At 50.4% G+C, this 288,358-nt stretch overlaps 1 protein-coding gene across 2 annotated transcripts; it reads right to left on the bottom strand.

Annotated features, from left to right (window-relative positions):
- Nucleotides 1-143,201: 143,201 nt before the first annotated feature.
- On the bottom strand, nt 143,202-280,497 carry LOC140428243 (dysbindin-like). Of its 2 annotated transcripts, none has more exons than XM_072514498.1 (4): nt 280,302-280,497; nt 149,889-150,038; nt 146,526-146,666; nt 143,202-146,098 (listed from the first exon to the last, which is right to left on the bottom strand). In XM_072514498.1, exons 1-4 carry the CDS (start codon nt 280,336-280,338, stop codon nt 145,869-145,871), a joined length of 558 nt encoding a protein of 185 aa, XP_072370599.1. In that variant the 5' UTR covers nt 280,339-280,497; the 3' UTR covers nt 143,202-145,868. The 2 variants fall into 2 exon arrangements, with proteins under 2 accessions (XP_072370599.1, XP_072370600.1); XM_072514499.1 differs by lacking the exon at nt 280,302-280,497 and adding an exon at nt 219,125-219,152.
- Nucleotides 280,498-288,358: the final 7,861 nt, after the last annotated feature.

The raw sequence follows: 288,358 nt of genomic DNA, 5'->3' as shown, positions 1-288,358 counted from the left end.
ATGTGGATAGTGCCGGGATGTAGACAACACCAGGATGTGGATAGTGCCGGGATGTGGATAGTGTCCGGATGTGAATAGTGCCGGGATGTGGATAGTGCCGGAATGTGGACAACACCGGGATGTGGATAGTGCCGGCATGTAGACAACACTGGGATGTGGATAGTGCCGGGTTGTAGACAACACCGGGATGTGGATAGTGCCGGAATGTGAATCGTGCCGGGATGTGGACAACACTGGGATGTGGATAGTGCCGGGATGTAGACAAAACTGGGATGTGGATAGTGCCGGGATGTGGATAGTGCTGGGATGTAGACAACACTGGGACGTGAATAGTGCCGGGATGTAGACAACACCGGGATGTGGATAGTGCCGGGATGTGAATAGTGCCGGGATGTGAATAGTGCCGGGATGTGAACAACACTGGGATGTGGGTAGTGCCGGGTTGTAGACAACACGGGGATGTGAATAGTGCCAGGATGTGGGTAGTGCCGGGATGTAGACAACACCGGGACGTGTATAGTGCCGGGATGTAGACAACACCGGGATGTGGATAGTGCCGGGATGTGGACAATACCGGGATGTGGATAGTGCCGGGATGTGGATAGTGCCGGGATGTAGTCAACACCGGGATGTGAATAGTGCCGGGATGTAGACAACACTGGGATGTGGATAGTGCCGGGATGTGGACAATACCGGGATATGGATAGTGTCGGGGTGTGGATAGTGACTGGATGTGGATAGTGCCAGGATGTGGACAATACCGGGATGTGGATAGTGCCGGGATGTAGACAACACCGGGATGTGAATAGTGCCGGGATGTAGACAACACCGGGATGTGGATAGTGCCGGGATGTGAATAGTGCCGGGATGTGTATAGTGCCGGGATGTGGACAACACTGGGATGTGGATAGTGCCGGGATGGAGACAGCACCGGGATGTGAATAGTGCCGGGATGTAGACAACACCGGGATGTGGATAGTGCTGGGATGTGGCTAGTGCCGGGATGTGAATAGTGCCGGGATGTGAATAGTGCCGGGATGTGAATAGTGCCGGGATGTGGACAACACTGGGATGTGGATAGTGCCGGGATGTGGATAGTGCCGGCATGTAGACAACACTGGGATGTGGATAGTGCCGGGTTGTAGACAACACCGGGATGTGGATAGTGCCGGAATGTGAATAGTGCCGGGATGTGGACAACATTGGGATGTGGATAGTGCCGGGATGTAGACAACACCGGGATGTGAATAGTGCCGGGATGGAGACAACACCGGGATGTGAATAGTGCCGGGATGTAGACAAAACTGGGATGTGGATAGTGCCGGGATGTGGATAGTGCTGGGATGTAGACAACACTGGGACGTGAATAGTGCCGGGATGTAGACAACACCGGGATGTGGATGGTGCCGGGATGTGAATAGTGCCGGGATGTGAACAACACTGGGATGTGGATAGTGCCGGGTTGTAGACAACACCGGGATGTGAATAGTGCCGGGATGTGGGTAGTGCCGGGATGTAGACAACACCGGGACGTATATAGTGCCGGGATGTAGACAACACCGGGATGTGGATAGTGCCGGGATGTGGACAATACCGGGATGTGGATAGTGCCGGGATGTGGATAGTGCCGGGATGTAGATAGTGCCGGGATGTAGTCAACACCGGGATGTGAATAGTGCCGGGATGTAGACAACACTGGGATGTGGATAGTGCCGAGATGTGGACAATACCGGGATATGGATAGTGCCGGGATGTGGATAGTGACTGGATGTGGATAGTGCCAGGATGTGGACAATACCGGGATGTGGATAGTGCCGGGATGTAGACAACACCGGGATGTGGATAGTGCCGGGATGTGAATAGTGCCGGAATGTGTATAGTGCCGGGATGTGGACATCACCGGGATGTGAATAGTGCTGGGATGTGGACAACACTGGGATGTGGATAGTGCCGGGATGTAGACAGCACCGGGATGTGAATAGTGCCGGGATGTGGATAGTGCCGGGATGTGGATAGTGCTGGGATGTAGACAACACTGGGATGTGAATAGTGCCGGGATGTAGACAACACCGGGATGTGGATAGTGCCGGGATGTCAATAGTGCCGGGATGTGAATAGTGCCGGGAAGTGGACAACACTGGGATGTGGATAGTGCCGGGATGTGAATAGTGCCGGGATGTGAATAGTGCCGGGATGTGGACATCACCGGGATGTGAATAGTGCCGGGATGTGGACAACACTGGGATGTGGATAGTGCCGGGATGTAGACAGCACCGGGATGTGAATAGTGCCGGGATGTGGATAGTGCCGGAATGTGGACAACACCGGGATGTGGATAGTGCCGGAATGTGGACAATACCGGGATGTGAATAGTGCCGGGATGTGGACAATACCGGGATGTGGATAGTGCCGGGATGTAGACAACACCGGGATGTGGATAGTGCCGGGATGTAGACAACACCGGGATGTGAATAGTGCCGGAATGTGAATAGTGCCGGGATGTGGACAACACTGGGATGTGGATAGTGCCGGGATGTAGACAACACCGGGATGTGAATAGTGCCGGGCTGTGGATAGTGCTGGGATGTAGACAACACCGGGACGTGGATAGTGCCGGGATGTAGACAACACTGGTATGTGGCGAGTGCCGGGATGTAGACAACACCGGGATGTGAATAGTGCCGGGATGAAGACAACACCGGGATGTGGATAGTGCCGGGATGTTGACAACACTGGGTTGTGGATAGTGCCGGGATGTGGATAGTGCCGGGATGAAGACAACACCGGGATGTGAATAGTGCCGGGATGTAGACAAAACTGGGTTGTGGATAGTGCCGGGATGTGGATAGTGCCGGGATGAAGACAACACTGGGACGTGAATAGTGCCGGAATGTAGACAACACCGGGATGTGGATAGTGCCGGGATTTGAATAGTGCCGGGATTTGAATAGTGCCGGGATGTGAATAGTGCCGGGATGTGAACAACACTGGGATGTGGATAGTGCCGGGATGTAGACAACACCGGGACGTATATAGTGCCGTGATGTAGACAACACCGGGATGTGGATAGTGCCGGGATGTGGACAATACCGGGATGTGGATAGTGCCGGGATGTAGTCAACACCGGGATGTGAATAGTGCCGGGATGTAGACAACACTGGGATGTGGATAGTGCCGGGATGTGGACAATACCGGGATATGGATAGTGCCGGGATGTGGATAGTGCCTGGATGTGGATAGTGCCAGGATGTGGACAATACCGGGATGTGGATAGTGCCGGGATGTAGACAACACTGGGATGTGAATAGTGCCGGGATGTAGACAACACCGGGATGTGGATAGTGCCGGGATGTGAATAGTGCCGGGATGTGTATAGTGCCGGGATGTGGACAACACTGGGATGTGGATAGTGCCAGGATGTAGACAGCACCGGGATGTGAATAGTGCCGGGATGTAGCCAACACCGGGATGTGAATAGTGCTGGGATGTGGCTAGTGCATGTATGTGGATAGTGCCGGGATGTGGATAGTGCTGGGATGTAGACAACACTGGGATGTGAATAGTGCCGGGATGTAGACAACACCGGGATGTGGATAGTGCCGGGATGTGAATAGTGCCGGGATGTGAATAGTGCCGGTATGTGGACAACACTGGGATGTGGATAGTGCCGGGATGTAGACAGCACCGGGATGTGAATAGTGCCGGGATGTGGATATTGCCGGAATGTGGATCGTGCCGGGATGTAGACAACAACGGAATGTTGATAGTGCCGGGATGTAGACAACACTGGGATGTGGATAGTCCCGGGATGTAGACAACACTGGGATGTGGATAGTGCAGGGATATAGACAACATCGGGATGTGAATAGTGCCGGGATGTAGACAACACCGGGATGTGGATAGTGCCAGGATATACACAACACCGGGATGTGGATAGTGCCGGGATGTAGACAATACCGGAATGTGGATAGTGCCGGAATGTAGATAGTGCCGGGATGTGGATAGTGCCGGGATGTGGATAGTGCCGGGTTGTGGATAGGGCCAGGATGTAGACAACACTGGGATGCGAATAGCCGGGATGTGGATCGTGCCGGAATGTGGAGAGTGCCGGGATGTAGACAACACCAGAATGTGGATAGTGCCGGGATGTGGACAACACTGGGATGTGAGTAGTGCCGGGATTTGGATACTGCCGGGATGTGGATAGTGCCGGGATGTGGATAGTGCCGGGATGTGGGCAATACCGGGATTTGGACAACACCGGAACGTGGATAGTGCCGTGATGTGGATAGTGCCGGGTTGTGAATAGTGCCGGGATGTGGACAATACCGAGATGTGGACAGTGCCGGGATGTGGTCAATACCGGGATGTGGATAGTGCCGGGATGCAGACAACACTGGGATGTGAATAGTGCTGGGATGTGAATAGTCCCAGGATGTGGACAACACCGGGGTGTGGATAGTGCCGGGATGCAGACAACACTGGGATGTGAATAGTGCCGGGATGTGGATAGTGCCGGGATGTGGATAGTGCCGGGATGTGAATAGTGCCGGGATGTGGACATCACCGGGATGTGAATAGTGCCGGGATGTGGACAACACTGGCATGTGGATAGTGCCGGGATGTAGACAGCACCGGGATGTGGATAGTGCCGGGATGTGGATAGTGCTGGGATGTAGACAACACCGGGACGTGGATAGTGCCGGGATGTAGACAACACTGGTATGTGGCGAGTGCCGGGATGTCGACAACACCGGGATGTGAATAGTGCCGGGATGAAGACAACACCGGGATGTGGATAGTGCCGGGATGTGAATAGTGCCGGGATGTGGACAACACTGGGATGTGGATAGTGCCGGGATGTAGACAACACCGGGATGTGAATAGTGCCGGGATGTGGATAGTGCTGGGATGTAGACAACACCGGGACGTGGATAGTGCCGGGATGTAGACAACACTGGTATGTGGCGAGTGCCGGGATGTCGACAACACCGGGATGTGAATAGTGCCGGGATGAAGACAACACCGGGATGTGGATAGTGCCGGGATGTGGATAGTGCCGGGATGAAGACAACACCGGGATGTGAATAGTGCCGGGATGTAGACAAAACTGGGGTGTGGATAGTGCCGGGATGTGGATAGTGCTGGGATGTAGACAACACTGGGACGTGAATAGTGCCGGAATGTAGACAACACCGGGATGTGGATAGTGCCGGGATGTGAATAGTGCCAGGATGTGGACAATACCGGGATGTGGATAGTGCCGGGATGTAGACAACACCGGGATGTGAATAGTGCCAGGATGTGGACAATACCGGGATGTGGATAGTGCCGGGATGTGGATGGTGCTGGGATGTAGTCAACACCGGGATGTGAATAGTGCCGGGATGTCGACAACACTGGGATGTGGATAGTGCCGGGATGTGGACAATACCGGGATATGGATAGTGCCGGGATGTGGAGAGTGCCTGGATGTGGATAGTGCCAGGATGTGGACAATACCGGGATGTGGATAGTGCCGGGATGTAGACAACACCGGGATGTGAATAGTGCCGGGATGTAGACAACACCGGGATGTGGATAGTGCCGGGATGTGAATAGTGCCGGGATGTGTGTAGTGCCGGGATGTGGACAACACTGGGATGTGGATAGTGCCAGGATGTAGACAGCACCGGGATGTGAATAGTGCCGTGTTGTAGCCAACACCGGGATGTGAATAGTGCCGGGATGTGAATAGTGCCGGTATGTGGACAACACTGGGATGTGAATAGTGCCGGGATGTAGACAGCACCGGGATGTGAATAGTGCCGGGATGTGGATAGTGCCGGAATGTGGACAATACTGGGATGTGAATAGTGCCGGGATGTAGACAGCACCGGGATGTGAATAGTGCCGGGATGTGGATAGTGCCGGAATGTGGACAACACCGAGATGTGGATAGTGCCGGCATGTAGACAACACTGGGATGTGGATAGTGCCGGGTTGTAGACAACACCGGGATGTGGATAGTGCCGGAATGTGATTCGTGCCGGGATGTAGACAACACCGGGATGTGGACAACACTGGGATGTGGATAGTGCCGGGATGTAGACAACACCGGGATGTGAATAGTGCCGGGATGTGGATAGTGCTGGGATGTAGACAGTGCTGGGATGTAGACAACACCGGGACGTGGATAGTGCCGGGATGAAGACAACACCGGGATGTGGATAGAGCCGGGATATAGACAACACCGGGATGTGGATAGTGCAGGGATGTAGACAACACCGGGATGTGGATAGTGCCGGGATGTGGATTGTGCCGGGATGTAGACAACACTGGGATGTGGCGAGTGCCGGGATGTAGACAACACCGGGATGTGAATAGTGCCGGGATGTCGACAACACCGGGATGTAGATAGTGCCGGGTTGTGGATAGTGCCGGGATATAGACAACACCGGGTGTGGATAGTGCAGGGATGTAGACAACACTGGGATGTGAATAGTGCCGGGATGTGAATAGTGCCGGGATGTGAATAGTGCCGGGATGTGGATAGTGCCAGGATGTAGACAACACTGGGATGCGAATAGCCGGGATGTGGACAACACCGGAATGTGGATAGTGCCGGAATGTGAATAGTGCCGGGATGTGAATAGTGCCAGTTTGTAGACAACACTGGGATGCAAATAGACGGGATGTGGATAGTGCCAGGATGTGCACAGTGCCGGGATGTGTATAGCGCCGGGATGTGAATAGCGCCGGGATGTGGATCGTGCCGGTATGTAGACAACAACGGAATGTTGATAGCGCCGGGATGTAGACAATACTGGGATGTGGATAGTGCCGGGATGTAGACAACACTGGGATGTGGATAGTCCCGAGATGTAGACAACACTGGGATGTGGATAGTGCAGGGATATAGACAACATCGGGATGTGAATAGTGTCGGGATGTAGACAACACCGGGATGTGGATAGTGCCAGGATATACACAACACCGGGATGTGGATAGTGCCGGGATGTAGACAATACCAGAATGTGGATTGTGCCGGGATGTGGATAGTGCCGGGATGTGGATAGTGCCGGGATGTGGATAGTGCCAGGATGTAGACAACACTGGGATGCGAATAGCCGGGATGTGGATCGTGCCGGAATGTGGAGAGTGCCGGGATGTAGACAACACCAGAATGTGGATAGTGCCGGGATGTGGACAACACTGGGATGTGAATAGTGCCGGGATTTGGATACTGCCGGGATGTGGATAGTGCCGGGATGTGGGCAATACCGGGATTTGGACAACACCGGAACGTGGATAGTGCCGTGATGTGGATAGTGCCGGGTTGTGAATAGTGCCGGGATGTGGACAATACCGAGATGTGGACAGTGCCGGGATGTGGTCAATACCGGGATGTGGATAGTGCCGGGATGCAGACAACACTGGGATGTGAATAGTGCCGGGATGTGAATAGTCCCAGGATGTGGACAACACCGGGGTGTGGATAGTGCCGGTATGCAGACAACACCGGGATGTGAATAGTGCCGGAATGTGAATAGTGCCGGGATGTAGACAACACTGGGATGTGGACAATCCAGGGTGTGGATAGTGCCGGGATGTAGACATCACCGGATGTGGCAAGTGCCGGGATGTGGACAACACCGGAATGTGGATAGTGCCGTGCTGTGGATAGTGCCGGGTAGTGAATAGTGCCGGGATGTGGAAAGTGCCGGGATGTAGACAACACTGGGATGTGAATAGTGGAGGGATGTAGACAACACCGGGATGTGGACAATACCGGGATGTAGATAGTGCCGGAATGTGGACAACACCGGGATGTGGATATTGCCGGGATGTGGATAGTGCCGGGATGTAGACAACACCGGAATGTGGATAGTGCTAGGAAGTGAATAGTGCCGGGATGTGGAGAACACCGGAATGTGGATAGTGCCGGGATGTGGATAGTGCCGGGATGTGGACAATACCGGGATGTGGATAGTGCCGGGATGTGGATAGTGCCGGGATGTAGACAACACCGGGATCTGGACAATACCGGGATGTGGATAGTACCGGGATGTAGACAACACCGGGGTTTGGACAATACCGGGATGTGGATAGTGCCGGGATGTAGACAACACCGGCTGTGGGCAATACCTGGATGTGGACAATACCGGGATGTGGATAGTGCCGGAATGTGGATAGTGCCGGGATGTGGACAACACCGGAATGTGGATAGTGCCGTGCTGTGGATAGTGCCGGGTTGTGAATAGTGCCGGGATGTGGACAATACCGGGATGTGGATAACGCCGGGATGTAGACAACACCGGAATGTGGATAGTGCCGGAATGTGGATAGTGCCGGGATGTGGACAACACCGGAATGTGGATAGTGCCGTGCTGTGGATAGTGCCGGGATGTGAATAGTGCCGGGATGTGGACAATACCGGGATGTGGATAACGCCGGGATGTAGACAACACCGGGATGTGAATAGTGCCGGGATGTGGACAACACCGGGATGTGGATCGTGCCGGCATGCAGACAACACCGGGATTTGAATAGTGCCGGGATGTGGATAGTGCCGGGGTGTGAATAGTGCCGGGATGTAGACAACACTGGGATGTGTACAATTCGGGATGTGGATAGTGCCGAGATGTGGATAGTGCCGGGATGTAGACAACACTGGGATGTGGACAATCCGGGATGTGGACAATCCGGCATGTGGATAGTGCCGGGATGTAGACAACACCGGATGTGGACAGTGCCGGGATGTAGACAACACCGGATGTGGATAGTGCCGGGATGTGGATAGTGCCGGGATGTAGACAACACTGGGATGTGGCGAGTGCCGGGATGTAGACAACACCGGGATGTGAATAGTGCCGGGATGTCGACAACACCGGGATGTAGATAGTGCCGGGTTGTGGATAGTGCCGGGATATAGACAACACCGGGTGCGGATAGTGCAGGGATGTAGACAACACTGGGATGTGAATAGTGCCAGGATGTGAATAGTGCCGGGATGTGAATAGTGCCGGGATGTGGATAGTGCCAGGATGTAGACAACACTGGGATGCGAATAGCCGGGATGTAGACAACACCGGAATGTGGATAGTGCCGGAATGTGGATAGTGCCGGGATGTGAATAGTGCCAGTTTGTAGACAACACTGGGATGCAAATAAACGGGATGTGGATAGTGCCGGGATGTGCACAGTGCCGGGATGTGTATAGGGCCGGGATGTGGATCGTGCCGGGATGTAGACAACAACGGAATGTTGATAGTGCCGGGATGTAGACAATACTGGGATGTGGACAGTGCAGGGATGTAGACAACACTGGGATGTGGATAGTGCAGGGATATAGACAACATCGGGATGTGAATAGTGCCGGGATGTAGACAACACCGGGATGTGGATAGTGCCAGGATATACACAACACCGGGATGTGGATAGTGCCGGGATGTAGACAATACCGGAATGTGGATAGTGCCGGAATGTAGATAGTGCCCGGATGTGGATAGTGCCGGGATGTGGATAGTGCCGGGATGTGGATAGTGCCGGGATGTAGACAACACTGGGATGCGAATAGCCGGGATGTGGATCGTGCCGGAATGTGGAGAGTGCCGGGATGTAGACAACACCAGAATGTGGATAGTGCCGGGATGTGGACAACACTGGGATGTGAATAGTGCCGGGATTTGGATACTGCCGGGATGTGGATAGTGCCGGGATGTGGATAGTGCCGGGATGTGGTCAATACCGGGATGTGGATAGTGCCGGGATGCAGACAACACTGGGATGTGAATAGTGCCGGGATGTGAATAGTCCCAGGATGTGGACAACACCGGGGTGTGGATAGTGCCGGGATGCAGACAACACCGGGATGTGAATAGTGCCGGGATGTGGATAGTGCCGGGATGTGGACAGTGCCGGGATGTGAATAGTGCCGGGATGTAGACAACACTGGGATGTGTACAATCCGGGATGTGGATAGTGCCGGGATGTAGACAACACTGGGATGTGGACAATCCAGGGTGTGGATAGTGCCGGGATGTAGACATCACCGGATGTGGCTAGTGCCGGGATGTGGACAACACCGGAATGTGGATAGTGCCGTGCTGTGGATAGTGCCGGGTTGTGAATAGTGCCGGGATGTGGAAAGTGCCGGGATGTAGACAACACTGGGATGTGAATAGTGGAGGGATGTAGACAACACCGGGATGTGGACAATACCGGGATGTAGATAGTGCCGGAATGTAGACAACACCGGGATGTGGATATTGCCAGGATGTGGATAGTGCCGGGATGTAGACAAAACCGGAATGTGGATAGTGCCGGGATGTGGATAGTGCCGCGATGTAGACAACACCGGGATCTGGACAATACCGGGATGTGGATAGTACCGGGATGTAGACAACACCGGGATTTGGACAATACCGGGATGTGGATAGTGCCGGGATGTAGACAACACCGGTTGTGGGCAATACCTGGATGTGGACAATACCGGGATGTGGATAGTGCCGGAATGTGGATAGTGCCGGGATGTGAATAGTGCCGGGATGTGGACAACACCGGAATGTGGATAGTGCCGTGCTGTGGATAGTGCCGGGTTGTGAATAGTGCCGGGATGTGGACAATACCGGGATGTGGATAACGCCGGGATGTAGACAACACCGGGATGTGAATAGTGTCGGGATGTGAATAGTGCCGGGATGTGGACAACACCGGGATGTGGATAGTGCCGGGATGCAGACAACACCGGGATTTGAATAGTGCCGGGATGTGGATAGTGCCGGGGTGTGAATAGTGCCGGGATGTAGACAACACTGGGATGTGTACAATCCGGGATGTGGATAGTGCCGAGATGTGGATAGTGCCGGGATGTAGACAACACTGGGATGTGGACAATCCGGGATGTGGACAATCCGGGATGTGGATAGTGCCGGGATGTAGACAACACCGGATGTGGATAGTGCCGGGATGTAGACAACACCGGATGTGGATAGTGCCGGGATGTGGATAGTGCTGGGGTGTGGACAACACCTAGATTTGGACAATACCGGGATGTGGATAGTGCCGGAATTTAGACAACACCGGGATTTGGACAATCCGGGATGTGGATAGTGCCTGGATGTAGACAACACCGGGATTTGGACAATACCGGGATGTGCATAGTGCCGGGATGTAGACAACACCGGATGTGGGCAATACCGGGATGTGGATAGTGCCGGAATGTGGATAGTGCTCGGATGTGAATAGTGCCGGGATGTGGACAACACCGGAATGTGGATAGTCCCGTGCTGTGGATAGTGCCGGGTTGTGAATAGTGCCGGAATGTGGACAATACCGGGATGTGGATAGTGCCGGGATGTAGACAACACTGGGATGTGGGTAGTGCCGGGATGTAGACAACACCGGGATGTGGAAAGTGCCGGGATGTAGACAAAACTGGGATGTAGATAGTGCCGGGATGTGACTAGTGCCGGGATGTGGATAGTGCCGGGATGTGGATAGTGCTGGGATGTAGACAACACTGGGATGTGAATAATGCCGGGATGTAGACAACACCGGGATGTGGATAGTGCCGATGTGAATAGTGCCGGGATGTGAATAGTGCCGGGATGTGAATAGTGCCAGGATGTGGACAACACCGGGATGTGGATAGTGCCGGGATGTAGACAACACCGGGATGTGGATAGTGCCGATGTGAATAGCCGGGATGTGGATCGTGCCGCGATGTGAATAGTGCCGGGATGTGGATAGTGCCGGGATGTGAATAGTGCCGGGATGTAGACAACACCGGATGTGGATAGTGCCGGGATGTAGACAACACCGGGATGTGGATAGTGCGATGTGAATAGTGCCGGGATGTGAATAGTGCCGGGATGTGAATAGTGCCAGGATGTGGACAACACCGGGATGTGGATAGTGCCGGGATGTAGACAACACCGGGATGTGGATAGTGCCGATGTGAATAGCCGGGATGTGGATCGTGCCGCGATGTGAATAGTGCCGGGATGTGAATAGTGCCGGGATGTGGATCGTGCCGGGATGTGGACAACACTGGGATGTGGATAGTGCCGGGATGTGGATTGTGCCGGGGTGTGAATAGTGCCGGGATGTAGACAACACTGGGATGTGTACAATCCGGGATGTGGATAGTGCCGAGATGTGGATAGTGCCGGGATGTGGATAGTGCCGGGGTGTGGACAACACCTAGATTTGGACAATACCGGGATGTGGATAGTGCCGGAATTTAGACAACACCGGGATTTGGACAATCCGGGATGTGGATAGTGCCTGGATGTAGACAACACCGGGATTTGGACAATACCGGGATGTGCATAGTGCCGGGATGTAGACAACACCGGATGTGGGCAATACCGGGATGTTGATAGTGCCGGAATGTGGATAGTGCCCGGATGTGAATAGTGCCGGGATGTGGACAACACCGGAATGTGGATAGTGCCGTGCTGTGGATAGTGCCGGGTTGTGAATAGTGCCGGAATGTGGACAATACCGGGATGTGGATAGTGCCAGGATGTAGACAACACTGGGATGTGGGTAGTGCCGGGATGTAGACAACACCGGGATGTGGAAAGTGCCGGGATGTAGACAAAACTGGGATGTAGATAGTGCCGGGATGTGACTAGTGCCGGGATGTGGATAGTGCCGGGATGTGGATAGTGCTGGGATGTAGACAACACTGGGATGTGAATAGTGCCGGGATGTAGACAACACCGGGATGTGGATAGTGCCGATGTGAATAGTGCTGGGATGTGAATAGTGCCGGGATGTGAATAGTGCCGGGATGTGGACAACACTGGGATGTGGATAGTGCCGGGATGTAGACAGCACCGGGATGTGAATAGTGCCGGGAGGTGAATAGTGCCGGGATGTAGACAACACCGGGATGTGAATAGTGCCAGGATGAAGACAACACCGGGATGTGGATGGTGCCAGGATGTGGACAACACTGGGATGTGGATAGTGCCGGGATGTGGATAGTGCCGGGATATTGACAACACCGGGATGTTGATAGTGCAGGGATGTAGACAACACCGGGATGTGGATAGTGCCGGGATGTGGATAGTGCCGGGATGTAGACAACACCGGGATGTGAATAGTGCCGGGATGTGGACAATACCGAGATGTGGGTAGTGCCGGGATGTGAATAGTGCCGGGATGTGGACAATACCGGGATGTGAATAGTTCCGGGATGTGGACAAGACCGAGATGTGGATAGTGCCGGGATGTGGACAATACCGGGATGTGGATAGTGCCGGGATGCAGACAACACAGGAATGTGAATAGTGCCGGGATGTGAATAGTGCCGGGATGTGGACAACACCGGGGTGTGGATAGTGCCGGGATGCAGACAACACCAGGATGTGAATAGTGCCGGAATGTGGATAGTGCCGGGATGTGGATAGTGCCGGGATGTGAATAGTGCCGGGATGTAGACAACACTGGGATGTGTACAATCCGGGATGTGGATAGTGCCGGGACGTGGATAGTGCCGGGATGTAGGCAACACCGGATGTGGATAGTGACGGGATGTGGACAATACCGGGATGTGGATAGTGCCTGGATGTAGACAACACCGGATGTGGATAGTGCCGGGATGTGGATAGTGCCGGGATGTGGATAGTGCCGGAATGTGGATAGTGCCGGGATGTAGACAACACCGGGATGTGGATAGTGCCGGGATGTGAATAGTGCCGGGATGTTAATAGTGCCGGGCTGTGGACAACACTGGGATGTGGATAGTGCCGGGATGTAGACAGCACCGGGATGTGAATAGTGCCGGGATGTGGATAGTGCCGGAATTTGGACAACACCGGGATGTGGATAGTGCCGGGATGTGGACAACACTGGGATGTGAATAGCCGGGATGTGGATCGTGCCGCGATGTGAATAGTGCCGGGATGTGAATAGTGCCGGGATGTGGACAACACTGGGATGTGGATAGTGCTGGGATGTAGACAACACCGGGATGTGGATAGGGCCGGGATGTGAATAGTGCCGGGATGTAAACAACACCGGAATGTGGATAGTGCCGGGATGTGGACAACACTGGGATGTTGATAGTGCCGGGATGTAGACAACACTGGGATGTGAATAGTGCCGGGATGAGGACAATCCAGGATGTGTATCGTGCCGGGATGTAGACAACACAAGGATGTGAAAAGTGCCGGGATGTAGACAACACTGGGATGTGGATAGTGCCGGGATGTAGACAACACCAGGAGTAGATAGTGCCGGGGTGTAGACAACACCGGGATGTGAATAGTGCCGGGATGTGGATAGTGCCGGAATGTGGATAGTGCCGGGATGTAGACAACACCGGGATGTGAATAGTGCCGGGATGTGGATAGTGCCGGAATGTGGATAGTGCCGGGATGTAGACAACACCGGGATGTGGATAGTGCCGGGATGTAGACAACACCGGGATGTGGATAGTGCCGGAATGTGGATAGTGCCGGGATGTAGACAACACCGGGATGTGGATAGTGCCGGGATGTGAATAGTGCCGGGATGTGAATAGTGCCAGGATGTAGACAACACCGGGATGTGGATAGTGCCGGGATGTAGACAACACCAGGATGTGGATAGTGCCGGGATGTGGACAGTGCCGGGATGTGGATATTGCCGGGATGTGGATAGTGCCGGGATATAGACAACACCGGGATGTGGATAGTGCCGGGATGTAGACAACACCGGGATGTGGATAGTGCCGGGTTGTGGACAGTGCCGGGATGTAGACAACACCGGGATTTGGATAGTGCCGGGATATAGACAACACCGGGATGTGGATAGTGCCGGAATGTGGACAGTGCCGGAATGTGGACAGTGCCGGGTTGCGAATAGTGTCGGGATGTAGACAACACCGGGATGTGGATAGTGCCGGGATATAGACAACATCGGGATGTGAATAGTGCCGGGATGTAGACAACACCGGGATGTGGATAGTGCCGGGATGTGGATAGTACCGGGATGTGAATAGTGTCGGGATGTAGACAACACCGAGATGTGGATAGTGCCGGGATATAGACAACACCGGGATGTGGACAGTGCCGGGTTGCGAATAATGTCGGGATGTAGACAACACCGAGATGTGGATAGTGCCGGGATATAGACAACATCGGGATGTGAATAGTGCCGGGATGTAGACAACACCGGGATGTGGATAGTGCCGGGATGTGGATAGTACCGGGATGTGAATAGTGTCGGGATGTAGACAACACCGAGATGTGGATAGTGCCGGGATATAGACAACACCGGGATGTGGACAGTGCCGGGTTGCGAATAGTGTCGGGATGTAGACAACACCGAGATGTGGATAGTGCCGGGATATAGACAACATCGGGATGTGAATAGTGCCGGGATGTAGACAACACCGGGATGTGGATAGTGCCGGGATGTGGATAGTACCGGGATGTAGACAACACTGGGATGTGGATAGTGCTGGGATGTAGATAGTGCCAGGATATGGATAACACCGGGATGTGGATTATGCCGGGATGTAGATAGTGCCGGAATGTGTTTCACATCGGTATGTGGTTTCTCAAGATGTGGATAATACCAGAATATAGATAATGTCGTGATTTCGATAGTACAGGGATATGGATTATCCCAGAATGTGGATAGTAATGGTATGTGGGTAATACCGGGATGTGGGTTGTTCCGGGATTTGGATATATCTTGGATGCGGATAATAACCAGATGGTATGTGGATAGTGCCGGGATTGGGTAATACCGGGATGTGGAATGTGCCTGGATCTGGATATTACTGGGATGCGGATAATAACCAGATGTGGAGACTACCGAATTGTAGTTCGTGCTGGGATGTGTATAACATTACCGGAATACCTACTTGTGAAGCAGGTAAGTGTTTAAACTTACCCCCAGGTTCCAGCGGCCTTAATTTCCGGAAGCGGGAGAGAGAGAGGGCGCCGGAGTGCAGCTTGTGAAGCAGGTAAGTGTTTAAACTTACCCCCAGGTTCCAGCGGTCTTCATTTCCGGGAGCGGGAGAGAGAGAGGGAGCCGATGTGCAGCTTGGGAATCAGGTAGGTTCTGTATATAAGTTGGGCGGTTGCTATTGGGATGCGGATAATAACCAGATGTGGAGACTACCGAAATGTAGTTTGTGCTGGGATGTGTATAACATAGGATGTGGAAGCAGGTAAGTGTTTAAACTTACCCCCAGGTTCCAGCGGCCTTCATTTCCGGGAGCGGGAGAGAGCGAGGGAGCTGGAGTGCAGCTTGGGGATCAGATACGTTCTGTATATAAGTTGGGCGGTTGCTAAACCTGAGACACTACACTTGTAGTGTCCCCGATCCTTCCACCTCCTCTAACCTTAGGGGTTTAGTGAATATAAGGTAAGCTCTTCTTTTCTGTTTTTTTTTCTTCTTCTTCTTGTTTTATCTAGAGAGGATGGAAGGGAGGGCAGTGCAATGTTCCTCCTGCAGAATGTTTGAGGTGAGGGACACCGTCAGTGTCCCTGCTGATTTCATAAGTGGGAAGTGCACCCATCTCCAGCTCCTCATAAACCGTGTTAGGGAACTGGAGCTGGAGTTGGATGAACTTTGGATCTTTCGGGAGGCAGAGGTGGTCATAGATAGAAGCTTCAGGGATGTAGTTACTCCGAAGAATAAAGATAGATGGGTGACGGTGAGAGGGGCTGGGAGGAAGCAGCCAGTACAGGAATCCCGTCTGGTCGTTCCCCTTAGTAACAAGTATACCGCTTTGGATACTGTTGGGGGGGATGACTTGCCAGAGGTAAGCCATGGGGTACAGGTCTCTGGCATATAGTCTGTCCCTGTTGCTCAGAAGGGAAGGGGGGAGAGGAGTAGAGCATTAGTCATTGGTGACTCTATAGTTAGGGGGATAGATAGGAGATTCTGTGGGAACGAGAGAGACTCGCGGTTGGTGTGTTGCCTCCCAGGTGCCAGGGTCCGCGATGTCTCGGATCGTGTTTTCGGGATCCTTAAGGGGGAGTGGGAGAAGCCCCAAGTCGTGGTCCATATAGGTACCAACGACATAGGTAGGAAAAGGGATAGGGATGTAAGGCAGGAATTCAGGGAGCTAGGGTGGAAACTTAGATCGAGAACAAACAGAGTTATTATCTCTGGGTTGTTACCCGTGCCACGTGCTAGCGAGACGAGGAATAGGGAGAGAGAGCAGTTGAACACGTGGCTACAGGGATGGTGCAGGAGGGAGGGATTCAGATACCTGGATAATTGGGGCTCATTCTGGGGTAGGTGGGACCTCTACAAACGGGATGGTCTACACCTGGACCAGAAGGGTACTAATATCCTGGGGGGGAAATTTGCTAATGCTCTTCGGGAGGGTTTAAACTTGTTCAGCAGGGGTCTGGGAACCTGAATTGTAGCACCAGTATACAGGAGGTTGAGAGTAGTGAGGTCAGGAGTAAGGTTTCAAAGTTGCAGGAGTGTACTGGCAGGCAGGAAGGTGGTTTAAAGTGTGTCTACTTTAATGCCAGGAGCATCCGAAATAAGGTGGGTGAACTTGCGGCATGGGTTGGTACCTGGGACTTCGATGTTGTGGCCATTTCGGAGACATGGATAGAGCGGGGACAGGAATGGTTGTTACATGTGCCGGGGTTTAGATGTTTCAGTAAGCTCAGAGAAGGTGGTATAAGAGGGGGAGGGGTGGCATTGTTAGTCAAGGACAGTATTACGGTGGCAGAAAGGACGTTCGAGGAGGACTCGCCGACTGAGGTAGTATGGGCTGAGGTCAGAAACAGGAAAGGAGAGGTCACCCTGCTGGGACTTTTCTATAGGCTCCGATAAGTTCCAGAGATGTGGAGGAAAGGATTGCAAAGATGATTCTGGATAGGAGCGAAAGTAACAGGGTAGTTGTTATGGGGGACTTTAACTTTCCAAATATTGACTGGAAACGCTATAGTTCGAGCACGTTAGATGGGTACTTTTTTGTCTAATGTGTGCAGGAGGGTTTCCTGACACAGTATGTAGCTAGGCCAACGAGAGGCGAGGCCATATTGGATTTGGTACTGGGAAATGAACCTGGACAGGTGTTAGAGTTGGAGGTAGGTGAGCACTTTGGTGATAGTGACCACAATTCTATTACGTTTACTTTAGCGATGGAAAAGGATAGGTATATACCGCAGGGCAAGAGTTATAGCTGGGGGAAAGGCAATTATGATGCGATAAGGCAAGACTTAGGATGCATAGGATGGGGAGGAAAACTGCAGGGGATGAGCACAATTGAAATGTGGAGCTGGTTCAAGGAACAGCTACTGTGTGTCCTTGATAAGTATGTCCCTGTCAGGCAGGGTGGAAGCGGTCGAGCGAGGGAACCATGGTTTACTAAAGTAGTTGAATCACTTGGTAAGAGGAAGAAGGAGGCTTATGTAAAAATGAGACATGAAGGTTCAGTTAAGGCACTCGAGAGTTACAAGTTAGCTAGGAAGGACCTAAAGAGAGAGCTAAGAAGAGCCAGGAGGGGACATGAGAAGTCTTTGGCAGGTAGGCTCAATGATAACCCTAAAGCTTTCTATAGATATGTCAGGAATAAAAGAATGACTAGGGTAAGAGTGGGGCCAGTCAAGGACAGTAGTGGGAAGTTGTGCGTAGAGTCCGAGGAGATAGGAGAGGTGCTAAATGAATATTTTTCGTCAGTATTCACACAGGAAAAAGACAATGTCGTCGAGGAGAATACTGAGATACAGGCTACTAGACTAGAAGGGCTTGAGGTTCTTAAGGAGGAGGTGTTAGCAATTCTGGAAAGTGTGAAAATAGATAAGTCCCCTGGGCCGGATGGGATTTATCCTAGGATTCTATGGGAAGCTAGGGAGGAGATTGCTGAGCCTTTGGCTTTGATCTTTATGTCATCATTGTCTACAGGAATAGTGCCAGGAGACTGGAGGATAGCAAATGTTGTCCCCTTGTTCAAGAAGGGGAGTAGAGACAACCCCGGTAACTATAGACCAGTGAGCCTTACTTCTGTTGTGGGCAAAGTCTTGGAAAGATAGGGTGTACAATCATCTGGATTTGGAGTATTGCGTGCAGTCGCCGCATTATAGGAAGGATGTGGAAGCATTGGAAAGGGTGCAGAAGAGATTTACCAGGATCTTGGCTGGTCTGGAGGTAAGATCTTATGAGGGAAGGCTGAGGGACTTGAGGTTATTTTCTTTAGAAAGAAGAAGGTTAAGAGGTGACTTAATTGAGGCATACAAGATGATCAGAGGATTAGATAGGGTGGACAGTGAGAGCCTTTTTCCTCGGATGGTGATGTCTAGCACGAGGGGACATAGCTTTAAATTGAGGGGAGATAGATATAGGACAGATGTCAGAGGTAGGTTCTTTACTCAGTGAGTAGTAAGGGCGTGGAATGCCCTGCCTGCAACAGTCGTGGACTCGCCAACACTAAGGGCATTTAAATGGTCATTGGATAAACATATGGATGATAAGGGAATAGTGTAGATGGGCTTTAGAGTGGTTTCACAGGTCGGCGCAACATCTAGGGCCGAAGGGCCTGTACTACGCTGTAATGTTCTATGTTCTATGGATAGTGTTGGGATGTCGATAATACTGGGATGTGGATTATCCCAGAATGTGGATAGGCTGGAATGTGGAGAATACCAGTATGCGGAGAATACCGGGTTGTGGGTAGTGTTGGGATGTGGATAGTGCTGGGATGTTAATAATACCAGGATGTGGATTATCCCAGAATGTGGACAGGGTCCGGTTGTGGATAATGCCGGAATGTGGTTAATACAGGGATGTGGTTACTACCGGGATGTGGATAAAAACAGTGTGGATAATACCAGGATGTGGATAGTGCTGGGATGTCGATAATACCAGGATGTGGATTATCCCAGAATGTGGACAGGGTCCGGTTGTGTATAATGGCGGGATGTGGTTAATACAGGGATGTGGGCTATCCCAGAATGTGGATTATCCCAGAATATGGATAGAGCCGAGATCTGCATTTAATTAGTTAATTGGATTAAGCCAGTTTTCAGAGGCTAGATTCAGGCAGTATAAAGGTGAGCCACCTTAAAGTGCTGACGTTGTTTGCACTTGAGTGCTGACTTTGTGTGCATTCGAGTGTTAAAGTGAGAGTTTGGTGACTGAGGGAGTGCTGACTTTGTGTGCATTAGAGTGTTAAAGTGAGAGTTTGCTGACTGAGGGAGTTAGGTGAGGAGGGAGCAAGGTGCTCCTTTCATTTCATTTCCTACACTTCCTCAAAGAGCGTGAAGGGAGCCGGGGGTTTACAGAGAGTGCAGCTGACTGGGAGCAGAGTCGGAGGTCCAGTTGGTTAACAGGGCAGCTACATTCTGTAAGATAAGAGTTATTTGTTTTTTAAAAAGTTTTACATTTTTAAATTTTTGTCTTGGTTTTGTTTTTTGGGGGCAACAAGCTATCTTTGTACCATTTCGCAGAATCACCAATTTTAGAGGGTTCACTTGGGAGAATAGTAGCAGTATATATTTTTTTAAAGTGCCGAACGGGTGTTTAATCTTCTTTTTTTCCCCCTTTGAACCTCTTTGGGAGTTCAGATCAGAGGGGATGGAGGCTCGGGCAGTTGCATGCTCCTCCTGTAGGATGTGGGTGGTGAGGGACACCACCAGTTTCTCCACTTTCGACACCTGAGGGAAGTGTACCCAACTCCAGCTCCTCAGAGACCGCATTAGGGAACTGGAGCTGGAGCTGGATGAATTTTGGATCACCCGGGAGGCAGAGGGGGTGATAGAGAGGAGTTACAGGGAGGTAGCCACACCCAAGGTGCAGGACAAGAGTAGCTGGGTTACAGTCAGGGAAGGGAAAGGCAAGGGAATGGGCAGACAGATTCCCCTATGGCCGTTCGCCTTCAAAACAAGTATACCGTTTTGGATGCTGTTGGGGGAGGGTGACCTACTGAGGGAAGGCCCTAGCGGCCAGGTCTCTGGCACTGAGCCTGGCTCTGTGGCTCAGAAGGGAAGGGGGAGAATAGAAAAGCAATAGTGATAGGAGACTCAATGGTTAGGGGAACGGACAGGAGATTCTGTGGTTGCGAACGAGACTCCAGGAAGGTATGTTGCCTCCTGGGATCCAGGGCCAGGGATGTCTCAGATCGAGTCTACAGGATTCTTAAGGGGGAGGGGGAGCAACCTGAAGTTGTGGTGCACATAGGCACCAATGACATAGCTAAGAAAAGGGATGAGGATCTAAAAAATGATTTTAGGGAGTTAGGTTGGAAGCTAAAGAGCAGGACAAGCAGAGTAGTGATCTCAGGATTGCTACCGGTGCCACGTGCAAGTGAGGCAAGGAACAGAGAGCGAGTGCAGCTGAACATGTGGCTACTGGGCTGGTGCAGGCGGGAAGGCTCAGATATGTGGATCTTTGGGATATCTTCTGGGTAAGGTGGGACTTGTACATGAAGGACGGGTTGCACCTAAACTGTAGGGGCACCAATATCCTGGGTGGGAGGTTTGCTAGAGCTCTTCGGGAGGGTTTAAACTAGTTTGGCAGGGGGATGGGAACCAGAGGTAATGACCAGAGGATAGGCTAGCTGTTGAACAGGCAGGAATAGTATGCAGCAAGTCTGTGAGGAAGGATAGACAGTTGCACTCAGTGGAATGGGTTAAAGTGTGTCTGTTTCAATGCAGGGAGTGTCAGGAATAAGGGAGATGAACATAGAGCATGGATCAGTATTTGGAACTACGATGTGGCTATTATGGAGACATGGATTTCACAGGGGCAGGAATGGTTGTTAGATGTTCCGGGGTTTAGATGTTTTCAGAAGAATATGGAGGGAGGGAAAAGAGGAGGGGGTGTGGCACTGTTAATTAGGGAGTGCATCACAGCTATAGAAAGGAGGTAGTTGAGGAGGATTTGTCTACTGAAGTCAGAAGCAAGAAAGGAGCAGTCACTTTATTGGGAGTTTTCTATAAACCCCCAAATAGCAGCAGAGAGATAGAGGAACCGATTGGGCGGCAGATCTTGGAAAGGTGTAGAAGTAACAGAGTTGTTGTCATGGGTGACTTCAATTTCCCTAATATTGACTGGAACCTCCTTACTGCAAATGGTTTGGATGGAGCAGATTTTGTCAGGTGTGTACAGGGAGGTTTCCTGACTCAATGTGTAGATAGGCCGACTGGGGGGAGGCCATATTGGACTTGGTGCTCAGCAACAAACCAGGCCAGGTGTTAGATGTCTCGGTCGGAGAGCATTTCGCTGATAGTGACCACAACTCCTTGACCTTTACCATAGTCATGAAGAGGGATAGGAACAGGCAGTATGGGAAGGTATTTAATTGGGGGAGGGGAAATTATACTGCTATTAGACAGGAGCTGGGGAGCATAAAGTGGGAACAGTTGTTCTTGGGGAAATGCACAACAATAATGTGGGGGTTGTTTAAGGAGCACTTACTGCGAGTGCTGGATGGTTTTGTCCCACTGAGACGAGGAAGGACTGGCAAGGTGAAGGAGCCTTGGATGACAAGAGAAGTGGAGCTTCTAGTCAAGAGGAAGAAGGAAGCTTACGCAAGGTTGAAGAAGCAAGGATCTGACTCGGCTCTAGAGGGTTACAAGGTAGCCAGGAGGGAACTCAAAAATGGACTTAGGAGAGCCAGAAGAGGGCATGAAAAAGCCCTGGCGGGAAGGATTAGGGAAAACCCCAAGATATTCTACACTTATGTGAGAAATAAGAGGATGATCAGAATGAGAGTAGGGCCGATCAGGGATAGTGGAGGGAACTTGTGCCTAGAGTCTGAGGAGATGGGGAGGCCCTAAATGAATATTTGCTTCAGTATTCACTAGAGAGAGGGACCTTGTTGCTCATGAGAACAGTGTGAACCAGGTTAATAGACTCAAACAAGTTGATATTAAGAAGGAGGATGTGCTGGAAATTTTGAAAAGCATCAGGATAGTCCTCTGGGCCTGAAGGGATAGACCCAAGGTTACTACAGGAAGCGAGGGAGGAGATTGCTGCGACGTTGGCGATAACCTTTGCGTCCTCACTCTCCACTAGAGTAGTACCGGATGATTGGAGGGAGGCAAATATTGTTCCCCTGTTCAAGAAAGGGAATAGGGAAATCCCTGGGAATTACAGACCCATCAGTCTTACGTCTGTGGCGAGCAAAATATTGGAAAGGATTCTGAGAGATCGGATTTCTGATTATTTAGAAAAACATAGTTTGATTAAAGATAGTCAGCATGGCTTTGTGAGGGGCAGGTCATGCCTCACAAGCCTCATTAAATTCTTTGAGGGTGTGATGAGACACATTGATGAAGGTCGGGCAGTGGATGTGCTGTATATGGATTTCAGTAAGGCATTTGATAAGGTTCCCCATGGTAGGCTCATTCAGAAAGTTAGGGGGCATGGGATACAGGGAAATTTGGCTGTCTGGATACAGAAGTGGCTGGCCGAAAGAAGACAGCGAGTGGTAGTGGATGGAAAGTATTCCGCCTGGATGTCGGTGACCAGTGATGTCGCGCAGGGATCTGTTCTGGGACCTCTGCTCTTTGTAGTTTTTAGAAATGACTTGGATGAGGAAGTGGAAGGGTGGGTTAGTAAGTTTGCCGATGACACGAAGGTTGGTGGAGTTGTAAATAGTGTTGAGGGTTGTTGCAGGTTACAACAGGACATTGACAGGATGCAGAGCTGGGCTGAGAAGTGGCAGATGGAGTTCAACCTAGATAAATGTGAAGTGATTCATTTTGGAAGGTCGAATTTGAATGCTGAATACAGGGTTAAAGGCAGGATTCTTGAAAGTGTGGGGGAACAGAGGGATCTTGGGGTCCACGTACATAGATCCCTCAAAGTTGCCACCCAGGTTGATAGGGTTGTTAAGAAGACGTTTGGTGTGTTGGTTTTCATTAACAGGGGGACTGAGTTTAAGAGCCGCGGGGTTTTGCTGCAGCTTTATAAAACTCTAGTTAGACCACACTTGGAATATTGTGCCCAGTTCTTGTCGCCTCATTATAGGAAGGGTGTGGATGCTTTGGAGAGGTTACAGAGGAGATTTTCCAGGATGCTGCCTGGAATGGAGGGCATGTCTTATGAAGAAAGATTGAGAGAGCTAGGGCTTTTCTCACTCGAGTGAAGAAGGAAGAGAGGTGACTTGATAGAGGTGTACAAGTTGATGAGAGGCATGGATAGAGTGGATAGCCAGAGATTTTTCCTCAGGGTGGAAATGGCTGTCATGAGGGGAGATAATTTTAAGGTGATTGGAGGAAGGTATAGGGGAGATGTCAGAGGTAGGCTCTTTACACAGAGAGTGGTGGGTGCATGGAATGCACGGTCAGCAGAAATGGTGGCGTCATTAGGGACATTTAAGCGACTCTTGGACAGGCACATGGACAGCAGTAAATTGAAGGTTAGGTTGATCTTAGATTAGGATAAATGGTCGCCACATCATCGTGGGCCGAAGGGCCTGTACTGTGCTGTACTGTTCTATGTTCTATGCATAATACCGGGATGTGGACAGTGTTGGGATGTGGTAGTGCAGGAATGTAGAGAACAGTGGGATGTGAGAAATACTGGGATGTAGATAGCGTCGGGATGCTGATATTACCAGGATGTGGATAATACCGGGATGTGGATAATACCGGGATGGGGATAATATCAGAATGTGGTTAATACCAGGATGTGGATAATGCTGGAATGTGGATAACCCCGGAATGTGGGTAATCCCGGATAGTGGGGAATCCCAGATAGTGGGGAATCCCGGAATGTGGATAGTACCGGGATGCCAATAATACCGGGATGTGGATAGTACCTGGATGTGGGTAATCCTGAATTGTGGATAATAGTGGGGTATGGATAGTACCTGGATAGGGCCGGGATGTGGATGGGGCCGGGATGTGGATGGGGCCGGGATGTGCTTGGGGCCGGGATGTGGATGGGGCCGGGATGTGGATGGGGCCGGGATGTGCTTGGGGCCGGGATGTGGATGGGGCCGGGATGTGGATGGGGCCGGGATGTGGATGGGGCCGGGATGTGGATGGGGCCTGGTTTTGGATAGGACAGGGATGTGGATAGGGCCGGGATGTGGATGGGGCCGGGATGTGGATGAGCCCGGGATGTGGATAGGGCCGGGATGTGGATGGGCCGGGATGTGGATGGGGCCGGGATGTGGATGAGCCCGGGATATGGATGGGGCCGGAATGTCGATGAGCTCGGGATGTGGATGGGCCGGGATGTGGATGGGGCCTGGTTATGGATAGGGCAGGGATGAGGATGGGGCCGAGATGTGGATGAGCCCAGGATGTGGATGGGGCCGGGATGTGGATGAGCCCGGGATGTGGATGGGGCCGGGATGTGGATGAGCCCGGGATATGGATGGGGCCGGGATGTGGATGAGCCCGGGATATGGATGGGGCCGGGATGTGGATGAGCCCGGGATGTGGATGGGGCCGGGATGTGGATGGGGCCGGGATGTGGATGAGCTCGGGATATGGATGGGGCCGGGATATGGATGGGGCCGGGATGTGGATGAGCCCGGGATGTGGATGGGGCCGGGATGTGGATGGGGCCGGGATGTGGATGGGGCAGGGATGTGGATAGGGCCGGGATGTGGATGGGGCCGGGATGTGGATGGGGCCTGAATGTGGATGGGCCAGGATGTGGATGAGCCCGGGATGTGGATGGGGCCGGGATGTGGATGAGCCCGGGATATGGATGGGGCCGGGATGTGGATGAGCCCGGGATGTGGATGGGGCCGGGATGTGGATGGGGCCGGGATGTGGATGGGGCCGGGATGTGGATGGGGCCGGGATGTGGATGGGGCCTGGTTTTGGATAGGGCAGGGATGTAGATAGGGCCGGGATGTGGATGGGGCCGGGATGTGGATGGGCCAGGATGTGGATAGGGCCGGGATGTGGATAGGGCCGGGATGTGGATAGGGCCGGGATGTGGATGAGCCCGTGATGTGGATAGGGCCGGGATGTGGATGGGCCGGGATGTGGATGGGGCCGGGATGTGGATGAGCCCGGGATATGGATGGGGCCGGAATGTCGATGAGCTCGGGATGTGGATGGGGCCGGGATGTGGATGAGCCCGGGATGTGGATGAGCCCGGGATGTGGATGAGCCCGGGATGTGGATGGGCCGGGATGTGGATGGGGCCTGGTTTTGGAACGGGCAGGGATGTGGATCGGGCGGGGTATGGTTGGGGTCCAGAATGATGCTGTGGGTAGGATTTAGTTTGTGTAGACTGGATGGCGATCGGTTGGACCATCTACTAAAAGGTAAAGCTCATGGGAAAGGTGATTCTACCTTGATGAGCCTGATACAATTTGCTTTTCCTGTGCATGACCTTTGGTTGTTTGATATGGTAGATGTGACTTTCTCTACTCACTGGTCACAGCAGGCTTTCCCTGCAGGATCGAGTGCAGCAGCGTCTAGTTAACCGACACGGTGAGTTTCTGCACATGATTCTCCGGCAACGAAGTCGAATTCGGTCAGGGAGCCACTGGAAGAATCTGGGAAAAGGGTACAAGAGTCAAGAGCAGGAATAATCATAGAATCATAGAATTTACAGTGCCGATGGAGGCCATTCGGCCCATCGCGTCTGCACCAGCCCTTGGAAAGAGCACCCCACTTAAGCCCACACCTCCACCCTATTCCAGTAACCCAGTAACCCCAATTAACCTTTTCGGACACAAAGGGACAATTTGTCATGGCCAATCCACCTAACCTGCACACCTTTGGACTGGGGAAGAAACCGGAGCACCCGGAGGAAACCCACGCAGACACGGGGAGAACGTGCAGACTCCGCACAGACAGTGACCCAAGCCGGGAATCGAACCTGGGACCCTGGAGCTGTGAAGCAACTGTGCTAACCACTATGCTGCCGTGCCCCTCCTAATGTAACAAAAACAAAGATACGGAAAAGTCTAAGATACCAGATAGAAACTAATTCTGGTCTCACAACGCAAGGTCTTTCAGCACATCGTGTCAGTGCTGCTTCATGAAAGAACTAGTTAGACCCACCCCACTGCCCATGGTTCGGGCACATTTCACCTTTTCAACTGTACATTGGATTCCCTTAAAAAAATTACTATTGAATCTCCTTCCACCTTCCTTTGAGGTAAAGAAATTAGATATTTAAAGCAGATGGATGGGATTGATCACGATTGATCGGAGAATTGCGTGCTATCTGAAAATCGAGGTCGGCACCGGGTGTCCAACGATATGCCATGCTCATGTGCCTCGATAGCGGCATGAATGCATTCCACACTGTGCACCGGTGTGGGCGTGAGCATGCAAATTGTACAGTAACAGCCATTAGAATATCATTAACGGGCCCGATCCGGTAGTGTCCAGCCTCCCTCGGTGCTCCAGCTCCGCCAGGCGGAAGTGATGACGGCACTGTTCACTCATGGTATTTACAATCAGGAAACAGGTGCCGTGGCCGATGAGGGTGACAGAGGAAGTTAACCAAGCAATGGTGGGCTGCCAGTCATGCTGGAGGGGCGACTGCCAGGGTCGGGGGATGGAGTGGTGGGGGCGACCAGATGATGGGCCGTGGGGTGGGGTGTCACCCCCGGGACAGGAGTGTCCGGGCATGGACCGCCCTTGCCGCGGCCTGCAAGGCAACCTTCTGGCTGTGCACCCCACTGACTGCCCACTGTGGCCCCATAGATGCGCAGAGCGCCACCGACCACGGGATGGACATGGCACAGTGCAGCCCGTGACCCACCAGGTGTGGCACACACCAATGCACCCATCCGAGGCACTGCCCCACTGCAGGGGCAGCAGGGGAACCACAGAGCGCGCCCTGACCGGCGGGCACATGCACTATCGCCGTCAGCACCCACCTTGGCACACAGTCCCTCACAGTGGGCATCCCACCAGTGACACCTTCAGCTAGCCCACCCCACATGAACACTGGCTGCCACCAAGCTCTGCCTGCCCGCTGTGTCCATGCCCTCATCCATCCTCCCCCAGTGTGCCTCACAAAGGAGCCATAGCACACCATAGCTACAGTCCCAACAGGTACAAATCCCCCCTGGCTGATCCCATCATGGGGCCTTCCCGCATGCATGCCACAAAGCATGGCGCCTGTCGGTGGTCACTGCTCCCATCCCCACCCCCACAACCTCACCTGCCGCCACCCTGCTGGTGAGGTAACAGGCCGAGGAAGAGGTGGGATGGAGGCGTTGCATCAGGGCCTCGTGTATCTGCAGCGCCTGTCATGCGAGGATCTGCCTGATCAAGCGTGCTGCCTCAACTGTGGCTGAGCAGGGAGACTGTGAGACATCTATGTCAGATCATGCTATATCTGGAGTTGTGGAAGTATGGGGTGGCCATCAAGCTGACGGTCGCTGTGAATTTCTTTGCAACGGGGTCCTTCCAGGCATCAAGTGGGGGCCTGTCTGGGATCTCCCAGACCTCCGTGCACAGGTGCATCCGCGCCGTTAAGGAGGCCCTGTATGCCGTGTGGCACAGTATCTACACCTGGATTTGGACCAGGCCCAGCAGATTGCCTGGGCAGTGGGATTCACTGCCATCACCGGGATGCCCCAGGTCCTGGGGGCGGTCAATGGGACACATGTTCACCTTTGAGTACCACTGCATGAGGGGGTGCCCTTCACGAACTGAAAGGGGATCCTCCCGCTGAACCTGCAGTTGGTGTGTGACCATCTGCACCCAATACCCGGGCAGCATGCACAACCCCTTCATCCTAGCACACACAGCGGTGCCCGACACGTTTGAGGCACTCTCCCAGGTGAGGGTTGGCTCCTGAGCGACAGAGGTTATCTGCTGCAGTCATGGCCGATGACATATATCCGGAGGCCACAGACCAACTCAAAGAACCACGACAACAAAGCCCATGCAGCGGCCAGGTGTGTGCTCGAGCAGTGCATCGGCATCCTGAAGATGCGGTTTAGGTACCTGGACCGCTCTGGAGGGGCCCTCCAGTACAGCCCCAGGATGGGCTGCGTCCTCCATAACATCGCAGAGCAGAGGGGTAACATGTGGATGAGGAAGATGTGGAGAAGGGCCAGAATGAGCAGGACATGAGGCCCGGACAGCCATCAGAGGCCGCACGATGTGCATGCTAGGGCTACCGCGCATAAGGCAATCTGATCGCCTCCAGGTTCACCGACTAGGGGCCTGGCCACTGGCAGCTCTGACGTTCCGCTCTACCTCCACACCCCGCCCCGCACCTGCATCCCACTTTGTGCTTCCCACCTGCTTCACTACAGGGTGCTGGCCCTGGGTTGGCAGTATCAGCAGGTCTGGTCTATGGAATGGAGAATGATGACTACCTGCTCTGCAATAAGTTCTGGTGCTTCACATTGTTTGGCGAGGTCTGACTCCTGCCCTCGGTAGCACTTTCCACCGTCCACACGGGTTAACCCGGCATGTGTGCTGGCCATCCATCTCATGGTTGCATCGAACTCCTGGTGGGAGTGGGATGGGTCCGGGATGGGGAGAGGGTTGCGGAGAGGTGTTGAGCATCAGGGCGGTGTGCGGTGATGGATCACTCAGCAGTAGGCCCTACCACATGGTGTCCCTACATATCCGGCCCTGTCCCTTGCCGCCTCCGAGGGAGACCCTGGTATTGGTCTCAGACAGTCCTGGGAGCCCTGGCCAACATGTGGCGCGACCGGGACCGGATGGCCCCAGCAATCTTCTGGCTGTCCTGGGTGGTGTGGTGCTGCCCTGTTCTGCGCACTGCCCGTTGGATGTTCCAGGAACAAATGGGTAGATTCAGAGGTGGTGCGGCGTTCCGGCACCTTCCCTGCGGGAGTCAATGGCACGGTGCCGATCACCTCCTGCTCCCTCGGGGTGCCCAATGGGCCCGGGCTACTCTTTTGGACGGGGCGCGGCTGGAGCAAGCTTCAGGTACTCCCGCACCACCTGCCGCTGCCTGTCCTGGAGGCCGGCTCTCGTCTTGACCAGGGTCTCCATGCTTGTGGCCATGGAGCACAGGGACTGTGCCACCTCCCTCTGTTACTATGCCACATCACTCAGGGACCGGCTCAGACCAACCAGTGCCAGGCCATTGCCCTCGTCGCCTACAGCCATGACCCATAGATCAGGACTGTGGGACTGAAGTGCAAACAAAACTGCACCAAAAGATTTTTCAAAGCCGATAACAACTTATATACACATGGTCCACAGACTCCAAAAGGCCGCAAAAAAGGCTGGCATCTTGGGAGTCTGTGAACCTATGCAGTCTATGCTTGTATGGGACTGCTGCATGCAACATCCTCCACCGCAGGTCCCCGAGTTTAAGCGGGAGGACTCCGCGGTAGAGGGACTGATGGATCTCTGTGTATTATGATTTGAAGAATTACCACGATCTGTAACCGAATGAAAACTCAACTACTGTATTCACTAAAGACAATCAATTTGACTAGCTTGCTGCAGGGCTAGTCGGAACGTCCTAAATGTTGTATTGAAAAGAAGTTTTCCAGTGGCACAGCTGACAAATAAAGTATAAGTGGACTTGGCCAAAAAGTACAGACTTGACCTCTGTTATTTGGGAACTGAGAAGGGATAACGGATATCCAGGGTTCTGAATAGACATAGAGATCCATCAGTGACCTTCTGTGGGGATCTCTGCCACCAGATGGCAATAAGGCACTCCAAGGCGTGTCCGGTAGACAAGCGAGGGCAAAGAAGTGAAGGGTGTGCAGCAGCAGCCCATACAGGAAACCCCTCTGTGCTGTGCGAAAGGGCACGGAGGGCATTTCCGTGTGGCAGCTTGAGCAATGGGGCTCTGGCTCTCAAGAGGTGGTTGTGGGGGGCGGTTGGGGCTTGGGGTCATCCCTTCTTTCGTCCATCAAAAGTTTCTATCAATTTCAACTCATTAATTTACATTCATAACTTCACCACACCCTCATTCACTTATCACTGCTACATACCTCACCCCGACATCTCAGAGCTTGCACACACTGCCAGCTTGTCAATGGTGGCAGGCACATCACTCAAACCCATTGTACCACAATCGCTGACACTCCCCTCTCGCTCGCAGGACAAGATGGGGCACAACTGGCGGCAGAAATACCTAAAGTAGGTCAGGCAAAATTGCACATCTTTACCCCCATAGCGGAGATGGCACTCGCCACTGCCATTCAGCCAATGACCTTTATTCTGCCTGTTAGCTGGCTAGCGCAGACTTGGTGTAGTCCAAGGCTGGCTCCTCAAGGTCTAGATTTGCACAAGATCATCCCGTAAGTCCATCTGCAATCATCCCCAATGAAAGCCAGCAGCCTTGCACCAGCCACTCTGCAGCCATCGAGGCCAAGCTGTATAAGAGCACCAGGACAAAGTTACAGAGACGTCTATAGGAATGTACAATGGTGAATGGTTGACTTGTGTGTGAAGTATTGGATGATTTGTTGATGGTCTCGACTTGAGGGTGACGTTTACACAGGGTCATGGGTTTCTGCTATGAGTCTTCATGTGACTGAACAGGCCAATTCTCAATCCACAGGTTTGTAAAGAGCAAGTTACGTCTGACAAATTTAAGAGCCCTCTGAGGAAGTATTGATATAGAAAATGCATTGGATGCTGTCCGCGTGCATTTCCAAAATGTATTTGTTAAGGTGCCCACAGGAGGTTTATTAATAAAATTAAGGCATTTGGTGGGAATGTAGGGGCCTGAATAGAAATGGTTAATGGACATTTTACTGACTGGGAGATGTAAACAGTGGGATCATTAGTCATCTCAAACTAAGTAAGTAATCTGAATGCTGGTCAGCGGCACTCTATTTAAGCATTCAGACGACACAAATACAGAGAGTACAGGTAATAAATCACTACAGGCAGAATAGATTTAATTAGGTTAGCCAGTTGCATAGATAGATATTAGATGTAGAGAAACGAAAGGCAGTGTGCGGAATTCTCCGTAGCCCGACGCCGGGAAACGGCAATCGGGCGGAGAATGTCTTCTGATGCCGGAATCAGGGCAGGTGGCGGTTTGACGCCAGTTCGCGATGCTCCGTCCCCTCCAAATCGGCGTCATCGCACACAGCCGCAACGCCATCGGCGTGTCATCAGCTGGCTCACCCGCGATGATCCGCCTCAGATGGGCTGAGTTCCCGATGGCGCGGGCCACGTGTGGTCTCAGCGGTCGTGAGACTGGCGTAGTGCTGGCTGCGGACAGTGCTCAGCGCCACCACACTCGGCTGAGATCCGTGCCTCTGCCTGGGGGGCATCTGCTAGGGCTGGGGGGGCGGGGGGGAGGAGGAGAGTGGTGAGGGGTGGCCAGGGGGGGGGGGGGGGGGGAGGAGAGTGGTGGGGGGGGGGGGGGGGGAGGAGAGTGGTGAGGGGTGGCCAGGGGGGGGGGGGGCTGTGGGCAGGTAGGTCCAGCATGGCCGGCGCGGCCGGTGGGGGTGTAGACGTGCTTGTAGGCTGCAGCTTGTCAGCCCTGCGCATGCGCGGCCTGGGATCCGCCGATTCTCTGGTCGTTCTCCGCGTGATGCGGGGGTGTTCCGTGTGGCGCCGGTGCTATCCCCTCACCAGTATCGGAATCGGTGAGAGACTCACGCCGATTTTCCCATCATGGAATAACTTGGATTTTCCGTTGGCGCCTACACTTAGCCTTACAAATGGAGAATCCCGCCCAATGTATTTTCAGAGGAAAATTGAGAAGACAATTTAATTGAACATTAAATTGTTGAATGTCAAAAGGAGCAGGGCGAATTAGCATTTCAGGTATACAGCATTTTAGAAACGGAGAGATAAATTACAAAGTTGTGAAAACAAATTATGGAATCTTGGATTTTTTTTAATATAAGCGTTTTTATTCAGGGTTTTTCAATAATTTTTACTAAACACTCCTAAAGGAAAAGAATACAAAGGGACATATGCCAACAAAACAAAACAACTTAACCCTCTAAACGATTAACAATTTAACACCCATCTCAAAGCAAAATCGGGCATGCGCCCCTTAGAAAAAAGAAATCAGCCCGCCCACCCCGCCTCCCCGCCCCCCCCCCTCCCTCACCCCACCCCCGCCTTTGCGAAGCCCTTCCAAAATTCCGTAAGTGCCGGGCATGCCCAAAACATATCGCCGTGGTTTGCTGGGCTCCCCGAACACCTCACACACCTGTCCTAGTCGACCTCGGACACTCAAAATGGCTACAACGACGGTCCTCATCAACGGCCAGGAGACGTCGTGCCTGATTGACTCTGGGAGCTCGGAAAGCTTTGTTCACCCCGACACGGTAAGGCGCTGTTCACTTGTAACCCACCCTGTAGATCAAAGGATCTCCCTGGCCTCCGGGTCACACTCGGTGGAGATAAAGGGGTTCTGCCTAGCGAACCTCACTGTCCAAGGCAGGAAATTCAACAATTTCCGCCTGTATGTCCTGCCCCACCTCTGCGCGCCTACCCTCCTGGGGCTGGACTTCCAATGCCATTTGCAAAGCCTGACTTTTAAATTCGGCGGCCCTATACCTCCCTGTACTGTCTGCGGCCTCGTGACCCTTAAGGTCGACCCGCCTTCCCTGTTTGCGAACCTCACCCCGGATTGCAAACCCGTCGCCACCAGGAGCAGATTGTACAGTGCCCAGGACCGGACCTTCATCAGGTCTGAGGTCCAAAGGCTGCTGGGGGAAGGGGTCATCGAAGCGAGCAACAGTCCCTGGAGAGCTCAAGTAGTGGTGGTAAAGACCGGGGAGAAGCATAGGATGGTCATAGACTACAGCCAGACCATCAACAGGTTTACGCAGCTGGACGCATACCCTCTCCCCCGTATAGCCGACCTGGTAAACAGGATTGCACAATAAAGGTCTTCTCCATGGTGGACCTCAAGTCCGCCTACCACCAGCTACCCCTCCACACTAGTGACCGCAAGTACACTGCCTTCGAAGCAGATGGGCGGCTCTATCAATTTTTAAGAGTTCCCTTTGGTGTCACTAATGGGGTCTCGGTCTTCCAGCGAGAGATGGACCGAATGGTTGACCGGTAAGGCTTACGCGCAACGTTCCCGTATCTGGATAACGCCACCATCTGCGGCCATGACCAGGAGGACCACGACACCAACCTCCGCAAATTCCTCCAGACCGCGAAAATCCTTAATCTGACATACAATAAGGATAAATGCGTGTTCAGCACCGACCGTCTAGCCATCCTAGGCTACGTAGTGCGAAGTGGAGTCATAGGCCCCGACCCTGAACGCATGCGCCCCCTCATGGAGTTCCCCCTCCCTCACTGCCCCAAGGTCCTGAAGCGCTGCCTCGGGTTTTTCAGCTATTACGCACAGTGGGTCCCCAACTACGCAGACAAAGCCCGACCCCTGATCCAGTCCACAACCTTCCCCCTGTTGACGGATGCCCGCCAGGCATTCAGCCGCATCAAAGCAGACATTGCAAAGGCCACGATGCGCGCTATCGACGAGTCCCTCCCCTTCCAGGTTGAGAGCGATGCGTCCGACGTAACTCTGGCCGCCACCCTCAACCAAGCGGGGAGGCCCGTGGCTTTCTTCTCCCGTACCCTCCATGCTTCCGAAATTCGCCACTCCTCGGTCGAAAAAGAAGCACAGGCCATAGTTGAAGCTGTGAGACATTGGAGGCATTACCTGGCCGGCAGGAGATTCACTCTCCTCACGGACCAACAGTCGGTTGCCTTCATGTTCGATAATGCACAGCGGGGCAAGATTAAAAACAAGATCTTGCGGTGGAGGATAGAACTCTCCACCTTCAACTATGAGATCTTGTACCATCCCGGGAAGCTGAACGAGCCTCTTGATGCAATGTCTCGCGGCACTTGTGCCACTGCACAAGTGGACCGCCTCCGAGCCCTCCACGAGGACCTCTGCCACCCGGGGGTCACTCGTTTTTTCCATTTCGTCAAGACCCGGAACCTGCCTTACTCCATCGAGGAGGTCAGGACAGTCACCAGGGACTGCCAAATCTGCGCGGAGTGCAAACCGCACTCCTACCGGCCAGAGAGGGCGCACCTGATAAGGGCTTCCCGTCCCTTTGAACCCCTCAGCATGGACTTCAAAGGCCCCCTCCCCTCCACCGACCGCAACACGTATTTCCTGAACGTGATCGATGAGCACTCCCGATTCCCATTCGCCATCCCCTGCCCAGACATGACCACAACCACCGTCATCAAGGCCCTCCAGGGTATCTTTACACTGTTCGGTTCCCCGCATACATTCACAGTGATAGGGGGTCATCCTTTATGAGCGACGAACTGCATCAATTCCTGCTCAGCAAGGGCATTGCCTCGCGCAGGACGACCAGTTGCAACCCCCGGGGAAACGGGCAGGTAGAGAGGGAGAACGGAACGGTCTGGAAGACCGTTCTACTGGCCCTCCGGTCCAGGAATCTCCCGGTCTCCCGCTGGCAAGAGGTCCTCCCGATGGTCCTCCACGCCATCCGGTCACTGCTCTGTACAACCACAAATCAGACGCCTCATGAACGTCTCCTTGTTTTCCCCAAGAAGTCCACCTCCGGGACCTCGCTCCCAACCTGGCTAGCGACACCCGGACCCATCCTGCTTCGGAAGCACGTGCGGGCGCACAAGTCGGACCCGTTGGTCGAGAGGGTCCACCTGCTGCACGCTAACCCCCAGTATGCCTACGTGGCGTTCCCTGACGGCCGGCAAGATAGTCTCCCTTCGGGACCTGGTGTCCGCCGGAACCCCACGCGCACCCGAGCCATTGCCCCCACCCCCGCCTCCCCCACAGCACCTCACTGGAGGGTCAGTACTCCCACCGCTCCTGCTCAGGCCCGACCACCCACCGATGCCCCCTACAGGCGCCCTACCTCCCTGTCAATCATTTGCCCCTACAGCGCCACCTAGGGGTGACGAAGCTGCCAGGGAGGACGACACCACGCTCCCGGAGTCGCAACCGCCGGGACCCTCGTCAGAATCACCGCCGAAGCCCAGACGCTCCAGAAGGACGACCAGGCCGCCCGATCGACTGATTGCTGCACTATGAACACTTTGTACATAACTTCGACATCACGGTACCTCCATACCTGGTCATACCATGCTAAAGGTGATTATTAACAGTGGCCACCACCCCGCCGGGCTCTTTTTAACAGGGGGTGAATGTGGTAGTACCAGGTATTGCGGTACCTGAGAGGCTGATGATCATTGGTTAGACCCTAGTCTACCATTGGCTATATTGCGTAGTTCCGCCCTGAAGGCGGGGTATAAGAGATGGTGCCGTCCCAGCAGCCTTCACTTTCTGTATCGAAGCTGTTGGGGAAAAGGTTCTAGCAGATTAAAGCCTTCAGTTATGGAATCACTTCGTCTTAAGTGTAATTGATTGCGCATCAGAGCCTATATCCCGAGAAGTCTCCAAACTCCCTAAGGGTCTGCACGACCTACCCGACCCCCTCCACCGGATCCGCAATGTACAGCAGCAGGTCATCCGCATACAGTGAAACACGGTGCTCCCCCCCCCCGAACTAACATCCTCCAGTTCCTGGACTCCCTCAATGCTATGGCCAGCGGCTCAATCGCCAGGGCAAAGAGCAGGGGGGACAAAGGGCACCCCTGCCTCGTTCCACGGTACAACCTGAAATACCCTGACCGCAGCCGGTTCGTCGATACACTCGCCACCGGGGCCTGGTACAGCAATTTAACTCTATAAACTCCTCCCCGAACCCAAATCTGCCTAACACCTCCCACAGGTACTCCCACTCCACCCGGTCAAAGGCCTTCTCCGCGTCCATTGCCGCTACCACTTCTGCCATCCCCCCCTCCGAGGGCATCATAATCACATTCAGGAGCTTCCGCAAGTTCGTGTTCAGCTGCCTGCCCTTCACAAACCCCGTCTGGTCCTCATGTATCACTCCCGGGACACAATCCTCAATCCTGGTGGCCAAACCTTTTGCCAACAGCTTGGCATCCACATTGAGGAACGAAATCGGCCTATCAGACCAAACTGCAGCGGGTCCTTATCCCGCTTGAGGATAAGTGATATCAAAGCCTGCGACATCGTCGGGGGAAGGATTCCCTTTCCTTCACCTCATTAAAGGTTCTCAGCAACAACGGGCCCAACAGTTCCGAGAACTTCTTGTAGAATTCAACCGGGAACCCATCCGGCCCTGGGGCCTTGCCCGCCTGCATACTCCCTGTGGTGGTATGCAATAGGGGTATTACGGTACCCTGTGATGCCGAGAGGCTATTGGTGGATAGACGCTGGGTCCCGATTAGATCAGCCGCCTACTGGCTTCACCCAGTAAGGTGGAGTATAAGAGCCCGGGTTCTCCCAGCAGCCGCATTCTGTAACTGTGCTGCTGGGGAACAAGTCTGCGTAATAAAGCCATCGATCGACTCCTTCTCATCTTGTCTTGTGAGTGATTGATTGTGCCACAATTTATTACACAGACTTTAAAGAACATGGAGCCCCGAATCACTCCGGAGTGTCTGCGAATCAGCCTCCACGCGGCAAACTCAGCGGCCACTTTTAAACTCTGGTTAGCGTGTTTTGAAGAATACCTCCGAACGGCCCCCGGCATACCTACAGAAGACCAGAAAATGCAGGTCCTGCATTCCAGGGTGAGCCCGGAAATCTACACTCACATAGAGGACGCGGATGATTACCAGGCGGCGCTCGCCATGCTGAGAGGATTCTATGTTCGGCCCGTCAACCAGGTTTACGCACGCCACCAGCTCGCGACGAGACGGCAAATTCCTGGGGAAATCGCTGGACGAATTCGACAGTGCACTGCTAATACTGGGGAGAAATTGCAATTGCCCATCGGTTTCGGCTAATGAACATACGGAGCTACTGATTCGGGATGCTTTCGTGGCAGGTATGTTTTCGTCCCAAATTCGTCAGCAACTGCTGGAGACTCACTAGGCCTCAAGGAGGCACGGGCCCTCGCGGCCTCGTTCGATGTGGCATCGCAGAACGCCCGTGCCTACGCCCCCGACCGCGCGGCAGCCCCTTGGGCACCGTGGACCCCCGCCGCGACCGAACCCCCGGCACCCCCCGCAGGCCTGTGCTGCTAGAGCGCCGGATCACCCGGGTGGGCCCCGCTGCTACTTTTGTGGGCAAGCGAAACACCCCCGACTGCGCTGCCTGGCCCGATCAGCCCTCTGTAAAGGGTACAGCAAAAAGGGGCACATTGTAGCAGTGTGCCAGGCCCGGGGGGTCGCCGCAATCTCCGGGGGAGAACCAGGACCCCAACATCAACCCCCCAACGATCCATGTGCGGCCACCGGGCGCCGCCATCTTGGACTCCATGCGGGAGGGATGGGTGCCGCCATTTTGTGCTCCCCCGGCCACGTGCGATCAATGGGCGGCGCCATCTTGTCCACCCCTGACAGTGTGCGACCCGTGGACGCCGCCATTTTGGCTGATGGCTAAGGACCCCGGGATGGACGGCCCCACGGGGCCTGAGGAAAACGCCCTGATGCAGCAACAGCGACTGGCTTCGGTGACCTTGGACCAGTCGCGGTCCCGAACACTCCAAACGGCAACAACGACGGTATTCATAAACGGTACGAGACGCCCTGCCTGATCGACTCTGGGAGCACGGAGAGTTTTATATATCCCAATACGGTAAGACGCTGTTCCCTTCCGATCCATCCGAGTAATCAAAAGATTTTCCTGACAGCAGGATCCCATTCTGTAGAGATCAAAGGGTTCTGCATCGCGAACCTCACGGTGCAGGGGAGGGAGTTCAAGAACTATCGGCTTTACGTCCTTCCCCACCTCTGCACTGCCACACTCCTGGGGTTGGATTTCCAGTGCAACCTCCAGAGTTTAACGTTTCAATTTGGCGGCCCTATACCCCACTCACTATCTGCAGCCTCGCGACCCTCAAGGTCGACCCGCCTTCCATTTGCGAACCTCACCCCGGATTGCAAACCCGTCGCCACTAGGAGCAGACGGTACAGCGCCCAGGACCTAACCTTTATCCGGTCAGAAGTCCAGCGGCTGCTGAGGGAAGGCATAATCCAGGCCAGCAATAGTTCCTGGAGAGCTCAGGTGGTAGTTGTAAAGACCGGGGAGAAACAGAGGATGGTCATAGACTATAGTCAAACCATCAATAGGTACACGCAGCTGGATGCGTACCCTCTCCCCCGCATATCCAACATGGTCAATCGGATTGCACAGTACAAGGTCTTTTCCACAGTGGACCTTAAGACCGCCTATCATCAGCTCCCCATCCGCCCGAGCGACCGCAAATACACTACTTTTGAAGCAGATGGGCGGCTCTATCACTTTTTAAGGGTTCCATTCGGCATCACTAATGGGGTCTCGGTCTTCCAACGGGAGATAGAATCATAGAAGTTTACAGCATGGAAACAGGCCCTTCGGCCCAACCAGTCCATGCCGCCCAGTTTTTACCATTAAGCTAGTCCCAGTTGCCCGCACTTGGCCCATAACCCTCTGTACCCATCTTACCCATGTAACTATCTAAATGTTTTTTAAAAGACACAATTGTACCTGCCTTTACTACTACCTCTGGCAGCCCATTCCAGACACTCACTACCCTCTGAGTGAAGAAATTGCCCCTCTGGGCCCTTCTGAATCTCTCCCCTCTCACCTTAAACCTATGCCCTCTAGTTTTAGACTCCTCTACCTTTGGGAAAAGATGTTGACTATCTACCTTATCTATGCCCCTCATTATTTTATAGACCTCTATAAGATCACCCCTAAGCCTCCTACGCTCCAGGGAAAAAAGTCCCAGTCTTTCCAGCCTCTCCTTATAACTCAAACCATCAAGTCCCGGCAACATCCTAGTAAATCTTTTCTGCACTCTTTCCAGTTTAATAATATCCTTTCTATAATAGGGTGACCAGAACTGCACACAGTATTCCAAGTGTGGCCGTACCAATGTCTTGTACAACTTCAACAAGACGTCCCAACTCCTGTATTCAATGTTCTGACCAATGAAACCAAGCATGCCGAATGCCTTCTTCACCACCCTGTCCACCTGCGACTCCACCTTTAAGGAGCTATGAACCTGTACTCCTAGATCTCTTTGTTCTATAACTCTCCCCAACACCATACCATTAACTGAGTAGGTCCTGGCCTGATTCGATCTGCCAAAATGCATCACCTCACATTTATCTAAATTAAACTCCATCTGCCATTCGTCGGCCCACTGGTCTAATTGATCAAGATCCCGTTGCAATCCTAGATAACCTTCTTCACTATCCACTGTGCCACCAATCTTGGTGTCATCTGCAAACTTACTAACCATGCCTCCTAAATTCTCATCCAAATCATTAATATAAATCACAAATAACAGTGGACCCAGCACCGATCCCTGAAGGACACCACTGGTCACAGGCCTCCAGTTTGAAAAACAACCCTCTACAACCACCCTCTGCCTTCTGTCGTCCAGCCAATTTTGAATCCAATTGGCAACCTCACCCTGGATCCCGTGAGCTTTAACCTTCTGCAACAACCTACCATGCGGTACCTTGTCAAAGGCTTTGCTAAAGTCCATGTAGACAACGTCTACTGCACTGCCCTCATCTACCTTCTTGGTCACCCCCTCAAAAAACTCAATCAAATTTGAGAGACATGATTTTCCACGCACAAAGCCATGCTGACTGCCCCGAATCAGTCCTTGCCTCTCTAAATGCTTGTAGATCCTGTCTCTCAGAATACCTTCTAGAAACTTACCTACTACAGACGTTAGGCTCACCGGTCTGTAGTTCCCAGGCTTTTCCCTGCTGCCCTTTTTAAACAAGGGCACAACATTCGCCACTCTCCAACCTTCAGGCACCTCACCTGTGGCTGCCGATGATTCAAATATCTCTGTTAGGGGACCCGCAATTTCCTCCCTAGCCTCCCACAACATCCTGGGATACATTTCATCAGGTCCCGGGGATTTATCTACCTTGATGCGCTTTAAGACTTCCAGCACCTCCTCCTCTGTAATATGCACACTTCTCAAGACATCACTATTTATTTCCCTTAGTTTCCTAACATCCATGCCTTTCTCCACCGTGAATACCGATGAGAAATATTCATTCAGGATCTCACCCAACTCTTGTGGCTCTGCACATAGATGTCCTTGTTGATCCTTAAGAGGCCCTACTCTGTCCCTAGTTACTCTTTTCCCCTTTATGTATCTGTAGAATCTCTTTGGATTCTCCCTTGCATTATTTGCCAAAGCAATTTCATGTCCCCTTTTTGCCCTCCTGATTTCCCTCTTAACTCTATTTCGACAATCTCTATACTCTTCAAGGGATCCACTTGATCCCAGTTGCTTATGTATGTCATATGCCTCCTTCTTCTTTTTGACCAGAGTCTCAATATCTTGAGTCATCCAGGGTTCCCTACTTCTACCAGCCTTGCCCTTCACTCTAAAGGGAATGAGCTTACCCTGCACCCTGGTTAACACATTTTTAAAAGCCTCCCATTTACCAGCCGTCCCTTTGCCTGCCAACAGTCTCCCCCAATCTACCTCTGAAAGTTCCTGTCTGATACCATCAAAATTGGCCTTGCCCCAATTAAGAATTTTAACTCTTGGGCCAGACCTATCATTCTCCATAGCTATCTTAAAACTAATGGAGTTATGGTCACTTGTCCCAAAGTGATCCCTCACTAGCACTTCTGTCACTTGCCCTTCCTTATTTCCCAAGACGAGGTCAAGTTTTGCCCCCTCTCTAGTCGGTCCATCCACATACTGAATGAGAAATTCCTCCTGAATACACTCAACAAATTTCCCTCCATCCAAGCCCCTAATGCTATGACTGTCCCAGTCAATGTTGGGAAAGTTAAAGTCCCCTACTACCACCACCCTATTATTCTTGCAGCTATCTGTAATCTCCTTACATATTTGCTCCTCAATTTCCCGCTGACTATTTGGGGGCCTGTAGTACAGTCCTACCAAGGTGATCTCTCCCTTCTTATTTTTCAGTTCCACCCATATAGACTCAGTGGGCGAACCCTCGGATATATCCCCTCTAAGTACTGCCGTGATGTTCTCCCTAATCAAAAACGCCACTCCCCCTCCTCTCTTACCTCCTGTTCTATCCTTTCTATAGCATCTGTACCCCGGAACATTGAGCTGCCAGTCCTGTCCCTCCCTTAGCCATGTTTCAGTCATAGCTATAATATCCCAGTCCCATGTGCCCGTCCATGCCCTGAGTTCATCCGCTTTGCCCGTCAGGCCCCTTGCATTGAAATAAATGCAGTTTAATGTAGACCTTCCTTGCTCTCTGCCCTGCTTTCTCTGGTCATGCTTTACACACTCTCCCTTCCTGCCTTTTGTTTCTGTCCCCACTGACTTCCTACATCGGTTCCCATCCCCCTGCCACATTTATTTAAACCCTCCCGAGATGGACCGAATGGTTGACCGGTACGGTTTGCAGGCCACGTTTCCGTCTCTCGATAACGTCACCATCTGCGGCCACGACCAGCAGGACCACGACTCCAGCCTCTGAAAATTCTTCCAGAACGCAAACGCCCTGAATCTCACATACAACAGGGAGAAATGCGTGTTTAGCACCGAACGTCTAGCCATCCTCGGCTACGTAGTGCGAAACGGAGTTATAGGCCCAGACCCGGAACACATGCGCCCCCTTATGGAGTTCTCCCTCCCTCACTGCTCCAAGGCCCTGAAACGTGCCTGGGCTTTTTCTCTTATTACGCCCAGTGGGTCCCCAACTACGCGGACAATTCAGTCCACTGTCTTTCCCCTGTCGACAGAGGCCCGCCAGGCCTTCAGCTGCATCAAAGAGGATATCACAAAGGCCACGATGCACGCCATCGACGAGTCCCTCCCCTTCCAAGTCGAGAGCGACGCGTCCGACGTAGCTCTGGCGGCCACCCTCAACCAAGCGGGCGGACCCGTGGCCTTTTTCTCACGCACCCTCCACGCCTCAGAAATCCACCACACCTCAGTGGAAAAAGAGGCCCAGGCCATAATGGAAGCTGTGCGACATTGGAGGAATTACCTGGCCAGCAGGAGATTCACTCTCCTCACGGACCAACGGTCGGTTGTCTTCATGTTCGATAATGCACAGCGGGGCAAGATCAAGAACGACAAGATCTTGCGGTGGAGGATCGAACTCTCCACCTATAACTATGAGATCTTGTATCGTCCCGGGAAGCTAAACGAGCCTCCTGATGCCCTATCCCACGGCACATGTGCCAACGCATAAGTGGACCGTCACCGAACCCTCCACGAGGACCTCTGCCACCCGGGGGTCACTCGGTTCTATCACTTCGTGAAGACCTGCAACCTGCCCTACCTCATCGAGGAGGTCAGGACCGCCACCAGGAACTGCCAAATCTGCGCAAAGTGCAAGCCGCACTTCTACCGGGCAGAGAGAGCGCACCTGATAAAGGTCTCCCGTCCCTTTGAACGCCTCAGTCTGGACCTCAAAGGCCCCCTCCCCTCCACCATCCGCAACACCTACTTCCTGAACGTGGTTGACGAGTACTCCCGTTTCCCATTCGCCATCCCCTGCCCCGACATGACCGCGGCCACGGTCATTAAAGCCCTCTGCACCATCGTTACACTGTTCGGTTTCCCCGCCTACATACATAGCGATAGGGGGTCCTCCTTCATGAGCGACGAACTGCGTCAATTCCTGCTCAGCAAGGGTATTTCCTTGAGCAGGACGACCAGTTACAACCCCCGGGGTAACGGGCAGGTAGAGAGGGAGAACGGAACGATCTGGAAGACCGTCCTACTGGCCCTACGGTCCAGAAATCTCCCAGTCCCCCGCTGGCAGGAAGTCCTCCCGGACGCCCTTCACTCCATCCGATCGCTGCTGTATACCACAACAAATCAAACACCTCACGAACGCCTCCTTGTCTTCCCTATGAAGTCCTCCTCCGGAACGCCACTCCCGACCTGGCTGGCAACCCCGGGACCCATCCTGCTCCGAAAACATATGCGGGTACACAAATCGGACCCGTTGGTCAAGAGGGTTCACCTCCTCCACGCGAACCCTCAGTACGCCTATGTGGCGTACCCCGACGGCCGACAGGACACGGTCTCTCTGCGGGACCTGGCGCCCGCCGGATCTACACCCCCCCCCAACACAATCACCCCTTCCCCCCCACCAGCGTGCCCCACAGCCGCCTCCTTCCCGATTGGATCGTTCCTTCCCCCGGCCCCGCCTAGGGGTAGTGAAGCAGGAAGAGACATCGCTACGCTCCCAGAGACGACGGTGCCCGAGCCAGCGCCTGCATCACCGCCAGGACTGAGACGATCAGGGAGGACGACCAGGGCACCCATTCGATTCATCGAATCATTATAACAAAGCAAGAAATGCCTCTGGAAATAATTCAGTTGCCCAGTAAAAGTGGCATTGTAAATAGTGCTAGTAGTTTGATATCGGAGCATAGCCACTGTGTTAGTGGCATCCCAGGTACCGATTCTGTAAACCCCTACCACCATACAGCCCACTACCCCCGCCGGGTTCTTTTTTAACAAGGGGTGAATGTGGTGGTATGCATTAGGGGTATTACGGTGTCCTGTGATGCCGAGAGGCTATTGGTGGATAGACGCCTGGTCCCGATTGGATCAGCCGCCTACTGGCTCCACCCAGTAAGGCGGAGTATAAGAGCCTGGGTTCTCCCAGCAGCCGCATTCTGTAACTGTGCTGCTGGGGAACACGTCTGCGTAATAAAGCCATCGATTGACTCCTTCTCATCTCGTCTCGTGAGTGATTGATTGTGCTACATTCCCCACCCCCTTAACTAGCTCCTCCATCTCGATCGGGGCCCACAAACCCTCTACGCGCCCTTCCTCCACCCTTGGGAACCTCAGTTGGTCCAGGAACTGCCGTATCCCCTCCCCCCCCCTCCCCTCTGACTTGTACAACTAACCATAAAAGTCCCTAAAGACCTTGTTTATTTTAGCTGTTCCCCCCTCTATCTCTGACTCCCCCAATCTCCCTAGCCGCCTCCCTCCTCCGCAGCTGCTGCGCCAACATCCGACTCGCCTTCTCCCCAAATTCATACACTGCTCCCTGTACCCTCCTCCACTGGGCCTCAGCTTTCCCCGTGGTCAGCAAGTCAAACTCACTTTGGAGGCTCCGGCGCTCCTTCAGCAGCCCCTCTTCAGGGGATTTCGCATATCTCCTATCCACCCTCAGTATCTCCCCCACCAATCTCTCCCTCTCCATCCTCTCCCTCTTCTTCCTGTGAGCCCTGATTGAAATTAGCTCCCCCCTGACCACTGCCTTCAGCGCCTCCCAGACCACACTCACCGACACCTCCCCTTTATCATTGGCCTCCACACATGTTTGGATGCACCCCCGAACCCACCCATAAACCTCCTCGTCCACCAGCAGTCCCACATCCATTCGCCACAACAGGCGCTGGCCCCTTTCCTCCCCCAACTCCAGCTCCACCCAGGGCGGGGCGTGATCCGAAATCGCAATGGCCGAATACTCTGCCCCCTCCACTCTCAGGATCAGCGCCCTGCTTACCACAAAAAAGTCGATTCACGAGTAGGCCTTGTGCCTTTGGGAGAAGGAAAACTCCCTCGCCCTTGGCCTGGCAAACCTCCACGGATCCACTCCCCCCATCTGATCCATGAACCCCATCAGGACCTTGGCCGCTGCCAGCCTCTTACCCGACCTCGACCTAGACCAATCTAGTGCTGGGTCCAGTACTGTGTTGAAGTCCCCCCCCCCATTACCAGATTACCTGCCTCCAGATCCGGGAACTGACTCAACATCCGCTTCATGAACCCTGCATCATCCCAGTTTGGGGCATACACATTCACCAGCACCACCTGGGCCCCCTGCAGCCTGCCACTCACCATCACATATCGACCCCCTTTACCCGCCGCAATACCACTGCCTCAAATGCCACCCGCTTACTCACCAGGATTGCGACTCCCCTGTTTTTCTCGTCCAGCCCAGAGTAAAAAACCTGCCCCACCCAACCCTTCCTCAACCTGGTCTGATCCGCGATCTTCAGGTGCATCTCCTGTAACATGGCTACGTCTGCCTTTAGCCCCTTTAAGTGCGCAAACACCCGGGCCCTCTTGACCGGCCAATTCAAGCCTCTCACATTCCACGTGATCAGCCGGGTTGGGACTACCCGCCCCCTCCCCCCTGCCGACTAGCCATCTCCTTTTTTAGGCCAGCCACGTGCCCGCGCCTCCCGCGCTTTCCAGCCCCCAGGCGGAGGCTCCCTGCCCCGACTCTCCCTCTTATCTTCAACTCCCCCTCATTCAGCACAGCAGCACCCCAGTTCCCCCCCCCCCCCCCCCAACCCTCCCCTCCCCCGGCCAAGCAACTGCTTAACCCCCCTGCTCCACCCATTGCACTCCCGTAAGTCAGCTGACTCCTGCTGATCCCAGCCGCTCCCGCCTCTGTCTCCGATCCCCCTATTGGATGCTCAGCATCTGCCAAAAGTGAAAGCAATGGGACATTCATGCCATTGTCCCATCCGTGGGCCAGCACCACCCCAATGCCGTGGGGGGAGGCATTGCATGACCGGATTAGCGGCCAAGCTGGATCATAGTGCATGAGGAGCCTTGTGGGCCACAGACGCTTTTTTGCTCCGGCAAATGCTTTGTCTTGTGAGGCACACCAGAACCACTCCTGGTCCTTCTTCAGCAATATGTGGAGCCAATGAAATGGGCAGGTTTGTAATAGATCTTCCATAATAATTTATAAAGTCTCAGAACGACCGGAGTTAAGTGGCGTTATTCGGGCTCAGAGCTCTTTTATGGCCCAAACCGTATCTTCCACCAGGTGTCGATCATCCCTGTCCCCCTGTAACCTAAGTAGGTAATTGCTCAAGCGCGGAACACACACTTGCACCCCTTTAGCTGTGCACCTATCTGGGAAAGCCGCCGGAGTACTTCTTGCATGTTGTCCATATACTCCTACTCCGTGTTGCCCATGATGAGCACGTCGGCCAGATAGACGGCCACCTTTCCTTTTGTCCTCGTTGCCAGTTTTGTAACTTGAAGAAGCCAGCGTTAGAACAGAGATTTATTTAACTATATACAATATTCTGCTCAAGGCAGTAACTGACTCCCGATCCAGTCCTTGCTGGGAGAACTAATCACACCAGGCCATGCTTCGGGCTGGTTTCTATCTAAGTCTGTAACATGTTGCAGTTGGGTGGCCTCCTCCCCCTATCTGGGAAGCTGGTACTCCACGAATCCTACAGGGAGATCAACAGTGATTTCCCCGTGGTCCTCATAGGGATTATAACATGAGGGATTATGATGAGGTGAGAAAACCCATCTTTAGTGCATCTGAATTAGTGCTGGCAACCTACAGACAGAGATTTAGAAATCTAAGGAAAGAACCAGGTCAACCATATGTGGAATTTGAAATAATTAAAAACAATTTTGAAGGTAAATAAGAGCATTAAAAATAGACCAAACGTATGCCGCTCTATGGGAAATGGTTATTTTGGTAGAATTTAAAGATTCACTTCCCGCAGTGGTGAGAACTCATATGGAAGATCAAATGGTTAAAACTGTTGGACTAGCTGCAGAAGTGGCAAATGATTATTTTGAATTGGTTCATAAATCAAGGTTTGGTTTTCAACATCAATTTCAGTCTGTGAAGGATAGAAATTGGAGAAATTAGATATCCACAGGTGGTCATGGCAAAGCAGATGTAGCTGGTGATATTAAGGAGGGTTTTCCACAGTTTGAAAAGGAAACTTATGATAGTGGAAGAGAGATAAGAAAACTCAAATGTTTTCATTGCAATAAAGTTGGACACATGAAGTCGCATTGTTGGTGGCTTAAGAAAAGTACTGGGAATGCAGACTTTTTAAAACAAGATAAGCCATTGGGGTTTATTAAATGGGAAAATAAATCATGGTTGCAATTGAAGAGGTACAACAGAGTATAAAAACCTGTCCAGAAGTTGGTTGATAAGCAGGTCCCAGATCTTTTTAAAGATTTTATTTTGTGAGGGTAAGATTTACTCGTGTGAACAAGGTAGAGTAGGTAAGGAGGTTAAAATATTAAGGAATACAGGAGCAAGTTAATCTTTAATGGTGAGAGATTAGTAGATATGTAGTTTGGAAGAAGTATTGCCAGAAAAGATGACAATATATGAAATTAGTGGTGAAATGAGTAGTGTGCCACTATGTAAGGTAAGGTTAGAGAGACCGGTGAAAATTGGTGAAGTGGTGGTAGGAATAAGAGAGAAATTACCTTTTTCCGGGATGAGGTTTATCCTGGAGAATGATAAAGCTGGATCAGATACGGAAGTGATGTCTACTATGGTTCAAAAGCCAGTGGAAAGTCAAACTACTAAGTGTTACAGGAAGCATATCCTGGAGCGTTTCCAGATTGTGTAGTAATAAGATCATAAAGCCACAGTTTATTTAGGGAAGTTATGGATAGTTTAGGAGTAAAGCAATTAAAATCCATTGCGTATCATCCAGAATCCAGTAAGAATGAACAACAACACCCCCCGGAGCGGCTGCAGGACATTCTGGGGGGGGGGGGGGGGGGGGGGGGGGGTGAACAGCCAGCTGTCGTGGTGCACATAGGCACCGACGATATAGGTAAAAAACGGGACGAGGTCCTACAAGCTGAATTTAGGGAGCTAGGAGTTAAACTAAACAGTAGGACCTCAAAGGTAGTAATCTCAGGATTGCTACCAGTGCCACGAGCTAGTCAGAGTAGGAATGTCAGGATAGAGAGGATGAATGCGTGGCTCGAGAGATGGTGCAAGAGGGAGGGATTCAAATTCCTGGGACATTGGAACCGGTTCTGGGGGAGGTGGGACCAGTACAAACAGGACAGTCTGCACCTGGGCAGGACTGGAACCGATGTCCTAGGGGGGGTGTTTGCTAGAGCTGTTGGGGAGAGTTTAAACTAATGTGGCAGGGGGATGGGAACCGATGAAGGAAGTTGGAAGGTAGTAAAACAGGGACAGAAATAAAAGGCAGTAAGGGGGAAAGTGTAAGGCAGAGAAGCCATAGTCAAAAACCAAAAAGGGCGACAGTACAAGGTACAGTGACTGAGGGGAGCTCAGTGAATAGGACCAGGAATACTAAAAGAAATAAAACGGGAAGAAAACATTAATGGTAAGCGACGCAGCAGGTGGTTACATGAAGATATGGGTTCAACGACAAGGAAAATTAGGAGAAAGGTTAAGAGGAAATATAACTTAGGAGAGGTTACTGATCGAGGTGTTAAGATTCAGAACAGAGGTAAAAAAGCCAACATAAGTGTACTTTACCTGAATGCTCGTAGTATTCGGAATAAGGTAAATGAGTTGATGGCGCAAATCATCGTGAATGACTATGATTTAGTGGACATTATTGAAACATGGTTAAAGGATGGTCACGACTGGGAGTTAAATATCCAAGGGTATCAAACTTTTCGGAAGGACAGAGTGGATGGTAAGGGAGGTGGTGTAGCTCTGTTATTTAAGGATGACATCCGGGCAACAGTAAGGGATGACATCGGTGCTATGGAGGATAAGGTTGAATCCATTTGGGTGGAAATCAGGAATAGTAAGGCGAAAAAGTCACTGATAGGAGTAATCTATAGGCCACCAAATAGTAACATTATGGTGGGGCAGGCAATAAACAAAGAAATAACAGATGCATGTAGAAATGCTACAGCAGTTATCATGGGTGATTTTAATCTACATGTTGATTGGTTTAACCAGGTCGGTCAAGGCAGCCTTGAGGAGGAGTTTATAGAATGTATCCGCGATAGTTTCCTAGAACAGTATGTAATGGAACCTACAAGGGAACAAGCGGTCCTAGATCTGGTCCTGTGTAATGAGACAGGATTGATTCAGGATCTCATAGTTAGGGATCCTCTCGGAAGGAGCGATCACAATATGGTGGAATTTAAAGTACAGATGGAGGGTGAGAAGGTAAAATCAAGCACTAGTGTTTTGTGCTTAAACAAAGGAGATTACAATGGGATGAGAGAAGAACTAGCTAAGGTAGACTGGGAGCAAAGACTTTATAGTGAAACAGTTGAGGAACAGTGGAGAACCTTCCAAGTGATTTTTCACAGTGCTCAGCAAAGGTATTTACCAACAAAAAGGAAGGACGGTAAAAAGAGGGAAAATCGACCGTGGATATCTAAGGAAATAAGGGAGAGTATCAAATTGAAGGAAAAAACATACAAAGTAACAAAGATCAGTGGGAGACGAGAGGACTGGGAAATCTTTAGAGGGCAACAGAAAGCTACTAAAAAAGCTATAAAGAAGAGTAAGATAGATTATGAGAGTAAACTTGCTCAGAATATAAAAAGATAGTAAAAGTTTCTACAAATACATAAAACAAAAAAGAGTGGCTAAGGTAAATATTGGTCCTTTAGAGGATGAGAAGGGAGATTTAATAATGGGAGATGAGGAAATGGCTGAGGAACTGAACAGGTTTTTTGGGTAGGTCTTCACAGTGGAAGACACAAATAACATGCCAGTGAATGATGGAAATGAGGCGATGACAGGTGAGGACCTTGAGAGGATTGTTATCACCAAGGAGGTAGTGATGGGCAAGCTAATGGGGCTGAAGGTAGACAAGTCTCCTGGACCTGATAGAATGCATCCCAGAGTGCTAAAAGAGATGGCTAGGGAAATTGCAAATGCACTAGTGATAATTTACCAAAATTCACTAGACTCTGGGGTGGTCCTGGCGGATTGGAAATTAGCAAACGTGACACCACTGTTTAAAAAAGGAGGTAGGCAGAAAGCGGGTAATTATAGGCCAGTGAGCTTAACTTCGGTAATGGGGAAGATGCTGGAATCTATCAAGGAAGAAATAGCGAGGCATCTGAATTGAAATTGTCCCATTGGGCAGACGCAGCATGGGTAAAAGTAGTAGCATGGATAGAGGATTGGTTAATTAATAGAAAGCAAAGAGTGGGGATTAATGGGTATTTCTCTGGTTGGCACTCAGTAGCTAGTGGTGTCCCTCAGGGATCAGTGTTGGGCCCACAACTGTTCACAATTTACATAGATGATTTGCAGTTGGGGACCAAGGGCAATGTGTCCAAGTTTGCAGGCGACACTAAGATAAGTGGTAAAGCAAAAAATGCAGAGGATACTGGAAGTCTGCAGAGGGATTTGGATAGGCAAAGTGAATGGGCTAGGGTCTGGCAGATGGAATACAATGTTGACAAATGTGAGGTTATCCATTTTGGTAGGAATAACAGCAAAAGGGATTATTATTTAAATGATAAAATATTAAAACACGCTGCTGTGCAGAGAGACCTGGGTGTGCTAGTGCATGAGTCGCAAAAAGTTGGTTTACAGGTGCAACAGGTGATTAAGAAGGCAAATGGAATTTGGTCCTTCATTGCTAGAGGGATGGAGTACAAGACTAGGGAGGTTATGCTGCAATTGTATAAGGTGTTAGTGAGGCCACACCTGGAGTATTGTGTTCAGTTTTGGTCTCCTTATTTGAGAAAGGACGTACTGGCACTGGAGGGTGTGCAGAGGAGATTCACTAGGTTAATCCCAGAGCTGAAGGGGTTGGATTAAGAGGAGAGGTTGAGTAGACTGGGACTGTACTCGTTGGAATTTAGAAGGATGAGGGGGGGATCTTATAGAAACATATAAGATTATGAAGGGAATAGATAGGATAGATGCGGGCAGGTTGTTTCCACTGGCGGGTGAAAGCAGAACTAGGGGGCATAGCCTCAAAATAAGGGGAAGTAGATTTAGGACTGAGTTTAGGAGGAACTTCTTCACCCAAAGGGTTGTGAATCTATGGAATTCCTTGCCCAGTGAAGCAGTAGAGGCTCCTTCATTAAATGTTTTTAAGATAAAGGTAGATAGTTTTTTGACGAATAAAGGGATTAAGGGTTATGGTGTTCGGGCCGGAAAGTGGAGCTGAGTCCACAAAAGATCAGCCATGATCTCATTGACTGGTGGAGCAGGCTCGAGGGGCCAGATGGCCTACTCCTGCTCCTAGTTCTTATGTTCTTATGTTCTCCTCCACAATAGTCCTCAACCACGGGGCCCCGCAAGGCTGCGTACTTAGCCCCCTACTCTACTCCCTGTACACACACGACTGCGTGGCAAATCTTAGTTCCAACTCCATCTACAAGTTTGCTGACAATACGACCATAGTGGGTCGGATCTCGAATAACGACGAGTCCGAATACAGGCGGGAGATAGAGAACCTAGTGGAGTGGTGTAGCGACAACAATCTCTCCCTCAATGCCAGCAAAACAAAAGAGCTGGTCATTGACTTCAGGAAGCAAAGTACTGTACACACCCCTGTCAGCATCAATGGGGCCGAGGTGGAGATGGTTAGCAGTTTCAAATTCCTAGGGGTGCACATCTCCAAAAATCTGTCCTGGACCACCCACGTCGATGCTACCACCAAGAAAGCACAACAGCACCTATACTTCCTCAGGAAACTAAGGAAATTCAGCAAGTCCACATTAGCCCTTACCAACTTTTACAGATGCACCATAGAAAGCATCCTATCGGGCTGCATCACAGCCTGGTATGGCAACTGCTCGGCCCAGGTCCGCAAGAAACTTCAAAGAGTCATGAACACCGCCCAGTCCATCACACAAACCTGCCTCCCATCCATTGATTCCATCTACACCTCCTGCTGCCTGGGGAAAGCGAGCAGCATAATCAAAGATCCCTCCCACCCGGCTTACTCACTCTTCCAACTTCTTCCATCGGGCAGGAGATACAGAAGTCTGAGAACACGCATGAATAGACTCAAAAACAGCTTCTTCCCCACTGTCACCAGACTCCTAAATGACCCTCTTATGGACTGACCTCATTAACACTATACCCTGTATGCTTCACCTGATGCCGGTGCTTATGTAGTTACATTGTATATGTTGTGTTGCCCTATTATGTATTTTCTTTTATTTCCTTTTCTTCCCATGTACTTAATGATCTGTTGAGCTGCTCGCAGAAAAATACTTTTCACTGTACCTCGGTACACATCACAATAAACAAATCCAATCCAATCACAGGGAGTATTGGAAAAGGTGGCATGAAACTTTAAAAACCATGTTGGGAGATATAGTCAGAATTATCTGGAGGATTGGGACAAAGGAATTCCATTTTACTATTTGCAATTAGGGATGCACCTAATGAACCAATTACATTCAGTCCATTCAAATAGATTTTTGGTCATGTGGTAAGTGGACCATTAAATTGATCAAAGAGAAACTGGTGAGCTAGCGGGAGGAGATTACATTGTTGGACTATGTGTCAAATTTTAGAGCGAGATTAACTAGGGCTGGTGAGTTGGCTAGAAAGCATTTAAAATTGTCACAGCATGTGACAACAAAGAGGTGGATACAAAATTAAAAATATGTAGTTTTGTTAGTGGGGAGAAAGGATTAGTATCAAGTTTCTTATCCGGTTTCCTGATATAAATTGGGGGTTTGGTCTGGGTACCGTAACATTGGGAATGGCTGTAAACAAATTGTGCCGAGTATGGAAAGTCAGGTTTGCATTCATACAGCACCTTTCATGATCCCAAGACATCCTAAAGCACTTCACAGCTAATGAAGTACTTTGAAAGCTTTGTCACTTTGTAATGTGGGATATGTGGCAGACAAATTGCACTCGGCAAGCTCCTACTAACAGCAGTTAAATAAATGACTGAATGATGTTCCAGGTGTTGGTTGGGGGATAAATTAGGCAGGACACCATGAGGACTCACCTGCTCTTCTTTAATATTGTTTTGGTATCTTTAACATCAACCTGAGGACAGTTAGGGCCTCGGTTTAACATCTCATCCAAAAGACACATTCAAAAGTGCAGGTTACCCTCAGTGCCAACCACAATTATCTGCTCATGTCTTTGAAGAGGGGCTTGAATCTTTGACCTTCTAATTCAGAGGCAATATTGCTACCACTGAACCACAGCTAAAACCCTGGTAGGTAAAATGCGCAGCACCTGAAACAAGGCCAAATTTCTTATCTACTTGACAGAATTGGCCCAGGGCTTTCAGCTAAACTATTTAACCTTCACAAAGTTTAAACATTGGCTCTTAAACCAACAAGTCTTTAACTTGCCGCTTCCTCACCTAGCTGCTGTAAGGAATTGGTAAAAAGACATGTCCATGTGCAGCAGTTTCCAACTCTCGGTGGCTACTTGTTGAAGAAGGTAGAGTTTCTCATTCAAACAATTAAATATTTGCAATATTTTTAGGTCTCTGCGTATCTGCACAAATCAGAACAAAAGCAATTAGTATTATTAAAGTGCAGAAGGAGGAGCGGAGACAAATCACTGATTAATTAGCACCCCATTAGTGTCAGGCTGCATTCACGTGAGCACGGGCAGGATGTGTGAAGATCTCAAGCCCACCCGCTGCAAAATTTCTTCCATCACTTGTGGAGGATTGTTTTTGTAGTGGTTATGAAACTAGATTACTCAAGTAGAATTCACAAATTCAAATCACACATGCTAGCTTAGAAGTTGAGAACATAAGAGTTTTTTAAAAATTTGTTCAAGAGATGTGGACTTTGCTGGCTAGACCAGCATTTATTGCCCATCCCTAAATGCCCTTGAGAAGGTGGTAGTGAGCTGCAGTCCTTGAGGTGTAGGTACACCCACCATGCTATTAGGGGGGGGATGGGGGGAGTTCCAGGATTTTGACCCAGTGACAGTGAATGAACGGCCGATATATTTCCAAGTCAGGGTGGTGTGTGGTTGGAGGGGAACTTTCAGATGGCGGGGTTCCCAGATATCTGCTGCCTTGTCCTTCGAGTTGGTAGTGGTCATGGGTTTGCAAGGTGCTATCAAAGGAGCCTTGGCGCGTTCCTGCAGTGCTACTTGTAATAGTACACATGACTGCTACTGTGCATCAGAGTGATGTTTGCGGGGGGTAGAATAATGAGGGTGAGTGCTCCCTCCTACCTGTCTCAGGTGGTTGATGTCCTCCCAGTATTGCTCGGAGAGGATTGGAGTCTCTGGATCTGCAGCCCCATCGGCTTTAGCCTGGAAAAACACAAGTGTAGAGCGAGATGTACTGAGGCAGCGCATCCCGCCACCCCTCCACTCCCTGGCTCTCACTCACCCAACCCAGAGCCGCAGGGCTCTCTCCTCCCTTCCTCCAGGGCTCTTTTCCCCAAGCCCCACTCAATGGCTCCCCCGTCCGAGCTCTCATGCTCCCACCGAAGAACCCCTCCTGGCTCATTCCCCCACCACTACCACGGCTCTCACCCTCCTGCCGGGCTCTCGCCCAGCACCTCCCGCCACCCCCCAGGCACTCTTCCCCTCCCCACCACCCCCACCCCTCACCCCCCAGGCTCTCTCCCCCTCCCCCTGCCCCCAGTACGCCCTGGGCTCTCTCTCCCTCCCCCGCCACCCTTGGGCTCTCCCTCCACTCCACCCCGGGCTCTCCTCCTCCTGCCACCCCCGCTTTCTTTCCTTCCACCCCGAGGCTCATTTCCACCCCCCCCCCCCCACCCCCCGACTCTCTTCCACTGCCCCTCTCCCCCACCACCCTCGTGCTCTCTCCCCACCCCCACCCCTCCCCACCAGCCCAGGCTCATTCCACCCCCCGTGCTCCCCTCCCCCCCTCCGCCACCCCGGGCTCTCTCTCCATCCTCCCCCACCACCCCCGTCTCACTCCCCCACCCCCCTCTGCTACCCCCGAGCTCTCTCTGTCCTCCCCCACCATCCCGTCTCACTCCCCCTCCTCCTCTGCCACCCCTGAGCTCTGTCTCCATCCTCCCCCACCACCCTGTCTCATTTCACCCTCCTCCTCCCCCCCCCCCCCCCCTCGCAGGGAGGTAATACTCAAACTGTAAGAAATGGTGGTTGTGGGCGGCATGGTAGCACAGTGGCTAGCACTGTTGCATCACAGCGCCAGGGTCCCAGGTTCGTATCCCGGCTTGGGTCACTGTCTGCACGTTATCCCGTGTCTGCGAGGGTTTCCTCCCACATGTCCCGAAAGACGTGCTGTTTAGATGTTCTGTATTCTCCCTCAGTGTACCCGAACAGGTGCCGGAATGTGGCGACCAGGGGATTTTCACAGTAACTTTATTGCAGTGTTAACGTAAGCCTACTTGTGACAATAAAGATAATTATTAATTAACTGGAGAATTGTGTGCAGTTCTGGAATCTACATTATAGGAGGGATGTGATAGCACTTGAAAGGGTGCAGAGTAGGTTTACCAGAATGCTGCCTGGGCTGGAGGGTGTTATCTATGAAGAGAGATTGGATAAACTGAGGTTGTTTTCCTTGAAGTAGAGGAAACTGAGGAGGGTCATGACTGAGATGTATAAAATGATGAGGGCATAGATATGGTAGACAGAAAGAAACGTTTCCCCTTGGTGGAGAGATCAATGACCAGGGGATATAGATTTAAGGTAAGGAGCAGGAGATTTTGAGGGGATGTGGAAAAATCTTTTTCACCCAGAGAGTGGTGGGAGTCTAGCACTTGTTGCCTGAAAGGCAGTGACCCTCAGAACATTTAAGAAGTATTTAGATGTGCTCTGGTGATCCCAGGGCACACATGGCTTTGGGCCAAGTGCTGGAAAATGGGATTAAAATAGGTCGTTGATTTTAACTGGCACAGACACAATGGGCCGAAGGGCCTTTTCTGTGTTGTAGACCTCTATGGCTCTACCCTGCGCCTGGGGCTCTCTTGCACTCTCTCTGCCTCCCCCCTCCCTAGTGCAGCACCCCCCCTAGGGCTCCCCCCGCGAATCTCCCTCTCCAAGACTATCCTCCCCTCCCTCTACTACACCCCCAATCTCTCTGACCACCCTGCCACCCCCTTCGAGGTCTCTCTCCCCGCCCCTCAGGTCTCCCTACACCCACCAGGTCACACTCCACCTCCCCAGTTCCCTTTCTTCCCACCACCTATCAGGTTTCTCCCTCGCCCCACCCTCCCCCCGGCCCCACCTCAAGTCTCCTCCTGTCCCTGGTCTCTCTCCCTCCCACTGATGTCTCCTCCGAACAAGTTTCACACCCCCCCACCCTGGTTTCACTCTCCTCCCAGGTTTCACGCCCCACCCCCAGATTCCCCCCCACCCCACCCCCAGATTCTCTGTCCCATTTCTGTCCCCGTCCCCCGTTTCATTCACCCTCCCAGATCTATTCCCCCCCCCCACCCCCACCCCCAGCAAACGTCTCTACTCCCACCACCCCATCCCCAGGTTTGACCCTACCCCAAGGTTTGCACCCCCCATGTCTCTCACCACCACCACCACCCCAGTTTCACCTTCCCCAATGTTTCATCCCCAAAGTTTCACCTCCCAGGTCTTTCCTCTCCCCCAGCTCCCCAGTTTTCATCGCCCTCCCCAGGTCGTTCCTCCACCCCCCATGTTTCACATACCTTCAGGGTTTCAGCCACCTCCCACAGGTTTCACCCCCAAAGTTTCACACCCTCCCCAGTTTCATGCCCTCCCAAAGTTTCACACACATCCAAAGTTTCACTCACCCCACCAAACACATCCCAAGTTTCACCCCCAAAGTTTCACACTCCCCGCCAAAGTTTCACCCCTCCAAAGTTTCACACACACCAAAAGTTTGCATCCAAAGTTTCACACACACATCAAAGGTTTCCCGCCAAACTTTTCAACCCACCCCCAAAGTTTTACACCCCCAGTTTCACACACACATCAAAAGATTCCCCCGCGCAGTTTCACCCCACGCCCTAAATTTCACCGCCCAAACGTTTCAGCCCGAAAGTTTCATGCACCCCCCAAAGGTTTCACAGCCCCCCCAAGTTTTGCAACCCCCCCTCAAGTTTCACTCCCCACCAAAGTATCACCCCCCCAAGTTTCACCCCCCCAAGTTTCAGACCCCCAAGTTTCACCCCCCCAAGTTTCACCCCTCCCAAGTTTCACCCCCCCCAAGTTCCACCCCCCCGAAGTTCCACCCATCCCCCCAAATTTCACCCACCCCTAGGTTTCACCCCCACAAAGTTTCACCCCCCAAGCTTTGCACCCCCCACAAGTTTTCCCCCCCCATGTTTCAGCCCCCCCAAATTTCACCCCCCCATGTTTCACCACCCCCCAAAGTTTCTCCCCCCAAGTTCCCCCCCAAATTTCACCCACCCTAAGGTTTCACCCCCCCCAAGTTTTGCAACCCCCAAGTTTAACCCCCCCCAAGTCCCCCCCAAAGTTTCACCCCCCCGCCAAAGTTTCACCCTCCCAAAGTTTCATCCCCCCAAAGATTCATTGCCCCAAAGTTTCACACAAACCAAAAGTTTGCATCCAAAGTTTCACACACACATCAAACGTTTCCCGCCAAACTTTTCACCCCACCCCCAAAGTTTTATGCCCCCAGTTTCACACACACATCAAAAGATTCCCCTGCGCAGTTTCACCCCACGGCCAAAGTTTCACCGCCAAAACGTTTCAGCCCGAACGTTTCAAGACCCCCCAAAGGTTTCACGGCCCCCCAAGGTTTGCAACCCCCCCCAAGTTTGACCCCCCCACCAAAGTATCACCCCCCAGGTTTTGCACCCCCCCAAGTTTCACCCCCCCCAAAGTTTCACCCCCCGACCAAAGTTTCAAACCCCCAGTTTCATCCCCCCCCCCAAAGTTTCACGCCACCCCAAAGTTTCAACCCCCCCCAAAGTTTCACATCTCCCAAAAGTTTCATCCCCCAAAGTTTCATCCCCCCCAAAGTTTCACCCCCCCAAGGTTTCACCCTCCGACCAAAATTTCAACCCCCCCCAAAGTTACAACCCCCCCAATGTTTCACCCCAATGTTTCACCACCCCAGTTTTCACCCCCACAAAGTTTCACATCCCCCCAAAAGTTTCACCCCCCCAAAGTTTCACCCCCCAAAGTTTCAACCCCCCCAGTTTCAACCCCCCCCAAAGTTTAACGCCACCCCAAAGTTTCAACCCCCCCCAATGTTTCACCCCACCCCCAATTTTCACCCCCTCCCCAAGGTTTCACACCCCCCAGTTTCACCCCCCCCAATGTTTCACCCCCCCAATTTTCACCCCCCCAAAGTTTCACGCCACCCCAAAGTTTCAACCCCCCCCAAAGTTTCACGCCCCCCAAAGTTTCTTCACACCCCAAGTTTCACCCCCCCAATGTTTCACCCCCCCAATGTTTCACCCCCCCAATGTTTCACCCCCCAAAGTTTCACGCCACCCCAAAGTTTCAACCCCCCCCCAAAGTTTCACATCCCCCAAAAGTTTCACCCCCCCAAAGTTTCACCCCCCCGGCCAAAGTTTCAACCCCCCCAAAGTTTCAAACCCCCCAGTTTCACCCCCCCAATGTTTCACCCCCCCAATGTTTCACCCCCCCAATGTTTCACCCCCCAAAGTTTCACGCCACCCCAAAGTTTCAACCCCCCCCCAAAGTTTCAACCCCCCCAATGTTTCACCCCCCCAATGTTTCACCCCCCAAAGTTTCACGCCACCCCAAAGTTTCAACCCCCCCCCAAAGTTTCAACCCCCCCAAAGTTTCACCCCCAAAGTTTCACGCCACCCCAAAGTTTCACCCCCCCAATGTTCACCCCCAAAGTTTCACTCCCCACCAAAGTTTCAACCCCCCAGTTTCAACCTACCCCAATGTTTCACCCCCCCCAAAGTTTCACCCCCCCCAATTTTCACACACCCCCGCAAAGTTTCACCCCCCACAAAGTTTCACCCGCCCCCACAAGTTTCACCCCCCCAAAGTTTCACTCCCCCCCAAAGTTTCAACCCCCACCCAAAGTTTCAACCCCCCAGTTTCACCCCTCCCAATGTTTCACCCCCCACCAAAGTTTGAACCCCCCCAGTTTCAACCCCACCGAAGTTTCACCCCCCCAATTTTCACCCCCCCCCAAAGTTTCACATCCCCCCAAAAGTTTCACCCCCCCAAAGTTTCATCCCCCCCCCATAGTTTCACCCACCCAAAGTTTTATCCCCACGGCCAAAGTTTCAACCCCTCCCAAAGTTTCAACCCCCCCAGTTTCACCCCCCCAATGTTTCACCCCCCCCAATGTTTCACCCCCCCAATTTTCACTCCATCCCAATGTTTCACCCCCCCACATTTTCACCCCCCCCAAAGTTTCACCCCCCCCAAAGTTTCACCCCCCCAGTTTCACGCCTCCAATTTTCACCCCCCAAAGTTTCACATCCCCCAAAAAGTTTCACCCCCCCAAAGTTTCACCCCCCCAAAGTTGCACATCTCCCCAAAATTTTCACCCCCCCCCCCAAAGTTTCACCCCCCCAAAGTTTTCACCCCCCCGACCAAAGTTTCAACCCCCCCAAAGTTTCAACCCCCAGTTTCAACCCCCCCAATGTTTCACCCCAATGTTTCACCTCCCCAATTTTCACCCCCCCAAAGTTTCACCCGCCCAAAGTTTAACGCCACCCCAAAGTTTCAACCCCCCCCCAATGTTTCACCCCAACCCCAATTTTCACCCCCCCACAAAGTTTCACCCCCCCAAAGTTTCACGCCCCCCAAAGTTTCTTCACCACCCCGAGTTTCACCCCCGCCAATTTTCACCCCCCCAGAGTTTCACACCCCCCAAAAGTTTCACACCCCCCAAAAGTTTCACCCCCCCAAAGTTTCATCCCCCCCAAAGATTCACCCCCCCCCCAAGTTTCACCCCCCCGACCAAAGGTTCAACCCCCCCCAATTTTCACCCCCCTCAAAGTTTCACGCCCCCAGTTTCACGCCCCCCAGTTTCATGCCCCCAAAGTTTCACACCACCCCAAAGATTCACACACCCCCAATTTTCACCCCCACCAAAGTTTCACATCCCCCCAAAAGTTTCACCCCCACCATAGTTTCATCCCACCCCCACCAAAGTTTCACCGACCCCCAAAGTTTCACCCCCCCGGTTAAAGTTTCAACCCCCCCCAAAAGTTTCAAACCCCCCAGTTTCACCCCCCCAATGTTTCACCCCCCCCATGTTTCACTCCCCAAAATTTCCCCCCCCCCCAAAGTTTCACGCCACCCCAAAGTTTCAATCCCCCCCAAAGTTTCAACCCCCCCAAAGTTTCACCCCCCAAAGTTTCACGCCACACCAAAGTTTCACCCCCAATGTTCACCCCCCAAAGTTTCACTCCCCACCAAAGTTTCAACCCCCCCAGTTTCAACCTTCCCCAATGTTTCACACCCCCAAAGTTTCACCCCCCCAATTTTCACACACCCCCGCAAAGTTTCACCCCCCCACAAAGTTTCACTCCCCCCCAAAGTTTCACCCCCCACCCAATGTTTCAACCCCCCCGTTTCACCCCTCCCAATGTTTCACCCCCCCAATGTTTCACCCCCCCAAAGTTTCACGCCAACCCAAAGATTCAACCCCCCCCCAAAGTTTCACCCCCCCAAAGTTTCATCCCCACCAAAGTTTCAACCCACCCCCAGTTTCAACCCCCCCAAAGTTTCACCCCCCCAATTTTCACCCCCCCAAAGTTTCACATCCCCCCAAAAGTTTCACCCCCCCCCCAAAGTTTCACCCCCCCCAAAAGTTTCACCCCCCCCAAAGTTTCATCCCCTCCCAAAGTTTCAACCCCCCCAGTTTCACCCCCCCAATGTTTCACCCCCCCAATGTTTCACCCCCCCCAATGTTTCACCCCCCCAATTTTCACCCCATCCCAATGTTTCACCCCCCCACATTTTCACCCCCCCCAAAGTTTCACCCCCCCAGTTTCACGCCTCCAAAGTTTCACGCCACCCCAAAGATTCACACCACCCCAATGTTTCACCCCCCCCAGTTTCACGCCTCCAAAGTTTCACGCCACCCCAAAGATTCACACCACCCCAATGTTTCACCCCCACAAAGTTTCACCCCCCCAATTTTCACACACCACCGCAAAGTTTCACCCCTCGACAAAGTTTCACCCGCCCCCACAAGTTTCACCCCCCCCAAAGTTTCACCCCCCCCCAAAGTTTCACCCCCCCCCAAAGTTTCACCCCCCCCAAAGTTTCACTCCCCCCCCAAAGTTTCACTCCCCCCCAAAGTTTCACCCCCCACCCAAAGTTTCAACCCCCCAGTTTCACCCCTCCCAATGTTTCACCCCCCCAATGTTTCACCCCCCCAAAGTTTCACCCCCCCAAAGTTTCACGCCAACCCAAAGTTACAACCCCCCCAAAGTTTCTCCCCCCCAAGCTCCCCCCCAATTTCACCCACCTCAAGGTTTCACCCCCCCCAAGTTTTGCAACCCCCAAGTTTCATCCCCCAAGTCCCCCCCCCAAGTTTTACCCCCCCGCCAAAGTTTCACCTCCCCAAAGATTCATTGCCCCAAAGTTTCACACACACCAAAAGTTTCCCACCAAACTTTTCACCCCACCCCCAAAATTTTACGCCCCCAGTTTCACACACACATCAAGATTCCCCCGCGCAGTTTCACCCCACGCCCAAAGTTTCACCGCCCAAACGTTTCAGCCCGAACGTTTCACGCCCCCCCCAAAGGTTTCACGGCCCCCCCAAGGTTTGCAACCCCCCCCAAGTTTCACCCCCCCACCAAAGTATCACCCCCCCAAGTTTTGCACCCCCCCCAAGTTTCACCCCCCCCCAAGTTTCAGACCCCCAAGTTTCACCCCCCCAAGTTCCACCCCCCCAAAGTTCCACCCCTCCGAAGTTCCACCCATCCCCCCGAATTTCACAGACCCCAAAGTTTCACCCCCCCAGGTTTTGCACCCCCCAAGGTTTGCACCCCCCAAGTTTTACCCCCCCAATTTTCGCATCCCCAAAGTATCACTCCCCAAAATTTTGCACGCCCTCCAAGTTTTGCACCCCCCCACGTTTTGCACCCCCCCCAAGTTTCCCCCCCAAGTTTCACCCCCCCAAGTTCCCCCCCAAATTTCACCCACCCCAAGGTTTCACCCCCCAAGTTTTGCAACCCCCCAAGTTTCACCCGCCCCAAGTTCCCCCCCAAGTTTCACCCCCCATGTTTCACCCCCACCCCAAGTTCCACCCCCCCAGGTTCCAGCCCCCCCAAAATTTCACCCACCCCAAGGTTTCACCCCCCCAATGTTTCATCCCCCATCAATGTTTCAACTCCCCCCCAATGTTTCACCCCCCCCAAAGTTTCACGCCACTCCAAAGTTTCACCACCCCAGTTTTCACCCCCACAAAGTTTCACATCCCCCAAACGTTTCACCCCCCCCAAAGTTTCACCCCCCAAAGTTTCAACCCCCCCAGTTTCAACCCCCCCCAAAGTTTAACGCCACCCCAAAGTTTCAACCCCCCCCAATGTTTCACCCCACCCCCAATTTTCACCCCCTCCCCAAAGTTTCACACCCCCCAGTTTCACCCCCCCCAATGTTTCACCCCCCAATTTTCACCCCCCCAAAGTTTGACGCCATCCCAAAGTTTCACCCCCCCAAAGTTTCACGCCACCCCAAAGTTTAAACCCCCCCCAAAGTTTCAACTCCCCCCAAAGTTTCACGCCCCCAAAGTTTCACCCCCCCCAATGTTTCACCCCCCCAATGTTTCACCCCCCCCAAAGTTTCACCCCCCAAAGTTTCACCCACCCCCAAAGTTTCAACCCCCCAGTTTCACCCCTCCCAATGTTTCACCCCCCCAATTTTCACCCCCCCCAAAGTTTCAACCCCCAAAAGTTTCACCCCCCAAAAAAAGTTTCCCCCCCAAGTTTCACCCCCCACAAAGTTTCACGCCACCCCAATAGTTCAACCCCCCAGTTTCACCCCTCCCAATGTTTCACCCCCCCAAAGTTTCACCCCCCCAAAGTTTCAGCCCCCCAAAGTTTCACCCCCCAAAGTTTCACGCCACCCCAAAGTTTCAACCCCCCCCCAAAAGTTTCCCCCCCCAAAGTTTCAACCCCCCCAGTTTCACCCCCCACAAAGTTTCACGCCACCCCAAAGTTTCACCCCCCCTAAAGTTTCACGCCCCCCAAGGTTTCACCCCCCCCAAAGTTTCACCCCCCCAAAGTTTCACGCCACCCCAAAGTTTCAACCCCCCCCAAAGTTTCACCCCCCCAAAGTTTCACCTCCCCAAAAGTTTCACCCCCAAAAAAAGTTTCCCCCCCCAAAGTTTCACGCCACCCCAGAGTTTCACACCCCCCAGTTTCACCCCCCCAATGTTTCACCCCCCAATTTTCACCCCCCCCAAAGTTTGACGCCATCCCAAAGTTTCACCCCCCCAAAGTTTCACGCCACCCCAAAGTTTAAACCCCCCCCCAAAGTTTCAACTCCCCCCAAAGTTTCACGCCCCCAAAGTTTCACCCCCCCCAATGTTTCACCCCCCCAATGTTTCACCCCCCCCCAAAGTTTCACCCCCCAAAGTTTCACCCACCCCCAAAGTTTCAACCCCCCAGTTTCACCCCTCCCAATGTTTCACCCCCCCAATTTTCACCCCCCCCAAAGTTTCACCCCCCAAAAGTTTCACCTCCCCAAAAGTTTCACCCCAAAAAAAAGTTCCCCCCCCCAAAGTTTCACGCCACCCCAGAGTTTCACACCCCCCAGTTTCACCCCCCACAAAGTTTCACGCCACCCCAAAGTTTCACCCCCCCTAAAGTTTCACGCCCCCCAAGGTTTCACCCCCCCCAAAGTTTCACCCCCCCAAAGTTTCACGCCACCCCAAAGTTTCAACCCCCCCCAAAGTTTCACCCCCCCAAAGTTTCACCTCCCCAAAAGTTTCACCCCAAAAAAAAGTTTCCCCCCCCAAAGTTTCACGCCACCCCAGAGTTTCACACCCCCCAGTTTCACCCCCCCCAATGTTTCACCCCCCAATTTTCACCCCCCCCAAAGTTTGACGCCATCCCAAAGTTTCACCCCCCCAAAGTTTCACGCCACCCCAAAGTTTCACCCCCCCCAATGTTTCACCCCCCCAATGTTTCACCCCCCCCAAAGTTTCACCCCCCAAAGTTTCACCCACCCCCAAAGTTTCAACCCCCCAGTTTCACCCCTCCCAATGTTTCACCCCAATTTTCACCCCCCCCAAAGTTTCACCCCCCAAAAGTTTCACCCCCCAAAAAAAGTTTCCCCCCCAAGTTTCACCCCCCACAAAGTTTCACGCCACCCCAATATTTCAACCCCCCAGTTTCACCCCTCCCAATGTTTCACCCCCCCAAAGTTTCACCCCCCCAAAGTTTCACCCCCCAAAGTTTCACGCCACCCCAAAGTTTCAACCCCCCCCAAAAGTTCCCCCCCCCAAAGTTTCAACCCCCCCAGTTTCACCCCCCACAAAGTTTCACGCCACCCCAAAGTTTCACCCCCCCTAAAGTTTCACGCCCCCCAAGGTTTCACCCCCCCCAAAGTTTCACCCCCCCAAAGTTTCACGCCACCCCAAAGTTTCAACCCCCCCCAAAGTTTCACCCCCCCAAAGTTTCACCTCCCCAAAAGTTTCACCCCAAAAAAAAGTTTCCCCCCCCAAAGTTTCACCCCCCCAAAGTTTCACGCCACCCCAGAGTTTCAACCCCCCCAGTTTCACCCCTCCCAATGTTTCACCCCCCCAAGGTTTCACCCCCCCAAAGTTTCACGCCACCCCAAGGTTTCAACCCCCCCAAAGTTTCACCCCCCCAAAGTTTCACCCCCCCCCAAAGTTTCACACCACCCCAAAGTTTCAACCCCCCCAGTTTCACCACCCCCAACGTTTCACCCCCCCAAAGTATCACCACCCCCCAAAGTTTCACCCCCCCCCAAAGTTTCACGCCACCCCAAGGTTTCAACCCCCCCAAAGTTTCACCCCCCCAAAGTTTCACCCCCCCCAAAGTTTCACACCACCCCAAAGTTTCAACCCCCCCAGTTTCACCACCCCCAACGTTTCACCCCCCCAAAGTATCACCACCCCCCAAAGTTTCACCCCCCCCAAAGTTTCACGCCACCCCAAGGTTTCAACCCCCCCAAAGTTTCACCCCCCCAAAGTTTCACGCCACCCCAAAGTTTCAACCCCCCAAATTTCCCCCCCCAAAGTTTCACCCCCCCCCAAAGTTTCACATACCACGCTTTCGTCCCCACCCCCAGATTTCACCCTTCTCGCAAGGTTTTTCGCTCCCCTCGGGACTCTCTCTACCGGTGCTGCCGCTGGGCAGTAGGGAGGTTCCGGCGAGCTCTCTGCCCAGGCTGCCTCCATGTTTGAGGCTGAAGTAGCTGAGGGGAGAGGTATCAAAGACCCGGCGCAGCGTCACAAACTGCCCCTGTCCCGGCAGGTGAGGTGGCGGAGCGGCGGTGACGGAAACCCCGGGACACCACACCCCCCCCCCCCCGGGATACCCCCCCCCCCCCCCCACGACACCTCCCCTGGGACATCCCCCCCCCCGGGATACCACCCCCCCTTCGGGATACCTCCCCCCCCCCCCTACGACACCTCCCCCGGGACACCCTCCACCACCCCCGGGACACCCCCCACCCCCCCGGGATACCACCCCCCACCCCCCCGGGATACCACCCCCCACCCCCCCGGGATACCACCCCCCCTTCGGGATACCCCCCCCCCCCACGACACCTCCCCGGGACACCCCCCCACCACCTCCGGGACACCCCCCCCCCCACCTCCGGGACACCCCCCCCCCCACCTCCGGGACACCCCCCCACCACCTCCGGGACACCCCCCCCCGGGACCCCCCGACACCCCCCCCCGACACCCCCCCCCCCCCGACACCCCCCCCCTCCCCGGGACACCCCCCCCCCCCCGGGACCACCACCCCCCCCCCCCCCCCGGACACCCCCACCCCCCGGGACCACCCCCCGGGACCACCCCCCCCACCCCCCGGGACACCCCCCTGGACACCCCCCACCCCCCGGGACCACCCCCCTCCCCGGGACCACCCCCCCCCCCCGGAACCCCCCCCCTTGGACACCCCCCCCCTTGGACACCCCCCCCCGGACACCCCCCCCCCTTGGACACCCCCCCCCCCCCTTGGACACCCCCCCCCCCCTTGGACACCCCCCCCTTGGACACCACCTCCCCTTGGACACCCCCCCTTGGACACCCCCCCTTTGTACCCCCCCCCTTTGTACCCCCCCCCTTGTAACCCCCCCTTTGTACCCCACCCCCCTTGTACCCCCCCCCCCTTGTACCCCCCCCCTTGTACCCCCCCCCCCTGGACACCACCCCCCACCCCCACCCGGGACACCAAACCCTCCCCACCCCCGGGACACCACCCCCCCCCCACCCCCTCCACCCCGCATACCATCCATCCCCCCACCCACCCACCCTGGACACCCCCCCCCACCCACCCTGGACACCCCCCCTGGGACACGCCCCCCCCCAGGACCCTCCCCCTCATTCCACGCCAGTACCCACCACCGCCCCCCCCTTATACTCCACCGCCCCCCTCTACTCCACCCCCTCTATGCTCCACCGCCACCCCCTTACACTCCACCGCTCCCCCCTACATTCCACCACTCCCCCCTTACACTCCACTCCCCCCCCATACACACCACCCCCCACGTACCTCCATTCCCTCTCCTCCCCTCCCCGCCGATACCCTCCATTACCCCCCCTTACACTCCATCTCCCCTCCCTTATCCTCTATCTCCCCCCCAGTACCCTCCACCCCGCGTACCATCCATCCCCCCCACCCGCCAGTACCCTCCATTGCACCCCTCATCCCCCAGTACCCTCCATCTCCCCCCACCCACCAGTACCCTACATCTCCCCCTCAACCCTCTCCGGGTTACTCCATCTCTCCCTCAAACCCCCCTCCCGTACCCTCCATCTCCCCCTTAACTCCCCATCCTTTCCCATCCCCTCCCTCCCCATCTCCTCCATACCCTCCCTTCTCTTTCCCCTCCATCCCCTCTCCACTCCCCTCACTTTCCATCCCCTCACTCCTTTTACAACAGCCCTTTCATCCTCATCCCCCACTCCTCCTCATTTCCCCCCACACTATCTCCCATTCTTCATCACATCCCCATCCACATGATTCCACTCACACTCATTCCCCTACTTACCCTCATTTCCCTACTCACCCTCATTTCCCTACTCACCCACATTTCCCTACTCACCCACATTCCCCTACTCACCCACATTCCCCTACTCACACTCATTCCCCTACTTACCCTCATTTCCCTACTCACCCTCATTCTCCCACTCACCCTCATTTCCCTACTCACCCTCATTCTCCCACTCACCCTCATTCCCCTACTCACCCACATTCCCCTACTCACACTCATTCCCCTACTTACCCTCATTCCCCCGTTCAGCCTCGTCCTCCCCACTACCCCTCATTACCCCCACTCACCCTCATCCCCAGCCAGCCTCATTCTCCCCACCCTCAATCCCCCACTATGCCTCAATCCCCCATCTATCCCTCAATCCCCCATCCATCCTCCTTTGGCCCACTCACCTTCACCTCCCACCCTCATTCCCCATTGCCCCACCCCCTCTCCCCATCCCCTCACCCGTTCTCTATCCCCTCACTCTCTCTCCCCATCCACATCATCCCACTCTCCCTCATCCCCCCACTCCCCTCATTTCCCCACTGTCCCTCATTCCCCCATTCATCCTGATTTCCCCCACTCCCCCTCGTTTCCCCCACTCCCCTCGTTCCCCCATTCTCCCTCATTTTCTCCACCCCTTTGTTCCCCATTCCCCCTCGTTTCCCCACTCTCCCTCAATTCACCCACTCCCCCTCATTTCCCCCACTCCCCCTCATTTCCCCCACTCCCCCTCATTTCCCCCACTGCCCCTCATTTCCCCCACTGCCCCTCATTTCCCCCACTGCCCCTCATTTCCCCCACTGCCCCTCATTTCTCCCACTGCCCCTCATTTCTCCCACTCCCCCTCATTTCCCCCAGTATCCCTCTTTTCCCCCAATCTCCGTCGTTTCTCCCACTCCCCCCGTTTCCCCCGTTCTCTCTCGTTTCCCCCACTCACCCTCATCCCCACCTAGCCTCATTCTCCCCACTCACACTCAATCCCCCACTATGCCTCAATCTTATTTTTTTCTAAAATAATTCGATAAAAATTGCACACTGGTGCCTATTCAAGGATAGTCACTTTTTCTGAAGTCATACCCACTAGCAAATTTGAAAATTAATTTCACTGAAAGTAGAAAATCAGATTTAAATCGAATTTATCTTGAGCTAACACAGATGCTTAATGTATAGAACTTAATTAGCCACAAAATCCTAAATTTTGCATTCAAGATTATTGCTGATGAATAAAATATTAACTGCTAATAAAAACACTGTAATTCCCCCCACTCATCCTCACTCCCCCCACTGCCCCTCATTGCCCTTCTGCTCACCCTCATTTCCCCCCAAATACCCTCATTCCCCCTCATATCCTCATTCACAACAATCTTCAGCCAGAAGTGCAAAGTGGATGATCCATCTCAGTGTCATCCAGAGGTGCATAGCGTCACAGATTCCAATCTTCAGCCAATTCAATTCACTCCACTCCACGTGACACAAGAAGGGGCTGAAGGCACTGGATACTGCAAAGACTATGGGCCCTGACAATATTCCGACAATATTACAAAGGCAGGTGCTCCTGAACTTGGCGCACCCCAAGACAAGCTATTCCAATACAGCTACAGCACTGGCATCAATCCGACAATGTGGAAAATTGCCCAGGTGTGTCCTGTACACAAGAAACAGGACAAATCTAACCTGGCCAATTACTGCCCCATCAGTCTACTCTCGATCATCAGTAAAGTGTTGGAAAGGGTCATCAACAGTGCTATCAAGTGGCACTTACTCAGCAATAACCTGCTCACTGACTCTTAGTTTGGGTTCCACCAGAGTCGCTCAGCTCATGACCTCACTACAGCCTTGGTTCAAACATGGACAAAAGAGCTGAATTCCACAGGTGAGTGGGGAGTAATTGCCCTTGAAATCAAGGCAGCGTTTGATCAGGTATGGCATCAAGTAGCCCTAGTAGAACTGGAGTCAATAAGAAATAGGGTTGGAATCATACCCGGCACAAAGGAAGATGGTTGTGGTTGTTTGCGGCTGCTCAGATAACAAAGCAGTCCATGTCCAAATGCAGCAAGACCAGGACAATATCCAGGCTTGGGCTAACAAGTGGCAAAGTTATCCGTGCCACACACGTGGCAGGCAGTTACCATTCCCAGCAAGAGAGGATCTAACCATCACCCCTTGTCATTCAATGACATTACCATCTCTGAATCCCCTCACCACCAACATCCTGGGGGGTCACTATTGACCAGAAACATAAATACAATGGCTACAAGAACTGACCAAAGGCTAGGAATCCTGCGGTGAGTTACACCCTTCTTGACTCCCCAAAGACTGTCTGCAATCACAAGGCACAAGTCAGGAGCGTGATGGAATACTCTCCGCTTGCCTGGATGAGTGCAGCTCCAACAACACTTAAATTCGACATCTTCCAGGACAAAGCAGCCCGCTTAATCACTACCCCTTCCACAAACATTCAATCCCTCCATCACAGACAAATAGTGGTAACCGTGTGTACCATCTACAAGATGCACTGCAGGAACTCACCAAAGTTGCTTCAGCAGCACCTTCTGAACCCATGACCACTACCATTTAGGAGGACAAGAGTAGCAGATACCTGGGAACCCCACCACCTGGAGGTTCCTCTCCAAGTCACTCACTTTCCTGACTTGGAAATGTATCGCTGTTCCTTCACTGTCGCTGGGTCAGTATCCTGAAATTCCTAATAGCACAGTTGGTGTACCTGTACTCATAGACTGCAGTAGTTCAAGAAAGCAGCTCACCGCCGCTTTCTCAAGGGCAACTAATGATGGACAATAAATGCTGGCCCAGCCAGTGACACCCACATCTTGTATATGAATTTTAAAAATCCTACTCACACTCATTCCCCCATTCACCCTAATTCCCTCTCTCCATTCCCACCTATTTCCATACAACATGCAGAGTTGCACAGGTATTCACAAGCCTAATTGTTCACTTTGCTAACCTAACAGATGTGCAGAATGCCACATAACAAATGCGTTCAGCAGGAACAAAGTTACAATGTTTAATGCATTGGCAAAAATGGGTCGGTGGCTATTTCTACAATATTGCTAACATTTTGGTTAGGAGGCAGAGCAAGTGAGTGGTTGCTCTCAGTGGTCTGATGATCTGCAATAGGAAGTTCCTTTATTGATGTCTTTCCCACCTTTGTTCTTCTGTCAAGAAACACTGAAAATATTGATTGGAGGTGAGCACACTAAATTTAGATTCCTAATGGATGAAAATATTTGGTTCTGAAAGTCGAGAGATCTCTTTAAATTGAGTTTTCCAGATGTCAGGCAGGCACACGACGGGAGCCAACCAACTTAAAAAGTCTCTTTCACCTAATAGAACTGTAAAAAACGTATTAAGGGATTTGCTTCATGTTGAAAGAAGGTCACAAAGGTTTAATAGTTGGCAGTTCTGCTATCCAATCCTTGGATACCATTGCCCACGGAATTTGAAAATGGGTATTCTCCATATCAGTGAGTGGTGTTCCACTATCGGTCAGCAGACGCTTTATTTGCCTGCCCTTTAAACAAAGACCTGTTATCTTAAAACAGTATATCGCCTCGTAAAATAGCAGGCCAAGGACTATGGTGCACATGCTTTAAACATTGATTTAAAAAGATGTAAGAAATAGAAGCAGGAACTGGCCATGCTTCCCTCAAGCTTGTTCCACTATCCAAATATGATGGACGAGCTTATATATCAGATCCTCTTTTCTATCCTTTGATTTCTCTTCATGGCCAATAAATCTATCGGTCTCAGGCATGTTTCAGAGTCTGCTTCTCAGGCGGGCTGATGACTGATAGATCTGCTGGGTCCTAGGGTAATAAAGATGCAGTCCCTGAAAATAGTTTTAATCACATCATTATTGGGTTAACACATCTGCAGCCCACCCAGTCTATTTTGCATGGAGGAAACCATTGTTTAGCACAGGGCTAAATCGCTGGCTTTGAAAGCAGACCCAGGCAGGCCAGCAGCACGGTTCAATTCCCGTACCAGCCTCCCCGAACAGGCGCAGGAATGTGGCGACTAGGGGCTTTTCACAGTAACTTCATTTGAAGCCTACTTGTGACAATAAGCGATTTTCATTTCATTTCATTTCATTGTGGTACAGTGGGAAGTTGATAGTGGCCATTGTTTTTGATCTTCTCTTTCAACCATGGACCCATGTAGTCTGGAAACTCAAGAGTCTTTAGGTTTTGGTCCATCCTTGAACAATGGGCCGTAAGCTCTGGGATCCTCAAAGTCAGATTGAGGGGATGCCTCTAAGATGCACTGCGAAATGAATCCCTCTCGGAACTTCAAAAGTAAGTATTTGCACAACAATTGCCCAGAAGTGCAAACTTCCTCTGGGCAATTGTGCTGTAGTGGGAACCATCTGAAAATGTGAATTCAATTGCAAAACTTGGATGGCTCCAATACGATATAGAAGCAGAATTAGGCCATTCGACCCATCGATTCTGGTCCGCCATTCGATCATGGCTGCTATGTTTCTCATCCCCATTCTCCTGCTATCTCCCTGTAACGCCGCTCCCGTTATTAATCAAGAACCTAACTATCTCTGTCTTAAAGACACTCAGTGACTTCACAGCCTTCTACGGCAAAGAGTTCCAAAGATTCACCACCCTCTGGCTAAAGAAAATTCTTCTCATCTCAGTTTTAAAGGATCTTCCCTTCAGCCTGAGGCTGTGCCCTTGGGTTCTAGTCTCTCCTACTAGTGGAAAAATCTTCTCCACGTCCATTCTATCTCGGCATCTCAGCATTCTGTAAGCTTCAATGAGATCCCCCCTCATCCTTCTAAACCCCATCAAGTACAGACCCAGAGTCCTCAACCGCTCCTCATATGACAAGCCCTTCATTCCAGGGATCATTCTTGTAAACCTCCTCTGGACCCCCTCCAAGGCCAGTATATACTCCCTTAGATAGGGGGCCCAAAAGTGCTCACAATACTCTAAATGGGGTCTGATCAGAGCCTTCTACAGCCTCAGCAGTATATCCCTGCTCTTGTATTCTAACTCTCTCGAAATGAACACCAACATTGCATTTGGCATCCTGACTGCTGACTGGACCTGCACGTTAACCTTAAGAGAATCCTGAACTAGGACTCCTAAATCCCTTTGTGCTTCAGAATTCTGGTGCCTTTCCCCATGTAGAAAATATTCTATGCCTCTATTCATCCTACCAAAGTGCATAATCTCACACTTTTTTCACATTGTATTCCATATAAATGATGAAGCCAAGAACGTGGGGGGAATGATAAGGAGGTTTGCAGACGACACCAAGATTGGGAGGGTGGTTAAAAGTGAAGAAGAGGGTGGTAGGTTACAAGAAGATATAGATGTGTTGGTCAGATGGCAGAGCAGTGGCAGATGGTATTTAACCTTGATAAGTGCGAGGTGATGCACTTTGGAAGAAGAAACAGAACAAGGGAGTATGTAGTGAATGGCAGAACACTAGGAAGCTCAGAGGAACAGATGGATCTTGGGGTACTTGTTCACAGATCCCTGAAGGCGGCAGAGCAGGTGAATAGGGTAGTTAAGAAGTCATCCAGAACACTTGCCTTTAACAGTCGTGGCATAGAATATAAGAGCAGGAAGGTTATGTTGGAGCTGTGTAGAATGTTAGTTTCGCCACAACTGGAGTACTGTTCTGGTCACCTCACTTTTGGAAGTAGATGACTGCACTGGAGGGTTTAGAGAGGAGATTCACCAGGATTTTGCCTGGGATAGAGCTTTAAGGAGTGACTGTATAGGCTTGTTTCCTTTACAGCAGAGAAGGCTGAGGGTGATATGATTGTGGTGTATAAGATTCTGAGAGGTTTGGACAGGGTCAATGGGAAGCAGCTGTTCCCCTTGGTTGAGGACTCAATAACAAGGGGACATAGTTTTAGGATGAGAGGCAGGCGATTCCGAGGGGGTTTGAGAAAAACAATTTTCACTCAGAGGGTGGTGAGAATCTGGAATGCAGTGCCTGGGAAGGTAGCGTAGGCTGGAACATCACAATCTTCAAAAAGCACTTGGATGAGCACTCAAGGACAAGTGCTGGTAAGTGAGATTAGCACGAGATAAGAGGTAGTTATTGTCGCTGCAGACTCAATGGGCCGAGGGGCCTTTCCTACACTGTACGACTTTATGATTCTAAGATGGGCTGAATGGCCTTTCTCATTGGTAAGTATCTTGTGATCTACGCATTTGCATCATTCCCAATCAAAGGTAACTTGTACTTTATGGGGTGTCACTCACTCCAGGCTCTTTGTTATCTCATCAGCCTAGACCCCTTTGAGTTATGAATTGGGGAGATGGTGGCATTGTGGTAATGTCACTGGATTAGTAATCCAGATGCCGAGGATATTGGTCTGGGGACACGGGTTCAAATCCTACCACGGCAGCTGGTGTTAAATTCAATTAGTCAAATCTGGAATGGAAAACTAGTCTCAGTAATAGTGACCGTTGATTGTTGCAAAATAAATCTGACCAGGCCTACCTGTGACGCCAGACTCCACAAGGAGGTTATTGCAATAGAAAGACCACTTTCCCTGGTGGGAAACCGCCTACGTACAGTCGAGTTCTTTTTGCATGGCCTGTCGTCTATGCTGACGGAGTCAGCAGAGAGAGAGGGGGGGAAAGGAGGGGCATGCTGCTGAGTCTGGTCCCCGAGCTGAGGCGGAGGAGACGTTTCCAGCTGAGTTTGAGAATTGGACACCATGTTTCGGCAACCTCTATCTGGAGGCTGGGCAACTTAAATTTATATGGAGCCCATCTAATTCTGTCTTTGAGGGCTGGGGTTGTTGTGCCCTTCCAACCACTAGTCCTGTGTTGTCCTGTTCTGGATGTTGGTCATGAGGGGTTGCACTGCAGTGAGACGGCATGGTGGAAGCAATTGTGTCTTGTGCTTTGACCATTGGAATCCTTGGGTGATCTTGAAGAGTGCTCATTGATCCTGATCCTGCCTCATCTGTGCTTTCGGCTTTCTTTGTGCACCAGCGAAGAAGCCTTTACCCTGAGGATTGCCTTGCATATCTGCATTTCAGTTATTATCCTGGATTTTGCTCCCTGCGTGATGTTGCCAAGTTTTTCTGTTTAGAGGGAAGTGAAGAATGTGGCTGTGATGGGCTGTACCGTTGGTTATCCTGATTCAGCAAGTTCATAGCGTGTTCAGCTGAATGTTGAATGTGGGATTTGTGCACAGTATTTATCCTAATGTATTTGGGCCGTACATTATCTGTCAATCTTTGTGTTGAAGGGAGGTGGGGGGTGGGGGGGTGCTCTTTGTTCACTCCTTGGAGTCTTGCTCAGAAGGAAAATGAGCAGAGCCGGAGCAGGGTGAGGGGTGGAGGCCACAGCAGGGTGAGGGGTGGAGGCCGGAGCAGAGTGGGGGGTAGAGGCTGGAGCAGGGTGAGGGGTGGAGGCCGCAGCAGGGTGAGGGGTGGAGGCTGCAGCAGGGTGAGGGGTGGAGGCCGGAGCAGGGTGAGGGGTGGAGCCCGGAGCAGTGTGAGGGGTGCAGGGTTGGAGCAGGGTGAGGGGTAGAGGCCGGAGCAGGGTGAGGGGTGGAGGGTTGGAGCAGGGTGAGGGGTGGAGGCCGCAGCAGGGTGAGGGGTGGAGGGTTGGAGCAGGGTGAGGGGTGGAGGCCGCAGCAGGGTGAGGGGTGGAGGCCGCAGCAGGGTGAGGGGTGGAGGCCGGAGCAGGGTGAGGGGTGGAGGCCGCAGCAGGGTGAGGGGTGGAGGCCGCAGCAGGGTGAGGGGTGGAGGCCGGAGCAGGGTGAGGGGTGGAGGCCGCAGCAGGGTGAGGGGTGGAGGCCGCAGCAGGGTGAGGGGTGGAGGGTTGGAGCAGGGTGAGGGGTGGAGCCCGGAGCAGTGTGAGGGGTGGAGGCCGGAGCAGGGTGAGGGGTGGAGGCCGGAGCAGGGTGAGGGGTGGAGGCCGCAGCAAGGTGAGGGGTGGAGGCCGGAACAGGGTGAGGGGTGGAGGCCGGAGCAGGGTGAGGGGTGGAGGCCGGAGCAGGGTGAGGGGTGGAGGCCGGAGCAGGGTGAGGGGTGGAGGCCGCAGCAGGGTGAGGGGTGGAGGCCGGAGCAGGGTGGGGGGTAGAGGCCGGAGCAGTGTGAGGGGTGGAGCCCGGAGCAGGGTGAGGGGTGGAGGCCGGAGCAGGGTGAGGGGTGGAGGCCGGAGCAGTGTGAGGGGTGGAGGCCGGAGCAGGGTGAGGGGTGGAGGCCGGAACAGGGTGAGGGGTGGAGGCCGGAACAGGGTGAGGGGTGGAGGCCGGAGCAGGGTGAGGGGTGGAGGCCGGAGCAGGGTGGGGGGTGGAGGCCGGAGCAGGGTGAGGGGTGGAGCCCGGAGCAGGGTGAGGGGTGGAGGGATGGAGCAGGGTGGGGGGTAGAGGCCGGAGCAGGGTGGGGGGTGGAGCCCGGAGCAGGGTGAGGGGTGGAGGGTTGGAGCAGGGTGAGGGGTGGAGGCCGGAGCAGGGTGAGGGGTGGAGCCCGGAGCAGTGTGAGGGGTGGAGGGTTGGAGCAGGGTGAGGGGTGGAGGCCGGAGCAGGGTGAGGGGTGGAGCCCGGAGCAGGGTGAGGGGTGGAGGGTTGGAGCAGGGTGGGGGGTAGAGGCCGCAGCAGGGTGAAGGGTGGAGGGATGGAGCAGGGTGAGAGGTGGAGGCTGGAGCAGGGTGAGAGGTGGAGGCCGCAGCAGGGTGAGGGGTGGAGGGATGGAGCATGGTGGGGGGTAGAAGCTGCAGCAGGGTGAGGGGTGGAGGCCGGAGCAGTGTGAGGGGTGGAGGCCGGAGCAGGGTGAGGGGTGGAGGCCGGAGCAGGGTGAGGGGTGGTGGGTTGGAGCAGGGTGAGGGGTGGTGGGTTGGAGCAGGGTGAGGGGTGGGGGCCGGAGCAGGGTGAGGGGTGGAGGCCGGAGCAGGGTGAGGGGTGGAGGCCGGAGCAGGGTGAGGGGTAGAGGCCGGAGCAGGGTGAGGGGTGGAGGGTTGGAGCTGGGCGAGGGGTGGAGGCCGGAGCAGGGTGAGGGGTGGAGGCCGGAGCAGGGTGAGGGGTGGAGCCCGGAGCAGGGTGAGGGGTGGAGGCCGGAGCAGGGTGAGGGGTGGAGGGTTGGAGCTGGGCGAGGGGTGGAGGCCGGAGTAGGGTGAGGGGTGGAGCCCGGAGCAGGGTGAGGGGTGGAGGCCGGAGCAGGGTGAGGGGTAGAGGCCGGAGCAGGGTGAGGGGTGGAGGGTTGGAGCTGGGCGAGGGGTGGAGGCCGGAGCAGGGTGAGGGGTGGAGGGTTGGAGTTGGGCGAGCGGTGGAGGCCGGAGCAGGGTGAGGGGTGGGGCCCGGAGCAGGGTGAGGGGTGGAGACCGGAGCAGGGTGAGGGGTGGAGCCCGGAGCAGGGTGAGGGGTGGAGGCCGGAGCAGGGTGAGGGGTGGAGCCCGGAGCAGTGTGAGGGGTGGAGGCCGGAGCAGGGTGAGGGGTGGAGGGTTGGAGCAGGGTGAGGGGTGGAGCCCGGAGCAGTGTGAGGGGTGGAGGCCGCAGCAGGGTGAGGGGTGGGGGCCGGAGCAGGGTGAGGGGTGGTGGCCGCAGCAGGGTGAGGGGTGGAGACCGGAGCAGGGTGAGAGGTGGAGGCCGCAGCAGGGTGAGGGGTGGAGGCCGGAGCAGGGTGAGGGGTGGTGGCCGCAGCAGGGTGAGGGGTGGAGCCTGGAGCAGGGTGAGGGGTGGGGGGTTGGAGCTGGGTGAGGGGTGGAGGCCGGAGCAGGGTGAGGGGTGGAGGCCGCAGCAGGGTGAGGGGTGGAGCCCGGAGCAGGGTGAGGGGTGGGGGGTTGGAGCTGGGTGAGGGGTGGAGGCCGGAGCAGGGTGAGAGGTGGAGGCCGCAGCAGGGTGAGGGGTGGAGGCCGGAGCAGTGTGAGGGGTGGAGGGTTGGAGCAGGGTGAGGGCTGGAGGCCGGAGCAGGGTGAGGGGTGGAGGCCGGAGCAGTGTGAGGGGTGGAGGGTTGGAGCAGGGTGAGGGGTGGAGGCCGGAGCAGGGTGAGGGGTGGAGGCCGGAGCAGGGTGAGAGGTGGAGGCCGCAGCAGGGTGAGGGGTGGAGGCCGCAGCAGGGTGAGGGGTGGAGGCCGGAGCAGGGTGAGGGGTGGAGGGATGGAGCAGGGTGAGGGGTGGAGGGTTGGAGCAGGGTGAGGGGTGGAGGCCGGAGCAGTGTGAGGGGTGGAGGCCGGAGCAGTGTGAGGGGTGGAGGGTTGGAGCAGGGTGAGGGGTGGAGGCCGGAGCAGGGTGAGGGGTGGAGGCCGGAGCAGTGTGAGGGGTGGAGGCCGGAGCAGTTTGAGGGGTGGAGGGTTGGAGCAGGGTGAGGGGTGGAGGCCGGAGCAGTGTGAGGGGTGGAGGGTTGGAGCAGGGTGAGGGGTGGAGGCCGGAGCAGTGTGAGGGGTGGAGGGTTGGAGCAGGGTGAGGGGTGGAGGCCGGAGCAGTGTGAGGGGTGGGGGGTTAGAGCTGGGTGAGGGGTGGAGGCCGGAGCAGGGTGAGAGGTGGAGACCGGAGCAGGGTGAGGGGTGGAGACCGGAGCAGGGTGAGAGGTGGAGGCCGCAGCAGGGTGAGGGGTGGAGGGATGGAGCAGTGTGAGGGGTGGAGGCCGCAGCAGGGTGAGGGGTGGAGGCTGGAGCAGGGTGAGGGGTGGAGGCTGGAGCAGGGTGAGGGGTGGAGGTTTGGAGTTGTGAGGCTTAGTTTGTTCTTGCTGTGATCGAGAAAGGTCCCCCCAATTAGAACTGCTAGTTTTTAAGGGTTTTTTTCTTCCTTTTTCTTTTAATTTTGAATCCGAGCATCCTTGTTTTTTTATTTTTCTGCCCGGTGTAGCGCACAAAGACTCCGAGAGATGAATAGAGTGAAGTCGATGAGGCTTTATTAAGCGTGACTGTTCCCCCACAGTTCAGTAGTAGACTGCCTGCGGGGGAGGACTCCTGGTTCTTATACTCCGCCTTCAGGGCGGAGCTAGAGGTCAACAGCCAACCAGGACCCGGGATCTGTCAGCCAATGACATCACGGCTTCACAGTCCCACATGACCCCTAATGCATACTACCACATTCACCCCTTGTTAAAAATGAACCCGGCGGGGTGATGCTTCGCATGGTGGTAAGGGTTTACAAGGCTGGTCCTGGGAGGAAAACTTTCGCATGTTATTACAGTATGTACAAGGTTTTTTTTTGTTTCGAACTATTTACAGTAATCGTCAGGAGAAAAAGACAAAATGTTCTCGTTAAAAGTCCACATATTGTAGTGTTAGATCGACGCCACGAGTCGGTCGGGCGGTCTGGTCGTCCGTGTCGATCGCCTCGGCCCCGGTGGTGGTGGTGGTGCTTGTTCCGGTGTTGTCATCTCCGGGAGCCTTACGGTTTCAGCTTGGGCTTCACTCCTGGTCGGGCCTGGGAGGAGGACCGATCCTCCTGGGAAGGGGGCGGTCACGGGGTGCGGCGGTGGCAGGAAGGGGGTGATTGGTGTCGGGGGGGTGTGTGTGTTGCCGGCGGGCGCCAGATCTCGCAGGGAGACCGTGTCCTGTCGGCCGTCGGGGTACTCCACGTAAGCGTACTGCGGGTTCGCGTGAAGGAGGTGAACCCTTTCGACCAACGGGTCCGACTTGTGCGCCCGCACATGTTTTTGGAGCAAGATGGGTCCTGGGGCCGCCAGCCAGGTCGGCAGCGATGTTCCAGAGGAGGACTTCCTGGGGAAGACAAGGAGGCACTCATGAGGCGTTTGGTTAGTGCTAGTACACAGTAGTGACCGGATGGAGTGGAGGGCATCCGGGAGGACCTCCTGCCACCGTGAAACCAGGAGGTCCCTGGACCGTAGAGCCAGTAGGACGGTCTTCCAGACTGTGCCGTTCTCCCTCTCTACTTGCCCGTTCCCCCGGGGGTTGTAGCTGGTCGTCCTGCTCGAGGCTATACCGTTGCTGAGCAGGAACTGGCGCAGCTCGTCACTCATGAAGGAGGACCCCCTGTCGCTGTGGACATATGCGGGGCAACCGAACAGTGTGAATATGGTGCTAAGGGCTTTCATGACTGTGGCCGCGGTCATGTCAGGGCAGGGGATGGCGAATGGGAAGCGGGAGTACTCGTCCACCACATTAAGGAAATATGTGTTGCGGTCGGTGGAGGGGAGGGGTCCTTTGAAATCCAGACTAAGGCGTTCAAAGGGGCGGGAAGCCTTAATCAGGTGCGCACCATCCGGCCTGAAAAAATGCGGTTTGCACTCTGCGCAGATGTGGCAGTTCCTTGTGACTGTACGGACCTCCTCCAAAGAGTATGGGAGGTTGCGGGACTTAATAAAGTGGTAGAACCGAGTGACCCCCAGGTGGCAGAGGTCCTCGTGGAGGGTTTGGAGGCGGTTAATTTGTGCGTTGGCACATGTGCCGCGGGATAGGGCATCGGACGGCTCGTTCAGCTTTCCGGGACGATACAAGATCTCGTAGTTGAAGGTGGAGAGCTCGATCCTCCACCTTAAGATCTTGTCGTTTTTGATCTTGCCCCGCAGTGCATTATCGAACATGAAGGCTACCGACCGTTGGTCCGTGAGGAGAGTGAATCTCCTGCCGGCCAGGTAATGCCTCCAATGTCGCATCGCTTCCACTATGGCTTGGGCTTCCTTTTCCACTGAGGAGTGGCAGATTTCTGAAGCGTGGAGGGTTCGGGAGAAAAAGGCCACGGGTCTGCCCGCTTGGTTAAGGGTGGCCGCTAGAGCTACGTCGGAGGCGTCGCTCTCGACCTGGAAGGGGACGGACTCGTCGATGGCGCGCATCGTGGCCTTTGCGATATCCGCTTTGATGCGGCTGAAGGCCTGGCAAGCCTCTGTCGACAGAGGGAAGGTCGTGGTCTGTATTAGGGGGCGGGCCTTGTCTGCATACTGGGGGACCCACTGGGCGTAGTATGAAAAGAACCCCAGGCAGCGTTTTAGGGCTTTTGAGCAGTGCGGGAGGGGAAATTCCATGAGGGAGCGCATACGTTCGGGGTCGGGGCCTATTATCCCATTGCGCACTACGTAGCCCAGGATGGCTAGCCGGTTGGTGCTAAAAACGCACTTGTCCTCGTTGTACGTGAGGTTCAAGGCTTTAGCGGTCTGGAGGAATTTTTGGAGGTTGGCGTCGTGGTCCTGCTGATCGTGGCCGCAGATGGTTACATTGTCGAGATACGGGAACGTGGCCCGCAACCCGTGTTGATCAACCATTCGGTCCATCTCTCGTTGGAAGACCGAGACCCCGTTTGTGACGCCAAATGGGACCCTTAGGAAATGGTATAATCGCCCGTCTGCCTCGAAGGCTGTGTACTTGCGGTCACTTGGGCGGATGGGGACCTGATGATAGGCGGACTTGAGGTCCACGGTGGAGAAGACCTTATATTGGGCAATCCGATTGACCATGTCGGATATGCGGGGGAGAGGGTACGCGTCTCGTTGTGTGTACCTGTTGATGGTCTGGCTATAGTCTATGACCATCCTTTGCTTCTCCCCTGTCTTTACTACTACCACCTGTGCTCTCCAGGGACTATTGCTGGCCTGGATTATGCCTTCCTTTAGTAGCTGCTGGACTTCGGACCGAATGAAGGTCCGGTCCTGGGCGCTGTACTGTCTGCTCCTAGTGGCGACGGGTTTGCAATCCGCGGTGAGGTTTGCAAACAAGGATGGGGGCTGAACCTTGAGGGTTGCGAGGCCGCAGATAGTGAGTGGGGGTATTGGGCCGCCGAATTTGAAGGTTAGGCTCTGTAGATTGCACTGGAAGTCTAATCCCAGTAATGTGGGGGCGCAGAGTTGGGGAAGGACGTAGAGCCTGTAGTTTTTGAACTCCCTCCCTTGCACCGTTAGGGTAACTGTGCAGAAGCCTTTGATCTGTACGGAGTGGGATCCTGCAGCTAGGGAAATCTTTTGTGCGCTGGGACGGATGGTCAAAGAACAGCGTCTTACCGTGTCGGGGTGGATAAAGCTCTCCGTGCTCCCGGAGTCGACCAGGCATGGTGTCTCGTGCCCGTTTATCAGCACCGTTGTCGTCGTCGTCTGGAGCGTCCGGGGCTGTGCTTGGTCCAGCGTCATTGAAGCCAGCCGTGGTTGTAATGGTTGAGCGTCTTCTTCGAACCCCGTGGAGCCGTCGACGCTGGGGTCCGTTGTTGCCGTCCAAGATGGCATCGGGGGTGAACAAGATGGCTGCCCCCATGCATCGCACATGGCTGGGGGGTCACAAGATGGCGGCGGGGGTGGACAAAATGGCCGCCCCCATGCGTCGTACAGGTCTGGGGTGGTCCAAGATGGCGGCACCCCTCCTCCCCTCGTGGTGGCTGGGACCCAAAATGGCTGCGCCTGCGGGTCGCACATGGGGCGCTGGGGGGGTTGGGGAGCGTTAGGAACACGCAGGACTCCCTCTTCTCTGGGGACAGCGGTGGCCGGGACCCAAAGTGGTAGCGCCGGCGGGTCATACATGGGGCGCGGGGGGGGGGGGGTTGGGGAGCGTAAAAGGCGTGCAGGGCTCCCTGTTCTCCGGGGAGAGCGGTGGTCGGGACCCAAGGTGGTTGCGCCTGCGGGTCGTACATGGGGCGCTGGGGGGGGTTGGGGAGCGTAAAAGGCATGCAGGGCTCCCTGTTCTCCTGGGACTGCGGCGACCTCCCGGGACCGGCACACAGCCGCGAAATGGCCCTTTTTCCCGCAGCTCTTACAGATCGCTGCGCGGGCCGGGCAGCGCTGCCGGGGGTGTTTCGCCTGGCCGCAGAAATAGCAGCGGGCTCCCCCGGTGTGACTTGGCGTTTGAACCGCGCAAGCCTGTGGGGTGTCCGGGGGGGGTGGTGGGTTTGTCGTGACGGGTGCGTACGGAGCCCAATGGGCTGCCGCGCGGTCGGGGCTGTAGGCGCGGGTGTTTCGCGCGGCCACGTCTAGGGAGGCTGCTAGGGCCCGTGCCTCTGAGAGTCCTAGCGACTCTTTTTCTAAAAGTCTTTGGCGGATTTGGGAGGAGTTCATACCTGCCACAAAAGCATCGCGCATTAACATGTCCGTGTGTTCATTTGCGTTCACCGGCGGGCAGCTGCAGGCCCGTCCCAAAATTAGTAGCATGGCGTAGAATTCATCTATCGATTCTCCGGGACTTTGCCGTCTCGTTGCAAGTTGATAGCGAGCGTAGATCTGGTTTACTGGGCGAACATAGAGACTTTTTAGTGCTGCGAACGCCGTCTGGAAATCCTCTGCATCTTCGATGAGAGAGAAAATCTCCGTGCTTAACCTCGAGTGCAGGACCTGTAGTTTTTGGTCTTCTGTGACCCGGCCGGGGGCCGTTCTGAGGTAGGCCTCGAAACAAGTCTGCCAGTGCTTGAAAGCTGCTGCTGCGTTCACTGCGTGGGGGCTGATCCTCAGGCATTCCGGGATGATCCTGAGCTCCATAGTCCTTTAGTCACGCTTAATAAATTGTAGCGCACAAAGACTCCGAGAGACTTCTTTGAGAAGGTGACTGAACAGGTAGACGAGGGTAGAGCAGTTGATGTGGTGTATATGGATTTCAGCAAAGCGTTTGATAAGGTTCCCCACGGTAGGCTATTGCAAAAAATACGGAGGCTGGGGATTAAAGGTGATTTAGAGATGTGGATCAGAAATTGGCTAGCTGAAAGAAGACAGAGGGTGGTGGTTGATGGGAAATGTTCAGAATGGAGTACAGTCACAAGTGGAGTACCACAAGGATCTGTTCTGGGGCCGTTGCTGTTTGTCATTTTTATCAATGACCTAGAGGAAGGCACAGAAGGGTGGGTGAGTAAATTTGCAGATGATACTAAAGTCGGTGGTGTTGTCGATAGTGTGGAAGGATGTAGCAGGTTACAGAGGGATATAGATAAGCTGCAGAGCTGGGCTGAGAGGTGGCAAATGGAATTTAATGTAGAGAAGTGTGAGGTGATTCACTTTGGAAGGAATAACAGGAATGCGGAATATTTGGCTAATGGTAAAGTTCTTGAAAGTGTGGCTGAGCAGAGGGATCTAGGTGTCCATGTACATAGATCCCTGAAAGTTGCCACCCAGGTTGATAGGGTTGTGAAGAAGGCCTATGGAGTGTTGGCCTTTATTGGTAGAGGGATTGAGTTCCGGAGTCGGGAGGTCATGTTGCAGCTGTACAGAACTCTGGTCCGGCCGCATTTGGAGTATTGCGTACAGTTCTGGTCACCGCATTATAGGAAGGACGTGGAGGCTTTGGAGCGGGTGCAGAGGAGATTTACCAGGATGTTGCCTGGTATGGAGGGAAAATCTTATGAGGAAAGGCTGACGGACTTGAGGTTGTTTTCGTTGGAGAGAAGAAGGTTAAGAGGAGACTTAATAGAGGCATACAAAATGATCAGGGGGTTGGATAGGGTGGACAGTGAGAGCCTTCTCCCGCGGATGGATATGGCTGGCACGAGGGGACATAACTTTAAACTGAGGGGTAATAGATATAGGACAGAGGTCAGAGGTAGGTTCTTTACGCAAAGAGTAGTGAGGCCGTGGAATGCCCTACCTGCTACAGTAGTGAACTCGCCAACATTGAGGGCATTTAAAAGTTTATTGGATAAACATATGGATGATAATGGCATAGTGTAGGTTAGATGGCTTTTGTTTCGGTGCAACATCGTGGGCCGAAGGGCCTATACTGCGCTGTATTGTTCTATGTTCTATGAGACGAATAGAGTGAAGTCGATGAGGCTTTATTAAGCGTGACTGTTCCCCCGCAGTTCAGTAGTAGACTGCCTGCGGGGGAGGACTCCTGGTTCTTATACTCCGCCTTCAGGGCGGAGCTAGAGGTCAACGGCCAACCAGGACCCGGGATCTGTCAGCCAATGACATCACGGCTTCACAGTCCCACATGACCCCTAATGCAGACTACCACACCCAGGCTTGCTGCATTTTGTCCGGACGAGGACTGGGTTATAGCTGACTTCTTGGGGATTAAGTCGGTCTTTTCTCCTGCTATGCATTTTCCTCTCTGATTTTATTTGTTGTTGTTGGAGCTTCACTGAGGATGAGGGCGGCCCCAAGTATCCTTTACATGATGGTAGTTCCCGTGATCCTGCAGTGTCCCCTCCCCGGGGGGGGGGGAACTCCTTCTCTTCTATATGAGTGAATGTGGTGTTGGTTCTGGTCCTGGCTAGGCCTGGTGGGGTGGTTGGGGATGCCTGGGTGGCGTGGGTGGCGAGAGGATTGGCTTCACCTCACAGAACATCCGCGATGCGGGTGTCTTGATGGTTCTTCTTCCTCAGGGCTGGGGTCCCCCATTGGCTAGGGCCAATTTATGTATCTCTTCTTGTTGGGTGGGGGTGGGAAGAGCGCCTTGTCCTAATTAAGACTGGGTGGGTGCAACCTCGGTGGGGTGTAAGGGTTGGTGCTATTTGGAAGTTCCTGGAGTTGGTTCTCCTGAGTTTCCTGCTATGGTGGAGCTGGGCTAGACCAGGCCTGGTGCTGTGGTTGGTTTCCTGTTGTCCAATAGAAATTGGGGTGCTGTCTCTCAGGGTGCCGGCCTAGGGAGCCCGGTGAGGCTAGGTCTGGCACCAGGATGGGCAATGATTTTGAGATGGATCGAGCGTTGTGCCTAAAAGTTGTCTTTTTTTCCCTTTTCCCCCAGTGAGGTTCCCCTGTGGTTCAGTTTGGCTGGCCCTTCTCCATTTTTGAAGACTCGGGTAGCCCTGTACTCCAAGCGATTAATTCTGATAATTCTTGCTCTTTGCCCTTTTTCTTCCTGCTGAGAAACCCTGGAGGTGTGGCTTCAGTTGTATTTGTTTTTCCCCGAGCTCCTTGTGATGATGCTAGGATGGGGGTTCTCAGTGTGATGGTTAATTGAGTGAGCCTAATTGACCCACTAAGGGTCTTATGGTAACCCTACTCCTTTTTCTTGAGCGGTCCTAGTTGTCAGGGTGGGTTCTGTGATGTTGGGGGGAGGTGGGCTGGCTCTCCCTCCCAGGGCGCACCCCCTTATCTTTGGGTCGGGGTTCCTCCTTTCCAGCTGGAATCTGATGTTATCCTTCTTAACGTTGGGCCTCATGGATATCCTATTATCCCCCTAGGGGGTGTGTCATTCCTTGATGGTCCGACGACCTGTTCCTCCTTTGGGCCTGGTGGATGGGGTTTTGTAGCTCGGGTTTTTGCTCCTTACTCTTTGCTCTTTTCTTAATTGTCTATGGGAACCCTTGGTTTGAAGCCTGAGATTTCCTTGCACTTGTGGTATCCGGTCCTTTCCTTGTGATTGTATGATGGTTGTCTGCTCTGTCCTGGACCTGGAATGGTTGCGGTGTGGGTATCAGTGTAATTCCCCTTTTGCTCTGGGTTCTTTGGTTTTTCATTCCTCTGTTATTTTTCTTTGAAGCAATGGGGATGATGTGACTCTGTGCCGCTGCTCTGCTCTGGTGCAAACGGACCTCGTATCCGTTGAGGGGACACGTTGGGACATTGGCCTTGATCATCCGGTCTTATTAGTTCCTATGTTTGTAGTGACTTTTGTTATGTGCTGTACCTGTTTTGCATTGATACCTTTTCTCTTTTTCTTTTGTTTTGATACTTCAATTTAAAAATGTGAAAATTTCAATAAAAATACATTAAAACAAAATCTGTCTTACTCAGCCTTGAATTATTTTTTATTTGTTTATGGGATGCGGGCGTCGCTGACTGTGCCAATATTTGTTGCCCATCCCTAACTGACTTTTGAGAGTCAACCACATTGCTGTGGATCTGTAGTCACATATAGGCAGAGCAGGTAAGGATGGGTTTTTATGACAATCGACAATGATTTTATGGTCGTCAATAGACTTTTAATTCCAGATTTGTATTGAATTCAAATTTCAACATCTGCAATGGTGGGATTTGAACCCGGGTCCCCAGATCTTGTCCTGGGTCTCTGGATTATTAGTCCAGTGACAATGCCACCACCTTCCCTATATATGTTCAATATATTTTCAATGACCCATCCCCCACTGCTCTCTGTGAAAGTTAATTAACATGGGGAGGCTTTGCCGTAGGCCTGATGGTATTATCACTGGACCAGTTAATTAACATGGGGAGGCGTTGGCATAGGCCTGGTGGTATTATCACTGGACCAGTTAATTAACATGGGGAGGCGTTGGCATAGGCCTGGTGGTATTATCTGACTACAGAGCCACAACAATGTGGTTGACTCTTAACTGCCCCCTCGAGGGCAATTAGGGATGGGCAATAAATGCTGAGCCAGCCAGCGACACCCACATCCCTTGTATGAAGAAAAACATTCCACAGACTAACATTCTCAGAGAACGTGGGGGCGATTCTCCGAGCCCCACGCTGGGCTGGAGAATCGCCGCAACTGCGCCACGACACCCCGACGCCGGCGCGCGATTCTCCGAGGTGCGGAGAATCAGCGCCATTTGCGCCGGCGCGGTTGGCGCGGCGCGGGCCGCTGGAATCGGCGGGGCCGCCGATTCTCTGGCTCGGATGGGCCGAGTGGCCCCGTGGATACGACAGAGTCCCGCCGGCGTTGTCCACCCCTGGTCGCTGCAGGCGGGAACTCTGCGCGAACGATCGGAGGGTGGCTTGTGGGGGGGAGGGAGGCTCCGTCTCCGGGGGGGCCTCCGATGGGGTCTGGCCAACGATCGGGGCCCACCAATTGGCGGGCCGGCCTCTTCCCCCCCGCCCCCCCCCCCCCCCGGGCCTACTTTCCTGTGCGGCCGGCCCCTGAACACCGACGCCATGTTGAGTCGGGGCCGGCGCGCTGACGAAGTCCCCCGCGCATGCGCAGGTTGGCACGGCGCCCATTTGGCGCCGGGAAGGGAGGCTGGAGCGGCATGAACCGCTCCAGCGCCGTGCTGGCCCCCTGTGGGGGCCAGAATCGGTCGTCCCCGTGCCTGTTTCGTGCCGTCGTGAAATCGGACGGCGTTCACGACAGCGCGAACACTTGGGCTCCATTTGGGAGAATCACCTCCCAAATGTCTCCTCATCTCAGTCTTAAATAGGGGATCCATCGCGTACATTCTATGGGATCATAGAGTTTACAGTGCAGAAGGAGACCCTTGGGAAGAGCACCCCACTTAGGTCCATGCCTCAACCTGATCCCTGTAGCCCCATAACCCCGTAACCCCACCCAACCGTTTTGGTCACTCAGGGCAATTTATCATGGCCAATCCACCTAACCTATCTTTCGACTGTGGGAGGAAACCCACATAAATACGGGGAGATCCTTCGGTCTGCTGGCAAAGCACCCACGTCCACGTGTTTCCCAACGTCTTGGGGGGTGGCCACAATGGGGAACACCATTGGCTGGCTGCAGGAACGGAAATTCCTGCTGCCGACAGGGGCGTACCACACAGGAAAACAAGACTGGACCGGAGAATCCCATCCCTTATCTTTAAAGTGTTTTTCTATTCGTTCATGGGATGTGGGCATCGGAGGCTAAGCCAGCATTTATTGCCCGTCCTAATTGCCCTTGAGAGGCGCTGATGTGAGCCGCATTCTTGAACCGTTGAGGTGGAGGTACACCCACTGTGCTGTTAGGAAGGGAGTTCCAGGAATTTGACCCAGCGACAGTGAAGGAATGGCGATATAGTTCCAAGTCAGGATGGTGCGTGACTTAGAGGGAAATTTCCAGGTGGTGGTGTTCCCAGGTATCTGCTGACCTTTCCCTGCTAGGTGGTACTGGTTGTGGGTTTGGAAGGTGCTGTCCAAGGATCCTGGGTGAGTTCCTACAATGCATCTTGTAGATGGTACTCATGACTGCCACTGTTCGTCAGTGGTGGAGGATTGTATGTTTGTGGAAGGGGAAGCAATCAAGTGGCTGCATTGTCCTGGAAAAAATTTTTCCAATAAATTTAGAGTACCAAATTCATTTTGTTTCCAATTAAGGGGCAATTTAGCGTGGCCAATCCACCTAACCTGCACATCTTTGGGTTGTGGGGGTGAAATCCACGCAAACACGGGGAGAATGTGCAAACTCCACACGGACAGTGACCCAGGGCTGGGATCGAACCTGGGACCTCAGCGCCGTGAGGCAGCAGTGCTAAGCACAGCACCACCGTGCTGCCCCGCGGTATTAAGCTTCTTGAGTGTTGTTGGAGCTGCACGCACCCAGGCAAATGGAGAGTATTCCATCACAATCCTGACTTGTGCCGTTATAGATTGTGGACAGCATTTGGGGAGTCAGGATGTAAGTTACCCGATGTAGGATTCCTAGCCTCTGACCAGTTCATGTCGCCACAGTAATTGTATGGCTGGTCCAGTGCAGTTTGTGGTCAATGGGGACACCCAGGACGTTGATAGTTGGGGATTCAGTGAAAGCAATGCCATTGAATGTCAAGGGCGTTGATTAGATTCTTTCTTGTTGGAAATGGTAATTTCCTGGCACTTGTGTGGCACAAATGCTATTTTCCACTTTCAGCCCAAGCCTGAATATAGTCCAGGTCTTGCTGCACCGACTGCTTCAGTATCCGAGGAGCTGCGAATGGTGCTGAACACTGTGCAAATCATCAGTGAACATCCCCACTTCTGACCTTATGCTGGAAGGAAGATCATTGATGAAGCAGCTGAGATGGTTGGACCTACTTACCTTTGTACTCCACCTCATTATGTGGCTCGCCAGAACACCAAGTCCCAACACATACATTGCAGGTGAATATCATCCCAACGGTCCCAACACTACTCTTCACCCTCTCTCATGGTTGATCAGCAACAATTTTAATCTGCAAGCATGGTGAAGCAGGAACTGACTCCATAATACTGTGTGAATAATGGGCTGTTGGCAGCAAACAGTTAATTTATACCTTACCTGCTAAGATACATTTCTTCTCTCTGAAATTGCATCTTTCATCACTAGAGGGAGTATGTTGCACACTGATTCAGATTCATCTCATGCTGGGTCTGCGTGTCGGGTCACAGTTCGATTTGAAACAATTGGTGAAATGGTTGTGTTGCTTACTCCATTGAGCTTTATTTTAATTAACCTTAAAAAGAGTCAATAACGGGCAGCAAGGTGGCGCAGTGGGTAGCACTGCTGTCTCACGGTGCTGAGGTCCCAGGTTCGAACCCGGCTCTGGGTCACTGTCCGTGTGGAGTTTGCATGTTCTTCCCGTGTTTGCGTGGGTTTCGCCCCCACAACCCAAAGATGTGCGGGGTAGGTCGATTGGTAACGCTAAATTGACCCTTAATTGGAAAAATGAATTGGGTACTGTAAAATTTATTTAAAAAGAGTCAATGATATGGCAATTGGGCCAGTGTACAGTGCTGGACTACCTTCTTTTAGGTATTGTTCCACCTTAAGCACATTAAACACCCTTCTCCCTAAGCACATTTCAGGATTTAAGACCATTTTCCCACAAAATCAATGACAGCAAGATGATCTTTAGGAAACTTGGTGTAATATATAGATTAGTAATAGTGAATGAAAATGCAAATGTCACTAATATCCAATGCTTCCTAGCCAAGGTCCATGAGCTGAAGTAATGATTGATGAGTACATGAAATAATAATATTTTTAGGGGGAACCATGGGATGCAGACACAGGAATAGCAGCTTTTCCACAGGCTCTGGTGTCAGTCACCTGTTTGCCTGGCACATGCTTGCCTAATCCAAAAGTTAATAATTGGTAGTATTTCCCTGGAAGACCTTTGAATAAGTATTGGAGAAAGAATGCTGAAAAATGTGAAGAAATTCGATGATAGAAGGCGCGGTCAGATTTGGCGGGGCTGGAGTCATTTCTCAGTATGGCGGCTTGATCCTTGATCAAGAGACCCGGCGCTCGTTGAGGCGCTGAAAATGGTGACTGACAGACATCCAGCTTGCTGAAGGAAAATTTGAGTATTCACGAGGCCGAGCTGCAGAATACTAATAAGAGGGTTGATGAAACGTAGAAAAGAATCTTCAAAGTCAAACATTTTGCTTCCTCATCTGAAGCTCATATTTTGTCCTTGGAAAAGCAGCTAATGTGGGATATCAGAAATCCTGGAAGATTTGGTGGACCGAGGCCGGAGGAAGAATGTCTGGGTGTCAGTCTGCCAGGAGTGAAGGGTAAGGCTCCTGTTAAGCTCTTTGAGAACTGGTTGCCACATTTTCTCAAGCTGGATGTGGAGGCTGGGCATTTAAAATTGGAAAGGGCGCACCGTATCCTGTCATTGAGGCTGAAAGACTGTCAACGTCTCAGGTCGAAGATAATTCGCTTCCACAATTTAAAAGGTCTCCACAAGCTCCTGGAGACAGTGAGGCAGGGTGGGACCTGGCTCCATGAAGGGGGTGTGAGGATTTCCTTTCTCCAGGACCTTTCGGCGGCTGAAGTGTCGTGGCTTTGATGAAGTTCAAACGCAACTCAAGGCAGCTGGAGTGAATTACGCCATGCATTATCCTGTGACCCTGAAAGTATATCTGACAACTCTGCTAACTTTTCCGATGATCTGACTACTGCTTTGGCCTTCATTATGTCCATTGAGGACAAAGGGTTGAACTGGAATTTTTGCTTGAGGGCTCCCCCCCGGTCTAGGTCATGGTGGTTTGACACTTTTTTGCCTGGGGATAAGTCCTTTATTTTAAGAAGGAATTTGATTTTTGTTTTTACTCGGTCAATTCCCTTTCTGATGTCTCTCCTTCCACTCCGTGGGAGGCCTGCAAGGCCATTGCTGGGGGGTTGGTAATTTCTTACACAACTAATAAAAGGCAGACAATGCTGAAGAGCCATTTGTGCATTTTTGTAATGTTAGGGTTTCTATGTTATTGACTAAATCCTGCATAGGTACAGACAAGTCTTTTATCTGAGAGAAGAGCATGTTATGGATATTCTGGTGTTGCTTGAGATGGGGGGAGAGGTGTTATAATGCACCCGAATGTGGCACAAAAGTCCTATCCTATTTTTTTTTCTGGTATACACCGAATGGCGGGAAGCAATTTTAAACTTTGCTCATTGAATGTATCGGGAATTCATCATCCTATCTAAAGGAAAAAGATCCTCGGCGGGATTCTCCGTTTCTGAGACTAAGTGTTGACGCCAACGCAGAACTCATGGACTTTCACAACAGCAAAACTGGCAAAACACCTGGACCGATTCTGCTACTGCTAAAGGGCTAGCACTGCCAGCATGTGAAAACAATCGATTCTAATGAGAAACGTAGCCGGATTCCCTGGTTTTGCATTTGACATTTAGGAGGCTGACAAGCTGCAGCCGCAAGTACACACTCCACTCCCCACACACATCATTCCAGCCAACAAGATGGCAGCAAGGAGAGCGGCACCCTGTTTCACCGACACTGAGCTGGAGACTCTCCTGGATGTCAGGAGGAGAGACAATTGACCCTGTACTCCGGCCCGGGAAGGAACTGCCAGCTGCCGTCGTTCGTCGTGCCTGGGCACAGGTGGCAGAGGTGGTCAGTGCCATGAGCAACGTAGTCCGGACCGGCCACCAGTGCAGGAAGAAACTGCATGACCTCCTCAGGGCGGCCAGGGTGAGTGGGCAGCACTGTGCCCCTGGCACTAACCCCCATCCCACAACCCTACCCTTCTCCAACCCGGAGGGCGGCCAAACTCTGCACCACATGCCGGTACCCATATCGACTGCCATGGCCGATGCTCTGGCCACTGAGACCACCAGCTACCCATCCCCTGGGCTGCATGAGTCGGACTGTCTAACGCTGTCGACTTCTGTTTTCTCCCCTCCCCCCCCCACCCCCAGCCCCCCGAGAAGGCCGCGCATAACCGCGGAGCGGGAGAAGACAGGAGGGGAACTGCCGGACCTGCAGCCCTTCACCATGGCCGAGCGGAGGGCCCTGCTTGTGGTCGGTGGCCTGGAGGAAAGGGAGGTCGCCGAGGTGGAGCTCAGTGGCGGGCAAGGAAGTGAGATCCCGCTTAGTTACGGTTCCCCATGACACGTGTGTCATCCCCCTCACCCCAATACCACCCTCACCCCTCACATTACCCTCACCCTATACCAACTCACCCCTCCCCCTACACCATCCACACGCTCAACTCAGCCCCCCCCCCCCCCCCACCACAGCCAGTCTTATCATGCTTCTTGCCTTGTGTCTTACAGGACCTTCTGGGGATGGGGCGAGTCCATCAGGCATCCCCGCCCCCAGCCAGTGCCACAGCCGGAGCCCCCTCCATGAGCCGGGCACCGGCCCTCTGCCCGAGACTCAGGAGACCGCGGAGCTTGGGTCGGAGGATGAACAGAGGTTTTACGTCCCAGCTGTGTCCAGCACCCTCTACCACCCTAAAGACACTCACCTCAGTTGGGCATGTTAGTGAAGAGGCTCCTGGGGTAGTATCTGGTGCTCAACACACAGCTGATCCGGTACAGCAGGTAAAGGTAGGAACCCCTGAGGAGACGGACGGTCGGAGGGCAGGCTGACCCAAGGATACTGCTGCCATCCAGACTGGTCTCAGGCCTCTGGAACAAACAGTCTCATCCAAAGTGGAGATGCAATTGCAGAGCCAGGGACGACATGAGGGGTTGTCGGCGAGCATCCAATGCCTGCAGGCGCAGTTGAAGGAGTCCAACCACGTTCAGGAGCAGGAGATGGTACCGACAATGTGTGCAACCCAGGCCAACACTGCAGGGGTGGCGACCTTGATGGAGGCATTGGGGGCGAGGGTTTTGGCTATGGATCAGCATGTCCAAGGCCTGGGGCATTCTGTGCAGGCGCTGGCCGAGTCCCAGGATAGGGCTGTCCTCTCACAGGCAACCATGTCCCAGAGCCACCTGGAAATAACAGCGGTGCTCTCGAGCGTGGCCCACTCACAGCAGGGCATGCCTGGGATCATCGCCGGCATTGCCCAGACGCTGGCTGACACAGGGGGAGGTGGCCCAGTACCAGAGGGAGATGGCGCAGTCACTGGCTGTTGTGACCCAGAAGGTGGTGGCACAGTCAATGGGTAATGTGGCCCAGTCCCACAGAGCGATGGTCCACTCCCTGTGCTCCATGGCCGTGAGCATGCAAACCCTGGTCGAGACCAGAGCAGGCCTCCAGGACTGGCAGCACCAGGTGGCGGGGGAGCCTCAAAGGTTAGCTCTGTTCACATCCCCATCTCACGGAGTCGCCCAGGGGCCATTTGGGCACCCTGAGGGAGGAGGGCAGCATGGTAGCACAGTGGTTAGCACTGTTGCTTCACAGCTCCAGAGTCCCATGTTCGATTCCCGACTTGGGTCACTGTCTGTGAGGAGTCTGCACGTTCTCCCTGTGTCCGTATGGGTTTTCCTCCGGGTGCTCCGGTTTCCTCCCACAAGTCCCGAAAGACGTGCTGTCCGGTGAATTGGACATTCTGAATTCTCCTTCTGTGTATCCGAACAGGCCCCGGAAGGTGGTTCGGGGCTTTTCACAGTAACTTCATTGCAGTGTTAATGTAAGCCTACTTTGACAATAAAGATTATTAAAATAAAATAAAAAGGTGATGGGGCCCGTGCCGGTTGTGATGTTCCTTGTATAGTTCTCCAAGATAGCTGAAAGTCATAGGGGGCGATTCTCCGAGGCCCTCGCCGGAGAATCGCCGCAGCCGTGCCCTGACGCCCCGACGCTGGCACGCGATTCTCCGAGGTGTGGAGAATCGGCGCCGTTTGCGCCGCCGCGGTTGGCATGGCGCCGGCTGCGGGCCGCTGGAACCGGCGGGGTCACCGATTCTCGAGCGGCCGCGCGGATACGACAGAGTCCCGCCGGCGCCGTACACCCCTGGTCGCTGCCGGCGGGAACTCTTCGCGAACGGTTGGGGGAGCGGCCTGTGGGGGGGGCGAGGGGGGCTTCGTCCCCGGGCGGCTCTCCGATGGCGTCTGTCCCGCGATCGGGGCCCACTGATCAGCGGGCCGGCCGCTCCCCCCCCCGGGCCTACTTTCCTGCATGGCCGGCCCCTGAACACCGACGCCATGTTGAGTCGGGGCCGGCGCGCTAAAGAAGTCCCTCGCGCATGCGCGCGTTGGCGCGGCGCCCATTTGGCACCAGGAAGGGAGGCTGGAGCGGCGTGAACTGCTCCAGCGTCGTGCCGGCCCCCTATGGGGGCCAGAATCGGTCGTCCCCGTGCCCGTTTCGCGCCGTTGTGAAATGCGACGGCGTTCACGCCGGCTCCATTTGGGAGAATCGCCCCCATAGTGTTTACAAAGAACATAAAGCTATGTATTTAAAACAAAAAATAATTTATTTTACACTATTTTAAATGGTTTCCACACTCTACTGAGTAATAGCTAACAAAATAACAGTAATCTATTATGTCTCTCTAATACAACCAACACTCTATCTCAACCTCGCACTATCCTTCTCCATAAGCTTCTCCCACAATGTTTAGAGATGCAGCCTTTTGTAAGACTACTCAGTGATGCCATCTAATGTTGAGATACATGAATATCATCTTGTTAACAATTTACTCTCCTTAGATTACACATGCCATTACATCTCCCACTTTTCTTTAGATATTTGTACAGTACAAACAGGAAAATAAAGTAAACAATATTACATGATACATTGATATGCATGCCAAAAGCTACCAAGTGAGTCAAAATTTGTTTAAGAATGTGTTTGTTTTCTTTACATATTAAGTCTTTCAGGTTTCTTTCTGATTCTGGATGACCTCCTCAATCCAGTCAATTGAGTTGCAGATGTTTCTGGAAGTCATCTTGTTTATTATCAGATCCTGTAGTATTATGTAATATATTACCATCAAACTGAAGACATGGAAATAAAGTTTGAGAAGACTTAACTTTCAAAAGAGCACGTTGGTTTATTCTAAGAACAGAACCATCAGTCGCTTTAACAATATACGAGAGAGGTGCTGCTTGGCGTATGACCTTAGCTAAGTCAGACCATCCTCCAGTGGAAATCTGAATTCTCACTCGATCACCAGAATCAAGTAGTTCCATCGATTTTGCATGCTCATTGCAGTATTTCTCCTGAAGATGCTTTTGATGCTGCATTCTTTCTATGACTTGCTGAAGATCAGGATCAGCTAGTTGTAAACATGGAAGAGTTGTACACAACAATCAGTTCATTAATAACTGAGCAGGAGATAAACCCGTTGAGAGAGGAGTAGCTCGATAATTCAATAAAGCTAAGAACATATCTGAGCCAGAGTCAAGTGCTCTCTTAAAAAGTTGTTTCACAATGTGAACACTTTTTTCAACTTGCCATTTGATTGCGGATAAAGAGGACTAGATGTGATATGAGTAAAGTTACAGTTATGAGCAAATTCTGTCCAATCCTTACTATCAAAGCAAGTCTGTCATGACTCTGCAACCCACGCCGAGCAAATATTTCTTTAGTCGCTTTGACCACGGATTTCGAAGTAGAATCAGACAATTTCATTACTTCTGGGTAATTTGAAAAATAGTCACTGACCAATACATAATCACGACCATGAAAAAGATCAATACCAACTTTCGACCACGGAGTCTTCTCGAGATCGTGAGTTGTGAGTTTCTTTTTCTCTGTATCCACTGATTTCGCTGGCTATGTCAGTATTTATTCCAGGCCAATATACTGCTCGTCTTGCTTGACAATTATACTTTTCATATCTAAATGACTTTCATGAACCTTCTGGAGGATCATGTGTCTTAGTGTTGCAGGAATGAGAAGACGCTCGAGACGAAATAGAAATCCATCTACAGCAGTGAGATCAGATTGAATATTTCTGAAATTTGAACAGTTTCCTTTCGGCTAACCATTTTTCATATGGCTGATTACTCGTTGTAACATTGCATCTTTTTAAGTCACGCTCTGATGGGCTTCAGTAATTCATCAGAGACAGGAAGAGTTTCAGCTAAAAGTTCCGTTTGAGCATCTACAAGTTGAACTATCTCAGGTTGTTGTTCATCTGTTTCTGTAGCATGAGATAATGCGTCGGCAATGATAAGATCTTTCCCTGGAGTATAGACCAGTTGAAAGTTGTACATTCGTAGTTTCATGATAATTCATTGCAGTCTTGGAGTCATATCATTCAAATCTTTCTGGATTATATGAACTAGTGGTCGGTGATCTGTTTCAACCGTGAACATCGGAAGTCTATACACATAGTCATGGAATTTATGTATTCCCGTAAGATAGCCTAAACACCCTTTCTCGATCTGAGTGTAACGTTGCTCTGTCATAGATTTGGATGCATATAGAACATAGAACAGTACAGCACAGTACAGGCCCTTCGGCCCACGATGATGTGCCGACCACTTATCCTAATCTAAGATCAACCTAACCTACACCCCTTCAATTTATTGCTGTCCAAGAGTTGCTTAAATGTGCCTAATGACTTGACGAATGTGATATAAAATAGTTACTTTAGAGTTACTAGTTAATGTAATGTAGAAATAAGCCACTTTGATTCTTGCAGTTAGGGACAAAGGAATTTGAGACCGCATGGAAAAAGCAGGAAGAGGTGTGTCTATGAGAGTGATGCTGCATTGATAGGGGCCAGAGAAAGGGATTGGAAGTGAGCCAATCAGAATAGATCGAACAGGTCAGGAGGGACATAGGCTGACCTATGTCCGTCGAGTATGTGAAACTTGATACCATTTGAATTGATTTTGCAGAGATCCCTTTGTCTTTTAGTTCAGTCGTTTTTTGGGATGTAAGAGGCTGGATGTCTCTTACATTTCTGTAAGATGATTCAAGCTTGCAAGCTAAATAAATAACTTCTGTTTACGTGCGAATCCGTCTCAACTTTTATTGAGGCCAGACTGACAGAGAAAGAAATTTGGAGATCTACATTTGGTGCCGAAAACCGGGATTTCTCTGGGCGATCCTGATCCAACTGCGAAATCAGAATTAGACTGATTATGAACAGGAAGATGGGGAACAAAGGGCCCTCAATGTAGAACTGGAAAACGACCGCGCATTGATTGTTCCCCTCTTCTTATCGTCTGATTAGTCTGGTCACTCGCGGTTGGCACAGAAAGACCGCCTCGACGAAATCACAGGTCAGTCTGGGGATTAGCACTTTAATTGATGGGATTTCATATTGTTGTTTCGGCTTGGGTTAGGGTTTTGGGCTGATGGGACTTAATTAATGAAGGTTCAGTCTATTATCAGGGTTCAGAGGCTGATGGGACTTAATTAATGAATGTTCAGTCTATTATCAGGGTTCAGAGGCTGATGGGACTTAATTAATGAAGGTTCAGTCTATTATCAGGGTTCAGAGGCTGATGTGACTTAATTAATGAAGGTTCAGTCTATTATATGGGTTCAGAGGCTGATGTGACTTCATTAATGAAGGTTCAGTCCAGTATAACTGTTTTTAAATCTGAAGATGGTTCAACTCTATGTGTGAGTGTTTTAAATATATAGTTGATTAAGCTAAAATTGTCTCCTTGGACTGTAAAGTTCCGAGGTCTAGTTGAGATTGTGAGGAATGCTGCATATTGGTTGAAGCAGAAGTCTCTCAAAGGGTTAACAGCAGCAGGCGGAGTTGAAAACAGACAGTGCTTCTCACTCAGGCTTTGAGATAACAGCAGCAGCCGTAGTGTAATCGGATACCTTTCCTTTGAGTCAGTGAACACCAGCAAAGTTACGTTTTGAATTAATTAAAGGAAACCAGTGGGTTTCTCCACCTCTTTGATAAAAGTTATTATTTTCGAAAGCAATTGATTGAAATTGCCAGAATCTTAAATTTTACTTACTTGAAATAAGGTTTATCTCATTTTATCTGGAGATTAATAGAAACTTAAAGAAGATCATGGACACCATTTTAAAAAGTGTCAATCTGGAGATGATAGTTGATTTTGCTAATACTTATGATAGTTGATTTTGCTAATACTTATGTGTATGTAACAGAAAAAAACTTGTTAAAAGAAAAATTGTTAAGATAAAGAAATAATTAAGTTGTAAATGTTATACAAGTTTGTGTTAAGCAAATTGTAAATTTAGTTCTGAGTTGAGATCAGAGCTAAGCTTGCAAGTTGCAGTAATTCAATTTGAATTTTCAAACATTTTTAAGTTTAAAAAAAAAAAGAGAGCAAATAGAGAAAAGAAGGACACAGATCTTGAATGCGTTGAATAGCACATTTCAAAGGCCCATAAATCTTTCTGTTATCTTAGACCTAAAACCTAGGAAGATTGACGAGCCATAGGAATTTCTGGGGCGTTTTAATGAAATCTACCGGGGGCAGTCAGGCGATTTGCTGTATCAAAATGGTCAGAATTCCCCTCAATACTGTGCTATGTTAATGCATTGCCTACCACCTTCTGTGGTTACTGCTGTGAAATGTAATAACATGAATTGGACAGAGAACGACCCTTCCCAGATGGCAAGGGCAGTCAGATTTTACTGGAAGGAGGGTGTAGGCCAAGAAGGAGGCTCAGTTACAAAGGTTAAGACTGAGTATGTAATGAAAAAGGATGATCTGCGATCCCAACAAGCGGCAGAAATGGTAGTTTACCAGCAGGAGCTCCAATATAGTGACTTTGGGTGGGTGGATCAGCGAAGAGGAGGATGAGACAACAGTGCTATATTTCTATCACCCCCCAGTGGTGGACGTTAGACATTGAACAGTCACTGCATCACGTTACCCTGGCCTATGACAGAACTGGACGAAACAGGGAGTTGGAGGACAAATACCGGCCATTGCTTGAGACCGAATGGCCAGTCAAGGTTACAGCCACAGTCACGGGAAAAGAAGGTACAGCCGATTTTGTTACAATATCACCACATTTATGGCCACAGTCAGCTTCGGTAAGCCCTCATATTACACGTCAGGTCCATGACCAGTACCATGCCAGGGATATGGGGCGAATGGTCAGCATCTTACCGCAGCTCGTCAGAATAGGTATGAGATATACCTTTTGAACAATCCACGTCTGACATTTAAATACTGTACCACTATCAATCCAGCCTGTTTTCTTAGTGGTCCCCCTGTCCATGAAGACGCACCTGGCCACGACTGTTTAGCCTTGATTCAGGAAACTACCACAATAAGGGGCGATTTGAGTGACATTTCGTCAGAACAACCTGACATGATTATGTGTGGTCAAATATCCCACCGGGGTTTAGTTAATGACCTACTGCAGGCCCTCCTTCTGCCAGCGCAGATTTCCGTTATTAAATGCGCTGCCCACACGAATGGTACAACCCCAGTTGACGTTGGTAATGAACGAGCAGATTGTGCAGCGCGCACAGCCGCACAAATTCAGCAAGTGATGGTGCCTAAAATGTTAAGTCAGACTAAACGATCTACTATGAATGTGTCTGCTTCTGACAAGCCAATGCCAGACGTCATAAGGTTACAGGAGGACGCTCCTGAGAGTGATAAACAAATGTGGAAACGGTTAGGTTGTACATATGATTCTGTTTCCTCTTTATGGACCACGCCTGCACATCAGACTTGTATGTCTGATGTACTGGCTTTATGGGTCATCGAATGTGTAAACTTTGCAACTCATTGTGGGGCTCGAGGGACTAGTTATTTGTTGCTGGACCCTTGGTGGCACCCTAAAATGCAGGGGTTGGCCCAAAGTATCAGTAATCGGTGTTTGATTTGTCAGCAATATAACACCGGAAAAGGTATCCCTTGTGGGAAGGGGCAAACCCCGTTGCCCAGTGGTCCCTTTGAGACGCTCCAAATGGATTACATTGAGTTGGAAAGGTGTCAATGTTACAAATATGTTTTGGTCATTGTGGATGTGTTCAGCAGATGGGTCGAGGCGTATCCGACTATCTATAGTAAAGCTGCTACTGTGGTTAAAGTCTTGATGAGGGAAATCATTCCCCGGTACGGTATACCAGCTCAGTTAAGTTCTGATAATGGGCCTCATTTTATTGGACAAATTAACAAGGAGTTTTGCTCCCAGTTGGGCATACGCCAGCAGTTACACTGTGCTTACAGACCGCAGGCAGCCGGGGTGGTTGAGAGACACAATCAGACCCTCAAAACTAAATTGGCTAAATTAAGAGCAGACACGGGACTGACATGGCTTAAGTTGCTCCCCGTTTCCCTCTTCCAGCTGCGGGTTACACCTGCGGGACCAGCCCGGCTCTCTCCCGCCGAGATTCTTTATGGCAGGCCTCTTAGAACTCCTTGGAGCCTGCAGGTTCCCAGACGGGTTCAGTTTCATCAGATGACTGAAGAAATGACCACCTATGTTCTAGCCCTTACGCAAGTGCTCAAGGAACTCCATGGCCCAGTCCGTGCGGCTCACCAGCCATTGCCCCAGTACCTAGCTCACTTTCAGTCCAGCCCGGTAGTTATGTCATGGTCAAAAAATTGGACTAGGAAGGGGTCGGAGCCGCGATGGGACGGGCCCTTCCAAGTTCTCCTTACCACCCCCACAGCAGTTAAAGTGGAGGGGCGAAGTGCTTGGGTCCACCTACATCACTGTAAATTGAGTCCATCTCCACTACTGTAAAAGGTCGGATACTAACCTGCCTCCCTTCTCCAGTGCTATTTTACAGGTGTGGAGCATGATGGAGTGGCTACGCATCGTCTGTCTGATATTTGGCCTCACTTCGCTTGGCGTGTTATTGGCGATGGACATGGAAAAGGGGAATATTATGTATCTGTGTAGCCCCAACCAATCTACAAGGATACATCACCTATGCAAAGGTGATGTTCTTCACTGCCCCCATATACGAGGACATGGTATCGACTCATGGAAGGTCATCAAAGTTAAGGAGAATGCGGGAGTCATGAAGCAGCTGCACCGGTCCCAGCGATGGGAAGGGAACATTATATGGACATTGCCTTGTTTTTGGAATACATGTAAATTTGATTTTGGATGTGTTAAAAGTGGTACAATAAAGGTAACATCAGGCTGTCAGAAGAGTGTAGGAAGAGACCATGAGAAAGAGAAAGGGACTAGAGAGAGGACGGGGCGTGTGAGAAGGGAAGTACAGCTAGAACGTAGGTTACCGGGAGATGCACTTAAGTTAATTAAAGGCCAAACTGAGGAAAACCCGGGTAGTATGAATCTCTTCTACCAGATTTACCACCGTCTGTATGGCCAGGGACGGGTTGTCTGCTACCCAAACCCCGCAGCGGTGTCTAGGTTATTTTCTGTTTCACCGCTTTGGGGCACTCCCCAAACGGTGGTTCATTGTCAGCGTTCCGAGCCATTGCCCGAGCACGTCACTCTTCCTTACGATCCGGATTCAGCACCACCGGCTATTTGCCTTCCCCTCCCTCGGGATAATTCCCATTCACAGTACGATAGGCTGCGACGGTGGAGGGCGTACATACCTAGCCACTTCACTCCCAATAGGGATTCCCGGTCGTACGAGAATTGCTTCAGCAGTGAAGGATATGGCTGTTTGCTGGTAGAGGTGGACACAAATATAACATGTCTGTTTCCCACCTGTACGGACAGGAGGTGCCATATCACCCAGGCGTCTGGCCAATGCGTTTGTTATAACACCACTTGCGTTCCATTGAACGCTGGCCTCCAGCTCCTTTGTGGCTGGGCGAATGTCTCTCATATCACTGTTGGGAATAGGGCTTTCTGCATTGCTGGGCGGCCCGAATGGGCATTTCAAAATTGGATAAACTGGGCTACTGGGAGGTCCTTACGCAACCGATATGCTGATTGTGATGCTTGTCTCCACACGGAACAAGGATACTACTTTTTATTTAATGGTACGGCGACCAACGTTTTGTCACCCCATTTCCCCGCCGAATTGCTATAGGGACTCTAGTCCCTACCACAGTCCCCTGCCCTTCGGCGTGGAACCTGCATAATCAGTTAGCACGCCGGGCAGTCTCTGCTGAATTTTGCGAGAACTGGAAAAAACCTCAGGTTCTTGCACCCAACCGGGGCCACTCAGCCGGGTGGGGCATTCTGAGCGTATTGACACTGGGAGTTGTGGGGGGTTCCTTGGCTGTTAGTGATCGGAATTATTTTATTTGCGGCCTTACCATCTTGGGAAATGAAACCTTGGGAGCCCTCGGGGCAATAACTAAGGAGTTGTCTCAGCTACGGTTGTTTGCAATGCAGAACCGGTATGCTCTTGACTATCTTCTGGCCCGTGAGGGTGTGGTATGCGCCATAGTACAGGGCAAGTGTATCATGGGTGTTCAGGACTTGACCGCTAACATTACTACATTTATGGATCGCATACGGGATCACTTGGACGGGATGCAGGATCCTGACTCTTGGGGTAACTGGGGATCTGGAGGATGGAAGGACTGGTTGATAAATATGGCCATGTATCTAGTGGTAGCTATCGGCTGCATCTTTGTGGGCCTGGCCATCCTTAAATGTGTGATGGGTAGAATGCGGGGTGCACTAGATCAGATCACCGCCCCAATCACCGAGAAAATTTTTTTTAACTGTTAAAATCCATGAGGGTGAGGCAGATGAAGGGGGGCTAAGACAGGAATTGGAAATGCAGCGACGGATCTTTTTAGATGAGGGACCGTAGCTATAGATTGGATAGTTCGGTTATCATGGAATGATAAAAGGAGGGAATGACGAATGTGATATAAAATAGTTACTTTAGAGTTACTAGTTAATGTAATGTAGAAATAAGCCACTTTGATTCTTGCAGTTAGGGACAAAGGAATTTGAGACCGCATGGAAAAAGCAGGAAGAGGTGTGTCTATGAGAGTGATGCTGCATTGATAGGGGCCAGAGAAAGGGATTGGAAGTGAGCCAATCAGAATAGATCGAACAGGTCAGGAGGGACATAGGCTGACCTATGTCCGTCGAGTATGTGAAACTTGATACCATTTGAATTGATTTTGCAGAGATCCCTTTGTCTTTTAGTTCAGTCGTTTTTTGGGATGTAAGAGGCTGGATGTCTCTTACATTTCTGTAAGATGATTCAAGCTTGCAAGCTAAATAAATAACTTCTGTTTACGTGCGAATCCGTCTCAACTTTTATTGAGGCCAGACTGACAGAGAAAGAAATTTGGAGATCTACAGACTCAGGCTCCACCACCTCCGCTGGCAGTGCATTCCACACGCCCACCACTCTCTGTGTAAAGAACCTACCCCTGAACCTATACCTTCCTCCAATCACTTTAAAATTATGTCCGCTTGTGTCCCCCTTAAAATGAATTCCGCCCTGGGGAAAAGTCTCTGGCTATCCACTCTATCCATGCCTCTCATCACCTTGTACACCTCTCTTCCTTATTTGATCCAGTGAGAAAAGCCCTAGCTCCCTCAACCTTTCTTCATAAGACATGCCCTCCAGTCCAGGCAGCAACCTGGTAAATCTCCTCTGCACCCTCTCCAAAGCATTAACATCCTTCCTATAATGAGGTGACCAGAACTGAACACAATATTCCAAGTGTGGTCTAACCAGGGTTTTATAAAGCTGCAGAAAAACCTCGCGGCTCTTAAACTCAATCCCCCTGTAAATGAAAGCCAACTCACCATACGCCTTCTTAACCCTATCAAGCTGGGTGGCAACTTTGAGGGATCTATGTACGTGGACCCCAAGATCCCTCTGTACCTCCACACTTCTAAGAATCCTGCCTTTTACCATGTATTCAGCATTCAAATTCGATCTTCCAAAATGAATCACTTCACATTTATCTAGATTGAACTCCATCTGCCACTTCTCAGCCCAGCTCTGCATCCTGTCAATGTCCTGTTGTAACCTGCAACAGCCCTCAACACTATCTACAACTCCACCAACCTTTGTGTCATCAGCAAACTTACTAACCCACCCTTTAACGTCCTCATCCAAGTCATTTATAAAAACCACAAAGAGCAGAGGTCCCAGAACAGATCCCTGCGGGACACCACTGGTCACTGACATCCAGGCAGAATACTTTCCATCCACTACCACTTGCTGTCTTCTTTTGGCCAGCCAATTTTCTATCCAGGCAGCCAAATTTCCCTCTATCCCATGCCCTCTAACTTTCTGAATGAGCCTACCATGGGGAATCTTATCAAATGCCTTACTGAAATCCATAAACACCACATCCATTGCCCGACCTTCATCAATGTGAATCGTCACATCCTCAAAGAATTTAATGAGGCGTGTGAGGTATGATGTGCCCCTCACAAAGCCATGCTGACTATCTTTAATCAAACTATGTTTTTCTAAATAATCATAAATCCTATCTGTCTGAATCCTTTCCAGTATTTTGCTCACCACAGGGTCTCCAAAAAGCATCATCATTCTTTTGAAGGAGGACTGCCCCAACCCATTTTGACTCGCATCTGTGGAATTCTTCATTTCTCGCCCAGGGTCAAAGAAGGAGAGTGTAGGCGCGGTGGTCAATGCTGGCTTGAGATCTGACCATTCTTTTGTATGCTCTGCAATCTCTGAGAAGAATGTGTTCTTCCTTATGAGGTGACGTAAAACAGTTCGTAAAGCAAGGTTGGGGATGAATCTTCCTAAGAATTTTCCTACACCAAGGAATCTCAGAACTGCTTTTTTATCTTCTGGGATGGACATCTTCTGGATAGCAGCAATCTTATCATCATCTGGTTGCACACCATGTTCCGATATTTGGTCACCCAGAAATTTTAATGGTTTTTTTTAATAAATATTTTATTGAAAATTTTTGGTCAACCAACACAGTACATTGTGCATCCTTTACACAATATTATAACAACACAAATAACAATGACCTATTTTATTAACAAAAAATGAATAAATAATAAATAACAAAAATGAAAACTAACCCTAATCACAAGTAACACTCTCCAAAAATATAATTTAACAGTCCAATATATAATTATCTGTCGCAACGACCTATACATATTATACAGTATATATTAACAACCCTGAGAGACTTCTGGTTCCTCCTCCCCCCCCCCCCCCCCCCCGATCCTGGGCTGCTGCTGCTGCCTTCTTTTTTCCATTCCATCTATCTTTCTGCGAGGTATTCGACGAACGGTTGCCACCGCCTGGTGAACCCTTGAGCCGACCCCCTTAGAACGAACTTAATCCGCTCTAGCTTTATAAACCCTGCCATGTCATTTATCCAGATCTCCACCCCCGGGGGCTTGGCTTCTTTCCACATTAACAATATCCTGCGCCGGGCTACTAGGGACGCAAAGGCCAAAACATCGGCCTCTCTCGCCTCCTGCACTCCCGGCTCTTGTGCAACCCCAAATATAGCCAACCCCCAGCTTGGTTCGACCCGGACCCCCACTACTTTTGAAAGCACCTTTGTCACCCCCATCCAAAACCCCTGTAGTGCCGGGCATGACCAAAACATATGGGTATGATTCGCTGGGCTTCTCGAGCACCTCGCACACCTATCCTCCACCCCAAAAAATTTACTGAACCGTGCTCCAGTCATATGCGCCCTGTGTAATACCTTAAACTGAATCAGGCTTAGCCTGGCACACGAGGACGACGAGTTTACCCTGCTTAGGGCATCTGCCCACAGCCCCTCCTCGATCTCCTCCCCCAGCTCTTCTTCCCATTTCCCTTTTAGTTCATCTACCATAGTCTCCCCTTCGTCCCTCATTTCCCTATATATATCTGACACCTTACCATCCCCCACCCATGTCTTTGAGATCACTCTGTCCTGCACCTCTTGTGTCGGGAGCTGCTGTCATGCTAGTCCCGCCACCGTGAATCAAACCATCGACCTTACTGGCGGGACTGGTGGCGCGGGCAGGCTCCAAGGTCTTGGGGGGGCGGCATGGGGCGATCTGGCTCCAGGGGGTGCCCCCTCGGTGGCCTGGCCCGCGATCGGGGCCACCAATTCGCGGGCAGGCTTGTGCTGTGGGGGCACTCTTCTCCTTCCGCCTTGGCCATAGCCTCCGCGATGGCCGATGCGGAAATGAGACCCCCCATGCGCATGCGCGGGGATGACGTCAGCAGCCACTGATGCTCCCGCGCATGCCTGGACTTCTGCCGGCCAGCGCAGTCCCTTCGGCCCTGGCTGGCTTGGCGCCAAAGGCCTTTCCCACCGGCCGGCGGTGCGCCAACCACTCCGGCGCGGGGCTAGCCCCTCAAGGTGAGAGCTTGGCCCCTAAAGGTGCGGAGAAATGCGCACCTTTGGGGCGGCCCGACGCCGGAGGACCCCCCGCCCTGCCGGGTAGGGGAGAATCCCGGCCCTGGTTTCAGTGGAGCCTAACCATGTGGTTAGCAAGTTCCATGATACCTTGGGTGGGATTCTCCAATCATGGGGCTATGTCCCCACGCCGGCGTGAAAAGCGGCGTCAACCACTCCGGCATCAACAGTCGGCGATAATGGGGAATGTTCCCCTTCCTAGGGGGCTAGGTTGGCACCGGAGTGGTCCCCGCAGCTCCCGCCGACGCGGAACAGCTGGTGTGATTCCGCACATGCGTGTTACGGCCGGTGTGATTCTGCGCATGCGCAGGGGTTCCCTTCTCCGTGCCGGCCCCCGGGCTATATGGCGGAGCTCTACATGGACCCGGCGCGGAGGAACATAAGCCCCCACGGAACCAGCCGCCCGCCAATTGGTAGGCCCCGATCGCGGGCCAGGCCACCGTGGGGTCCCCCCACTGGGGTCGGATCCCCCCGCCCCCCCCCTCCAGGATGGTCCATGCAGACACACCTTCCAGGTCCTGCCGTGTGGGACCTGAGTAACCCACGTCGGCGGGACTCGGCCGAACCCGGCGGCCACTCGGCCCATCGGAGAATTGCCGGGGGGGGAGGCACTTTCAACGGCCCCCGACCGGCACAGCGGGAATCTTGCGGGCGCCGTAGAATCGGCGGGGGAGAATCGGGAAGCCGGCGTTGGGGCGGCGGGGTGCGATTCTCGCGTAGCCCGGGGATTCTGCGACCCGACGCGGGGTCAGAGAATCCCGGCCTTTGTGTTCCAGATCCGACGTTAGTACATTGGGTACCTTGCAGTCTTGTGAAAAAGACTTGGCAACTAATATTTTGAGAAGACTTGGGGTAGTATGTTGGATTGTGCCAATAACATTTTGGTTTACAATAGAATGAATGAGACTCAGTTTAAGACACTGCACCATTTGCATATTATTCGTAGTCTGAGGCACAGATTTGAGCCTGCTATTTTCCCGATGTGCCTAAAATGCCTGATAGTCGAGGTTGATTATACGCGCTGCATATGGTCCTGTGTTAAGATTCAATCCTATTTATTGACCTGGTGTTGTTAGGATGCTTGAGGGATATTTGAACGCGTCATAAAGTTAAAGCCTTTGTTCCTAATTCTCGATCTTCCAGATGGGAGAATGACGGGAAAAAGGCTGTACAACATCCTAATCTTTGCAGCTCATAAAAATATCCTTTGCTCTTGGATCAGCGACAAATAGCCTTCTTATCAAAACTGGCATAAATTAGTCATGGAATGTATCCATCTAGAATTCTTGATGTACGTGATCCATTCTAAATCTGATGCTTTCCATAAAGTGTGGGACCCCTATCTCAAATTTATAGGCTCCGGTTTGTCTGACCTACTCCTGCTGGGTTTCCCTTGAGCCATATTGCAAGTCTTGTTCTCTAGCAATACATAAAGGCCTGCGGCCTGGGATGTCATCCGATCTTATTTATATTTATAAGGCGGTTTTTTGTTGCGTTATTTGTAAAGACAATTAAAAACCTAATGAAGATACAATATTTAAAAATAGTTACTTTACAAAATACTTTACAAACACAGATTTCCACATTCATATAATGTATACTAACTATGTTGATTGCAACACATGAATTTTTATAATTGTTACGATCCTGGAGGAGTGCCCAACCACTTGCAAGCCGCAAAGCTGTGAGGAAATGTCACTGCACCATCTGAGCGACAACACTTACCCATAGGTATCTTCTATGTCAAAACAAACTCCAATTTAAATGCACAACATTAGTAACAAAGAAATAACTTTACAGTTAACAGTTACAACAGTTCTTACGTAAAAGAAATAACCTTGATTTACTTCCTAAATCTGCCACTATATTCCAATTAAGCAAACCAATGTATTTCAAATGCCACTCATGAATAAAGTTAACAACCAGGTTTCTAATTGCTCTTCTCTGTGCAGACTCCTTGGAGAGAGAAACTTTCAGGACCAAACTGAAATACCTCTGTTCAGAGCAGATTTCTAGGACCAACTGATTCTTCAGACAGACTTGGCTCCCCTAGAACCATTAACACCTCCTCTGTCTCCTGCTAATCTGTTCAATTATATCACAGTGCCCCTCCCTTATTTTTTACCTACATCATCTTTCTCCATAGGAAACACAGATGCAAAATACTCAATTAGTACCTCAGCAACATTTTTCTACTCCACACACAGGTTGCAACTTTGTCTCTAATGGATACTACTGTTTCCATGGTTACCCTCTTGTCCTTAATATACTTATAAAACACCTTCTTGCCCTTAATATACTTATAAAACACCTTGGAATTCCTCCTTATTTTCTCTGCCTGTGTTTTTTATGCCCTCTCTTCACTCTCCTAATTTCTTTTTTAAGTACGCCACCCCAAAATCCCCCCACCCCCCCACCACCCCACACTTTCTATATTCCTCTAAGGTTTCCACTGTTTTGAGCCCCTTGGATCTGCCATAAGCCTCCCTTTTTAATTAATCTAATGCAGGGTTCCATGGGCTATCGGTCGGGGAGGACGGCAACCGCGCATGCGCGGGTGATGTCATTTACGGGGTGCCGCTTTTACGTGGCGCCACGGCCCAGCGCGCGTAAATGACGCGACGCCGCTCCTCGCCCCCCCCCCCCCCCCCCGGGGGCGGGAGAATAGGGGGCTGGGAGCGGCCTCCAACGCCAGAGTGAAACACTCCGGTTTTCACTCCGGCGTCAGGACTTAGTCTCCCGATGGGAGAATTGCCCCCAGTATCTCTGGCTCTCCGTTTACACTTCTCAATCCCGAGGTGACCCTCATGAATTTGTTTTAGCATATCACTGTGTAAAGACTATGGAATCACAATTCTTTCTTGTTTTAATAGTAGCCCATTTGCTACACTTAGCTCAGATCTGATTTCATGATATTTTGTGCATGAACCTTTACGCCAACCATTGTTCAGGTTTTGTATTACCATCTGCAACACCTCATCTTTTGCTGCCTCTTCGACAATTCGTTTCGACTTTACGTCTGATACTGTCTATGTGAGCCTGTACAACTTCTTCAGTAGAGCTGACATCATGTGCTGTTGGAGCTCTGGATAACGCATCTGCTGCCACTATATGTTTATCAGGTGTGTGTATCAGCTCATAAAGTCATATCTTTGAAGATTCATCATGAGACGCTGTATTCGTGGAGATATTTTGTTGACATTGTTTTTAATGATTGCAACCAGTGGGCGATGATCCATCTTAACGGTAAATGTGGGTAGACCATATATATATGTAGGAATTTTTCCAAGCCAACTACCAGTCCCAGGCATTCTTTTTCAATCTGTGTATATCTGCACTCAGACTCCGTCATTGACCATGAAGCATATGCCACAGGTTTCCAGTTGTTTCCAGCTTCTTGTTGCAGCAATACTGCACCGATACCATCTTTTGATGCTTTCTTTAGCTGGAGCCACTCCTGCTCATGTTGCTCTGCCCAAGTGAAATCATTCACATTCCGTAGGATGTCTCTGAGACACACTGTTTTGGCTGAGAGATTGGGAATAAACTTCCCTAAGACGTTGATGATGCCCATTATTTGTAGTACTCCTTTTTTGTCTGTGGGTTGGGGCATGTTTAGTATGCATTAATCGTCATTTCATGTGGCTCTATTCCATGAACAGCAAGCTTGTCGCCCAGGAATGTAATCTTCTGTACTCCAAACTGGCATTTGACCTTATTGAGCCTCAGCCCATTCTGCCTGATGCTTTGTGAGACCTTGATCAATCTTTCATTGTGTTCCTCTAAGGTGGAACCCCATACGATGATGTTGTCTACATAGACCCGGACCCCCACAATGCCCTCAATGAAATGTTCCATAGCTCTGCGGAATATCTCAGACGCAGATATAATGCCAAAGGGCATGCGAAGAAAGCAATATATGCCAAAAGGAGTTTTGAATGTGCATAGAACTGTAGAGCACAGTACAGGCCCTTCAGCCCACGATGTTGTGCCGATCTAGACTAAAACTAAGATCAAATCAACCTACTCCCAATCATTCTAGTGCACTCCATATGCCTGTCCAATAACCGCTTGAAAGTTCCTAAAGTGTCCGACTCCACTACCATAGCTGGGAGTGCGTTCCACGCCCCAACCACTCTCTGAGTAAAGAACCTACCTGGGACATCCCTCCTATGTATTCCACCATGAACTTTATAATTATGCCCCTTTGTAACAGCTACATCCACCCGAGGAAGAAGTCGCTGAACGTCCCCTCTATCTATCCCTCTCATCACCTTATACACCTCAATTAAGTCACCTCTCATCCTCCTTCGCTCCAATGAGAAAAGCCCTAGCTCCCTCAATCTTTCCTCATAAGACCTACCCTCCTATCCAGGCAGCATCCTGGTAAATCTCCTTTGCCCCTTTCCAATGCTTCCACATCCTTCCTATAATGAGGTGACCAGAACTGCACACAATACTCAAATGTGGTCGAACCAAGGTCTTGTACAGTTGCAGCATAACCTCACGGCTCTTAAACTCAATCCCCCTGTTAATAAATGATAACACACTATAGGCTTTCTTCACGGCTCTATCCACTTGGGTGGCAACTTTCAGAGATCTATTGACATGAACTCCGAGATCTCTCTCCTCCTCCACATTCTTCAGAACCCTGCCGTTGACCCTGTAATCCGTATTCAAATTTGTCCTACCTAAATGAATCACCTCACACTTATCAGGGTTAAACTCCATCTGCCACTTTTCAGCCCAGCTCTGCATCCTATCAATGTCTCTTTGCAGCCTACAACAGATCTCCACATTATCCATTCCACCAATCTTGGTGTCATCAGCAAATTTACTAACCCAACCTTCAACTCCATCATCCAAGTCATTGATAAAAATCACAAATAGTAGAGGACCCAGCACTGATTCCTGTGGTACACCACTGGTGACTGAGCTCCAGGATGAAAATTACCATCTACCACCACCCTCTGTCTTCTATGTGATAGCCAGTTACTGATCCAATCAGCCAAATTTCCCTCTATGCCATGCCTTCTTACGTTCTGCATGAGCCGACCATGGGACACCTTATCAAACGCCTTACTAAAATCCATGTATACAACATCAACTGCTCTACCTTCATCTATGTACTTAGTTACCTCCTCAAAGAATACAATCAAACTTGTGAGGCAAGACTTACCCCTCACAAATCCGTGCTGACTATCCTGGATTAAGCTGTATCTTTCCAAAAGATCATAAATCCTATCCCTAAGGACCCTTTCCAATAATTTACCTAGGACCGAAGTGAGACTAACCGGCCTATAATTCCCAGGGTTATACCTATTCCCTTTCTTGAACAAGGGGACAACATTCGCCTCTCTCCAGTCTTCTGGCACTATTCCTGTAGACAGTGAGGACATAAAGATCAAAGCCAAAGGCTCTGCAATCTCATCCCTCGCCTCCCAAAGAATCCTAGGATATATCCCATCAGGCCCAGGGGACTTATCTATCCTCACGCTTCTCAAAATTTCTAACACATCTTCCTTCCGAATATCTACCTCCTCCAGCCTACCAGCCTATATCGCACTCTCCTGTACTTGGTACTTGGTACTTCTTTCTTCATCAAGCTTGAGCTGCCAGAATCCCTGCGATGCATCGAGTTTGGTAAAATATTTCGCACCGGACATCTCGCTTGTGATCTCTTGGCTCTTTGGAATTTGATAATGCTCCCTTTTAATGTTTGCGTTCAATTCCTTGGAGTCCATACAAATCCTGGGATCATTATTCTTCTTTTTCACACAGACCATTGATTGAGTTGACCCAATCTGTAGGCTCTTCTATTTTCCTTATGACTTCAAGTTGTGTCATCCTGTCTAACTTTGCCTTGGGACGGTCACGCATTGGTGCTGGAACTCATCGAGGAGCATGGTGTCAGCAGCCATTCTAAATGGTCTGAACATACAGCCATTACATGTAAACAATGTGGTTATAAGCACCGGTTGAGCATCCTCTCTTAATTGTATTTTACATGTGAAAGGCAGAACGCCAAAGCCCTTGAATATTTCAGGAAAGGGCTGTACAATGGACTCAATCAGCCACTGGGTGCACTTAGTGCACAGTCAGTGCTATAAACTCTTCACATGACTTCCGGGTGCGGCTATGCAGAGTTAGGTTGCATATTCGGTAGCTCCCGCTTGGAACGGACTTTTGGGCTCTTTTACAGGGCCCCCACGGCATTTGTTTGACATTTCCCGGTGTGGGAAGAAGACTGCAGCATTCCCCTGACAGTGTCCCCCAGGAATGTTATGTCTTTTGGCTACCAGACCCGGCAGAAACAGTAAAAGATTTGGCTGCAACAGGATAAACAGGGCCTCTTCCAGCATGCAGGCGGGGGAAGGGCAAGCTTAAAGCTGCAATCTGACTTGACTCTATCAAAGGTGAATTCTAGCAGCAGAGGGAACAACTGTGAAAAGATCTACCAAGGCCATTGAAGAAGCAGGGACGAGGCTTCCGGTGGCGGCCATGGAGGAGTAGGTCACGCATTCGGCAGCTCCCGTCTGGAACTGACTCTCAGACTTTTTTCAGGAGTTTCCATAGACTTTTTGGGGCAGACTGGTGAAGTGAACACTGCCAAAAGGATTCCCTCTCGACTTCCGGTTGCGGCTATGCGGAGCTAAGCCGCACGATTCGGCAGCTCCCGCTACCACGGACTTTCGGGCTCGTTAGAGGAGCCCCAACGGAACTTTTTTTTGACGCAGCCCATGGGGAAGGGAAGAGAGAGGTCCCCCTCCAACTTCTATGAAACGGACCAGAAGTGTAACGGCCAAAGGAGCGGCACTGGAGCAACGGGAGAAGCGAGGGAAAGAAGACAAAATGGCGGCGGCCAGGGACAAAGGGGAGCTGCAGGAGTTCAAGCGCTGCTTCGAGGAGCAGCGCAAGGAGATGCGCAAGGAGATATTGGCGCCTATGCTTTCGGCAATTGAAGGACTCGGGATCACCCAGAAGGCCCACGAAGCTAAGATCCAGGAGGTACAGAAAAGAGTCAGTCAGAACGAGGACGAGCTCGTGGGCCTGGCGGTGAGAGTGGAGCAGAACGAGGCGCTACACAAGAGGTGGGCGGGAAGACTCGAAGACCTGGAGAACAGGTCGAGGAGAAAGTATCTGCGAATCCTGGGTCTCCCTGAGGGAATGGAGGGGGCTGATGCCGGGGCATATGCGAGCACGATGCTCGAGGCGATGATGGGCACGAAGGCCCCTTCGAGGCTGCCTGGAGTTGGACGGGGCACATCGGGTGCTGCCGAAGAAGCCCCAGGCAAATGAGCCGCCAAGGGCGATTGTGGTGAGGTTCCACCGGTTCACGGATAGAGAGTGGGTCCTGAGATGGGCCAAGAAGGAGCGGAGCAGTAAGTGGGACAATGCAGAGATCCGAATATACCCGGACTGGAGCACGGAGGTTGCAAAGCGGAGAGCGGGTTTCAACCGGGCCAAAGCGGCGTTGTACCGGAAAGAAGTGAAATTCGGAATGCTGCAGCCAGCGCGACTGTGGGTCACATACAAGGGCCAACACTATTACTTTGAAACGCCTGAAGAGGCGTGGACCTTTGTACAAGCCAAAAAGTTGGACTCTAACTGAGGGTTTGTGACGGTGGGGGGGATGTTTTGGGGTTTGATGTGTGATGGTTGTTGTATCTAGGGGGTCAATCACGCGCAGGAAATGTTACATGGGCTGGGGGAGAGAGACAGGAGCTGCGCCAGAGGGGGCGGAGCGGGCTTTGGAAAGGCGGGAAGGGGAACGAAGGAATGCATATGGATTGGGAGACTCCCACGCGGGGAGGTGAATGGGACGGTGGGGGAAGCCGGGGTCAGCAGGGGTCAGCTGACTTACGGGAGTGACATGGGGGGAGCAAAAAAGCTAGACAGGGGTCTAGCGGGGAGGGGAGGGGGGAAGGGGGGGGAAAAAGGGTTGCTGCTGCACTGGCCGAAAGGGAATGGGATACAGAAGAGGTGGTCGGGACGGGGGTCCCCCCTCTGGGGGACTGGAGGGTGAGGGAGGCGAGGACACGGGACTGGCCCAGAAAAGGAGATGGCTAGTTGACGGGACGTGGGGGGGTGAGAGCCCCTCCAATCCGGCTGATAACGTGGAATGTGAGGGGCCTGAATGGGCCGGTGAAGAGGGCTCGAGTGTTCGCGCACTTAAAGGGACTGAAGGCGGACGTGGCCATGCTCCAAGAGACACATCTGAAGGTGGCGGACCAGGTCAGGTTAAGAAAGGGATGGGTAGGACAGGTATTCCACTTGGGACTGGATGCGAAGAATAGAGGGGAGGCAATATTGGTGGGAAAGCGGGTGTCATTCGAGGCCAAGACTATTGTAGCAGACAACGGAGGGCGACATGTAATGGTGAGCGGTAGGCTGCAAGGGACGTGGGTGGTGTTGCTAAACGTATACGCCCCGAACTGGGATGATGCAGGATTCATGAAGTGCATGCTGGGGCGCATTCCGGACCTGGAGATAGGAGGCCTGATAATGGGAGGGGACTTCAATACAGTGTTGGATCCAGCACTGGACCGCTCCAAATCAAGGACTGGAAAGAGGCCGGCGGCGGCCAAGGTACTTAGGGGGTTTATGGATCAGATGGGGGGAGTGGACCCATGATGGTTTGCAAGGCCGCAGGCCAGGGAATTTTCTTTCTTCTCCCATGGGTGGGGTTGCTGGGTTGTGGGGATAGGGTGGAGGTGTTGACATTGGATGGGGTGCTCTTTCCAAGAGCCGGTGCAGACTCCATGGGCCGAATGGCCTCCTTCTGCACTGTAAATTCTATGATAATCTATGATAATCTATGATGTACACAAAGCCTACTCCCGGATAGATTTCTTTGTTCTGGGTAGGGCACTCATCCCGAGGGTGGAGGGGACGGAGTATTCGGCTATAGCCGTTTCGGACCATGCCCCGCACTGGGTGGAACTGGAGCTGGGAGAGGAGAGGGACCAACGCCCGTTGTGGCGGCTGGATGTGGGACTGCTGGCGGACGGGGTGGTGTGTGGGAAGGTGAGGGGATGTATCGAAAGGTGCTTGGAGGCCAACGACAACGGGGAGGTGCGGGTGGGGGTGGTATGGGAGGCGTTGAATGCAGTGATCAGGGGAGAGCTAATTTCCATTAGGGCTCATAGGGAGAAGACAGAGGGTATGGAAAGGGAGAGGTTAGTGGGGGAGATTTTGAGAGTGGACTGGAGATACGCAGAGGCCCCGGAGGAAAGATGACTTGGGGAAAGACGACAGCACCAGACGGAGTTTGACCTGTTGACCACAGGGAAGGCGGAGGCACAGTGGAGGAAAGCGCAGGGGGCGACCTACGAGTATGGGGAAAAGGCTAGTCGGATGCTGGCACACCAGCTCCGTAAGAGGATGGCAGCGAGGGAAATAGGGGGAGTCAAAGATGGAAGGGGAGCCACGGTTCGGAGTGCGACGAAAATAAACAAGGTATTCAAGGCCTTTTATGAAGAGCTGTACAGATCCCAGCCCCCAGCGGGGGAAGCGGGGATGAGACGATTCCTAGATCAGCTGAGATTCCCGAGGGTGGAGGAGCAAGAGGTGGCTGGTTTGGGGGCACCAATTGGGTTGGAGGAGCTGAGCAAGGGTTTGGGGAGCATGCAGGCGGGGAAGGCCCCGGGACCGGACGGATTCCTGGTGGAGTTCTACAGGAAGTACGCAGACCTGTTGGCCCCGCTACTGGTGAGGACCTTTAATGAGGCAAGAGAGGAGGGGACCTTGCCCCGACAATGTCAGAAGCGACAATTCCTTTGATCCTAAAGCGGGACAAGAACCCACTGCAATATGGATCGTACAGGCCGATCTCGCTCCTCAATGTGGATGCAAAGTTGCTGGCAAAAGTGCTGGCCACGAGGATCGAGGACTGTGTCCCGGGGGTACTCCATGAGGACCAGACGGGATTTGTAAAGGGCAGGCAACTAAACACCAATGTGCGGCGGCTCTTAAACGTGATAATGATGCCATCGGAGGAGGGAGAGGTGGAGATAGTGGCAGCTATTGACGCGGAGAAGGCCTTTGACCGAGTAGAGTGGGAGTACCTCTGGGAGGTGCTGCGTAGGTTTGGGTTCGGGGTAGGGTTTATCAATTGGGTTAAGCTCCTTTACAGAGCCCTGATGGCGAGTGTAGTGACGAACCGGCAGAGGTCGGAGTACATTTGACTGTACTGAGGGACGAGGCAGGGGTGCCCCCTGTCCCCCCTGTTGTTCGCATTGGCGATCGAACCATTGGCCATGTCATTGAGGGAGTCTAATAAATGGAGGGGGGTGGTCCGAGGGGGAGAAGAGCATCGGGTGTCGCTATATGCGGATGACCTGTTGCTGTACGTGGCGGATCCAATGGAGGGAATGGTGGAGGTCATGCAGACTCTAAGGGAGTTTGGGGAGTTTTTGGGCTATAAGCTCAATGTAGGGAAGAGTGAGCTCTTTGTATTACAGGCGGGGGACCAAGAAAGAGGGATAGGGGACCTACCGCTGAGGAGGGCGGAGGGGAGCTTACGGTATCTGGGGATCCAGATAGCCAGGAGTTGTGGGGCCCTACATAAACTGAATCTGACGAGGTTGGTGGAGGAAATGGAGGAGGATTTCTAAAGATGGGACATGTTACTGCTCTCGCTGGCGGGTAGAGTGCAGTCGGTCAAAATGGTGGTCCTTCCGAGGTTTCTGTTTGTGTTTCAGTGCCTTCCCATCGTGATCACTAAGGCCTTTTTTAAGAGAGTAGACAGGAGTATTATGGGGTTTGTGTGGGCGAATAAGACCCCGAGAGTAAAGAGAGGGTTCCTGGAACGCGGTAGGGACCGAGGAGGTTTGGCGCTGCCAAACCTGGGGAGCTACTACTGGGCAGCAAATGAGGCGATGATCTGCAAGTGGGTTATGGAAGGAAAGGGGACGGCATGGAAGAGGATGGAGATGGCGTCCTATAAAGGAACGAGCCTGGGGGCTTTGGTGACGGCACCGCTGCCGCTCTCGCCGACAAAGTATACCACGAGCCCGGTGGTGGCGGCAACACTAAGGATCTGGGGCCAGTGGAGACGGCACCGGGGTGCAATGGGAGCATCGGTGTGGTCCCCAATCAGGGTAACCACCGGTTTGTCCCGGGGAAGATGGACGGGGGGTTCCAGAGCTGGCATCGGGGGGGGGGATTGGAAGAATGGGGCACCTGTTCATTGACGGGACGTTTGTGAGCCTAGGGGCACTGGAGGAGACGTTCGAGTTACCCCCGGGAAATGCCTTTAGATATATGCAGGTGAGGGCTTTTGTGAGGCGACAGGTGAGGGAATTCCCATTGCTCCCGGCACAAGAAGTTCAAGATAGGGTGATCTCGGGTGTCTGGGTCGGGGAGGGCAAGGTGTCGGAAATACACCAGGAGTTGAAAGAAGAGGGGGAAGCGCTGGTAGAAGAGTTGAAGGGTAAATGGGAGGAGGAGCTGGGGGAGGAGATAGAGGAAGGTTTGTGGGCTGATGCCCTGGGTAGGGTTAATTCCTCCTCCTCGTGTGCCAGGCTCAGCCTGATACAATTTAAGGTGGTCCACAGAGCGCACTTGACGGGGGCGAGGTTGAGTAGGTTCTTTGGAGTAGAGGACAGATGTGGAAGGTGCTCAGGGAGCCCGGCGAACCATGTCCATATGTTTTGGTCATGCCCGGCACTGGAGGGGTTCTGGAGAGGGGTGGCGGGAGTAATATCTCAGGTGGTGAAAGTCCGGGTCAGGCCAAGCTGGGGGCTAGCAATATTTGGAGTAGTGGACGAACCGGGAGTGCAGGAGGCGAAAGAGGCCGGCATTCTGGCCTTTGCGTCCCTAGTAGCCCGGCGACGGATCTTGCTAATGTGGAAGGAGGCGAAGCCCCCCAGCCTGGTGGCCTGGATAAATGATATGGCTGGGTTCATAAAGTTGGAGAGGATTAAGTTCGCCTTGAGAGGGTCTGCGCAGGGGTTCTACAGGCGGTGGCAACCGTCCCTAGACTATCTCGCGGAGCGTTGGAGGAAGGTCGGTCAGCAGCAGCAGCAACCTTGGGGGGGGGGGGGTGGAGGGGACGTCCTGGGAGGGGGGAGGGGAGGGGGGGAAAGGGGGGACTGCCTGGGTGGGTGGATGAGCAAGAGATAACATGAAGGGTTGGGGAAACTGGCACGTACGGGTGAGGGCCAGTGTACAAAGCTGTGTAAATATATAATTTTGCCATGTATATATCTTGCTCTGCGCGATTTCTCGTTTTTTTTTGTTACGAGGGGGGGGTTATTGTTTGTAAGGGAGAAAAATTGTGTTAAAAATCTTTAATAAATATATATTTTTAAAAAACTCTTCACACCAATTCCAGTGCCTCATCTCCCAATAATGATTCACGATCTTCACCAACAATTGAGAACTTCAGCTAGTGCACTTTGTTTTTTTACTTGCATGTCTGATTCGCACATACCCAAAGTGACAATCTTCTTACCATTGTAGTCTTTAAGTAAGATCTACTTATTTTGAATTCTTGGCTTTAGCTGCATTGTCTTTCTATCACTTGTACTGATTAAGATTGCCTTCGCACCAGTATCTAATTTAACAGTAATTAGCGATTGATTGATAATCAAAGGTCCAGTCCATTTGTCCCTTGTTACAGCTGCAATATCACTTTCAGCGCTTCTTATACTTGTGGGCGGCATTTTATTCGGTATAGCTTCATTTGCTATGTCTTCATCTGACACTAGGCCAACGAAAAATGTGTCACTTAATTTGGTGTCATCGATCACGTTAATCGACTGCCCTGCATTAATTTTCTTCTTTGAGAAACAGTTGGCTGGATTCTCCGCCCCGCCGTGCCACATTTCTGCCTCAACCCGCTGGTGGGATTCTCCGTTACGCTGGCCGGTTAATGGGGTTTCCCATTGTGGGGCAGTCCCACGCTGTCGGGAAACCCCTGGGTGCCGGCAAAATGGAGCCGACAGAGAATCCTGCCCCATAATTCTTCCTTTTGCACTTCATGTATATATTGCCAAAAGCTAGCATGGCAAATATTCATGGTGTCTTCTATTTGGAGCTCATTTTCTCGTAAAAGACGCTCTCGCACCTTAGTATCATGCAATCCAAAAACAATTTGATCTCTAATCATGGAGGATTTCAAAGTCACAAAGTTTCACATCTGCGCTTTCAGCTTAAGGTCAGTAAGAAAACTATTGAATGATTCACCAGTCTTCTGCGTGTGCATTTGACAAATTAATCTTTCATATGTTTCATTTTTCTTATGTGTACAATGCTTGTCAATGTTTTGATCACAGCATCAAATTTCTTACTGTCTTCCTCTTGCTCATACATGAATGTATTATATATTTCAATCGCTTGTGGGTCTGCTACCGTGAGCAATAACACAATATTTCTCTTGTCCAGCTGTACCTGCAACTCGATAGTGTTGCTTAAACGCGTATCAATTTCCATCAGCATTACCAGTAAGTTGAAGCTGTTCTGGAGCTTTCAGACTTTCCATTTGAAGAACCACATTTTTCTTGTAGCAATACTTCTTCTTTGTTTGATGAATGTGCCATTCAAATCACTCCTGGTACCATGTTATGTTCGTGTACTATGATAATAAATGATTCAGTGTATGACAGAACATCTAGTTCAAGACTAGTTATTTAATGTTCAATAAACTGTGAGTAAACTAAGCTATTGCTAACCAAACTGTGGATCTTTTAATCATGCTACTAACCGCTTCTGTAACTATGATCAAGACTGCTTTTGTCCGGTTCCAGTGTCCTGTTCCTCTTGAATAACACCTAGTCGTCGGAAGCTATATAAACTTGTCATATACATATGTTATATGTTACTGCATTTCATTACACTGGGCAAGTCCACTCTTTGAAAATTAAAAAGTAAAAATGCAAAAAAGCATCTCTTTCCCCTCTGCACCAAATTCCCTGTGCTCCAAATCCCAAAATGCGCACATTCACTCTGGCTGTGTCTCACTGTAGATGTGTTCTCTCCCAACTGTTCGTGTGCAAATCTTATTAGAAACCAAGAAAGGGACTTCCGGTGGCGGCAATGAGTGAGTGAGCCGCACATTCGGGGGCTCTCACTCCGGCGGGATTTGAGGACCTGGTTCCCCGGTTTTGCGGGACTGCGGAGCGCTGGAAAGACGGCCACGGAGGTGCTGAGGAACGTGCAGAGCTGCATGGAACTGCTGGAGAGCAGAAAGCAGCGTAAACGGTAGAGGAAGGGACAAAGCAAGGTGCATGGGAAGCTTACCCGGGAGCATAGATGGCGGACCTGCGGACCTCAGACCCGGCGATCCAGCAGGCGCTGGAAAACATGCTGCAGGTGATAAAAAGCAGTTTTGAATCGTTGAAGCGGGATAACTTGGACCCACTTCAGAAGGCAGTGGATCAGCTGAACCAGAGACTGGATGCCCAGGACGAAAAAGTTAAGGAGCTGGGAGAGGCGGTGGAGGAGCAGGCGGACGCGCAGACGATTGCTGCGCTAGAAGTCGGCGGGTTGAAGGAGAGACAGAGAAGACTGCTGGAAGTAGAGGGGCTGGAAAATAGAACCCGTAGACAAAATCTGAGGATCATCGGCCTCCCGGAGGGGGCGGAGGGAGCTGATGCCACAGCGTTCGTGGCGGACCTGTTGATGCAGCTGATGGGGGCTGAAGCCTGTCCGCGACCGCCGGAGCTGGAGGGGGCACACAGAGTACAGGCGAGACAGGTGCGTCCGGCCTCCCCCCCACCCCCCCCGTCCGATGGTGATTGGGTTCCACAGGTTTGTGGAGAAGGAGCGGGTGCTGCAGTGGGCAAAGAGCGCTAAGAGCAGCACGCGGAATAAAGTGTCCTTTGCATTTACCAGGACCTAAGCCAGGAGGTTGCCAGGCGGCGAGCAGCCTTTAAACAAGTTAAGGAGGTGTTGTTCAAAAGCACGCGAAGTTTGGTCTGCTCTTCCCGGCCTGTCTTTGGGTTACGCATCAGGGAAACACCACTACTTCTCCGAGCGCGAAGAAGCGATAGACTTTGTGAGGGATCAGGGGCTGGTCTCGAAGAAAGGTCCCACGGACGCAAGCCAGGGTCTGAGAATTACTGGTTGAAGGGACGCCTACTGTGCCTGGACTGCAGGTCGACTGTTTACTGCTTTAAAGGTGCCTTGTGTATTTTTTTTGTGGGCAGTTTTTGCCTGTGGGAGATGCGGGGGGAGGGTATCCCCCCCTCTCGAATGGTCTTTTTCCTTGTATTGGGGTGTTATATCTTTCTTTTTTTTTCTCTTTGTCGTGCTCAGAAAGGGACATGGGTTAACACTTTTCTGTGTACACAGCTGGACCTGTGTTGTACCTGGAGCAGCCTCGCGTTGCTGTTTGATGTTTACATCTTGTTTGAGCTTTCCCATCTTAGTGAGACTGCTCCAGTGGGTCGGAGTGGGGGATGGTGTGCTGGGGAGTGGGGAGATGAGGTCGGGGAAACAATGGAAGTGAGACAAGGGGACGCCAGAGCGATGAATCACCGGGCTAGCAGATTGGCTAGTCAAGGGAGTCAGGTGTAGGGAGGGAGAATACAGACAGTGAATGGCAGGAGTAGGGTTATCGGGGGATGTTGCTGGAGGGGGGGGGGGGGAGTTATTTTGCTGACATGGGGGGGGGGGGGATCTGAAGTAGGTAATGGAAAGGAGGTCGGGGGTGGAGGCAGACAAGAGGCGAGCCAGGAATGGCACGGCGCATGGGCCGGGGGGGGGCTCAAGAAAGGTTATGGCTGACCGCCGGGGGGGGGGCGCTGTGCCCCCCCAACCAGGCTGATCACCTGGAATGTCAGGGGACTAAATGGGCCAGTTAAAAGGGCACGTGTGTTCGCGCATTTGCGGGCTCGAAAGGCGGACGTAATTATGTTGCAGGAGACACATCTGAAAGTGTCTGACCAGACTAGGCTAAGGAAGGGCTGGATCAGCCAGGTCTTCCACTCGGACTTGGATTCTAAGTCCAGGGGGGTAGCAATTATGATCAATAAGCGGGTTCAATTTGAGGCGGAGGGCGTAGTCGCAGACGGCGGGGGCAGATTCCTTATGGTAAGGGGCAAGCTGGATGGGAGAAGAGTGGTGCTGGTGAACATCTATGCGCCGAACTGGGACGACGTTGACTTTATCAAAAGAGTGCTGGGGAAGATCCCGGACCTCGACTCACTTTTGTAAGGGCCACGAAGAATCCAGCACGAGTTTTAAGGATACAAAGTAATAACATTTATTTACATAACAGTAGCAGTAACTTCCCTTGCTACATACTCCTTCCTGCTGGTTCCTGAACTGGCCAGCTTTATTTATACTAGGAGTTTACTAGTGGTTTCTCCGCCCCCCTCATTGGGGAAGCTCATACTCCCACAGGATTGTGGGGTAGTCATTAGTCCCCAGCCAATGGTAAGTAGGCAGGTTATAAAATCCCTCCCCCCCCCAAAGTCCAAGGAATCTACCGAAGACACTGGCGAAGGAGGGCGTCAGACTCGTTTGGCCGCAGGACGAACACCATTTGCACGCGGCGCTGGATCAGGCGGCGTGTAACGAGACGGAGACCGGCGCTTCCGTGATGAACGGCGCAACGGTTGCACATCCACGGCCCGTGGACCCGAGGATTCCCCCTCTGATGCATCCTGTGTCTCCATCTCGGAGTCAGAGTCTGCTGCCTCCATCATGTCAGCGTCTCTATCTCCATTTGGTCCCGTAATGACCTGCGCAGGCTTCGAGTGAGGCACCAGTGGAAGATTGTGAGGGCTACCGTCCCTTGTCTCTGGTCTCTGCGGTTGTAGAAATGAGCTCCGGGGGCGGGGAATCGTTTGAGGGGATAGTCTTCTGGACCGAACGTGGTCTACATGTTTTCGCTGGAGACGACCCTGGGCTTGCACTTGGTAAGATATAGGGCTCGTTTGGCGAAAGATTACACCAGGAACCCATTGGGCACCGCCAGCAAAATTCCGAACGAACACTGGGTCACCGGGCGCAAACTGCCGAATCGGCCGATGCCGAGAAAATCCCTGTCCCTGCCGTTCTTGTGTGCGGCGTACTTTTGCGCCAATGTCCGGGAAAACCATACTAAGGCGGGTGCAAAGTCTCCGGTCCATTAGGAGTTCTGCGGGAGCTACCCCAGTCACTGCATGGGGAGTGGTCCTGTACGTAAACAAAAAGCGAGTCCATTGATCCGGAAGACTGCTTCTTTAGGCCTCTTTTGAATGTCTGCACTACGCGCTCTGCCAACCCATTTGAAGCCGGGTGGTAAGGGGCAGTGCGGATATGGCGGATGCCGTTCATCTTCGTGAACCTCGCAAACTCCTCACTGGATGGAGTGCCGTTATCCGTGACCAGCACCTCGGGGAGGCCATGCATACTAAACGATAAACGCATCTTTTCAATTGTTGCGCAGGACGTTGTCCCCTGCATCTTATGGACCTCTAGCCATTTGGACTGGGCGTCAATTAGTAGAAGGAACATGGATCCTTGAAAAGGACCTGCGAAATCTGCATGCAAGCGCGTCCAATGCCACCCTGGCCATTCCCAGTGATGTAGGGGCGCGGCCGGTGGAAGCTTCTGATGCTCCTGGCAAATGGAGCAGTTTTGGGCCAGCTTCTCAATGTCGGTGTCGAGGCCTGGCCACCAGACATAACTCCGGGCCAACATTTTCATTTTGGTCACGCTTGGATGCCCATTGTGCAAGTCTGTTAGTATCAGCTCCTGGCCTTTTTCCGGGACAATCACACGCGTCTCCACGGATGCCGTCTTCCACGCTGAATTCTGACAGCTTGGAGGAAAATGCCCGCAACTCTGTGCTGCCCACCATACTGGACTATGTGTCCCCCACAAGAGGATGCCGTCTTCCACGCTGAATTCTGACAGCTTGGAGGAAAATGCCTGCTACTCGCCTGGGAGCTGTCTATGCTGCCCACCATACAGGACTAGGTGCCGAACCTTTGAAAGGACTGGCTCCGTCTGGGTCCACTCACGGATCTGTGATGCCGTGACAGGCAAAGTGTCCATAAAGTTTAGGGTTGCAACCACATCACCGGTCGTGGGGGTCGACATGGGGCCGGTCGATAAAGGCAATCGGCTCAGTGCGTCGGCATTTGCTATCTGCGTACCTGGTTTGTGCTCCAGAGAATACTCGTATGCAGCAAGCAACAAAGCCCAGCGCTGGATCCGTGCAGAAGCAATGGGCCGTATTGGCTTATCCTCTCTGAAAAGTCCCAGCAGGGGCTTATGATCAGTCACGATAGTGAAATGGCGGCCGTACACGTACTGGTGGAAGCGTTTCACCGCAAAACCCACTGCCAGGCCCTCCTTCTCGATCTGCGCGTACTTTTTCTCCGCTGCAGTCAATGTGCGGGAGGCGAAAGCTATCGGTCGCTCGGCCCCGTTCTCCATCTTGTGGGACAGGACGGCCCCAATACCATACGGGGATGCATCACATGTGACGAGCTAAGGCTTTCCAGGATCATAGTGGGTTAGTAACCCAGACGACGACAATTGTTGCTTTACCCGCCGGAAAGCGGTTTCTTGCGGTTGACCCCAAACCCAGGTGTGATTTTTCTTTAGCAGAAGGTGCAAAGGGGCCAGCGTAGTCGCCAGATTGGGGAGGAACTTCCCGTAATAGTTTATGAGACCGAGAAAAGAACGAAGATGCGAAGTGTCAGTCGGGGTGGGGGCATGTTGAATTGCACGCACCTTCTCTGCGACGGGGTGCAGACCTTCGCGGTCCACCCGATAACCTAGGTAGCCTACTTCCTTTGCCTGAAATACGCACTTTGTGCGACGTAAACGGACTCCAGCCTCCGAAAGGCGTCTAAGGACAGCCTCCAGATTTTCCAAATGTTCCTGCTCCGACGTCCCTGTAATCAAAACATCATCTAGGTAGACAGCCACACGTGGTAAACCTCTCAAAATGCCCTCCATAACACGTTGAAAAATTGCGCAGGCAGAGGATACTCCAAAGGGCAACCGTGTATATTCAAACAGGCCCCGGTGTGTATTAATCGTTACATATGGTCGGGAGGCAGGGTCCAGCTCCAACTGCAGGTAGGCGTGACTCATATCTAATTTTGTGAACGAGAGTCCACCTGCAAGTTTCGCGTAGAGATCCTCTATGTGAGGCATTGGATATCGGTCGAGTCGGGAAACCGTATTCACTGTAAGTTTATGGTCGCCACACAAGCGAACTGTAGCATCTGGCTTCATTACAGGTACAATTGGTGCTGCCCAGTCAGCAAAACGGACGGGCCTGATAATACCCAAACTCTCCAAACGAGTGAGCTCCCCTTCTACCTTCTCGAGCAAGGCGTAAGGCACTGGGCGCGCCCGGAAATAACGCGGCGTGGCTCCTGGTTTAACTTGGATACGGGCTATGGCCCCTTTTATTTTCCCCAAACCAGGCTGGAATACATCTGGGTATCGTCCTAGCACCTCAGTCAACTCTTCAGAAACTGTTTGGAGGATGTGCTGCCATTGCGTGCACCACGATAAGTGGGAAACGCCCCTCCTGGCGTCCATAGACAACAGGGGTCATTGTAGTTCCTGCAATGTCCAGTGGTTCCCCCGTGTAGGTGGCCAACCTGGCCTGTGAGTCGGTTAATGTAAGGGTCTGTATACCCTGCTTGATGCGGTCGAATGTCCTCTGGGCGATCACGGAGACTGCTGCGCCAGTATCCAACTCCATCTCAAGTGGGTGGCCATTGACCCGTACTGTCACCTTAATGGGGGCCACACGGGGAGCTGCCACACAATGCAGCTGCAGGCAGTCGTCCTCCGTCTCCACGTCCTCAGGAGTAGTCGCCGCAGGTTCATCCACATGGAAGGTACGGCCTCTGGGATGGTCCAGTTACGGCCCCTGGGCTGGTCCCAGTTTCGGTCGGAACGACGGCGCCTCTGGCGCCCCCAGGACCGCCGTCCACGACGGGGTCGGCGCCTACAAGTCTGACACGGACATGGCTCCTCATCCATTGGCTCTGGAGAAGGCTCCCTTCGGGGAGGAATGTCCGATGGCCACTGGCGTCGGTCCGGACGTTGCCTCGCCCAAGGTACCGCAGGAGTGCGGGGGGACGTTTTCGGACGGAAGGGGTTGCGCCCCAAAGCATGCACTTCCATTCCCTGTAGCTCCTGTACTCCTCGCTCTGCGCTCTCTCGGGACAATACTATTTGAATGGCCTGTTGAAAAGTCAATGTTGGCTCCGCTCACAACTTTCTCTGGGTGGCCGCATTGTTAATACCGCAAACCAAACGGTCGCGTAACATTTCTGACAAGATCTCACCATAGTCACAGTACTCCGCAATCCTGCGTAGCCTGGATAGAAAATCGGCAAGGGATTCTCCAGGGGTCCTCTCAGCGGTATTAAACCGGTAACGCTGGACTATCGTGGACGGGGTTGGGTTAAAATGTTGCCCCACTATATTCACAAGTTCATCAAACGTTTTGGTGTCCGGCGCAGCTGGGTACGTAAGGCTCCTAATCACCCCAAACGTATGCGGGCCGCAGGCGGTGAGCAATATGACCACCTGGCACTCGTTTTCGGTGATATTGTTTGCCCGGAAATAGTAATGCATCCGTTGTGCATACTCTTTCCAGCTTTCCAGCGCAGCATCAAAAACATCCAAACGTCCGTACAGAGGCATGGTATAATAGAAAACAACTTCCAACCTGTATCCAACAAAAATCCAGGGAGGTGGCTTCAGCAGTGTAGACAGCTATTCACTTTAACCTTCGTCGCCAGTTTTGTAAGGGCCACGAAGAATCAAGCACGAGTTTTAAGGATACAAAGTAATAACATTTATTTACTATAACATATATACATAACAGTAGCAGTAACTTCCCTTGCTACATACTCCTTCCTGCTGGTTCCTGAACTGGCCAGCTTTATTTATACTAGGAGTTTACTAGTGGTTTCTCCGCCCCCCTCATTGGGGAAGCTCATACTCCCACAGGATTGTGGGATAATCATTAGTCCCCAGCCAATGGTAAGTAGGCAGGTTATAACACTCACGTAAGTTGATAATGGGGGGGGGGGACTTTAATACGGTCCTTGACCCAGGGCTGGACCGGTCATGTCCCAGAACGGGCAGACTCCCAGCAATGGCAAGGGAGCTGAAAGGGTTCATGGAGCAAATGGGGGCTGTGGACCCATGGAGAGCCAGACAGCCGACGGGAAGGGGCTACTCGTTTTATTTGCATGTTCATAAAGTATATTCTAGGATTGATTTTTTTATCTTGAACAGGGATTGTGTCGGGTAGGTAAAGAATACGGAATACTCGGCAATCACTATCTCGGTCCATGCCCCGCACTGGGTGGACCTGCAGGTCGGGGGGGGGGGGGGGGGGGGGGGGGAATTACCAACGCCCGCAATGGAGGCTAGATGCAGGACTGTTGTCGGAGGAGGGGATATGTGAGAGACTTCGGGAGTGTATGCAAAATTACTTGCAGGTGAACGATACGGGGGAGGTTTCAGCAGCGACCCTGTGGGAGGCGCTGAAGGCAGTAGTGAGGGGGGAGCTGATCTCAATTCGGGCTCACAGGGTCGGGGCGGACAGAACAGAAATGGACAGATTGGTTAGGGAAATTCACCGGATAGATGAGGAGCATGCCGGGTCCCCAGGGGAGGACCTACTCAGGGAGAGACGGAGATTGCAGGCGGAACTGGGGGTGCTATCCACGAATAGGGCCGTGGAACAACTTAGGAAGGCGAGAGGAGTGGTATATGAGCATGGGGAGAAGGCCAGCCGATTGCTAGCACAGCAACTCAGGAAGAGGGAGGCGGCCAGGGAAATAAGTAGAATGGTTGATGGGGAGGGGAGCAGAGTGGAGGACCCGGCAGGACTGAATAAGGTGAGGGGGAGGATCCCTCCCGATATGAACTGGATCAGGCTCATCGGTCGTGGAGGCCTGTACCAAAGGCGAGTGAGCCGCCAAGGGTAGTGACTCTGTGCTTCCGTAGGTACAGTGTGAAGGAGAAGGTCCTGAGCGGGGCCAAGCAGAAGCGGGTGGTGCAGTGGGCTGGAGCTGGTATACGTGTATACCAGGACTTTACGGTGGAGCTGGCAAGGAGGCGGGCTGCCTTCAACCGGGTGAAGAGAGCACTGTACATTAGCAAGGTGCGGTGCGGCATTGTATATCCAGCGAAGCTGAGGGTGACTTATAAGCTCAGGGACTTTTATTTTGGAACGGCAGAAGCAGCGGAGCAGTTTGCGAAGGCAGAAGGACTGTGGCAGAACTGACAAATTGAGAAATGGCCATGTGCCGATGTAACCTCATGACTGTATTTTTTTCTTCTTTTTTGTTTCACTGCGTGCGGGTGTAGGGGCTAAAGGAGCCAAGGTGGTATATATTTGGACAAGGGAAGTGGTGGGACTTTCACTCGAAATGAGGGCTCTTTGGGGTGTAGGTGGATATACGGGGGGTGTGTGTGCTAAAAGGGGGCTTTCCTAGGGCCGGGAAAGGGAAAAAGGGACCCGGGCGGGGGCCTCCACGCTGGCCGGTTTAAGCCAGCCAGTGAACGGGAGTGAGGTGGGGGGAGGGGCTGCGGCCATCGGAGCCTGGCAGAACAGGGTCCGAGTGGTCTAGCCGGGGTGGAAAGTTGGGGGGAAGGAGGAGTTGGAGACTTGGGGGGGTGGGGGGTGGTGTACAGCTCTTGGGTATCATGTACGGTACTCTTTCAGAGGCTGGATGGCGTTGAGTGTAGGGGGAGGGGGAGTGGACTCTATAGGTCAATGGTGACCATGGGCGGTCCCGGACTCCTTTTTCTTTTTCTCCTTTGTTTTCTGTTTCCACCGTGGAAGGGTTTGGTTTATTAGATGCATATATTGACAGGTGGGCCGTTGTTTGGGGTGGTGGGAGGATGGGATCATTGGTATTGTTAAGGGAATTGATTTTGTATTTGTTACCATTTACTGTTTGTGGGTGGGGTGTAAATATTTGAAGGAAAATGTGAAAATGTAGAATAAAATTTTTTTTTCAAAAAAAGGACTGTATAAGGTATTTCGGGACTTGAAATGAAATGAAAATCACTTATTGTCACAAGTAGGCTTCAAATGAAGTTACTGTGAAAAGCCCCTAGTCGTCACATTCCGGCGCCTGTTCGGGGAGGCTGTTATGGGAATTGAACCGTGCTGCTGGCCTGCCTTAGTCTGCTTTCAAAGCCAGCGATTTAGCCCTGTGTTAAACAGCCCCAGTCTTCTATAGTAAGCTGTACACTTCAGAACCCCCGGAAGAGCCGGAGGAGATGAAAAGGTTCCTGGATGGACTAACCTTCCCAAATGTAGGCAGGGGACTAGTGGACAGGCTGGGGGCCCCAATTAGAGCGGAGGAGGTACTGGGGGGCCTAAAGGCCATGCAGTCGGGGAACGCCCCGGGACCGGATGGATACCCAGTAGAGTTTTACAAGAAGTTCTTGGAGATAGTGGGACCGGTCCTGACAAGGGTTTTTAATGAGGCAAGGGACAGAGGGACCCTGTCACCAACGATGTCGCAAGCCACCATCTCGCTGATACTAAAGTGGTACAAGGACCCGGAATCCTGCAGGTCAGACAGGCCAATCTCCCTGATCAATGTGGATGCCAAGCTCCTGACCAAGGTCCTGGCGATTAGAATTGAGGACTGCGTACCGGAGGTGATTGGGGACGATCAGACAGGGTTTGTGAAAGGCAGGCAGCTGACAGCTAACTTGAGAAGATTGCTTAATGTGATCATGATGCCCCCGACGGGCAAGGAGGTGGAGGTAGTGGTGGCAATGGACGCTGAAAAGGCCTTCGACCGGGTGGAGTGGGGCTATTTGTGGGAGGTGCTGGGACAGTTTGGGTCGGGGAGGGACTGGTTAATTGGGTCAGACTATTGTACCAGGCCCCAAAAGCTAGCGTTAAGACGAACAGGATAATGTCAGATTATTTCAGAACACACCGTGGGACCAGACAGGGGTGCCAACTCTCCCCGTTGCTGTTCGCGCTGGCCATAGAGCCGTTGGCGATGGCGTTGAGAGCTGTGAAGGGGTGGAAGGGAATGACTTGGGGGGGGGGGGGTGGAGCATAGGGTCTCTCTCTATGCGGACGACCTGCTCCTGTACGTGTCGGACCCACGGGCCGGGATGGAAAATATACTGGAAACATTGAGGAAGTTCGGCCGGTTTTCAGGGTACAAATTAAATATGGCCAAGAGTGAGATGTTTGTGGTGCAGGCAAGGGGCCAGGAGAATAGACTGAAGGAGCTGCCATTTAGGCTGGTGGAGGAAAGTTTCCGGCACTTGGGGATACAGGTGACACGAGACTGGGGCAGGTTGCATAAGTTCAATTTGACTAGGGTGGTGGAACAAATGAAGAGGGCGTTTCGGAGATGGGATGCACTCCCGCTGTCACTGGTGGGGAGGGTGCAGACTGTAAAGATGACAATCCTCCCTAGATTTCTGTTCATCTTCCAGTGCCTCCCGATCTTTATCCCACGGTCCTTCTTCAAAAGGACTAGCAAAATCATCATGAGCTTTGTCTGGGCGGGAAAATCCCCGCGGATGAAGAAGGCGATGCTTGAAAGGAGCCGCAGCGAGGGGGGACTGGCATTGCCGAGTCTGATCAACTACTACTGGGCGGCTAACATAGCCATGATAAGGAAGTGGATGGTGGGTACGGGGTCTATCTGGGAGCGAGAGGAGGCGACTTCGTGCAGGGGCACCAGTTTGGCAGCCCTGGTCACGGCTCCCCTACCGCTGTCACCGGCCAGGTACTCCACCAGCCCGGTAGTGGGGGAGGCCCTGCGAATATGGGGCCAGTGGAGGAGGCATGTGGGGGTGGTGGGTGCATCTGTTTGGGCTCCAATATGTGATAACCATCAATTCGCCCCCGGGAATATGGATGGAGGGTTTCGAACATGGCGGCGGGTGGGGGTGGGGAGGGTGGGCGATATGTTCCTGGAGGGAAGCTTTGCGAGTTTGAGGGGCTTGGAGAAGAAATTTGGGCTGGTAAGGGGAAATGACTTTAGGTACTTACAGATGCGGGACTTTGTACGCAGACAGGTCCCATCCTTCCCACGCCTCCCGCCAATAGGGATCCAGGACAGAATAGTCTCTAGAGGAGAAGGAGGAGAGGGTAGAGTCTTGGATATCTACAAGGTGCTCATGAAGGGGGAAGAGTCCCAGACGGAGGAACTGAAACTCAAATGGGAGGAGGAGCTCGGCGGGGAGATGGATGACGGGCTATGTGCGGAAGCTCTGAGTAGGGTAAATTTAACCGCAACATGTGCCAGGCTCGGCCTGATTCAATTCCGTTCACCGGGCCCACATGAGCTCGGATGAGAAAATTCTTTGGGGTAGAGGACAAGTGCGCTAGATGCGCGGGAGGACCAGCGAACCATGTTCACATGTTTTGGGCATGTCCTAAGCTTAGGGGGTACTGGGAGGGATTTGTGGGTGTCATGTCCCGGGTGCTGAAAACAAGGGTGGTGATGAGTCCAGAGGTGGCAATTTTCGGGGTTTCGGAAGACCTGGGAGTCCAGGGGGAGAAAGAGGCAGATGTTTTGGCCTTTGCTTCCCTAATAGCCCGGCGGCGGATACTGCTGACATGGAGGGACTCAAAACCCCGAAAACTGAACCATGGCTTTCGAACACGTCAAGTTTTCTGGGTATGAAAAAAATTAAGTTCGCCTTGAGGGGATCTGTACTGGGGTTCGCCCGAAGGTGGCAACCATTCATCGACTTCTTCGCGGGAGAGTGAACGTCAGCGGGGCGGGGGGGGGGGGGGGGGGGAGGGGGGGGAGAGGAAGAGGGGAGAGGGGGAGATTAGGGTAGAGTAGGAGGGATAAATAGGCGGTTAGTGCCTCGGGGAGAGGAGCGGGCATGTGCAGTACGGTTTGATTGAAGTGGTTTTATATTGATGTTTGCACATTTCTGTTAGCTGTAACTGTTTACAATGCCAAAAAAATACCTCAATAAAATTGTTTGTTTAAAAAAAAAAGAAACCAGGAAAGGAAAAACCAATCCATTTGATAATATATTCAGTGCCTTAAACTACCTGCCTCACTTATTTCATGCTGTCTTAGGCGGCACAATGGTGCAGTGGTTTGATCCCGGACCTGAGTCACTGTCCATGTGGGGTTTGCACATTCTCCCATGTATGCGTAGGTCTCACCCCCACAACCCAAAGATGTGCAGGATAGGTGGATTGGTCACACTAAATTGCCCCTTAATTGAAAAGAATATTCCAAAATTCATGCTGTCTTGCAGTGTCCTCCATAACTGCACTCCACACACTCCCAACTTTCTGCAGCACCCTGCCTTCACTTTTTGTGCATTTTATCACTGTTCCATCTATTCATTAGCTTTTTTCCTCAATCCCAGTCCCTGTGCAATCAGTTGCATGTGTCGCATGGTCTAACCGTTGGGTGAAGACCTCGCTCGCTCACTCACAGGCCAGTTTCATTGCTCCTTATTGAAGATAGCACTAAATGTTAGGGAGTGGGAGAGAGATCGGGAAGTGTCGCTCATACTGGAGGAAGAGGCACATCTGTATTCATCTCAGGAGAGATGGAGAGGCAATGAGTTAGTACAGAACTACAAATATCTCTGACATATACATTCTGACTTTATTTCATCGCGACTAAACTATGAGAAGGCAGACACTGGTGATTGTCAAGATTGTGAGTTTGCCTTTACTAAATCATGTCTCTTCCTTTTGTCTTCCTAGGCCTTTGTGAAGTGAGGTTTTGCAAGATATCCATGACGTTTATTTCTCAGAGATCTCATTACGTTTACGGGCGCAGAAACAAAGGCCCTGCATCCTGGCATCAGCACAGATTCTTGTGTTTTGATGGATCCAAGTCAACAGTAGGTTTTTCATCTGGGGGTCACCATCACCAACAGTCTGTCCTGGTCCACTGATGCTGATACAACAGTCAAGAAAGCCCAACAACATCGCTACATCCTAGGAAGCTAAAGAAATTCGGCATGTCGGCATCAACTCTCACAAACGTCTACAGATGTGCGATAGAGAGCATCCTATCCGGCTGCATCACAGCCTGGTATGGCAGCTGCTCGGCCAAGATCGCAAGAAACTGCAGAGTGTGGTGAACGCAGGCCAATGCATCACACAAGCTTACCACCCTCCCATTGATTCTGTCGACACCTCCCGCTGCCTCAGGAAGGCAGACAGCATTATCAGAGACCCCTCCCACCCAGGTTTTGCCTTCTTGGGAAGGGGCGGTACTGGACCTGGTATTGGGGAATGGGCCCGGCCAGGTGGTAGAAGTTTCAGTAGGGGAGCATTTCGGGAACAGTGACCACAATTCAGTAAGTTTTAAAGTGCTGGTGGACAAGGATAAGAGTGGTCCTAGGATGAATGTGCTAAATTGGGGGAAGGCTAATTACAACAATATTAGGCGGAAACTGAAGAACATAGATTGGGGGTGGATGTTTGAGGGCAAATCAACATCTTACATGTGGGAGGCTTTCAAGTGTCAGTTGAAAGGAATTCAGGTCTGGCATGTTCCTGTGAGGAAGAAGGATAAATACGGCAATTTCCGGGAACCTTGGATAACGAGAGATATTGTAGGCCTCGTCGGCTTGTAGGCTTTGTGAAGGGTAGGTCATGCCTCACAAACCTTATCGAGTTCTTTGAGAAGGTGACTGAACAGGTAGACGAGGGTAGAGCAGTTGATGTGGTGTATATGGATTTCAGCAAAGCGTTTGATAAGTTTCCCCACGGTAGGCTATTGCAGAAAATACGGAGGCTGGGGATTGAGGGTGATTTAGAGATGTGGATCAGAAATTGGCTAGCTGAAAGAAGACAGAGGGTGGTGGTTGATGGGAAATGTTCAGAATGGAGTTCAGTTACAAGTGGAGTACCACAAGGATCTGTTCTGGGGCCGTTGCTGTTTGTCATTTTTATCAATGTCCCAGAGGAAGGCGCAGAAGGGTGGGTGAGTAAATGTGCAGACGATACTAAAGTCGGTGGTGTTGTCGATAGTGTGGAAGGATGTAGCAGGTTACAGAGGGATATAGATAAGCTGCAGAGCTGGGCTGAGAGGTGGCAAATGGAGTTTAATGTAGAGAAGTGTGAGGTGATTCACTTTGGAAGGAATAACGGGAATGCGGAATATTTGGCTAATGGTAAAGTTCTTGGAAGTGTGGATGAGCAGAGGGATCTAGGTGTCCATGTACATAGATCCCTGAAAGTTGCCACCCAGGTTGATAGGGTTGTGAAGAAGGCCTATGGAGTGTTGGCCTTTATTGGTAGAGGGATTGAGTTCCGGAGTCAGGAGGTCATGTTGCAGTTGTACAGAACTCTGGTACGGCCGCATTTGGAGTATTGCGTACAGTTCTGGTCACCGCATTATAGGAAGGACGTGGGGGCTTTGGAGCGGGTGCAGAGGAGATTTACCAGGATGTTGCCTGGTATGGAGGGAAAATCTTATGAGGAAAGGCTGATGGACTTGAGGTTGTTTTCGTTGGAGAGAAGAAGGTTAAGAGGAGACTTAATAGAGGCATACAAAATGATCAGGGGGTTAGATAGGGTGGACAGTGAGAGCCTTCTCCCGCGGATGGAAATGGCTGGCACGAGGGGACATAGCTTTAAACTGAGGGGTAATAGATATAGGACAGAGGTCAGAGGTAGGTTCTTTACGCAAAGAGTAGTGAGGCCGTGGAATGCCCTACCTGCTACAGTAGTGAATTCGCCAACATTGAGGGCATTTAAAAGTTTATTGGATAAACACATGGATGATAATGGCATAGTGTAGGTTATATGGCTTTTGTTTCGGTGCAACATCGTGGGCCGAAGGGCCTGTACTGCGCTGTATCGTTCTATGTTCTATGTAAAAAGAAAAAGGAGGCATTTGTCAGGGCTAAAAGGCTGGAACAGACGAAGCCTGTGTGGAATATAAGGAAAGTAGGAAGGAACTTAAGCAAGGAGTCAGGAGGGCTAGAAGGGGTCACGAAAAGTCATTGGCAAATAGGGTTAAGGAAAATCCCAAGGCTTTTTACACGTACATAAAAAGCAAGAGGGTAGCCAGGGAAAGGGTTGGCCCACTGAAGGATAGGCAAGGGAATCTATGTGTGGAGCCAGAGGAAATGGGCGAGGTACTAAATGAATACTTTGCATCAATATTCACCAAAGAGAAGGAATTGGTAGATGTTGAGTCTGGAGAAGGGTGTGTAGATAGCCTGGGTCACATTGAGATCCAAAAAGACGAGGTGTTGGGTGTCTTAAAAAATATTAAGGTAGATAAGTCCCCAGGGCCCGATGGGATCTACCCCAGAATACTGAAGGAGGCTGGAGAGGAAATTGCTGAGGCCTTGACAGAAATCTTTGGATCCTCACTGTCTTCAGGTGATGTCCCGGAGGACTGGAGAATAGCCAATGTTGTTCCTCTGTTTAAGAAGGGTAGCAAGTATAATCCAGGGAACTACAGGCCGGTGAGCCTTACTTCAGTGGTAGGGAAATTACTGGAGAGAATTCTTCGAGACAGGATCTACTCCCATTTGGAAGCAAATGGACGTATTAGTGAGAGGCAGCATGGTTTTGTGAAGGGGAGGTCGTGTCTCACTAACTTGATAGAGTTTTTCGAGGAGGTCACAAAGATGATAGATGCAGGTAGCGCAGTGGATGTTGTCTATATGGACTTCAGTAAGGCCTTTGACAAGGTCCCTCATGGTAGACTTGTACAAAAGGTGAAGTCACATGGGATCAGGGGTGAGCTGGCAAGGTGGATACAGAACTGGCTAGGTCATAGAAAGCAGAGAGTAGCAATGGAAGGATGCTTTTCTAATTGGAGGGCTGTGACCAGTGGTGTTCCACAGGGATCAGTGCTGGGACCTTTGCTCTTTGTAGTATATATAGATGATTTGGAGGAAAATGTAACTGGTCTGATTAGTAAGTTTGCAGACGACACAAAGGTTGGTGGAATTGCGGATAGCGATGAGGACTGTCAGAGGATACAGCAGGATTTAGATTGTTTGGAGACTTGGGCGGAGAGATGGCAGATGGAGTTTAATCCGGACAAATGTGAGGTAATGCATTTTGGAAGGTCTAATGCAGGTAGGGAATATACAGTGAATGGTAGAACCCTCAAGAGTATTGAAAGTCAGAGAGATCTAGGAGTACAGGTCCACAGGTCACTGAAAGGGGCTATACAGGTGGAGAAGGTAGTCAAGAAGGCATACGGCATGCTTGCCTTCATTGGCTGGGGCATTCAGTATAAGAATTGGCAAGTCATGTTGCAGCTGTATAGAACCTTAGTTAGGCCACATTTGGAGTATAGTGTTCAATTCTGGTCGCCACACTACCAGAAGGATGTGGAGGCTTTAGAGAGGGTGCAGAAGAGATTTACCAGAATGTTGCCTGGTATGGAGGGCATTAGCTATGAGGAGCGGTTAAATAAACGTGGTTTGTTCTCACTGGAACGAAGGCGGTTGAGGGGCGACCTGATAGAGGTCTACAAAATTATGAGGGGCATAGACAGAGTGGATAGTCAGAGGCTTTTCCCCGGGGTAGAGGGGTCAATTACTAGGGGGCATAGGTTTAAGGTGAGAGGGGCAAGGTTTAGAGTAGATGTACGAGGCAAGTTTTTTACGCAGAGGGTAGTGGGTGCCTGGAACTCGCTACCGGAGGAGGTGGTGGAAGCAGGGACGATAGTGACATTTAAGGGGCATCTTGACAAATACATGAATAGGATGGGAATAGAGGGATACGGACCCAGGAAGTGTAGAAGATTGTAGTTTAGTCGGGCAGCATGGTCGGCACGGGCCGAAGGGCCTGTTCCTGTACTGTACATTTCTTTATTCTTGTTCTTTGTTCTTCCGGACCCTTCCATCAGGCAGAAGATACAGAAGTCTGAAGACCCGCACATCCAGACATAGGAACAGCTTCTTCCCCACAGCTACGAGACACCACAACGACTCTCCCTCGGACTGATCTGTTCCCTGTAAGAACACTATTCACGATGCCCTATGCTGCTCTTGCTCATGTATTTGCTTTGTTTGGCCCCTTGTTCTACACTGTAACCGATCACTGTTTGTCGATATACCATTTGTCAATATACTCTGTCAATTATTCTTTTTGTATACTGTTTACATGTGCACATGTTTATGCTGTGTACATTCCCTTGGCCGCAGAAAGATACTTTTTACTGTACTTTGGTACATGTGACAATAAATCAAATCAAATCAGGTTATTCATGCTCTACAAGTGAGCACAAGCTGATACTGTTAATGGTGACAGCTGCGGAAAGTCTGCAGAGGTGGGGGCACAAAGCTCTCCACACTCTGCACTGTTTTTTTAAATATAAATTTAGAGTACCCAATTCATTTTTTCCAATTAAGGGACAATTTAGCGTCGCCAATCCACCTAGCCTGCACATCTTTGGGTTGTGGGGGCGAAATCCACGCAAACACAGGGAGAATGTGCAAACACCACACAGACAGTGACCCAGAGCCGGGATCGAACCTGGGACCTCGGTGCCGTGAGGCAGCAGGACTAGCCCACTGCGCCACCGTGCTGCCCTCACACTCTGCACTGTTAACCAAATCCATGCTGGTTGGTGAAGTTAAAACTAAGACACAGCGGGCGGGATTCTCCGACCCCCCCCGCCGCGCCGGAGAATTCGGCGGCCGGCGGGAATCGCACCACGCCGGCCGGCGGACGCTGGCAGAGGCCCCCCCTGGCGATTCTCCGGCCCGCGATGGGCCGAGTGGCCGCCCGTTTTTGGCGGGACCTGGCTCCGCGGGCGGCCTCGGGGGTGGTCGCGGGGTGATCTGACCCTGGGGGGTGCCCCCATGGTGGCCTGGCCCGCGATCGAAGCCCACCGGTTGACGGGCGGGCCTCTGCCGTGGGGGCACTCTATTCCTCCGCGCCGTCTGGTGTACCGGTCCACGATGGCCGGCAGGGAGATGAATCCCCCCTGCGCATGCGCTGGGATGACACCAGTACACGCTGGCGCTCCCGTGCATGCACCAACTCACGCCAACTCGGCAGATCGGCTGGCGTGGTGCCAAGCCAGCGCGGCGCACACCACTCCGGCGCCAGTTCCGGAGGATTCCGCACCTTCGGGGGGGCCTGACGCCGGAGTGGTTCACGCCACTCCTTCGCGCCGGAGTTGCCCATCCCGCCGGCTCCCGCAGAATCCCGCCCAGCGCCTTACTTTGCTGAACCGAGTTTAATAACTTAGTTCACAGTCAACACTACTCAGCCACCAATGTCCCAGCTGTCCCCATTCAGAGCTTGATTTTGATTCCCAGCTGCTGTGGAGGAATTTGAACTGAGGGGCGAGATCCAAAGGCCACCCTGCACCCGAAAAGCAACTCAACGCAGCACAACATGGCCGATAGAAGCTGGGAGACCCCATCGTGGGCGGGTGTGACATTATATAAACGTACGGCATGGAGTTAATGTTTTGGTAAGCCTAGCCACTAGAGGGAGTTAAGGGACAGTAGGTGGTGTTGCCGGGGGACCCTCCCATGTTGCATTCGGGCTGGGGGGGAGGTCAGGGATTTTTCTATGGGCCTTGGAGATCAGGAAGCTATTTAAAAATGGCGAGCGGATCTCCCATTGTAAAAATGGGGGCTATGTGCGGCCTCAGCTGCGCGTTCCCCATTTAGGCCCCTTATTCAAAGTGAGTATTGTGGAATAGCCATGGTACTGCGGCTAAATGCGCTCGCTCGGGGACTTTGTTCCCTTTGGGAAGATCGTGCCCATAGACTACAGTGGTTCAGGAAGCAGCAGACCACCACTTTCTCAAAGTAAATAAGGATGGGCAATAAATGTTGGCCTTGCCAGCGATGCCCACACCCCACAAATCAGTGAAAAGAAGAGTCACCCTTAAAAGCCACTTATTTGATCAAACTGTTGGTCAATTGCATTAATATCTTCTTATGTGGCTTGGTGGTAAATTTTCTCTGATAACGCTCCAGTGAAGTGTCTTGTGATGTTTTTATTACCTTAGGGACGGACAAGGAACAGTCAATTAGAGTAATTCTGAAAAGTCTAGGTTAGCTGGGAGCTGCTTATTCACTCAATGTGGGGTCATTGGCACTAAAAGTCACTGGCTGGGTTTGGATGACGTTTTCATTCCACTCTATTCAGCCTGATCTTGCAACAGTCAGGCAACAATGCAAGTGGCTTAATGTTAACCTCTGTATCTGGCTTGTCAGCATCAGGGCGTGTTACAAATTAACAATAAACATTTACTTCTCAGTCCTTGACTTTTGAGCAGACTTCAGGAGAGTATGAAGTATCAACATGTTCATAAGTTCCTTATGTACTTCCTCCCTCCTTCTCCTGAACTTTCTAACTGTTGTCAAGGTGCAAAGTGATTGATCAGTCCTAATTTTTCCTTCTGTGACTTGAGATGTCTTAAGATGTTAAAGGTGCTCTATAAATGCAAGTTGTTATTGTTCGGATGGATTTCATTGAAAGTACACAACTAAGAATATTAGAGATTTTAGACTGTGGACTCACACAGGGACTTATTCACTCCTCATTATCATGACAATTTCTCTCTCTCTAATTGTTTTTAAATTCATAGATGTTTACAGCACAGGATGCCATTCAGCCCATCGTGTCCACGCCGATCAGCAATGCTCTGACTACACTAATCCCCGTTTCCTGCACTTGGTCCACAGCCCTGGAGGTTACGCCAGCATATGTGAATATCTAAATACTTCTTAAATAGCATAAGAGTTTCTGATTCAATCACCTTTTCAGGAGTAGGTTCCAGATTCCCACCACCCTCTGGGTGAAAAGGTTTCTCCTCAACTCCCCTCTTAGCCTCCTACCTCTGACCTTAAATCAGACCCTCGTTATTGGCCCTTTACTAGTGGAAAAAGTGCCTTCCTATCCACCCTATCCAGGCCCCTCATTATCTTATACACCTCTATCAGGTCCCCTCTCAACCTTTGCTGCTCCAAGGAAAACATCCCCACCCTGTCCAATCTTTCCTGATAGCTCAGATCCTCCACCCCTGGCAGCATCCTGGTAAATATTCTCTGCACCCTCTTCGATGCAATCACATCCTTCCTACAATGTGGTGACCAGAACTGCACACAGTACTCCAGTTGTGGCCTAACCAGTGTTTTATGCAGCACCATCATAACCTCCTTGCTCTTGTATTCTATGCCTCAGCTAATCAAGGCAAGTATCCCATATGCCTTCGTAACCACCTTATCTACCTGCCCTGTTGCCTCCAGGGATCTGCGGATATGCACTCCAAGATCCCTCTGATCTTCAGTACTTTGCAGGGTCCTACCATTCATAATGTAATCCTTTGCCTTGTTAGCCCTCCCCAAGTGCATTACCTCACACTTTTCCGGGTTGAATTCCATTTGCCAGTTTTGCTCACCTGATCAGCCCAATGATATCCTTCTGCAATCTACAGCTATCCTCTTCACTATTTACCACCCTACCAGTGCCTGTACCAGTACCATCCGCAAACCTCTTGATCATACCCCCTACATTTAAGTCTAAATAATTTATTTACATCACAAATAGCAAGGGCCCCAGCACCAAGTGCTGTAGGACCCCACTGGAAATAGAGTTCAAGTCACAAAAACACCCCTCTATCATCATCCTCTGCTTCCTGCCTCTCAGCCAGTTTTGGCTCCAATGTGGCATTTTGTCTTGGATCCCAGGGGTCCTTACTTTCTTGACCAGTCTGCCATGAGCAACCTCTTCAAAAGCCTTCCTAAAGTCCATATGGACCAGATCAAATACATTACCCTCAGCAACACTCCTTTGCCTTGCAAAGGCATTCCCTGGCAACTCATTCCGTGACTTTGGGTGAAAACATTCTGCCTGATTGGTTAGTGTCAATAAGAGGAAAACTGGTACATAGGAATGAGAAGGCTTTGGAAAACCAGGGCAATTGGGAAGGTTGAGGGCAAGTTTTTAGACAGGGTGAATGATAGACCTCCCATCAGAAAGAGGGAACAAATGTGTGACTTCATTTGCTGCCTTTCCTGACCTCAGGTTGTCCCAAAGCATTTTGCAGCCTGTGAAGTTATTTTAAAGTTGCGATATAGGAAATGTGGCCGCCAATTTGTTGTGATCAGCAAAATTCTACAAGCAACATTATCAATTTGTTTTTACCAGGGATAAATATTGGCTCCAGGACACCAGGGAGTACATCTTCAAAATAATGCTTTGGGATCTTTAGTTCAGACAGAATCTCATTTTAAAGTTTCATCCAAAGATTGGACATCTGACAATGCAGCACTCCTTCAGTAATGCACTGGACTGTCAGCCTGCACTATGTGCTTAAAATGTCTGACAGGAACTTAACTCAGAAAACCATCTCTCTGGATGGTGATTGGACAGGTATTGGGATTGGTCTCTTGGTTTGGAGCTAGGTCTCTCTGGTTTTAAACTGTTTCCAGAGATGAGTAATTGGCCTCCAGAGAAAGGTGGTTGATCACAGAGTCATTTATGAAACAGAAGGATGACATTTGGTGCCATGCTGGTTCTGTATGGGCACTTTAGTTAACCTCACTCCCCCCAAATAACACTGCAACTTTATTTCCAACAAGTGACTGTCCAATTTCCTGTTGAAATCATGATCGTCTCCCCTTCCACCACCCTCGTGGGCAGCACGGTCAAGGTCATTACAACTCACTGCGTGAAAAACATTCTTCTTCACATCCACCCCCCCTTCTTATCTCTTTTCCAAAACCCTTTAATGTGTTAGGTGCTCTGCTACACAGACGAACTAACACAGTTGCGAATGGCACAACTCAGTTTTATTACTAACATATATTTACAGTGGTAAACTGGTTACTGAGGTTCGATCATAACTGTTGAATCTGTGGACTTATTCCTAACACTATCTTGGAGTGGCACTCAGCACATGGTGGATGTTTGAGTGGCTTGCTGTGAGCTCCGTGCCCTGAGCTGTCTCCTGCTAGAATGAGCCGGAAGTGTCGTGTTCCCTGTTTTGTAGTGTGTATGCTCTTGCCTGTAATTGGCTGTGGTGTTGTGAGTGTTGATTGGTCCGTTGATCTGTCCATCAGTGTGTATGTAAGTTTGTACCATGATGTTTACCTAAATATCATGACACCCTTGTCTTTGCACCATCAGCCAAGGGCACCAGCTTTTTTTGTCTATCTTACCAAAACTGTCAGAATCTTGTAAATCTCCCTTCAATCTCCTTTGCTTCAAGGAGAACACCCCAAGCTTCTCCAGCCTAACCTTGTAACTAACCATGCCCCTCCCCCTGAACCCACACTATCCTCACCCGTACTTCCCCAATCCCTGGAACCACTTTGGTAAATTTCTTCTTCATTCTCTCAAAGACCCTCACGTCCTTCATAAAGTGTGGTGACCGGCACAGATAGAGTATACAAATTGTGGCTTAACCAGAACTTTATAAAGGTTCAACATAACTTCCCTGCTTTTGTACTCAATGCCTATACAGTGTATTTATGAAGCCCAGGATAACGATATGCTTTGCTAATCATTGTCTCAATATGTCCTGCCACCTTGAAAGACTGACTCACATGCGCCCCAGGTCTCTCGATCCCTGTACACACTTTAGAATGGTGCCATTACATCTAGATTTCCTCTCCCTAACCTTTCTGCCAAAATGGATCACCTCTCAGTTCTCTGTATTAAACTCAATCTGTCACTTGCCTATTCATTCTGTGAACAAATCGATTTCATACTGCAAGTAATTCATATTCTCCTCACTTGTTTGGTATTATTGGTAAACTTCGAAATTCTACTCTGCATCCCAAGATCCAAGTCATTTATGTAAAGCAAAAGCAATAGTTCAGTCCTGGGATGAATAATTAGTGCCCGGGGATGGGGCTTTTAAGTTTAAATAAAAAATGTTTCATTTTTAAAAACATTTGGACAAATTGTAACTCAAAGAAGGTGTGTTCAAATGAGTCTGGTTTATTAAGAAAAGAGAAATCTACAGAGCAGCTTTTTACAATCTCATGTCCTCATTTGGATGTGTTTAACTTTATTAAATGGCAGCTCACTGCATTCCAACAGGCTGTCAGCTCCTCACTCAAAGGCCACATTTTCAGATGTCATTTCTTGGTGTTAAATGAGGCATTCAGTAGTCTGTGTTCAAAGTGGGCTGTTGCTATAGTTACTATTGGTTAGTTTGTCTCTGACTAGCGGTGCTTGGTGTCACTATTGGCATGGTGCATCATTCAACCAAATGTGATTGGTCTGGGGTTATTGGCCTCCTATGATATGGCATGTGAGCTAATTGGCTCCTTAATTCAGAGGTTCCATACCTGACTGTATCTATCTGTGCCTACATGCTTTTATTGTATCCATGACATTGGCTGTTGTGTTGATTGCGTCTACATATGTTCAATCTTTACAGGATATTATATGATGGATCTGCATGTGTCTTTAATGGAGCTGAATTTCACTGAGTTCATACTTAACTGGGAATCCTTGGAGGGGGGGGGGGGGGGCAGTGAGACTGGGAATGTGTGTGTGAGAGAATTGGGCAATATCTGTGTGTGTGAATGTGAAAGAGACTGGGAATGTGTGTGTTTGTGTGAGAGATTGGGAATGTGTGTGTGTGAGAAAGACTGTGTGTGTATGTGAGAGACTGGGTGTGTGGGTGTGGGTTGTGTATGTGTGGTGTGTGTGTATGTGTGGGTGTGCGTATGTGTGGGTGGGTATGGATGTGTGGGTAGATGTGTCAGAGAGACTGGGAACGTGTGAGACTGGGAATGTGTGTGTGAGAGACTGGGGATGTAGGTGTGTGTAAGTGTGTGGGGGCGGGGGTATGAGTGTGTGTGTGTGTCACTGGCGGCATGGTAGCACAGTGGGTAGCACTGTTGCTTCATAACTCCATTCCCGGCCTGGCTCACTGTGTGCAGTCTGCATGTTCTCCCTGTGTCTGTGTGGGTTTCCTCCGGGTGGTCCGGTTTCCTCCCACAAGTCCCAAAAGAGGTGCTGGTTCGGTGAATTGGACATTCTGAATTCTCCCTCAATGTACCCAAATAGGTGCCTTAGTGTGGCGACTAGGGGATTTTCACAGTAACTTCATTGCAGTGTTAATGTAATACTACTTGTGACACTAATAAAGATAATTATTTGCGTGGGTAGGAGTGTGTGTGTGTGACTGGGAATGTGTGAGGGAGATTGGGAATGTGTGTGTGTGTGAGAGACTGGGAATGTGGGTATGTGTATGTGTGGGGTGTGTATGTGTGAGGGAGGCTGGGAATGTTTGTGTATGTGTGTAAAAGTGAGAGACTGGGAATGTGGATGTGTGTGTGGGGTGTGTGTGGTGTGGGTGTTTGTGTATGTGTGAGAGAGGCTGGGAATAGATGTTTGTATGTGTGTGTGTATGTGTGAGAGAAGCTGGGAATGTGTGTTTGTGAGACTGGGAATGTGTGTGTGAGAGAGAGACTGGGAATGTGGGTGTGTGTATGTGTGGGGTGTGTGTGAGAGAGGCTAGGAATGTATGTGTTTGTGTGTATATATATATATGTGAGAGACTGAGACTGTGGGTGGGGGTGAGAGTTGGAATGTATGTGTGTGAGAGATTGGGAATATGTGTGCGTGTGAGTGAGACTGGGAATGTGTGTGTGTGAGAGACTGGGAATGTGTGTGAGAGAGACTGGGAATGTTTGTGTGTGATAGAGACTGGGAATGTGTTTGTGTGTGTGAGGGAGACTGGGAATGTGTGTGTGTGTGAGAGAGACTGGGAATGTGTGTGTGTGATAGAGACTGGGAATGTGTGTGTGTGATAGAGACTGGGAATGTGTGTGAGAGATTGGGAATATGTGTGCGTGTGAGTGAGACTGGGAATGTGTGTGTGTGAGGGACTGGGAATGTGTGTGAGAGAGACTGGGAATGTTTGTGTGTGATAGAGACTGGGAATGTGTTTGTGTGTGTGAGGGAGACTGGGAATGTGTGTGTGTGAGAGAGACTGGGAATGTGTGTGTGTGATACAGACTGGGAATGTGTGTGAGAGAGACTGGGAATGTATTTGTGTGTGTGAGGGAGACTGGGAATGTGTATGTGTGAGAGAGACTGGGAATGTGTGTGTGTGATAGAGACTGGGAATGTGTGCTTGTGAGAGACTGGGAATGTGTGTCCGTGTGTGTGTGTGGGCGGGGGGGGGGGTGACAGTGAATATGTGTGGGTAGGGGTATGTGTGACTGGGAATGTGTGTGTGTGACTGGGGATGTGTGGGTGTGTGTGTTTGGTTTATGACTGGGAATGTGTTGGGTGTTTGATGTGTGACTGGGAATGTGTGAGAGAGACTGGAAATGTGTATGTGAGACTTGGAACGTGTGTGTGAGAGAGACTGGGAATGTGTGTGTGCATGAGAGAGAGAGTCTGGGAGTCTGTGTAACTGGGAATGTATTTCTGTGTGACTGGGTGAGTGTGTGGTTGGAATTGGGAGTGTGTGGGTGTCTGGGAGTTGGTGGGTGGGACTTGAACATCTTCGATTAGCTTGTGAAACAATAAACTTGAATTTACCCATAGTGCCTTTAACATTTCTGCTTCAGCCCCCTTGATATAAAGACGTTTTGTTGATAAGATGTTGATATTAGACACAGTGTTAACTTTCATTTCCAGATTGTGTGTCAGTATCCTTGTCTTTGTTTGGTGTGAGTAGTGCGGTATCCACTTGGACATCCTCCTCATCCGACTGGACTATTGGGGTCTCGTCACCATCTAACTCCAGACTGTTAGGATTTGTAGAGTTGGAAGAAGTGGATGACATCCTGGATTTTATTTCTGCAGAGTTTGGAACTTTAATAGTGAACTCACTATTATAAAACTGTTCATCTGTGTGAAGAAACAAAACATGTTAGTACAGGGACTTCTAGGATTAGTAAACATTTAGCAACAAAGATTTGCTCCCTCTTGTCAAAACGGACAATATCTAACACTCTGGGATAATAAGTGCTGGGAAATGCTCCTCTGAATACAGGTTAGGTCCTGGGTGATAGTTGTCAGGGTGCAGCCAGTGCCACAGTCTCTCCACCTTCTTGTGTAATGGAGGACTGAAGTTTTTCCCAACTTCCCTAGAATATGATATTGAAAATCTTATCTACCTTGAATGCCGAAACTTTGGGCTTCCTGCTTAATTCATGTTGCCAACCATATGTTCCAGGCATGTTGGCACAGGACTCCTGGGACACCCTAACATGTTACACTGGCTTGGCATGGAGTGTAACCAATTGTTTGCTGTTGTGTCCAGTTTATTGCTTACCTGGCAGTGTTGATCCCTCACAGCCATCCATGCTGGAGTTGAGGAACACGTCGAGTGCTTCCTGGTCGGATATGTCCATTAGATCCACCTGCTCCAACATGTCCACATTGACTTCCATGGAGGAGACACTCCCAAGTGGTGCTGTGGGAAGCAGAAAATCCTTTCACCATGGATCATGGAGAATGCCAAGCCCATTATCCCTGCTCATGAGCTCATTCCCTCTCGCCCTCTCTTTATCTCGAGTTCTCAATTGACTCAGACTCAGGTAGCTCTCCCCCACCCCCGCTTCCCCCTCCTCCTAGCTACTTTAGGTTAGGTTGCAGCTTTTGAGGAAAAACATTCACTCCAACATCTCATCCCAATGGAATTGTCCGACTTGCATAATAACTAAGAAATTTACAATTAAAACTGACTGCCCTCTTCCACTCCCGATTTTTGCAACTTTTCAATGGCAGAAGTTCAGGTTTAACATCGAAATGTAAACCCAATTTTGAGTCTTACTTTGTTTTACTTGTGTTAATGTTTCATATTGGAGGACGCTGTGTTGGAGAACAGTGTCCAATGAGCTTGAGCTCATGGTCACCTAATTATCGCATTTAACATGAACAAACCTGCAGTGCTGTATAAGCTGCAAGTAACGGTGGCTGACGTGGTATCCGGGCAGAGGCAATCGAGGGGGAGGGATTGCCATATCCCAATAAGGGCTTGTGATCGATCACTGCTAGTGAATGGGATTAGAATAGTTAGGTGGTTGTTTTTGACCGGCGCAGACTCGATGGGCCGAAGGGCCTTTCCTGTGCTGTATGACACTATGACTGTATGAATCCATCACCTCAGACAGAACAGTGGAAACAAACCTTGTGTGTACTTTGAAGGGCTGTCTGTGTTTAGACTGAACAGAACCATGAAGATTTTTTTCAAAGACAAACTCTGACATTGCTCTGAGTATTAGATCATTCTTACCCTATTTCAGGCGGGAGAAGGTAAATTGATAAAACCTGTATCCATTAAATGAAGGGTTTTGGTTACTAACTGCCTTTCAGCTTAATGATTTAATTGACAAAGGTACACAAAGTATGGCTTATGGGTTTTAAATGTCGGGGAACTTTGAAGTTTAGACCATGCATCTGGAGTCAGTGTAGGACATCCTATCGCCATGTCCAGCATGTCCGACTGTGAACTTCAAACTATTTTTCTTTTTTTTTTTAACTGAACACACAAGGCTTCTTTAATCACTCCCATGTCTCAAGAGGGAGCTAAAGGGACATTCCAGACTGTGAATCACCACCCTTTCCTGAAAACAATCCTCCCATCACTTTTGTTTTCCTGTGGATCAGCTGTGATTCCAGTGGCTCATACTTATGTGATATAGAAAATTGATCATAGGTTTGGTGAACTAATTTTTCCTTCAATGCAGACTCAGGCCCACTCACTCTGAAATCATGCTAGTCTCTCCTGGAGCCATGTAGAAGTGTATTGTCCACATGGCATATTACTCCTTCCATGCGTTTCAGAGTGTGAGATATTGTTCTCTGGGAAATCTCTAGAGGGGACACTATTCCAAAGGACGCTATTGATTGGGGGCAGCATGGTGGCACAGTGGTTAGCACTGCTGCCTCACAGCACTCGGGACCCAGGTTCAATTCTGGCCTTCAGACTCCTGTGTGGAGTCTGCATGTTCTCCCTGTGTCTGCGTGGGTTTCCTCCGGGTGCTCTGGTTACCTCTGGTTAAGATGCGCAGGTAGGTGGATTGGCTGAGCTAAATTGCCCCTTAGTGTCCAGGGATGTGCGGGTTAGCTTACGGGGATAGGGCGGGGTAGACATGGGTAGGGTGCTCTTTCAGAGGATCGGTGCAGACTCAATGGGCTGAAAGGTCTCATTATGCACTGTATGGATTCTATGAATAATGACCGAATGGCATTATGAATGTGGTCAGAAAACTGGATTCTTTGTCCAGAGGGAACTGCCACAATCCACTGTTTACAACTTGGCAACTCTTATCCACTGAGGCCATAGGGTGGGTCTCAGGTTCTTCTGATATGCTGAGTGGAGTTAATCCATGCAGATTATTACAGAGCACTTTGATTTTGAGACCATACCCACTCCTCAACACCACTATGTTGGCGTGTTTACCAGTGAGTTAACCCCTTGCTGCTGTAGCATCTTTTCAATTTCACCGTGACTTGGTCCAAGAGTGGGTGAGGGACTTTCCTCAGCGTAAAGAAGCAAATCGGGTTAACGTTGTAGGCTGGTGTGGTGCTTGGTTTTTAACCTCCTTAGGTTTATAAACAACTTTGGAAATTAATTTTGAAATGTACTGCTGCAGTTCTCAGCAGAAACTTTATTTACTTTCGAGATCAATTTTAGTTTTCGGTGGGTTTTTCTGCTTGGTAGTTAGCAGAATGACAGAGCGGTTCGAAGATTTCTCGGCTTCTATTTTTCAGCTTTTCCATGAGTTGACCTTTCACTTTTAAAGTTGCCTGACAGAGAGCCGCTGCGGGATTCTCCGTCGGCGGGATTCTCCGTCGGCGGGATCCTGCACTTCACCAGCAGCGCACCCACCCACACGCGGATTTCCTGATGATGTGGGGATGGCCACAATGGGAACCCTATTGGCCGGCTGGGGGATCAGACGATCCCTCTGCCTGCGGGGGCACACCAGAAAATGGGGCTGGTGGAACGGAGAATGTCTCTGTCTATGAAGCTCAGGATCTCATATGCCTTTTTAACCACTTTCTCAACCTGCTTTGCCACCTTTGTGCACTTAGACCTCCAGGTCTCTCTGCTCCTACACCCCATTTAGAATTGTTCCCTTGATTTTATATAGCTGCTTCTTGTTCTTCCAACCAAATACCAAAGGGGAGTCAGTCTATGTCTGACAATAAACCAGTCCTTTGCTGTTATTGGCAAAGATTATTTGGCTGCCAAGCTAATGCATGGGACAAGCTCAGAGTGCCAACAGTAGTGCAGTACCCTGGGAGTGCTGCATTGTCAGAGGTGAGCTGTTAAAGATTCCATGACACTATTGGAAGAAGATCAAGGAGTTCTCCCTGGCACCTTTCTCAATATTTACCCCCATCTGAATTTCCCCCCAAATAATTATCTTCTCATTACTGTTTATGGGAGCTTGCTGTGCATAAATTGGCTGCTGCATCCCACATCACCAAATAGACTATGCTTCAAATGTGTTTAATTGCTGCAACGTGCTTTCGGACCTGTTAAACTTATGAACGATGCTGTGAAAAGTTTTCCTTAACCTACAACTGCAAGCCGGGAATGAGGAATTTGAATTTTTATCACTCTTCATCCACTGTTAGCTCTCTAATACCAGGTCCAAGAATTCAAGGACTAAATTTCACTTACGCCTCTGGTGCTCAATTTGTAGATGGGCCGCAGTGAGGTAGAAATCTGCATCAGGTTGGAACACATCTTCAAAAAATCGCTGCCTGTCCCTGAATTTTATCTGTGGGGTTTGATCAGTGTCCAGCTGCCTTGGTGTGTGATCTGTCGCAGCTGGGATACACAAGTGTAACAGTCAGCAACATGTACCAGCACTGTGCTCACAACACATACCAGCAGTGCACACAACACATACCAGCAGTGCACACAATACATACCAGCAGTGTGCACACAATACATACCAGCACTGTGCTCACAACACATACCAGCAGTGCACACAACACATACCAGCAGTGCACACAATACATACCAGCACTGTGCTCACAACACATATCAGCAGTGCACACAACACATACCAGCAGTGCACACAATACATACCAGCACAGTGCACACAACACATACCAGCACAGTGCACACAACACATACCAGCAGTGTGCACGCAATACATACCAGCAGTGTGCACGCAATACATACCAGCACTGTGCATGCAACACATACCAGCACTGTGCATACAACACACACCAGCACAGTGCACACAACACATACCAGCACAATGCACACAACACATACCAGCACAGTGCACACAACACATACCAGCACAGTGCACACAACACATACCAGCACAGTGCACACAACACATACCAGCACAGTGCACACAACACATACCAGCAGTGTGCACGCAATACATACCAGCAGTGTGCACACAACACATACCAGCACAGTGCACACAACACATACCAGCACAGTGCACACAACACATACCAGCACAGTGCACACAACACATACCAGCAGTGTGCACGCAATACATACCAGCAGTGTGCACACAACACATACCAGCAGTGTGCACACAACACATACCAGCACAATGCACACAACACATACCAGCACAGTGCACACAACACATACCAGCACAGTGCACACAACACATACCAGCACAGTGCACACAACACATACCAGCAGTGTGCACGCAATACATACCAGCAGTGTGCACGCAATACATACCAGCACTGTGCATGCAACACATACCAGCACTGTGCATACAACACATACCAGCACAATGCACACAACACATACCAGCACTGTGCACACAACACATACCAGCACTGTGCATACAACACATACCAACACTGTGCACACAACACATACCAGCACTGTGCATGCAATACATACCAGCACTGTGCATGCAACACATACCAGCACTGTGCATGCAACACATACCAGCACTGTGCATGCAACACATACCAGCACTGTGCATGCAACACATACCAGCACTGTGCATACACCACATACCAGCACTGTGCATACACCACATACCAGCACTGTGCATACACCACATACCAGCACTGTGCATACACCACATACCAGCACTGTGCATACACCACATACCAGCACTGTGCATACACCACATACCAGCACTGTGCATACACCACATACCAGCACTGTGCATACACCACATACCAACACTGTGCATGCAATACATACCAGCACTGTGCATGCAACACATACCAGCACTGTGCATGCAACACATACAAGCACTGTGCATACACCACATACCAGCACTGTGCATGCAACACATACCAGCACTGTGCATACACCACATACCAGCACTGTGCACGCAACACATACCAGCACTGTGCATACACCACATACCAGCACTGTGCATACACCACATACCAGCACTGTGCATACACCACATACCAGCACTGTGCATGCAACACATACAAGCACTGTGCATGCAACACATACCAGCACTGTGCATGCAATACATACCAGCACTGTGCACGCAACACATAGAACATGGAACATTACAGCGCAGTACAGGCCCTTCGGCCCTCGATGCTGCGCCGACCTGTGAAACCACTCTAAAGCCCATCTACACTATTCCCTTATCGTCCATATGTCTATCCAATGACCCTTACTGTTGGCGAGTCCACTACTGTTGCAGGCAGGGCATTCCACACCCTTACTACTCTCTGAGTAAAGAACCTACCTCTGACATCGGTCCTATATCTATCTCCCCTCAATTTAAAGCTATGTCCCCTCGTGCTAGACATCACCATCCGAGGAAAAAGGCTCTCACTGTCCACCCTATCCAATCCTCTGATCATCTTGTATGCCTCAATTAAGTCACCTCTTAACCTTCTTCTCCCTAACGAAAACAGCCTCAAGTCCCTCAGCTTTCCTCATAAGATCTTCCCTCCATACCAGGCAACATTCTGGTAAATCCCTTCTGCACCCTTTCCAATGCTTCCACATCCTTCCTATAATGCAGCGACCAGAATTGCACGCAATACTCCAAATGCGACCGCACCAGAGCTTTGTACAGCTCCAACATGACCTCATGGCTCCGAAACTCAATCCCTCTACCAATAAAAGCTAACACACCGTATGCCTTCTTAACAACCCTCTCAACCTGGGTAGCAACTTTCAGGGATCTATGTACAGGGACACCGAGATCTCTCTGCTCATCCACACTGCCAAGAATCTTACCATTAGCCCAGTACTCTGTCTTCCTGTTATTCCTTCCAAAATGAATCACCTCACACTTTTCTACAATAAACTCCATTTGCCACCTCTCAGCCCAGCGCTGCAGCTTATCTATGTCCCTCTGTAACTTATAACATCCTTCCGCACAGTCCACAACTCCACCGACTTTAGTGTTATCTGCAAATTTACTCACCCATCCTTCTACGCCCTCCTCCAGGTCATTTATAAAAATGACAAACAGCAATGGCCCCAAAACAGATCCTTGTGGTACCAACACTATGCTCGCAACACGTGCCAGCATGGTGCACGCAACACATACCAGCACTGTGCATGCAACATTTACCAGCATTGTGCACGCAACATATACCAGCACTGTACACGCGACATATACCAGCACTGTTGCTCTCAACACTTACCAGCTCTGTGCTCTCAACATATACCAGCACTGTGCACGGAATATATACCAGCCCCGTGCTCGCAACATAGATCAGCACTGTGCACGGAATATATACCAGCCCTGTGCTCGCAACATATATCAGCACTGTGCACGGAATATATACCAGCCCTGTGCTCGCAACATATATCAGCACTGTACATGCAACATATACCAGCACTGTTGCTCTCAACACATACCAGCTCTGTGCTCTCAACATATACCAGCACTGTGCACGGAATATATACCAGCCCTGTGCTCGCAACATATACCAGCACTGTGCACGGAATATATACCAGCCCTGTGCTCGCAACATATATCAGCACTGTGCACGCAACATATACCAGCACTGTGCTCGCAACATTTACCAGCACTGTGCACGGAATATATACCAGCCCTGTGCACGCAATATATACCAACACTGTGCTCGCAACAATTACCAGCACTGTGTTCTCAACACATACCAGCACTGTGCACTCACACATACCAGCACTGTGCACGCAATACATACCAGCATTGTGCTCGCAACAATTACCAGCACTGTGTTCTCAACACATACCAGCACTGTGCACGCAACATATACCAGCACTGTGCACGCAACATATACCAACACCGTGCTCGCAATATATACCAGCACTGTGCTTGCAACTATTATGATCCCAGGCCAGACTCCAACAGTGTCTAGGATACTGACAAAAACCCCAATATTTTATTTTAATTTTGTAAGACTGTGAGAAAAGGCTCCCTCGCTCCAAGAGTGATTTCACAAAGAAATGGGGATATGGTATTAAACAAATTTTATTACTAACACAGTATTAAAATATCTTTAACATCACATGAGAAAATAGCTTGCAATTATCCATTAAACAATGTTAATTAATACAGTGGCACAATGACCCTTAACTGCTATCTTTACTTCCACTCAAACAACAAAAGTATCTCAGCTCTCAATCCACTGTCAAATACAGTTAGCACTCAGGAATACCTGCTTTACAGAGATGTCTGGAGACTCTACTTTGAGGAAGAGGGATCTTTTGTCACTGCTTGAAAGAAAAGACCTGAATCCTGTCAGACCCATGCAGAAAATCTGGCTGGATTTCTTCAGAAGCTGCTTCTCTGCTTCTTCCAGCTCACCTTCCAACCATACAATTCTGAACTGCTTGGAAAGAAACTGCTAATCTGTCTACAGATATAACTTTCATCGAACTGCAGTGAGAACAAATGCTTGACTTCTGCTCATACCCCAACCTAAATCTCAACTGAACTGCTTTTCTGCAAATGCCTGATAATTTAGCTCCAGCGATTAATTACATAATCTTACTAAGCTGAAAAACAATGGGCAGGATGTCTGACCCCGCGCCGGAGAATCGCCAGCGGGCTGCGCGATTCGTGCTACGCACCCTGAAACCGGGCACAGAGCGGTGAATCGGCGCCATTCGGGCTGCCGTGGTTGGCACGGCGCCGGTCGGGTGCTCTTCTACGTGGCCCCCCCACGATTCTCTGGCCAGGATGTGCCGAGCGGCCTTAAAAAGAAAACCAAGTCTCGCCGGCGCCGTTCTAACTGCTCTGAGCCGGCGGGACCTCGGCGTTGAAGGGTCCGGGGGTGGCCTGTGGGGGGGGGGAGGGGTGGTCCAACCCCGGGGGGGGCCTCCGATGTGACCTGGCCCGCGATCGGGACCCACCGATCTGCGGGCTGGCCTCGCTGACTCCCGGCCTCCTTACTTCCGCGCCGGGGCCTGTACTCCTGCGCCATGTTGAGTCTGGGCCAGTGCGGACAAGGGAGACACCGTGCATGCACGGAAATTGTACCGGTGGGACTGCACATGCGCGAGTTTGCACCGGACCCACTGCGCATGCGCGCATCCCCCGGCGCCCATTCCACGGCCAGTTCAGCAGCTGGAGTGGCGTGAACCGCTCCAGCGCTCTGTTGGCCCCCTGTAGGGGCCAGAATTGCTGAGCCTGGGGCCATGTTGAATCCGTCTGGAAACACGACAGCGTTTCCGACAGCATCAACACATAGTCTCAGGATCAGAGAATCCCGCCCAATGTATCTAATTAACTCCACAGGGACTTCCCTTAATCATAACAAAACTCCATTCGCCCAAGCTTTTATGATGCCTTAATTGCACCTCAGGTTCCCAAAACCTTTCAAACCAGGATTCTTTAAAAACACTACTGCAGCAGTGATGCACACACAGTAACCCATGTTTTTAAACTTATTGCACTAAATACCTATAATACAATGGGCGAGATTCTCCGAGTCTCCGTGCTGAAATCGCGCTCGGCGCGGGGGCGGAGAATAGGGCGTCAGACCCGCGATCATGTCCGACGCCGTCCCGCGATTCTCCGTGGACCATAGAATCGCCGTCAGTCGTGCGCGTGCAGCGACTAGCGGCAGCTGGCCGAGTTCCCGCCGGCATGGTTCCACCCGGCAGGCACTCGACGTGGCGGCTGCGGACACAGTCCGAGGCCACCCTGGTGGGGGGGGGCGTATCCGTCACCGGGGGGGGTGGGCTTCCAGGTTGGCCAAGGTTCCGATCGGGGGCCACCGATTGGAGGGTGCGCGTGATGTCAGGGGGGGAGCCTATATTGTTGGGGCCAGCTTGCTGTGTGGTCTGCCATGTTGCACGGGTCTGCCAGGAAAGTCCAGAGTGATTCGCGCCCGTTTATTTCTTTCGAAAGTACAGTGCAGAAGGAGGCCATTTGGCCCATCGAGTCTGCACCGACCTACTTATGCCCTTACTTCCACCCTATCCCCATAACCCAATAACCCCTCCTAATCTTTTTTTTTTGGTCACTAAGGGCAATTTATCATGGCTAATCCACCTAACCTGCACGTCTTCGGACTGTGGGAGGAAACTGGAGCTTCCGGAGGAAACCCACGCAGACACGGGGAGAACGTGCAGACTCCGCACAGACAGTGACCCAGTGGGGTATCGAACCTGGGACCCTGGCGCTGAGAAGGTGCCCACACCAGCTCTGTGCGTATAACATACACCAACAGTGTGTACAACATATACCGGAAGTGTGCTCATCTACGCTAAGCCATTTTTTCCTTGCTTACTGCAATGTGTTTATGGTTTTGATGCGTTGTTGGTCAAAATGTGAAACTTCAACAAATATACATATATTTTAAATCTGATTGTTTGCAGGATAGTGAGTAAGGTATAATCTGATCTATTCCAATCTTTCACAGGACTAAATTGAACTGATGATAGGATAGTTGAATTGCACGATTCCCAGAAGAGTCGGGTGCAGTATGTATTTTTAAAAAAGATTTTCCAATTGAGTAGCAATTTAGTGTGACCAATCCACCTACCCTGCACATGAAATGAAATGAAAATCGCTTGTTGTCACAAGTAGGCTTCAAATGAAGTTACTGTGAAAAGCCCCTAGTCACCACATTCCGGCGCCTGTTCGGGGAGGCTGTTATGGGAATTGAACCGTGCTGCTGGCCTGCCTTGGTCTGTTTTCAAAGCCAGCGAATTGGCCCTGTGCTAAACAGCCCCTAGAATGAAGTTACTGTGAAAAGCCCCTAGTCGCCACATTCAGGCGCCTGTTCGGGGAAGCTGGGTTGTGGGGGTGAGACCCACACAGACACCGGGAGAATGTGCAAACGCCACACGGGCAGTGACCCGGGGCCGGGATCGAACCTGGGCCCTTGGCGCCATGAGGCAGCAGTGCTAACAACTGCGCCACCATGCTACCCGCCGGGTGTATAATGTATAAGAGGTATTGCAAGATAGGGAGCACATGGGGAGCTGGGAGTCTGTATGTGAGCTTCAGCATTATTAGGCTCCTGAACTATATTTAGGCAACATCACATAGAGAAGCCAGAATGTCTAATCCTCCAGCCATACAGTATCTATCCACTGCTCTGCTGTCACGCCTACTCTTTTCCCTGCTCCTTGTATGTTTGGCCTCTTCCTCTATCACTGTTGCAGCATTGAGAAACACCATTCTATCTATCGGGACTTTGTTGCAATCCAGGACCTCAGCAGGAAATGCCCCACCGAGGCTGCACTTTGTCCAACTTCCTGCACTGCGGAGCTCCGCTCGCCGGAACTCCTCAATGCAGGAAGAGATCGGGACCTATTTTTAATTGACGTCCCAAACTCTCGATCCCCCGACGCGACACCCAAACCACCTCCAAAGCCCCAACTCACCTAAAAGGAGGTCCTTGGTGCCCTCCCACATCCACCTCACACATCCAAGGCACCCCCAAATCCAATTCCTGGCATTCCTGAAAATGCCAGCCTGGCACCCAGACAATGCTGCTGCCAGCACCACCTCGTCACCTCAGTGCTGCCAGACTGGCACCCAGGTGACTGCCAGATTATGATGCTGGCAGTGCCAAGGTGTCCAGGTGGCAGAGTGCCAGGGTACCACCCTGCCCGTGGGGACCGATTTAGCTCAGTTGGCAAAACAGCTGGTTCATGATGCAGAGTGTGGCCAGCAGTGCGGGTTCAATTTCTGTGCCAGGTGAGGTTACTCATGAGTGCCCCACCTTCTCAAACTTGCCCCCCACCTGAGGTCTGGTGATCCTCAACTCTCCCCCTCAAAGGAGAAAGCAGTCTATGGTCATCTGAGACTATGGCGACAAATGTCCCTTTGTACCTCCTTGCATCCTGTTCACAATTTACTTTCCTACCTATCTTTGTGTCATCGTCAAATATAGCAACCATACCCCTCATTCAAGTCATTTATATATGTTGTATAAAGTTGAGGCCCAGCACTGATCCCTGAGGCACTCATCAACCTGAAAAAGTCCCAGTTATGGTTACCCTTTGTTTCCGGTTAGCTAGCCAATCTTCAATCCATGCCAAATGTTACCCCTACACCTTTTATTTTCAGCAATAATCGTTGATGTGGCATCTTATCAAATGCCTTCTGAAAATCGATTCACAGTACATCCGCCGGTTCCCCTTTATCCACAGCACATGTGACTCCTTCAAAGAACTCCAATAAGATGGTTAAATATGATTTCCCTTTCACAAAACCATGTTGACTCTGCCTGATTACCGTGAATTTTTCCCAATGTCCTGCTTTAATAAGGACATGGGCAGCCGGATTCTCCGACCCCCCGCCGGGTCGGAGAATCCCCGGGGGGCGGCGCGAGTCCCGCCGCCCCGACTCCGGTTGCCGTATTCTATGGCGCTGGTTTTCGGGCAGGAGCGGGGTTCATATTGGCAGCGGCCTCCCCGGCAATTCACCGGGCCCCGATGGGCCGAGCTGCAGTCTGTTTGTGGCCAGTCCCGCCGGCGTGGGTTAGACATGGTCCCGCACGGCGGGACCTGGCAGGTAAGTTGGCTGGGGCGGTTCCTGGGGGGGGGGGGCATGGGGGGATCCGACCCCGGGGGTGCCCCCATGGTGGCCTGTGCCTGTGCCGTGGGGGCACTCCTTCCTTCTGCACCAGCCCCTGTAGGGCTCCGCCATGGCCGGCGCAGAGAAGACAATCCCCTGCGCATGCGTCAGAATACGCCGGCTGGTCTGATCTTGCGCGGAACCACGCCGGCGGTTCTGTGCATGCGCGAGATCACGCCGGCCCTTCGGCGTATGCGCGAACTCGCGCAGTCCCTTTGTCGCCGGCTGGCGCGGCGCCAACCCCTCCGCTGTCCACCTATCCCCCGGAAGCAAGGCGAATTCCGCACTTTCGGGGGCTGTTGACGCCGGAGTGGTCGCACCAGTTTTCCTGCCGGCGTGGGGTCTTAGTCCCGCGAAAGGAAAATCCCGCCCGAGTCCACACTGAGTAAAATAAGAAAAAAAGTTTTATTTATGCAAACGATGTGTGCACTACCCGGTAGATACCTACCAGGTTCCTCTCTGGTTGGTGCCTTACTGGCCGACCTTTTATATGTGAGATAATTGATATACCCCGCTCCTAGCGGGGGAGGTCGTTCTCCACCATGACCAAGGGGAAGACAAGCATTCCCACCCCGTAGGTTCCGTGAAGGATATTACACCTGCCAACATCTTTAATAGTAGCTTCCCACATTTTCCTATGATAGATGGTAAAGTCACTGGCCTGTAGTTTCTTGCTTTGTGTCTCCATCACTTTTTGAATGAAGGAGTTGCATTTGCTACTTTTCAATCTAATGGGACCTTCCCTGAATATAGGGAGTTTTGGAAAATTAAAACCGCGCATTAACTATCTTACTAGCCATTTCTTTTAAGACCCTAGGGTGAAATCCATCAGGACCTGCGGATTTGTCAGTTCACAGACCCAGCCCATAGACGCAACAGTTTGCTCAGTACCACGTCCTTGGTGATTGTAATTTTCCTGAGTTCCTCCCTCACTATCATTTCCTGATTTACATTTATTTCTGGGATGTTACTTGTGTCTTCTGGAGTGAAGACCGATGTGAAATACCTGTTTAATTCATCCACCATCTCCCTACTTTCCTTTATTAATTCCCCAGATGCATTTCATAAAAAGGTCTACTTGCATTGGAGGCAGTACAGGGGAGGGCCCTGGGATCAGAGAATTGTCCTATGATGACAGGCTGAGCAAATTGGGTTTATGTTCTCTGGGGTTTAGAAGAATGAGAGGTGATCTCAGTAAAACACACAGGGTTGTGAAGGAGTTTGACAGGGTGGACACACAGAGATTGTGTCTGCTGGGCAGGGAATCTAAAACACTGGGGCAGAGTCTCAGGATAAGGGGGGCGATCATTTAGGACTGAGATGAGGAGAAAATATTTCACTCGGAGGGATATGAATCTTTGGAATTCTCAATCCCGGAGGGTTATGGATGCTCCATTGTTTAATATATTTAACACTAGGATAGACAGATTGTTTGTTCTCTCAGGAAATCAAGGGATAGGGAGAATGGGCAGAGAAAATGAACTTAAAGTCCAAGATCAGCTATGATCATATTGAATGTTGGAGCAGGCTCAACATTGTGTTCAGGAAGGGGAGGTTGTAACTGATAGGGTCATATAGCAGGGATTTAGAGAGGTTGAGGAGGAGACACCGGTGCAAACACTGGCCCTGTCCAACATGTACAATGTACTCACTATCTGTGAGAACAAGGAGAAATACTGAAGGGAGGACAAGTACATTGCAGACAAAGGAACAGTGGCTCAGCAAGGATGGTCGTAATAGGAGCTTCTTTCATTAGGCTGATAGATAGGGTCCACCAGAGCCAAGAACTAGAATACTGAAGGGCACGTTGCCCACCCAGTGCCAGGACAAGGGAAATCTTAGGGTGGCAGGAGAGAAACTTGGAAAAGGAGGGAGTAAACCCAGTTGTCGTGGGCAATGTTGGAACAAAATGACGTAGATGGATACATGGAAGAGCTCCCTTGACAGAGTCTGAGGGGTTTGAACATCAATTAAAAAGAAGGATCTCAATGGTAATAATCTCAATCTCTTGATTATTACCTGAGACATGTCAAATTGGCATTGGAACGGACAGATCAGAATCAATACATGGAAGGGGAATTCCTTCACATGAAAAATGAAATGAGAATCGCTTGTTATCACAAGTAGGCTTCAAATGAAGTTACTGTGAAAAGCCCCTAGTTGCCACACTCCGGCGCCTGTTCGGGGAGGCTGGTACGGGAATTGAACCATGCTGCTGGCCTGCCTTGGTCTGCTTTAAAAGCCAATGATTTAGCCCTGTGCTAAACCAGCCCAATTAATAATAACCTTTTATTGTCACAAGTATGAAGATACTGTGAAAAGCCCCTAGTCGCCACATTCCGGCGCCTGTTCGGGGTAAGCTGGTACGGGAATTGAACCTGCGCTGCTGGCTTTGTTCTGCATCACAAACCAGCTATCTAGCCCACTGAGCTAAATCAGCCCTGGCATGGGACACTGGCATCAGTTCTGGAATAGAATGTTGTACCGATGGGATGCACCCCACCTGAACTGGGATGGAATTTGTAACCTGGCAGAAAGGGTAAATGGAGAGATGGCAAAGGTGTGAGGTGATGTGTGGTGTCAGATGTGAGGAGGGATCTACAAGAGACATTAGCAGCCTAAACGTAGACAAAACAGGACCGCTGATCATAGGAAAGAATAAAGTAAGGGATAACATTGATAGCAATGGAATCAATAGCGCTATAGAATGGAAGTCTACAAAATGATTAAACATGAAGTGAGAGGAAATCCAGTTAAAATAAATGTTTGTACAGAAATGCACACATGCTGTGATTTTGTGCCTGCAGTTGCTGCTAGGACAAATGGTGGTGCGGGCGTAAAACATTGCGAGACTCAGAAAAGTAGAATCACACCGGTGAGATCTTGTTTTCCGATTCTCCCCACCCTCCTGCCAGTGATGTAACGAGGTTCCCGCCTTGGCTGAGAATTCTTCTGATCTCTCCACCCAATTGTGTCTTTCAGTTCAGTCCAAATCTTCAGAGTCATTTCCATTCTCAGAGCAGAAAGAGAGAGGAATCCCCTGACTCCCAAAATTCACTTATGTAGAGGGAATCCATGGGTCAAACAGGGGTTAGTTCTCCATACAGCTGGCCAGGATGTAGAGTATTTGTGAAGACCCCAATCCTCCAATGGCTCTCCTAACCAGTATTGAAAACGTGTTGATATATTGGTTTTGGTGTGTTGATGTGCTGGTACATTGTGCATTAGTATTGCAGTGTGTTGGAATGATTTTTAAAAATCCTTTCATGGGATGTGGGCATCAGCGGCAATATTGGCATTTATTGCCCTTGAGAAGGTGGCGGCGAGTAATCTTGAACTGTTGCAGTCACCTGGTGAAGCGATCTGCTGGCATGTTGCATGGTAATAATATGTGTGTTGTGATGATGTTCTGGCATGTTGCCAAGTCTGGCTTCAGGCCCGTTTGGTGGGGTGTTTCTTGGCGACTGTCGAGGCCACACTTTAGTCGATTTCCTACTGGTGAGCTGATTGGGGCGGCATTTTGACCGGCAGTCCCGATCTCCGCAACCCCCCCCCCCCCCCCACTTCAGCCCCTGCTTTCTGGACCCGACCTATCAGCCCCAACATACTCGTCGACTCTGGAACCGTCCTCACCATCACCACCCCCCTCTGTGGGCAGTACGGTAGCACAGTGGTTAGCATTGTGGCTTCACAGTGCCAGGGTCCCAGGTTCGATTTCCGGCTGGGTCACTGTCTGTGCGGTGTCTGCACATTCTCCCTGCGTCTGCATGGGTTTCCTCCGGGTGCTCCGGTTTCCTCCCACAAGTCCTGAAAGACGCGCTGTTAGGTAATTTGGATATTCTGAAATTCTCCCTCTGTGTACCCGAACAGGTGTCGGAATGTGGCGTCTAGGGATTTTTCACAGTAACTCCATCGCAATGTAAGCCTACTTGTGACAATAAAGATTATTATATTATTATAATGGCAAGGCCCCCCCCGGGCCCAAACCCTGGCCGTGCTAACCTGACACCTGGGCAATTTTGCACTGCCAGCCTGACACCTTGGCAGTACAAAGCTGCTTGGGTGCCGAGGGAATGCCAGCATACTACCCTTTGTCCCCAACCACCCAGGCGTCTCCAATGGCTTGTGAGACCTGCCGAGCTGCTGTCCCGCTTGGTCCATGTTTGTGCTAAACGGCAGCCTGTCACAGTCTTGCAGGTGCGTCCATTGACTTCCAGGTGCCAGGTGAAAGTGGTATCCGGGGACTTATGTGAGCCTAATTTAAGTCTCATGATCTGGATCAGGCCGAGCAAGGGTAAGATCCAAATCTCTCCGGGTGGTGCAAGTTGGGTGGCTTTTGATCAGCCCGGCGCGGAGCCTAATTTGGGGCTCTTATGGGATCCACCCAGCTGGGCATAACCCGATGGCTGAATTGTGCCCTGTATCACAAATGCAGCACATGAACACACCAGTACACTGGTACACATTACTGACTAACTTCAGGAATAAGTAGAGTTCACTGTCCGTGTGGAGTTTGCATATTCTCCCATGTCTGCGTGGGTTTCACCCCCACAACCCAAAAGATGTGCAGGTTACGTGTGTTGGCCATGCTAAATTGCCCCATAATTGGAGAAAATAATAATTGGGTACTCTAAATTTATTTTAAAAAAGGAATGAGGAGAGTTGGAGATGGAATCACATAATTTGTCCTTATAGAAATGTTGAAGGATTGAAAATGTATGGCACAAGCAGTTGGTCATTCAGCCCGCTGAGTCCGAGTCTGTGCTGGCTGAAAAAAAGGAATGTAACCTAATCCCAGTTTTCAGTTCATGGTCTGTACCTCCTGTAGATTTTAGCGTCTCAAGTGCATAGCCAAGTATTTTTTTTAATGTGGTGAGAATTTCTCCCTCTCGTTCCCTTTCAGCCAGTGGGTTCCTGACCCCCATCACCCTCTGAGTGAAAAGAATTACTCCTCAACTCCCCTCCAATCCTTCCACCAATTACTTTGGGCAGGATTCTCCCTCGGCCAATGCCAGAATCGGGAAAGGCGATTGGGCGGAGAATTGGTCGTGAAATCAAAATCGTGGCCAGCGCCAGTCGCCCAACAAAATGCCATGTTCCGTTGCCTAAACACTAACGTAAGGAGGGGTATGGGGTGGAGTAGGATGGGAGTGGGTACCCTCACACCCTTCTGACAGAGCACCAAGGCACGTTGAAACGTTGAGTACAGATGTTTATTGTGAAACGGTGAACATATATGTACAGTTTTGTGCCCTAGCCCCAAACGCTATACTGCATGTTGCACCCTTGCCAACCTAACTGGTGTCTAGCTTTCTGACCGTATGGGCCCTAATGCTATGCCGAGGTGGATCCAGGCAGTGGTACATCAGGCGTGGAGACGTCCTGCTGAGGTTCCTGTCCCGTGACCTGGTCCCCTTTGGCAGCTGTCTTCTGGGCCGAGGGGGCCTGGATCGGCCCGGCTGCTGCTTGGTTGTCCCAGGCAGCATGATGGGACCCTGTTCTGCCGACTGCCCATCAGATGCACCAGGGACAGATGAGGGGGAAGGGGGGCAGGGGAGTCAGAGGCGCTGTGGTATTCCGGCACCACTCCTGCGGGTGTCACTGTGGGTGCAAGGCCAATCACCTTGGGGTGCTCGATGACCCCCGGCTACTCCTTGGGACGGGGCTGCGAGTGGACCTAACCCCTGAGGCTCCCCCGACACCTGGCGCTGTGAGTCCTGGAGGCCTCCTACTGTCATGACTAGGGTCTCAATGCTCACGGCCATGGAGCAATGGAGCACAGGGGGTGGACCACCTCCCTCTGGGCCTGTGCCACATCAACCAGTGACTGCGCAACCATCCTTTGGGTCTGTGCTACATCAGCCAGTGACTGTGCCACCTTCCTCTGTGACTTGCTCAGGTCAGCCAGTGCCCAGGCAATGCTGCCATGGCCCACTGTAACTGGGCCAAGCTCTGGAGCGCTGTTGCATTGTCCAAGTGGCACTGGGACATGGTTGCCTGTGACAGGGCAGCCCTGCCTTGGGCCTCGGCCAGCGCCTGCACAGAGTGCCCCAGGCCATGAATATCTTGACCCACAGCAGATACGTTCGACCCCAAGGCCTCCACCATGGGTGGTGTTGGCCCGGGTGGCATGCATGGTCAGCCCCACCTCCTGCTCCTGCACACAGTTGGATCCTACAGGCGCTGGATGGTTGCTGACACTCCTTAATGTAGTCTCTGCGACTGCATCTCCATTATTGTTGGCATGCTCTTTCCAGAAGCCCGAGACCCATCTGGTTGACAAATAATCTCTGGGGTCCGGCCGCCCTCCGACCATCCGCCCTCATGGGGGTTTCTACCTCCACCTGATGTACTACAGCCTGTGGTGTGCACTAGATAGTGCCCCAAGAGCCTCTTCGCTAAAGTGTCTCTGGGATGGTGGAGGGTGTTGCAGACGGGAAGTCGGATTCTTGCCCGGACTGGTGCTCCGAGGTGTCTCAGCCTGCAGTTCAAGGTTTCCCGTTGCTGTCCATTCCCTCTTCCTCCTGCTATCCGCTTGAGGTTGAGGGCAGGGGACACCAGAGGACCCACCTCATCGCCAGAGGACGGCACGGTAGCATTGTGGATAGCACAATTGCTTCATAGCTCCAGGGTCCCATGTTCGATTCCGGCTTGGGTCACTGTCTGTGTGGAGTCTGCACATCCTCCCCGTGTGTGCGTGGGTTTCCTCCAGGTGCTCTGGTTTCCTCCCACAGTCCAAAGATGTGCAGGTTAGGTGGATTGGTCATGATAAATTGCCCTCCGTGTCCAAAATTGCCCTTGGTGTTGGGTGGGGTTGCTGGGTTGTGGAGATAGGGTGGAGGTGTGGGCTTGGGTAGGATGCTCTTTCCAAGAGCCGGTGCAGACTCGATGGGCGAATGGCCTCCTTCTGCACTGTAAATTCTATGATTCTATGATTCTAAGATGATCCTGCAATACACAAGATATGACCCATGATTAGATCATGGGTTGGGGTGGTGGGTGGTGGTGGAGAAGGGGATTGTGAGGATGGTGTGGGGTTAGTGGGTGTGGGGATGCCATGGGGAACCCCAATTCAGCAGGGTCTCACTTGCTCACCCGATGCCAACCTCCGCCTTGGCGACTACCTTCTGTCTGGGCCCACCAACTAGGTCCAGTGCCTGCTGCTCCGCTGTGGTGAGGGGCCGCAGGTCTGGCGGTCCCCCTCCTGTCTTTTCCCTCTGTGGGCCACCTTCTTCTTTGGGTGGGGTGGGGGGGGGGGGGGAAGACAGGAAATACAGTATTAGGCAGTCGGACGCATGTAGGCCAGGGGGTGGATAGCTGCTGGCCTTTGTGGCCAGGGCACCCAACCATGGTGGCTGGTATGGGGGCTGGCATGTGGTGCAGGGTGGGGAACGTGCACACTGCCGGCGGGTGCTATCTGGTCGCCCTCTAGGTTGAGCGGGCCAGCGGTATTACGGGTGTGTGGGATGGGGGTCAGGGGTGTTAAGTAATGGGTTAAGAGACATTCCAATTAGTTGTCTCATTTATGTTAAGTATCCAATAATTGCCACTGATATGTAAAGGGACTTCAGGTGGCCTTTGTGTCAGGTGATGTGATGTTAGAGTTTTGTGCAGAGTCTGTTGAAGTAAATTAAAGGTGTTTGTGGAAAAGGAGCAGAACCTTTGACTCTTTATACAACAGCAGCTAAACATAGAACAAGGGGCACCATGTTGACTACTCACCCTGGCTGCCGAGGAGGTTGTGCAGTTTTTTGCTGGTCAGTCCTGGCGGTGGGGCCCACGTGGCTCATGGCATCTGCCTGGCATGCAGGCCTGGTATACGTCAGCCTCCTTCCCATCCCGAGGTACAGAGTAGCCCGCCTCTCCTCCATGGCATCCAGCATGGTCTGCGAACCAGGGTGCTGCTCTCTGTGCTGCCATCTTGTTTGCTGGGATGAGTGTGTGTGGCAAGTGGAGTGCTAAAAGGCGGCTGCAGCTTGTCAGACACTCGAGTGTCAATCCCAACCCCAGCGAATGCAACACCGGTTTTCATTGGAATCAATCGTTTTCCGCGTGGCACTGGTGCTAGCCCATTAACGGTTGATGAGTTGCTCCAGGAGTGGCACCTATTTTGTTGTTGTAGAAAGTCCACCAATTCTGTCCCGGTGTCAACACTTAGTCTCAGAAAAGGAGAATCCCACCCGTTAAATCTCTGCCACCTGGTTATCGACATATCTCTGCAAATGGAGCTAGGCCCGTCCTATCCACTCTGTCGAGACCCAGCATTTCATACATTCAACAGAATCCCTCTTCTCAGTTCCAAACCCCAACCTTTCCTCATTCTCAAGACAAGCAAACATCTTTGTGAATCTCCTCTCTACCACTTGAGTGTGCTCACATCCTTCCTGTGATGTAGGGATGATCAAAGTCAAGCTGAGGAGCTGGACCATTGTTCTGCAGTTTTTAAGAAAAGAAGAATATAATTGTAGAATATAGTCACCAAAACACTGGCACTACATAATCCCAAATGATAAAAACACCGCCCTGATTATTAATCGAGAGGTTAATATGAACTAAAGAAATTCTGGTATGAACTTCGAATTCTATGTAATAAAAATGAACTTGAGTTATTCAGTGATAGTAAATCATCTGTGGGTTATTGATAATCTGGCCTGTTACACTCCCTCAGTGGGTTACTGATAATCTGACCTGTTCACTCCCTATGTGGGATACTGATAATCTGACCTGTTACTCTCCCTCTGTGGGTTATTGATAATCTGACCTGTTACTCTCCCTCTGTGGGTTATTGATAATCTGGCCTGTTACACTCGCTCTGTGGGTTATTGACAATCTGACCTGTTCACTCCCTATGTGGGATACTGATAATCTGACCTGTTACTCTCCCTCTGTGGGTTATTGATAATCTGACCTGTTACTCTCCCTCTGTGGGTTATTGATAATCTGGCCTGTTACACTCGCTCTGTGGGTTATTGATAATCTGACCTGTTACACTCCCTCAGTGGGTTATTGATAATCTGACCTGTTACACTCCCTCTGTGGGTTATTGATAATCTGACCTGTTACTCTCCCTCTGTGGGTTATTGATAATCAGGCCTGTTACTCTCCCTCTGTGGGTTATTGATAATCTGACCTGTTACTCTCCCTCTGTGGGTTATTGATAATCTGACCTGTTACTCTCCCTCTGTGGGTTATTGATAATCAGGCCTGTTACTCTCCCTCTGTGGGTTATTAATAATCTGGCCTGTTACTCTCCCTCAGTGGGTTATTGATAATCTGACCTGTACTCTCCCTCCGTGGTTATTGATAATCTGGCCTGTTACTCTCCCTCTTTGGGTTATTGATAATCTGACCTGTTACTCTCCCTCTGTGGGTTATTGATAATCTGGCCTGTTACTCTCCCTCGGTGGGTTATTGATCATCTGGCCTGTTACTCTCCCTCTGTGGGTTATTGATAATCTGACCTGTTACTCTCCCTCTGTGGGTTATTGATAATCTGGCCTGTTACTCTCCCTCGGTGGGTTATTGATCATCTGGCCTGTTACTCTCCCTCTGTGGGTTATTGATAATCTGACCTGTTACTCTCCCTCTGTGGGTTATTGATAATCTGGCCTGTTACACTCGCTCTGTGGGTTATTGATAATCTGACCTGTTACTCTCCCTCTGTGGGTTATTGATAATCTGACCTGTACTCTCCCTCCGTGGTTATTGATAATCTGGCCTGTTACTCTCCCTCAGTGGGTTATTGATAATCTGACCTGTTACACTCTCTCTGTGGGTTATTGATAATATGGCCTGTTACTCTCCCTCTTTGGGTTATTGATAATCTGACCTGTTACTCTCCCTCTGTGGGTTATTGATAATCTGACCTGTTACTCTCCCTCTGTGGGTTATTGATAATCTGACCTGTTACTCTCCCTCTGTGGGTTATTGATAATCAGGCCTGTTACTCTCCCTCTGTGGGTTATTGATAATCTGACCTGTTACTCTCCCTCAGTGGGTTATTGATAATCTGACCTGTACTCTCCCTCCGTGGTTATTGATAATCTGGCCTGTTACTCTCCCTCTTTGGGTTATTGATAATCTGACCTGTTACTCTCCCTCTGTGGGTTATTGATAATCTGGCCTGTTACTCTCCCTCGGTGGGTTATTGATCATCTGGCCTGTTACTCTCCCTCTGTGGGTTATTGATAATCTGACCTGTTACTCTCCCTCTGTGGGTTATTGATAATCTGACCTGTTACTCTCCCTCTGTGGGTTATTGATAATCTGACCTGTTACTCTCCCTCTGTGGGTCATTGATAATCTGACCTGTTACACTCCCTCTGTGGGTTATTGATAATCTGACCTGTTACTCTCCCTCAGTGGGTTATTGATAATCTGACCTGTTACTCTCCCTCAGTGGGTTATTGATAGTCTCACCTGTTACTCTCCCTCAATGGGTTATTGATAATCTGACCTGTTACTCTCCTTCTGTGGGTTATTGATAATCTGACTTGTTACTCTCCCTCAGTGGGTTATTGATAATCTGGCCTGTTACACTCCCTCTGTGGGTTATTGATAATCTGACCTGTACTCTCCCTCCGTGGTTATTGATAATCTGGCCTGTTACTCTCCCTCAGTGGGTTATTGATAATCTGACCTGTTACACTCTCTCTGTGGGTTATTGATAATATGGCCTGTTACTCTCCCTCTTTGGGTTATTGATAATCTGACCTGTTACTCTCCCTCTGTGGGTTATTGATAATCTGACCTGTTACTCTCCCTCTGTGGGTTATTGATAATCTGACCTGTTACTCTCCCTCTGTGGGTTATTGATAATCAGGCCTGTTACTCTCCCTCTGTGGGTTATTGATAATCTGACCTGTTACTCTCCCTCAGTGGGTTATTGATAATCTGACCTGTACTCTCCCTCCGTGGTTATTGATAATCTGGCCTGTTACTCTCCCTCTTTGGGTTATTGATAATCTGACCTGTTACTCTCCCTCTGTGGGTTATTGATAATCTGGCCTGTTATTCTCCCTCGGTGGGTTATTGATCATCTGGCCTGTTACTCTCCCTCTGTGGGTTATTGATAATCTGACCTGTTACTCTCCCTCTGTGGGTTATTGATAATCTGACCTGTTACTCTCCCTCTGTGGGTTATTGATAATCTGACCTGTTACTCTCCCTCTGTGGGTCATTGATAATCTGACCTGTTACACTCCCTCTGTGGGTTATTGATAATCTGACCTGTTACTCTCCCTCAGTGGGTTATTGATAATCTGACCTGTTACTCTCCCTCAGTGGGTTATTGATAGTCTCACCTGTTACTCTCCCTCAATGGGTTATTGATAATCTGACCTGTTACTCTCCTTCTGTGGGTTATTGATAATCTGACTTGTTACTCTCCCTCAGTGGGTTATTGATAATCTGGCCTGTTACACTCCCTCTGTGGGTTATTGATAATCTGACCTGTTACTCTCCCTCTGTGGTTATTGATAATCTAGCCAGTTACTCTCCCTCTGTGGGTTATTGATAATCTGGCCTGTACTCTCCCTCCGTGGTTATTGATAATCTGGCCTGTTACTCTCCCTCTGTGGGTTATTGATAATCTGACCTGTTACTCTCCCTCTGTGGGTTATTGATAATCTGACCTGTTACTCTCCCTCTGTGGGTTATTGATAATCTGACCTGTTACTCACCCTCAGTGGGTTATTGATAAACTGGCCTGTTACTCTCCTTCTGTGGGTTATTGATAATCTGGCCTGTACTCGCCCTCCGTGGTTATTGATAATATGGCCTGTACTCTCCCTCCGTGGTTATTGATGATCTGACTTGTTACACTCCCTCTGTGGGTTATTGATAATCTGACCTGTTACTCTCCCTCTGTGGGTTATTGATAATTTGACCCGTTACTCTCCCTCTGTGGGTTATTGATAATCTGACCTGTTACTCTCCCTCTGTGGGATATTGATAATCTGGCCTGTTACTCTCCCTCTGTGGGTTATTGATAATCTGACCTGTTACACTCCCTATGTGGGATACTGATAATCTGACCTGTTACTCTCCCTCTGTGGGTTATTGATAATCTGACCTGTTACACTCCCTATGTGGGATACTGATAATCTGACCTGTTACTCTCCCTCTGTGGGTTATTGATAATCTGACCTGTTACTCTCCCTCTGTGGGTTATTGATAATCTGACCTGTTACTCTCCCTCTGTGGGATATTGATAATCTGGCCTGTTACTCTCCCTCTGTGGGTTATTGATAATCTGACCTGTTACACTCCCTATGTGGGATACTGATAATCTGACCTGTTACTCTCCCTCTGTGGATTATTGATAATCTGACCTGTTACACTCCCTCTGTGGGTTATTGATAATCTGACCTGTTACTCTCCCTCTGTGGGTTATTGATAATCTGACCTGTTACACTCCCTATGTGGGATACTGATAATCTGACCTGTTACACTCCCTCTGTGGGTTATTGATAATCTGGCCTGTTACTCTCCCTCTGTGGTTATTAATAATCTAGCCTGTTACTCTCCCTCTGTGGGTTATTGATAATCTGGCCTGTTACTCTCCCTCTGTGGGCTATTGATAATCTGACCTGTTACACTCCCTATGTGGGATACTGATAATCTGACCTGTTACACTCCCTCTCTGGGTTATTGATAATCTGGCCTGTTACTCTCCCTCTGTGGTTATTAACAATCTAGCCTGTTACTCTCCCTCCGTGGTTATTGATAATATGGCCTGTACTCTCCCTCCGTGGTTATTGATGATCTGACTTGTTACACTCCCTCTGTGGGTTATTGATAATCTGACCTGTTACTCTCCCTCTGTGGGTTATTGATAATTTGACCCGTTACTCTCCCTCTGTGGGTTATTGATAATCTGACCTGTTACTCTCCCTCTGTGGGATATTGATAATCTGGCCTGTTACTCTCCCTCTGTGGGTTATTGATAATCTGACCTGTTACACTCCCTATGTGGGATACTGATAATCTGACCTGTTACTCTCCCTCTGTGGGTTATTGAAAATCTGACCTGTTACACTCCCTATGTGGGATACTGATAATCTGACCTGTTACTCTCCCTCTGTGGGTTATTGATAATCTGACCTGTTACTCTCCCTCTGTGGGTTATTGATAATCTGACCTGTTACTCTCCCTCTGTGGGATATTGATAATCTGGCCTGTTACTCTCCCTCTGTGGGTTATTGATAATCTGACCTGTTACACTCCCTATGTGGGATACTGATAATCTGACCTGTTACTCTCCCTCTGTGGGTTATTGATAATCTGACCTGTTACTCTCCCTCTGTGGGTTATTGATAATCTGACCTGTTACTCTCCCTCTGTGGGATATTGATAATCTGGCCTGTTACTCTCCCTCTGTGGGTTATTGATAATCTGACCTGTTACACTCCCTATGTGGGATACTGATAATCTGACCTGTTACTCTCCCTCTGTGGGTTATTGATAATCTGACCTGTTACACTCCCTCTGTGGGTTATTGATAATCTGGCCTGTTACTCTCCCTCTGTGGGTTATTGATAATCTGACCTGTTACACTCCCTATGTGGGATACTGATAATCTGACCTGTTACTCTCCCTCTGTGGGTTATTGATAATCTGACCTGTTACACTCCCTCTGTGGGTTATTGATAATCTGACCTGTTACACTCCCTATGTGGGATACTGATAATCTGACCTGTTACACTCCCTCTGTGGGTTATTGATAATCTGGCCTGTTACTCTCCCTCTGTGGTTATTAATAATCTAGCCTGTTACTCTCCCTCTGTGGGTTATTGATAATCTGGCCTGTTACTCTCCCTCTGTGGGCTATTGATAATCTGACCTGTTACACTCCCTATGTGGGATACTGATAATCTGACCTGTTACACTCCCTCTGTGGGTTATTGATAATCTGGCCTGTTACTCTCCCTCTGTGGTTATTAACAATCTAGCCTGTTACTCTCCCTCTGTGGGTTATTGATAATCTGGCCTGTTACTCTCCCTCTGTGGGCTATTGATAATCTGACCTGTTACACTCCCTATGTGGGATACTGATAATCTGACCTGTTACTCTCCCTCTGTGGGTTATTGATAATCTGGCCTGTTACTCTCCCTCTGTGGGCTATCGATAATCTGGCCTGTTACTCGCCCTCTGTGGTTATAGATAATCTGGCCTGTTACTCTCCCTCTGTGGGTCATTGATAATCTGACCTGTTACTCTCCTTCTGTGGGTTATTGATAATCTGACCTGTTACTCTCCCTCTGTGGGTTGTTGATAATCTGACCTGTTACTCTCCCTCTGTGGGTCATTGATAATCTGGCCTGTTACTCTCCCTCCGTGGTTATTGATAATCTGGCCTGTACTCTCCCTCCGTTGTTATTGATAATCTGGCCTGTTACTCTCCCTCGGTGGGTTATTGATAATCTGACCTATTACTCTCCCGCTGTGGGTTATTGATAATCTGGCCTGTACTCTCCCTCCGTTGTTATTGATAATCTGACCTATTACTCTCCCTCTGTGGGATATTGATAATCTGGCCTGTTACTCTCCCTCTGTGGGTTATTGATAAACTGGCCTGTTACTCTCCTTCTGTGGGTTATTGATAATCTGGCCTGTACTCGCCCACCGTGGTTATTGATAATCTGGCCTGTACTCTCCCTCCGTGGTTATTGATAATCTGGCCTGTTACTCTCCCTCTGTGGTTATTGATAATCTGGCCTGTACTCTCCCTCCGTGGTTATTGATAATCTGGCCTGTACTCTCCCTCCGTGGTTATTGATAATCTGGCCTGTACTCTCCCTCCGTGGTTATTGATAATCTGGCCTGTTACCCTCCCTCCGTGGTTATTGATAATCTGGCCTGTTACTCTCCCGCTGTGGGTTATTGATAATCTGACCTGTTACTCTCCCTCTGTGGGTTATTGATAATCTGGCCTGTACTCGCCCTCCGTGGTTATTGATAATCTGGCCTGTACTCTCCCTCCGTGGTTATTGATAATCTGGCCTGTTACTCTCCCTCCGTGGTTATTGATAATCTGGCCTGTTACTCTCCCTCTGTGGGTTATTGATAATCTGACCTGTTACTCTCCCTCTGTGGGTTATTGATAATCTGACCTGTTACTCACCCTCAGTGGGTTATTGATAATCTGACCTGTTACTCACCCTCAGTGGGTTATTGATAAACTGGCCTGTTACTCTCCTTCTGTGGGTTATTGATAATCTGGCCTGTACTCGCCCTCCGTGGTTATTGATAATATGGCCTGTACTCTCCCTCCGTGGTTATTGATGATCTGACTTGTTACACTCCCTCTGTGGGTTATTGATAATCTGACCTGTTACTCTCCCTCTGTGGGTTATTGATAATCTGACCTGTTACACTCCCTCTGTGGGTTATTGATAATTTGACCCGTTACTCTCCCTCTGTGGGTTATTGATAATCTGACCTGTTACTCTCCCTCTGTGGGTTATTGATAATCTGACCTGTTACTCTCCCTCTGTGGGATATTGATAATCTGGCCTGTTACTCTCCCTCTGTGGGTTATTGATAATCTGACCTGTTACTCTCCCTCTGTGGGTTATTGATAATCTGACCTGTTACACTCCCTATGTGGGATACTGATAACCTGACCTGTTACACTCCCTCTGTGGGTTATTGATAATCTGGCCTGTTACTCTCCCTCTGTGGTTATTGATAATCTAGCCTGTTACTCTCCCTCTGTGGGTTAATGATAATCTGGCCTGTTACTCTCCCTCTGTGGGCTATTGATAATCTGACCTGTTACACTCCCTATGTGGGATACTGATAATCTGACCTGTTACACTCCCTCTGTGGGTTATTGATAATCTGGCCTGTTACTCCCCCTCTGTGGTTATTAACAATCTAGCCTGTTACTCTCCCTCTGTGGGTTATTGATAATCTGGCCTGTTACTCTCCCTCTGTGGGCTATCGATAATCTGGCCTGTTACTCGCCCTCTGTGGTTATAGATAATCTGGCCTGTTACTCTCCCTCTGTGGGTCATTGATAATCTGGCCTGTTACTCTCCCTCCGTGGTTATTGATAATCTGGCCTGTACTCTCCCTCCTTGGTATTGACAATCTGGCCTGTTACTCTCCCTTGGTGGGTTATTGATAATCTGACCTGTTACTCTCCCTCTGTGGGTTATTGATAATCTGACCTGTTACTCTCCCTCTGTGGGTTATTGATAATCTGACCTGTTACTCTCCCTCTGTGGGTTGTTGATAATCTGACCTGTTACACTCCCTCAGTGGGTTATTGATAATCTGACCTGTTACACTCCCTCTGTGGGTTATTGATAATCTGACCTGTTACACTCCCTCTGTGGGTTATTGATAATCTGACCTGTTACTCTCCCTATGTGGGTTATTGATAATCTGACCTGTTACACTCCCTCTGTGGGTTATTGATATTCTGACCTGTTACTCTCCCTCAGTGGGTTATTGGTAATCTGACCTGTTACACTCCCTCTGTGGGTTATTGATAATCTGACCTGTTACTCTCCCTCTGTGGGTTATTGATAATCTGACCTGTTACACTCCCTCTGTGGGTTATTGATAATCTGACCTGTTACACTCCCTCTGTGGGTTATTGATAATCTGACCTGTTACTCTCCCTCTGTGGGTTATTGATAATCTGACCTGTTACTCTCCCTCTGTGGGTTATTGATAATCCGACCTGTTACTCTCCCTATGTGGGTTATTGATAATCTGACCTGTTACTCTCCCTTGGTGGGTTATTGATAATCTGACCTGTTACTCTCCCTCTGTGGGTTATTGATAATCTGACCTGTTACTCTCCCTCTGTGGGTTATTGATAATCCGACCTGTTACTCTCCCTATGTGGGTTATTGATAATCTGACCTGTTACTCTCCCTTGGTGGGTTATTGATAATCTGACCTGTTACTCTCCCTCTGTGGGTTATTGATAATCTGACCTGTTACTCTCCCTCTGTGGGTTATTGATAATCTGACCTGTTACTCTCCCTATGTGGGTTATTGATAATCTGACCTGTTACTCTCCCTCTGTGGGTTATTGATAATCCGACCTGTTACACTCCCTCTGTGGGTTATTAATAATCTGACCTGTTACTCTCCCTCTGTGGGTTATTGATAATCTGACCTGTTACTCTCCCTCAGTGGGTTATTGATAATCTGGCCTGTACTCTCCCTCTGTGGGCTATTGATAATCTGACCTGTTACTCTCCCTCAGTGGGTTATTGATAATCTGGCCTGTACTCTCCCTCTGTGGGCTATTGATAATCTGACCTGTTACTCTCCCTCTGTGGGTTATTGATAATCTGGCCTGTACTCTCCCTCTGTGGGTTATTGATAATCTGACCTGTTACTCTCCCTCTGTGGGTTATTGATAATCCGACCTGTTACTCTCCCTATGTGGGTTATTGATAATCTGACCTGTTACTCTCCCTTGGTGGGTTATTGATAATCTGACCTGTTACTCTCCCTCTGTGGGTTATTGATAATCTGACCTGTTACTCTCCCTCTGTGGGTTATTGATAATCTGACCTGTTACTCTCCCTATGTGGGTTATTGATAATCTGACCTGTTACTCTCCCTCTGTGGGTTATTGATAATCCGACCTGTTACACTCCCTCTGTGGGTTATTAATAATCTGACCTGTTACTCTCCCTCTGTGGGTTATTGATAATCTGACCTGTTACTCTCCCTCAGTGGGTTATTGATAATCTGGCCTGTACTCTCCCTCTGTGGGCTATTGATAATCTGACCTGTTACTCTCCCTCAGTGGGTTATTGATAATCTGGCCTGTACTCTCCCTCTGTGGGCTATTGATAATCTGACCTGTTACTCTCCCTCTGTGGGTTATTGATAATCTGGCCTGTACTCTCCCTCTGTGGGCTATTGATAATCTGGCCTGTTACTCTCCCTCTGTGGTTATAGATAATCTGGCCTGTTAGTCTCCCTCTGTGGGTTATTGATAAACTGGCCTTTACTCTCCTTCTGTGGGTTATTGATAAATGGCCTGTACTCGCCCTCCGTGGTTATTGATAATCTGACATGTTACTCTCCCTCTGTGGGTTGTTGATAATCTGACCTGTTACTCTCCCTCTGTGGGTTATTGATAATCTGGCCTGTTACTCTCCCTCTGTGGATTATTGATAATCTGACCTGTTACTCTCCCTCTGTGGGTTATTGATAATCTGACCTGTTACTCTCCCTCTGTGGGTTATTGATAATCTGACCTGTTACTCTCCCTCTGTGGGTTGTTGATAATCTGACCTGTTACTCTCCCTCTGTGGGTTATTGATAATCTGACCTGTTACACTCCCTCTGTGGGTTATTGATAATCTGACCTGTTACACTCCCTCTGTGGGTTATTGATAATCTGACCTGTTACTCTCCCTCTGTGGGTTATTGATAATCTGGCCTGTTACTCTCCCTCTGTGGTTATTAATAATCTAGCCTGTTACTCTCCCTCTGTGGGTTATTGATAATCTGGCCTGTTACTCTCCCTCTGTGGGTTATTGATAATCTGGCCTGTTACTCTCCTTCTGTGGGTTATTGATAATCTGGCCTGTACTCTCCCTCCGTGGTTATTGATAATCTGGCCTGCACTCTCCCTCCGTGGTTATTGATAATCTGGCCTGTTACTCTCCCTCTGAGGGTTATTGATAATCTGGCCTGTTACTCTCCCTCGGTGGGTTATTGATAATCTGACCTGTTACTCTCCCTCTGTGGGTTATTGATAATCTGACCTGTTACTCTCCCTCTGTGGGTTGTTGATAATCTGACCTGTTACACTCCCTCAGTGGGTTATTGATAATCTGACCTGTTACTCTCCCTCTGTGGGTTACTGATAATCTGACCTGTTACTCTCCCTCAGTGGGTTATTGATAATCTGACCTGTTACTCTCCTTCTGTGGGTTATTGATAATCTGACCTGTTACTCTCCCTCTGTGGGTTATTGATAATCTGACCTGTTACTCTCCCTCTGTGGGTTATTGATAATCTGACCTGTTACTCTCCCTCTGTGGGTTATTGATAATCTGACCTGTTACTCTCCCTCTGTGGGTTATTGATAATCTGACCTGTTACTCTCCCTCAGTGGGTTATTGATAACCTGGGCTGTTACTCTCCTTCTGTGGGTTATTGATAATATGACCTGTTACTCTCCCTCTGTGGGTTATTGATAATCTGACCTGTTACTCTCCCTCTGTGGGTTATTGATAATCTGACCTGTTACTCTCCCTCAGTGGGTTATTGATAATCTGACCTGTTACTCTCCTTCTGTGGGTTATTGATAATCTGACCTGTTACTCTCCCTCTGTGGGTTATTGATAATCTGACCTGTTACACTCCCTCTGTGGGTTATTGATAATCTTACCTGTTACTCACCCTCTGTGGGTTATTGATAATCTGACCTGTTACTCTCCTTCTGTGGGTTATTGATAATCTGACCTGTTACACTCCCTCTGTGGGTTATTGATACTCTGACCTGTTACACTCCCTCGGTGGGTTATTGATAATCTGACCTGTTACTCTCCCTCGGTGGGTTATTGATAATCTGACCTGTTACACTCCCTCAGTGGGTTATTGATAATCTGACCTGTTACTCTCCCTCAGTGGGTTATTGATAGTCTCACCTGTTACTCTCCCTCTGTGGGTTATTGATAATCTGGCCTGTACTCTCCCTCTGTGGGCTATTGATAATCTGGCCTGTTACTCTCCCTCTGTGGTTATAGATAATCTGGCCTGTTACTCTCCCTCTGTGGGTTATTGATAAACTGGCCTGTTACTCTCCTTCTGTGGGTTATTGATAAATGGCCTGTACTCGCCCTCCGTGGTTATTGATAATCTGACATGTTACTCTCCCTCTGTGGGTTGTTGATAATCTGACCTGTTACTCTCCCTCTGTGGGTTATTGATAATCTGGCCTGTTACTCTCCCTCTGTGGATTATTGATAATCTGACCTGTTACTCTCCCTCTGTGGGTTATTGATAATCTGACCTGTTACTCTCCCTCTGTGGGTTATTGATAATCTGACCTGTTACTCTCCCTCTGTGGGTTGTTGATAATCTGACCTGTTACTCTCCCTCTGTGGGTTATTGATAATATGACCTGTTACTCTCCCTATGTGGGATACTGAAAATCTGACCTGTTACACTCCCTCTGTGGGTTATTGATAATCTGACCTGTTACACTCCCTCAGTGGGTTATTGATAATATGACCTGTTACTCTCCCTCTGTGGGTTATTGATAATTGACCTGTTACACTCCCTCTGTGGGTTATTGATAATCTGATCTGTTACTCTCCCTCTGTGGGTTATTGATAATCTGACCTGTTACACTCCCTATGTGGGATACTGATAATCTGACCTGTTACACTCCCTCTGTGGGTTATTGATAATCTGACCTGTTACTCTCCCTCTGTGGGTTATTGATAATCTGGCCTGTTACTCTCCCTCTGTGGTTATTAATAATCTAGCCTGTTACTCTCCCTCTGTGGGTTATTGATAATCTGGCCTGTTACTCTCCCTCTGTGGGTTATTGATAATCTGGCCTGTTACTCTCCTTCTGTGGGTTATTGATAATCTGGCCTGTACTCTCCCTCCGTGGTTATTGATAATCTGGCCTGTACTCTCCCTCCGTGGTTATTCATAATCTGGCCTGTTACTCTCCCTCTGTGGGTTATTGATAATCTGGCCTGTTACTCTCCCTCTGTGGGTTATTGATAATCTGACCTGTTACTCTCCCTCTGTGGGTAATTGATAATCTGGCCTGTTACTCTCCCTCTGTGGGTTATTGATAATCTGACCTGTTACTCTCCCTCTGTGGATTGTTGATAATCTGACCTGTTACACTCCCTCAGTGGGTCATTGATAATCTGACCTGTTACTCTCCCTCTGTGGGTTATTGATAATCTGACCTGTTACTCTCCCTCAGTGGGTTATTGATAATCTGACCTGTTACTCTCCTTCTGTGGGTTATTGATAATCTGACCTGTTACTCTCCCTCTGTGGGTTATTGATAATCTGTCCTGTTACACTCCCTCTGTGGGTTATTGATAATCTTACCTGTTACTCACCCTCTGTGGGTTATTGATAATCTGGCCTGTTACTCTCCTTCTGTGGGTTATTGATAATCTGACCTGTTACACTCCCTCTGTGGGTTATAGATACTCTGACCTGTTACACTCCCTCGGTGGGTTATTGATAATCTGACCTGTTACTCTCCCTCGGTGGGTTATTGATAATCTGACCTGTTACTCTCCCTCTGTGGGTTGTTGATAATCTGACCTGTTACACTCCCTCAGTGGGTTATTGATAATCTGACCTGTTACTCTCCCTCTGTGGGTTATTGTTAATCTGACCTGTTACTCTCCCTCAGTGGGTTATTGATAATCTGACCTGTTACTCTCCTTCTGTGGGTTATTGATAATCTGACCTGTTACTCTCCCTCTGTGGGTTATTGATAATCTGACCTGTTACTCTCCCTCTGTGGGTTATTGACAATCTGACCTGTTACTCTCCCTCTGTGGGTTATTGATAATCTGACCTGTTACTCTCCCTCTGTGGGTTATTGATAATCTGACCTGTTACTCTCCCTCTGTGGGTTATTGATAATCTGACCTGTTACTCTCCCTCAGTGGGTTATTGATAATATGACCTGTTACTCTCCCTCTGTGGGTTATTGATAATCTGACCTGTTACTCTCCCTCTGTGGGTTATTGATAATCTGACCTGTTACTCTCCCTCAGTGGGTTATTGATAATCTGACCTGTTACTCTCCTTCTGTGGGTTATTGATAATCTGACCTGTTACTCTCCCTCTGTGGGTTATTGATAATCTGACCTGTTATACTCCCTCTGTGGGTTATTGATAATTTTACCTGTTCCTCACCCTCTGTGGGTTATTGATAATCTGACCTGTTACTCTCCTTCTGTGGGTTATTGATAATCTGACCTGTTACACTCCCTCTGTGGGTTATTGATACTCTGACCTGTTACACTCCCTCGGTGGGTTATTGATAATCTGACCTGTTACTCTCCCTCGGTGGGTTATTGATAATCTGACCTGTTACACTCCCTCAGTGGGTTATTGATAATCTGGCCTGTTACTCTCCCTCTGTGGTTATAGATAATCTGGCCTGTTACTCGCCCTCCGTGGTTATTGATAATCTGGCCTGTTACTCTCCTTCTGTGGGTTATTGATAAATGGCCTGTACTCGCCCTCCGTGGTTATTGATAATCTGACATGTTACTCTCCCTCTGTGGGTTATTGATAATCTGACCTGTTACACTCCCTCAGTGGGTTATTGATAATCTGACCTGTTACTCTCCCTCTGTGGGTTGTTGATAATCTGACCTGTTACTCTCCCTCTGTGGGTTATTGATAATCTGGCCTGTTACTCTCCCTCTGTGGATTATTGATAATCTGACCTGTTACTCTCCCTCTGTGGGTTATTGATAATCTGACCTGTTACTCTCCCTCTGTGGGCTATTGATAATCTGACCTGTTACTCTCCCTCTGTGGGTTGTTGATAATCTGACCTGTTACACTCCCTATGTGGGATACTGAAAATCTGACCTGTTACACTCCCTCTGTGGGTTATTGATAATCTGACCTGTTACACTCCCTCAGTGGGTTATTGATAATATGACCTGTTACTCTCCCTCTGTGGGTTATTGATAATTGACCTGTTACACTCCCTCTGTGGGTTATTGATAATCTGATCTGTTACTCTCCCTCTGTGGGTTATTGATAATCTGACCTGTTACACTCCCTCTGTGGGTTATTGATAATCTGACCTGTTACTCTCCCTCTGTGGGTTATTGATAATCTGGCCTGTTACTCTCCCTCTGTGGTTATTAATAATCTAGCCTGTTACTCTCCCTCTGTGGGTTATTGATAATCTGGCCTGTTACTCTCCCTCTGTGGGTTATTGATAATCTGGCCTGTTACTCTCCTTCTGTGGGTTATTGATAATCTGGCCTGTACTCTCCCTCCGTGGTTATTGATAATCTGGCCTGTACTCTCCCTCCGTGGTTATTCATAATCTGGCCTGTTACTCTCCCTCTGTGGGTTATTGATAATCTGGCCTGTTACTCTCCCTCTGTGGGTTATTGATAATCTGACCTGTTACTCTCCCTCTGTGGGTTATTGATAATCTGGCCTGTTACTCTCCCTCTGTGGGTTATTGATAATCTGACCTGTTACTCTCCCTCTGTGGATTGTTGATAATCTGACCTGTTACACTCCCTCTGTGGGTTATTGATAATCTGACCTGTTACTCTCCCTCTGTGGATTGTTGATAATCTGACCTGTTACACTCCCTCTGTGGGTTATTGATAATCTGACCTGTTACTCTCCCTCAGTGGGTTATTGATAATCTGACCTGTTACTCTCCCTCAGTGGGTTATTGATAATCTGACCTGTTACTCTCCCTCTGTGGGTTATTGATAATCTGACCTGTTACTCTCCCTCAGTGGGTTATTGATAATCTGACCTGTTACTCTCCCTCTGTGGGTTATTGATAATCTGACCTGTTACTCTCCCTCAGTGGGTTATTGATAATCTGACCTGTTACTCTCCCTCTGTGGGTTATTGATAATCTGACCTGTTACTCTCCCTCAGTGGGTTATTGATAATCTGACCTGTTACTCTCCTTCTGTGGGTTATTGATAATCTAGCCTGTTACTCTCCCTCTGTGGGTTATTGATAATCTGACCTGTTACTCTCCCTCTGTGAGTTATTGATAATCTGACCTGTTACTCTCCCTCTGTGGGTTATTGATAATCTGACCTGTTACTCTCCCTCTGTGGGTTATTGATAATCTGACCTGTTACTCTCCCTCAGTGGGTTATTGATAATCTGACCTGTTACTCTCCTTCTGTGGGTTATTGATAATCTGACCTGTTACTCTCCCTCTGTGGGTTATTGATAATCTGACCTGTTACACTCCCTCTGTGGGTTATTGATAATCTTACCTGTTACTCACCCTCTGTGGGTTATTGATAATCTGACCTGTTACTCTCCTTCTGTGGGTTATTGATAATCTGACCTGTTACACTCCCTCGGTGGGTTATTGATAATCTGACCTGTTACTCTCCCTCGGTGGGTTATTGATAATCTGACCTGTTACACTCCCTCAGTGGGTTATTGATAATCTGACCTGTTACTCTCCCTCAGTGGGTTATTGATAATCTGACCTGTTACTCTCCCTCAGTGGGTTATTGATAATCTGACCTGTTACTCTCCTTCTGTGAGTTATTGATAATTTGGCCTGGGTCTTGTGTTTTGGACACTCGCTGATTTCAGAAGAAAGGAATGTGGTTGACTCATTGCATACTTTGCTGGTCTGTCTGGGATGATGCAGAATTAGTGCCAAATATGAGCACATCGGTGGGTGAGAGAGCTGAGCCGACTCACGCTCCATCCATTTACATCGTGGTTCAGGACAATCCACAACTGCCTCACCCTCAATTTGATTTTGAAGTTTGCTGCTCGCCTTCTCCAGGAGCGCTGGAGTTTATTCAGGAGCCTGGAACCTGGTCCCACTGTACATGAACAAAGTGCTCTGTGGTGGTTGTACAGATAATCTGACTTTTGTATTTATCTAAGCTCTTTAAAGTTCTCAAAGATGAATGATTTTGACCCTGGGCCAGTCCAGTGCTGTTATGTGACACAGCATGAGCTGTCCCTCAAGCAGCACACCACATTTTGCAGAGCATGCCATGGGCAGTGTTGTTTTTAACAGCAGATTGGGACACCCATTGAAACAGGGCCTCCTCACAGCTATCAACCAGTGGAGAGTGGTTAGTCATTAGCTCAATATCTCAAAAACAGATTATCTGAACATTCTCACATTGCTGTTAGTGGGATCTTGCTGTGTGCAAATTGGCTGTGTTGGCTTCTTTACTTCTATGCGAACCACAAGCTGTTTCTTATATTGACCGAATGACCACACAACCAATATCATAGAATCATAGAAATTTACAGCATGGAAACAGGCCCTTCGGCCCAACCAGTCCATGCCGCCCAGTTTTTACCATTAAGCTAGTCCCAGTTGCCCGCACTTGGCCCATAACCCTCTATACCCATCTTACCCATGTAACTATCTAAATGCTTTTTAAAAGACACAATTGTACCCGCCTCTACTACTACCTCTGGCAGCACATTCCAGACACTCGCTACCCTCTGAGTGAAGAAATTGCCCCTCTGGGCCCTTCTGAATCTCTCCCCTCTCACCTTAAACCTATGCCCTCTAGTTTTAGACTCCCCTACCTTTGGGAAAAGATGTTGACTATCTACCTTATCTATGCCCCTCATTATTTTATAGACCTTTAGAAGATCACTCCTAAGCCTCCTACGCTCCAGGGGAAAAATGTCCCAGTCTATCCAGCCTCTCCTTATAACTCAAACCATCAAGTCCCGGCAACATCCTAGTAAATCTTTTCTGCACTCTTTCTAGTTTAATAATATCCTTTCTATAATAGGGTGACCAGAACTGCACACAGTATTCCAAGTGTGGCCGTACCAATGTCTTGTACAACTTCAACAAGACGTCCCAACTCCTGTATTCAATGTTCTGACCAATGAAACCAAGCATGCCGAATGCCTTCTTCACCACCCTGTCCACCTGCGACTCCACCTTCAAGGAGCTATGAACCTGTACTCCTAGATCTCTTTGTTCTATAACTCTCCCCAACGCCATACCATTAACTGAGTAGGTCCTGGCCTGATTCGATCTGCCAAAATGCATCACCTCACATTTATCTAAATTAAACTCCATCTGCCATTCGTCGGCCCACTGGCCTAATTGATCAAGATCCCGTTGCAATCCTAGATAACCTTCTTCACTATCCACTGTGCCACCAATCTTGGTGTCATCTGCAAACTTACTAACCATGCCTCCTAAATTCTCATCCAAATCATTAATATAAATCACAAATAACAGTGGACCCAGCACCGATCCCTGAGGCACACCACTAGTCACAGGCCTCCAGTTTGAAAAACAACCCTCTACAACCACCCTCTGTCTTCTGTCGTCCAGCCAATTTTGAATCCAATTGGCAACCTCACCCTGGATCGCGTGAACTTTAACCTTCTGCAACAACCTACCATGCTTTGTCAAAGGCTTTGCTAAAGTCCATGTAGACAACGTCTGCTGCACTGCCCTCATCTACCTTCTTGGTCACTCCCTCAAAAAACTCTATCAAATTTGTGAGACATGATTTTCCACGCACAAAGCCATGCCGACTGCCCCGAATCAGTCCTTGCCTCTCTAAATGCTTGTAGATCCTGTCCCTCAGAATACCTTCTAGTCTAGTCTAGTCTATTAGTCCAAAAACAGTTTATTAACAAACACACTTGATTTATATGGAATGATTCACGCGGCTATGCACTAAACTAAACCTAATCACAAAGATGACCATTACTTAACTTTGGGGTGACCGGCTCGGTGTGGGAGATCAGGGGCGGGATTCTCCACTCCCGCGCCGAAGTGCCCACGCCGTCGTGAACGCCGTCGAGGTTCACAACGGCGCGAAACGGCCCCTATCCCGACCGATTCAGGCCCCGACAATGGGCTAGGATCGGGGCCGCGTCATCTACACGCACCAGGCCTTGTCGCCGTGTAAAGGCGGCGCCGCAAAGATGACGCGGCCGGCGCCGCATAACTGGTGTCACCCACGCATGCGTGGTTGCCATCCTCTCTGAGTCCGCCCTGCAAGAAGATGGCGGACAGATCTTGTGGGGCCGCGGAAGGAAGGAGGTCCTCCTTCAGAGAGGACGGCCCGACGATCGGTGGGCACCGATCGCAGGCCATGCCACATTTGAGGTACCCCCCGGTGCAGGATCCCCCCTCCCCCCCCCCCCCTGCAGGCCGCCCCCCCAGCATTCTTGCGCTGTTCCCGACGGCCGCGACCAGGTGTCGACGGCGCCGGGGGGAACCCACCGTTTTGGCCTGGCCGCTCAGCCTATCCAGGCCTGACAATAGCGGGGGTGCCAGAGAATCGCCATTTTGTGTGTCTCCGGCGATTCTCCGGCCCGCGGAACTCGATGGGGCCGTTCCCGCCGCTTGGGTGAATCGCGGGAGGGCGTCGGACGGCGTCCCGGGAAATTTTGGCGGCCCAGACGATTCTCCCAACCGGCGCGGGAGTGGAGAATCTTGCCCCAGGCCTTTATCTCTGTCCACATGGGTCGCTTGGAAGTCTTCAGGCTCGTCTCGGCTGGGCTTGTCCTTCAGGTAACGATCACGGGTCCTTGAACTTGCTGGTTGATAGGCTGCAATTGGTTGCACACAGGCTGGTCCAAAAGAGGCCAATCCCTAGTGCGCAGGACTTCTTATCCTTCTTCTCTTTTGCGCCCTTTTGGGCGGTCCTAACTTCAGCTCCAATGGATCAATAGGGTTTTGATCACCCTCATTGATCCTGGCCAGTTAAGGGGCGGATACCTCGGTAGCTGGGCATGTCCTAGCTGTCATTGTTCCAGGCATGTAGGCCTTTCCAAATAAGGGGAAGTGGTGCCGGTTAGTCTGCTACTGTTGTAGTTCCTTGATTCGAACTCTATTGTCCTGGGGGAAATGGTGATTGACTTTTAATGGTTGCAAGTTTCGGTCAAGTCTGGCTTCTTTGCACAATACACAGAGGCTGTGTAATTGTCTGTGTCCAAGTTGACCACAATTCACATGGTCCTTTGCAGGTGGCCATTTTAGATGGCTACATTCCATCCTCTTGATCCTGAACGTGAAGCGTGGTGGATCTCAGTATTGATCCCATATCTGTCTTGTTGGTTTGGTCACCCTTTAGGTCAGTAAAGCTCCTACTCTGCTCTCTCCTAAAGTTGTTGCACAATCTTACCTAATTCATTATGACATATATTAATTAAATCAATTCACTACTAATAGCTATTTCATTTCTTAAATTGGATTCATATAAAATATTTTAACTTAAATTCATATTAAACAGTTGGTTTCTAACTAAACTTTCTAAACTACACTCATGCTGCTGCTTCTAAATAACAAACTTATTTGCAACATAAAATTTAAAAACAACAGCACCACATTCCTTTTTATCCTATTTCATCAGTACAGAGGCACAATTGGCACATTTTAGCAGCAGTTGTTACAATTGATTGTAAGTAAAACATTCTTATGACAGCTTTATTGAATTCCAAAGAAGGGGGCTTGAACTGTGTATATGGGGGGGGGGCTTTTGCCTTCCATTTACGGAGTCGCAGTGTGAGGACGACTATGTGTATTATCGCAATCAGGAGGAGGGACTCTACTATGTATGAGAGTGGGTTCCATTTTGCAATGTGTTCCCACCAGGTGGGGGTTTAGGTCTCGATCTCTAACAGTTGCTGGGTGGTATCCTGATTGGAGGTGGTCTGTTGTGTGGTGGCTTTTGGAACTGACTTGTGTCCTACTCTAATTATGTGTATTCCCAAGTTGCCTTTAGTGAGTGTCCCGGGGCAATTTTGTCTGATTCCGAATGTGTTTCCTGTACTTCTCTTTAAATATCCAATTTTGGGGCACCCTTCATTAGTAAGTTCCCACGAATCTCCTTTCCTGGTTGTGCTGATGTAACATTCTGATGTGGTCCCGTTTGTGGTGATATACATCACTGTAAGTACACAAAGGGTTAATGTACATACACTACACCTAGCTAGACACTAGAGGGAGCACCAGAGACATGACACACAGTCAACCAATAGGTCAGTAAAATGGGACACAACCAATGGGCAGTAACGATACACACCGAGGTGACACTGCCACAGGAGGGCATTGCACCAACCCATATAAAAGGACACATCACACATCCTCAGTCTCTTTTCCAGTGGAGACACTCAGTGAGTAGACACAGGGTTGATTGAACATCACACCCACCACGTGGATTGTAGCAGACTGGTTTGTCAGTCTGAGTAGCTATAGCAGGGTTAACAGGAGAGTCGAATCCAAGTAGGAGAATCGTTAACAGTAATAAATGTGTTAAATCTATCTCCAAGTCTGAACCTTCCTTTGTCAGAGTGCACATCAAGGAAGCAGCTTATGCTACGTCAAGAGCATAACAAAACACCGTTGGGCTTTCGATACATGGTTCTTTGGTTATTATACCCACATAGGATGCTTCTGTTGAGCTTGACCCAAAATGTCCCATCCTCGCATTCCCCTGCATCTGGGGGTTTATACCACAAGCCGCCGGGCTGTGGAGAGTCTTTAGTGTTTTACGCTTGGAGTCCGGTAAGTCCAGCGATTATCCATGTGAGGAATATGTGTCCTGGATTCATCCTGCGGTGTGTCTGTTCTCCATGTAATCCGAGGGAATCAAGCATAGTGTCATGTCATTATCGTTGGTTAATATCTGTGTGCATTAGTCTTTCTCGCTTAGTTCCAATTGCCCTTTATAATTGTCACCATGTGTGACTCACCCATTTTGTTTTAATTTAAAAAAAATTTGAGAACTACTAATTCAAGTGCCGCAATGCAATGTTCATGTGTCTCACAGCTTATGTGGTCGATGCTAGGAGTGTGCGGATGCTTTCTTCGACCAGTCTCCATCTTTACTAACAACCATGGGAGTTTGAGACTTTGCTCAACCAGCTGAATTCTAGGGCGGCCAGTTTCATAAAGTTTCGTCCCGGGGCTCAGAGGTGGCAGCAGTGATATAACCATTGCGTTTTTAAGTGTAAATAGCATGGAAGCGACCCGAAGGGGTCTAAAGAAAAGGTGAAAGAAGTAAGGGTTTAGAGTATGGAGCGAAAGGAAGAGTCAAGACCTGCCCAGGTCATTGTAGTGTGTAGTAAACCATTCCAGGGAACATGAAGGGAACAAGAGGTGCGTGTGGTCTGCTGAGGGACAAGAATGGGTGGGATCCCAATGTAGGGTGGGGGTTAATACCGTTGCTCCCTACCTGGGTGACCGAAATGAGCAGAAAGAATGTGTGGTCATGTGCGATCCAACAAGTGTGCCCTTAACGGCCAGTGGTCAGTGAACCGCATCTTTGTTTCTGTGAGAAGAGTAACTATGACTGTATAAAGAAATCGGATACCAGGCCGACATCAATTAAAACCATGCACTGAAAAGGAAGATAAAGTAGAAATAAGACGACGGGCAGGCTCCATCAGAAATTAGGACACCTTAATTCTTAGCCAGTGTACGTTTCTCATCATCTGGACACCTCAGATATTTGCGTGCATCAATTCTGTTAAATCATTGCCCAAGAGGGGCTCTGAGCTTTCTTCTCCTGGTTGCCAGACTTGTGTCTGCAGATTTCAGGCGTTAGTCGCATAGGCGTGCAGATGGTCCGATTCGTCATGTCTTACCTGCCTGCAGGAATTGTCATGGTGCCAAAGAGGAGTTGCGGGGTAGTGGCGTGATGGAGGGTGGTCGGGAACTGGTGAACTGGAAGTGGAAGCAATGTTGCTGGGGGTGGGCAGAGGATCAGTGGATGAGTGGGGATGGTCATGGAAGGGGTTGAAGAGATTCAAGACATCGTTCCGGGACTAGGGTATCTGATGGCGGAGAGAACACACCAGTTGTCAGGGATCTCAGTCAATTCCGGGAGGCTCTCATCAGAGTCAAGTGCGAGGTTGAAACCTCTGACTATGGGCAGAGTCGAGGGATAGGCGTTGTCATGAAGGGGGGGGGGGGGGGGGAGGGTTGGAGTGGGCGTTGGGCTGAATCATCAGTGGGCAGAGTCATCCTCTCCCATTGCCAAGGTTAAGTGGTGGGCGTGGCTACATTGTGGTCCGTAGAGTTTCAGTTGGTTGATGTGGAACCAACCAGTCTTACCGTTAGGGTACGCTACTTTGTACATGGAGGGGCTTACTTTGTCTGCGATGGAGTAGGGGCTTGCGAATTTAGGGGATAGGAAGGGACTGGAATTGTACAACGAGATCATAACTTGCTGGCCAACTGTGTACTCTACGGAGTGAACCTTTTTGTCGAAGTTGGCTTTACTCTGCTTCTTTCTAGCGCCTAGTCGGACAGCAGCACCTAACTGTGCCGCTTTAATGTTCTCTGTGACCTGTTGAACTGCGTTTTTGTGGGTGAGAGCGGTTACTGTGGGATTTGCCAAATCGAGCCCTAATAAATATTCAATGCCTTTCATGGTTCTCCCTGTCATAGGGTGTGGGGGGTGAAAACTGTGGAACTGGAGGCAGAGTTCCTGATAAACATGAGAGCGAAGGGTAGTACTGTGTCCCACATGGTATTGTTCTGCTCTACCGTTTTCCTGATAGTTGTTTTTAAAGTGTGATTCATGCGGTCTACTGTACCGCTGGATTGGGGGTGGTTTGCTATGTAGAATTTCTGTTTGATGACGAGAATAATCATAATGTTTTGCATTACCCTGAAGTGGGAACCTTGATCTGACTCAATGCTGCGTGGAAGACCCCAGCGCGTAAAGATCTGTTGGGTCAAAATCTTAGCGGTGGCCTTTGCTGTGTTCGAACATTTTGTAAATGTATCTATAACAACCAGCGCATACTTGAAACCGTTTCTGCAGGAGGGGAGGGAACCAATGTGATCGATTTGCAGATTTGTCCAGGGGCCTTCTACAGGTCGGGTGTGTCTTAATTGTCCCTTCTTTGCATAATGTTCTAGATTGTTCTGAGCGCAAATGAGGCAATTCTCACCATAATGTGTGACATCGCTTTTCAATTCGGGCCACCAACACAAAGGTCTTAAATGGGCAATGGTGATATCTATTCCCTGATACCTGTGTCCGTCATGGAATTGGTAGATTAACTGGTCTTGGGTGGGGACCACATAAATTCCGTCCTTTAAAACTACTCCATCCTGTATTGTGAGTGTGTCCTTCCATTTATCATAGGGGGCTGGGTAGGTGCCGTTCAGTACCTGTTTAAGAGAGTTGTCTGCTTTCTGGGCTTGGGATAAATCTTCAATATTGGTTTGGGAAACCTGGATTGAATGCATCTGCTCGCCTTCGGATGGTTGCTAGAAGTGGCCATTGCGTGATCCAGCTTCAGCTAAGGCATCGGCCTTGCGATTACCGGGTGGGGAAGTGTGGTGATGGCTCTTTACTTTAATGATGCCGTGTGTGCGGCCGGTGGCTTCTTTAAGAATGTGTTTCAGTAAAGGGGCAGAGGGTAGGAGTTTTCCGTCGGTAGATACAAAACCTCGAGATTCCCATAGAGGGAGGAATTCTGTTAAACTGTTGCAGATATACAAGCTGTCTGATTGTAGTCCGCAGGCATTGGAAAAGTGTCCGGGTGATTAACTACATAAGCTATGGCGGCAAGCTCTGCTGCTTGCGAACCTAAGTGGCCGGGTAATTTTAAAGAGACCTCTTCTAGTGGGCGTCCCTGTGAATCCTCCATATAAATCCCGCATCCAGTGATTCTTACACCATCCTCAACAGTGGAGGCGCCATCTACATAGATCTTTACTGTGTCCCCTGTGTCTTGGGAACTTTGTGTCTCACAGCTTACACATGGTTTTAGTGACTTGGGAACAAACTGTCCTTTGTGGGGGTTGGCTGCAATTATCTGGCATTCATGTGGGGTCCCTGCGTATTGCAAATTGTCTGCCAACAATGTGTGGGTCTTGGTGCATTTCACAGAAATATCCCTGCCTTGTAGTAAGAGTGTCGAGCGAGCTGCTCTGATCTGGCTAACTGACCATCTTTTAGTCTGCCATCTAAAAAAAGTTGAGTGGGGGTGTGCTCGGTCAAGATCGTGACTGGGTTGAGGCCTGTAGTATAAGCAAAATACTGAACTGCACAAAAGACTGCAAGCAAGTGTCGCTCACAGGCAGAAAATCCTTGTTCTACGGGGTCTAAAACGCTAGAAGTATAGGCTACCGGTCCTAATCGGTCATGGCGTTCCTGTAGGAGCACTGCTGAGAGAGTTCAGTCGGTGGTTGCTACTTCTATGGCATGGGGCAAGTCAGGGCCGGCGACTTGTAAAGCGGGAGCTGTGCCTAGCGTGTGCTTTAAATTGTCTATGGCATCTGTGTGGTGTGGAAGCCAATTCCATGGGGTGTTCTTTTTCAGATGCTCTGAGAGTGGGCGGCCTTGGTGGCAAAACCATCGATGTAATTCCTACAGTATCCCACTAAACCGAGGAATGAACGGAGTGCACTTACATTACGGGGCAGGGGCAATTTCACAATAGAATCAATTCGCTTCTGTTCAATTTCACGTTTGCCGTGTGTTATAGTGGTGCCAAAATAAATGACCTTTTCCCTCGATATCTGTGCCTTTTTGGGGTTTACCTTACATCCGATGGACTGGAGCAGGGTCAGTAATTCGGCCAATAGAGCCACGTGCTCTTCCCTGGTATCGGTTTGCAGGTGCAGGTCGTCTACATACTGAACTAGGCATGCGGAGCTCGAGAATTTAGAGAGACCAGCAGCTAGCTGTCTGTGGAAAATGGAGGTGGAGTTATGGAATCCTTGGGAAGACACGTCCATGTGTACTCAGCAGGTCTGGCAGCATCTGTAAGGAGAGCTCCATACAGATGCTGCCAGATCTGCTGAGATTTTCCAGCATTTTCTCTTTCGTTTCAGATTCCAGCACCCGCAGTAATTTGCTTTTTTCCATGTGTACTGTTGGCCTTGAAAAGTGAATGCAAATTTATATTGACAAGCTCGATCTAGGGGGATGGACCAAAAACCATTGCTGATATCCAGCACGGTGAAATACTTTGTTTGCACTCCCTGCTTAAGCATGGTCATGGGACTCATGGCAACGGTGGGGGCTGTTAAAGGGGTAACTTTATTTAATTCGGGGTAGTCAATTGTGAGTCGCCATGAACCGTCTGGTTTCTTTATGGGCCAAATCAAAGCATTATTAGTCGAAGCTACAGGTCACTCCTTGTTTTAACAGACTGTTAATGACTTTTAAAATTTTGCTCTCAGCCTGCTGTGGGAATCCGTAATGTTTCTGCGGTTTGGGGTCGGGACCTGAAATCATAACTGTGCCAGCAATCTGCCCACAGTCCTGCTTGTGCTGGGCAAAAGCACCTTTGTGTGTGGCTAGTACCTGTTTAATGGCGGTGTCTGTGCTAATTGCCGAAGGGTTATACCAATAGTCCCCTACTGATCAAATCCTGTTTTCGTAATCTCCTACTGAGAGCGTGGAGGGGGCTCTGGCTGTTTTGGACATTCGCCAGACATACTTGTTTACGGGGTCGAAGGAGAGGTTATGAGAGTTCATGAAATCTATGCCTAGGATGTGTTCTGCGGCTGGAGGTCGGTCGACTAAAACAACAGGGTGTTTAGTGGTTACATTTCCTATCTGGACGGGTATGGGGACTGTGATGTATCCCTCTTGCATGTGGCCTGTGAATCCACTGAGTGTAATGGTATCTGTGGTTGGCCAGGGTGTTTTTTAGAACAGGTTTGAGGAGTTTAGTGTGGTTCGGGACCCTCCTGTGTCCCAGAGAAAATTAACTGCATGTCCCCGGACTGTGCCTGTGACTACCGGTCGTCCGACATTATCCCAGCACGTGTCACAGACCCATTTTGGAGACTCCGGACACCATCAATTTAAGGAGTTATAAGCGAGGTTGTCTGAGCGGGCGTTTATGGTATGCATGGGGCGAACGGTGCCTTCTAGCTGTCGTGGCTGGCGATCGTGGTCTGGCCTATTGTTTCTGGGTGGGGGGTTGGGCTGTTGGGGTTGTTGGTGGTGTGGGGGGTTTTGTCTGCAATCGCGGGCGAAATGTCCTACTTGTCCACAAGTGTAACATGAACCTCGTGGTGCGTGGGTTGTGCCTTGTGCTCTGGGGTGCTGTTCTCGGGGGTAGTGTTCCTCACTTCTGCCCTCATTTGTCCATGCGGGTTCCTGGCTAGTTCTAACTGCGTACATTGTGGCTACTACTTTGTCCTGATCCATCTAATCCTGAAGAGTCTGTTCCCATGCCCTAGATAGGCGTCTGAGTACCCAAATCTCACTGTGTGTGGTATCTGCCGGGTCATAATTTGCGTAATTTACCTGCTTCAGTGGCATATGAAACTAAAGTACGGGACCATTTAGTGGTTTCTTTGTCATCTAAGTGAGCGCGGTCTAAGTTTCCGTATTCTTCCTTGAAATGTATCCAGAGGCGACCGGCAAAGGCGGTCGGATGTTCCCCTTTCTTTTGTCTGCATTTGTTCAAACCCTCTACCGGATCCCCTTTGTTGTATCCGATAGCGTCTAATATTCTGGCCTTCATTTCCTCTAGGGTTCCTCCTCCTACATTTTTGGGGTCTGGCAAAGCTGATCTTACTGACTGGCTGAGGCACATTACTATCAATTTCACCTCCTCCCTCTCATCTAATCCGTACATAACCTTTTGTTGGCACACCTCCTCAAAGAAGCTATGCGGGTCTGCGGTGGGCTGAAATGGAGTGATTTTAGTTCAAGCGTCCCTTAACTGTTTTACCGAAGGTGGGGTGATGTAGGTGATATCTGGACCTGCCTGATCCCTTATCCTTCTTTCTGTGGTGACCGGATTCATGGGTGCCGGGGGAGCTGTGGGGGTTGGTGCGACCTGTGCAGCTGGTGCAGCTGGTGCCTTTCTTTTTGGGATGCGTGGTGGTTGCTTTTGACTCTCCGTTTTCTCTACATACCTGTGCGCGCTTTCATTTAACTATTCCCAATCTGCCATCTCTTCTTCATCTGTCTCGTCTGTCCCCAAGGTACGCATAAAACCATTCTGAACTGAAAGTAACGATTGGAGCTTATCTATCTTTCGCTGACATTTAGCATGGTCAACGGTGCTCTGCCTTTGTTCTTTAGTGGACTGGTGGAGCGCTCTTAAAGCTGCCTGTAAATCGGCACATTTCTTTGTTAATTGGGTGACCAGGTGTTCAGTCTCCTCTCTTACCAAGACTGCATGCTGTGTGTCTTGATAGGCCTTGTCGTACTGGGTTTGGAAGCTGCAAAGGTGTACTATGCAAGACTGGTGGGCGCGTTTAACATCGGCGATTTCCCTGTCTTTAGCGGCAAACTTCTCCCGGAGTTCCTCAATAATTTTCTTGCTTTCCTTACTGTCTCCCTTATTCTCCTCTTCCTTCTCTACTAACTGACTGCGGAGCGTCTTGACGACCTCCTCTGTGCCTTGCAACTGTGCCAAGCAGCACACTATTGCCATTGGCTTTCTGAACTTCACTGCGTTTTTCTTATAGACTTCACATAAATTCTCCCACCAAGTTTGTCCTATCTTTCCTGGACCTGACTCAGTATTTGCACAAAAATCAAAGGGGCCATCCTTTCCCCTTTAAATACTTTCTCAATACATCCTCCCATATGGGGCACTGCTCTGATTTGTCGACTACTGCGACCTCGGGTTGCTGCTGTGGATTCATCATTTTCTCTAACATCTGCGCTGCCATCTCTTCTCTACTTATAATTTAGAACAGGGGGAATAAGGAGTCGATCGAACAACAGGTACGGCTTACGGTTATATTCCGGTTCACAATCCTTCTAGATTTGCATGCATGTCTGACGAGTTTACCTTACCCTTCCCTGTTAGTTACGCATGCGGTTAATGCACACTTCCAAAATTTGGTTATTTGGTCGATATGAAACTTACTCTTGTGGTTCGTTTTTCTTTTCCAAAGTTGTGGACTCTCTCTCGGAGTTACAAAGTCACTTCTAATTGAGATCCTGTCAGAGTTGCCAATAAATGTTGACTTCTTTATTTCTATGCGAACCACAAGCTGTTTCTTATGTTGACCGAATGACCACACAATCAGTAAATTAGTCCAAAAACAATTTATTAACAAACACACTTATTTTATATGCAATGATTCACACGGCTACGCACTAAACTAAACCTAATAACTAAGATGACCTTTACTTAACTTCAGGGTGACCGGCTCTGTGTGGGAGATAAGGCATTTATCTGTGTCCACATTGGTCGGTTCGGAGTCTTCAGGCTTGTCTCGGCTGGGCTTGTCCTTCAGGTAGCGATCGCGCGTCCTTGAACTTGGCTGGTTGATAGGCTGCAATTGGTCGCACACAGGCCGGTCCAAAAGAGGCCGATCCCTAGTGCGCAGGGCTTCTTATCCTTCTTCTCTTTCACGCCCTTTTGGGAGGTCCTAACTCCAGCTCCAATGGATCGATAGGGTTTCGATCACCCTCATTGATCCTGGCCAAGTAGGGGGCGGAAACCTCGGTGGCTGGGCGGGTCCTAGCTGTCATTGTTCCAGGCACGTAGGCCTTTCCAAATAAGGGGAAGTGGCACCAGTTAGTCTGTTACTGTTGTAGTTCCTTGATTCAAACTCTATTGTCTTGGGGTTAATGGTGATTGACTTTTAATGGGTGCAAGTTTCGGTCAGGTCTGGCTTCTTTGCACAATACACAGAGGCTGTGTATTTGTCTGTGTCCAAGTTGACCACAATTCCCATGGTCCTTTGCAGGTGGCCATTTTAGATGGCTGCAGCTGCTGAAATTGGAGGCAGCGGTGCAGTGGCATTGTCACTGGGCTAGTAATCCAGAGACCCAGAGTCATGCTCTGGGGACCCGGGGTCGAATCCCACCAAGGCAGATGGCGAAATCGGAATTCAATAAAAATCTGGAATTAAAAGTCTAATGATGACCATGAAACCATTGTCAATTGTCATAAAAACCCATCTGGTTCACTCATGTCCTTTAGGGAAGGAAATCTGTCCTCCTTACCTCGTCTGGCCTACATGTGACTCCAGACCCACAGCAATGTGGTTGACTCTTAAATGCCCTCAGGGACGGACAATAAATGTTGGCCCAGCCAGCGACACCCACATCCCATGGACAAATAAAAAAAACACACTTCAAAATTACCTCATTGACTCCAGATGTGATTTGAAATACCCAGAGATTGTGAACAGAGCTTGTGAATTGTCAGTCTTTACTTTGAGTGTGTCAGCATGAGCATCTCCCGGCACATCAGTGTGCAATGGCACTCAAAATATATGGAGATCAAATCAATTGTTGGGCTCGCAATAGGATAGTGCTCCTTTTGTTCAGCAGGGATTTGCTGTGGAGGGTGTTGCACACAGAAGTTCCCTGCATTTAAGCGTAAAGTCGATTCACAGACTCCTAGGCTTCCTGTAATTTTTGCGTCTTGGAGGAGTCGGTGTTTCATATTTATACAGAGTGTACGAATGAACATACAAAATAGGGGCAGAAGTAGGCCATTCAGCCCTTCGAGCCTGCTCCGCCATTCAATAAGATCTTGGCTGATTTGATTGTGTTTCAAGTTCTACGTAATGGGGAACAAAGAAATGGTTGACCAACTAAACACATATTTGATTTGGCCTTCACAAAGGAGGACACAAATAATGTACCAGAAATGTTGGGAACAGAGGGTTTAGTGAGAGGGAGGAACTGAAAGAGATTAGTATTAGTAGGGAAATTGTGTTTGCGTAATTGATGGGACTAGAGAGGGTAGATGCAGGAATGATGTTCCCGATGGTGGGGGTGTCCAGAACCAGGGGCAAAATTCTCCCCCAACGGCGCGATGTCCGCCGACTGGCGCCCAAAACGGCGCCAATCAGACGGGCATCGCGCCGCCCCAAAGGTGCGGAATGCTCCGCATCTTTGGGGGCCGAGCCCCATCATTGAGGGGCTAGGCCGGCGCCGGAGGGATTTCCGCCCCGCCAGCTGGCGGAAACGGCGTTTGTTGCCCCGCCAGCTGGCGCGGAAATGACATCCCCGGGCGGCGCATGCGCGGGAGTGTCAGTGGCCGCTGACAGTTTCCCGCGAATGCGCAGTGGGGAGAGTCTCTTCCGCCTCCGCCATGGTGGAGGCCGTTGCGGACGGGGAAGGGAAAGAGTGCCCCCATGGCACAGGCCCGCCCACGGATCGGTAGGCCCCGATCGCGGGCCAGGCCACCGTGGGGGCACCCCCCGGGGTCAGATCGCCCCGCGGGCACCCCCCAGGACCCCGGAGCCCGCCCACGCTGCCTTGTCCCGCCGGTAAATACCTACTTTAATTTACGCCGGCGGGACAGGCAATTTCTCGGCGGGACTTCGGCCCATCCGGGCCGGAGAATTGAGTGGGGGGGCCCGCCAACCGGCGCGGCCCGATTCCCGCCCCCGCCCAATCTCCGGTACCGGAGACTTCGGCAACCGGCTGGGGCGGGATTCACGGCGGCCAACGGCCATTCTCCGATCCGCTGGGGGGTCGGAGAATGACGCCCAAGGAGTCACAGTCTGAGGATGCGGGGTAAACCATTTAAGACTGAGATGAGGAGCAATTTCTTCACCCAGGGAGTGGTCAGCCTGTGGAATTCACCACTACGGAAAGCAGCTGAGGCCAAAACATTTTTATGTTTTCAAGGAGTTAAATTTAGCTCTTGGGGCTAAAGGGATTAAAGGACATGGGGGAAAGTTGGAACAGGTTACGGAGTTAGATGATCAGCCATGATCATAATGAATGGTGGAGCAAGCTCAAAGGGTTGATAGGCCTCCTCCTGTTCCTATTTTCAATGTTTCTATTCCCATATCTCCTGATGACCTATGATTCTTTTGCCCAATAAGAATCTATCTACATCTGCCTTAAAAATATTCAGTGACCCCCGGTCTCTACCACATTCGGAGGCAGAGTTCCAAAGTCACACAACCCTCAGGGAATAACATTCTCCTCATCTCTGTTCTAAAAGGATGACCCCCTAATCTTTTAAAAAGTGCCCCTTAGTTCTGGACTCATCCACAAGAGGAAACATCCTTTCCACATCCACTTTGTCAAGACCATTCAGGATCTTATAAACTTAAATGAAGCCACCTCTCACTCTCCTAAACTCCAGCAGAAACAAGCCTTGTCTGTCCAACCTTTCTTCATTGGACAACCCACTCATTCCAGGTATCAATCCAGTGAACCACCTCTGATCTACCTCCAATGCATTTTCATGTGCCCTTAAGTAAGGAGGCCAAAGGACTTCTGGGTGCGCCTATGCAGAGCTAGGTCGCATATTCGGTAGCTCCCACTTGGAACGGACTTTTGGGCTCTTTTACAGGGCCCCCACGGCATTTGTTTTACATTTCCCGGTGTGGCAAGAAGACTGCAATATTCCCCCGACAGTGTCCCCCAGGAATGTTATGTCTTTTGGCTACCAGTCCCGGCAGAAACAGTAAAAGATTTGGCTGCAACAGGATAAACAGGGCCTCTTCCAGCATGCAGGCGGGGGAAGGGCAAGCTTAAAGCTGCAAACTGACCTGAGGGCCTTTATCAAAAGTGAATTCTAACAGCAGAGGGAACAACTGTGAAAAGATCTCACCAGGGCCACTGAAGGAGTGGGGATGAGGCTTCCGGTGGCGGCCATGGAGGAGTAGGTCGCGCATTCGGCAGCTCCCGTCTGGAACGGACTCTTAGACCTTTTTCAGGAGTTTCCACAGACATTTTGGGGCAGATTGGTGAAACGAACACTGCCAAAAGGATTCCCTCTCGAGACTTTTGGGCTCTTTTCAGGGCCCCCGAGGGCACTTTTTCGACGTTTCCCGGTGTGGGAAGGAGTTAATAATAGCTCCCCGTCAGTATATGGCTTTAACTAGGAGCGGGGTGACAAAAAAGGTGGTGGTGGACCAGAAGAAGGGAGGGAAGAAGGACAAAATGGCGGCGGGCGGAGACCAGGCAGCGTGGAGGCAGTGGGCGGAGGAGCAACAGGAGGGTATCCAGTGCTGCCTCAGAGAGATTAAAACGGACCTGCTAGAGCCGATGAAGGCTTCTATTGGTAAGCTGCTGGAGACACAGACGGCCCAGGGGGTGGCGATCCGAGAGGCTCAACAAAAGATCTCTGACAATGAGGACGAGATCTTAGTCCTGGCGGTAAAGGTGGAGGCGCACGAGGCGCTCCACAAGAAATGGCAGGAGCGGTTCGAGGAGATGGAGAATCGGTCGAGGCGGAAGAATCTGTGGATTCTGGGCCTCCCAGAGGGGCTGGAGGGGCCGGACGTGGGGGCCTATGTGGTCACCATGTTAAACTCGTTGATGGGAGCGGGGTCCTTCCAGGGGCCCCTGGAGCTGGAAGGAGCCCATAGAGTGTTGGCCCAAGGCTAACGAGCCTCCGCGGGCGGTGCTGGTGTGGTTCCATCGGTTCGTCGATCGGGAGTGTGTGCTCAGGTGGGCCAAGAAGGAGAGGAGCAGCAGGTGGGAGAACGCGGAGGTTCGGATATATCAGGACTGGAGTGCGGAGGTGGAGAAGAGGAGGGCCGGGTACAATCGAGCGAAGGCGGTGCTGCACAGGAAGGGGGTGAAGTTTGGCACGTTGCAGCCGGCGCGACTGTGGGTTACCTACAAGGACCGGCACCATTATTTTGAGTCTCCGGAGGAGGCGTGGGCCTTTGTTCAGGCCGAGAAGTTGGACACAGATTGAGGGTCGGGATGGGCGATTGGGGACTGCGGTGGATATGTTATGCCTATTTTTGGTTCGGGGGGGGGGTCTTTGCATTGTTTTGGGTTTCTTTTTCTCTGTTTTTCTCTTTCGGGGTGGGGAGGGTGGATGGGGCGGGTTGGGCACTGTTTTGGTTGGTGGCGGGGCCTGGTAGGTGGAGAGCGCGGGATTTCTTCCCGCGCCGAAGACTGGGGGGGGCGGGACCGGGGCGGGGAAGCGAGGATTGTTTCCCATGCTTAGAACGGAGGGGGACGGGGAGAACCTGTGGATGGGGAGTGGGAGAGGAGGGTGTGCCACACAATTGGAGGAGTCGAAGGGGAGGTGGGAGTGGCCGGGGTCAGCAGGAGTCAGCTGACTTGCGGAAGTGCAATGGGGGGAGTAAACCAGCTAGGATGGGTCCTAGCCGGGGAGTGGGGGGGGGGCGGGGAATCAAGTTGTTGCTGCTAAGATCAAGGAGGAGCTGGAGCGAGTGGGGGGTCGAGACAGGGGTATGCCGCTGTGGGGAAAGGGCCGGGTGTGGGGTGCGGGCGCGTGGCTGGCCGAGGAGGGGTCATGGCTAGTCGGCGGGGGAGGGGGGGCGGGTAGCCCCCTGATCCGGCTGATAACCTGCAATGTAAGGGGACTGAATTGGCCGGTTAAGCGGGCCCGCGTGTTCACGCACCTGAAGGGGCTCAAGGCGGATGTGGTTATGCTCCAGGAGACACACCTGAAGGTGGCAGACCAGGTAAGACTGAGGAAAGGGTGGGTAGGTCAGGTGTTCCACTCGGGGCTAGATGCCAAAAATCGAGGGGTGGCGATCTTGGTGGGAAAGAAGGTGTTATTCGAGGAGTCTAGCATTGTGGCAGATAATGGCGGTAGGTACATAATGGTAAGTGGTAAGTTGCAGGGAGCGAGGGTGGTACTGGTCAATGTGTATGCTCCGAACTGGGACGATGCGGGTTTTATGCGGCGTATGTTGGGTCGGATCCCAGACTTGGAAGTGGGGGGCCTGATAATGGGGGGAGACTTTAACACGGCTTTGGATCCTGCACTGGATCGCTCCAGGTCTAGGACGGGTAGGAAGCCGGCGGCAGCTAGAGTGTTGAGGGGATTTATGGACCAAATGGGAGGGGTGGACCCTTGGAGATTTGCAAGGCCGGGGGCTAGGGAATTTTCATTCTTCTCACATGTCCTTAAGGCTTATTCTCGAATCGACTTTTTCATTTTGAGTAGGGCGCTGATAGCGAGAGTAGAGGATACAGAGTATTCGGCAATAGCCATTTCGGACCACGCCCCGCATTGGGTGGACTTGGAGATGGGGGAGGAGAGGGACCAGCGCCCGCTGTGGCGCTTGGAGGTGGGGCTGTTGGCGGACGAGGAGGTGAGCGAGCGGGTCCGAGGAAGTATAGAGAGGTACTTGGCGACCAACGACAACGGGGAGGTCCGAGTGGGGATGGTATTGGAGGCACTGAAGGCGGTGGTGAGGGGAGAGCTGATCTCCATCAGGGCCCACAAGGAGCGGAGGGAGAGGGAGAGGCTGGTGGGGGAGATGGTGAGGGTAGACAGGAGGTATGCGGAAGAACCTGAGGAAGGATTGTTGAGGAAGAGGCGCAGCCTCCAGGCCGAATTCAACCTGGTGACCACCAGGAAGGCGGAGGTGCAGTGGAGGAAGGCCCAGGGGGCGGTCTACGAGTATGGGGAAAAGGCAAGCCGGATGCTGGCGCATCAGCTTTGGAAGCGGGACGCAGCTAGGGAGATCGGGGGAGTTAAGGACAGGGGAGGGAGCATGGTGCGGAGTGGGGTTGGCATCAATGGGGTCTTCAGGGACTTCTACGAGGAATTGTACTGATCCGAGCCCCCACGGGAGGAGGGAGGGATGGGCCGTTTCCTGGACCAATTGAGGTTTCCAAAGGTGGAAGAGGGACTGGTGGCAGGACTGGGGGCCCCGATTGGGCTGGAGGAGCTGATCAAAGGGATAGGAAGCATGCAGGCGGGGAAGGCACCGGGGCCGGACAGTTTCCCGGTCGAGTTCTATAAAAAATATATGGACCTGTTGGGCCCGCTGTTAGTTAGGACCTTCAATGAGGCAGGGGAGGAGGGGGCTTTACCCCCGACGATATCCCGGGCACTGATCTCCTTGATCCTGAAGCGGGACAAAGATCCCCTGCAATGTGGGTCTTACAGACCGATTTTCTTGCTAAATGTAGATGCCAAGGTGCTGGCGAAGGTCTTAGCCACGAGGATTGAGGATTGTATGCCGCAGATCATCCATGAAGACCAGATGGGGTTTGTGAAGGGGAGACAGTTGAACGCGAATGTGCGGAGGCTTTTGAACGTTATCATGATGCCGGCGAGGGAGGGGGAGGCGGAGATAGTGGTGGCGATGGACGCTGAGAAAGCCTTCGATAGGGTAGAGTGGGGGTACCTGTGGGAGGTGCTGAAGAGGTTCGGGTTTGGGGAGGGGTTTGTCAGGTGGGTTAGGCTGTTGTATGAGGTCCCGATGGCGAGTGTGGCCACAAATAGGAGGAGGTCCGAGTACTTTCGGTTGCACCGAGGGACGAGACAGGGGTCCCCCCTGCTCTTCGCACTGGCGATTGAACCCCTGGCTATGGCACTGAGAGAGTCGAGGAACTGGAGGGGGTTGGTGCGGGGTGGGGAGGAGCATAGGGTGTCGCTTTATACGGACGACCTGCTGCTGTATGTGGCGGACCCGGTGGGAGGAATGCCAGAGGTAATGAGGATGCTTAGGGAATTCGGGGAAGAGCGAGCTGTTCGTAGTTCAGCTAGGGGACCAGGAGAGGGGGATTGGCGAGCTCCCACTAAAAAGGGCGGAGAGGAGTTTCAGATATTTGGGGGTCCAGGTGGCCAGGAGCTGGGGGACCCTGCATAGGCTTAACTTTACAAGGCTGGTGGAGCAAATGGAGGAGGAGTTCAAGAGGTGGGACGCGTTGCCACTGTCCCTGGCGGGTAGGGTGCAGTCAATCAAAATGACGGTGCTCCCAAGGTTTTTGTTCCTGTTCCAGTGCCTCCCCGTGTTTATCCCGAAGGCTTTTTCAGGCGGGTTAACAGGAGTATAATGGGGTTTGTGTGGGCGCGAGGGACTCAGAGGGTGAGAAGGGTGTTCCTGGAGCGGAGTAGAGATAGGGGGGGGCTGGTGCTGCCCAACCTCTGTGGGTACTACTGGGCCGCCAATGCGACAATGGTGCGCAAGTAGGTGATGGAGGGGGAGGGGGCTGCATGGAAGAGGCTGGAGACGGCGTCCTGTGTGGGTACGAGTCTGGGGGTGCTGGCAACGGCGCCGCTGCCGCTCCCTCCAAGGAGGTATACCACGAGCCCGGTGGTGGTGGCGGTCCTCAAAGTTTGGGGCAGTGGAGGCGGCATAGGGGGGAAGTTAGGGCCTCGGCGTGGACCCCATTACGGGGGAACCACCGGTTCGCCCCAGGAAGAACAGGTGGAGGGTTTCCGGGGTGGCACAGGGCAGTCATACGAAAGTTGGGGGACCTGTTTGTGGACGGGAAGTTCGCGAGCTTGGGTGAGCTGGAGGAGAAGTACGGGCTCCCCCCAGGGAACACCTTCAGGTACTTACAGGTAAGGGCGTTTGCCAGACGGCAGGTGGTGGAATTCCCACGGCTACTGCCACACACAGTACAGGACAGGGTGCTCTCGGGGGGGGGTGGGTGGGAGTGGGGATGATCTCGGAAACTTACCAGGTGATGCAGGAGGAGGAGGAGGCCTCGGTGGTGGAGTTGAAAGGTAAGTTGGAGGAGGAGTTGGAAGAGGAGATCGAAGAGGGGACGTGGGCAGATGCCCTAGGGAGGGTGAACTCTTCCTCTTCATGCGCGAGGCTCAGCCTCATACAGTTTAAGGTGCTGCACAGGGCACACATGACCGGGACAAGGATGAGCCGGTTCTTTGGGGGTGAGGACAGGTGTGTTAGGTGCTCAGGGAGCCCAGCAAATCACACCCATATGTTCTGGGCATGCCCAGCACTGGAGGAATTTTGGAAGGGCCTAGCGAGGACGGTGTCGAGGGTGGTAGGATCCAGGGTCAAACCGGGCTGGGGGCTCGCAATATTTGGGGTGGCAGAGGAGCCGGGAGTGCAGGAGGCGAAAGAGGCCGGAATTCTGGCCTTTGCGTCCCTGGTAGCCCGGCGAAGGATTCTCCTTCAGTGGAAAGATACGAGGCCCCCAAGCGTGGAATCCTGGATCAGCGATATGACAGGGTTCATTAAATTGGAGAGGGTGAAATTCGCCTCGAGAGGGTCAGTACAAGGGTTCTTTAGGCAGTGGCAACCGTTCTTAGACTTTCTGGCAGAACGATAGACATTGGTCAGCAGCAGCAGCTTGGGGGGGGGGGATTACTTTATTTTTGTTTATGTTATTTACACTGGAGGGTCTGAGGGGGTGTATACACCTGTTGTCTTAAGTCGGGGTGTTAATGTTAATTTATTATTTAGGTACAGGGGGGGGGGGGGAAGGGGTTTGGGGGGTTGCTTTTTTAGATTGTGTTTTGTACTTAACCTTGTTGGGTTCTTTTTTCTTTCTCATTTTGTTATTGATATTTTATGAAAACCTTTAATAAAAATTATTTTTTTTAAAAAGTAAGGAGGCCAAAACTGCACAAGTATTCGAGATGTGTTCTCAGCAATGCCCTGTATAACTGAAACATAGCATCCTTACTTTTATGTTTAATTCCTCGTGTAATAAAGGATGACATTCTATTAGCCTTCTTGATCATGTGCCGTACTGATATATTACATTCCTTGTGACTCATGCACTAGAACACCTAGATCCCTCTACACCTCTGCATTCATTAGCCATTTAAGTTACATTGCGCGTTTTTATTCTTCCTGCCAAAGTGAACAACTTCACATTTCCCCACATTAAACTTCATCTGCCAGATTTTGGGCCACTCATTCAATCTATCGAGGAGGTCTTGTGGTGCAGTGGGTGGTGTCCCAGAAGCTCCGAATTTGAGGACTTGAGGGCCAAGGAAGGTGCATCCATAACATGGCCAAGCAGGTTGAGTGTGTCAACCTTCAAACCCTTCCAAAACATGCCAATGGCTGGCTTTAAGAGTGGAAGATGTTATATTACAGAATTATTACTCATTTGTCTTGCCGAGTTGTATTGAATTCTGATGACAAACAGTTGAAGTCTTCCAGATGATGACAAATCATATATTGAGTAGTAAGATAACATGCTTGTGAGTGCTTTCACTTTAATACTTTGACGAGTAAAACAAATAACTAAGATTGGATTATGACACTCTGATCTGGCCATGTCTTCACTCTTGCTGTCCTACACACACTAACTAAAGAAATGGTAAAAATGGGTCCCCGGAAAAAAAGTTTGAAAAACATTGCTGTAAATGATTGATCACTCGACGCAAGGTTACGTCCTTCTGTTCTTCACGTATCTGCTTCAGCTTTTAATCTGATGTAGGAGGTGTTTCTCTATATAACTGCAAGTGAGCTTCTACATCATTGATTGATTCCAACAGTAGGTTTTCTGTGTTTACAGATCTCAAAAGTGTATCTGCAATTACTAGATCTTTACCAGGAGTATACATTAAAATAAAATCATATCTCCTTAACTTCATCATCATTCTCTGTAATCTTGGAGTCATATCATTGAGATTTTGTTTGATGATATTTACCAGAGGTCGATGGTCAGTTTCAACTGTGAATTTAGGTAGACCATACACATAATCATCAAATTTAGAGAAGCCAGTTATGAGTCATAAGCATTCTTTTTCTATTTTTTCATATCTGGACTCTGTGACTGTCATGGCTCTCGATGCGTATGCAGGCCGTATCCAATTGGTCTGGTCGTTTTGCTGGAGTAAGACTGCATCTATGCCATCTTGACTTGCATCTGTCGAGATTTTTGTGGGCGTAGTTGGATCGCATAAATGTAAGCTTGGAGCTTGTATTAATTGTTGTTTGAGGTCCAGCCATTCTGCATTTTGACGTGGAATCCACTCAAAATCATTGTTTTTCTTAATCAAGTTTCGTAGAGCAACAGTTCTTGAAAATAAGTTGGAGATTAATTTCCCGAGGAAATTTACAAAACCAAGAAACCTTGGTACAGCTTTCTTGTCTTTTGGCTGCTGCATTTTCTATATTGCTTCTATCTTTTCTTCATCCGGTCTGATACCTTTGGCTGAGATGGTATCACCTAGAAATGTTAACGTTGAGGTAGCAAATGTGCATTTAGATTGGTTTGATTTTAAACCATACTGATGTATGCATTTGAATACTTTCCTTAGCCTAGCAATATGCTCTTCCTCAGTGGTAGACCATATAATGATGTCGTCCATGTAAACGCGGAACACCAGCTATGTTTTCAGTCATTTGCTCATTAATTCTGTGAAAAATCTCTGAGGCAGAGATGATCCCGAAAGGCATTCTATTAAAGCAGTACCTTCCAAAAGGCGTACAGAGGAGCTTGCTGGAGTCAAGCTGCATCTACCAAAAATCTTGTGATGCGTTCAACTTTGTGAAAATTCACGCATTCGACATTTCAGACGTAATTTCTTCTCTTTTGGGAATAGGATAATGTTCCCTACGTATGTTTTTAATGAAGATCTTTGGGATCCATGCAAATTCTGATACCTCCTGATGGTTTTTTTACACAAACCAAGGATCTGACCCAATCAGTCGTTTGCGTGACCTTGGATATGATACCCTGAGACTGCAATCTCAGTAGTTCAGCTTTCAATCTCTCTCTTAGAGGTGCTGGCACACTTCTGGGCTCAGGTGCTCAGGCATGCAAGGAGTTGCAGTTAATTCAAAGAATCTTCATGCACATAAATGAGACATCAAAAATAGAAGGTGACATTTAACAGTTACTCAGTGAATACTCTGATGTATTTCATGGTATGGGCACATTGCCATATCAGTATAAGATTCTGCTAAAAAAGGATGCGAAGCTGTCATCACGACAGGAGAAACTCCTGGTCAGCCACATTTGATGTGGACTGGCACCCCTCAAGCTGTAAGCCCCTGGTGACAGACTAGTGAGTGACCTGTTCCAGAAATTACTGGCAATGGAAACGGATGAAAGTCTGCCTTAGTGCACCATGAGATATAGGAGAAGAATGGGCAGCACGGTGGCACAGTGGTTATCACTGCTGTATTACAGCATCAGTGTCCCAGGTTCAATTCCGGCCTCCTGTGACTGTCTGTGTGGAGTTTGCACTTTCTCCCCCCGTCTGCGTGGATTTCCTCCGGGTGCACTGGTTTCCTCCCACAGTCCAAAGATGTGCAGGTTAGGTGGATTGGCCATGCTAAATTGCCCCTTAGTGTCCAAATGGTTAGATCAGGTTACTGGGTTACGGGGATAGGATGCAAACCTGCGCTTAAGTAGGGTTCTCTTTCCAAGGGCTGATGCAGACTCTGTGGGCCGGATGGCTTCCTTCTGCGCTGTAAATTCTATGATTCTATGACTTGGAATGGACTCAATCTATCTGTATATGTCTGCAACTTCCATACGTATTAGCGAGAGGCAGCACGGTTTTGTGAATGGGAGGTCGTGTCTCACTAACTTGATCGAGTTTATCGAGGAGGTCAAAAAGATGATTGATGCAGGTAGGGCAGTGGATGTTACCTATATGGACTTCAGTAAGTCCTTTGACCAGGTCCCTCATGGCAGACTGGTATAAAAGGTGAAGTCACACGGGATCAGAGGTGAGCTGGCAAGATGGATACGGAACTGGCTAGGTCATAGAAGGCAGAGAGTAGCAATGGAAGGATGCTTTTCTGATTGGAGGGCTGTGACTAGTGGTGTTCCGCAGGGATCAGTGCTGGGACCTTTGCTGTTCGTAGTATATATAAATGATTTGGAGGAAAATGTAACCGGTCTGATTATAAGTTTGCGGACAACACAAAGGTTGGTGGAATTGCGGATAGCGATGAGGACTGTCCGAGGATACAGCAGGATTTAGATCGTTTGGAGACTTGGGCGGCGAGATGGCAGATGGAGTTTAATCTGGACAAATGTGAGGTAATGCATTTTGGAAGGTCTAATGCAGGTAGGGAATATACAGTGAATGGTAGAACCCTCAAGAGTATTGAAAGTCAGAGAGATCTAGGTGTACAGGTCCACAGGTCACTGAAAGGGGCAATGGAGAAGGTAGTCAAGAAGGCATACGGCATGCTTGCCGGGGCATTGAGTATAAGAATTGGCAAGTCATGTTGCAGCTGTATAGAACCTTAGTTAGGCCACACTTGGAGTATAGTGTTCAATTCTGGTCGCCACACTACCAGAAGGATGTGGAGGCTATAGAGAGGGTGCAGAAGAGATTTACCAGGATGTTGCCTGGTATGGAGGGCATTAGCTACAAGGAGAGGTTGAATAAACTTGGTTTGTTCTCTCTGGAACGACGGAGGTTGAGGGGCGACCTGATAGAGGTCTACAAAATTATGAGGGGCATAGACAGAGTGGATAGTCAGAGACTTTTCCCCGGGGTAGAGGGGTCAATTACTAGGGAGCATAGGTTTAAGGTGCGAGGGGCAAGGTTTACAGATGTACGAGGTAAGTGTTTTTTACACAGAGGGTAGTGGGTGCCTGGAACTCGCTGCCAGAGGAGGTGGTGGAAGCAGGGACGATAGTGACATTTAAGGGGCATCTTGACAAATATATGAATTGGATGGGAATAGAAGGATACGGACCCCGGAAGTGCAGAAGATTTTAGTTAAGACGGGCAGCATGGTCGGCGCAGGTTTGGAGGGCAGAAGGGCCTGTTCCTGTGCTGTACTTTTCTTTGTTCTTTGTTCTATGTCTTATTTACAACATACTTTCCTACCTATTGGCTAGGATAAGCTTGCAAAAGGATACTTTTTTAATTTTTATAAATTTAGAGTACCCAATTATTTATTTTTCGAATTAAGGGGCAAATTAATCTGACCAGTCCACCTGACCTGCACATCTTTGGGTCGTAGGGGTGAGACCCACGCAGACACGGGGAGAATGTGCAAACTCCACACGGACAGTGATCCAGGATCGGGATTCAAACCCGGGCGCTCAGCGCCATAGGCAGCAATGCTAACCATTGGCAAAGGATACTTAAGGGGTTGACAGTGGACAGGCAATGGTAGACATTTAAAGAACACATGGATGAACTTCAAATATTGTACATCTCTGTCTGGCACAAGAGTAAGATGGGTAAGTGGCTCAACCATGGCTAACAAGGGAAATCTGGGATAGTGTTAAAGCCTAAGAGGATAAATTGGTCAGAAAAAGCAGCAAGCCTGAGAACTGGGAGAAATTCAAAACTCAGCAGAGGAGGACAAAGGGTTTAATCCGGAATGGGAAAATAAAATACAAGAGTAAGCTTGCAGAAAATATAAAAACTGACTGCAAAAGCTTCAATAGATATGTGAAGAGAAAAAGACTGGTGAAGACAAATGTAAGTCCCTTACAGTTAGAACCAGATGAATTCATAATGGGCAACAAAGAGTTGGCAGACCAGTTGAACAAATACTTTGGATCTGTCTTCAGTAAGGAGGACACAAATAACCTTCTGGAAATACTAGGGGACAGAGGGAAGGAGAAACTGAAGAAAGTCCTTATTAGTCAGGAAATTGTATTGGGGAAATTGATGGGATTAAAACCCGATAATTCCCTGGGGCCTGAGACTCTGCATCCCAGAGCATTTAAGGAAGCGGCCCTAGAAATAGTAGACGCATTGGTGATCATTTTTCAGCATTCTACAGACTCTGGAAGAGTTCTGATGGATTAGAGGATAGCTAATGTAACCCCACTTTTTAAAAAAGGACGGAGAGAGAAAACAGGGAATTATCGACCGGTTAGCCTGACATTGGTGGTGGGGAAAATGTTGGAGTCAATTATTAAGGATGAAATAACTGAGCATTTGGAAAGTGGGACAGAATCGGTCACAGTCAGCATGGATTCACTAAAGGGAAATCATGCTTGATAAACCTTCTGGAATTTTGAGGATGTGACCAGTAGAGTGGGCAAGGGTGAACTAGTGGATATTGTGTATCTGGACTTTCAAAAGGTCTTACACAAGAGATTAGTTAGCAAAATGAAAGCTCATGATATTGGGGGTAATGTATTGACGTGGATAGAGAAATGGTTGGCAGACAGGAAGCAGAGAGTGGGAATAAACAGGTTTTTTTCAGAGTGGCAGACAGTGACTAATGGGGTACCGCAGGGTTCAGTGCTGGGACCCCAGCTGTTCACAATATACATGAGTGATTTGGACGAAGCAATTGCATGCAATATATCCAAATTTGTAGACGACACTAAGCTGGGTGGCAGTGTGTGCTGTGAGGAGAATGCAAAGAGGCTGCAGGGTGACTTGGACAGGCTGGCTGAGTGGGCAAATACTTGGCAAATACAATATAATGTGGGTAAATGTGAGATTATCCACTTTGGTGACAAAAACAGGAAGGCAGATTTTTATCTGAATGGTGGCAGTTTAGGAAAATGGGAAGTGCAACGAGACCTGGGTGTGATGGTGGAACAGTCACTGAAGGTTGTCATGCAGGTACAGCAGGCGGTGAGGAAAGCTAATGGCATGCTAAAGGGATGACTTGCTGCAGTTATACAGGGTCTTGGTGAGGCCACGCCTTGAGTATTGTGTGCAGTTTTGGTCTCCTAGTTTGAGGAAGGACATTCTTTCTATTGAGGGTGTCCAGTGAAGGTTCAGCAGACTAATTCCCGGGATGGCAGGACTGACGGATGAAGGAAGACTGGATCGACTGGGCTGATACTCACTGGAGTTTAGAAGAATGAGTGGGGATCTCATAGAAACATAGAAAATCCTGATGGGACTGGACAGGCTAAATGCGGGAAGAATGTTCCCGATGTTGTGGATGTCCAGAACTAGGGGTCACAGCCTAAGAATAAGGTGTAAGCCATTCAGAACTGAGGTAACAAAGAATTTCTTCTCTCAGGGAGTTGTGAACTTGTGGAATTCTCTACCACAGAAAGTTGTTGGGCCCAGTTTGTTACGAAATTCAAGAGGGAGCTGGACGTGGCCTTTGCAGCTAAAGGGTTCCAGGGGTATGGAGTGAAAGTGGGAGCGGGATACTGAATTTGCATGATCATATTGAATGGTAGTACGGGCTCGAAGGGCTGACTGGCCTCCTCCTGCACCTATTTTCTATGTTTCTATCTTTGTGCCATCTACAACCTTAACTCCCATGACTTCACTCCACTCATCAAAGTCATTGATATAATAATAATCTTTATTGTCACAAGTAGGCTTACATTAACACTGCAATGAAGTTACTGTGAAAATCCCCTAGTCGCCACATTCCGATGCCTGTTCAGGTACACAGAGGGAGAATTCACAATCTCCAAATTACGTAACAGCACGTCTTTCGGGACTTGTGGGAGGAAACCGGAGCACCCGGAGGAAACTCACGCAGACACGGGGAGAATGTGCATACGCCGCACAGACAGTGACCCAAGCCGGGAAATGAACTTGGGACCCTGGAGCTGTGAAGCGACAGTGCTATACACTGTGCTACCGTGCTGCCCACAAATGGGAGCATTTCTTCTCAAGCTAGTTGCTTTGACCAATAGGTATGAAGGCATCGCTGAGATCGAACTCAAGATCGGCAGTTTACAAGACAGGTGCTTTAACCATCTAAGCCACAGCGCCAATCTGATGGAATTGGTAAAGAGTTGAGGCCCCAGCACAGATCCCTGAGACTCCACTGGTCAAATCCTATCAATCAGTAAAAGGCATACTATTTTTTGCCAGCCAACCAATCTTCTATCCGTGCTAATATTTTACCTCCAACGTCATCAGCTTTTATAAGGGGGTTACTGCGTTACGGGGATAGCGTAGAGACATGGTGCAGACTCGATGGGCTGAATGGCCTCCTTCTGCACTATAAATTCTATGATTCTATTTTCCACAATAACCTTTGATGTGGCACCTTTACAAATGCCTTCTGCAAATCTTCAGGCTCCCCTTTATCCACAGGAAGAGTGTATGAGGTTATAGTGTCTCTTCCAATATCTAAAGGCAGCCATGATGTGGAGATGCCGGTGTTGGACTGGGATGAGCACAGTAAGAAGTCTTACAACACCAGATTAAAGTCCAACAGGTTTGTTTTGAATCACTAGCTTTTGGAGCACAGCTCCTTCCTCAGGTGAAACTGATGAAGGAGCTGCGCTCCGAAAGCTACTGATTCAAAACAAACCTGTTGGACTTTAACCTGGTGTTGTAATACTTCTTACAATATCTAAAAGGGCTGCTTCTCAATTTTCTTTTTTTATATTTAGAGTACCCAATTATTTTTTTTCCAATTAAAGGGCAATTCACGTATTCTGCACATCTTTTTGGGTTGAGGGGGTGAGATCCTCTCAGACACGGGGAGAATGTGAAAGCTCCACACGGACAGTGACCCCGGCCAGGATTAACCAAGGTCCTCAGCGGCATGAGGCAGCAGTGCTAACCACTAATCCCATAGTCTTGATCTTTGACTACTCGATGCAGAGGGGACCAGGCAAGTCTGGTGACCTCCTCGTTGGTTCAATCCTGGGCCTGGCCAATGTGGTCATTATCAGGTCTAGGCCCAACGGGCAGTTGAGGGTCTCTGACAACATGCCTCTTTTCGTCATTGCATGTCTGTGCCCAGGGGTCCCTGGAGAACCATCTTGCAGTGTCCACCGCCACACTTGAGGGCTGGAGTTCATCATCAGCTGTGGCAATGTTATGTTATTTGAATTGAGAAGTTTCTTTTAAAGATTTTTTACAGTGGGTAATCGTGCCACTTTTAAGTGAGACAATTGATTGAAAATGGTTTGTTTATTAATTTATGGGTTCAAGAAGCTGTAAGGAAATTAAAGAATTTCAGAGTAAGGTGAAGAGGTCATTTTGGGAATAAGACAGAATGCTTTATCCAAGGTTATCTGCACCTTTTCACCATCTACTCAGTTTTTCCCTATGAGAGACAGTGATAGCTCTTTTTGTATTTGTCTATGTCCCATTGGGCTGCTTCCCGTCGATTTCGGCGGGAGAATCAGCTGGTGAGTCAGTTTCAGCGGGAGCAGTGCGGAAGTGGCTGCTGGGAGGTAAGTCTGTCCTTTAAAAGCACTTGTCTTTGCAGGGGCAGGCCAGTCGATTTCGGCGGGAGAATCAGCTGGTGAGTCAGTTTCAGCGGGAGCAGTGCGGAAGTGGCTGCTGGGAGGTAAGTCTGTCCTTTAAAAGCACTTGTCTTTGCAGGGGCAGGCCAGTCGATTTCGGTGGGAGAATCAGCTGGTGAGTCAGTTTCAGCGGGAGCAGTGCGGAAGTGGCTGCTGGGAGGTAAGTCTGTCCTTTAAAAGCACTTGTCTTTGCAGGGGCAGGCCAGTCGATTTCGGCGGGAGAATCAGCTGGTGAGTCAGTTTCAGCGGGAGCAGTGCGGAAGTGGCTGCTGGGAGGTAAGTCTGTCCTTTAAAAGCACTTGTCTTTGCAGGGGCAGGCCAGTCGATTTCGGCGGGAGAATCAGCTGGTGAGTCAGTTTCAGCGGGAGCAGTGCGGAAGTGGCTGCTGGGAGGTAAGTCTGTCCTTTAAAAGCACTTGTCTTTGCAGGGGCAGGCCAGTCGATTTCGGCGGGAGAATCAGCTGGTGAGTCAGTTTCAGCGGGAGCAGTGCGGAAGTGGCTGCTGGGAGGTAAGTCTGTCCTTTAAAAGCACTTGTCTTTGCAGGGGCAGGCCAGTCGATTTCGGCGGGAGTGGAGCTGGCTGGTTAGTCCATTTCAGCAGGAGCTGAGAATTTTTTTTTAAAATTAGTGTTTTAGGCGGGAACAGGAAGTCGACCCGCGGACGTCTGGGAAGACCCTCACCAATAAATTCTGGTGGAGAGGAAACCCGAGACACTACACGTGTAGTGTCTCCCACCCGCCCTCCTCCTCTAACCTAATAATAAAACCCATTGGTCTGAGGTAAGTACCATATTTTATTATATTATTATTATTTTTTATAAAAAATTTAATTTAGTTGTTAGTCAGATCTTGGTAGAAAGTTAGAGGAATGGCAGGGAAGGGAGTGCAATGTTCCTCCTGCAGGATGATTGAGGTGAGGGATGCAGTTAGTGTCCCTGCTGATTTTATCTGCAGGAAGTGCTGCCATCTCCAGCTCCTCCAAGACCGAGTTAGGGAACTGGAGCTGGAGTTGGAAGAACTTCGGATCATTCGGGAGGCAGAAGGGGTCATAGATAGCAGCTTCAGGGAATTAGTTACACCAAAGATTGGAGATAGGTGGGTAACTGTAAGAGGGACTGGGAAAAAGCAGTCAGTGCAGGGATCCCCTGCGGTCGTTCCCCTGAGAAACAAGTATACCGCTTTGGATACTTGTGGGGGGGGGGGGGACTTACCAGAGGTAAGCCATGGGGTACGGGCCTCTGGCACGGAGTCTGTCCCTGTTGCTCAGAAGGGAAGGGGGGAGGGGAGCAGAGCATTAGTAATTGGGGACTCTATAGTCAGGGGCACAGATAGGAGATTTTGTGGGAGCGTGAGAGACTCACGTTTGGTATGTTGCCTCCCAGGTGCAAGGGTACGTGATGTCTCGGATCGTGTTTTCCGGGTCCTTAGGGGGGAGGGGGAGCAGCCCCAAGTCGTGGTCCACATTGGCACTAACGACATAGGTAGGAAAGGGGACAAGGATGTCAGGCAGGCTTTCAGGGAGCTAGGATGGAAGCTCAGAACTAGAACAAACAGAGTTGTTATCTCTGGGTTGTTGCCCGTGCCACGTGATAGTGAGATGAGGAATAGGGAGAGAGAGCATTTAAACACGTGGCTACAGGGATGGTGCAGGCGGGAGAGATTCAGATTTCTGGATAACTGGGGCTCTTTCTGGGGAAGGTGGGACCTCTACAGACAGGATGGTCTACATCTGAACCTGAGGGGCACAAATATCCTGGGGGGGAGATTTGTTAGTGCTCTTTGGGGGGGTTTAAACTAATGCAGCAGGGGCATGGGAACCTGGATTGTAGTTTTAGGGTAAGGGAGAATGAGAGTATAGAGGTCAGGAGCACAGATTTGACGTCGCAGGAGGGGGCCAGTGTTCAGGTAGGTGGTTTGAAGTGTGTCTACTTCAATGCCAGGAGTATACGAAACAAGGTAGGGGAACTGGCAGCATGGGTTGGTACCTGGGACTTCGATGTTGTGGCCATTTCGGAGACATGGATAGAGCAGGGACAGGAATGGATGTTGCAGGTTCCGGGGTTTAGGTGTTTTAGTAAGCTCCGAGAAGGAGGCAAAAGAGTGGGAGGTGTGGCGCTGCTAGTCAAGAGCAGTATTACGGTGGCGGAGAGGATGCTAGATGGGGACTCTTCTTCCGAGGTAGTATGGGCTGAAGTTAGAAACAGGAAAGGAGAGGTCACCCTGTTGGGAGTTTTTTATAGGCCTCCTAATAGTTCTAGGGATGTAGAGGAAAGGATGGCGAAGATGATTCTGGATAAGAGCGAAAGTAACAGGGTAGTTATTATGGGAGACTTTAACTTTCCAAATATTGACCGGAAAAGATATAGTTCGAGTACAATAGATGGGTCGTTTTTTGTACAGTGTGTGCAGGAGGGTTTCCTGAAACAATATGTTGACAGGCCAACAAGAGGCGAGGCCACGTTGGATTTGGTTTTGGGTAATGAACCAGGCCAGGTGTTGGATTTGGAGGTAGGAGAGCACTTTGGGGACAGTGACCACAATTCGGTGACGTTTACGTTAATGATGGAAAGGGATAAGTATACACCGCAGGGCAAGAGTTATAGCTGGGGGAAGGGCAATTATGATGCCATTAGACGTGACTTGGGGGGGATAAGGTGGAGAAGTAGGCTGCAAGTGTTGGGCACACTGGATAAGTGGGGCTTGTTCAAGGATCAGCTACTGCGTGTTCTTGATAAGTATGTACCGGTCAGGCAGGGAGGAAGGCGTCGAGCGAGGGAACCGTGGTTTACCAAGAAAGTGGAATCTCTTGTTAAGAGGAAGAAGGAGGCCTATGTGAAGATGAGGTGTGAAGTTTCAGTTGGGGCGATGGATAGTTACAAGGTAGCGAGGAAGGATCTAAAGAGAGAGCTAAGACGAGCAAGGAGGGGACATGAGAAGTATTTGGCAGGAAGGATCAAGGAAAACCCAAAAGCTTTCTATAGGTATGTCAGGAATAAGCGAATGACTAGGGAAAGAGTAGGACCAGTCAAGGACAGGGATGGGAAATTGTGTGTGGAGTCTGAAGAGATAGGCGAGATACTAAATGAATATTTTTCGTCAGTATTCACTCAGGAAAAAGATAATGTTGTGGAGGAGAATGCTGAGCCGCAGGCTAATAGAATAGGTGGCATTGAGGTACGTAGGGAAGAGGTGTTGGCAATTCTGGACAGGCTGAAAATAGATAAGTCCCCGGGACCTGATGGGATTTATCCTAGGATTCTCTGGGAGGCCAGGGAAGAGATTGCTGGACCTTTGGCTTTGATTTTTATGTCATCATTGGCTACAGGAATAGTGCCAGAGGACTGGAGGACAGCAAATGTGGTCCCTGTGTTCAAAAAGGGGAGCAGAGACAACCCCGGCAACTAGACCGGTGAGCCTCACGTCTGTAGTGGGTAAAGTCTTGGACGGGATTATAAGAGACAAGATTTATAATCATCCAGATAGGAATAATATGATCAGGGATAGTCAGCATGGCTTTGTGAAGGGTAGGTCATGCCTCACAAACCTTATTGAGATCTTTGAGAAGGTGACTGAACAGGCAGATGAGGGTAGAGCAGTTGATGTGGTGTATATGGATTTCAGCAAAGCGTTTGATAAGGTTCCCCACGGTAGGCTATTGCAGAAAATACGGAGGCTGGGGATTGAGGGTGATTTAGAGATGTGGATCAGAAATTGGCTAGCTGAAAGAAGACAGAGGGTGGTGGTTGATGGGAAATGTTCAGAATGGAGTACAGTCACAAGTGGAGTACCACAAGGATCTGTTCTGGGGCCGTTGCTGTTTGTCATTTTTATCAATGACCTAGAGGAAGGCGCAGAAGGGTGGGTGAGTAAATTTGCAGACGATACTAAAGTCGGTGGTGTTGTCGATAGTGTGGAAGGATGTAGCAGGTTACAGAGGGATATAGATAAGCTGCAGAGCTGGGCTGAGAGGTGGCAAATGGAGTTTAATGTAGAGAAGTGTGAGGTGATGCACTTTGGAAGGAATAACAGGAATGCGGAATATTTGGCTAATGGTAAAGTTCTTGAAAGTGTGGATGAGCAGAGAGATCTAGGTGTCCATGTACATAGATCCCTGAAAGTTGCCACCCAGGTTGATAGGATTGTGAAGAAGGCCTATGGAGTGTTGGCCTTTATTGGTAGAGGGATTGAGTTCCGGAGTCAGGAGGTCATGTTGCAGCTGTACAGAACTCTGGTTCGGCCGCATTTGGAGTATTGCGTACAGTTCTGGTCACCGCATTATAGGAAGGACGTGGAGGCTTTGGAGCGGGTGCAGAGGAGATTTACCAGGATGTTGCCTGGTATGGAGGGAAAATCTTATGAGGAAAGGCTGATGGACTTGAGGTTGTTTTCGTTGGAGAGAAGAAGGTTAAGAGGAGACTTAATAGAGGCATACAAAATGATCAGGGGTTAGATAGGGTGGACAGTGAGAGCCTTCTCCTGCGGATGGAAATGGCTGGCACGAGGGGACATAACTTTAAACTGAGGGGTAATAGATATAGGACAGAGGTCAGAGGTAGGTTCTTTACGCAAAGAGTAGTGAGGCCGTGGAATGCCCTACCTGCTACAGTAGTGAACTCGCCAACATTGAGGGCATTTAAAAGTTTATTGGATAAACATATGGATGATAATGGCATAGTGTAGGTTAGATGGCTTTTGTTTCGGTGCAACATCGTGGGCCGAAGGGCCTGTACTGCGCTGTATTGTTCTATGTTCTATGTTCTTCCAACCTTTCAGTCCAATACAACCAATAATTAAAGAGGCTGGTATCAACGCTTGACATCAGTGACCTGATAAGTCCATGTTGGTGATTCTGCTGACAGGGAGTTTGGCAATACAGGAATGTGAAAGCAGCTTCATGTCACTGACCTGTTGTCAATGTTCTTCTTGGGTAACTCATTTCACAACTTGATGACATTTTAACATATTCCCTCAATACACTTCTCACTTTTAATCTTCTAATTTTTAACTTATGTTTGTAGGCATTGAACCTTTCAGCACAGTGAAAGACATGCTCGAGTCACTTTTAGAATTTCTCTCCATAAACATCAACAGATTATGGAGCTGTTTTATATCAGAGTCCAAATTTCAGGACAGGTCTTAAAATTCTCATTGTTGACTAATCCTTCCACAGTCTTGCCCCTCCAATCTCTGCAATCTTCTCCCGTCAACAGTCCTCAGAGAGATATAGAAACTTGTAATCCTGGCCTCCATTGTATCCTGATAATAATTGCTCCACCACTGGTAGTCCTGCTTACAGCTAGCTGCCTTGGGCCCCAAGCTCTGGATTTCCCTCCCTAACGCTCTCCTCTTTTTATTACTTCTTAAAACTTATCTCTTTGACTAACGTGTTGACCATCTGCCACAATATCACCATATGTGACTCAGTGTTAAATTTTCTTTGATGCCACATCTGAGAAACAGTTTGGGTCGCTTTACTAAATTTGAAGGCACTATATAAACGCAACATGTTGAAAATGCTGCTCTCCCATGTTCCCTTTTGTAATGTACTGGTCCTCCTACAAACCAGCTACATTGTCAGAGCCCATTATTCTACTCATGCAATGATGGGCGGTGTTATTTTGTCCAATATTAATACTGAGACATTGTGACAACAGGGCATTTTTTTAGGATTTTGGAATTTCCCACCCTGCCACCTGAAGTGATGGTGGAGAATGCATCAGTGCTGAAATGGGCCGCCTGGAAGCCATTTAACCCTCTGAGCAGCAGTAACTGGCTGGAGGCGGGAATTCCACCCCTCATTCAGAAGAAGGTCCCACCTCAGAGGGCTGCCATCCAATCTGATTGGCCAGCAGCTCTCGAGTCCCAGCAGTGCCAGAAGCTATAGTGGACAAGACTGGGACTACAAGCAGTGCCCAGAGTCTGGTTCCTGAGAGTCCAGGGGTGTACAAGTCAGGGAGGGGAAAGGAGGCCCAGAATGTGGGCAAAGTGGGGTGGAGGCATAGGTAGACAGGTTGGGAAGGGGGGTGGGGTTGAGGAAGCATCTGCCATGGCCAGTCATTGTTTGGTGAGGGGAGGAAGGATTGGTGCACAAAGTTGAAAAGAGGCTGTTGTTGGAGATATCTTTCTCCTTCCTGTCCAAAGCATGTGCAGTGTCACTTTCCAACTCTGGGGGGGAGGGGAGGGGGTGGGGGGGGGGCTTCCCTCCTGCCCCTGAACCCTTCGCCTAGAGGCAGATTTACATTTTTGGGGGTCCCGCACATTTCCTCTTTGCGGGGGTCCCACATGTCCTGGTGACGTGGTGGCTCATTCCTAATGACATTGAGTCCCGTGCTCAAAGTTGAGGTCGCTGCTCTCCTGACCCGGTCCAACCTCAGCTCACACAATGCAAGGCACAGAAATCCCAAATCACTGCTTGACAGACTGCTGGAGTGCTCTTTAACTTATGATAACAACAAACTTGTACCAATTCGTAAGCTGAAATCCAGGCCTACCTGTTGTCAGCATGACGGTAGAGATGGTCAATATTGCGATCTGTGTGACCTGAGGCGAGCAAATAGGAACTGGCTGATGAGAAACGGTTTGGCGAAATCAGCCAATGATATGACTGCAGCACAGCACAGGCCAGTGCAGGACACAATGAGCCAGAAAAAGTCCAGTGCAGGAGCAAATACTCCAATGAAGTGGAATGTCCAGTTCAAGTCTAATATCAGTAGCTTTGCTGGCAACTGGCAGGATTCCATTCTTTAATTGTCCAGAAGAATAAGAAGAGACTTTCTGAAGACCAGTGTAGAAACCGACTATTTTCCAATACACCTGATCGGTAAAAGATAGCTATTTAGCGTAAATATTAAGCCCCAGTCTTGAAATACCCATTTAAAATTCACTCATAACCTCAGGCCATCTCAAAACATACAGAGACACAAAACAGCATGAAACAGCATAATTCCATTATAGATTAAAACAGCACTTTTACTGAGCTAACAAATACATTTGCAAGACAGTTTGACACTATACTTGTGCGGTACCATTTATCAGATCAAGGACATAGCAACACCATAGCAACGCCATAGTAATATGAAGGCACCATTGTTCACAATACGGATAACAGCTAAGTCAGCAGAAGACCAGTTTAAGCTGGTCGCGATAACAGCACAGAATCGCATTCCATAACATGCACAAGTATTCAAACATGAAACATTTAAAACTAATGTTGCATATTGAAGCTTGACAGCTAACTGTCAAATCAAACTCATTTGATTGTAACCCAAACCAATTAGGATTACATAGGGGTGTAGATAGATGGCCAAAGACTGATATGATTTTGTATAACCGTGAGGGTCCGTATGGCCATCTTTCTTCTGGAATCACCTATACTTTGATCTGATCTATTCGCTGTCTCTATACTTTCACTTTTCCACTCTAACCCTTGAAGTAAATGCAAGCTGTTTTGCCGTAAACAAGAAACCATTTCTGTATTATTTTGAAAGTTAAATTGTGTACAAGTTGCTTCTCTTTTAGTCCATTTTGCTAGCCGGACTTATTAGAGAATAAGATTTAAGTGACTCTCAATTGTAATTAAATAGAGGCAATAAACGATTCTTATTTGCACCTGAGAAGTTTTATCTCAAATTTCTACTGAGTTTTAGTGTCGCAAGTGCCACTAGATCCGCATGGTAGATCTCTACAACTGGCGTAGTTCGGCAAAAGGGGAGGAGCGCTGAGAAGAAATCGGACGAAATCGGAAAGGTTCGGAAACCTTCAGAACGAGTCGGAGACAATCGGGGAGAATAGGAGGATGCCGGAAGACGAACGATCATATCGCTAACGGGAGCCCAGAAGGAGGGAAGACCCAAAGATAAACAGCTAGACTGGGGTCAGAAACATCTTTTTCACCCATTAAAAATCTTAAAGCTGCATCAAGCAGTGCTTCGACCCCTAGAAAGGACATTTTTATAGACTGTGTTAATTCAATCGGATGCCAGTCGAAACTAAAATAAAACGGGACTGAAAAAATAGACGCAGTAGTGTACACAGATTACACATAGTTGACGACCAAAAAATTGGGTGTAAGGTTGAGTTTATGGTGGAAATGAATCCTAAAATAGATTCAGAACCTTCAAATGGTGGAGAACTACTTCCCACAACTACCAAGGGAGGTCGCGCTGTACCGGATGTCTCTATTGACAATATATTGGGTGATCTTGGATCTTTGATTCGTAGACGATTTGGACTGTCTGAAGTTTCAAGAACAATTGAATCAAAATATGATATCCTCAAAGGACAGTGGTCCCTCGATAATATCAAAAGGGTATGGGGAAAAACCACACGCTCAAACGGTGAAAAACGTGCACAATGGTCTATTCTCCAAGGCGGCCTTCAGGACGCGCGACAACGCAGAATCGCCAAGCAGATGCTTATAGCCAAGTTCCGCACACATGAGTGCGGCCTCAACCGGGACCTGGGATTCATGTCGCATTACATTCATCCCCCACCATCTGGCCTGCGAAATCCTACCAACTGTCCTGGCTTGACACAATTCACACCTCTTTAACCTGGGGTTACCCCATCTCTGGATCTGTAAAGATTTAATCACCTGCTAATGCTCGCATTCCAAGCATTGTCTGGCATCTTTGAATCTGTCTATATATATGTTTCTGGAACATACCTCTTCATTCACCTGAGGAAGGAGCAGCACTCCGAAAGCTAGTGACATCGAAACAAACCTGTTGGACTTTAACCTGGTGTTGTAAAACTTCTTACTGTGCTCACCCCAGTCCAACGCCGGCATCTCCACATTATTGCAATAATGGCACAGCTTCACAGACAACAATAGGTAATCGTTAAAAATAAAAGCGATCATGACCTTAAGTCCACTAAAGACCAACTAGCCACAGTTGTTGAGGAATTACGCGATGCAAAATCTAAAGTTGAGCAATATGATCAGATTAAAACATTATTGGAAAACGAAACCTTGAAAGTTCAACAACAATCTTTTCAAATTGGAGAATTGCAACGTAAGGTTATTGAATCAGAGTCAAAATACCAACAGTTATAAACAGAAACTGAGCAAATTAAAAGTCAAAATTGCAAGTTAATCGAGGAAGGATGTATTTTGGAAGGTCAAATGAGCAATTTTAAAGGACACTGCAAAATTTTGACAGACAGTCTTGCAGCTCATAATTTAAATCAAAGCACAAACGTGAATGTTAGTTCTGATGCTGGAGTAACTACTCTAAGCAACACCGTTCCAACTCCAGTTTCACCTCCAAATTCAATTCGAGTTCCTCAAATAGCTCCAATTCAACAAGCAACCCCAGTTGCACAATCAGCTGCAGTTCCAAAGCCATGAGCAAGTGCCAGTACTAAATCAAAATCTAAATTTTGTTTGCCATTTGACTTAGATGAAGATAGTGATGAAACAAGCTTTACTAGAATGCAAAATAATAAAGTAATTCGATTAGCCCCTTTAAAACGCAAACGGGTTAAAATTGGAAGCAAAGAAGTAGATGAAGACAGTTCGACGTTTACTAAAACTATATTTGGCCATCATTGGGTACATGAGGTCGTGGACCCTGAAAAAAATTGACAGATGGTCTAAAGATCTTCACCACCCAAAAAGGGGTGGTTTGACCACATGGGAACAACTTCACAGATTGCAATCCATTTATCATCTTCACCCATTCGATGGAGAACAAATTCTGTCTATTATGGTAGGCTCTCGTGACAGTGCAACTCTTGGAGAAGAGGTTGAACTTGCTCTTGGAGATGATTTGCAAAATTTAGAAGCTGGTTGTCTAGCAGTCAAAAATTGGCTATTAAAATGTCACCCTCCAAAAACCGATTGGTCTAAAATCACATCTTGCATTCAAAAACACACTGAAGATATACAGGATTTCGAAGATAGATTTTTACATGTCTGGATAGAACATTCAGGAATGCAACTCCAAGAGGAGACTGACACTTGGGACACGAGCACTTTAGGTCCAATTAAGACGGCTTTTATAGCCGGTATTAAACCTGAACTTTCTAATGCTTTGAATCTGGTTTTACCAACCTGGGCCACAGCTGGTACATATCGCAAAATAGTTGACCGATGCATTCAGATAGATCGCATTATGCATAACCAGACAAACTATAACACTGCGGTTGCTCAAATTCAGCCTGTGCTACCTGCTGCTCCGGCAGCAGCTGCTGCAGTCCCTGCAGGGGTATCAGCAGTAACTACAACCTCTCCAGAAACATTGGGGCAAGCATGCACCCTTGCTCCATTAAAATCACATAAGAAAATACCACAATGTCTTTTCTGCGGTAAACTAGGACATTGGATGATATCATGTTATTATAAACAACGGCTCGAGTCAAGAGATGACAATGAAGTATGCAATGATTCCTACAATACGTATCCACCTCGTGGCCAATCACGTAACACACACGGACAAGACACACCTAGGGTTACGTTCCAACAAGACACACCCAGACTTGTGAACAGGGATCCTAAACCCTCCTAGCCGTTCCCACGTAGGGACGAGCCGTACCCATGTAGGGACGCACACAATGATGACAATGGCATGAACGAAATGCTAAACAGCTGCACTCTAGCTCAAAGGCGTTCTATGTTTGATCATTCAAAAAATTACTGAACCCTACTCTTGATGATTCTTTCTATATTTCGCTACATGCACTTTTGGAGCAGAAGAAGGATGGACTATATATTTCACTAAGAGTGGGAGGTATTCATATCGATTTTCTTTTTGACACTGGAGCTGAACTTACCTGTGTTACTCAAAACTGTGCTGCTTTATTTCCCCTAACTGCAGGAAAAATTAACGCTTTTGCTGTAGGAGGAGATTCTTTAATTCTGCGACAAACTGAGCCATTGCTTTTAGAATTTGGACCACATCAACTGATGGCATCAATATAGATAGGTCCGGTAACACAAGCACTTCTAGGTATGGACATCTTACCTCAACTAAATTCTTCACTTAATTTTGATAATGGAAAAATCACCTGGTCCATTAGACACATCAAAAAAGATGAAATACAAAATCATCCAATTTGGGCAAAAGACAAAATGATTGTGGCCTTTTGAAAATGGAACCAGTCATTTTCATGGGATCCGCTCCACCTTGTATCAAACAATACCCTATTAACAAAACTTCAATTCAAGGCATTCTACCTATAATAAAACAACTTGGAGAGGGGAATCTTAGTGCGCATTGACAGCTCATCAAACAGCCCTGTATGGCCTGTAAAAAAGGCTAATGGGACTTGGCGCCTAACTATTGACTACAGAAGAGCGAATCAATTAATTGTCAGAAAAGCTCCTTTAGTGGCAGACCCGGCTACAATCTTTAACTCTTTAACACCTGACCTTCAATGGTTTTCAGTCATTGACGTGGCACATGGTTTCTGGTCAATACCACTAGCTAAGGATGTACAACCATGGTTTGCGTTTGCCGTTAATCAACAACAGTACACATGGACTAGACTACCGCAAGGTTTTCACAATAGCCCAACTGTTTACCACATGGCCCTACAGAATCATCTCAGGCAACTGCCTGATCTGCCTTCTACCATTATCCAGTATGTAGATGACAGTCTGATCGCCTCCATCAATAAAGATGATCACGAAAAAGACATATGTGTGGTCCTGAACCACCTCAGTGACAATGGTCACAAAACTGGCTTTGCCAAAGCCCAGATTTCCCAGGAAGAAGTTATCTACTTAGGTCAGAAAATATCTAAAGGCAAAAGGGAACTCACTCAGGACCGAACGGCTGCCATCAAAACAGCTAAAGAACCTTCAACTGTTCAGGAAGTAAGATCTTTTTTGGGACTGTGTAATTTTAGCATAAATTGGATTGATTCTTACACTCAGTTATCCCAGCCATTAAATGATTTTTTAAAAGGAAACCGGAAATCAAAAGACACAGTTAAACTCAATTCAGAACAGAAGCAGTCATTTCTAAATTTGAGAAAGGCCCTGTGTTCAGCTGCAGCCTTAGGTATTCCAAACAACGGGAAACCTTTTACCATGTTTGTTCATGAAAAAGATGGTTACATGACTGCAGTACTAGCCCAGGAACATGGTGATTTGTTAAGACCGGTTGGATACTACTCCCTTAAACTTGACAATGTGGCACTAGCATTTGGCAGATGTTTACAAGCCATGGAAGCCACTTGTCGAGCTGTAATGGCAACATCAGGCCTTGTCCTAGACCAGAAGTTAACCATTAAATGTCCACATTCAGTCCATTCTCTCCTATCCATGAACTGAGTATCGCAAGTTACATCAGCTAGATGGACAGCAGTTTTGGAAGCTCCCAACCTATATTTTCACAAAGCCAGTCCTGTAAACCCATCATCTTTGCTCCCACTTCCCGAAGAACTAAAGGGAGGAGAGGGAGAAGGGCATGACTGTGTGAAAAGAATAGAGGAAATGGAAGAAGTACGCTCAGTAGAAGAAAAGCCACTAAGAACCCAGATTTAGTCCTATTCACTGATGGTTCCTCTTTTATTGACAAGGGTATCAGAAAAGCTGGGTGGGCAGCCACAAGCCCAAACAAAGTATTAGCTGAAGGAAGTTTGTCCCCAGGTACATCAGCTCAGCAGGCCGAATTAAAAGCACTAACAGAAGCATGTCATGTGGCAAGAGATAAAACTGCTAACATCTATACTGACTCCAGATATGGTTTTGGAGTAGCACTTGATTTTGGCCATCTGTGGAGAAAAAGAGGATTTCTCACAACAGCAGGTACACCTATCCGAAATGGTAAGGACGTACGAGATCTTCTAGAAGCTATGGCCTTGCCAAGAGAAGTAGCAGTTCAAAAATGTAAAGCCCATACTCGTGAGGACACTATGGAAGCAAGAGGAAATGCTCTTGCGGACCAAGCAGCAAGGGAAGCTGCCTCCCAATGGCATAAGGAATTCAGTCACATTTACAAATTGGGAGTAACCAGCTTATTACAGGATTTACGTGAAATGCAACATGATTGTACAAAAGAAGAAAAATGGACATGGTTAGAATCAGGTATTCAGCCGTATGATGACAATATTTGGAGAGAAGTTCAAACTGATAAACCAGTGGCACCACATCACTAATGCCCTTCTTAGCTCAACAAATTCATTCACGGGGACATCTATTACCTCAACAAATGATGGATCGATTCCATAGAAGTTGGTGTGGTAAAGGATTCAAAAAACATGCACAATTAGTATCAAACCATTGTGTAACCTATCAAAAGAATAACTTGGGACCCATAACATCAATGCCTCAATTAAGAGCTCCTGCTCCCGCACGACCGTTCCAGGATATACAGGTAGATTACATCACCCTTCCTAAATGTCAAAAGTACAATGTCGTCCTTGTAATAGTGGATAAATCCTCTAGATGGGTGGAAGCTGCTCCAGCTAGAAGAGGGACAGCTGTCCATACAGCCAAAGTGCTATGCAAAGACTTTATCCCTAGATGGGGAGTACCAGCTCGCATTGACTCAGACAATGGAACCCACTTTACAGGTGCTGTTTGTAAGGAAGTCTGTAAACTATTAAACATTGACTGGAATTTACACTGTCCGTATCATCCACAATCATCAGCACAAGTGGAACGTATGAATCGAACTTTGAAAGAAAGACTGTCTAATTACAACCAGGAAGGCATGAACTGGGTCCAAGCTTTGCCAATAGTATTTTGCAGTATTAGAGCTACACCAAACAGAACAACAGGTCTGAGTCCATTTGAAATCATCACAGGCAGACCAGTGTCTCTGCCAGGAACTATTGATTTGCGGAAAGCAGACTGTCATTTAATGAGTGATACTTTGCTGACTTATTGTCAAAATCTAACAAATGCTGTTAGTTCTGCCTCTCAACAGGTGTTAGCTGCGTGGGGAGATCCTCCAGAAGGTGGGCACGACCTGGTGCCTGGTGAAGACGTGTACGTCAAAAAGCTGCAGAAAGAACCCCTAGGATCGAAGTGGGAAGGACCATTCGTAATCCTTCTCACCACCCAATCCGCTGTAAAGTTAAAAGGAAAGAAAGGTTTCATGCAAGCGTCACATGTGAAGCGTGCGTATAAATATTAAGATCTGTAAAATGTTTACCATAATATTCATTTTCAGTTATTTGATTGGCTTTGTAAATGTTGTACCAGAACTGAATAAGAACACATTCCTTTACACATCTAAGATATATGCTAACAATTTCAACATTTCCAATTGTTGGGTATGCATTGCAACCCCTACTAATTCAGGAGAGGGTATTCCCTTCTTAACTATTCCCTTTAATACTTCAGAAACAGCAGAATGGTACACCTATCAAAGCATCCCTCGCTCTGTAGTGGTCTGTTCTGGAGCACATTCATGTGAAAAAGGAAGGTACAAGATTTATTTACAGAAACTTATTAACTTATGGAAATCTGCAGGCTATCCACTAAACACCTTTTCAGGATGCACCAACTTAAATATAACCCTAACAGAAATCCTCAATACATTAGCCTCCCAACTAATATGAAACAAAAAGGATCAATATCCCTCTTTAGTAATCACTCTAAAGGGATGAAAATGGGCAATAGTGTTTGTACTAATTATTTAGATGTTAACACAGCTTATAAATGTACACAAAATTTATTACAAAGAATTAAACAGTCCTCAACAATAACAGGCATACGTAACATCACAAATAATCAAACATTCTCAGATCATTGGTACTTAGAAGATATTTACTTACATTCTGCTTATAATGGGACTTATTTTATTTGTGATGATAGAGCATATTCCTGGCTCCCAAAATACTGGTCAAGATCTTGCTATTTAGGATATTTAGTACCTACCATCTGTCATCTTCCTCATCTCCCTTATGTTTCAGAACCAGCCACTCGAATAAATAAACGTGCCATAACCTTACGAGACGCAATTTATGCTAGAATTATTCCTTTCTATTGGGAAATAAGAATGGGCAATGAATTGAATAAAATAACGACCATCATACAAAATGTAGCCGATTACACCGCCACTGCCCGAGGTACAATTTCTGACGAAATGAAAGCAATTCGAACCGTGGCATTACAAAATCGAATGGCACTTGACTATGTGCTAGCCGAAAAAGGTGGCACCTGCGCCATGATTGGTGCAGAGTGTTGCACTTTCATTCCAGATAACTCAAAAGAAGTTAAAGATCTGGCATCACATATCCAAAAAGAAATCAAGAAACTTCATCCACCCCCATTTATCTCTCTCTGGGATAAACTTTGTGGGTGGTTCGGACACACTGGAATGTCCACAGTAAGAATAATCTTATTTTCCGTGTAGCTGGATTCATCATTCACATAACATGCCAATGTATCAAGTGCATCAAAGAACTATTCGCTAAACGCAACGGCCCAACTGTCAGAATGATTCACACTAACCCTACTGCACCACCATTAGATGAAATAGAAATGAAGTATTATTGTTGAAATGTTACTGATCAATCAATTATTTGACTGTATTATTAACATATTGTTAATATATTAATACTGAATCAGTAGAATCAAATTTGATTAATTGATTAATTGTTATTTTATAAATAAAAATTCTTTAAGAATTATAATAATTTTTGCTGAAATGCTTGTAATGCAATGCTTGCCCACTCTATTGTTTAAACCTGCAATGACAATATGATGAGTTATTCTTTGTGCTTTTACCTATCCTATCGCATTAATGGTGTCATTTATCTCATTGTGATATATCTCACTTATTCTTTCGATTTATCAAAGCGGGGACTGTAGAAACCGACTATTTTCTAATACACCTGATAGATAAAAGATAGCTATTTAGCGTAAATATTAAGCCCCAGTCTTTAAATACCCATTTTACATTCACTGATAACCTCAGGCCATCTCAAAACATACAGAGATACAAAACAGCAAGAAACAGCATAATTCCATTATAGATTAAAACAGCACTTTTACTGAGCTAACAAATACATTTGCAAGACAGTTTGACACTATACTTGTGCGGTACCATTTATCAGATCAAGGACATAGCAACGCCATGGTAATATGAAGCCACCATTGTTCACAATACGGATAACAGCTAAGTCAGCAGAAGACCAATTTAAGCTGGTCGCGATAACAGCACAGAATCGCATTCCATAACATGCACAAGTATTCAAACATGAAACATTTAAAACTAATGTTGCATATTGAAAATTGACAGCTAACCGTCAAATCAAACTCATTTGATTTTAATCCAAACCAATTAGGATGACTTAGAGGTGTAGATAGACGGCTAAAGACTGATATGATTTTGTATAACCGTGCGGGTCCGTACGGCCATCTTTATTCCGGAATCATTTATACTTTGATCTAAACTATTCGCTGTCTCTATACTTTCACTTTTCCACTCTAACTCTTGAAGTAAATGCAAGCTGTTTTACCGTAAGAAACAATTTCTGTATTATTTTGAAAGTTAAATTGTGTAAAAGTTGCTTCTCTTTAAGTCCTTTTTGCCAGCCGGACTTATTAGAGAATAAGATTTAAGTGACTCTCAATTGTAATTAAATAGAGGCAATATAAATTCTTATTTGCACCTGAGAAGTTTTAACTCAAATTTCTACTGAGTTTTAGTGTCAAAGCGCCACTAGATCCACTTGGTAGATCTCTACAACCAGTAAAGAGCGATGGGGGATGGTGGTTACTCACCAGTTATAACTGTTTGCATGTGCAGACCAGCTGATATAATTATCAGACCAGCATATGTTCTCTCTTGAAGAACAGAATTTAGACTGGAAAACATGGTAGTGGGTTTAGATGTTCTTATCAGCTGTTTCCAATCCATGGCAACTAAGATGGCGTTTCTTCACAAAATCAATCACGTCAGCGAAGGGAAAATCTTGTAAGAATGCATTTTCAATTGTCAGTATTGCTGAACTTGTCAAATTTTCCTGAATCATCGTATTCACAGATAAGTTTTCACTCTTTTCAATACCGAGAAAGAACGTTTACCGGAAGCATTTGTGACAGGTTTTGTTAAAAAGATCTTCAGAATAGTTTCCACATTTGGAAAGGTTGCCTGCAAACCATCACGTACAAGTCTGTACAAATCAGTTGGTGCTCTCAAAGCACAGAGCTCATCATTATTGATGAAATGAAGGAATTTTTTCACTTCACCTTCAAAAATATTTGAGTCTATGTACTCCCGGTACAATTCAATTAATCTCTTTCTGCAGCGGCTCTTAGCATTCTCACCCATAATGTTGTCGAAATGCACACAAAATAATGCAACAATCTTGTTCAGGGATTCACTTACACTCTACAGTCACACAATTATTGTGTCACAAATAAGACTGACAATCTCAACAATGATCTTCTCCTTTCCGTTTAAAGTTATTTCATTGTCTCTAGATTCATTAAAAAATAACGTCCTGTGCCGGGACCTGTATTCTTTGTTGATGTTCATGCCTCTGCTTCCACTGAGGTATAGTCATTTCAAACTTCCATGACAAAACTTCTAACTGAGACTAACAATTGTGACTATAGGAACATAGGAATTAAGAGCCAAAGTAGGCAATTCAGCTCTACGAGCCTGCTCCGCCATTCAATCAAATCATAGCTGATCTCTTCCGGGTCTCAAATCCACCTCCCTGCCTGTTCCCCATATCCTTTTAACCCATTTTTAAAATCAGAAATATATCTATCTCCTTCTTGAAACCATTTAATGATTCAGACTCTGGGGTTATGGGGTCTTCCACATGGGAGTTCCACAAATTCATCACTCTCTGTGAGAAATAATTCCGCCTCATCTCAGTTTTAAATCTACCACCTCTTAACCTCTACCTGTGACCTCTCATTCGAGATTTCCCCACAAGGGGGAACCTTTGGTTTACATTTACTTTATCAATCCATCTTTGTATTTTGTATACCTCGATCAGATCCCCTCTCATCCTTCTAAACTCCAGTGAGTAAAAGCACAAACTGTTTAATCTCTCCTCGTATGTCAACCCCTTCATCTCTGGGATCAATCTGGACAACCTCCTCTGAACTGCCTCCAATGCCACCACATCCTCCCTCAAATAAGGAGATCAAAACTGCACATAATACTCCAGATGTGGACTCACAAACAGCATATACAATTGCAACAACACTTACCTACTTTTAAACTCCAGCCCTTTTGCAATAAACGCTAAAATTCCATTTGCCTTTTTAATTACATGCTGTACCTGCAATAGGGCTTTTTGCGATTAATGAACAAGGACACCCGGATCCATCTGCACAAATGCATTTTGAATCTGCTTTCCATTTAGATAAGGATATGCCGTTCTATTTTTTCGGCAAAATGGATAACATCACACTTATCCACATTAAACTTCATCGGCCAGATTTTAGCCCATTCTCCCAGCTTATCTATATCAGTCTGTAAACTCTCCATCTCCTCTTCACTGTCTACTTTCTCACCTATTTTAGTATCATCCGCAAAAATTTGCTATGTTATACTCTGTCCCTGCTTGCAGACCATTTATATCGAATGTAAACATTTGAGGGCAGAGGACTGACCCCTGAGGCACCCCACTAGTTGCAGTTTGCCAGCCAGAGAAGGACCCATTTATCCCGACCCTCTGCTTTCTGTCAGTCAGCCAATCCTCAATCTAATCTAGTACTCTACCCCCAATCCCCTGCGATCTCACCTTCTGGATGAAAGTTCACTCTCAAAGCCAGAACGGCAACTGCATGAGTAGACTAGCTGGTGTCACAAATTAATTTGACCATCAAATGTTTTCCATGTGTCTGCTCCAAGCGTTATTTTAGCATATTTCACTGATGCGTGGGAACCGAAAAGAAGGCAGACAAGTTAAAAAAAATGTACGGCTGCCTCATACGATTCAGCTGCTGCATGACAGATTAAATTCAAAGAGTGGCTGGAACATTGGATGAATAATGCATCAGGGCTTGCATTGTTCAGTTTTGCTTGTAGACCTGAATATTTCCCTGCCATATTTGCATTATTGAAGCACTGCCCATGACAATTTTGGATGTCCAAACCTAAATTTGGAATGATATCCAAAACCGTTGTCTCCAGGCATTCAGAAGTGTGGGATTGGAGCTGGACAAAACAGAGAAATCGCTCCACAACTTCACCATCGCTGGTCACATATCTTAAAATTAATGTTAATTGGTCCACATGACTCACATCGAAGTTTCATGATCAGCAATATCTCTTCCAACATTTCTCCAGTTAGAGGACTGGTTGCCAATGATCACTAGGATCAGTGAATAATTTGCAAACATAACAGTAGAGCACCCGAGAGGTTTCCGAAAGAATCAACCAATTTCTTCTTTCCGTCATGCCATTTCTCTACACCCTCAGAAAATGGGATTCATGAAGACTTCTAAATTGCTTTTAGCCTCGAAATTCAAACTTCTCTCATGTTACCTATGTTCTCTGGTTTATTCTTCACAAAATATTCAATATTAAGTGGAAGAGATTTTGGCCACAAGGCAATGTCTTCACTGTAGGTTTCTTCCCTCACTTCAGCAACAGAAGAACAATGAGCTTGAGCAGTATCCTATAGTCCGATTCCCATTTCAGAGTACACATCTTGCTCCAAGCGATGTGCTGTCCCTGGGGATCGGCAGGTCGAAGTCATCAGACAAGTCACCAAAACCTTTAGTGGATGTTGTTGAGGATGAATGTGTATTTTGGGCACTGCTCAATACTTAAAATCTTTTAAAGTAAAGTGTCGAACTGTCTTTTTGCCTAGCCTCATCCGCTTGCCTCGCCTTTAACATCCTGCATTTCCGACCGCCAGATTCATATTGTCTCTTCACATTGACTGGGGATGATCTCTCTTGATTTCAATGATTCACAATAAGTCTTCAGAATCTTCTGTTGAGTGAATCCTCCTTAAGAAAAAGCAGCCGTCCCCGTGTCTGCATGGGTTTCACCCCCACAATCCAAAGATGTGCAGGTTAGGTGGATTGGCCACACTAAATTGCCCTTAATTGGAAAAGAAAAATAATTGGCTACTCTAAATTTATATATAAAAAAAAGAAAAAGCAGCCGATTTCGAAGCTGCTCAAAAGCTGCGGCGAATTAAACAAAGTTTATGAGTTGGTCGGGGAATAGTCTTCAGAAATTGTGAAAAGATTTGGTGTGAGGAGGAGCTGGAGGTCACTGCCAAAATCCTACCAGGCTGCCGGCAATTAATTTTGGGAAAGCTGTGATTCCGATGGACGGTCAAGCGAAGCCAGGTATCATGGACGACACCACATCGGTCAGAGAGAGAAATGACTGACACCAAAAAAGGCAGTAAATTCAACAGGCAAAAACCACAAGAAGAAAGAAGATGTTGGTTGCTGCCCAGCTCTCTCACTCTCAGCCCTGCCTGGCTGACCTCTGGCTCTGGCCGGGCCACCCTGCCCTCGCTGGCCGCTACTCCATGATTCCCCAGGCATGACGCCGTGCTTGCCTGACCTTCTTCGCATCCCCCGACTGCTGCTCTGCTCTACTCTTGTCTCTCACTCGGGCTGGCTGCTTAGCTGCTGTTGCTGGCTATCTGGCCTGGCCTCTGCTCTCTCTCGCACTCGCTGTCAAGTCGAATTGTTGCCCAGTCCAGCCCTCTCACTCTCAGCCCTGCTGCCTGGCTGGCCTCTGGCTATGGTTGAGTCACCCCATTCCTAATGGCCTCTGCGATCCAATTCCCTGAGAGACAATGTCGACACATGCCTGGCCTTCTTTGTACCTCCTAATTGCTGCTTTCCTCACCTCTCAACTTTTGCTCGGGTGACCGGGCCTCGAGTCTCCACCCTAGACGACCGTGTGCGCTCCTGGCTGGCTGCTGCCTATCTGGCCTCTGATCAGGAAACCGGCCGGCGTGGATGTGCTGACGGCGAAGCGGATGATCCCGCCCACGGAGAATCCCACAGCAGAAATTTCACACCAATTGAGGAGATCCGTGTCTGAACTACTCTCAGTCTTCATCACCTCTCAACGTCTGGCAAACTCTTTTCTCATTCAGAGTCCACCAAGCAGAGCTCGATGTTATTCTGTATTGCCTGCTGTTTGAGCCCTTCATCAAATTTAGAGCCACCAAGGCTCTGATTGGTGTTCCCACCACACCAGTCACGTCTCCTTATGATGCCCCCCCCCCCCCATTGGCTGGGCCCCGCGGCAGGGCTGTGTGTTTCATTGAAAGTTTGTCTCTGCTCCTGCCGGACCGAAAATTGAGACCTGGTGAGAAACGGCCCTTTAAATGGTCAGAGGTGGGGGCGAGTGGGAACCTAGTGAGAAGCCAATCAGAATATTTGACGGGCTCCCTCCTCCTCCCCTTCACCTGCCTACTAACCCGTTGGCGGAAGATGACAAATTGCACCTTGAGTATTTTCAGCTCAGAAATTATTTGTTTAAATTCTTTTAAATATTTTAAATTCCAGCTGCTAGATTAACATAATACAAGTGTTGCAGATGGTTCAACTGTGTTTTTCAAACTGAAAAACATACAAACTTGGAGGAGAAGTAGGCCATTCAGCCCCTTGAGCCTGCTCCACCATTCAATAAGATCATGGCTGCTGTTTGTTTCAAATTCCACATACCCAACTTCCCCCAATACCCTTTGACCCGCTTGTCTAACAAGAATTTGTCTACCTCTGCCTTAAAAATGTTCAGTGATCCCCGGCCTCCACCACCTTCTGAGGCAGAGAATTCTGCAATCACACAACCCTCTGAGAGAACAAAATTCTCCTCATCTCTGTCCTAAAACGGTGACTCCTAATTTTAAAACAGTGCCCCCTAGTTCTGAACTTACCCATAAGAGGAAACATCCTTTTCACATCCACCTTGTCAAAACTGTTCAGGATCTTATATTCTTCAATCAAGTCACAATCACTCTTCTAAACTCCAGTGGAAACAAGCCCAGTCTGTACAACCTCATAAGACAACCTACTAATTCCAGGTATCAATCTACTAAACCTCACCTGAACCTCCTCCAATTCATTCACATCCTTCCTTAAATCAGGAGACCAAAACCATACACAGTGTCTGACATGTGGTCTCACTATTGCCTTGTATAACTGAAGAATAACACCCTTACTTTTATGCTCAATTCCTTTCGTAATAAAATCTTTCAGCTTTCTTAATTACTTCCTATACCCGCATACTAACTTTTTGTGACTAATGCACTGATTCCTCCACACCTCAGAATTATGCAGTTATTGTCAGTTTAATTAACACTCTGCTTCGTTATTTTCCCTGTCAAAGTGAACAACTTCACATTTTCCCACATTATACTCCATCTGTCAGATATTTTCCCACTCAATCAGCCTGTCTATATCCACCTGTAAACTCTGTATGTCTTCTTCACAACATACTTTCTATCTTTATGCCGTCTTAAAACCTAGCTATTATGTCTGCACTCCCCTCATCTAAGTCATTTTTATACATTGTAAAAAGTTGTGATCCCGACACGGACACCTGTTGGACTCCACTCATCACATTCTGCCAATCTGAAAAAGACCCATTTATGCCAATTCTGTTTTCTGCCAGCCCAGCCAATTTTCTACCCCGTGCCATGAGCTTTTATTTTCCACAATAATCTTTGATGTGGCATCTCATCAAATTCCTTCTCGAAATCCAAGTACAGCACATCCACATGCTCCCCTTTATCCACAGCACATGTCAGTCCTTCAAAGAACTTTAGTAAATTAATTAAACATGATTTCCCTTTCACAAACCATGCTGACACCTCCTAATTAACTTGAGTTTTTCTAAGTGCCCAGCTATCACCCCTTTAATGATGGATTATAACACCTTCTCCACAACAGACGATGGTTTCCTGCTTACTGCCTCCCTTGTTTTCTTCCTCCCTCCCTTCTTGAATAGAGCGGTTATATTTGCTACTTTCCAGTCTGATGGAACCTTTCCAGAATCTCATGAATTTTGGAACATTAACACCAACCCATCAACTATCCCATTTGCCATCAACATTTCAGCCCCTAGGATGAAGTCCATCAGGACCCGGAGACTTGTCAATCCACAGTTCCATCAGTTTGCTGAGTGCAGCTTCCCTAGTGATTATAATTTCACCAAGTTCCCCTGTCCCTTCCACCTCCAGAGTTACAGCTATTACTGGAATGTTTTCTATATCCTCTATTGTGGAGACAGAAGCAAAATATTTGTTCATTTCATCCATTATTTCCTTATTATCCATCATTAACTCCCTATTGTCACTCTCTAGAAAGTCAACATTCACTCACTCACTTACTTTGTAAATGTCTGTAGAAACACTTGCTATCCATCTCTAGCTAGCTTCCTCTCATATCTAATTTCTTTCTCCTGGTTAACCTTTTCTCTGCCTTACTTTATATCCTGACCAATCATCTGACCTGCCACTCATATTTGCAGTTATATGCTTATCCCTTAAGTTTGATGCTTTCCTTCACTGTTTTAGTTAAATATGGATGGTGGGTCCACGCCTTATTATTTTTCTTTAGAGCACGAAGGGACTTATTCTGAGTTTTCTGAAATATCCCCTAAAATTTCTGCCACTCCTTCTCTATTGATGTATCCCCTAGCCTAGTTTCCCAGTTCACTGCAACTAGCTCAGCTTTCATGCCCACATATTTGCCTTTAAGTTTGTAATACTAGAGGAGGTCTTATGCTGCAGTGGGTAGTGTTGCTAACTTTTGCCTTAGTTTAATTGCTCTGTTCTTTTCACCTTTGCTCTTGACTCGCCAGATATCTTTCTGATACCGCCACGTGGTTCAAGTCCGAGTAATGATCAATAATCCAATACACCGCTTAGTAAGATTTAAATCAAAGCACATTTATCATACACAGTAATCACTACTCATGCATAAATTCTATATCTAAGCTACTTCTACGACTAACAGGCCAATACTTAACTCTGAACTGGCCCACCAGGTCAGGGAAACGAATGGCCTTTTGTTCGGGTTCTGAGCCTGCGGGATTCGAAGTTGGTACAGATTGGTAGCTAGGAGCGCCTATCTTGTAGCGAGCGTTGAAGTAAGACTTACTAGATTGCAGCGATGGCTGGACCGGTCACTGTCAAGGGTTGGTTCGCATTGCTGAGTGACCCAGTCAAGAAGAACGATTTGAACTTGGACTCTATTCTTACAGTCCCCAGGGGCTTCCCGCCTTTCGGGGCGGACCCTGTACCTGGTTCCAAGTGATTGGACTTTGTCCCAATCACTTGGTTCGATTTTCTCCAATGCTGGAGCGATTCCTTGATCGATGGGCGGTCTTGAGGTGGTCGTTCACCTCCCTTTGTGTAGGCTTCTGCTGGCGCCGACGAGTCTGGTTTGGCTTTGTGTGTCTAAATGTTGCTTATTGTTCCCGGGGATTGCTCATTAATATGCAGATGGCTGGTGTTTTGTTATGCTGATGGTTGCCGGTATCGATCTTGTCTGGCCTTTCCAGAGGTAAAGACACACTCAACCCGCAGCTGCTTGTTTGTGTCCTGTTGGCTGACTTTCCCATCAGCCTTTGCCGTTCGCCATTTTAAATCGGGAGTTAGCCATTCTAAATCGGGACTTAGCCGTTTTAACTGGCTACAGTAGTATCCCTACCTCTGGGCCAGAAGCTCTGGGTTTGAGTCCCACCCCAGGACTTGATGGCCAAGGAAGGTGCATTCAGTGTGTCAACCTGCAAATCCTTTCAAACGTGACAATGGCCCTCAGTAAGAGTGGGAGAAACCCCTGTTCAGTCACGTTTGATGTGGTGTTGTGCGCCTCAAGATATAAGCCTCTGGCAACAGACTAGCAACTTGTTCCAGGAATTACTAGCTATGGAAACAGATGGAAGTCTGCCTTCATGCACTGTTAGGAGTGGGAAGAGAATTGGAATTAAAATACTTGACTTCAAACATACTAACGGCCTGTCTGTATTTAAAGGTCTGGAACTGTTCAACAAATTGAAGTAGAGATGAGTTTATTCAGTGGGTCCCACAGAGAAATATTTAAACAGGAGAAGGCCATTCAGCCCATCATTCCTGGAGGAATTTATAAACCCTTCACTCAACCTATGGATAGTTTATATTCTATTATGCTACCCTGGGCAAGTGCGCAATCAATTATAGCACCCCCCCCCCCCCCCGAGTCACAATCCAATGAATTAACCAATAATTCCGATAAAAATTCCCAAAATCTTTCGCCGTTGGCGGCCCAATAATTACAGTCACCAGGTTTGTAAGTTCAAACACAATTACTGTTTATTTATAACAAGATTAATGGTGAAGTAGGCAGCAGATACAATTGGTTAAATATTAGTAAGTACCTAACTCCTACTATAACGTGCCTCCCTCCCATCCTCTACACATATACAACATAGACGGGTAGAAAGTAGTAAATATAATAAGGATGAAGGTCAAAAGACAAGAGTCTTTGCTTCAAAAGGTGGTTTGTAGCATGCTTTGTTCATAGTATGCTTATGGATTAAAGTCTCTGGTGTGCAGCCTGCAATCATCTTCCTTGCAGCTTCTCCTGGAGAGGCCTCTTGCTTCGAATCAAACTTTGCTTCCAGTCATCTGTCTTTTCTGGAGAAAGAATGGGTCAGATCACACCAACCTTTTCTGCAGAGAGAGTTGGTTCTCAGTGGCATCTTGGTGGATATTTCTGGAGCGAATTATCAGATTCTGAACCTTTCCTGCACTGTCTGTAATGGTCCTCCTGTAAACAGATTAATCCAGGCTTTCTGCTAGATCAGAAACTTTCTGGAGAAAAATGGAGTGGAAAAGAGAGTGGGTCTTCTCTCTTAGCTTCCAAAATTAAACTGAAAGCTCCTTAGGTCTCTGAACCACTTCAGTGGAATCAGATCCAATCACCACCTGTTACTGGGTAGAGCACAGCCTTTTGAAACAATTCATTGGCCTTCAGCCAAATCAATCAAATCGCATCATCACGGATCTCTCCTGCTGCTGAGATCCTCTGCTTGAATTAAAGGCACAGGCCACTGCCTTGAAGACACATGTCCATTCATCATCCATTAATCAAAGATGTAACGGCAAAAATAAAAGAAAGGGGAATTAAAGTAATGAACAAGAACAAACAGGAAGGACCCTTACATTTCTAATGCCATCCACTCACTTTGGCTTCATATCGCTTAATGTGGTTGGTTATCAAAAGCTTATCCATCTCAAATTTAAAATTATTAATTGAGTTTGTGATGCTCGATCAAGAAGCGAGATTGGATGACAATTGAAAGCTTTTTTTGTGAGGGCCACAAAGAATCCAGCACGAGTTTTAAGGATAAAAAGTAATAACATTTATTTACTGTAACATATATATATATATATATATATATATAAAACAGCGACACCAACTTCCCTTGCTGCACACTGCTTCCTGCTGGTTCCAAACTGGCCAGCTTTATTTATACTTGGAGTTTACTAATGGTTTCTCCGCCCCACTCATTGGGGAAGCTCATACTCCCACAGAATTGTGGGATTGTCATTAGTCCCCAGCCAATGGTAAGCAGACAGGTTATAACAGCTTTATAGGACTAGATGTTTCCCCCAGCAGCTCAGGTACAGAATGCAGCTGCTAGGGAGACACAGACTCTTATACTCCGCCTTACTGGGTGGAACCAGCAGACAGGCTTCACCAATAATCTTCCTGTCTCAGGTACCTCCCACACCAATGATCTTACAGCCTCAACCTAGGTACCGTAATACCCCTAATACCGACTACCACATTCATCCCCTGTTAAAAAAAAGAATCCGGTGGGGGTGGTGGTCTCGCGTCATACAGTGGTAGAGGTTATGGTGGTATCCGTCGGTGGTACAGTGCTTTGCCTTATTACATGTCACAACTATTTACAGTATTCATTTTCAATGTACATATCAGGATGAAGCAATTAGTCGATTGGGGACCCTGGTCGGCCTCTGTGATCGTCGCAGTTTCAGCGGCTTGGGCATCCGTGACTCCGGGAGGGTGACTTTGGCTTCTTCGGTAGCTTCATCACCCTTGGGTGGGACCAGTGGAAGAACCGATCCACCTGGGAAGGGGGCAGCCATGGGGTGCGCCGGTGGGAGGGAGAGTGGGGTTGGTGTGTGTGTGTGGGGGGGGGGGGGGGGGGGGGGGGGGGGGAGATCCAACAGGCACCAGGTCCCGTAGGGAGACCGTATCCTGCCGGCCGTAGGCGTACGCCACGTAGGCGTACTGAGGGTTAGCTTGAAGGAGGTGGACCCTCTCTACCAATGGGTCCGACTTGTGCACCCGCACGTGTTTGCAGGGCAGAATTGGTCCAGGAGTTGCCAGCCAGGTTGGGAGCGAGGTCCCGGAGGAGGACTTCCTAGGGAAGACTTGGAGACGTTCATGAGGTGTTTCGTTTGTCGTGGTACACAGCAGTGATCGGATGGACTGGAGTGCATCGGGAAGGACCTCCTGCCAGCGGGAGACTGGGAGATTCCTGGACAGTAGGATGGTCTTCCAGACCGTTCCGTTCTCCCTCTCTACCTGTCCGTTTCCCCGGGGGTTATAACTGGTCGTGCTGCTCAAGGCGATGCCGTTGCGGAGCAGGAATTGACACAGTTCGTCGCTCATGAAGGAGGACCCCCTGTTGCTGTGTATGTAGACGGGGAAACCGAACAGGGTAAAGATACTGTGGAGGGCTTTTATGACGGTGGCTGCGGTCATGTCGGGGCAGGGTATGGCGAATGGGAACCGGGAGTACTCGTCAATCACGTTCAGGACGTACGTGTTGTGGAGGGGAGGGGCCCTTTGAAGTCCATACTGAGGCGTTCAAAGGGACGGGAAGCCCTTATCAGGTGCGCTTTCTCTGGCCTGTAGAAGTGCGGCTTGCACTCCTTTCATATTTGGCAGTTCCTGGTGGCGGTCCTGACCGCCTCAAGGTCTTGATAAAATGGAAAAATCGAGTGACCCCTGGGTGGCAGAGGTCTTCATGCAGGGCCCAGAGCCAGTCCACTTGTACGTTGGCACATGTGCCGCAGGACAGGGCATCAGGAGGCTCATTTAAATTCCCAGGACGATACAAGATCTCATAGTTGTAGGTGGAGAGCTCGATCCTCCACCGTAAGATCTTATCGTTCTTTATCTTGCCCCGCTGTGCATTATCAAACATGAAAGCTACCGACCGGTGGTCAGTGAGGAGCGTGAATCTTCTGCCGGCCAGGCAATGCCTCCAGTGCCGCACAGCTTCTACTGTGGCCTGGGCCTCCTTTTCAACGGAGGAATTACGGATTTCTGAAGCATGGAGGGTGCGTCAGAAGAAGTCCACGGGCCTGCCCGCTTGGTCGAGGGTGGCCGCCAGAGCTACGTCGCTCTCGACTTGGAAGGGAAGGGATTAATCGATTGCGTGCATCGTGACCTTTGCGATGTCCGCCTTTATGCAGCTGAAGGCCTGGCGGGCCTATGCCGACAGGGGGAAAACCGAGGATTGGATTAGTGGGCAGGCCTTGTTCGCATAATTGGGGACCCACTGGGCGTAATATGAAAAAAATCCCAGGCAGCGTTTCAGGGCCTTGGAGCAGTGGGGGAGGGGAAACTCCATGAGGGGGTGCATGCGTTCGGGGTCTGGGCCTATGACTCCATCATGCACTACGTAACCGAGGATGGCTAGACGGTCGGTGCTGAACACGCATTTGTCCTTGTTGTAGGTTAAGTTAAGGGTTTTTGTGGTCTGGAGGAATTTGCGGAGGTTGGTGTCGTGGTCTTGCTGGTCGTGGCTGCAGATGGTGACGTTGTCGAGGTACGGAAACGTGGCCCGCAAATCGTACCGGTCAACCATTCGGTCCATCTCCCGTTGGAAGACCGAAACTCCATTTGTGACACCGAAGGGAACCCTTAGGAAGTTGTAGAGCCGCCCATCTGCTTCAAATCCAGTGTACTTGCGGTCGCCCGGGCAGATGGGGAGCTGGTGGTAGGCAGATTTGAGGTCCACCGTGGAAAAGACCTTGTACTGTGCAATCTGATTGACCAAATCAGATATGCGGGGGAGAGGGTACGCGTCGAGCTGCGTATACCTGTTGACGGTCTGACTATAATCGATGACCATCCTGTGCTTCTCCCCGGTCTTTACAACCAACACTTGAGCTCTCCAGGGTCTGTTGCTAGCCTCGATAATACCTTCCTTCAGTAGCCACTGGACTTCCGACCTAATGAAGGTCCGGTCCTGGGCACTGTACCGTCTGCTCCTGGTGGCGACGGGTTTGCAATCTGGAGTGAGGTTCGCAAAAAGCAAAGGCGGGTCGACCTTGAGGGTCGCGAGGCTGCAGACAGTGTGGGGGGGGGGGGGGGTGGTATAGGGCCGCCAAATTTAAAGGTTAAGCTCTGGAGTTTGCATTGGAAGTCCAATCCCAGGAGCGTGGCAATGCAGAGGTGAGGGAGGACGTAGAGTCGGAAATTTTCAAATTCTCTTCCCTGGACCGTGAGGTTCGTTACGCTGAACCCCTTGATCTCTACAGAGTGAGACCCGGAGGCCAGGGAGATTCTTTGGTTAACTGGGTGTATGGGGAGAGAACAGCGCCTTACCGTGTTGGGGTGTATGAAGCTCTCTGTGCTCCCATAGTCGATCAGGCAGGATGTTTTGTGCCCGTTGCTGAGCACGGTCGTCGTCGCGGTCGAGACCGTTTGGGGGCAAGACAGGTCCAAGGTCAACGAGGCGAGTCGTAGTAGAAGTTCAAGATTTTCCTCGGGTGGTGTGTGGTCATCCGAATCGGGGTCCTGAGACTTCAGCCAAGATGGCGGCACCCACGGGTCGCACATGGCTGGGGGTGGGCAAGATGGCGGCGCCCACGCATCGCACGTGGTCCCTGGGAAACAAGATGGCGGTGCCCGGGGCCCGCACGTGGCTCGGGAAAATGAAGATGGTGGCACCCGCGGCCCACACGTGGCCCGTGGAGAGAGTTGTGGTGACGGCCCGGGTTCGCCCCCGGAGACAGCGGCGATCGCCCGGGCCTGGCATACCGCCACAAAATGGCCTTTTTGCCACAACCTTTGCAGGTGGAGGAGCGGACCTGGCAGCGCTGCCGGGGGTGCTTGACTTGCCCGCAAAAATAACAGCGGGGTCCCCCGGGGTTCCCTGGTAGCCGCACGGCACAATCTTGTGGGGGGGATGGGGGATGCATCGGGGTCGGCCGCGGGTGGGTTCCATGTTGCCCAAGGGGTTGCCGTGCGGTCAGGGACGTATGCGCGGGCGTTTCAGGAGGCCACATCCAGGGAGCTAGCAAGGGTCCATGCATCCTTGAGGCCTAGTGTCTCTTTCTCCAGCAGCCGTTGACGGATTTGGGAGGACAGCATACCTGCAACGAATGCGTCCCGGATTAAAAGTTGGGTGTGGTCGCTGGCTGAAACTTGCGGGCAGTCACAGTTCCTCCCTAGTACCAGGAGCGGGCGGTAGAATTCATCCAGCGATTCCCCCGGGATTTGTCACCTTGATGCTAGCAGATGTTGGGCGTAAACCTGGTTTACTGGGCGAATGTAGTGTCCTTTCAACAGGGCCATCGCGGCCTCGAAATCGTCCGCATCTTCGACGAGGGTGTAGATCTCTGGGCTCACCCTCGAGTGGAGAACTTGCATCTTCTGGTCCTCTGTAGGTTCAGTCGTGGCCGACCTGAGGTACCCTTTGAAGCACGCCAGCCAGTGTTTGAAGGTTGCCGCTGAGTTTGCCGTGTGGGGGCTGAGTTGCAGACACTCCGGCTTGATTCAGAGCTGCATTCTTTAGAATCTAGTCCAATAAATTGATGCTCGATCAATGACTCCAGAAGCGAGATTGGATGACAATTGAAGGCTTTATTGGACTAGATGCTTCCCCCAGCAGCGCAGGTACAGAATGCAGCTGCTGGGGAGACTCAGACTCTTATACTCCACCTTACTGGGCGGAACCAGCAGGCAGGCTTCACCAATGATCTTCCTGATTCAGGTACCTCCCACACCAATGGTCTTACAGCCTCAACCTAGGTATCGTAATACCCCTAATACCGACTACCACAGTTTGCATCTACAGCATATTTTGGGAGAAAGTTCTATCCTTTGCATGAAGGAATGCTCCTATCTTCTCTCCTGAATGGCCTGGCTCTCGTTTTAAAATTATGTTCCCTTGTCCTAAACTCCCTCACCAGCAGATAAACCCGTCTGCACCCTTTCAATTCCTTTCAAAATCCTATGGAAACTTCAATCAGACTCACACCCACCCCTCCTTTAACCTTCTATCTCAGGGTTTATAAGCATGGTCTTTGTAATGTCTCCTTGGGAACATTATGGGGAAACTGTGCTGGACTCCTTTCATTAGATGCTGTGACCAGAACTGTAAACTGTTCTCCAGATAGTGTCTAAACAGGGCTTTGTAGCAAAACGTCCTCCCTTTTATATTACATATTATGGGCACAGCACAAAGAAAGGATATTCAGCCCAACTAGTGCATGCTGTGTCTTTAGTTATAGCAGTGTTTTTGATTTTATTTTATACATGACTACCAATGAAACAACCCACGGCACCCCAGAGGGTCTGGCATAGGACCAGCACAAGTCGGCCTTTTTAAGTTGCCCAGAACTTTAGGATCTTGCGCACTTAAAGAAATAGGTCACGCGAAAAATAAATGAGAGGGATTTCTGGTATCATAGGTTTGTTTTGGGATTGTTAGTTTCTTATTCCAGAACTGATCCTGCTGGAGGCAAAGGTCTTTGTTCAAACACATTTATTTACATGTGAACAGATAAGGTTAATTAAGACTAACATACAGTGAGAGCTACTCTCTGAGAAACTACTCAGACATCCTCACTCAATGAATGACATCACTGTGACATAGCTTCTATTGCACATGCTCAGGGTGCTTTTAGCAGAGTTAACCATTTACTCTCCAGGCTTGTTAAGGCTACAGCACTTTAATGATCTATGCATATGGACCTGTACTGTTCTTTGTACCGCTGATATTTCTTGCTATTCACTATTCAAAACACATGCTGAACCTCATCTTTTGGTTCCAAATCCTTCTGTGCTGTAAGTTAATGAATCAGACTTAGTTGAAATCCATCTGTCAAGGTTTTGTCTACTCATGTTAGTTATCAATATCTCTATAGTGGCACAATGGTGCGGTGGTTAGCACTGCTGCCTCATGGCGCCAAGGACACGGGTTTTATCTCGGCCCCAGGTCACTGTCCTTGTGGAGTTTTCCCTATGTCTGCGTGGGTCTCATCCCCACAACTCAGAAAGATGTGCAGAGTAGGTGAATTGGCCACGCTAAATTGCCACTTAATTGGAAAAAAATAATTGGGTATTCTAAATTTATTTTTTTAAATCTTTGTACTCCCGTCTATGCTATAATCATGTCAGCAATCTGTATTGTCAGCTTGGATATATTGCTGCCTATTGCATCAACAAACTTATTAATAAATAAGACATGAGAAAGACTTGCATTTGCAAAATGCCTTCATCATTTCCCAAAGCACTTCGCAGCCAGTGAAATACAATTGAGGTTTAGTTATTGTTGCAATCTAATAAATATAACAGGCAATTTACACACAGCAAGTTACCACAAACCGCAATGTGACAGTTGTTGAATATATCCAAAAGGGAGATCAATAGATTTTTGAGTACAATGGGATTGAGTCGAGTTGGCAATGTGGTCACAATCTTAACTGTCCATACATCCATCGATACACTTCCAACACCTACACCATCAGAAGAGACATCCACATTCATCAATGGACATAACCTAATCCACTTGTAGCTGACCAACCAAATAAAATGTTGGATACGTTTGTCACAGGCCTGGACCGCAAGCAGAGAGACCTGGGGATCAAGGTTCCTCCAGCACAGATCACAGCAAGCAAGGTTCCCACGTTTCAATAAAAGGGCCTTGTCACAAATACACAAAGAAAGTCTTTGTGTTACAGTGTGACCAGTGAACAACCACAGACCAGACATAACTCACTGAGGGAGCATACTGATCCATTCTTTTCTAGATTCACAATGAGATTAGGGTTTCATTAACACAATCGTTGCCTCAGTCAGAAATTGAATGGAGTCTGTGCTTGATGAGGGTTATGCAGGGCTTTCTTTAACTCCCTCTCACTCAGTCCACTGTGTTACATTCCCTGTCCCATACTTATTTTTACGCACGTTGCTGACAAAATGGGCAGCACGGTAGCACAAGTGGATAGCACTGTGATTTCACAGCGCCAGGGTCCCAGGTTCGATTCCCTGCTGGGTCACTGCCTGTGCGGAGACTGCACGTTCTCCCCGTGTCTACGTGGGTTTCCTCCGGGTACTCCGGTTTCTTCCCCAGTCCAAAGATGTGCAGGTTAGGTGGATTGGCCATGATAAATTGCCCTTGGTGATCCAAAAGGTTAGGAGGGGGAATTGGGTTCAGGGGATAGGGTGGAAGTGAGGGTTTAAGTGGGTCGGTGCATACTCGATGGGCCGAATGGCCTTCTTCTGCACTGTATGTTCTATGACTAAACCAATTTCTCTCCCTGATTGTGGATGCACTTGAATTCATTATGCAACATGTGCTGCACTCTGATGTCTCCAGAATTATTGCCTGCTCTCGATGGATTAAGACATAGCAAATCATACACACCCTCCCTAAACATACCTCCTTCCATCCCGCAAAACACACTCCCTCCCCATCTGCCAAACATAACCCCTTTCCCATCCCCCAAAGTTCCACCCCTCCTCCCATTCCTATAAAAACAACTTCCTCCCCATTCCCCAAACACACCCCCCTAACCCTTACCCAAACACACACCCCTCCTCCCTGTCATGATATTCAAACACACATCATAACACATACATAATGATAGACTGACCAACGGACCAATTAGCACACATAACACGACAGCCAATCACAGACAAGAGCAGACACAGTATAAGACAAGAAACACAACACTTCCTAGGCAGTCCATCGGGAGACAGCTCAGGGCCAGGACCTCCTAGCAAGACACTCACACAGTCACCACGTGCTGAGTACCAAGTCAGATGTGTAAATAGTTAAATGGAATAAAACTGCGTTGTACCAATCGCAACCGTGTTGGTTCGTCTGTACCTCAGAGCACTCAACACTTCATGATACCAGGAGTGAATCGATACCTACCGGCAAATCTGCCATCCTGAGCCATGGACACCCGCAACAAACCGCAGCCGTTGCAAGTCACTGGGAACCTGGGCACAAATTGGAAGCTCTTCAAGCAGCGCTTCAAACTCTTCATGCAAGCCAATGAAAAACAGGGCGCCTCGGACGAAACAAAGATTGCCATGCTCCTCACTACCGCAGGTCAGCACGCCATCGATGTATACAACTCCTTGGTGTTCGCGGAAGGCGAGAATTAAGCGAAGTATGACACGGTCCTCCTCAAGCTCGACAAGCACTTCAACGTTGAGGTCAACGAATGCTTTGAGAGGTATGTCTTTCAGCAGCGCCTGCAAGGTAAGGATGAGCTCTTTCAGTCCTTCCTGACGCACCTCCGCATACTCGCGCAGTCCTGCGGTTACGACACCACCTCAGAGTCCATGATTCGGGACCAGATCGTTTTTGGCGTTGCCTCCAGTGACCTACGCCAGCAGCTTCTAAAAATTAAAGGCCTGACCCTTAGCATCTGCAGTTGAAGCCTGTGGCCTGCATGAGAATGCGACCAGCCGCTATGCCCAATTTCAAGCAACCGAATCGGCACGGAGGGGGTCCCACGCGATCGAATCGGCAAGCTAGGCCGCCCACGAGGCCGAACGCATCCAGGCAATCGAGTTTCTCCCGGCCCGCGGCCCGGACGAGGGCGGCCGTTTCGCATTTTAAGGCCTCCCGCGTTTGTGCACGCCAAAACCTATGGCAACACTGAGGGACGTGCTGCGCAGGCGCGCCCGACGCAAGACCGAACTGCTCATGCGCAGTGGCGTAACAAACGCCATGACGTCATCACGTGCGGCAACTGTGGAGCTGCACATTTAAAAGGGCAATGTCCTGCAAAAACCCGACTGCCTACGCTGTGGCAAGATGGGCCACTACGCTGCCTACTGTCGAGCGGCTCAATCTGTTGATCTTCCGCATCTCCGACAACCTCGCAGGAACGTGCAGACCATTCAGCCTCCACATCACGACATCCAAACCGCCAACACAGATGACCAAGACGCCTTCCGGGTTGCAGTCATTGATGCGAACCGGGTCAACACAATCAATCCGGGCGATGAATGGAGTGCCACCCAAACGGTCAACCGATCGCCGATCACTTTCCGCCTGGACACTGGCGCCTCCGCCAACCTCATAGCATGGTCAGCCTTCTACGCCATGAAGGTCAGACCACCGATCCAGCCATCCCGGTGCAAGATGGTCGACTACAACGGGAACGTTATCCCGGCCATGGGATCCTGCCAGCTCCAGGTGACACACAAAACACACACGGCCACACTCTCATTCGAGATAGTTGGCTCATCGAAGGACTCCCTGCTGGGCGCACAGGCATGCAAGGCTCTCCACCTTGTGCAACAAATTCTCTCTCTCTCTCCAGACGACACGTCTGACTTCCCGGATGCAGAGTTCTACGCACAGCTCCAATCGCTCCTCGCCCACAACCAGGAGGCATTCAAAGGCATGGGAACACTGCCATACACCTACCGAATTCGCCTCAAACCGGACGCCATCCCGGTCGTTCACGCACCTCACAGGGTTCCTGCACCACTTAAAGACCGCCTCAAGCAGCAGCTGCAGGATCTCCAGGACCAAGGGGTCCTATCCAGGGTCACGGAGCCCACGCCATGGGTCAGCTCCATGGTGTGTGTCAAGAAGCCCTCTGGCGAGCTCCGCATCTGTATTGACCCCAAATACCTCAAAAATAATATTATGAGGGAACATTATCCCATACCCAAACGGGAGGAGATCACCAGTGAAATGGCCCAGGCGAAGATATTCACGAAACTGGATGCTTCTAAAGGATTTTGGCAGATCCAACTGGACCCGTCCAGCTGAAAGCTATGTACCTTCAACACCCCTTTCGGCAGGTTCTGCTACAACCGGATGCCATTTGGCATCATCTCGGCATCCGAGGTGTTCCATAGAATCATGGAGCAGATGGTGGAAGGCATCGAAGGGGTGCGCGTACATGTGGACGATGTCATCATCTGGTCCACCACACCGCAGGAGCACATACATCGTCTCCAACGCGTTTTTGCCCGCATACGGGAAAACGGCCTGCGCCTCAACCGAGTCAAGTGCTCCTTTGGCCAGACCGAGTTGAAGTTCCTGGGGGACCATATCTCCCGGTCAGGGGTCCGTCCGGATGCAGACAAGGTGAGCGCCATCACAGCCATGCCGCAGCCGGCCGACAAGAAGGCTGTCCTACGCTTCCTTGGCATGGTCAACTTCCTGGGGAAGTTCATTCCCAACCTTGCCTCCCACACGACGACTCTGCGCCACCTCGTCAGAAAATCCACAGAGTTCCAGTGGCAACACACACACCAGCTGGAATGGGAGGAGCTCAAACGCAAAGTCACTACGGCACCAGTGTTGGCGTTTTTTGACACGTCTCGTGCCACCAAAATCCCAGCCAATCCGGCATTGGAGCAGTGCTCCTGCAGAGGGATGACACGGCATCATGGGCCCCAGTGGCCTATGCATCGCGGGCCATGACCCCCACAGAGCAGCGCTACGCGCAAATCGAAAAAGAATGCCTGGGCTTGCTAACCGGTTTAGACAAGTTCCACGATTACGTCTATGGTCTTTCACGGTCGAAACTGACCATCGCCCCCTGGTCAGCATAATAAACAAGGACCTGAACGAGATGACCCCTCGCCTCCAGCGCATCCTACTTAAACTCAGGAGGTACAACTTCCAACTGGTCTACACTCCAGGGAAGGACCTCATCGTGGCGGATGCCCTATCCAGAGCAGTGAGCACGCCGCCAGATGCGAAGGGGTTCGTATGTCAGGTCGAGGCACAGGTGGCTTTTACAGCGGCAAATCTGCCGGCTGATGACTCCAGTCTGGCACGTATCCGCCGAGAGACTGCGGCCGACCCCCTTCTGCAGCGAGTGATGCGCCACATGACGGGAGTTCTACAATGTACGAGACGACCTAGCCATCATTGATGGTGTCCTTCTGAAGCTGGACCGGATTGTGATTCCGCACAGTATGCACCAGCTGGTTCTCGACCAACTACACGAAGGCCACTTGGGGGTCGAGAAGTGCAGACGGAGGGCTCGATGGGCGGTATACTGGCCGGGCATTAGTGACGATATTGCTAACATGGTGCTCAACTGTACAACCTGCCAAAGGTTTCAGCCGGTGCAACCTCCTGAGACGCTTCTGCCCCATGAGCTGGTGACGTCCCCCTGGGCGAAGGTGGGTGTCGACCTATTTCACCCGCTCGGCATGGACGATTTCATCATAGTTGACTACTTCTCAAACTACCCAGAAGTCATACGCCTGCACGATTTGACGTCGTCTGCTGTCATCAGGGCCTGCAAAGACACCTTTGCTCGCCACGGCATTCCGATGACTGTCATGTCGGACAATGGGCCCTGTTTTGCCAGCCATGAATGGTCGTCCTTTGCTGCTTCGTATGGCTTCACACACGTGACGTCCAGTCCTCTGCATCCCCAGTCCAATGGAAAGGCGGAGAAGGGCGGTCACATTGCCAAGCGGCTCCCCATCCCCCAAACACCCCCTCCCCATCCCCATCCCCCAAACACCTCCCTCCCCATCCCCCAAACACCTCCCTCCCAAACCCCAAACACCCCTCCTCCCCATTCCCCATACACCCCTCCTCCCCATTCGCCATACACCCCTCCTCCCCAACCACCCCTCCTCCCCATCCCCCAAACACCCGCCTCCCCGTCCCCCAAACATCCCCCCTCCCCATCCCCCAAAACACCCGCCTCTCCGTCCCCCAAACATCCCCCCTCCCCATCCCCCAAACAACCCCCTCCCCTTCCCCCAATCACCCCCCTCCCCATCCCCCAAACACCCCCCTCGCCATCCCCAAACACCCCTCCTCCCCATCCCAAAAACACCCCCTCCCCATCCCCCAAACATCCCCCCTCACCATCCCCCAAACATCCCCCTCCCCATCCCCCAAACACCCCCCTGCCCATCCCCAAAACACCCCCCTCCCCAAACCCCAAGCATCCCTCCTCCCCCATTCCCCATACACCCCTCCTCCTCCAAACACCCCACTCCCCATCCACCAAACACCCCCCTCGCAATCCCCCAAACACCCCCCTCGCCATCCCCCAAACACCACCCTCGCCATCCCCCAAACACCCCCCTCGCCATCCCCCAAACACCCACCCTCCCAGTCCCCCAAACACCCCCCTCACCTTCCCACAAACACACACCCTTCCTCCCAATCCCCCAAACACACACCCCTCCTCCCAAACCCCAAACACACACCCCTCCTCCCAAACCCCAAACACACACCCCTCCTCCCCATCCCCCAAACACCCCCTCCCAATCCCCATCCCCCAAATACCCCATCCCCAAACCCCCCACCTCCCCATCCCCAAAACACCCCCCCAAACACCCCTCCTCCCCATACACACCTCCTCCCCCAAACACGCCTCCTCCACATCCCTCAAACACCCCCCTCCCCCACCCCATCCCCCAAACACAACCCTCCCCATCCCGCAAACACCCCCCTCTCCATCGCCCAAACACCCGCCTCCCCATTCCCCCAAACATCAACTTCCCCATCCCCCAAATACCCCCATCCCCAAAACACCCCCTCCTCCCCCAAACACCCCTCCTCCCCATCCCCCAAACACACCCCTCCCCAAACATCCACCTCCCCATCCCCAAAACATCCCCATCCCCAAAACATCCCCCTCCCCATCGCCCAAACACCCCCCTCCCCAGACGCCAAAACCCCCCTCCCCATCCCGCAAACACCACCCTCCCCTTCCCCAATTACCCCCCTTCCCCATCCCGCAAACACTCCCCTCGCCATCCCCCAAATACCCCCTCCCTTCCCCCAAACAATCCCATCCCCCAAACACCCCCCTCCCCATCCCCCAAATACCCCCCTCCCCAAAACACCCCCCTCCCCATCCCCAAAACACCCCTCCTCCCCCAAACACCCCTCCTCCACATCCCCAAACACCCTTCTCCCCATCCCCCAACTCCCCCTCCCCATCCCCCAAGCACACCCCTCCCCATTCCCCCAACCATCCACCTGCCCATCCCCCAAACATCCCCCTCCCCATCCCCCAAACAGCCCCCTCCCCATCCCCCAAACAGCCCCCTCCCCATCCCCAAACAGCCCACTCCCCATCCCCCATACAGCCCCCTCCCCATCCCCCAAACAGCCCCCTACCCATCCCTAAAACGCTCCCCTTCCCCATCCCCAAAACACCCCCTCCCCAAACCCCAATCACCCCCCTCCCCCCCATTCCCCATACACCCCTCCTCCCACAAACACCCCTCCTCCACATCCCCCAAACACCCCTTCTCCCCATCCCCCAAACAACCCCCACCCCATCCCCCAAACACCCCCCTCCCCATCCCCCAAACACACCCCTCCCCATCCCCAAAACACACCCCACCGCCTCATCCTCCAACACACACTCCTGCGCCCCATCCCCCAAACAAACACCCCTCCTCCCCATCCCCCAAACACGCCCTTCTCCCCATCCCCGAAACACCCCCTCCTCACCCCCAAAACACCCCCCTCCCCAAACCCCAAACCCCCTCCTCCCCATCCCCCAAACACCCCTACTCCCCCAAACACCCCTCGTCCACATCCCCCAAACACCCCTCCTCCCCATCCCCCAAACATTCCCTTCCCCATCCCCCAAACACGCCCCTGCCCATTCCCCCAAACATCCCCCTCCCCATCCCCCAAATATCCCCCTCCCCATCCCGCAAAGACCCCCCTCCCCATCCCCCAAATACCCCCTCACCCCATCCTCCAAACACCTCCCCTCCCCTTCCCCAATCACCCCCTCCCCATCCCCCAAATATCCCCCTCCCGATCCCCCAAACACCCCTCCCCCCATCCCCATCCCCCAAACACCCCTCTCCCCATCCTCCAAACACCCCCTCCCCATCCCCCAAACACCCCCTCCCCATCCCCAAACACCCTCCTCCCCATCCCCCAAACATGGCCCCTCCCCATCCCGCACTCACCCCCTCTTCCCCCATCCCCCAAACACCCCCTTCCCATTCCCCCAACCATCCACCTCCCCATCCCCCAAACACCCCCATCCCCAAACACCCCCCTCTCCATCCCCCAAACACCCCCCTCCCCATCCCCCAAACACCCCCCTCCCCATCCCCCAAACACCCCCCTCCCCATCCCCCAAACACCCCCTCCCCATTCCCCAAACACCCCCCTCCCCATCCCCCAAACACCCCCCTCCCCATTCCCCCAAACATCCATCTTCCGATCCCCCAAACATCCCCCTCCCCATCCCCCAAACACCCCTCTCCCCATCCCCCAAACACCCCCCTCCCCATCCCCCAAACACCCCCCTCCCCATCCCCCAAACACCCCCCTCCCCATCCCCCAAACACCCCCCTCCCCATCCCCCAAACACCCCCCTCCCCATCCCCCAAACACCCCCCTCCCCATCCCCCAAACATCCCCCTCCCCATCCCCCAAACACCCCCCTCCCCATCCCCCAAACACCCCCCCTCCCCATCCCCCAAACACCCCCCTCCCCATCCCCCAAACACCCCCCTCCCCATCCCCCAAACACCCCCATCCCCCAAACACCCCCCTCCCCATCCCCCAAACACCCCCCCTCCCCATCCCCCAAACGCCCTCTCCCCATCCCCCAAACACCCCCCTCCCCATCCCCCAAACACCCCCCTCCCCATCCCCCAAACACCCCCCTCCCCATCCCCCAAACACCCCCCTCCCCATCCCCCAAACACCCCCCTCCCCATCCCCCAAACACCCCCCTCCCCCACCCCCCAAATACCCCCCTCCCCATCCCCCAAACACCCCCCTCCCCCAAACACCCCCCTCCCCAAACCCCAAACACCCCACCTCCCCATTCCCCATACACCCCTCCTCCCACAAACACCCCTCCTCCACATCCCTCAAACATCCCTCCTCCCCATCCCCCAAACACCCCCCTCCCCATCCCCCAAACATCCACCTACCCATCCCCCAAACATCCACCAACCCATCCCCCAAACACCCCTCTCCCCATCCCCCAAACACCCCTCTCCCCATTCCCCAAACACCCCCCTCCCCATCCCCCAAACACCCCCCTCCCCATCCCCCAAACACCCCCCTCCCCATTCCCCCAACCACCCCCTCCCCATTCCCCCAAACATCCCCCTCCCCATCCCCCAAACACCCCCCTCCCCAGCCCCCAAACACCCCCCTCCCCAGCCCCCAAACACCCCCCTCCCCAGCCCCCAAACACCCCTCCCCACCCCCAAACACCCCTCTCCCCACCCCCAAACATCCCCTCCCCATCCCCCAAACACCCCACTCCCATCCCCCAAACACCCCCCTCCCCATTCCCCAAACACCCCCCTTCCCATTCACCAAACACCCCCCTCCCCATCCCCCAAACACCCCCCTCCCCATCCCCCAAACACCCCCCTCCCCATACCCCAGACACCCCTCCTCCCATTCCCCATTCACCCCTCCTCCCACAAACACCCCTCCTCCCCATCCCCCAAACACCCCCTCGCGCCCATCCCCCAAACACCCCCTCCCCATCCCCCAAACATCCCCCTCCCCATCCCCCAAATACCCCCTCTCCCCATTCCCCAAACATCCCCCCTCCCCTTCCCCAATCAACCCCCTCCCCATCCCCCAAACACCCTCCCTCCCCTTCCCCCAATCACCCCCTCCCCATCCCCAAAACACACCTCACCGCCTCATCCTCCAACACACACTCCTGCGCCCCATCCCCCAAACAAACACCCCTCCTCCCCCATCCCCCAAACACGCCCTTCTCCCCATCCCCAAAACACCCCCTCCTCACCCCCAAAACACCCCCCTCCCCAAACCCCAAAGCCCCCTCCTCCGCATCCCCCAAACACCCCTACTCCCCCAAACACCCCTCCTCCACATCCCCCAAACACCCTTCCTCCCCATCCCCCAAACATCCCCTTCCCCATCCCCCAAACACCCCCCTGCCCATTCCCCCAAACATCCACCACCCCATCCCCCAAATATCCCCCTCCCCATCCCGCAAAGACCCCCTCCCCATCCCCCAAATACCCCCTCACCCCATCCTCCAAACACCTCCCCTCCCCTTCCCCAATCACCCCCTCCCCATCCCCCAAATATCCCCCTCCCCATCCCCAAACACCCCTCTCCCCATCCCCTTCCCCCAAACACCCCTCTCCCAATCCTCCAAACACCCCCCTCCCCATCCCCCAAACACCCCCTCCCCATCCCCAAACACCCTCCTCCCCATCCCCCAAACATGGCCCCTCCCCATCCCCCACTCACCCCCTCTTCCCCCATCCCCCAAACACCCCCTTCCCATTCCCCCAAACATCCACCTCCCCATCCCCCAAATACCACCCACCCCATCCCCCAAACACTCCCCCCCCATCCCCCAAACACCCCCCTGCCCATCCCCAAAACACCCCCTCCCCATCCCCAAAACAACCCCATCCCCAAAACAACCCCCTCCCCAAACACCCCCCTCCCCATCCCCCAAACACCCCCCTCCCCATCCCCCAAACACCCCCCTCCCCATCCCCCAAATACCCCCCTCCCCATCCCCCAAACACCCCCCTCCCCCAAACACCCCCCCCCCTCCCCCAAACACCCCCCTCCCCAAACCCCAAACACCCCACCTCCCCATTCCCCATACACCCCTCCTCCCACAAACACCCCTCCTCCACATCCCTCAAACATCCCTCCTCCCCATCCCCCAAACACCCCCCTCCCCATCCCCCAAACATCCACCTACCCATCCCCCAAACATCCACCAACCCATCCCCCAAACACCCCTCTCCCCATCCCCCAAACACCCCTCTCCCCATCCCCCAAACACCCCCCTCCCCATCCCCCAAACACCCCCCCCGCATCCCCCAAACACCCCCCTCCCCATTCCCCCAACCACCCCCTCCCCATTCCCCCAAACATCCCCCTCCCCATCCCCCAAACACCCCCCCTCCCCAGCCCCCAAACACCCCCCTCCCCAGCCCCCAAACACCCCCCTCCCCAGCCCCCAAACACCCCTCCCCACCCCCAAACACCCCTCTCCCCACCCCCAAACATCCCCTCCCCATCCCCCAAACACCCCACTCCCATCCCCCAAACACCCCCCTCCCCATTCCCCAAACACCCCCCTTCCCATTCACCAAACACCCCCCTCCCCATCCCCCAAACACCCCCCTCCCCATCCCCCAAACACCCCCCTCCCCATACCCCAGACACCCCTCCTCCCATTCCCCATTCACCCCTCCTCCCACAAACACCCCTCCTCCCCATCCCCCAAACACCCCCTCGCGCCCATCCCCCAAACACCCCCTCCCCATCCCCCAAACATCCCCCTCCCCATCCCCCAAATACCCCCTCTCCCCATCCCCAAACATCCCCCCTCCCCTTCCCCAATCAACCCCTCCCCATCCCCCAAACACCCTCCCTCCCCTTCCCCCAATCACCCCCTCCCCATCCCCAAAACACACCTCACCGCCTCATCCTCCAACACACACTCCTGCGCCCCATCCCCCAAACAAACACCCCTCCTCCCCATCCCCCAAACACGCCCTTCTCCCCATCCCCAAAACACCCCCTCCTCACCCCCAAAACACCCCCCTCCCCAAACCCCAAAGCCCCCTCCTCCGCATCCCCCAAACACCCCTACTCCCCCAAACACCCCTCCTCCACATCCCCCAAACACCCTTCCTCCCCATCCCCCAAACATCCCCTTCCCCATCCCCCAAACACCCCCCTGCCCATTCCCCCCAAACATCCACCACCCCATCCCCCAAATATCCCCCTCCCCATCCCGCAAAGACCCCCTCCCCATCCCCCAAATACCCCCTCACCCCATCCTCCAAACACCTCCCCTCCCCTTCCCCAATCACCCCCTCCCCATCCCCCAAATATCCCCCTCCCCATCCCCCAAACACCCCTCTCCCCATCCCCTTCCCCCAAACACCCCTCTCCCAATCCTCCAAACACCCCCCTCCCCATCCCCCAAACACCCCCTCCCCATCCCCAAACACCCTCCTCCCCATCCCCCAAACATGGCCCCTCCCCATCCCCCACTCACCCCCTCTTCCCCCATCCCCCAAACACCCCCTTCCCATTCCCCCAACCATCCACCTCCCCATCCCCCAAACACCCCCATCCCCAAACACCCCCCTCCCCATCCCCAAAACACCCCCCTTCCCAAACCACAAACACCCCTCCTCCCCATTCCCCATACACACCTCCTCCCCCAAACACCCCTCCCCCACATCCCCGAATCACCCCTCCTCCCCCACATCCCCGAATCACCCCTCCTCCCCATCCCCCAAACACCCCTCCTCTCCACCCCCCAAAAAACCCTCCTCCCCATCCCCCAAACACCCCTCCACCCCATCCCCCAAACACCACTCCTCCCCATCCCCCAAACACCCCCCTCCCCATCCCCCAAACACCCCCCCTCCCCATCCCCCAAACACCCCCTCCCCATTCCCCCAAACATCCACTTCCCCATGCCCCAAACATCCACCTCCCCATCCCCCAAATACCACCCACCCCATCCCCCAAACACTCCCCCCCCATCCCCCAAACACCCCCCTGCCCATCCCCAAAACACCCCCTCCCCATCCCCAAAACAACCCCCTCCCCAAACCCCCCTCCTCCCCAACCCCCAAACACCCCTCCTCCCCCAAATACCCGTCCTCCACATCCCCCAAACACCCCTTCTCCCCATCCCCCAAACACCCCTCCTCCCCATCCCCCAAGCACCCCCCCTCCCCATTCCCCCAACCACCCCCTCCCCATTCCCCCAAACATCCCCCTCCACATCCCCCAAACACCCCATCCCCCAAACCCCCCCTGCCCATCCCGCAAACACACCTTTCCCCATCCCCCAAATACCCCCCTCCCCATCCCCCAAATACCCCCCTCCCCATCCCCCAAATACCCCCCTCCCCATCCCCCAAACACTCCCCTCCCCATCCCCCAAACACTCCCCTCCCCATCCCCCAAATACCCCCCTGCCCATCCCCAAAACACACCCCTCCCCATCCCCAAAACACCCCTCCTCCCCAAACACCCCTCCTCCACATCCCCAAAACAACCCTTCTCCCCATCCCTCAAACTCTCCCTCCCCATCCCCCAAGCACCCCCTCCCCATTCCCCCAACCACCCCCTCCCCATTCCCCCAAACATCCCCCTCCCATCCCCCAAACACCCCCTCCCCAGCCCCCAAACACCCCCCTCCCAAGCCCTCAAACACCCCCCTCCCCATCCCCCAAACACCCCTCCTCCCCCAAACACCCCAGCTCCACATCCCCCAAACACCCCTCCTCCCCCAAACACCCCTCCTCCACATCCCCCAAGCACCCCTTCTCCCCATCCCCCAAACTCTCCCTCCCCATCCCCCAAGCACCCCCCTCCCCATTCCCCCAACCACCCCCTCCCCATTCCCCCAAACATACCCCTCCCCATCCCCCAAACACCCCCCTCCCCAGCCCCCAAACACCCCCCTCCCCAGCCCCCAAACACCCCCCTCCCCAGCCCCCAAACACCCCCTCCCCAGCCCCCAAACACCCCCCTCCCCATCCCCCAAACACCCCTCCCCACCCCCAAACACCCCTCTCCCCACCCCCAAACACCCCCCTCCCCATCCCCCAAACACCCCCCTCACCATCCCCCAAATACCCCCCTCCCCATCACCAAAACACCCCCCTCCCCAAACACTCCTCCTCCACATCCCCCAAACACCCCTTCTCCCCATCCCCCAAACTCCCCATCCCCCAAGCATCCCCCTCCCCATTCCCCCAACCATCCACCTCACCATCTCCCAAACATCCCCCTCCCCATCCCCCAAACCCCCCCCTCCCCATCACCCAAACACCCCCGTCCCCATCCCCCGAACACCCCCCTCCCCATCCCCCAAACACCCCCCTCCCCATCCCCCAAACACCCCCCTCCCCATCCCCCAAACACCCCCCTCCCCATCCCCCAAACACCCCCCTCCCCATCCCCCAAACACCCCCTCCCCATCCCCCAAACACCCCCTCCCTAAACCCCAATCATCCCTCCTCCCCATTCCCTGTACACCCCTCCTCCCACAAACACCCCTCCTCCACATCCCTCAAACACCCCTCCTCCCCATCCCCCAAACACCCCCCTCCCCATCCCCCAAACACCCCCCTCCCCATCCCCCAAACACCCCCCTCCCCATCCCCCAAACACCCCGTCCCCATCCCCCAAACACCCCGTCCCCATCCCCCAAACACCCCCCTCCCCATCCCCCAAACACCCCCTCCCCATCCCCCAAACACCCCCCTCCCCATTCTCCCAAACATCCATCTTCCGATCCCCCAAACATCCCCCTCCCCATCCCCCAAACACCCCTCTCCCCATCCCCCAAACACCCCCCTCCCCATCCCCCAAACACCCCCCTCCCCATCCCCCAAACACCCCCCTCCCCATCCCCCAAACACCCCCTCCCCATCCCCCAAACACCCCCCTCCCCATCCCCCAAATACCCCCTCTCCCCATTCCCCAAACATCCCCCCTCCCCTTCCCCAATCAACCCCCTCCCCATCCCCCAAAGACCCTCCCTCCCCATCCCCCAAACACCCCCCTCCCCATCCCCCAAACACCCCCCTCCCCTTCCCCCAAACACCCCCCTCCCCATCCCCCAAACACCCCCCTCCCCATCCCCCAAACACCCCCCTCCCCATCCCCCAAATACCCCCTCTCCCCATTCCCCAAACATCCCCCCTCCCCTTCCCCAATCAACCCCCTCCCCATCCCCCAAAGACCCTCCCTCCCCTTCCCCCAATTACCCCCCTCGCCATCTCCCAAACACCCCCCTCCCCATCCGCCAAGTACCCTCCTCCCCATCCCCCAAAGACCCTCCCTCCCCTTCCCCCAATCACCCCCTCCCCATCCCCCAAACACCTCCCTCGCCATCCCCCAAACACCTCCCTCGCCATCCCCCAAATATCCCCCTCCCCATCCCCCAAACACCCCCCTCCTCTTCCCCCAATTACCCCCCTCGCCATCTCCCAAACACCCCCTCCCCATCCCCCAAATACCCTCCTCCCCATCCCCCAAATACCCTCCTCCCCATCCCCCAAACACTCCCCTCCCCATCCCCCAAACACCCCCTCCCCATACCAAAACACCCCCCTCCCCAAACACCCCTCCTCCACATCCCCCAAACACCCCTTCTCCCCATCCTCCAAACTCCCCATCCCCCAAGCATCCCCCTCCCCATTCCCCCAACCATCCACCTCACCATCTCCCAAACATCCCCCTCCCCATCCCCCAAACACCACCCTCCCCATCACCCAAACACCCCCGTCCCCATCCCCCGAACACCCCCCTCCCCATCCCCCAAACACCCCCCTCCCCATCCCGCAAACACCCCCCTCCCCATCCCCCAAACACCCCCCTCCCCATCCCCCAAACACCCCCTCCCCATCCCCAAAACACCCCCCTCCCCAAACCCCAATCATCCCTCCTCCCCATTCCCTATACACCCCTCCACCCACAAACACCCCTCCTCCACATCCCTCAAACACCCCTCCTCCCCATCCCCCAAACACCCCCCTCCCCAAACCCCAATCATCCCTCCTCCCCATTCCCTATACACCCCTCCACCCACAAACACCCCTCCTCCACATCCCTCAAACACCCCTCCTCCCCATCCCCCAAACACCCCCCTCCCCATCCCCCAAACACCCCCCTCCCCATCCCCCAAACACCCCCCTCCCCATCCCCCAAACACCCCCTCCCCATCCCCCAAACACCCCCCTCCCCATCCCCCAAACACCCCCCTCCCCATTCCCCCAAACATCCATCTTCCGATCCCCCAAACATCCCCCTCCCCATCCCCCAAACACCCCTCTACCCATCCCCCAAACACCCCCCTCCCCATCCCCCAAACACCCCCCTCCCCATCCCCCAAACACCCCCCTCCCCATCCCCCAAACACCCCCCTCCCCATCCCCCAAACACCCCCCTCCCCATCCCCCAAACACCCCCCTCCCCAAACCCCAAACACCCCCCTCCCCAAACCCCAAACACCCCAAGCATCCCCCTCCCCATTCCCTATACACTCCTCCTCCCACAAACACCCCTCCTCCACATCCCCTAAACACCCCCTCCCCATCCCCAAACACCCCCATCCCCATTCCCCCAACCATCCACCTCCCATTCCCCCAACCATCCACCTCCCCATCCCCCAACCATCCACCTCCCCATCCCCCAACCATCCCCCTCCCCATCCCCCAACCATCCCCCTCCCCATCCCCCAAACACCCCCCTCCCCATCCCCCAAACACCCCCCTCCCCATCCCCCAAACACCCCCCTCCCCATCCCCCAAACACCCCCTCTCCATCCCCCAAACACCCCCCTCCCCATCCCCCAAACACCCCCCTCCCCATCCCCCAAACACCCCCCTCCCCATCCCCCAAACACCCCCCTCCCCATCCCCCAAACACCCCCTCCCCATCCCCCAAACACCCCCCCTCCCCATCCCCCAGCAGTGGGTATGATTACTCCTTGTATGTCGGGCAGCACGGTAGCATTGTGGATAGCACAAATGCTTCACAGCTCCAGGGTCCCAGGTTCGATTCCGGCTTGGGTCACTGTCTGTGCGGAGTCTGCACATCCTCCCCGTGTGTGCGTGGGTTTCCTCCGGGTGCTCCGGTTTCCTCCCACAGTCCAAAGATGTGCAGGTTAGGTGGATTGGCAATGCTAAATTGGCCATAGTGTCCAAAATTGCTCTTAGTGTTGGGTGGGGTTACTGGGTTATGGGGATAGGGTGGAGGTGTGGACCTTGGGTAGGGTGCTCTTTCCAAGAGCCGGTGCAGACTCGATGGGCTGAATGGCCTCCTTCTGCACTGTAAATTCTATGATTCTATGTTGTAATAAGTTCCTCTGACCTGGGGTACAGTCAGTGTCATACAGTATGTGACAGTTGTTGTTTGCATTAGACAGAAGGATGTCTGTATGATAATTGGCTCTGTTAAGAAGATAGGAACGTGAGTTGCTCTTTGAACCTGGAAATTTAAGTTGTGAACCCAGCTTTGAAACATGCATTAATTTTGTGATGTAGTCATATGGCACTGAAATGAAATGAATGATAATCGCTTATTGTCACAAGTAGGCTTCAATGAAGTTACTGTGAAAAGCCCCTAGTCGCCACATTCCGCCGCCTGTTCGGGGAGGCTGATACGGGAATTGAACCGTGCTGCTGGCCTGCCTTGGTCTGCTTTCAAAGCCAGCGATTTAGCCCAGTGTGCTAAACAACTGAGATCATGCACAGCAAGCAATTGTATCTAGTGTTCAAGGGACAGAGTTATCAGCCTCAGCCACTGTCAATGGCCCTTGGTGTCATCACATGAGTCTGAAGGTATGTCTCGTATAAGCAGTGCTGAGTTGCTGTCTGATCGTTCCATGCACCTTTCTATTGTTCTGCTAAGATCAGAGCAAGAGGAATAAAGACAATCCGGGGCGAAATTCTCCCCCAACGGCGGGATGTCCGTCGATTGGCGCCAAAGCCGGCGCCAATCAGACGGGCATCGCGCCGGCCCAAAGGTGCGGAAGGCTCCGCATCTTTGGCGGCCTAGCCCCAACATTGAGGGGCTAGGCCGACGCCGGAGGGATTTCCTCCCCGCCAGCTGGCGGAAATGGCGTTTGTTTCCCCGCCAGCTGGCGCGGAAATGCGGCGCATGCGCGGGAGCGTCAGCGGCCGCTGTCAGTTTCCCAGCGCATGTGCGGGAGCGTCAGCGGCCGCTGTCAGTTTCCCGCGCATGCGCAGTGGGGAGAGTCTCTTCCGCCTCCGCCATGGTGGAGACCGTGGCGGAGGCGGAAGGAAAAAGGGCCCCGATCGCGGGCCAGGCCACCGTGGGGGCACTCCCCGGGGTCAGATCGCCACGCGCCCCCCCCCAGGACCCCGGAGCCCGCCCACGCCGCCTGGTCCCGCCGGTAAATACCAGGTTTGATTTACATCGGCGGGACAGGCAATTCCTGGGCGGGACTTCGGCCCATCCGGGCCGGAGAATCCAGCGGGGGGTCCCGCCAACCGGCGCGGCCCGATTCCCGCCCCCGCCCAATCTCCAGGAGCGGAGGCTTCGGCGGGGGCGGGGGCGGGATTCACGGCGGCCAACGGCCATTCTCCGACCCGGCGGGGGGTCGGAGAATGACGCCCCCGATGTTTTAACAGGAGATAAAATGTTTAAAGAGGCCAACATGTTTGATGAGGGGGTGATCTTTTAGGTGGCTGACACACATACACACTGCACTGGAATTCTACAGATTTGGCAAATCGTGTTATGAGCCAACACCTGACATTGATTTGCGCATGCACTACCATTTTCAAACTTGCCACCTCTCTTAAAACATAACTGAACATTTGTTCAACAACAGGAAAGACCAATTGAAGGATTACTCTCAGGACAGTTGCTTATTCATTCCAACTGGCTCTGTGTTTTGTAGAAGTGTTTCATGATTTGCAGAACTGTTTAAAACGGGTGAGAGTTGGTGAACTTGACAGGGAGCGGAGCGACACATGGAAACTAATCTGGCTTTGAATTCCAGGGTCTTCTCAGACTACTGGCTCCCACCCTTGAGAAGAGGAAGGAGGGTGATGGGGAGGATGGATCTCAGCAGGAGGCCTTATCATCCAGAACCTCCCAGGGGAATTTCTCCTACTTGTACCTAGGGCAGGAGCAGTGTGTACACAATGTACTTCATGAAGGAGTTGTTCGCAGACTCTTCCACCTCTTGGACCCAGACCTCATCCTCAGAGTCGGGCAAGGCTGGCACTGCCGGTAATTTCTTCACATTGGGATCCTTCCCGACTGGCAGAGGAAACATATCAAACATCCCCCATTTCACTACCGCTGCTGCATCAGAGAGATGAGAAAGGCTGTCTATACGAAGGGAGGGGAGTTAATTGTGTTTACCCTAAATGAGAGAAGCATGTGGAGCTTTGCCGGGATAGTGTCTTACCCATGATACAGGGTGCCATCGACTGTACACATGTGGCTTTGTGGGCACCACATCTCACTGCTGAGTGGTACCATACGCATCGAATTACTGCTCACTGAATGTGCAGAGTGTGTGTGCCCAAATTCAGGGTATCAGCTGCTCCCATTGCTTTTTCCGTATCTGTCTGGAGGATGGCCTGGTCCTCTCTGGATAAAGGACCTCTCAAATCCTGTCAACATTGTACAAGATGTTTAGGGAAGTGCCTGAAAATCTCAGAATCCACTGTCTACCCTGCTGCACAATTTAGTGTTCTTTCTGCTGTGGCCATCTAAAATGGCCGCCCGCAAAGGATAAAGGGAATTGTGGTCAAGTCGGGACACAGGCAGTACACAGTGTTTAACAGTTTGCACCAGCTCTTCCAATTATAGATACCAGAGGCGAGATTCTCCCACCCCCCCGCCGGGTCGGAGAATCGCCGGGGGCTGGCATGAATCCCGCCCCCGCCGGTTGCCGAATTCTCCGGCACCGGAGATTCGGCGGGGGCGGGAATCGCGCCGCGCCAGTTGGCCCCCCACCCCCCGCGATTCTCCGGCCCGGATGGGCCGAAGTCCCGCTGCTAGGATGCCTGTCCCGCCGGCGTGGATTAAACCACCTCTCTTACCGGCGGGACAAGGTGGCGTGGGCGGGCTCCGGGGTCCTGGGGCGATCTGGCCCCGGGGGGTGCCCCCACGGTGGCCTGGCCCGCGATCGGGGCCCACCGATCCGCGGGCGGGCCTGTGCCGTGGGGGCACTCTTTTCCTTCCGCCTTCACCACGGTCTCCACCATGGTGGAGGCGGAAGAGACTCCCTCCACAGTGCATGCGCGGGGATGCCATGAGCGGTCACTAACTCTCCCGCGCATGCGCCGCCCGGCAATGTAATTTCCGCGCCAGCTGGCAGGGCACCAAAGGCCTTTTCCGCCAGCTGGCGGGACGGAAATCAGTCCGGCGCGGGCCTAGCCCCTCAAGGTTGGGGCTCGGCCCCCCAAGATGCGGAGGATTCCGCACCTTTGGGCGGCGCAATGCCCGACTGATTTGTGCTGTTTTTGGCGCTGGTCGACGGACATCACGCCGATACCGGAGAATTTCGCCCCAGTTCATTGTAATTGGCTTGCCCACCTCGATCACTCATGTGTGTCAACATTTCCGGCACTTCCCCTAATGCCATTTAATTCAGCCATATTTCACTATGACAATCTTAATAATAATCTTTATTGTCACAAGTAGGCTTACATTAACACTGCAATGAAGTTACTGCGAAAAGCCCCTAGTTGCCACATTCTGGCACTTTTCCGGGTACACAGAGGGAAAATTCAGAATGTCCAAATTACCTAACATCTAAATTACCTAACAATAGGCATCTCTCTCCATTAGAAAGACATTTGGTAACTCATAGCTTGAGGGCTGTCATTCTGTAAGGGCAGGGCAAGGCAAGGCCTCCATTAATTGCTATAGCTAGTATTGAACCGGCGGTATTGGCATCAATCTGCATCTCCGTCTAACCATCTAGCCAACTGAGCTGACCGATTTCCGTGCCCTGCCCCGCCCCCCATGCACCTACAAACCCCCCCGCCCCCACCACCACGACCGCCCGCCTTCCCGCGCGGCGCCCGCCCCCTCCCCCACTGCCCCAACCACCCTCCCACCGCCCCTACTACCCTCCCCCAAGTCCCCCTGCCTGTCTCTCCCCCCCCCACCCCCCGCTCCCCCGCCCTCGCCCCCCCTGCCCCCGACCCCCCCCCCCACCGCTCCCGCTCCTGGTTTGGGGGATGGGGAGGGGGGTGTTTGGGGGATGGGAAGGAGGGGTGTTTGGGGGATGGGGGGGGTATTTGGGGGATGGCGAGGGGGGTGTTTGGTGGATGGCGAGTGGGGGAATAGGGAGAGGGGTGTTTGGGGGATGGGGAGGGGGGTGTTTGGGGGATGGGGAGGGGGGTGTTTGGGGGATGGGGAGGGGGATGTTTGGGTGATTGGGAGGTGGATGTTTGGGGGAATGGGGAGGGGGGTGTTTGGGGATGGGGAGGGGGGTTTTTGGGGATGGGGAGGGGGGTGTTTGGGCGATGGGGAGGGGGGTGGTTGTGCCCTTATGTATAACACCCAGTCAGCTCCACCTAGTGTAATCACTATAGCACTGTCCCTACCCAGTGTAATCACTATAGCACTGACCCCGCCCAGTGTAATCAGTAGAGCACTGTCCCTACCCAGTGTAATCACTATAGCACTGTCCCTACCCAGTGTAATCACTATAGCACTGTCACTACACAATGTAATCACTAGATTACTGGCACTACCCAGTGTAATCACTATACCACAGTCCCTACCCAGTGTAACCACTATAGCACTGTCCTTGCCTAGCATAATCACTATAGCACTGTCCTTGCCTAACATAATCACTATAGCACTGTCCTTGCCTAGCATAATCACTATAGCACTGTCCTTGCCTAGCATAATCACTATAGCACTGTCCCTACTCACTGTAATCACTATCGCACTGTCCCTACCCAGTGTAATCACTATAGTACTGTCCCAACCCAGTGTAATCACTATAGCACTGTCCCAACCCAGTGTAATCATAATATTACTGGCCCTACCCAGTGTAATCACGGTAGCACTGTCCCTACCCAGTGTAATCACTATTGCACTGTCCTTGCCGAGCATAATCACTATAGCACGGTCCTTGCCTAGCATAATCACTATAAAACTGGCCCTACTGAGTGTAATCACTACAGCACTGTCCCTACGCAGTGTAATCACTAAAGCACTGTCCCTACCCAGTGTTATAACTATAGCAATGTCCCAACCCAGTGTAATCACTATAGCACTGTCCCAACCCAGTGTAATCACTATATTACTGTCCCTAACCAGTGTAATCACTATATTACTGGCCCTACCCAGTGTAATCACGATAGCACTGTCCCTACCCAGTGTAATCACTATCGCACTGTCCCTACCCAGTGTAATCACTATAGCTCTGTCCTTGCCTAGCATAATCACTATAGCACTATCCCGACCCAGTGTAATCACTATCGCACTGTCCCTACCTAGCATAATCACTATAGCACTGTCCCGACCCAGTTTAATCACTATAGCAATGGCCTTACCTAGCACAATCCCTAGAGCACTGTCGCTACCTAGCATAATCACTATAGCACTGTCCTTGCCTAGCATAATCACAATAGCACTGTCCCTACCCAGTGTAATCACTATAGCACTGTCCCTACCCAGTGTAATCACTATAGCACTGTCCTTGCCTCGCATAATCACTATAGCACTTTCCTTGCCTAGCATAATCACTGTAGCAGTGTCCCTACCCAGTGTAATCACTATAGCACTGTTCTTGCCTAGCATAATCACTATAGCACTGTCCTTGCCTAGCATAATCACTATAGCACTGTCCTTGCCTAGCATAATCACTATAGCAATGTCCTTACCTAGCACAATCACTAGAGCACTGTCGCTACCTAGCATAATCACTATAGCACTGTCCTTGCCTAGCATAATCACAATAGCACTGTCCCTACCCAGTGTAATCACTATAGCACTGTCCCTACCCAGTGTAATCACTATAGCACTGTCCTTGCCTCGCATAATCACTATAGCACTTTCCTTGCCTAGCATAATCACTGTAGCAGTGTCCCTACCCAGTGTAATCACTATAGCACTGTTCTTGCCTAGCATAATCACTAGAGCACTGTCCTTGCCTAGCACAATCACAATAGCACTGTCCTTACCCAGTGTAATCACTATAGCAGTGTCCCTATCCAGTGTAATCACTATAGCACTGTCCCTACCCAGTGTAATCACTATAGCACTGTCTCTACCCAGTGTAATCACTATAGCACTGTCCTTGCCTAGCATAATCACTATAGCACTGTCCTTGCCTAGCATAATCACTATAGCACTGTCCCTACCCAGTGTAATCACTATAGCACTGTCTCTACCAGTGTAATTACTATAGCTCTGTCCTTGCCTAGAATAATTACTATAGCACTATCCCTACCCAGTGTAATCACTATAGCACTGTCCCTACCTAGCATAATCACTATAGCACTGCCCCTACCCAGTTTAATCACTATAGCACTGTCCTTACCTCGCATAATCACTATAGCACTGTCCCTACCTGGCATGATCACTATAGCACTGTCCTTGCTTAGCATAATCACTATAGCACTGTCCCTACCCAGTGTAATCACGATAGCACTGTCCTTGCCTAGCATAATCACTATAGCACTGTCCCTACCCAGTGTAATCACTATAGCACTGTCCTTGCCTAGCATAATCACTATAGCACTGTCCTTACCTAGCATAATCACTATTGCACTGTCCTTCCCTAGCATAATCACTAGAGCACTGTCCATGCCTAGCATAATCACTATAGCACTGTCCCTACCCAGTGTAATCACTATAGCACTGTCCCGACCCAGTGTAATCACTATAGCACTGTCCCTACACAGTGTAATCACTATAGCACTGTCCCTACCCAGTGTAATCACTATATTACTGGCCCTACCCAGTGTAATCACGATAGCACTGTCCCTACCCAGTGTAATCACTATCGCACTGTCCCTACCCACTGTAATCAATATAGCACTGTCCCTACCTAGTGTAATCACTATAGCACAGTCCCTACCCAGTGTAATCACTACGTTACTGGCCCTACACAGTGTAATCACTATAGCACTGTCCCTACCCAGTGTAATCACTATAGCACTGTCCCTACCCAGTGTAATCACTATGCCACTGGCCCTACCCAGTGTATTCACTATATTACTGGCCCTACACAGTATAATCACTATAGCACTGTCCCTACCCAGTGTAATCACTATAGCACTGTCCCTACCCAGTGTAATCACTATATTACTGGCCCTACTGAGTGTAATCACTACAGCACTGTCCCTACGCAGTGTAATCACTACAGCACTGTCCCTACCCAGTGTAATAACTATAGCACTGTCCCTACCCAGTGTAATCATAATATTACTGGCCCTACCCAGTGTAATCACTATATTACTGGCCCTACCCAGTGTAATCACTATAGCACTGTCCTTGCCTAGCATAATCACTATAGCACTGTCCTTACCTAGCATAATCACTATTGCACTGTCCTTCCCTAGCATAATCACTAGAGCACTGTCCATGCCTAGCATAATCACTATAGCACTGTCCCTACCCAGTGTAATCACTATAGCACTGTCCCGACCCAGTGTAATCACTATAGCACTGTCCCTACACAGTGTAATCACTATAGCACTGTCCCTACCCAGTGTAATCACTATATTACTGGCCCTACCCAGTGTAATCACGATAGCACTGTCCCTACCCAGTGTAATCACTATCGCACTGTCCCTACCCACTGTAATCAATATAGCACTGTCCCTACCTAGTGTAATCACTATAGCACAGTCCCTACCCAGTGTAATCACTACGTTACTGGCCCTACACAGTGTAATCACTATAGCACTGTCCCTACCCAGTGTAATCACTATAGCACTGTCCCTACCCAGTGTAATCACTATGCCACTGGCCCTACCCAGTGTATTCACTATATTACTGGCCCTACACAGTATAATCACTATAGCACTATCCCTACCCAGTGTAATCACTATAGCACTGTCCCTACCCAGTGTAATCACTATATTACTGGCCCTACTGAGTGTAATCACTACAGCACTGTCCCTACGCAGTGTAATCACTACAGCACTGTCCCTACCCAGTGTAATAACTATAGCACTGTCCCTACCCAGTGTAATCATAATATTACTGGCCCTACCCAGTGTAATCACTATATTACTGGCCCTACCCAGTGTAATCAGTACAGCACTGTCCCTACCCAGTGTAATCACTATATCACTGTCCCTACCCAGTGTAATCACTATAGCACTGTCCCTACCCAGTGTAATCACTATCACACTGTCCCAACCCAGTGTAATCACTATATTACTGTCCCTACCCAGTGTAATCACTATAGCACTGTCCCTACACAGTGTAATCAGTATAGTACTGTCCCAACCCAGTGTAATCACTATAGCACTGTCCCAACCCAGTGTAATCACTATAGCAATGTCCCAACCCAGTGTAATCACTATATTACTGTCCCTACCCAGTGTAATCACTATAGCCCTGTCCTTGCCTAGCATAATCACTATAGCACTGTCCTTACCTAGCATAATCACTATAGCACTGTCCTTCTCTAGCATACTCACTATAGCACTGTCCTTGCCTAGCATAATCACTATAGCACTGTCCTTGCCTAGCATAATCACTATAGCACTGTCCTTGCCTAGCATAATCACAATAGCACTGTCCTTACCCAGTGTAATCACTATAGCACTGTCCCTACCCAGTGTAATCACTATAGCACTGTCCCTACCCAGTGTAATCACTATAGCACTGTCCCTACCCAGTGTAATCACTATAGCACTGTCCCTATGCAGTGTAATCACTATAGCACTGTCGCTATGCAGTGTAATCACTATAGCACTGTCCCTACCCAGTGTAATCACTATAGCCCTGTCCTTGCCTAGCATAATCACTATAGCACTGTCCTTCTCTAGCATACTCACTATAGCACTGTCCTTGCCTAGCATAATCATTATAGCACTGTCCTTGCCTAGCATAATCACTATAGCACTGTCATTGCCTAGCATAATCACTATAGCACTGTCCCTACCCAGTGTAATCACTATAGCACTGTCCTTACCCAGTGTAATCACTATAGCTCTGTCCTTGCCTAGCATAATCACTATAGCACTATCCGTACCCAGTGTAATCACTATAGCAATGTCCCTACCTAGCATAATCACGATAGCACTGTCCTTGCCTAGCATAATCACTATAGCAGTGTCCCTACCCTGTGTAATCTCTATAGCACTGTCCTTGCCTAGCATAATCACTATAGCAGTGTCCGTACCCAGTGTAATCACTATAGCACTGTCCCAACCAAGTGTAATCACTATATTACTGTCCCTACCCAGTGTAATCACTATAGCCCTGTCCTTGCCTAGCATAATCACTATAGCACTGTCCTTCTCTAGCATACTCACTATAGCACTGTCCCAACCCAGTGTAATCAGTATAGCACTGTCCCTACCCAGCGTAATCACTATAGCTCTGTCCTTGCCTAGCATAATCACTATAGCTCTATCCCTACCCAGTGTAATCACTATAGCAATGTCCTTACCTAGCATAATCACTAGAGCACTGTCCCTACCTAGCATAATCACTATAGCACTTCCTTGCCTAGCATAATCACTATAGCAATGTCCCTACCCAGTGTATTCACTATAGCACTGTCCCTACCCAGTGTAATCACTATAGCACTGTCCCTACCTAGCATAATCACTATAGCACTGTCCTTGCCTAGCATAATCACTATAGCAGTGTCCCTACCCTGTGTAATCACTATAGCACTGTCCTTGCCTAGCATTATCACTATAGCAGTGTCCCTACCCTGTGTAATCACTATAGCACTGTCCTTGCCTAGCATAATCACTAAAGCACTGTCCTTGCCTAGCATAATCACAATAGCACTGTCCTTACCCAGTGTAATCACTATAGCACTGTCCCTACCCAGTGTAATCACTATAGCACTGTCCCTACCCAGTGTAATCACTATAGCACTGTCTCTACCCAGTGTAATCACTATAGCACTGTCCCTACGCAGTGTAATCACTATAGCACTGTCGCTATGCAGTGTAATCACTATAGCACTGTCCCTACCCAGTGTAATCACTATAGCCCTGTCCTTGCCTAGCATAATCACTATAGCACTGTCCTTCTCTAGCATACTCACTATAGCACTGTCCTTGCCTAGCATAATCATTATAGCACTGTCTCTACCCAGTGTAATCACTATAGCACTGTCCCTACGCAGTGTAATCACTATAGCACTGTCGCTATGCAGTGTAATCACTATAGCACTGTCCCTACCCAGTGTAATCACTATAGCCCTGTCCTTGCCTAGCATAATCACTATAGCACTGTCCTTGCCTAGCATAATCACTATAGCACTGTCCCTACCCAGTGTAATCACTATAGCACTGTCCCTACCCAGTGTAATCACTATAGCACTGTCCCTACCCAGTGTAATCACTATAGCACTGTCCCTACCCAGTGTAATCACTATAGCACTGTCCCTACCCAGTGTAATCACTATAGCACTGTCTCTACCCAGTGTAATCACTATAGCACTGTCCCTACGCAGTGTAATCACTACAGCACTGTCGCTATGCAGTGTAATCACTATAGCACTGTCCCTACCCAGTGTAATCACTATAGCCCTGTCCTTGCCTAGCATAATCACTATAGCACTGTCCTTGCCTAGCATAATCACTATAGCACTGTCCCTACCCAGTGTAATCACTATAGCACTGTCCCTACCCAGCATAATCACTATAGCACTGTCCCTACCCAGTGTAATCACTATAGCACTGTCCCTACCCAGCATAATCACTATAGCACTGTCCCTACCCAGTGTAATCACTATAGCACTGTCCCTACCCAGTGTAATCACTATAGCACTGTCCCTACCCAGTGTAATCACTATAGCACTGTCTCTACCCAGTGTAATCACTATAGCACTGTCCCTACGCAGTGTAATCACTATAGCACTGTCGCTATGCAGTGTAATCACTATAGCACTGTCCCTACCCAGTGTAATCACTATAGCCCTGTCCTTGCCTAGCATAATCACTATAGCACTGTCCTTGCCTAGCATAATCACTATAGCACTGTCCCTACCCAGTGTAATCACTATAGCACTGTCCTTACCCAGTGTAATCACTATAGCTCTGTCCTTGCCTAGCATAATCACTATAGCACTATCCGTACCCAGTGTAATCACTATAGCACTGTCCCTACCTAGCATAATCACTATAGCACTGTCCTTGCCTAGCATAATCACTATAGCAGTGTCCCTACCCTGTGTAATCTCTATAGCACTGTCCTTGCCTAGCATAATCACTATAGCAGTGTCCCTACCCTGTGTAATCACTATAGCACTGTCCTTGCCTAGCATAATCACTATAGCACTGTCCTTGCCTAGCATAATCACAATAGCACTGTCCTTACCCAGTGTAATCACTATAGCACTGTCCCTACCCAGTGTAATCACTATAGCACTGTCCCTACCCAGTGTAATCACTATAGCACTGTCCCTACCCAGTGTAATCACTATAGCACTGTCCCTACCCAGTGTAATCACTATAGCACTGTCCCTACGCAGTGTAATCACTATAGCACTGTCGCTATGCAGTGTAATCACTATAGCACTGTCCCTACCCAGTGTAATCACTATAGTCCTGTCCTTGCCTAGCATAATCACTATAGCACTGTCCTTCTCTAGCATACTCACTATAGCACTGTCCTTGCCTAGCATAATCATTATAGCACTGTCCTTGCCTAGCATAATCACTATAGCACTGTCCTTGCCTAGCATAATCACTATAGCACTGTCCCTACCCAGTGTAATCACTATAGCACTGTCCTTACCCAGTGTAATCACTATAGCTCTGTCCTTGCCTAGCATAATCACTATAGCACTATCCGTACCCAGTGTAATCACTATAGCACTGTCCCTACCTAGCATAATCACTATAGCACTGTCCCTACCCAGTGTAATCACTATAGCACTGTCCTTACCTAGCATAATCACTATAGAACTGTCCTTGCCTAGCATACTCACTATAGCACTGTCCTTGCCTACCATAATCACTATAGCACTGTCCTTGCCTAGCATAATCACTATAGCACTGTCCTTTCCTGGCATAATCACTATAGCACTGTCCCAACCCAGTGTAATCACTATAGCACTGTCCCTACCTAGCATAATCACTATAGCACTGCCCCTACCCAGTGTAATCACTATAGCAATGTCCTTACCTAGCATAATCACTGGAGCACTGTCCCCACCTAGCATAATCACTATAGTACTGTCCTTGCCTAGCATAATCACTGTAGCAATGTCCCTACCCAGTGTAATCACTATAGCACTGTCCCTACCCAGTGTAATCACTATAGCACTGTCCTTGCCTAGAATAATCACTATAGCACTGTCCTTGCCTAGCATAATCACTATAGCAGTGTCCCTACCCTGTGTAATCACTATAGCACTGTCCTTGCCTAGCATAATCACAATAGCACTGTCCTTACCCAGTGTAATCACTATAGCACTGTCCCTATCCAGTGTAATCACTATAGCACTGTCCCTACCCAGTATAATCACTATAGCACTGTCCCTACCCAGTGTAATCACTATAGCGCTGTCCCTACCCAGTGTAATCACTATAGCACTGTCCCTCCCCAGTGTAACCACTATAGCACTGTCCCTACCCAGTGTAATCACTATAGCACTGTCCCTACCCAGTGTAATCACTATAGCACTGTCTCTACCCAGTGTAATCACTATAGCACTGTCCCTACGCAGTGTAATCACTATAGCACTGTCGCTATGCAGTGTAATCACTATAGCACTGTCCCTACCCAGTGTAATCACTATAGCCCTGTCCTTGCCTAGCATAATCACTATAGCACTGTCCTTCTCTAGCATACTCACTATAGCACTGTCCTTGCCTAGCATAATCATTATAGCACTGTCTCTACCCAGTGTAATCACTATAGCACTGTCCCTACGCAGTGTAATCACTATAGCACTGTCGCTATGCAGTGTAATCACTATAGCACTGTCCCTACCCAGTGTAATCACTATAGCCCTGTCCTTGCCTAGCATAATCACTATAGCACTGTCCTTGCCTAGCATAATCACTATAGCACTGTCCCTACCCAGTGTAATCACTATAGCACTGTCCCTACCCAGTGTAATCACTATAGCACTGTCCCTACCCAGTGTAATCACTATAGCACTGTCCCTACCCAGTGTAATCACTATAGCACTGTCCCTACCCAGTGTAATCACTATAGCACTGTCTCTACCCAGTGTAATCACTATAGCACTGTCCCTACGCAGTGTAATCACTATAGCACTGTCGCTATGCAGTGCAATCACTATAGCACTGTCCCTACCCAGTGTAATCACTATAGCCCTGTCCTTGCCTAGCATAATCACTATAGCACTGTCCTTGCCTAGCATAATCACTATAGCCCTGTCCCTACCCAGTGTAATCACTATAGCACTGTCCCTACCCAGCATAATCACTATAGCACTGTCCCTACCCAGTGTAATCACTATAGCACTGTCCCTACCCAGCATAATCACTATAGCACTGTCCCTACCCAGTGTAATCACTATAGCACTGTCCCTACCCAGTGTAATCACTATAGCACTGTCCCTACCCAGTGTAATCACTATAGCACTGTCTCTACCCAGTGTAATCACTATAGCACTGTCCCTACGCAGTGTAATCACTATAGCACTGTCGCTATGCAGTGTAATCACTATAGCACTGTCCCTACCCAGTGTAATCACTATAGCCCTGTCCTTGCCTAGCATAATCACTATAGCACTGTCCTTGCCTAGCATAATCACTATAGCACTGTCCCTACCCAGTGTAATCACTATAGCACTGTCCTTACCCAGTGTAATCACTATAGCTCTGTCCTTGCCTAGCATAATCACTATAGCACTATCCGTACCCAGTGTAATCACTATAGCACTGTCCCTACCTAGCATAATCACTATAGCACTGTCCTTGCCTAGCATAATCACTATAGCAGTGTCCCTACCCTGTGTAATCTCTATAGCACTGTCCTTGCCTAGCATAATCACTATAGCAGTGTCCCTACCCTGTGTAATCACTATAGCACTGTCCTTGCCTAGCATAATCACTATAGCACTGTCCTTGCCTAGCATAATCACAATAGCACTGTCCTTACCCAGTGTAATCACTATAGCACTGTCCCTACCCAGTGTAATCACTATAGCACTGTCCCTACCCAGTGTAATCACTATAGCACTGTCCCTACCCAGTGTAATCACTATAGCACTTTCCCTACGCAGTGTAATCACTATAGCACTGTCGCTATGCAGTGTAATCACTATAGCACTGTCCCTACCCAGTGTAATCACTATAGTCCTGTCCTTGCCTAGCATAATCACTATAGCACTGTCCTTCTCTAGCATACTCACTATAGCACTGTCCTTGCCTAGCATAATCATTATAGCACTGTCCTTGCCTAGCATAATCACTATAGCACTGTCCTTGCCTAGCATAATCACTATAGCACTGTCCCTACCCAGTGTAATCACTATAGCACTGTCCTTACCCAGTGTAATCACTATAGCTCTGTCCTTGCCTAGCATAATCACTATAGCACTATCCGTACCCAGTGTAATCACTATAGCACTGTCCCTACCTAGCATAATCACTATAGCACTGTCCCTACCCAGTGTAATCACTATAGCACTGTCCTTACCTAGCATAATCACTATAGAACTGTCCTTGCCTAGCATACTCACTATAGCACTGTCCTTGCCTACCATAATCACTATAGCACTGTCCTTGCCTAGCATAATCACTATAGCACTGTCCTTTCCTGGCATAATCACTATAGCACTGTCCCAACCCAGTGTAATCACTATAGCACTGTCCCTACCTAGCATAATCACTATAGCACTGTCCCTACCCAGTGTAATCACTATAGCAATGTCCTTACCTAGCATAATCACTGGAGCACTGTCCCCACCTAGCATAATCACTATAGTACTGTCCTTGCCTAGCATAATCACTGTAGCAATGTCCCTACCCAGTGTAATCACTATAGCACTGTCCCTACCCAGTGTAATCACTATAGCACTGTCCTTGCCTAGAATAATCACTATAGCACTGTCCTTGCCTAGCATAATCACTATAGCAGTGTCCCTACCCTGTGTAATCACTATAGCACTGTCCTTGCCTAGCATAATCACAATAGCACTGTCCTTACCCAGTGTAATCACTATAGCACTGTCCCTATCCAGTGCAATCACTATAGCACTGTCCCTACCCAGTATAATCACTATAGCACTGTCCCTACCCAGTGTAATCACTATAGCGCTGTCCCTACCCAGTGTAATCACTATAGCACTGTCCCTCCCCAGTGTAACCACTATAGCACTGTTCCTACCCAGTGTAATCACTATAGTACTGTCCCTACCTAGTGTAATCGCGATAGCACTGTCCCTACCCAGTGTAATCACTATAGCACTGTCCTTACCTAGCATAATCACTATAGCACTGTCCTTACCTAGCATAATCACTATAGCACTGTCCTTGCCTAGCATAATCACTATACCACTGTCCCTACCCAGTATAATCACTATAGCACTGTCCCTACCCAGTGTAATCACTATAGCACTGTCCCTACCCAGTGTAATCACTATAGCACTGTCCCTACCCAGTGTAATCACTATAGCAGTGTCCCTACACAGTGTAATCACTATAGCACTGTCCCTACACAGTGTAATCACTATAGTACTGTCCCTACCCAGTGTAATCACTATCGCACTGTCCCTACCCAGTGTAATCACTATCACACTGTCCCTACCCAGTGCAATCACTATAGCACTGTCCCTACCCAGTGTATTCACTATTGCACTGTCCCTACCCAGTGTAATCACTATAGCACTGTCCCAAACCAGTGTAATCACTATAGCACTGTCCCTGCCCAGTGTATTCACTATTGCACTGCCCCTACCTATTGTAATCACTATGTTACACAACCATGGGCTTGGGCACGGTCAACTCCAGCCCCACATGCCCGGAGTCACAACACAAGTAAAGTAACCAATAATTCTCAGAAAATGTTTTGATGTCTTTGCCATGCAATCAGTGTAACACTGTCCCTACGCAGTGTAAACACTACAGGACTGTCCTTATCTAGCATAATCACTAAAGCACTGTCCCTACCCGGTGTAATCATTATTGCACTGTCCCTTCTCATTGTAATCACTACCCTGGGCTTGTGAATGGTCAATGCCAGCTCCACATAGCGGATGGAGGCTGCTTCGTGCAGGGGCACCAGTTTGGCGGCTCTGGTTACGGCACCTCTGCCGCTCCCACCGGCCCTATAGTGGTGGCGGCTTTGTGGATCTGAGGCCAGTGGAGGAGGCATATAGGAGAAGTGAGAGCATCGGTGTGGACCCCAATCTGCGGCAATCACCGATTTGCCCCAGGGAACATGGACGGTGGGTATCGACTGTGGCGGAGGGCAGGATTGTGAGGGTGGGTGATCTGTCCCTGGAAGGGAGCTTTCTGAGCATGAGGGCGTTGGAGGAGAAGTTTGGGTTGGCGGGAGGGAATGACTTTAGATACTTACAGGTGCGGGATTTCGTGCGCAGACTGGTGCCGTCCTTCCCACACGGAGGACGGTATTTGGGCAGAAGCTCTGGGCAGAGTAAACACAACTGCAACGTGTGCCAGGCTCCGTCTGATCCAGTTTAAGGTCGTGCACCGGGCCCACATGACGGTGGCCCAGATGAGCAAATTCTTCGGGCTGGAGGACGAGTGTGCCAGATGCGCCGTCGGGCCAGCTAATCACGTGCATATGTTCTGGTCGTGCCCTAAACTCAGGAGGTACTGGCAGGGATTCGCGGACATCATGTCCGGGGTATTGAAAACTGGGGTGGTAATGAGTCCTGAGGTGGCAATCTTTGGGGTGTCGGAGGATCCGGGAGTCCAGGAGGAGAAGGAGGCCGAAGTCTTGGCCTTTGCTTCCCTGGTCGCCCGGCGCCGAATACTGTTGGCACGGAGGGACTCGAAGCACCCGAAGACCAAAGCCAGCTTACTCGGTCTAGAAAAGGTTAAGTTCGCCTTGAGAGGTTCACTATCGAGGTTCGCCCGGAGGTGGCAGCCATTCATTGACTTCTTCGCGGAGAATTAATCGTCAGCAGGGGGGGTGGGGGGGGGGGGAGCTAGGATAGTGTAGAGTAGTGGTGGTTTAGGCAGGTCCTTGCGAGAATGGAGTCGTGGTTTGCACTATGTGTTATTTGCTTTTCCTTTTGTACGGTAATATACAATGTCATTGTTTTAGATGCCAAAAATACCTCAATAAAATTGTTTATTAAAAAAATAAAATTCCAGCTCCACATGCCCGGAGTCACAATAATAATAGTAATCATAATAATAATCTTTATTGTCACAAGGAGGCTTACATTAATACTGCAATGAAGTTACTGTGAAAAACCCCTTATCTCCACATTCCAGCACCTGTTCGGGTACACTGAGGGAGAATTCAGAATGTCCAATTCACCTAACAGCACGTCTTTTAAGTCTTGTGAAAGGAAACCGGAGCGCCCGGAGGAAACCCACGCAGACATGGGGAGAACGTGCAGACTCAGCGCAGGCAGTGACCCAAGCCGGGAATCAATCCTGGGACGCTGGCGCTGTGAAGCAACAGTGCTAACCACCGCCCACACAAGTGAAGTAACCAATAATTCTTAGAAAGATTTCTGATGTCTTTGCCTCTTGGCTGCCTAATAATTACAGTCACCAAGTTTGTAAATGTAAACATAGTTACTGCTTATTTATAACAAGAACTATCGTGAAATATGCAGTGAATACAACTGGTTAATAACAAGCTAATATCTAATACCTACTTTAGCTGTACCACCTTCTACCCATTAAAACAAGACAGAGAGACACAGAGAGGTGGAAAGGGGTGAAAAATAATTAACTTTGCACCGTCCCTCCCCAGTGTAACCACAACAGCACCGTCCATACTCAATGTAATCACTATCGCACTGTCCCTAGCCAGTACGATCACTATAGCACTGTCCTTACCCACTGTAATCACCTTTGCACTGTCCCTACCCAGTGTAATCACTATAGCACCGTCCCTAGCCAGTGTAATTACTACAGCATTATCCTTACCCAGTATAATCACTATAGCATCGTCCCTACACAATGCAATTAATATAGTACCTTTTATACACAAAAATCAGAATAGAATGGTCCCTACCCAGAGTAATCACCACTTCATTGTCCCTACCCAGTGTAATCACTATTGCACTGTCTCTACCCAGTGTAATCACTATAGCAGTGTCCCTACCCAGTGTAATTACTGTTGCACTGTCCCTACCCTGTGTAATCACTATTGCACTGTCCCTACGCTGTGCAAACAGCACAACACTGTCCTTATCCAGTGCAATCACTACAGAACTGCCCGTACCCACTATAATCACTATAGAACAGGGCTTACCCTGTGTAATCACTATTACACTGTCCAACCCAATATAATCATTATTGCACTATCCTTACCCAGTGTAATCACGATAGCACCGTCGCTAGCCAGTGTAATCCTCAATCACTTCCATGTACATTACAGCTTGTCCAGGTATAATTTTCTGGTTGGATGAATTGTGAAGTTTGACTCTCTGATTCTAACTCTACCAGGTTATGATGATGTTTGTGTCCCACACTAACAGAGCCAGAGTTCTACCTCCTTTCCATACTGCAGGATGACAGCCCAGGCTGCAAAGTATTTATGCACTGTCGGAGCTCCCGTTTCTGCTCCAACATGCATCTGATGCGTAATGGGTTACTGAGGGTTAGTGACGGCATTGGTCGTAGCCTCTGTTCTGAGCTTTCAATGTAGTTATCTTTCAGCATTCCTTTCCAATGACCCAGCCTTTCTCTACAATAAAAGTACAATCGGAAGGGAGGTCGTTCTTACTTACAGGGGGTTCTCTTGCTGGCTGGCCCTTGAGTTGACATCTCCAAACAGGAAGAGTGAAGTGCTGAATTCCAGAGGGACGGGTTAGCAGGTGTCGGTGGTGATTGGCATCTCTAGACCCAGACGGGGACCTCTGGAGCTGGTGGGTGTGTTGCTGCTCCGCTGTCTGACACTCACTGGCAACGGCAGGACATAAACCACAGGCTCAAACATCGCTGCAGTTCGAATCACCATGGCACCAACCATTTCAGCCCCGCTGCACAGGGGGTGCAGACTGATACACACCACCGTCCTCAGTATTAACCGAAAACTCAGCACCCAACCCTGTATCAGGCTGTTCAAGATCTTTGCTCCTGACTGTAAAACCACCTTATTGAGTATACCAGGGGTCGGATTGGAGAATTAAACTTTCCTTATTGTCTGTGCTCACCCCTGCTCCTGCTACAGTGTGTGAACTGAGACAGGCAGCTAGATCCTTAAATCACTTCAGCCCACAGACGCTTTCCAAAAGCTCCTGTTAATTCTTGTGAGGTACCTTTCACAGTAAGACTGCTAACGAAGGAGCAAGGGTCCACTCATTCTCAGCTACAATCGCAGGTCCAAATGTCTTACACAATGCCCCAGTTCTTTATCTTTTAACCTTTCTCTGGTAACATTTACCTCCTCAGGGTGAGAGATATTAATGCTGGTGTGTTGGAAACTTCCATTTCAGAAATACAATATTCCATTAAACACGCTCAGGTAAAGCACAGATTAGATACCAGATTCTTCTACACATGGGGCCCACGATTGTTTGCCTCCATCCCCTCCATTGTTATGAAACTATTCAGGTGCCCCCCGTAACACAATGATTTTACACACAAACATATGAATTAGGAGCAAGGAGTAGAACACTCAGCCCTTCGAGCTCCATTGACCTGATTGTTTCCTCAGTCCCACATTCACAGCGGGGAACGCTTGGCCGAGGCCGCAAATAGTCCCATTTTGTACACTGAGGAGCTCCGCTCGCCTGAACTCCTCAGTGCAGCAAGAGATCGGGATGCCATTTGTAAATGGCCCCCGATTTCAGAGACCCCCTCCGCCACCCCCAAGTCCCAAAGCACCATGGAAGGGTCCCCGAGCCCATCCGCTTCTCCCCCAACACTCGGGCAGGACAGCCTTGGCCCGATTGCACCGACACAAAATATGGCAGTTTGGCAGTGCCAGGCTGGCACCCAGGTGGCACCAGCAGTGCCAGGGTACCACCCTGCCCAAAGGGCATGCACCTGGGCCTCTCCGATCCCCACGAGTGCCGTTCCATCTGGCCCCAATACTGAACCCACCCCCCTAAACTAATATGGCAGGGGGCTGGGTACTGGAGCAATAGGTCAGAAGGTGAAAGCATTGAGGGAGAACGAGGGAATATGGCCACAATGGCTCTGAGGAAGAGCAGACAGGAGATGTTGCTGAAAACAGTGGTGGCCTGAAGTGCATATGTCTTAATGCAAGAAGTATGCCATGGTAAGGCAGATGAACTTAGAACTTGGATTAGTACTTGGAACTATGATGTTGTTGCCATTACAGAGACCTGGTTGAGGGAAGGACAGGATTGGCAGCTAAACGTTCCAAGATTTAGATGTTTCAGGCGGGATAGAGGGGGATGTAAAAGGGGTAGCGGAGTTGCGCTACTGGTTAGGGAGAATATTACAGCTGTACTACGGGAGGACACCTCAAAGGGCAATGAGGCTATATGGGTAGAGATCAGGAATAAGAATGGTGCAGTCACAATGTTGGGGGTTTGCTACAGGCCTCCCAACAGCCAGCGGGAGATAGAGGAGCAGATAGGTAGACAGATTTCGGAAACGAGTAAAAACAACAGGGTTGTGATGGGAGACTTCAACTTCCCCAATATTGACTGGGACTCACTTAGTGCTAGGGGTCTGGGTGGGGCAGAGTTTGTAAGGAAAATATTCTTAAAACAATATTACGACAGTCCAACTAGGGAAGGGGCTGTGCTGGACCTGGTATTGGGGAATGAGCCCGGCCAGGTGGTAGAGGTTTCAGTAGGGGAGCATTTTGGGGACAGTGACCACAATTCAGTAAGTTTTAAAGTGCCTGTGGACAAGGATAAGAGTGGTCCTAGGGTGAATGTGCTAAATTGGGGGAAGGCTAATTATAACAATATTAGGCGGGAACTGACGAACATAGATTGGGGGAGGATGTTTGAGGGTAAATCAACATCTGACATGTGGGAGGCTTTCAAATGTCAGTTGAAAGGAATTCAGGACCGGCATGTTCCTGTGCGGAAGTAGGATAAATACGACAAATTTCGGGAACCTTGGATAACGATAGATATTGTAGGCCTCGTCAAAAAGAAAAAGGAAGCATTTGTCAGGGCTATTCCACAAAGCCTGTGTGGAATAGAAGGAAAGTAGGAAGGAACTTAAGCAAGGAGTCAGGAGGGCGAGAAGAGGTCACGAAAAGTCTTTGGAAAATAGGGTTAAGGAAAATCCCAAAGCTTTTTACACATACATAAAAAGCAAGAGGGTAGCCAGGGAAAGGGTTGGCCCACTGAAGGATAGGCAAGGGAATCTATGTGTGGAGCCAGAGGAAATGGGCGAGGTACTAAATGAATACTTTGCATCAGTATTCACCAAAGAGAAGGAATTGGTGGATGTTGACTCTGGAGGAGGGTGTGTAGATAGCCTGGGTCACATTGAGATTCAAAAAGACGAGGTGTTGGGTGTCTTAAAAAATATTAAGGTAGATAGGTCCCCAGGGCCGGATGGGATCTACCCCAGAATACTGAAGGAGGCTAGAGAGGAAATTGCTGAGGCCTTGACAGAAATCTTTGGATCCTCACTGTCTTCAGGTGATGTCCCGGAGGACTGGAGAATAGCCAATGTTGTTCCTTTGTTTAAGAAGGGTAGCAAGGATAATCCAGGGAATAACAGGCCAGGTGAGCCTTACGTCAGTGGTAGGGAAATAACTGTTGAGAATTCTTCGAGACAGGATCTACTCCCATTTGGAAGCAAATGGACGTATTAGTGAGAGGCAGCATGGTTTTGTGAAGGGCAGGTCGTGTCCCACTAACTTGATAGAGTTTTTCAAAGAGGTCACAAAGATGATTGATGCAGGCATGGCAGTGGATGTTGTCTATATGGACTTCAGTAAGGCCTTTGACAAGGTCCCTCATGGTAGACTGGGACAAAAGGTGAAGTCACACGGGATCAGGGGTGAGCTGGCAAGGTGGATACAGAACTGGCTAGGTTATAGAAGGCAGAGAGTAGCAATGGAAGGGTGCTTTTCTAATTGGAGGGCTGTGACTAGTGGTGTTCCGCAGGGATCAGTGCTGGGACCTTTGCTGTTCGTAGTATATATAAATGATTTGGAGGAAAATGTAACAGGTCTGATTAGTAAGTTTGCAGACGACACAAAGGTTGGTGGAATTGCGGATAGTGATGAGGACTGTCAGAGGATACAGCAGGATTTAGATTGTTTGGAGACTTGGGCGGAGAGATGGCAGATGGAGTTTAATCTGGACAAATGTGAGGTAATGCATTTTGGAAGGTCTAATGCAGGTAGGGAATATACAGTGAATGGTAGAACCCTCAAGAGTATTGAAAGCCAGGGAGATCTAGGTGTACAGGTCCACAGGTCACTGAAAGGGGCAACACAGGTGGAGAAGGTAGTCAAGAAGGCATACGGCATGCTTGCCTTCATTGGCCGGGGCATTGAGTACAAGAATTGGCAAGTCATGTTTTCATAGAATTTACAGTGCAGAAGGAGGCCATTCGGCCCATCGAGTCTGCACCGGCTCTTGGAAAGAGCACCCTACCCAAGGTTGTAGCTGTATAGAACCTTAGTTAGGCCACACTTGGAGTATAGTGTTCAATTCTGGTCGCCACACTATCAGAAGGAAGTGGAGGCTTTAGAGAGGGTGCAGAAGAGATTTACCAGGATGTTGCCTTGTATGGAGGGCATTAGCTATGAGGAGCGGTTGAATAAACTCGGTTTGTTCTCAGTGAAACGACGGAGGTTGAGGGGCGACCTGATAGAGGTCTACAAAATTATGAGGGGCAAAGACAGAGTGGAGAGTCAGAGGCTTTTCCCCAGGGTAACGGGGTCAATTACTAGGGGGCATAGGTTTGAGGTGCGAGTGGCAAGGTTCAGAGGAGATGTACGAGGCAAGTTTTTTACTCAGAGGGTAGTGAGTGCCTGGAACTCGCTACCGGAGGAGGTGGTGGAAGCAGGGACGATAGGGACATTTAAGGGGCATCTTGACAAATACATGAATAGGATGGGAATAGAGGGATACGGACCCAGGAAGTGTAGAAGATTGTAGTTTAGTCGCGCAGCATGGACGGCACGGGCTTGGAGGGCCGAAGGACTTGTTCCTGTGCTGTACTTTTCTTTGTTCTTTGGAGCACTGCTGCCTCACAGCTCCAGGGTCCCAGGTTCGATTCCAGCTTGGGACACTGTCTGTGCGGATTCTGCACGTTCTTCCCGTGTCTGTGTGGGTTTCCTCCGGGTGCTGCGGTTTCCTCCCACAGTCCAAAGATGTGCAGGTTAGGTGGATTGGCCATGATAAATTGCCCTTGGTTTCCAAAAAGGTTGGAGGGCTTAAGTGGGGTGCTTCTTCCAAGGGCCGATACAGACTTGATGGGCCGAATGGCCTCCTTCTGCACTGTAAATTCTATGATTGCATGGTAAAAAAATTCTTGATTGCATTTCATTTCTGTGTTTGCGCCTATTTCATGGCAAATAAAATACGTTGACATTATGAAAATGGTTGGTCACTAGGTGTTCCGCGGCTCGAAAGGATTAAGGAAACGTCATCTCGTGAACCTTCTCTGCCTCTAATGGGGGGAAAAGTGCCTTTTTTTTAATAAACATTTTATTGAGGTATTTTTGGTATTGTAACAACAACAAAATAAACAATGTACATGAAACTGTACACATAGTGCAAAAGCCGTCACCCTCCCTTACAGGTCCCACCTTTATTAACCCCCTACTCTAAGCTAAACTAACCCCCCCCCCAGTCCAAAGATGTGCAGGTTAGGTGGATTGGCCATGCTAAATTGCCCTTCGTGTCCAAAATTGCCCTTCGTGTTGGGTGGGGTTACTGGGTTATGGGGATAGGGTGGAGGTGTGGTCTCGGGTAGGGTGCTCTTTCCAAGAGCCGGTGCAGAATCGATGGGCCGAATGGCATCCTTCTGCACTGAAAATTCTATGAAATTCTGCTGACGATTAATTTTCCACAAAGAAGTCGACGGACGGTTGCCACCTCCGGGCGAACCCCAACAGTGACCCTCTCAAGGCGAACTTGATTTTCTCCAAACAGAGAAAGCTACCCATGTCCGATAGCCAGGTCTCCGATTTCGGGGGCTCTGAGTCCCTCCAAGCTAATAGTATGCGTCTCCGGGCTACCAGGGAAGCAAAGGCTAGAAGGTCTGCCTCTTTATCCTCCTGGATTCCCGGGTCTTCCGACACCCTGAAAATCGCCACCTCTGGACTCAGTACCACCCTTGTTTTTAACACCGTGGACATGACATGTGCAAACCCCTGCCAAAACCCCCTAAGCTTCGGACATGTCCACAACATGTGGGCATGGTTCGCTGGCCCTCCCGCACATTTTGCACATCTATCTTCTGCCCCAAAGAATCTGCTCATCCGTGCCACTGTCATGTGAGCCCAATGAACGGCCTTGAATTGTATCAGGCTGCGCCTGGCACATGTTGCGGACGCATTGACTCTACTCAACGCGCCCGTCCATAGACCATCCACTATCTCTCCTCCCAGCTCCTCCTCCCACTTGCGCTTCAGCTCCTCGGTCTGACTCCGTAAGTTCCTTGTAAATATCAGAGACGCTCCCTTCACCTATCCATCCTCTGGAAACTCCCCTGGCCTGAATCCCCCTTAGCGGTAGGAGCGGGAAGGTTGACACCTGTTTACGTAGGAAATCCTGCACCTGCAGGTACCTGAATTTGTTTCCCCTCGCCAAGCCAAACTTCTCCTCCAGCGCCCTCATACTCGGAAAGCTCCCCTCTATAAACATATCCCCCATCCTCTCAATCCCTGCTCTCCACTGTGGTAAACCAGAGTGGCACCTGTATTAGGTGATGTATGGTAGGACCTGTATTACAGGGTCGCCGGTAGTCCCTGCCTGTACAAATATGCGTGTCCTCCAGCCAGCAGCCATTTCGCCAGCTGCTGTGGGAGGCCACGCATCTGATAGCAATAAAGCCTCAGTTGGATTCAACTATAGTCTTTGTCCAATTGATCATGCCTCAATTTATTGCTATCAGCTTCTAAGGATGGACCTCCGTATTAAACCGGATCGCCTGCAGCTGGATCCGCACTCAAGCGACGCCAGAAAGGACGTCCAGCACTGGCTAGCTTGCTTCGAAGCGTATATCAACGCGGCATCAACCCCTGTTCCAGAGGCTCAGAAGATTCAGATTTTATATTCCAGGTTGAGCTCCAAAGTCTTTCTGTCAATCCAGGAGGCGCCGAACTACGCCGAAGCCATGACCCTACTCAAGGACAACTACGCACAGAAAACGAACACGCCCTTCGCCAGGCACGCACTCGCCACTCGCTCTCAGCTCCCTGGTGAGTCCATAGAAGATTTCTGGCGGGCCCTAATCCCACTAGTCCGGGACTGTGACTGTCAGGCCGTTACGGCCAAGGAACATTTGTGACTGGAATTGGGTCAGATTTCATACGCCAGTGGCTCCTAGAAGGGGCCACGCGCGACCTCGCAGAGACTAAAACGCTAGCGCTGTCCATGACGGTTGCCCTGTGCAATGTCCAGTCCTACACCCCCAGCTGCGCGGCCCACCCCTCCTACGCTTCGTGGACCCCACAGACAGCCGCCCCAGCGGGGGCGCTGCCCACCCAATACGCCTGCGTTGCACGCCAGCCAGCGAACCCCGGGGGGCCCCGATGCTATTTTTGCGGCCAACAGAAGCACCCCCACCAAAGCTGCCCGGCCAGCGCTGCCCTTTGTAAAGCCTGCGGGAAGAAGGGTCACTTCGCCGCGGTGTGCCAGGCCCGCTCAGTAGCCACTATCGCCCCCACCCCCCTCGGTCACAGACAATGCCCCCTCAGACCATGTGCGGCCAGTGGGCGACGCCATCTTCCCCTCCGCGCAACACGTGCGTTCCATGGGCGCCACCATTTTGTAACCTTCAAGATCTTCGGGCGCTGCCATCTTGTCTACCCCTCAGCACATGGGTACCACCAGTGTTCCAGGACCTGGGCTCACCAGCCGCCCCATTACCCAATGACCAACCAAGACCCGCCTCCATGTCAATCGACCAGTCTCGTCCGCATAACCTGACCAACTCTTCCACCAGCGTGAAAGTCGACGGACATGTAACCTCCTGCCTGCTGGACTCCGGGAGCACCAAAAGCTTCATAGACCCGGATACTGTAAGGTGCTGCTCCCTCACGATTCACCCCGTCAACCAAAAAATCTCCCTGGCCTCCGGATCCCATTGCGTATCGATCCGGGGGTACTGTACGGTCACGCTCACGGTCCAGGGCGTAGAATTCACCGGCTTCCGCCTCTACATCCTCCCTAACCTCTGCGCTGCACTAATTCTCGGCCTGGACTTCCAGTGTAACCTCCAGAGCCTAACCCTGAAATTCGGCGGGCCCTTGCCACCCCTTACTGTGTGGGGCCTCGCGACACTAAAGATTGACCCACCTTCCCTCTTTGCCAATCTAACTCCAGATTGAAAACCCATCGCCACCAGGAGCAGACGGTACAGCGCCCAGGACAAGACCTTCATCAGGTCCGAAGTCCAGCGGCTGCTTCGGGAAGGCATCATCGAGGCCAGCAACAGTCCCTGGAGAGCTCAAGTGGTAGTAGTTAAAACTGGGGAGAAACACCGAATGGTCATGGACTACAGCCAGACCATCAACCTGTACACGCAGCTCGACGTGTACCCCCTCCCACGCATGTCTGATATGGTCAATCAGATTGCGCAGTACCGGGTCTTCTCAACGGTAGACCTGAAATCCGCCTACCACCAGCTCCCCATCCGTAAATCAGACCGTCCATACACTGCCTTC

Source organism: Scyliorhinus torazame, chromosome 8, assembly GCF_047496885.1.
Source record: "Scyliorhinus torazame isolate Kashiwa2021f chromosome 8, sScyTor2.1, whole genome shotgun sequence".
NCBI classification, from domain to species: domain Eukaryota; kingdom Metazoa; phylum Chordata; class Chondrichthyes; order Carcharhiniformes; family Scyliorhinidae; genus Scyliorhinus; species Scyliorhinus torazame.
Note: the sequence above shows the minus strand (reverse complement) of the source record. Positions and strands in the feature narration are given on the sequence as shown.

Excerpts from the sequence above, each read along its gene's own strand:
- LOC140428243 (XM_072514498.1), bottom strand. The coding sequence starts at position 280,338 with ATGTCAACTCAAGGGCCAGCCAGCAAGAGAACCCCCT. Across the intron at positions 150,039-280,301 it reads AGCCAGCAAGAGAACCCCCT|CTGCGACAGATCACACACCA; the intron begins GTAAGTAAGAAC and ends TGTGTATCCCAG. Across the intron at positions 146,099-146,525 it reads TGAGGGATCAACACTGCCAG|ATGAACAGTTTTATAATAGT; the intron begins GTAAGCAATAAA and ends TTCTTCACACAG.